Source organism: Rosa rugosa, chromosome 6 (assembly GCF_958449725.1).
Source record: "Rosa rugosa chromosome 6, drRosRugo1.1, whole genome shotgun sequence".
NCBI lineage: Eukaryota > Viridiplantae > Streptophyta > Magnoliopsida > Rosales > Rosaceae > Rosa > Rosa rugosa.
The window spans coordinates 42,069,470-42,353,270 of NC_084825.1; the positions used below are offsets into that span (position 1 = coordinate 42,069,470).

The following is a 283,801-nucleotide window of genomic DNA, read 5'->3' on the forward strand; positions in this document are numbered from 1 at the left end:
GTTTTGTAATCAGCTTGAGGCTATGCTTTCCTCAGAAACACCGGATATCTATGCATTCACAAGCTGGGCTAGCTTTTTTAAACAGGTTGATTTTGGTTGGGGGAGTCCATTTTGGATCGGAACCATGGGGAAAGTCGGTCCTGCATTTAGAAATCTCACTGTGTTCGTCGAGAGACAATGGGATAGAGGCATTGAAGCATGGGTGAACTTGGAGGAAAACCAAATGGCTCTGTTAGAGAAAGACCCCCAGTTTTTAGCATTTGCTTCTCCAAATCCTGGAATATCAAGCATGTAACTGTCTATGTTTTATTTCGAAGTCAATAATTAAGGCTTAGAATACTAAGCTATCAAATTGTAATCGATTAATTTCTGGTTTATTACTGTGTTAATTAATCAATTAATATCATTTGCATTCATGGATTTGTACTCAAGAAGTTAGATTGTTCTGACAAGTAATGGATGAAGACGTTGGTTGTTGCAGATTCATAGCAGTCAATAATAGATCAGTACGTACGTAGGGACGGATTATTAGCTAGCATGCACCAAATGCAGCTTCTAATAAATTTCAATATATGTATGTTTAATGACACCGTACGTAGCGTCAGAATTTTCAATTTGCATCAAGGCAATTAGCCATGTTCGGAGCTTAATAACTATCAAACATCTTGGTTAAGTGATTATGACCACTCGGTCCACTCTAGGATCTCGATCATTTCTTTTTTATGTTTACAGTTTACTCCAAAGAGGAGAGATTCTAACTTGATTGATATGAGATATATCGCTCGCGATTAGCTAGGGTTTCTCACTACATATTTCCATCATTCGAATGTTTAAGCTCTAAAACTCAGGCATACACACACCCGCGCGCACACAAATAAAGTTCAAATTAGTGATCCTCCAAACTAGCCTCAGCTATATATTGTTCAGAAATCTCGCAGTGTTCGTTGAGAGACAATGGGATGGGGGCATTGACGCTTGTGTGAACTTGGAGGAAAACCGATGGCTTTGTTAGAGAAAGACCCCCAGTTTTTTAGCATTTGCTTCTCCAAATCCTGGGATTTCAAGCATGTAACTCGATCTCTATGTTTTATTAAACAGGCTTAGAATATTATAAGCCATCAAATTGTAATTTGTAATTAAGGGTCTAATTTCGAGTTCATTACTGTGTTAATTTTGCAATATCTTTTCCATTCACGGATTTTTACTCAAGAAATTAGATTTTTCTGACAAATTATAGAAGTAGATGTCGATTGTTGCAGTTTCATAGCAGTCAACGAAAGATCAGTACGTAGCTAGGTACGTATTGTTTGGTTGATAGCTAGCATGCATCACATGCAACTGTTAAATGACACCGTACGTACGTAGCATGCATCACATTAAGGCAATCAGGGGCAGATGCAACTGCTAAATGACACCGTACGTACGTACGTAGCATGCATCACATTAAGGCTGTAATACCCCGAAAAATCTAAATTAAATTCCGTGGATTTTTAGAATTGATTTCACGATAGTGGGAGCGAGTACGAGGCTTGGAGAAGTTGTGGAATTAGTTCGAACGATTAATTTTCGAAAACGAACGTTATTTAGGGGCTCGCGAAAGTTGACTTTTTATACGTTCAAAATTTGGGAAAACTTCCTTCATGAAAGTTGTAGAGCTCGTCGATACGATCGCGGGCATATGCGGAACGCAAAAATCGGAGTTCGTATGAATTAGTTATGATTTTTTGAAAAAGTTTTCAATTTAGTATAAAGCTTCCATTTTCGGAAATTTCCGAAAATAGTTTCAGAATTTACAAAAATAGAAAAAAGCTGCTGCAGCCCTCGTCCCCGCCGGAAATCGCCTCCGATTTTCGTTTGGCCATATCTTCCTCCTCCGGCCACCGATCCTCACCAAACTTCTTCCATTGGCTTCGTATGGTCCTTGCGCACCTGTCTGTGGCAGCCTTGTATGGCGGCACGGCCCCTAGCGGCGGCGGCGGCCCGGTTTCGATTTAAGCTCGATTTTGGTCAACGCCGGTTTTCTCCTAGCTCCGGCCACCAAAACTTCCGATCCTTGGCTCCATGAACTCCCCTCAACCTGCTGATCATCATACTAGGAGGATTGCACCTAGAGTGACCGGTTTCACGTTCGTCGGAGCTCGGTAAGTTTTCAATCCGAAACGAAAATCTTTCGATCGGTATATCTCGAGCTGTAGTGCATCGTTTTGATTGATTCTTGAACCAGTGAGTTCTCCTTGATGTTCTTAACAACTCTCTAGAAGGGATCGAAGCCTGAAATTGAAGTTTTGACGTCGAAATCAAGCCTTGCCGGATTCTGCAAATTTCGCCGGATTCTGGAAATTTTCCGGCCACCTCGACTGTTTTAGGTAATTTCAACCACTTCCGGTCATTTTCAGCTTACATGATAGTTATGAAAGTTGTTAAGCATGATGAGAGGAAGAGGAGCAGCCCGGCCCCGACACCATTGGCGGTGGTCGGCGGCGGCTCTGCCCTAACTCCGGCGTCCCTTTTCCGGCCACCTCCGGGGGTCAAAAATATATTTTCTGTGCATTTTTAGATTCTATATTTCAATACGATCATTTCGATATATTATACGCAATTTTTGGATATCGTATGATTAAGTTATGAATTTTTAAGTTTCGATCGATTTCGATCGTTAGATTTGTGATCTGTGAAGTTAGGACCGTCAGATGGACTTGTAGTTTTGATATGATGATCTTATGACTGTCCCAGTGACTTTGTGTGGTCATGGGCGAAGATCCGACCGTTGGATCTTCGTATAAATGCAAAACAGTGATTAGCGAGGCGATTCGTGAGAATCCGTCCGTCGGATTTTCGTATAAATTTGTGGAGATGTTTGTAAGGACGATTCAGGAAGATCCAACCGTTGGATCTTCGTGATAATTTTGGAGGATGATCCTGAGGGCGATCCGTGAGGATCCGACCGTTGGATCATCGTATAATTTCGATCCGACCGTTGGATCATCATTAATTTAGAATCCGACCGTTGGATTGTTGTATTTGTATGGTTTTTGAATAAATTGCTAAGTTAAGATCGTGTTGGATTAGGTGATTGACGGATCGATTTGGCGGACAATTTGTGAAATTGTTGTTGAGCTGTTAAGAAGATGCAGCTGGATTAGAGGTGAGTAAAATCGCACATGGTTCCTTCATGAACCGAAATTTAGTGATTTATATTGAATTATAAAGGTGTGGAAAATTGTTTTAAGAAAATAAAGATTTGTTTTGAAATAATATGAACTTGATCGACTACGGTTCATAGGGCTACTACTCACAGGTAAGGAAAATGAATTTAAGTATAAAAATGAATTTCTTGTTTTTATTGCATGTGAACTATAGATGGTATTAGTAGTCACTCTTGTGTAGGTGATTACGTATATATATATATATATATATATATTTACGTGAAATATATATTGAAAGTTATGACATTGTGTGATGTATTGAGTTGTTCGTGATAAAGAGTAGTTGAGTAAAGTGCGATAGTTGAAATGTGTAGACAAATTATATGTTAGTGTCAAGTGTTCTCATCGTGTGTCGATGATGGTGCCAAGTATTCTCATCGTGTGTCGATGATTGTGGCAAGTGTTCTCATCGTGTGTCGATGAAAGTGCCCAGTATTTTCATCGTGTGTCGATGATTGTGGCAAGTGTTCTCATCGTGTGTCGATGAAAGTGCCAAGTATTTTCATCGTGTGTCGATGATTGTGGCAAGTGTTTTCATCGTGCGTCGATGATAGTGGCAGGTGTCTTCATCGTGTGTCGATGATTATGACACGTATTATCGTAAGATTGAACCTTGGCCAAGGTGACAGGTTACGATTCAGTTAGAGCTCTAGTCTGTCTGCCATCATACTGTTTGAGGGATAACCTCAAGTTTTTATGTGTCTTTGAGTATGACATGCTGCGTGGAGGGGTTTTTATAACTATCATATACCCTTGAGTATATATTGGAAAGGGAAAGTTTAGTTGTTTGGATGATCATGGTGAGATGTGAGTTGATTGATGTTTGAAGTGACGTTGTGCACTTCAATTTTTATACTAAGAATCACTTAAATTGATTTGTTCTTTAAAGTCGTGCAATTCCTTGTTTACTCATACGGGCTGTCAAAAGCTTACCGGGTTTGTGTTGTTGCAATCCCGGTACACTATTCAAATTGTGTAGCGGGTAATCCTACAGGTCAAGAGAATCAGGACGGAGATCGAGCTGCGTAGAGTAGCTGCAATTGTGTCAATCTGAATTGCTTTGTGAGCCGGTGAGGTGTGTTATGCTCATTTAGAGCTTTACAATATTTCTTGTGAGAGTGAATTGTAATAATTAACTCGAAGTTTACCGATTTGGAAATTTTGTGTAAGTGGTGGAGTTGTTTCTGAGAAAAGAATTCAGAACGTTTATTTGTTTAAGTTGTTTAATTCATGTTTCGGATTTTGAATGTGTTATTCAAAATTCGGGGCGTGACAAAGGCAATCAGGGGCAGATGCAACTGCTAAATGACACTGTTCGTACGTACGTAGCATGCATCACATTAAGGCAATCAGGGGCAGATGCAACTGCTAAATGACACCGTTCGTACGTAGCATGCATCACATTAAGGCAATCAGGGGCAGAGCTATTTAAGGGCCTGAAGTGGCCATGGCACATGCCAAATTTTTGACTGCATATGTAATTGATGTTTGTAATCTAATTGAATCGAGTTTCGGTACACACAATTACTAATGTTGGCACCCTCCAAGTGATTGACTACATATCAAAATGTAATTATTTGATTATTGAATAAAGTTAGTACTCCTAATACACATACAAAACGTCGAGACAGTTGGGCTCAAGTAATTGAGTCCTATAATTATACAAAACAGCTGTTTTAATTTTTTTAATTTCTTTTCTGATAGAATTTTTTAAAGTTTTTTTTTATAATTTTTTTTAGGATTGAGAGAAAATTAAGTTGCCCCTCTAGTTTTCTTTGCAAATTTCTCTTCGTTTCTCGTCATCTCCGATCTTGGTTTACTCTTCATCTTCCTGGTCTGCCTGGGTAGTGAGGCATCTGTTCTGTTTGTGGTTGCTGGTGGTGGGGTTTCCTTGCAGGATGGTATTGGAGGCAATACCTGAACCGTACTAGCTTTAAGGCAATTATCAATGCCTTAACGATCATCATTTTGGCTGAAAATTTGCAGAGACGATCTATACACTGGTACCTAAAAACTGAACGGTCCAGATGTGGATATGCGACCGAAAAGTGACCCAAAACTCGAACTTCACACGTAAATTTTCAAAGCGGAGCTCCGCTCTGGATAGGATCTGCATATATATATATATATATATATATATATATATATATATATATATATATATATATATATCTTAGGTTAGGATATCCTTACCTAAGCTTATGGAACGGATTTCCAGTTTTTGGCTACTTTTCGATCACATATTCACATCTTAACCATTCAGTTTTTAGGTCCTAATATATAGATCATCTCTGCAAAATTTCAGCCAAATTGATGATCGTTAAGGTATCCAAAACTGCAATTTACACGAACGAACCGAATCTGTCAAACCGTAACCGTTCGTGTACATTGTTGTAAATTGCAGTTTTGAACGCCTTAAGGATCATCAATTTGGCTGAAATTTGGCAGAGATGATCTATACGTTAGAATCTAAATACTGAACGGTTTAGATGTGAATATGTGATCGAAAAGTGGCCAAAAACTGAAAATCCGTACCTAAGCTTAGGTTAGGATGTGCTTAGCCAAGAAGGATATATGTGTGTGTGTGTTTGAGGTACTTAAAGGAAGTGTATATATATAATTGCACTCAAAATTTTCTCCCAACTTTTTGGTAATAGGTACTTCGATCACCAAAGACATCCATAGTCGTTCATGCAGTGAACATGAGACCGCGAATGAATTCACAAATGCGATCGGATACTGTCATGATCGGAAATCTTTTTTGGTGGGCCGTAGCTGCCGCCGACGCTTCTGAGGCAGACGCTCATGACTTGCGTGACTTAGTGAACATAATTAAGGAATCAATCAAGGGATTCGATAGTGAGTATTTGGAGAGTTTGCAAGGTGAAGATGGTGGATTCGGAACCATTTCTGAGTTTTGTAATCAGCTTGAGGCTATGCTTTCCTCAGAAACACCGGATATCTATGCATTCACAAGCTGGGCTAGCATTTTAAAACAGGTTGATTTTGGTTGGGGGAGGCCATTTTGGATCGGAGCCATGGGGAAAGTTGGTCCTGCATTTAGAAATCTCACTGTGTTCGTCGACAGACAATGGGATAGGGGCATTGAAGCATGGGTGAACTTGGAGGAAAACCAAATGGCTCTGTTAGAGAAAGACCCCCAGTTTTTAGCATTTGCTTCTCCAAATCCTGGAATATCAAGCATGTAACTGTCTATGTTTTATTTCGAAGTCAATAATTAAGGCTTAGAATACTAAGCTATCAAATTCTAATCGATTAATTTCTGGTTTATTACTGTGTTAATTAATCAATTAATGTCATTTGCATTCATGGATTTGTACTCAAGAAGTTAGATTGTTCTGACAAGTAATGGATGAAGACGTTGGTTGTTGCAGATTCATAGCAGTCAATAATAGATCAGTACGTACGTAGGGACGGATTATTAGCTAGCATGCATCAAATGCAGCTTCTAATAAATTTCAATATATGTATGTTTAATGACACCGTACGTAGCGTCAGAATTTTCAATATGCATCAAGGCAATTAGCCATGTTCGGAGCTTAATAACTATCAAACATCTTGGTTAAGTGATTTATGACCACTCGGTCCACTCTAGGATCTCGATCATTTCCTTTTATGTTTACAGTTTACTCCAAAGAGGAGAGATTCTAACTTGATTGATATGAGATATATCGCTCGCGATTAGCTAGGGTTTCTCACTACATATTTCCATCATTCGAATGTTTAAGCTCTAAAACTCTAAAACTCAGGTATACACGCGCGCGCGCACACAAACAAAGTTCAAATTAGTGATCCTCCAAACTAGCGTCAGCTATATATTGTTCAGAAATCTCGCAGTGTTCGTTGAGAGACAATGGGATGGGGGCATGGACGCATGTGTGAACTTGGAGGAAAACCGATGGCGCTGTTAGAGAAAGACCCCCAGTTTTTTAGCATTTGCTTCTCCAAATCCTGGGATTTCAAGCATGTAACTCGATCTCTTTGTTTTATTAAACAGGCTTAGAATATTATAAGCCATCAAATTGTAATTTGTAAGGGTCTAATTTCGGTTCATTACTGTGTTAATTTTGCAATATCTTTTGCATTCATGGATTTTTACTCAAGAAATTAGATTTTTCTGACAAATAATAGAAGTAGATGTCGATTGTTGCAGTTTCATAGCATTCAACGAAAGATCAGTACGTAGCTAGGTACGTATTGTTCGGTTGATAGCTAGCATGCATGACATGCAACTGTTTAATGACACCGTACGTAATGTAGCATGCATCACATTAAGGCAATCAGGGCCAGAGCTATTTAAGGGCCTGAAGTGGCCATGGCACCCGCCACCCGCCAAATTTTTGACTGCATATGTAATTGATGTTTGCAATCTAGCTAGTTGAATCGAGTTTCTGTACAAACAATTACTAATGGTGTTGACTACATATCAAAATGTAATTGGTCTATCACATAGACCTGCTATCGAATTTTTTTAAGTTTTTTTTTTTTATAATTTTTTTTTTAGGATTGAGAGAAAATTAAGTTGGCCCTTTAGTTTTCTTTGCAAATTTCTCTTCGTTGCTCGTCATCTCCGATCTTGGTTTACTCTTCATCTTCCTGGTCTGCCTGGGTAGTGAGGCATCTGTTCTGTTTGTGGTTGCTGGTGGTGGGGTGTCCTTGCAAGATGGTATTGGAGTTAGGTTGGATGCTGTTCTCGAACTCGGGACTCTAATCTGGTGGAAGATCGGATTTTTGTGGCAGTTGGGCCTCGCTAGAGGCCTAGGGATGTGTTCCGGGAGAAAGTCGATCTCCGGAGGCCGTCTTTTGGTTTCGAGGTCGGATTTTGGCACATGGCGCTCTAGAAATGACAATGTCGTGCTTGGCTTCTCTAGTAGGCGTCGCTTTGCTAGGCTACTGGGCTTGTGATTTGGTGGCGTGGGATTGCCAGGGATGGTCGTTGCTTAGCTCGGCGGTGGATGGGGCATCGCTTTGCTGGGCTACTGGGCTTTAGGGTTTTCCCTAAGTTAATGGGCTGGACTGTGTACCTGGTTTTGGACCCATTGGACTGGGCGTGGGCTCGAGTTTTTCTTTTTTATTTAGTTTTTGTTAGAATTTCTCCTCTTTTGAGGGCTTTGAGAAATGTTGCCGAGAGTACCCACAAGGCCACAATTTAGATGCACATTTGACTTTTCATCATGGGTACTAGGGTAGTGTTGATTAATTTTGAATGAGCTACATTGTTGACTTCAAATTATTGAATTGTTTAGGTAACGATTTTTTTGACAACTCTACTGGAGTAAGTCGTTACGGGTAATTTCGCTTATTTATAAAAGAGTTGATTTATTACTATAAATTATTCACCATTTTTTTTTTTTATGAAAAAACTTATATGTAAATTCTAAAATTTCAAGGCCCAGTCTCAAAAAAAAAAAAAAAAAAATATTTGAGACCCATACATTTGAAGGCCATGGGCACAGGCCTACTTTGCCTAGTCCCAAGGTCGAGTAATGTTTTCTCATTTTTTTATATATTTTTTTTCGATAAGAATTCAAAGCCTTTTGCATTACATAAGAAAGCTCTTCCACAGGTAGTAAACAGCTCGTCGCTTCCACAACTAAAAGTATATTCGAACTACACAAATACGTCAGTTAGCAAGGATTCCCTCTGAATACAACCATTATCTAATTGTAAGTCTCCAACCTCCAAGGTCGGGTATTGTTACAGACGTGGTGTTATTCTAACTCACTAACTTGTATATCCCAATTTTTTTCGGAGGCCCTTTCAGGTCCAGGAGAGGAGAATGGAGGTGTCCGTAGTCACTAACTTATAGTACTCCTCGAGTGACGACGACATTGTTGCTTCATATCGTCCCAAGTCTCAGACATCCAATGAAAATGTGTGTTCTCAAGAGGGTGGATGATGTTTGTACCAGCTCAACTTAGTGACTTCCAAATGTCAAAACCTTCTATCGTATGTAGACCTACCCAATTCTACTACCCAGTGTTTGCTCATGGAGATGAACAGATCGATGCATGGAGTGAAGTTGCTGGAATCGCTAAATCTAATAGCTAGGGGGCCATACTCGTGAACCTCGTCATCAACATTCCATCCTGGATGTGAAGGATGCGCATTTGCAGTGTAGTGGTTTTGCTATAAAAGGAAGACGTATATAACTTGCATCAGATGCTAAAATATAGAAAACAAAAGCCAAACGAAAATCCCTAGAGCAACTCGTAAGAGCTGGAAATCGCTATACGATCCCTCTTCAAGGGAAGAGAGAGAGTTGTTGATTTGCTTGTACTAGCTAGTTCTGTTTTCCAATGTCTGAACATCTTCCGTATCGTACGTACTGAGAATTGTCATTTTGTTTATGTTTGTTTCTGGGATAGATTGTGTATACAATCCTCATCACCCACACAAACCCGACGCCCAGAATGTACTCAGCAAAGTGACATTGAATTCTAGATCACTAAGAAAGTGTTTTAGCCTTTTAGGCACTTGCCAGTTGCCACGCATTGATTAACAAATTCAAATAGGAAGTTTTAAGTTTGACTCAATAATGACGAATTGTTATAATGAGAGAAAAAAAGTTAGAGGAGATGTCGCCATCATTTTCTATGTCTATTGGCATTGTGTTATGAGTTTTGTAAGGATTTTTTTTTTTTTTTGCTGATCTTAATGACTGAAAATGTGAGTTTACAAGATAGATCGTTTAATATGACCTTGCTGAAATATCAATGAATTACCATTCTTTAATAAAAAAAATTAGCTGCCATAACCGAACATACATGTACATATGATATCTAACACATTATAGACCATGTGATCTATAATACATATGTGAGTTTCACTTTCATGACCCGAAGTCTTGAATCGATCATTTTATGTCATTCTTTATATATCATATCATTATATGTACAAATAACTAATCAAAATATTGATAGCTAATTATCCAATTATATCGAACAAATAATTAATTGAAAAAGAATGATCAAATAATCATAAAGAACCGTCCGTTAAGCTAAAACATATGAATGACATGAAAAGAACACAATGTTCTTTAGCAGAACTCCTTTGTTTTTTGATCAAAAATAGCAGAACAGTTAAACAACACTAACACGTGTTGAACTTCTTGCAAAGAAATGTCATATACCCTTTGTTTTTTGTGGAAAGGAAAAGAAAAAGGAAAGAAAAAGAATTGTAGGTTAAGGGTGGAGGACATTGTCATAATTTCACTTTGTAGGGGAAAACTTAGCCAAATCCGACTCACATCCACGTCCGCAACAGAGAGTGACTGAAAAAGAACTACACACTTTAAAAACCATACAACCAGAAAAACTTGAATAAGGAAAAATAAAAATTATGACATTCCATTTCTTATTGCGTTTTTGCTTGGCCAAATCCAAATTTCATGACCCAATTTACACTCTCTCTCAATCTCTGCAAAACTGAGTGCTTCCCGTGAAACGTGCGCAATAAGGTACCTCTCTGCCCTTTTCTTTGTAATGCATTCAAGTCCTCTCCTTTTCATTTTTCCTGTAAATTTTGTGGCTTTTGGGTATGACTTATGCTTGTGGATCTCAAATGGGTTTGTTTTGTTTTTGGATTTTTATGGAAGAATGCATTGAAAATGTTGAAAGTGTTATGCCTTTTTCCATGATTCAGTGTTATGCAATTTTTCTCTTTTCCTCCGGATCTAATTTGCCTAATATATGTCATATTCTAGCTACTTCTCTTTTGGATTAAAAGATTTTATCTTTTGATTGTTTTCATTGAACATCAACATCAATGAGATAAAATGTGAAGTGGGTATTTAGTTTGGAAATGTGTTAATGGTTAATAAATCAAGCTGAAGCTGTTTTGGTTCTTGGAGCAATAGGTTCTTTATTGAATCATCTAATTTTGAATGTTGCAAAGAGTTGTGGACAATTTATGCTGGGGCTTGGTGGGTAATATTGAAAAAGCCCCAGTTTCTGTATGAGAGTTGAAATGTGATTTCTTTACAGCTACCGTGATGTGGGTTCTATTGAAAGGCTCATTTTTGAATCTGGGTTTGTGTCCAATGATGACCCAGTTCTTGCAATACGCAATTGAGCTGGGTCAAAATGGGTTTTGGAGCCTCTTTATATTTTTGTCGAAGTATCATGAGTTCAGGTACTCATGAGGGTGCTGGATAGAATTGAGTTTGGAGGTTTTATGCTTCAAAAACAATTAAGCTAGAGGAAAGTAATTCTTGATGATTCAACCGGGTCTATACTACCTTCTTATTAAGTTGGTTATGTGCAATTGTGGAGCATATGGTGTTATCAATTTGAATATGGGTAGCTATTTATGTTTAAGTTTAACCACCATGTGTTGCATGGCCCATACTTTTTCTTCTTCTTCATTTACCTATCTTTCATCTGATTTTCCATTGGCGGTGCTCTCTTGTACTAAACAGTAAAACCTGCATTCTAGGTGACCATTCTGTTAGTAGAACTTTGGAAAGTCTCTGAAAGGAAACACTCGTCCTCAATTTTCGGAGCAGTTGCATAAAAGGAATGGTCACTCAACTTGGAGATAATGGAGATGCGTACTGGAAATTCCCGTTCCAATAAAAAGCAATCTTTAGAGAATAACAAATCTGCCACTGAAGAGAAAAGTCCTGCAGAAAAAGAACCAAACACTTCTGTATTTGTCAACTATGGTAAGTTCATTAGATACTAAGTATTCATACTTGTATATGTATCCGTGATTTTTCCAATGTTGGTGTAACACCATTAAACTAACTCATAGTCAGAAATTACTCCTACTGTAGAATAGACATCTATGTTAAGTCTGTTCAGATATTATGCACACTTTGACTTTTCAAAGAATATCTTCTATTAGTTAGTGAAGTAATCAAAATCTTTTGGGTTACAATATTTGCCTATTTCCAAAACCACCAAGTGTTCATAATTTTTTTTCCCCTCTCTGTTCACAAAAGTAATAAAATCCTAAGTTAGATTGATGTTCCATCTTGACATCACTTGCGGCTCAGTACTGCCCTGTAAACCATCTTTTACAGCCGAGTTATACCAAAAGTGATAGCATTGGAATTTGGATTTTCATCAGTGTGATGGTTTTTCTGTTTCTTTTTACCCTGAGGGTGGGGGGAAGGAGTCGAAAGCAACGATTCCAAAGTAACGTATCCCCCATTACCATTCCTTGCAACAAACAAATTAGTTTTGTCATTACATGATTGATGTTGATCATATTGTTCTTTCATGATAATAAAGCTAAGTTATCATGTAGCTGCAATTGCTTGGCATGACAGTAGAAGAAAGTGGGTCGGGGATCAGCGGGTGCAAAGAATGGCCAAGGATCCAATTATAAGGTATTTTCTCCTAACACAATTCTTGGATAGAATGGGGTTAGTTGGTGTACTAGTCATCGTTAAAGAGTTTGCACCTTAGAGTTTAAAAACAAAGAAAAAAGTGAAGAGCATAACTGTGACTACATATTATTAGGTAAGAATGAAGCAATTAAGACTGGTATGTCAGTTTAAGGAAATTGCACTTATGTTCGGATGTCTGTCACTCTGTCAACTAGAACTTGCACCTCACTTGCTGATCTATAGTTTGCAGATTTTTCAAAATATCTCCTTTAGTCCTTTTGTTTGGTGCGTGTCCATATTAGTAGCTTTGTCCGCTTACTTCTGTTTAATCATAGCTGCTAAAAAAATGTCTGGAAGATTAATGCAAAAGCTATGTGCTGCATATTATACCTCCATCATAATGATTGATGATATCAGTGGCTTTGCCCAATTATTTTCTGTTGAATTGTTGATTGCACTTATGTTCGGATGTCTGTCACTCTGTCAACTAGAACTTGCACCTCACTTGCTGATCTATAGTTTGCAGATTTTTCAAAATATCTCCTTCAGTCCTTCTGTTTGGTGCGTGTCCATATTAGTAGCTTTGTCCGCTTACTTCTGTTTAATCGTAGCTGCTAAAAAAATGTCCGGAAGATTAATGCAAAAGCGATGTGCTGCATATTATACCTCCATCATAATGATTGATGATATCAGTGGCTTTGCCCAATTATTTTCTGTTGAATTGTTGCTACTTCTTGAAGATAATGTGGAAAGTTTATGTTGCAGCTGGTCAACAGCGTATGAGGATCTACTTTCTACCAATGAGTGTTTCCCTGAGCCAATCCCTTTAACTGTAAGTTTGAAACAATCACATAATTATGCACACACCTGTCCAATAGAATCATGAGATATTGTTAGGTGTAACTGTCTTCCATCTTCGTTTCCATGTGTTTCATTTTTTAGGACAAGATTTGCATGTATTGTGATTCTAAGTAACTGGTACATTGTGCAGGAGATGGTAGACTTTTTAGTTGATATTTGGCATGATGAAGGCCTGTTCGATTAGGCAGTCCAGAAGAGATCAAAGTTGACCCTCCACAAACCCTGATTAAGGATGATAGTCTAATTCCTTGTAGCTGATTAATGCCATGACGTGGCAATGCTTTGCCACGTAAGAACAAAAGTAAATCATTATAGTTCCCCAAATTCTTTGGATGATAAATCAAGATACTGTTAAACATTGCCAATACTGTGGGAAAAAAGTGAATACACTTCAGGTCAGACTGATGATTTATGAATAACTTCCCAGACAAATTAGTTGTGTTTCTTACTATCATCGGATTTGAGGTCCTACTGAGGACCATGTAGTTCTACTTTTACTTCTTTTTATGAACTGCAACCCTTAATAATTGTAGGAATTTGAGGTAATCAAGTAAGGATACAACAATAGCTCTTTGTCTCTTACTGTGTCTTCAATATCACTAATGACCATACTGATCAATGGTAGTAGCTCATAAGGCTATGATTGCCAATTTGGTATTGCTTTGTTGTGAACTCATGAAGTAAAATAGCTTCATCATGCGTGTGGTAAACTGGATTAACTTTAGAACATTTTCGACGTAATTGGAAAATCTCAAGGCAGATGGGATTAACTAAAAGGGACACAATTTTGTTTCACTATACAGTTTCTACAATTTTCTTGCCAGTGTGACACTTCTTTTGTGTCCGTCTTAATTTTTTTTTTAAAACATTTATACCATTATCAAGAGTTTGGATGAGCAGATTTCTTCTATTCGTACAAAGATGAGAATGGTTTTCTTAATTTTGGACACCTATTTTCATAAGCATACTTTCAATATGTATGCAGTGAACTTTATTTACGGAAACGAACTTAACATATTATGTATGTACCACTCTGGCCTTTCGAATTTTATTGAATAAAAAAGAAAAAAAAATGAGACCGAAATATAATTAAAAATTAAAAAAAGGCGCGCGGGGTGATGGGTAGTTTCCTTTCCACGAAGGTAAACGCGGAGACGAAAAGTCTCGGTTTCTAGAGAGAAGAACAAGACCAGATTCCATCTCAACATAGTTTTAGTTTAAAAGCGTTCCTTGATTTTCTGGGGATCAGAAGGAGCTTAGATTTTTGAGAATGAAGAAATTCAAGAGCATGTTGAAGCCGAAGCCAAACCCAACAGAGCAACTCAAGGATTGGCAGAGACGACTTCGCCAGGAGAGCCGCAACATTGAGCGCCAAATCAGAGGTGATCATCTAAGTTTCTGTTGGGCAAAGTTTCGGTTTTTATTGGGGGATTTGGTTTTCTTGTCTTATTGGGTGACATGGGTTTGTGTTGTTTTGGTGATTTGGTCTAAAAGATTGATGGTTTGTGTTTTGCTAGATCTTGAGAGAGAAGAGAAGGTGGTACAGAAAGCTATTAGAGAAGCTGCAAAGAGAAATGACATGGGCTCAGCAAAGGTAGTGTGAGTTTTTCAGTTGAAGATGTTGTTACTCAATCATGAATGACTCGATAGAAAGTTAGAGACTTGATGCAAAAAAAAAATTTGTGTTCTTTATCCCAATGTGAATTGGAAGGGAAATTTTTTTGCTTGGTGGGTCTTTCTGGTTCGTGAATTTAGATCACAATGTCAATAATGTCAGTATGGTGTTTTTATTCAGTAGAATCATTTTCAGCTATTGATCTATTTCATGTATTTCTCAAGTGAATTTTGGGTGTTTTAGCTGCATTTGTTTTGCCATGTAGATTGTAGAATGCTGATAGTCTGTTCCTCCGTGTACTAGATGTGTGCTTGTGTTAGCTTGAACACCCATGTGAATTCTATGTCTCGATTGATCTGTGAATTATTTTCAGTCACTTGCAAGGGAGATTTTGGGGTCGAGGAAAGCTGTAAGTCGCCTTCAGGAGAATAAAGCCCAACTGAATTCGATTGCGATGCACCTGGGAGAAAGTGTTGGTATTGCTCTTAAACAGTATTCTAGTTCCTGCATGACTATGAACATATGTAAATGTGTACTGTGTGTTCATTTATAAGCTAATTGGCATGAACAATCTAATAACCTTGTACATGATATAAGTACATTATACACTCCGTCCCCTTTTATCTTTTATGTTACTCCACAATCCACCCCCAGCCCCTTTTCCTTGGTTGAAATCAGCCTTATGATATGTTTTATGTGCTTGCAGCACTTGCCCGTACTGTGGGTCATCTATCGAAGAGTACAGAGGTCATGAAGCTTGTTAATGAACTCACGAAATCTCCAGAAATGGCTGTCACAATGCAAGAATTTACCAAAGAAATAACCAAGGTAATACCCTTTTGGTGCTTTTTGGGTTCCTGGTAGAACTTGTCCAACTGCCTCTACTTTCTTAAGTGCTAGTGGGGCTTATCTAGTGCTGCCTCTGCTCCTGTTTAAGTGGGAGTTTTATCTCTTGCTTTATTGTTCATCTTTTTTTTTCTTTTTCTTTTTTTCTGTTTGTTTATTCGGCTTCAACTCCTTTACAGTGGATTATGCCACATAATTTATTGCTGTTCTATCCAATGATTTGATTGTGAGACTTGACTGTTTTCTGTTTTGTTTTTTTGTCATTCTCTAGAATGATAGCAGAATTTATATTCTTTAATCAATGAACAGTGAAACTTCACTAGATTAGGGTATACTTAATACGAAGATGTGGAAAAAATGAATTATATCTGAGCAGTGAACCACCGTCTGATGGATCCCTGTTTTTCAAACCATATTTTCAAAAATTTGAAGATAATGAACCATAGCTGAAGTTTCAGGAAATACACTATATGGTACTTGTTAGATGCTTGTGTATATTGATTTTCATGAAATCATTAGGTGTAACACTCTTTGGTCATACAGGCTGGGCTGATTGAAGAAGTTGTAAACGATACTCTTGATACAGCATTAGATTCGGAAGATATAGAAGAGGAAACTGAGGAAGAAGTTGAGAAGGTTCTGAGTCAAATAGCTGGTGAGACGGCTGCCCAGCTTCCTGAAGCTGTCAGGAAAGAGAGGATCAAGTTACCTGCCCAGGGAGCTAGTGGTTCACGAGAAGTATGTGTTAAATAGACTCCCATTTCTAGTTTTTCTTTCCTCCTCGCAAGATTCAAAGGACCTAAATTGTCATTGCTAACTCGTGCAGGAAGAAGCTATAGCAGAAGGTTCAGATGACGAGGAAGAATTGGAAGTGTTGAGAGCGCGGCTTGCTCAAGTCAGATCATAATTGCTCATGAAATTGTTTCCCTTGTTTCATTGGCATTAGGAAGAAGGATGGTTGTGCTTATTCTGTAAAGGCTATTAGCAGTACCTGTAATGATGTTTAGATAGAACTTAACAATAGTATTAACTCAAATATTCGTTTATGAACAACAGAAATTTGTTCTTCTGTAATGGATGTTATATTACAAGGTTCGGTTTATTATAATGCATCTAGATCAGATGCTTTTCAGGGTAAAGTAATAATAATTTTATGCATATGTTCGTGCAAGAAGCTAGACTATAGTCATCAACTACTACAGTACTTCTACCACCTCTGTGCTACTGCCATATTTTAACTTTTAAATCGGCTTCAAGAAAATAAGGCCCAACTGAATTCGATGCACCTGGAAGAAAGTGTTGGTATTGCCTTGTACTGTTAAACAATATTGGGTTTTTATCACCACTAGAGTTAAAATTTTCTTGCACCAGACAAAATGATATCCAACTTTTAAAAGCTATCAAAGAGATATATACGCTTATAAAAATTGATCAACTTCATATCTCCGTCCATTTTCCATTACATCTAAGGATGGCATTTGTACCCATTGGGTATTACCCGCTGGGTATTACCCACCCAATAATAATTCGCGGGTAATACCCATCAAATAATTAGCGGGTGTGGGTATTTACCCACCCATTTCTAAATGGGTAAAACCCATACCCACCCATTTACCCTTTTTTTTTTGTTTTGTTTTTTTTTAAATACTTGCTACTATTTTTTTTTATTTCCATAAAATATTTTTTTAAATACTCGCCGTAGAGACCTATGGGTACATGTCAATCAAATATTTATTTCCGTAAAACAATTTTCACAACTTGGCAATTAAATGTAAAATAATAAAATTCGGATCGTAAATGAACCACCCTCACGGATCGCCTTTTGAATCGTCTTTTCACAATTATACGATGATCCAACGGTCAGATTCTCACGGATCGCCTTTTGGAATCGTCTTTTCACAATTATTCAATGATCAAACGGTCAGATTTTCACGGATCGCCTTTTGGAATCTTTTTTTCACAATTATACGATGATCCAACGGTCAGATTTTCACGGATCGCCTTTTGGAATCGTCTTTTCAAACTTATACGATGATCCAACGGTCAGATTTTCACGGATCGCCTTTTGGAGTCGTCTTTTCACAATTATTCAATGATCCAACCGTCAGATTTTCACGGATCGCCTTTTGGAATCGTTTTTTCACAATTATACGATGATCCAACGGTCAGATTTTCACGGATTGCCTTTTGGAATCGTTTTTTCACAATTATAGTATGATCCAACGGTCAGATTTTCACGGATCGCCTTTTGGAATCGTCTTTTCAAACTTATACGATGATCCAACGGTCAGATTTTCACGGATCGTCTTTTGGAATCGTCTTTTCACAATTATTCAATGATCCAACGGTCATATTTTCACGGATCGCCTTTTGGAATCGTTTTTTCACAATTATACGATGATCCAACGGTCAGATCCTCACGGATCGCCTTTTGGAATCGTTTTTTCACAATTATACGATGATCCAACGGTCAGATTTTCACGGATCGCCTTTTGGAATCGTCTTTTCAAACTTATACGATGATCCAACGGTCAGATTTTCACGGATCGCCTTTTGGAATCGTCTTTTCACAATTATTCAATGATCCAACAGTCATATTTTCACGGATCGCCTTTTGGAATCGTTTTTTCACAATTATACGATGATCCAACGGTCAGATCCTCACGGATCGCCCTTAAGATCATCCTCTCAAAATTATATGAAGATCCAACGGTCGGATCCCCACTGATCGCCTTTTGAATCATCTTTTCACAATTTACGATGATTCAACGGTCAGATCCTCACAGATCGCCCTTAGGATCATCCTCTCAAAATTATACGATGATCCAACGGTCGGATCCTGATAGATCGCCTTTTGAACCAACTTTTCACAATTATACGATGATTCAACGGTCAGATTCTCATCCGAGACCACACAAAGTCATCGGAACACCCGTATAGGTTTTCTGTTTTTTTTTTTTTTTAGAATAAGAAAATTATAAAAATGCCTCATATGTTGGTTGAAAAATAATAGTTCTCAATTTAAAAAAAAATTTGGGTGTGGTCTACAATTTTATATGGGTATTTGGGTAAATTTTGGGTACCCACGGGTATACCCATAACCCACCCATTTTTATACGGGTATTTCGTAATTACCCATACCCATAAACTATGGGTATTACCCATTAAAAGATACCCAAAAGGAATAATTACCCGCGGGTACCCGTACCCATGGGTTTTAATGTCATCCCTAATTACATCTCTATTTAAAGCTAAGAGTATATACAACCTTTCACTCAATTTTTAATTAGAAATGACAATATTATCCTCTAATTCTTTCTCTTTCTCTTTTTCTGTTCTCCTTCTTCCTCGTTCTTCTGCAATCTGTAACTGAAATTCAAAAGTTTTGTAGAATTAGAATCTGAAACTGAATATAGAGATGCACAGATGCAAAATCAAGCCCAGAAATTGAAGTGATTTGTGGTCAAATGGCCATCAACCATCAATATCCCAATCTTCTTCTTCTATAGAATTAAAATCTAAAATCTAACATTCAATTTCAATTCCACCATCGATCTTAGAAACAAATAAAGTTGGGATGTTTCCCACCTTCTAAAGAAACAAAGAAAATTGGGGGGGGGGGGAGAGAGAGAGATGGAAGAAGAAGAGAATCAACAAAGTAAAATAAAAAATAATTGAAAAACAGTTTTTGTGTAAAATATTATTATAATCCCACAAAACACTGCATCACACGTGATTAATTTTAAGAGAGAAGTTATAAAAAATAAACCAAGGTTCAAGTTGATTTGTTTTTAAAACTTTAGGTATCATTTTCATCACTTATGAAAGTTGAGTATCAAGTTGATTTGATTTAAAAAATTTAAGTATCATTTTGATCATTTTTGAAAGTTGGTGACTTGGATACACATTTACGCAAGCGTACATATCGTTGTCAAGATAGGGAAGTATTATGCCCAAAGTTATCGTACCACGGGGATTAGTGGCTAACCCACAATCCTTGGGTAATCGGAAATAAAGACACTTAGCAAACAAAAGAAAATAAATAAAAATGCTAATCTAAGGCACCAAGCCCTAGCAATGCTTGACTTTGGTTTTCACCAAAGCCTAATCAAAACTAAGAGCCAAGTGATGGCTATTTACAATGTAGTAGAAATTGTCATTCGAAATTGTGATTTTAATTTATCTAAAAGACTACGTCAAAAACTAAATTAACAACAACAATTAAAAATGAAGAAAAATAAAAGAGAGATAGATTTTGGGTGCTAGGAATCACTCTCTAGCAATTTCAATGCAACGAACACATTCCAAGCAAACAAATATATTTTCATGAGAACCAAATCTCATACTTAATACCAGTCAAGGCCACTAAGCCGAATTTCCTTAAGGGTATTCACATTTACGGTTAGGACAGATATGAACTCTCTAGCTCATGAATTAGTACCTTACCAGGGCTACCAAAACATGATCTAAAGGCGTAGAGCTCTAGAAATTAGGGATTTAAGCATGCAATAGTTACAACCTAAAATGTAATGATTACGTAGTTCTCTACCTAATGCCGGTTAAGGTCACTAAGTCAATTTCTCTTATTTGGTATCCATTCTTCCGGTTAAGGCAAGAATGAACTCTCTAACCCTAATCATTATGCCTTGTTAGGGCCACAACGTCTAGGATTAAAGGCGAATGGCACAAGAAAATAGAAACTCAGGCAATCATTAATTCTCGATTAAGCAACTACTTGACACACCACACTAATTACATGAAGCTAGTGAAAAAAAGAACCACCTGTTTGGCTCTAGTTTTGCTGCAGCTAGTCAACAGTCTTTTTTCTTGCGCGGGCGTGCTAGCACCGTTCGGGTGCGGTCATCGGGGGTGTCCCTTAACCTGACTTCTTTCGAGCGATTGTGGACGAGGAGAGCACCAACCTCGTCGCGGGATTCTTTGTGCCTCGTGGTGAGGACTTTGTCTTGTGTCACCAAGACGATACTCAACGTTGTAGGTCGAGCAGAGCGTAATCACCGGGAAGTAGAGAGAACTTGCTAAAGCGTGACTTTAGCTTGGCTGGTTTGCGAGGGCGTTACACTTGTTTGGCTGGTTCCGTAACCGTTGTGGTCGCTGTACTACAGTCGGCTCCCGAGGAGACTAGGACCGAAGCACGTTGATAGAGGGTTTGGTGGCACTGACAGTCGGCTCCTGAGAAGACTAGGACTGGAGTGTGATCACCGGTAAGAGAAAGACAGGGGTTGCTCTGAGAGGGATTGCTCTAGAGAGGCTTGGATGATCATAGAGATTCTTTGATGAATTGTGTTGTGTCTTGTTACTTGTTGTAACCTCTATATATAGGCTACCAAGCCATAGTGGTTGGCCTTAAACTTTAAACAAATCATGATGGGTTAGGTTTGACCACTTAAATACTAATGGAATTGTTAGGTTTAAGCACTTTAAACACTAATAGAATTGTTAGGTTTAAGCACTTAAACACTAATGGAATTTGTTAGGTTTGAGTCACTTTCTGCTCCTTTATTCCTTCAGTTATATCTCCACCAAGAAATCAGAATGGGCCTTCGACTTCTTCATATCAAATGATCCATAATGAGTGTAGATCATTGTGGTGAAATTTCAGAGGTTAATTCCATGTGGTTGGGCCGGAAACGCTGCTGGACTCCTTACAGGTCCAGTTTTCCAGTTTTGCTTCTGTAGAAAATTGGACTGATTGTTTGAAGGCTTTCCACTCAAAACTAGTTCTGGCACTCTTCATAAGAAATGATTCTTGGGATGTCTAGAATTAATCTGAAAAGTTTTAGCTCATTTGGATTTCCTTTGGTGAGTCTGCCACCCTTCCTTCCTTGTTTAGCTCGGTTTCTCCTAGCCGAAGTAGGAAAATATGCTAAAGTTGACTTTTCATTTCCATGCTTCCATCATTTCCTTTTCTTGCAGCTCACATAATCTTCCATAATTCTGCAAGTAGACTTTATTTAGCCTCTAAATAATATATTTCGAACTTGTCGACAATATATAACTTGAGCCATTGACATTGGCTCAATTTCTCCAAGACACGCCTTGTCAGGCCAAAATGCTCATTTTGGGTCCAAACACCACCAATTGTATCACACAACACAAATCTCAAAACATAACAAAGAGAGTGGTCAATTCCCTAAAATTTATGCATCAAGAATCAATTGACATAGTAATTAGAGTGCACCCATATGAAAATATATTATTTATCACTTGAAAATATGTTCATTACATCAAAATTGAGCGAGAGTTAGAAACCCTAGCTCCCAAAAATAACTACTCACAACCCATATTCATAAACATCAAAATTACAAAATTCAAATAGCAAAGAGTAGATAAGTGTAGGAGAAAACAATGATAGTCACAAATAGCTATGAAGCTAGCATGACTAGCCTTGAATTACAACCCCACAAAATACCCAAATCTTGAATCTTGTAGAAATTGAGTCCATTAATAGATCCTTGAAGATTTGTGTGAGTAGTTCTTCAAATCTCCAAAACAAAATAGAAAGAAAACAGGAAAAATGGAGGAAGAAGATGGGAGAAGAGAGCAGCCCAAAAGGGCTGCCTCTGTTTTTTTTGGTGGTGCGGCTCTGTTCTGGTGGTAGGTTAGAATAGGATAGGAAATATATATATATATATATAGAGAAAAATTCAGCTACCGTCCCCAAACTATTTTGCCAAGGCCAATTTGATACCTGAACTCTCAAAAGTATCAATGTGATACCCATAGACCTAAATTGGTATCAACGTGATACTTCCGTCAAAATTTTCTGACGGCGCCATCTGTTTGCTGACGTGGCAAGAACGTGGGTCCAAAAAAAAGTGAAATGACCAATTTACCTTTTTTTTTTTATTTAGAAAAATTCATCAATCGTCCCCAAACTATTTTGCCAAGACCAATTTGATGCTCAAACTCTCAAAAGTATCAATGTGATACCCAAAGACCTAAATTGGTATCGACGTGATACCTCCGTCCAAAATTTCTGACAGCGCCGTATGTTTGCTGACGTGGCAAGCACGTAGGTCCCAAAAAAAGTGAAATGACCAATTTACCTTTTTTTTTTTGTTAATTCATTTTTTTCCTTTTCTTTTTCTTCCTTCTTCATCTAGGATTTTCTTCTTCTTCTTCTTCTTCTTCTTAGTGTTTCGCGACGCCAAGCAGCTTGGGGCTGAAGCTTCCAATCGAACCCGATACCGGTCGAAGAACCTGCTGGTGCTGAGATGATCAACGACCCGTCGGCGTAAATTGGGGCCGCCGAGTTGTTGAGAGAGACGAGGCGTTCAGCCTGAAGGTACCGTGAGAGAGTGGCCGTCGAGGCTGAGTATGTACGGTCTCCGAATGGAAGGCGGTCCAGTTCTAGGGATGCCATTTTAGCTATTCTTCTTCTTCTTCTCTCTCCTCTCCTTCTCCTCCGCCCAAACCATCACTAACGCCGCTGAGATCCTCTCCAATTCCTGCTACAAATCCATCTCAGTGGCGTTAGTGATGGTTTGGGCGAAGGAGAAGGAGAGGAGAGAGAGAGAGAGAGAGAGAGAGGAGGAGAGAAAATAAGAAGAAGAATAGCTAAAATGGCATCCCTCGAACTGGACCGCCTTCCATTCGGAGACCGTACATACTCCGCCTCGACAGTCACTCTCTCACGGTACCTTCCGGCTGAACGCCTCGTCTCGCTCAATAGCTCGACGACCCCAATTTACGCCGACGGGTCGTTGATCATCTCAGCACCAGCAGGTTCTTCGACCGGTATCAGGTTAGATTGGAAGCTTCAGCCCCAAGCTGCTTGGCGCCGCGAAACCCTAAGAAGAAGAAGAAGAAGATCCCAGAAGAAGAAGAAGGAATCACGTTGATACCAATTTAGGTATTTGGGTATCACATTGATACTTTTGAGAGTTCGGGTATCAAATTGGCCTTGGCAAAATAGTTTGGGGACGTTAGATGAATTTTTCTATAAAAAAAGGGTAAATTTGTCATTTCACTTTTTTTTTGGGACCCACGTGCTTGCCACGTCAGCAAACAGACGGCGCAGTTAGAAAATTTTGACGGAAGTATCACGTTGATACCAATTTAGGTCTTTGGGTATCACATTAATACTTTTGAGAGTTCGGGTATCAAATTGGCCTTGGCAGCATAGTTTAGGGACGGTACCTGAATTTTTCTCATATATATATATATGGTGGCTCTCGGTAATGTGGCTGCAAAAACAGGGAGTGAATAGGGATAAGGGCCACGTGGCAAGAAAAGAGAGGGAGAGAGAAAATCTTGCCGTCTGTGAAGAAGAGATGGACGTGTGGTGTCTGAGGTGAGAATCATGGTTTAATTAAACCATGGGATGCCACGTGTCAAATCTGGATTGGTTTTGTTTTCAACCAATTATGCAAATCTGCACGTGCATGCTGGTGGCTTAACTCCATACTTAATTAACCAAATCATTGATTAATTAACCAAATCAAATTAGTGATTAATTAATTAAGACTTCTTCAATTTCCTCCCTCTTCTTCTTGCAATTGCAAGCATATGCCCACAACTAGGGAAAATTTCACAAACGGTACACCAACTAAATGCCACTAATAATTCTTATACATAAAGTTTCAAACCGAGCATTTCGGTACATGAAATCTAAAGTCCTACCCACTATTCATACACGCCGTCAATAACGCCGTTAGTCCTTATGCTATTATTCATTCGTCGGAGGGTAATTTAGTACTTTCATCGGTTTCCTCTCTCACTCTCTCTTCACTCTGACTCACTCTCTTATCCGGGCACTCTCTGCCCCCATGGGCACGAACTGAAGCTCGCCAAGCCGGAGATGAGCCACCACCAGAAGGCCGGCGCCATACCTACTCTCCTCCACCTCCAGAAGTCCCACGATTCTTACTCCCTCTTAGACCCCGAAATTTCCAGAATGGAAAAGCCCCAAAACGAAGAACCCAAATCGATGAATCTCCTCTGGCTCTCTCTCTCTCTCTCTCTCCCCACACCCAAACCCAGAAAGCTCAATCCCGGCGACCACCGCATGTCCTCCACCTTCCAAATCCACACCCACCAAACTCGCCCGCATCTCCTCCACCTTGTAGCTCTGAAATTCTCCAAAACTTGCTTCGGCGACGAGAGATTGGGAAGGTCGTCTTCTTGACGAACGACCTTCTCGTCCTTGGGAATGTAATTGAGTAATTGGTTCTTCTCGGCCGGGTTGGAAATTAGGGTTAGGGCGAGGCGGAAGAGAGGGAGGTGTAGTGGGTCTTCAAGACGGTGGCGACGTCTCTCTGCAATTCGTCTAGTCCTTGCTTCAGGTAATGTTCATTTTCGAAATCCATCGTGTTTGAGTTGGACTGGTTTCTGTGTGTGAAGATTGGTTTTGATGATGAAGAAGAAGAAAGATTCAATTGGAATTGGAATTGGGGTTTCGGATGATGAGCTGCGAGATAGATTACGATCTAGCAGTCGATTACGGCGCATAAAGGCCTGGAAGCAGTGACTAAGCAATTGGCGAGGTGGCGGTCGAGGTCTTGGGTGGCTTGGTGGCGGAGCAAGTCGGGTTCGGGTCCGGGAGGACCGGAAGTGGCAGTGAGAACCTGGAGTTGTTGTTGAACACATGGTTTTCTGTAATTTAGATCTTGGATTTGTTAATTCTTCTGTGTTTCTGCTTTCCCAATTTTGGGAATTTTTTAGGGTTCTATATGGTGATGTCTGTGAGTAATTCAGTTTTCTGGGTTTCATTGTTAGAAATTATTAATTAACGAAATTTTGTTGCTTAATGGAACAATTGTGTTTGAGGGTTTAAGAGTTTAGTTTAGGTTGCTGTTGAAACCCAATTTTCTTTATTTTGGGTTCTTTGCAGAACCTGAAACAATCGTCGTAAGAATTCAACTTTAAGAATGTTCAAAGTACAATTGAAATTGCAGAGGTGATCGAGATTGGGAGGGGGAAGAGAGATGGGTGCCCATAGTGAGAGAGAGAGAGAGAGTCGGGTGCTCAGAGTGAAAATATGAAGAGACCATATTACCCCTCAAATTAACGGCGTTATTGACAGCGTGTATGAATAGTGGGTAGGACTTTAGATTTCATGTACTGAAATGCTCGGTTTGAAACTTTATGTATAAGAATTATTAGTGGCTTTTACTTGGTGTACTGTTTGTAAAATTTTCCCCCACAACTATGCGTAATTGCTTTATGCTTCTTCCCTGGGTTTGACCGTGGTTGACCGCATCTTGTCGGAATACTCCAATTTCGCACAATTTTCTTTCGTTTCCGCAACTCCGATTATTTTCTACAAAATAAATAAAAATGGATTAATTACATAATAATTGACTTGAGAATTAACTTATTTCGAGTATTTTATATACAATTACATGCATAGAAATGCGTGTAATCAGTTTGATATCATTTTGTCGGGTACAAAAAAGTTTTAACCTTAGTGGTGATAAAAACTCAATAATATTCTAGTTCCTATATGACTATGAACAAATGTAAATTTTTAACTTTTAAGCTAATTAGCATGAACTGTCTGAATAATTTGGTACATGATATAAGTACTTTATACACGCTCCGTCGCCTTTTTATCTTCTATGTAACTCCACAATCCACCCCAGCCCCTTTTATTTGGTTGAAATCAGCTTTATGATATGTTTTATGTGCATGCAGCACTTGCCTGTACTGTGGATCATCTATCGAAGAGTACAGAGGTCCAAAAAGTTCTTAATGACCTCACAAAAGCTCCATAAATGGCTGTCGTAATGCAAGAATTTAGAGAGAAATAACCAAGGTAATATCTGTTTCAATGCTTTTTGGTTGCCCGTCGGAAGTTTTCCCGAGTTCTACCGCCTCTACTTTCTCAAGTTTTAGCAGAGCTTACCTGGTGTTGTCTCTGCTCTTGTTTAAGTGGGAATTTATCTCTTGTTTTACTGTCCATTTTTTCGTCTGTTTAGTTGACTTAAGATGCGTAATGATAATTCATGTTGTAGAACCCTTGGTTTTATTTGTTCATTGTGTAACCTTTTTAAAACTATCTCTATCCTTTATTTAGTGAATGAAAAGTGAAAGTACATTGAATTAGGATATCTAAATCTTTTGGATATCAGGATGAATGGTATCCAAGCAGTTAACCCTGTGACTGGATCCCTGTTTTTTTAGCCATATATATGTTTTAAATAATGTGAAACAAATGAAGCATGTCTGGAAGTTTCAAGAAATACACTGTGTGACACTTGTTAGGTGCTTGTGTATTATGTGTATATGTTTTTTTTTTTTTTGAGTAAAAGAGGTCATCCATTATGCAGCTCAACAAGCAATATAGAAACGATCCCCCCTTATGGGGGCGACAAAAAGAACCGTTCCTTAGAAACTACTACAAAGCCAACACTAACTAAAAGAACAAACCAAGCTAGTAATCTCCTAGTACACCCACCTTCTAGGATTAAGCCCAAACAAAGAAAAGTAGTGCCCCGAGGAATAAAAATAACTCCCCAATGGGGCCCAACAGGGTCTCTCTTTACTCTGTGATCTTTTCTACTCAAGTAGACAGAAAAGAAACTAAAGCCTCCTCATACAAAATAAGAAAGCCCACTTTTAGAATAAAAATAAAAAATAAAAAACCAAGACCCAGTTGAGCCCACAATAGGCCCAACATCTTGTTTGGAGCCTAAACACTCAGCCCACTTGAAGCCCTAGCATCTGAGCTGCCGCACACCCAAGCCTCAGGATCAGCACCGCCATAAATGGCGCTTCCACAACTTGAACATCCACCACCGCCGTTGTACCTGCCTCTACTGTCGCCGCACCTACTAGCGTTCAAGCTACCAGCACCATCCACATTAAGGGAAGACAGATTCGATACCATTCCTACTGCAGGGCCCGCCGCCGTCAGATCCACCCAAAAGCCGGGGACACCCATTCTGGTCCCATCGCCCAAGACCGCGTCGAAGAACCATGCACAGGGAGCACTCAGATCTCCGAGCTCTTTCATCCACTCTGCAATTCGAGCAACCGAGACCCCATCTCAAACAAAAACACTTAGTTGATCACCGAGCACACCACTCGATCAGTGCCGCCGACCCTAGTCGCCATATTGCGTCCGCAGCAGCAATAGCACCAGAACCCGACACCCTCACAAAACCATCATTGCCCAACGCAACAAGAAAGAGAATAAGCAGCCTAGAGGCCAGCATGGCCACCATTGACAGGCAATAGGGAGATACAAGAAGCCGCCGCGAGAGGTTTCTCAAACCCTAGCAGAGCGCTAGGTCAAGGAAAGATTTTTTATCTAATGTCTTCTAAGTTTTTTTTTAAGTGTACAAGCTTACAATAGAATAATAGTATTAACAAGAAAGATATTTTCCTTAAAGAAAAAAAAAATAGTGGTAATTAGTTTTGCAATATATGTCATCTTTAAAAAGTTCTATATGTCTAGAAGTAAGTTGCTAACTACTTGGTAAGAGCCTTCAGGTGTGTAACTCTCATACCAAATTTGAATCTCTCCAACACTGATTGGAGTTTAAATTCCAATTTATTCTTGGTGATCATAGGGATGAAGCGTTTTGACATGATATTTCGGCACGGATTAGTCTATGAGCTTAAAAAGCCTTTAAAAATACCGTGTGATTTCTAAAAAAAAAACAAAAACTAAACTAAGTTGCTAGTTGAATGAATTACTTGGCATCTGTCTTCGAATGCTATATTTACTCTGTAAGAACTTCAGATGCGTATAATTTCAGATACTATGTTTGGTTTTATTCATGCATATATTTGATGACTGTCAGCTCAATCAGATTCGTGCGCTATGGTCTACAAATCTATATCAGAATCATGAACTCCAGAACAGAGGCTTGTTGTTGCTAGACTGATCTGCTGGGAAGCTAGGATACATATGCTCTGCATTATAGCTAATGATGTTAACATTATTGCTTGGATAATATTTTGGTTGGCATTGCTGCTGCTATTTGGACTTTTGGAGCCTTAACTCCAAGTAGCTATGCTAGACTGCTAGTGACTTTTCTTTTGGATGTCCATCAGCTCTGCCCTTCTTTTAGTCGCCAGTATAAATTTGCTAGTTCCTTACAGACCAGAATATGTCGGATATCCAAAGAAAATTAAACAAACAAACCAGTATGATAATAGGCGTAATAAATGTGTCGGAGACGATATGATTTCTCACTTCTCTCTATCAGGTTTCCCCACCATGCCTAGAAATCTGGAACCAACTTTTGCAATAATTGTGTTGGACACGATATGATTCCTCTCACTTATCTTTATCAGGTTTCCTTTTTTTTTTTTTTTTTGATAAGATCTTTATCAGGTTTCCTTTCTTTTTGTATAAGGTCTTTATCAGGTTTTCTTTTTGCAATAATTGTGTTGGAGAGGATAATCTCAAACTATTTTATTCTAATGATAATCTTATTTATTTATCTTAATGACTTAATGAGGTGATTCGAAAAAAAAAAAAAAAAAAAACTTAATGAGGTACTTTTTGTGGTTACTCCGTGAGTATTTTCAATGAGTAAAACATTATATAAGATAGGACATGTATAAAAAATGTTATACCTCTGTAACTCATACCATGTGGATATCTAACTAATAAAAATAAAATTAGCGTTCTAGCTAACCATATTCTAAACAGTTAGAACTCTAATGACTTAGATTAGACAAATCATAACATTCAACTTTGTATATCCAACAAAATTTGAAAATATAAAAAAGATAAATCAAATCAAAATTCAACTTAGCCATTAAAATAAATCTAATCCCTCAAAAACAGAAATCGAACAAAAACACTGACCCTATATATATAATAAAATAAAATAAAATAAAAAAACGTAAAATGATTTAAAACAATCAGATTTTGAAATGATTAAATTATCTTTTTATCAAGAATTACGACTCTGAACGTTTCCTACCGCACAAAACTTTTCTGCACATGATGGGTACCCGAGTATCGCTTTCCCTCTCTAACGTCTGAATAACTATATTGAATCGATAGTGCCCACCATATTGAAGAATCTGATCATAATTTCTCTTCCTAACTATCTGATCGACAGTGCCCACCATATTGAAGGATCTCATAATTTCTCTTCCTAACTATCTGATCGATAGTCCCAATCTCATGCCTTGCTAAATGCCAAGTATATTTTCTGGATTACTTGTTTAGACAGCTTTCTTTCTTTGGCTGATCGGTTCATATATACAAATTTAGCTTGTCAAAATTTTCTTGATGGAAATAGAGAGGACTAGCTCAGATCCTCAGTCTATTCCAATTTCAAAAATGACTCGCTCGCAAGATGAGGAAGACCCCGCTGAATCAAGGTTAATTTCTCTTTTATTTCTTTGGTTAACTAAGAGTAGTATGATAGGTTTGTAGTTTTTACCAAAAAAAAAAAAAAAAATTAGGCTGATACTTGATAGGTTCTCTGAATCTGCATCTTCCTTTTCTTTTTATCTTTTGCTTTTGTTTTGTAGGTTAAGGGGATTTGAATGTACAATTTCATAGAATAGCTGGGTGATTATTAACTCACTAAATTATTTAGTTGTCGTCCATTAAAAATTTTAGGCTAGAACTCGAATACAAAAAAGTGAAATTCAAAATCAGTTTCAAACTAGAACTATAATCAGTTATCAGTTTCATAAGCTCTCTGAATCGGCACCATTTTGACTTTCTCTTCTATTTTGTTCTAATTCTTTTCCATTTTTTAACTGTTTATTTTTTATTGTCAGACCACGTGTCAGGTGCTATATGAGTATATCAGACAAGATAACAAGCCTACTTCAATGCCTATTTTGTTCATGGTGAGTTGCAATCTCATCAAGTCTTATATGATTCCTTTACATTCCAGTGATCAGTGGACACTGTGGTCTGTGGTAATGAAGATGCCTTAACATGGAGAAATAGTCTTGTGATTAATCTTTTGTTTTCTCTCCATGTCAAAAAGAAAATAGATATCAAGTTTTTGTATTCCATGTTATACCCTATATATATATACTTTTTGTTAGTATCTACGCTATTCTCAAGTATAAAAAGCACAGATTGTTATTATTAGGTTTGCAACATATTACGACGGAGTATGCACGACAATACGTGTGATGCTAGAGATACTTGATAACTCATGGCGGAAGGTCCGAAGGAACCTAACGATACTACTTGATAACTTATGGTGGAAAGTTGATAACTTAAGGTGGAAGGTCCGGAGGAACATGAGGATACTACCTGATAACTTATGGTGGAAGGTCCGAAGCAACATAGCAAGGTGGAAGGTCCGAAGTTTATGGCGGAATGCAACTAGTGTAATAAGCTCATGGTGGGATACAATATTTGTAACATCTTGTGTGATTGCAGTCTCACAAGATCCTTTATTTTTTTATATTCCAACTATAAATGAGGAAGAAAAGTGCCTCGAAATGGACACCAAGTTGATGATTGTATCACTCGTTTTGCGATCATTGACGGACATCATTTTCATATGGGACATTAAAAGTCAAAATTATAAGGCTGCAGCAATAGCTAAGATATGGCGTGCAGTTGCAACAGACTTTTTTGCTATACTTCCCGTCCCACAAGTAAGTAATCTTAAATTGTACTTGTCGGTTTAAGGTATATATCATATATGGCTAATCGATTACAATTACAACGGATATGGTTTATCTAGATCCCCTTATGATTTGAAGTTGAGATAGATTATCCATTTTGTGTACATGATTATGTTGGCTTTAATCAGTTTGTCACTCATTTCTAATTCATTAAACTTTTATGTGTTTAGGTGTTAATAATAGTCGTCCTTTACAAACATCGAGACTTGGGATATCTGAATGTGTTTCTTTTCATTCAATATGTACCAAGGATTTATCGACTTAGTCAATCGTTTGACAATCTTAAGCGGAGAAGGGACACCGGATTATGGGTCAAGGTTGCATTCAATTTTTTTCTATACATCCTTGCTTGTCATGTAAGTTTGAATTATTTTATCTTTATATATATGAGGTTCTTATCTTACATTGACATATTATTCTTTTTTCTCATTTGTTAAGAGTTTTACTTTATTGTTTTTTAGCAATGTTTTTGTTAGTAACTAATCTGCTTGTCTTTAGATACTTGGAGCCTCGTGGTTTTTCTTTTCTGTTCAACGAGAGATGTTATGTTGGCGCCAAACTTGTGTAGAACAGAAGACATGCCGAAGTAATATCAAGTGCAACGAAAATAGTTCGAGAAATGTCACAAAACTAGATCAACTTTGTCCAATGAATCCATCAAATTCTACCGTATTTGATTTTGGGATATTTGTTAATCCTCTGGGAACTAGTAGCAGAACACCAATAAACTTCTCGACGAAGTTATCTTACTCTTTCTGGTGGGGAGTGCGAAATATAAGGTTTGCATTCACACACACACACACACACACACACACACAAACATGTGTCCTAACTGATATAATATATAGCTAAAATCATTTTACCACCCTGAACTTTACAATTAAAATCAGTTGTGTCCCCAAACTTCTAATTTGATCGTATGTGCCCTTGTACTCTCCAAGTTGATCAATTATGGGCACTCCTTCACTAATCTATTAATTTATTCATATATTGTTGTCCACCCAAACTAGTTTTAGCATTTAATTATGCAAGAAACACCCTATTTACATGATCAAGGCTAAAAATTGGCCCTAAATGGGCATTCACTGTCACAAATTTGTGAAGAAATTAAGGAATTAATTTACTAATGATTATGATTGATCATATTAGAGAGTATAAAGGCATATGTGACTAAATTAAAAGTTTGTGGGCACAGACGATTTTAGGCATAAAGTTCAAGGAGGTAAAATGAATTTAACTTTATAATATTTTATCAATTAAGAATACTCATGTGGTAAGTATGAAAAATACCTCATTAAGTCATTAATGTAAATAAATATTAAAGTAGTTTGAGTATTAATTATATGTATATCATACGTAACATATTATAGAATTTTTTCAATTTACTTGTTCATTCTAATTTGGCAAAACATGTTCTCTTCACTTATGATATATAGCGCTAAGTAGCACATATAGATTGCTTGACGGCTTGACCCTTTAATTAACCTTTTGTAGTAATTTTGGCACAAATCTGGAAACAAGTACTTATTTGGGGGAAGTTTGGTTTGCAACTCTAATTTCGGTTATCGGCTTGCTACTCTTTGTATATCTCATTGGAAATAATGTTCAGGTTGGTAATGAATCTCTCTATTTGTTATTTTAAATTATCTTTGTTAATTTTTGTAAACTGAATATGATAGAACGCAATGAGAATTCCTAAATTAACAGTTGGGTGACTAGAGCATTTATAATTTAAATTATCAATTATACTCCTAAGTATTATCTACCAACTATAAATTTGAAAACTCTCATAGACTCTTTATTATAAATATGTTGTCGTTAGAGACTCTCATAATGTTATATGAACCAATCTTTTGGGTACTATTTAAAAATTACCTTATATGACAGAACATGTGCTTTTCTACAATTAACAAATCATATAGTTTTTATTAATGATAGTTGTTGCAATGAAATACTATTTGGGTGCGCCTATTGCCAACCTATTATTTTCTTAGTTCACTGTATGAACATTTTGAATTATTGACAAACTATATTACCCAAGTATAAAATAAATAATAAGTACACTAACTTTTTAAAATCTAAATTTGTAAGGAAAACTAAATACATAATCAATTAATTAAATACAAAGGCACTTAAACTCTCATTGGATAACATTAATCTTCGTCTTCTCCACCAAAATCTGAATTTTATTTTTTGTTCCCTTCTCATCGTTAATCAATTATCAGTTCACAAAACTATTAGTATTAACTTCATCAAAATCTTTGCAATACCCACTGTGAACACTGAAAGTAAAGAATTAAAACACAAAAAAAAAATATATTCTTCATTGTTCACAATTGTTCATTTACTAATCTTTTTAGATGGATTGAAATACACAATTATTGAAACTGAATGAGAATATTAAAAAATGGAAGTAAATCAGATTATGATTTTGTTGGGAAAATATAATATATTTTAGTTTTTCTTATTGGTATAAATTAAATGAAAAGATTTTCATTAAAAAAATATTTTTTAATTGGATATGTCATATAAGGATATTTCTGAAAAAAGAAATGGGTTAGAGCATTTTTAGCAGACTCTCTATTATGGCTCCTTAGCTATTTTGGAGAGCATGTTTAGCTTTTTATCTATTTTAGCAGCTGCACCAGACTCCTAAGTGGCTCTCTATTATAACTTTTAGCTATCTCGCTCCTAAATATAGAGAGCGGGATGAGGCTCTCTATAATTTAAAATATTCCTTTTAAGTTATTTTATGTAATTTATAAATACATTTAAACTATTTAATATTCATTTAAAAAATAATATAAATTCAAAACTAGCTAAAATAGAGAGCATTGATGCGGACGTAATTCTAAAGTAGCTAGCTAAAATGACTTTTTAGCTACTTTAGCTAAAATTTGACTCAAAAATGGCTAGCATTGCTAAAGATGCTCTTAGAGCATCTTTAGCAAACTCTCTATTTTGGCTCCTTAGCTATTTTGGTTGTTTAGCTTTTTATCTATTTTAGCCGCTGCACCAGACTCCTACGTGACTCTCTATTATAATTTTTAGCTATATCGCTCATAAATATAGAAAGTGAGATGATGCTCTTTATAACTTGAAACATTCCTTTTAAATTATTTTATATAATTCATAAATACATTTAAACTATTCAATCTTCATTTAAAAAATTATATAAAATCAAACCTAGCTAAACTAGAGAGCACTGATGCAAACATATTTCTAAAGTAGCTAAAATGACTTTTTAGCTATTTTGGCCAAAATTTGACTCAAAAATGGCTAGCATTGCTAAATATGCTCTTTAGATAAGTAAATCTAATATTGAATGTAAGGTGTAATGAGCAAGTAAGATGAATAAAAAAAATAGTAGAGTGGCAATAGCCGCACCCATATTATTTATTTTAGACAATACCTCTTTTCTTTAGGCGAACAAGTCATCAATTCCTTAAATCCAGCAGCAGTACAATAACAACACACCCCTACGGGGTCGACAATAAGATTCGTTGTTTAACACTACAAAGCCCACCCCTAATAAAAAAGTTAGAATTAATTACAGTTTACCCCCCTGAGGTTTGGGGGTGTCATCATTTCACCCCCTCTACTTTCAATTTTGATTTTTTACCCCCCAAACTTTCCAATTTCAATCAGTTATGTCCAATTTCTCCTATTCCGTCCAAATTGGACGTTAACTTTGACATTTTGAGGGTTAAAATGGTCATTTCAAGATAAAAAAATAAAATAAAATAAAATAAAAAAGAAAAAAGAAAAAATTAAAAAAAAAATCATTTTTTTTTTTAATATTTTTTTTTAAAAATTTTGTCTTCAACCTATACACCACAAGTTATAATAGGTTTATAAAAATAAAAAAAATACACTAGGTGGTTGAAAGTCGCTCGCTGGTCTACGATATTTGTGATATATCTCCGATAAAGTGAAGAATTTTAGGATATATCCCCAATAAAGTGAAGAAATATCTGTAAAAAATAATTTTACACTTTATCTGTAAATAAATATATGTAAAAAATGATTTTACACATTCGCTGGTCTACGATATTTGTGATATATCTCTGATAAAGTGAAAAATTTTAGGATATATCCCCAATAAAATGAAGAAATATCTGTAAAAAATAATTTTACACTTTATCTGTAAATAAATATCTGTAAAAAATGATTTTACACAGATATTTCTTCACTTTATTGGGGATATACATATATTTACAGATAAAGTGTAAAATCATTTTTTACAGATATTTCTTCACTTTATTGGGAATATATCCTAAAATTCTTCACTTTATTGGAGATATATCACAAATATCGTAGACCAGCGAGCGGCTTTCAACCACCTAGACTATTTTTTTTGTTTTTATAAACCTATTATAACTTGTGGTGTATAGGTTGAAGACAAAATTAAAAAATATATATATATTAAAAAAAAAAACTAAGAAAAAAAAAATCGTTTATTTTTTTATCTTGAAATGACAATTTTAGCCCTCAAAAGTCAGAGTTAACGTCCAATTTGGACGGAATAGGAGAAATTGGACACGACTGATTGAAATTGGAAAGTTTGGGGGGTAAAAAATCAAAATTGAAAGTAGAGGGAGTGAAATGATGACACCCTCAAACCTCAAGGAGGGTAAACTGTAATTAATCCAAAAAGTTAACTACCTAGTAAGCCCACATTTTAGAATTAAACCCAAAACAAGGAAAAATTAGATCTCCAAAGAGAATTTAAGTGTCTACTTTCCTTGTCGCTCTCTTAACTAAAAATAAATAAAAAATTAGGCTTGTCATTTATTCTTAAAAAAGAAAGACTGACCCGCATAGTATTAAACAAAAGGCCCAATAGACCTTAGGAATGCAGACCAGCATTCCACACCAACAAGTTTTGGAACCTAGATGAACAGTTCTCTTCCATGAAAACACAGATAGTACTTCTTGGTTTAGGTAATTCCTTTTTTTTTTTTTTTTTTTTTTTTTTCACCCATTTAATATTTGAGCGTTGATAGTATTCTAATAATTGCTATTTAATACTATAATACTATTCCTTTATCTATAATATTTTTCTATTTCCCACCAGTACCATTTACCATATCGATATTCTATTATGCTCGTAAAAATTAAACCCATCACCTTTATAATATTAAATTTAATAAGCGGTGAAATTATGAGTAGTTAGTACTCAGTACTATTAAAAAAAAAACATAAATGAATAATTTGAGGACAAATTATTAGTAAGATATATAAGTAAGCTAGAACTCATCCACATCTCACTCACGATTCATCATTTTCGTATCGTTAACCATATACAATGAATAGGCAAAGGATGAGAGCATCTGACATAGTCACATAAAGACAGGGGCGGAACCAGGATTTGTAATTAGGGGGGGTCGGGACATAGTTAAACATATAACTAAAAATGAAACAAAAAAACTTCACAACATTTTTCTTTAGACTTCAACTATAGCAAGCAATCTCTTTACAAACGTTATTGTTCGATCCTTACTATGATCTAATGAAACTTCAAAACTAAAAAATTAACCGTAAACCACAATAAGTTTAAGTGTTGAACAATAGAAAATTAAAAAAAAGAAAGAAGAATTCTTTATATTTGATTGAATCCTAATAAATGAATTCTTATGAATTTTAGTAAATAATTAATGAGAGGTAAATGCTCTCATCTCTCTTTTTGACCAAAATAATAATAATGAGAGATAAATAGTATCACTACATTAAATACTGTGCAAACAGGGGGGGTCCGATTTGCTAAAACATATAAACTTATATATAATTATACATAAGGGAAAATCTCACAAACAGTATCTGACCTATCGGCCACTAGTAACTTTCGTAACTCAAGTTTAAAAAATATCAGATTGGTACCTGAACTTCTGACCCCGACCCAATATCAGTACCTGAGAACAGTAAAATCATTAATGGGGTTAATTTTTGAAGGGTAAATCTGTCATTTCACTGTTCATCATCTCCAAAACTCTCCCCTCTCTCTGCAATACCAGATTTCTTCTTTTTCTTCTTCATACCTCATCACCACTATCAACCAACCTTTCACTTCTTCAATAGCCACCGTCCCATCCACCACCAACTCCTCTCACCTCTCACCTCTCCTTTGGTGGATTTGGGTTTGTGTGTGTGAGGTATGAATAAGATAATGAAAAATCTGGGTTTGCAGAGAGAGAGGGGAGAGTTTTGGAGATGATGAACAGTGAAATGACAGATTTACCCTTCAAAAATTAACTCCGTTAACGATTTTACTGTTCCCAGATACTGATATTGGGTCGGGGTCAGAAGTTCAGGTACCAATCTGATATTTTTTGAACTTGAGGTACGAAAGTTATTAGTGACTTGAAGTTCAGGTACTATTTGTGAGTTTTTCCCTATACATAATTAATGTATTAATTAGTTGTTATGTTCAATTGATTGGGGGGGGGGGGGGGGTCTGAACCCCTGCAGACCCCTTACTAGTTCCGCCCCTGCATAAAGATGCACACATCTATTTTTACATTTCCATGAGAATGAGTAATATAATAATTACCTTGACTGGAGAGATGAAGAGAAAGTACGATCAAATAAACTGCTTATTTAGTTATTTTGTCTTGTGGGTCTTTTTTTTTTTTTTTTTTGGTAATCTTGTGTGTCTTCTTTTAATGATGACTTCTGTAACCAAAATGAGTTAAATCAAAATTGTTTGAATATTTGATTACTATCCTAAGTGTCGAAATTATATGAGACAGACTTTTCCTCTTTATAATTTTCACTATTTTGAATGACAATAAAAAAAAATTTAACTTATTTTTTTCACAATTAATCAGAGAAGATAAATTTTGAAGTCAGCAAGAAACTTTGTATTTGTAAGGTTAAGTACTCGGGCAGGATCCATCACTAAAACAAATTTTAAGATTTTTTATTTGAGAGAATTATAAAAACTTTGTATATGTGTGCATACATATTTATAAATATACCTTGTGGTGGAACTGAGCTAGCTTGCTTCTTGTTTGTCGTGATCGAGACAGACATTCATGCAAATGAAAACTATGAAAGAGGAGGAGGAAGCTAAAAAGATGAGGCAAGAAGCTGAAAGAATAAGGCAAGAGCTTCTCCATCAAGAGAGACGCATAAATTCGTGGATGCACCGACTTAATTTCCCTGTGTTTTTGAGGGAAGAAGTCGAGAGAAAAATTAAAGGAAAGTTGCAAGAAAACAAAGAGGCTAATCTTGCTAATGTATTGACTCTATTATCATTTATGGATTCGGACCTCCACAGAGATGTAAAGTGGCTGATGCTGGAAAATGTAAGTCTTCAACCCATCTCTCTCCACGTGTTCGCTGTTGAGTGTTCTTAAGTAGTGTTTTTTTCGACTAGGAGTGTTCTTAAGTAGTTGTATGTGTATGGATCATCACATATTTTTTTCAATTATGAAAAGCTAGCTAAGCGCGCGACAACTTACATGCAGGTGCCAGTTATTAAAGATATGGGTCGGCGTGTGTTGTCTGAAATTTCTGAGTTGATGGAGATAGTGGAGTACCCCGAAAATACTTTGATTGTTGAAAGGGCCGGACCCTTGGATCGCATGGTGGTCATTACAGAAGGGACTATGGGGGTCTACAAGACTAGCACGAACCCTTCTCCATCAGCAATCATTCAAGGGTCTTTCGACCAAGGGAATGTCTACGGACATATACAACTAGTGAGTTGGGCACTCTCAACCAACGGAAATCTCGACTGCCTTCCTATCTCAGAAGAAACCGTCAAGTGTCATACCAAAGTAGAAGGATTTGTTCTCACAGCCAGTGACTTGAAGAAGGTCCTCTCTAAATACGGCGTAATCCAAGACAATGATTCTGATCAAGATAGTGTGGAAATTAGTAATTCTATTGAGGGGGAAAGTTCTTCTAGTATGGGATCAGCAATCCCTGTAGCAACAGATCAAGATCATGGGGAAATTAGTAATTCTATTGAGGGGGAAAGTTCTTCTAGCCTGAGATCAGCAATTCTTGTAGCAACAACAGCCTCTCGTTTCCGGCGACGCCTTCGAAGAGCGAAGCCTGCATTAAATTTAGATTTCGACCCCTCTAGCTACAAAGGAATGTGAGAACCTGTGGAAAAACGAGCTTGATGCTAATGTAACCACTGTGTTATTTGTTGCACAAAACTAATCAATTGTGATCAGCTGCTATTGGTATTTTTTATATATATGTTTTTTATGATTTATGAACTAGTGCATTCATTTTCACCAATAAACACTATATGGCATAATGTCATGAACCCTCTGAGGCTCCAAAGTAATTTCAACTTTGGTGGGATCATTACTATCATGATACAATTAAACTTTCAAACATTTTTAAAGTCCTATTAAATTTGGATGCCGTACGTAATAGTAGTTATAAAAATGAAATATAATAAATCGTTTAAGTTGAGTCTAATTCTTTAGTTAGTTAACCTCTTCCATACATGAAGACATATGTGGATTCGCATCATCTTCACTGAAATATGACATTATAGAGTACAATTAACAGAAACTTCGAGTATGAGCTATGTTAAAGTGCTCGATCAATTAATTTATTTTTCGTTGTATTAAATTATTTTTACATTTAAATTTAATCCTAAAACATAATAAAATAGAAACTCAATAGTCAATCCGAAGACAATCGAGTACAAGTTGAACTCTACAATTGAGTAAAAAGAAAAGAAAAAAATTGAGCATATGAATGGAACTCCTTCGAGCAGACTAAAGCCATGAAGAAGTAGAGCATCACCCGAGGAACCAAGCCATTAGAAAATAGAAATTACTCAAATTAGAATGGTTCAACATCTCAGTCTCGCGTGCTCTCCTCTTTAACTGTGAGCCGCTTTACACGTAATTACAACCCCCTCATTCCCTTTTTGCTTCTTTTTTTTCGGGCCCCACCTCACTTTTGCTTATTTTAATACTTTTCGTTTCTTTCAAGCCAAAGCAACGAGGACACGTCACCACCACAAACCAAACCGCCTTCTGGCGCTTAATCCCGTCCGTTCCACCCCACCGAATCATACATGGACCAACACTCCAACGGCCAGGACTCATTTACCTTCCTGTACCTTACCATACCCAATCACCCCTCCCCCCCACTCCCCAACAACTACTTAACAGTCGCCCCATTTCAGAGACCGTTTGCTTTTTCCCTGAAACCAAAATGGAGCTCCCGATTCCTCTTCTTCTCGTCTTCACCCTCATTCTCTCTCCTCTGACCGCCCTCGCCGGAGTCAGCGACCCTCGCGCCCTCGGCCTCGCCAGGTCCAGCTTCCCCTCCGTGCACGCTCAGCAGCTGATCAGAGCCCTGAATCTCTTCCCCGACTCGGATGCCAACATCATCGACGGCAGAGATTCCTCCCCGGTCGCCGCCGGGAAGAGGATCGTCGAGAAGCGGTTCACGCTCCCCAACGTCGTCGGCGAGTCTGGGGTTTCCGTCGAAGACCTCGGCCACCACGCCGGTTACTTCAAGATTGATCATTCTCACGCCGCCAGGTCACCTTTCCAAACGTTCTAGGATTAAGGAATTCGATGCTTTCTTGAAATTTCACTGTGGAATTTGAAGTTGAATTTGTTTGGATTTTATATGAATTTTAGGTTTGATGGCTAGCTGAGCTAAAGTTCTATGGAAATGAGTTTGAAATTTGTTAAATTTTGGGAAATTAGTGATTTTGAAGAGGTTTAGATTTTGCTGGTGTGCTTACTGTTCAATTTGTGTGATCATGTAGGATGTTCTACCTGTTCTTCGAGTCTCGCACCAACAAGAAGGACCCTGTTGTGATATGGCTGACTGGAGGCCCAGGTTGCAGTAGTGAACTGGCTGTGTTCTATGAAAATGGTCCTTTCTCGATTGCGAATAACTTGTCTCTTGTATGGAATGAGTATGGTTGGGATAAGGTAATTGGTCTCTGTTAATTTATTTCTTCCGTGTTATGGTTGGACATGATTGTGTATTTCCCTTGTTGGAAGTATTAAAGGATTGATACAACTTTGGTATATGTTGTTAGAGGAGTTAATTGCAACTTCTATGTTAGGGTCTCTGCTATTGATCAATTCATTTTATCTATATGCCAAATTTGAATCGAATAATAATTGCCTGTGTGCCTAATCAAAATTGTTTCTCTTGTTACTTGAGAGTCTTGAAGAGAGAAGTTGCAGACTCAAGTCCTTGAATATTTATTACTACTCTTTATCTTTCTCTCTCAGTTGTTGTCAAATATGAAATTGTTAAGAGGGTTTATATGATGTTTTCGAGCTTGGTTGGTCATGTTGTGGTCAGTGCAAAGTTTATAATCTTTTCCAATTGCGAATTATAAGTATGCAGACTGAGTACTGCATGTCTTAAGGCCATCCAAAGTATAAACTGAATAATTGAATTGAAGGTCTGTGACTCTGTGTATATTGGTCTATGTTCCTTTGCAAGAGATGTAACAATTCTCTCTCCCTTCTTTTGCAGGCATCTAATCTGTTGTATGTTGACCAGCCTATTGGTACTGGATTCAGTTATAGTTCTGACAGACGTGATATTCGTCACTCTGAAGATGGTGTTAGTAACGACCTCTATGACTTCTTACAGGTGTGTCATTTAGCCTTCATTGCTAAAACAATGAAGTTCAGTGTAATTTTGCTGGAGTTACTGAACTTTCAGTTTCTAAAACTACTGAACTGATAGTTAAGTACTGAAGTTGTTTATGGTATATGTAGTAAATCTCAAGCTTGAAGGCAGCATCTTTTTGGGAAAATCTGCTTTTTCACCTTTAGAATTTCAGTGGAGGAAAGCAAGATTTTAAGTTTATTAATATTGACTTATTGTGATCTTTCTATGATATCAGGCCTTCTTTGCTGAGCATCCTGAGTTGGCAAAGAATGACTTTTACATAACTGGAGAATCATATGCCGGGCACTATATTCCAGCTTTTGCTGCTCGAGTTCACCAAGGAAACAAAGCTAAAGAAGGAATTCATATAAATCTAAAGGTATGGACCTCCAATATCTCCTAGTTTTGAGAATTTTAATGGATCATTTTATGGCTTATTAAACTGAGAAAAACTGGTTGGAACAGGGATTTGCCATTGGCAATGGGCTCACTGATCCTGCAATCCAGTATAAAGCATACACAGATTTTGCATTGGACAATGGAGTAATCTCGAAAACTGACTACAACCGTATTAACAAAGTTCTTCCTGTTTGCGAAATGGCTATAAAGCTGTGTGGTAAGTGACAATGAGTGGTCCCTTCTCATTTTGTAGTAACTGTTTTTGAATTCTCTCTCTCTTCTTTTTTGGCCCCTGGGGGTTGCAAATCTACTGGTTAGTATTGGCAAGTTTGTTGAACATGATTTCATATTGGGGTGGCTTCTCTCTTTTTCTTTTTTTTTTGAGATTCCTTCAATCTCCTCTCTTCTTTACTGCATGAATGTCTATTACAATTTTTTCTGTTGGGTTGAGTTCTATTAAGCAACACCATCTCTTCTCATTTATTATCCACAGTGGTTGGTCAAGTGTCACTGCCGACTCACTGCTGCTTGTTTAGATAAATATTTGAATTTTTGTTTCAGGTACTGATGGTACAGTCTCTTGCATGGCTTCATATTTTGTGTGCAATACCATATTCAGTAGCATCATCGCGCGAGCTGGAGATGTTAATGTAAGATGACTTATATTTTTTGGACCTCCGGGGGCTTTGGTGTTTCAGTCGCTTTTTGGGTCGTGTTTCTTTGAAAAACCTTGCGCGTTATTGACAGTATGATTGGTCTTGTTATGTTTTCACCTCAATCAACTTCTGCGAAAAACGCATGTGAAAATTATGGCCGTGAAACTTTATAGGAATTGGTTCTTCCAACTTTAATAATTCTAAAGCTTTGAAACTGATTCTCAATCGAGTTCTGTCAAATTACTGATTAGCAAACTAGCATGTTTCTCAACTTTTATCTAAACTTCACCAAAAAGTATTTTTGAACAAAATTTAGCAACTCTACTGAACATTTGTTACTCAAGCGATGAGTCAAATAATGTGTTGTGGGTCTTGCCATCCTCAGAGATAGTGGTGCCTATGGAACACCTTATGGTCTTGAACTTTGACGGTCATTATTTCACTGTGCAGTACTATGACATCAGAAAGAAGTGTGAGGGGAGCCTCTGCTATGACTTCTCAAACATGGAAAAATTCTTGAAGCAGAAATCTGTTAAACAGGCACTTGGAGTTGGGGACATAGATTTTGTGTCATGTAGCCCTACGGTATATCAAGCTATGCTCGTGGACTGGATGAGGAACCTTGAAGTGGGCATTCCTACTCTTCTTGAGGATGGAATTCAGCTGCTTGTGTATGCCGGAGAGTATGATTTAATCTGCAACTGGCTTGGTATGTCATTGGATTCTATTTGAGATAAACATGTATTGCAATATATTTATGTTATGCGATTCTTACCAATTGGTGTAAATTTGTATGTTATAGGTAACTCAAGATGGGTCCATGCCATGGAATGGTCTGGTCAGAACAAGTTTGTGAATTCTCCAGAAGTTCCTTTTGTTGTCGATGATTCCGAGGCAGGAGTTCTTAAGAACTATGGGCCTCTTAGTTTCCTGAAGGTCTCTCTCTTCCCCAATCCCCACACAGAACACACTAGCTCACACACATATCATCTGCTTTTACTTTAATAAACGATGGATGGTTACCAATGATGACCTAATTTATGTGTTCTAAACAGGTCCATGATGCGGGTCACATGGTTCCGATGGACCAGCCCAAGGCCGCATTGGCAATGTTGAAGAGGTGGACTCAGGGCTCCCTTTCTGAAGCCACGGCTGAACCTGAGAATCTGGTTGCTCAGATGTGAGTTGTGCCCAGAATAAAATAGTGACCAGTATATTATTCCCTGGTTTCTCGATGTTTGTAAATATGTTAGCTACCATGCTGAAGCATTACTGGGAGTTTCCCTAGTTTCTATACAATATGTTATTTTTGTTTAATAGTTGATATACTTCAAAATAAAAGAGACTGCTTGTGGATAGTTGTGTATAGTCATGTACTTTCCATGTTTTCATTCTGTCTGAAACTTATATTACGAGGAATATAATTCTGACCTCCAATAGAGAGAGTTCAATCTTACAAGGGAAGTGAACTGATAAATGGTGTAAATAATGGTTTTCTATGGCTTTTGTATGGTGAAGTACGTCACTAACAAAACTTACGATTGTTACGCCACAAAACTCATGTGCTAGATCCTCTGAAACAAGCTTGAATTGCTCGGGGTAAATATACTTAAGAATTTGCAAGGGAAGTGAACTGATAAATGGTGTAAATAATGGTTTTCTATGGCTTTTGTATGGTGAAGTACGTCACTAACAAAACTTACGATTGTTACACCACAAAACTCATGTGCTAGATCCTCTGAAACAAGCTTCAATTGCTCGGGGTAAATATACTTAAGAATTTGCAACTACTGCAAGTGGCCTAGTGGTTCTTGCCTAGTTGGGTGTGCTCCCCAACCTAGGTTCGAACCCCGAAGCTGTCAAAGTGGTCAGGCACTGTGCTGCAATGCACAGTTGGAGCATTTCACATGCGCCGAAGGGGTTTATCTTGGGCCTAGGAAGCCTTTGGGTTCTCCTTGACAAAGTCAAAAAAAAAAAAAAAAAAAAAAAAAATTTGCATCTATGAAACTCAAGAGTGTGGGTTACTAATGAGCAATGCCCCTCTGTAAAGTCTAAGCTTGTCGGTTTTTAATCTTTATTTTTCATAAGCCCCACTTGATAAAGAATATAAAACGTAGAAAAATGTCTCTCTTTTTTTCCTTTTTTTTTTTTTCTGTCTAATAATGTTTTTGTGGTGCTTTGTGCTCATGGTGGCTGGAGCGCACAGCTGATACAATATGACAGCCACCATTGCTATGTTTATAGTAGTGTATTGTTGAATTGTAACCTAACCCAGATGCAAGCTAGCATATAGTAGTATAGACTATAGACGACATATAATTTACATACTAGGTTGGATGCTCTAGTATCTCATGGTTTTATTAATGTAATAAAATGCTTCTGGTGCACAGTATCACGAATTGGCAGCAGAAGCTTTCTACTTAATGGCTATTGTCTTTGACAAACTGGGAAGACTAGAGGACAGAGAAGAGGCTGCAGCTTCATTTAAGATCACATTTTGGCCCTTTGAGAACCCTCAAGATGAGGAAGATCCTCTGATCGACATGTTTAGAGGGACAACATTGATGTATGTATATTATCTGTATAGATTAGATGCTTTTGAAGAACAGATATTTTGAGGACAATTTTAATAGATGAGAGTCCAGTAACCCCCGGGTTTTGGGCCTTGGGGCTGATTTCTCACTGGCAAGGCAAGGACAGGTCATTTCTAAGGATCTTCCAACCTTTTGGTACCCTATTTGGGATTTGCTTCTTCAAAGGGTTGCCTATCCCTAGCAATTATGTCTAGTATTGTATCATCTGAATATCATATCTTAAAGAGTTGAGACCAAAACCACATTTTTGACCAAAAGTCAAGTTTAGTTATTATGTAAGTGTTAAGCTAGGTTCGACCTCTTGTCACTCAAGTGAATTGAATTGAAGCGTCTGTTTTGTCATGGCATTGTTGACATTACTTTGCCGGGAACCTAATACATACAAACGCTAGCATACAGAGTTTGCCAGTGTCATAGTGATGACTTATCATCCACTTTGATGCTATCTACCATGCCAATACATGTTTTATAGCTTATATTTTTATGTATTCATTACAGCTAATTCAAACAAAAGCATATTGTTTCCAGTTCAAACTTGTGGAATTGCCTTTACTCAAGGTTACAGTGACAATCCAAACCCTGTAGGTTAAAATGGAACTCTAATCATGGTAATATGGATTCGGAAAAATGCCTAGGGGAATTTTATGTAATTTCTTTTTTTGGATGAAACCTCGACGAAGCAAGGAAAATTTAGTACGAAGTTGCAATTTCACTAAGAAGTAAGATATATTATATGGAGAATGCTACAGAAGTTTGAGATTGTCCTGGCTAAATGGATTTGAAATTACTCATTCCAAAAGTTTCCAAACTAAGCAAACAGAAGGGTTACCTGTATAAACATTTGTGGTGAATATGGAGTAGGAAGACAGAAATTTGCTAGAGTCCACAGGCAGTCAGTATCATGAGTCTGCAGTATTCATGGGAGACCAAGTAGTTCCCTAATCAACCATTTAAGAAAATGACTTGCCTTGCTAAATACTAGCTTCACCTATCTTCATTCTTGAAATGTGGCAGTGTGATTTGAAGCTAGCAAATAGTATAAGACAGCCAAAGCCAAAATTCCAGATTTCCTATGTGACACCTGAGACGTGGACATTGAGGCCATGCACCTAAGTGCATTCACACATCACTGTTCTAATGGCATGTCCATTTCGCCTCATAAATCAAGTAAATTAGTATTAAACTCCCCTTTCATTACGTGGTGTCCTCATTTGTTTATTATTCCTGATTACTTGAAGCAGAATAAAAAATTATGCAGCATATATGATTGATATAATAGTTCATTTCTAAATAGTTGGCCGCGTGCCCCGAATGCTCTTCTAACCTATATTTTATTACATAGTGTTATATTATTCTGCAGTTACCTTCTACTCTCTTGAATTGACCAATGTCTACATCTGCTTCCATGTAAATCCAAACCCTGGCATTTGCTTTGAAGTTTGATGGGTCATTCTCTGAAAATGAGATAAGTGTGATTTCAGTTTGGTCAATATGGATTCCTGTGAAGCTTTCTTTTCTTATTTTTTTACAAACCAACATCATTTTCAGCATCTGTAATTTTTGTGTCTTATTCTGCTACCACCACCTTCAAAACTTAATCTGCATTGTTAGCCTTAATATTTATAGCTCTTTGAAGCATCCACTTTAGCATAATATCTGGGAGGTGAATCCTAGGCAGGCAGCTAAGACAGCAAAGTAGAATTTGTAAGAAACTATGGGGAAGAAAGTAAGCCAAACATCAGTGAAAATATCTAAGAAAGAGAAGAAGGAGTTTAACAGTTTGATTAGACTCTTGAGGCCTAAAGTCTACATCACTGATTGCTCAAGCTTCAAGACCCTTGTGCAAGACCTCACCGGCAATGGAAGCTCTAATATCTCAATCACTACTTCCTCATCACACCCTCAGCAACAGCACAGAGTACCAGTTGTAGATGTTGAGGAGTATCAAGTAGAGCCTGAAAGGAGTACTAGTGTCAGTAGTGTGGATATCTCAATTGATGCATCATTTGATTCTTCCGAGCTCTGGAACCAAGAAATGTTTATGAATGACCAAGAATTAAACCAACTGTGTTACCAGATGTATTCAGATGATACTACAACAACAAATAGTTTACAAGGTTCATCACCTTCAACAGCAGACCAAATGGCGGATGTGTTGCCATTTCAAGATCTTGAGTCATGGCTTTTGAGGACTGAGCCTTTTGATCCTTCCAATATTAATGGTTATGGTCAGATTGATCAAGAGGTCAGCATATTTGACTATGAGCTGTCAGGGCTACTATGATCAGATTGTTTGTTCTTCGAGTATTCGTTCTGTAGTCTGTAGACTGTAATATTCTTCCCCTCTTCACACTTCAGTACATTTACCTGTACATAGCAATAGATTTATTTACTCTGTGTATTACTTCTTTGTACAAAGAGCCCATTTGCACTGTTACAAATTACTGTTTTTGTAATTTGTTCAATCTATACTTTACCCCATCCATGTTCAGTTCCAGATACTTGTACATTAATCAATATGAATGCTACTTTTCAAGATTCAGTGGGAAAAATCGTATGGTATAGTTAGGTAATTTGGTGAATTTTGAAGATTCACAATTATAATGATCGACTTCATATTTACCAAAAGTTCAAAACCATTGCTGGTGCTTTCACGGTTTCACCAAAACAAGCATTCATTGCATCTTGATGATATAATTCCAAATGTTTTACCAAGTACTATGAACTTAAATAATCTCTTATTTTTTTTTTTTAATTAAATAGAGGATTAGACGATATTAGTTCCTCTGCGATAGCCGATTTGGGGTGACTGGCACCCACCCACAATCCCGAAAGAAAGGGGGCAATCGCAACCGGGAACCCACCGCCCATCCCTCTATTTTATGTTATTAATAAAAGAAAAGAAATTACAAGAAGAGAGAGGGGGACATAAACCAAAACCTCTCTAAGAACAAAATGAAGTAAAGTACTCAAAATGAGCAGTAAGCAATAGTTACAAACTGATGGAAAGAAGAAGGACATGCAGTAACCATGCAAATATATGTGACCACGCAGCAACCACATAAATGGAACACACCTATAGTTCATCAGCAACCATGCAACATAAATCACCATAACCCAAACCCACCTTTTCATGAAGTCTATCAAGCACCACAAAATTAGCAAATACGGAAATTCGGTAAACCTTGCAGATTGTGAACAAAGGCAGCTGAAGCACAAGGAGGGCAAGAGTCCCACCAATAATGCCCCTCATGATCCACCCCATAGTTAGCTAAGCAGTCAGCCACTTGATTCCCTTCTCGATAAATATGTGAAAAACGTATCTGCATAGAGGAGAGAATGGTACAACAATTGACTCAATCAACAGATAGACGCCAAGGGACTGAGCAATTATTAGTGGTAAGAAAGTGAATTGCTACCGCTGAATCACACTCAATCCAGAGTGAGAGTGCGGTGCCCTATTTGGTTTTAGAAAAATTGAGTTTATTGATCTTAAAATGAGAGTGATCTTTTTTATCACTCAGCATGTTTGAGATTTTGCGACTTCTAGTTGCTATTCTGCACTCATTTCTCTGCATAATCACAAAGAGTGATAAACTCATCTGCACGTCGATGTTTGTTTGGTCATCAATGCTTCTCACAAGAACAAAACATTTCAACAAGTGGCGTGTACAAGTTTATTTGATACTAAAGAGTGATAATTCTCAAACACTTTTTATTCGAACGTGCAATTACAATGAATAACAATCTTAATAGACATGAAAGGAAAAACAACAAAACATAAGCTACATGATGAAAATCCAGCAAATAAAGTAGTACGGAATTACTTAAACACAAATGATATTCAAACCATATAGTAGAAGTAGAACAACATTTCTACTACTCAAAAGTCAAGACATGGAAGGAGAAATGTGCCTACTAATTACCTGATGGTAACTAAAGCTGTTTTACTATGCCCCGGTAAAAGAACAATTTTTATTTTTCACAACCTCGTAAAAAACGAAAAAATAAAAACAAACCCGCTTACATATCACTTCAATGTGGAGAGTGGAGGATAGAAAACAGAAGAAGAGTGTATATTCAAATGGCATCTGCTCTTGCCTTCTCTCTGAATTCTCATCTGCTTTTGGTTCCTCCTTCAGTTTCCTTGAATCCTTTGCTAGCTCCACATATTTCAACAGTTTCTTCATCATCAGCAACCAAAACCCATCACTTGAAGCTCAAGCACTCACCCAGAGCGTCTGCTGAAGGTAACCTTCTCCTCTTGTGAACTTTCAGTTTCAGAATGAAATGGACTTTTTTGGTGATGGGTATCTGTTAAATTCAGTGTCCAGAGCTAAATTATGGTACTTTCTGGTCATTCGTGGGTGCTGTAGTTACTATTTGTATTTGCTTTTATGTATTGGTGCATGTTGTTTTAGTCGTTAAAAGAAAAAAAGAAGAAGAAAGTGTTAATTGGAATTCCTTAATAGCTAATCTTTATGTTGAGATTGAGTTTGTTCAACAATGTTTCTCATTACTTCTTTTACTTTCCTCAATTTTACTTCCTGCTTACTTTTTTGATTATGTTTACTTTTCTCTGCAATTTTTACAGGAGTTCCCAGTGAATTGAGCGAAGATTCCAAATTTGTTCCACTTAATGCTGAAAGTATGATATTTGGCCCACCTGTAAGTTGTGGTCAGTTTCGCTCCAGTTATCAGAAATGTTTCCTGTCATTGCTTCTACTTTAACATGTCCTCCTTAAAACTCTTATCTAAGGAAACAAATGAATGACTTTGAGTAACAAAAGCCTTTGAAATCGATAAAGTTGCCTACTTTAGTTTTAGCCATTTGTTAGCTGTGGTCACAATGAATTTTCTAGTATTTGAAAGAATATTGTTTTTTTACATAAACCTGGTAAATCCAGGATGTATCAATGAAATGATACTTGTTCTGGAGATTAACCATGAGGTTAAAGGTTCAGACCTTTTGTTTTTCAGGCTTTGTTATTGTTGGGCTTTGAAGTGGAGGAAGCTGCGACGGTAACTTTTTATTCTCTATTGTACTTTTCTATTCATGATTCTGGTTGACTAGTTACTATCATTTTGTTTCTTTGACTGGGGAAATTTTATAATCACTTCAGTCACCCCTTTTCCAATTTCTAAATTATTCAGTAAATACTTGATAGATTATAAAGTTGTTGTACTTCTGCTGTAAAGAATGGACTTCTACTTCAACTTGTCTACTGAAACCATTCCTGCACGAGAAAAGTTTATACGAGTTTCAGTAGCTTATATGCTGAAGCAATCCTATTATGTCTTTGAAACTGAAATTTTTGAAATGAACAAAACTTTTAAATATTACTCACTTTTACCTTCCCATAAAGCACAGAGCAGAGATTTGAGCCTTCAACTCAGAAAGTAGATAGTTTTTGCCTCTATAAAGGGTTAACGTGTAGAGTGAAACCTACGAACATTGGTTCTGGCTCATGGCGCTCACCATATTCTCTGTGTTTCTTGGTGCAGGTACAAGATTTTCTGAAACAGATAGGAGGTGATTTCCTCAAGGTAACTTTACATATTATCAGCAGTTCATTTTCTATCTACAAAAGAACAGAATAGAGGCAATTTTTCTTGTCAGGGACCTAAGACCAAAGATCGTTAGTCAATCTTAACTTCAATAAAGGATTTACTGATTGCATAGTGAAATTGTTTAAACATTATTTTGGCTCATTGTCATGTATTATCACTAATGGAATTTTATGAGAGGTGGACTCTTATCTATCACGCCTTCCCATTTGAGTAGAATACTAATCATCATTATCGTTCTTGTTGTGTAGGTTATTTATTGTACTGAAGACATGATCACTCGTTCACTTTGGGAAGCAATGAATACAATCCAACCCAATTTGGAGGAAGTGAAGGTCAAATTTTCTTCTTACTAATGACTATTTCTTGCTCAAACCATTTTGATTTAGAACGTTTATGATTCACGTATGGGTATTGTGTTCCTTGCTGTGCTCATCACACATGTTCTAGTTGTTAGATCAATGATGATAGCGTGATATGGATTTGACCATCATAGGAACTAAACACTTCCACCTTTCCGATACTAAGTTAGATTTTACAACTATTCCATAGTTTTCTCGTTGCTTAAAGAGTTTCTAAAGCATCAATTTGCAAAACCTTTTAACATTTTTTTAGTTTTGTGCAAAATTGACCAACATAAGATGCAGTTATAGTTTTTCAGTTCAGTGGATTTTGGGCAGGAGGCTGTTTTATGTATCTCCATATTCCCCAATTTGTTAAGTCCTAACTTACGGGTATAGTCTGGAATAATTGTGGTATGTCCTGCTCTGCAGATTGCTGAGCCGCTGCCACGAATCTGTTTCTTATCTGGTCTTAGTGGGGAAGAGATGATGATGTTGATTGATGATTTTCCAGAGACAGGTGCCTTATCCATCCTATAGCAAGTTATCTTTTGGCCTCATGATTAGATTGCTAACTTCGACCTCAAAAAAGAAATAGTAATTTCAACAAAGCTTATAGAATCTCAAATTGGGGGACTGTACACTTAAATTTTTTTTTTCAAGAATCTCAAATATATGTTTTTCATTGACTGTTGTATTATAGATTTCCCAACGGCCTAATTAATTGGATGTCACTATATGTTTAATTTCCCTCCCCTTCTGCTCATCAATATGAAAACTCTACTGAAGATAACCCATTATCCCCAAAGTACTATTAGTCATTTTCTTATGCGTAACTGGAATTGCTCCTTTTGGTTTGTACAGGACTTGAACCAGCTGTTTTTGCAGCTCTTGTTCCCAACAGTGCTGAGAAACTGATAGAGGAGTTGATAGACGAGATTATGGCAGATCATGAAATGATAGTGAGTAATATTCTTGCTCCATTCATATAAGTATGCAGAAAATCATCTCTCTCATCTGATCTATAATACCTTCTTATTTCCATATAGACCAAGAAAATGGAAGAGGGCATAGGCAAATCCGATAAATGATGGAATTTTGTTGCTGAGGTTGAGACCATAAGTCATGCCAGTTCTAGATAAAATCTAGTTTCCAGAAAGAACAATGTAATAGTAGAGAGGGAAGTTAAGTTACACCACCAAAGTCTTCACTGGGATTTTCACAGTTGTATCTGCACTATGCAAGCATACACTGTACTGATTTGTACAGCAGTTGCAAGCATACAGTGTTTGATATGTAACTCACAGCAGATGCGAGGGCTATGTGTTTTATGTGTTGTTTTTTGTTAAACAAATTCATCAGTAATGCTCTAGATTCGATAAATGTGAAGATATCATCCTATCACATAACTCGAACAAAGGTCAAGTCTTGCTATCCATGTGATATTAGCACGTACTGTATCTTTCATAGCACAAGATCAACACACACACCAGATCAACTAGAAAGTCATAATTATATCAAAACCAGTCACCAACTTGATGCAAAAATCAAAACCATATATGCATGCATAACTTCAAAATAAGAGATGATCACTACTCACTAATCTCTGTGCTTCTGATTTAGCTTAAACCAGCATAAATTTGTTTTCTTTACATTATCAAAATCATCATAACTTCACTATCAAAATCCCATATGAAGCAGATTCAAATTCTAAAAGCTAAGCTAAAACCAAATTCTAAAAGAAACAAGAGCCACACCTTGACGAATGACCCACTTGAAATCTCCCAATTCCAAACAAAACCCACCTCATAAAATCAATTACTTCCCTAATCCTCATCATCATGATCACTCTCATCACTAAAATACCCAGCTTTCTTAATCTTCTTCTTCCTCTTCTTCTCCTCCTCCTCCTCCTCCTCCATCTCCTCACTCAACAGCAGCCTCTGCCCGGCCCCACCATCCACCACAGACGCCCAATTATCATCCTCAAACCTCTCACCCCCACTCTCCCACTCCCCCTCGTCCTCCCCACGCGCCTCACCCCCTCTACCTCCACCACCTCCTCCTCCTCCGCCGCCGCCTCTCCTCGCTTTCTTCTGCGGCGGCCGCTCCCTCGGCCCCAGCTGGTTCTTGGGGCACTCATAACTCAAGTGCCCCTCGGCGCCGCACTCGTAGCACCGGGTCTTGTCCTTGTACTCCCTCTTCTTTATAAACTCGGCGGCGCGTCCGTTATCCTCCGCGATCGACGCCGAGAGCTTCCGGCCGTTCAGTATCTTCCCGTGCATCTCACGCGCCGACTTTACTGCGTCATCGCGCGTGACGAACTGGACGAAGGCGACGCCGCGGCTCCGGCGGGTGTCGCGGTCTTTGAGGACGGTGACGCGGGCGATCTTGCCGAAGCGGGAGAAGAGGGTGTGGAGGTCGGAGTTGGTGAGGGAGTAGTCGAGGTTGGAGACGTAGAGGGTGGATTTCGACGGGGCTAGGGTTCCGGAACCCGAACCCGACCCGGTGGGTTTGGTGGTGGGCTTTTGGGCCTGCGGGGCGGAGGGGTAGCGGTTGCAGAGGGATTCCAATTCGTCGTCGTCGTCGTCGTCGTTGCTCCTCTTCTTCTTTGGCGTCATTGCCCTCACTCCCCAATTTCGCTTCGGCCCTACCTGAGTATTTGTGTTGCTCGGATCACGTGAGATGCTTGAAAGGTTAAAAAAAAAAGTAAAAATAAATATTACCCGTCACGTGTGGATGAAATTTACCCCAGCGTTTTTAAGTTTTGCTGATTTACTCCTTGCGGTCAATTTGTGAGGGGTAGAAATAAGGTATAGTTGAGGGAACCACTGCAAGTGGCCTAGTGGTTCTTGCCTATTTAGGTGTGCTCCCCAACCTAGGTTCGAACCCCGAAGCTGTCAAAGTGGCCAGGCATTGTGCTGCAATGCACGGTTGGAGCATTTCACATGCGCCGAAGGGGTTTATCTTGGGCCTAGGAAGCCTTTGGGTTCCCCTTGACAAAGTCAAAAAAAAAAAAGGTATAGTTGAGGGGTCGTTGTGTTTCCTCAGTATAATCTTGCCATCCTTAACAAGAGGTGCCATCCAACGCAAAGAGTCTTCCAAGTCCTTTATATCTCTCTCTTCTGTTGGAGGATGCCACATAAAGGCGCCTGACCAAAGGGCATGGAACAGAGTCAACGGTTTCTCGATCTGAAACTTTCTGGAAAGATGATAGCCTACATACAATATCATTATTCACAATATGATTAACAGATGCACTAATTAACAGATATTGATTAGGGTTCAAAACTTGTAAATCTACGTACCTTAAAATCATTACCAAAGAAGACTAAATATTTAGTATTACGGCACAATTCTTCAAGAAAATCTTTCATTACTGGAAAATGTTTCCATGGCCCTTTGAAAGTTGGTGATTCTCCATTAAAATCGTCCAAAAGTACGATGTAGCTCGTGTGAAAGTTTTCTGTAGTTCTCAAATAAAGTTTGGACTTCAAATAACCCTTGAAGTACATAACGCTTAGATCTGGAACATCATTGATTCTCCCCACCACATCATGGCATCCAAATAAATCTAACCGTTGCAAGCGTGGAGCAAATATATTCATGTCTTTCAACTTGACACAATTGTCCAACACCAAATCCTCAAGCAATGGTGAAACCAATCGAAAAGATTCCAGATTTACAGCTTCACCAATGCGTAGACCGATGAAATTGCATTCATCAATATTCAAGAATTTGAGACTCGAACTAAAGAGATGCTGGCAATAATCTCTGAAATTTTCAAAAGAACATGAAGTTAATGATAGAAATTCGATGACAGGGCACTCCCAAATTAGGGGAAAGAGAGCACCATGGTCGAATTGCACAGTTTTGAGGGACATTGTTTTCAAAGAGGGAAGAAGGCATTTAGATACAAGATCATCAGCTCTAGGAACCATCGTCCTCTTCTCGACTTCATAATTAAGTACAGGAATAATATCCATCCATGTTCTTTATAGACACACACTCCAAATTCAGACTAGTTAAAGATTTTGCATTAACAAGCGTCGTATGCGACACAGAATAGTTTTCCAAATCACCAGTTACTCCACTAATTAGGCTGATATCTAACTCCTCTCGATGCTTCTCTCAAATAGCAAACTCAACCATTTATCTACGTTAGGAGCGTCGCTGGATAAGTACCTCATCATGCAAAGCCTGAATTTTTTAACTGCTAAGAGTTTAAGTTCTTGATCATCACAAAATTTCAAATACCTTTTCAAGATGTTGTTGATGAACTTGACGAACTTTTCATGCTGGTCATGGCCATAGTAATTGCCAATACTCTCGTCAAAATCTAATATCGGATCCGAAAACCATACACCTTCCGATTGCTTGGAAACAAAGATCATGCGGACGGCAACTTTGGTAGGAATGAATCGGAGAATTTGGTGGATAACAAGGTCTGGAAGATAAGGCAGTACCGTGCTGAGTGCCATGCCGCGCGTGTATAGGTTATTTTGATTCTTAATTTGCTTCTGACTACCATACGCACTGTTAGCGATTCGCTTCCTATGTGTTTTTCTTCTCTATATATATAAAGTTTACCTTTAAGATCAGAGTAGGATATATAAAGTATAACAAATTACATTTAAGTTATTGACAAAAGATGACTTTACAAATAAATCATCTAAAGATTGAATTAAACATATAAGGACTAAATCTTACAAATAAGGACAATGTGCTCTCCACTTGCCACATGTCATGAGTTAATTTATTTTTTTATCCTTAACTATTTCTTTTAAGGGTTTTTGTCCATTTACCCAATTTCTAGGGATTTTTTTCCCACTAACCCCATGAAGTTTTTTTAATTCTCTCTTACCCAATACACTCTAAGGGAGTCTTGCCTAATACCCCATTAAGATTTTTTTTTTGGTTTTAAATTTTTTTTAATACCATTTTACCCCTCACCCTTTGTTACTTAGAGAGAGAGAGAGAGAATGGAAGAGAGAGAAAATGGAAGAGAGAGAAACCATAGGAGACTTTGCCGGAGCCGGTCACCGGTCGCCGGATTCCGGTCACCGGTCGCCGGAATTTGCTGAAAATCTCACCGGAAAGTTTTTTGCCCTCCATAGACATCTATTGCCCCCTAATAGATGGGTAATAGAGGTCTATTGCCCCCCAATAGACGTCTATTGCCCCAATAGTCTATTGCCCCCTAATACCGGTCGCCGGATTCCGGTCACCGGTCGCCGGAATTTGCTGAAAATCTCACCGGAAAGTTTTTTGCCCTCCATAGACATCTATTGCCCCCTAATAGATGGGTAATAGAGGTCTATTGCCCCCCAATAGACGTCTATTGCCCCAATAGTCTATTGCCCCCTAATACCGGTCGCCGGATTCCGGTCACCGGTCGCCGGAATTTGCTGAAAATCTCACCGGAAAGTTTTTTGCCCTCCATAGACATCTATTGCCCCCTAATAGATGGGTAATAGAGGTCTATTGCCCCCCAATAGACGTCTATTGCCCCAATAGTCTATTGCCCCCTAATAGACGTCTATTGCCCCCCAATAGACGACTATCAGCCATGTATTGCCCCCCAATAGAAGCCTATTGCCCCCCAATAGGACTTTCAGTTGCCAGAATGGGAACTAATCTTCCTAAATTTAGACAAATAAAACTTTGAATACAGAAAAAAAACAAGGAGATTACATCAATTCAAAACGTCTATTGCTCCCCAACAGGCGTCTATTGCCCTCCAATAGACGCTTTAACATACGTCTATTGCCCCAATAGAACTTTTTGTTTTTACCTTTTTCTTTCCTCCCAGGCTTTCTGCCTCAATTTTACCAAAAAAAAAAAAAAAAAATTTGGGCACCCAAACTCACAACACTACTGAAATACTGTACTCTCTGCTGTCTCAGATCTTCTCTTCTATCTCTCTGCGCAAATATTGAATTCTCCCAGTTCTTGCTTCAGTGCATCCACCTATATAATTAATAAAGAGGACAAGATGAAATTCACTAGCTAGCCAGAGAGACGAGTGTATATAGATATCTGATTAATCTTACTCGGTCTTAGGCCTTCATTTCGAATCCAAGTCAATAGCACAAAACAAAGAACTCACCTTGAATCAGGCCAGCGCCGGCGCAATTGGCTATAGCCGACGGCAGTGTTCATTCCAACAGGTTGTGGTCCAGCGTGGAAGCTCGCCGGAACCCAACCGGAAAACTGATTGTATGAGTCGAAGGTGAGTCAGGTTGGCGATGCTCCTCGGAATCTTGCCGGAGAGAGAGGATTGGAAACAACTCACCAGCGGTGGAGTTGGGCCGGAGAATGGAGCAGGACTCAGCAAAGGCCAAATCGTCGTCGCGAAGGAGAGAGAGAGAGAGCGCGGAGGAGAGAGAGAAGGGAGACGACGCAGTCGCAGTAGTCGAACTGGTGGCCGGAGAGGTCGAGGGAGGGCGGTCGTCGTCGTCTTCAAACGTGAATGCCATCGCTGCGCCGGATATGGAGATCGGAGAGAGAGAGAGAGAGAGAGAGAGAGAGAGAGAGAGAGAGAGAGAGAGAGAGAGAGAGAGAGAGAGAGAGAGAAACTGGATCTGGAGAGAGAGGAGAGATATATATAGCGAGTGGCACGTTGTAGTTTCTTAATTAGATTAAGGGCAAAATTGTCATTTCTTGTTAAATTGTGTATGTGGGAACAAAAATCTGTTGCTGGGGTAATTGAGATCATTTTTGCTCATTTTGGGGCTTTGGGTCAAGGACCCTTCTTTTAACTTCTAATCATTTTATAAAGATCAAATCTTATAAATAAGGACAATCTGCTCTCCACTTGCCGCATGCCATGAGTTAATTTACTTTTTTACCCTTAACTACTTCTTTTGGCTTCTAATTCCCTTATGTTACTTTTTTTTTTTTTTTTCTGAGACTAATTCTTTATGTTACTTTTTTTTTCCTTGAGAATAATCCATTTATGTTACTTCACAAAATCTCACTCTCCTACTACTCTCATCTCATCATCTAATCCTGCTACTGTACTCGTCCAATCCTGCTACTGCACTCATACTCGTCCAGTTCTGCTACTTGTTTTCTGCTACTGCACCCGTCATCGCCCAATCCTGCTACTGTACTCGTCCAATCCTGCTACTGCACTCATACTCGTCCAGTTCTGCTACTGCACTCGTCATCGCCCAATCCTGCTACTGCACTCGTTCAATCCTGCTACTGCACTCATACTCGTCCAGTTTTGCTACTGCACTTGTCCAATCCTGCTACTGCCCTCGCTGCACTCATACTCGTTCAGTTCTGCTATTACACTTGTACTCGTGTTCTGCTACTGCACTCGTCATCACCTAATCCTGCTACTGCACTCGTCATCACCCAATCCTGCTACTGCATTCATACTCGTCCAGTTCTGCTACTGCACTTGTCCAATCCTGCTACTGCCCTCGCTGCACTCATACTCGTTCAGTTTTGCTACTACACAGTAGCACATAACAACAATAAACTGCAGAAAGAAACTTCAATTAAACACAGTAGCACATAACAATAATAAACTGCATAAAGAAACTTCAAATAAACTGCACACAGTAGCACATAATAAACTGCACACAGTAGCACATAACAATAATAAACTGCACAGTAGCACATAATAAAGTGCACACAGTAGCACATAATAAACTGCACACAGTAGCACATAACAACAATAAACTGCAGAAAGAAACTTCAATTAAACACAGTAGCACATAACAATAATAAACTACACAAATAAACTTCAAATAAACTGCACACAAATAAACATCAAATAAACTGCACACAGTAGCACATAACAATAATAAACTGCAGAAAGAAACTTCAAATAAACTGCACACAGTAGCACATAACAATAATAAACTGCACAAATAAACATCAAATAAACTGCACACAGTAGCACATAACAATAATAAACTGCACAAATAAACATCAAATAAACTGCACACAGTAGCACATAACAATAATAAACTGCACACAGTAGCACATAACAACAATAAACTGCAGAAAGAAACTTCAATTGAACACAGTAGCACATAACAACAATAACACAGTAGCACAGTAGCACATAACAAATACAACAATAACACAGTAGCACAAATACAAGAATAACACAGTAGCACATAACAACAATAAACTGAACACAAGATCATGATGTTCTAGACAATCGATCGTTCAAATATTGTCAAATATTGAAAGCACAATATCATGATGTTCTAGACATAACGCATATGCATATTGTTCTTCCTCCCTTGCTATGGATTTTGAAATATCACTCATGAGTGCAATATAATTTTCATGTTGCATATTATCCGACTCATACAACATGCAAATATTATAAAATATTGTATGTACCTTTAGCAATCCAGTAAACCCACTCAATTTCAATATGCCGACCAAGTTAAACCCAATATTAGGTTTGAAAGTAACATTTAAACGCTCCATATTTTTGAAAGCTCCATATTGTTGGCAATGCATATACTCATATAGGGTGCAATCATGGATTGCAATCCAAGTACATTTTTCAAATTCAAGCTTTCTTGCAATGAATGAAACATAAGTCATTCTGAACAACATGACACTATCCCTATCTGTCATTGAATCTAGTAGGTTCCTCTAAAATTTCATAAAACATAACATCACATCTTCTTGATAATGCGAACCCAAATAATGCATGTGATTGTTTCCTTCACCTCTGTGATAATGCGAACCCAAATAATGTGATTGTTTTCCTTGACCACTGAGATTATTTTCCTTCACCTGTATAGGAAACAAAATTAATGAAAACAAATTAAAGGATTAATTAGACATATGAAAAGAAAGAAACAAAAGACAAAAGAGTCATGGGAGATATCTCTAACAAAACAGATGGATGCACTTAAAAATCCCAATTTTTTTTTTTGAAGTCTTTTGGCAATAGAAAATAAGGATTCACATAAATGTATATAGTAACTCAAGAAGCATAGATTGTAACTTGTAGGGCTGGGCGCGGGTCGGTCCGGTCCCAAATTTGTATGGACCCGAGACCGAACCCGACTAATCGGTCTCGGTTCGGGCTTCAGTATATTCCATACTAAAACCGACTGCAACCCGAACCGTTTATAATCGGTCCGGGCTCTCGGGCTTTCGGTCCTTTAACTCAAATTACACCAGATTTCCAGCCACTGCCTTCTGGCCTTCTGGGAAATGACCTTTTCCTGTTTTCCAACATCTTCTTGTGACAATGCAATACAATCAGTCTACCACAATGAGATACATAACATAACAAAACTCATAATGAGATTATTAGTTTATTACACATCACATGAATACCAGAATTTGAGAAGGTAAACTCACGAAGTTCCAACAACTGAACTCATTCCATAATCCAAGTTCCAAACTCAGAAATTGATAAAGCAAATTATTACAACTCTACAAGTTTGAACTGAAAACAAAAAAATAAAACAAACTGAAATTGTCCAAATAGAATTAAATCAATTGATGGGCAGGAAGAATTGAGAAGCAATAGGCACAAAGGATTGGTACATAACAGCAGCTTTGCTATCTCCACCAGCAGCAACAAACACTCAAACAAGTAATGCAGCAAGCACATTCACATTGCTCCAAGCCTCCAACAGCCTGCAAAATTGAAAATTGTAACACATGACATTGTAACATAACATTACACACTTCACAAGCACATTCACATTGTCTTGACAAGTAATGCAGCAAGCACATTCACATTGCTCTACGCCTACAACACATCTCAATTATGAATTCCCTTAACACATTGCAGTTCCACAACATTACACACTTCACAATTAAAACGTAACACATTGTCATGGAATCGATTGTCTTTAACAAACTTCACAATTAAAACGTAACACATTGTCTTTAACAAAGTTCACAATTAAAAAGTAACACACAGAAGTTGAAAACATTGCAGTTCTAGAGCAAAATACATTGCTAGAATGCTAGTCAACACATTGATGTAATGCAGTTCAACAACAACACAAATTAACAAAATAAACACAGTAAGTAACCTGCAATCCTGCATCAAGCATTCAAGATGAAGAATTTGAAGCCCCTGCTGCATCACAATCGATTGTTATCTTTGCAGCCTTTGAGGGCTTTCCTGCACGAGCCTTTTCACTTGAGGCAGTATCCTCAAGTTGATGTTCTACATCAAAAGTACTCACAATTAGTTGACTTTAATAGTTTAATGCAGGAAAAAAAAAACAAAAAACAAAAACTACACAAGCAAAGTACTGAAAGTTTGAAACAATCGAGCACCTTTTTCCATTCTTTCATAGAATTCGAACTCTTCGGTAGTTGGAAAGTACTCAATCTTGGATATGCTGGTAGAATTGATCCAATTTTGCATGCATATGAGGGCTTCCACAGTTTTTGGAGTCGTTGAACTTCTATAAGGATCAATTACTCTACCTCTAGTACTAAAGGCACTTTCGGAAGCCACTGTACTAACTTGGACAACAAGCACATCTTTGGCCACAAGTTGCAGATTTGGGTACTTCACTCCATTAAACCTCCACCACATCAAAATGTCCCAATCCTCTTCTTTAGGTGGATCTTCAATTGGATCAAGACAATATCTATCCACTTCATGTTGCACAACCACCTCTTCTGATTCCCTCAACTCTGTTTTCCATTTCTTCAACATGTCTGCTCTTTTACCACTCAAGGTCCTTGTACTAGAGCTGCTGCTTCCAGTCCTTCCACCAGTAATGCAACTCTCTGAACTGGTTCTACCTTTCTGAGGTCCATTTGAAGGTGCATACAGGTCAGTAAGCTGCACAACTAACTCCTTGAGTTCCTCCGATGCCTTCTTTACTTGAGAACCATCATATCCAAGCATATCTCGACAAGTACTGCCAAAATTCCTAAGCTTATACCTAGGATCCAACACGAGAGCTACCAAAAGAAGCTGGTTCATGTCCTCCAACTTGGCAAAGTACTTTGTAAACTTGGCTTTCATCTTCACAGCCATCTGTTGAAGGGTTCGGTGTGCTTCATGCTCAAAATCTTCTTCATCTCTATCAAACAGGTCCTCTATCTCAACTTGAATGCTTACAATGTCATGGAATGCTCGATGTGAGGTAGGCTTGTTTGATGCACTAACCCTCAAGGTTACCTCATAGAAAATCTTCAAGAACTGCACAAATATTGCAGCTTTCTCCCAATCATGTTCATTTGGTGGTCCAATCCTCTTTCTGCTCTTCGGATCAACCACTACAAAACCATCCTCAAGCTCCGCTTCATTGTCTTCTGGTTCAGGTTCATCAAAATAGCTATCGTACTTGCTGTCCTCTTCGTCAGCCATCCTATAAAAGGCTTTCTTCAACTCTAGGGCAGTCTCCAACATAATAAATGTTGAATTCCACCTAGTTGGGACATCTAAGACACAGATTTTCTTAGATTCCAGCTTCTCCTTCTCAACACAGTTCTTGAACACCTCAAGCCTCGATGAATTGCTCCTAACATACTTAATTGCATTCCTAATAGAACCCACTGACCTATCTAACATTTTGAGTCCTGATCTCACAATGAGATTGAGGATGTGAGCCAAACACCTCACATGCAGAAACTTCCCTCCTAAAACCGGCTTCTTCGACCAATCTACCATTTTCTACCTGACAGAATCAATTGCATGCTTATTCGCCACGGCATTATCGACACTAATTGTCAAAACCCTCTCAATGCCCCATTGAATCAAGCATAATTCGATAAGCTTCCCTATGTTATTGCCCGAATGATTACTAATTACACAAAAGTTGAGAATTCTTTTGTGCATCTTCCATCCATAATCTATAAAATGTGCAGTTAGCACCATATAGTTTATGTTTTGCATTGATGTCCATGTATCAGTGGTTAAACACACACTATGATTATGTAATTCCTTCCTCAGCTCCACTTTTTTTGCATCATCCATCTTGAAAAACAGTTTCACTATTGTTCTCCTAGATGGAATCTCCCATTTTGGGACAGCCACTGAACAAAAATGCCTAAAACCCTTTCTTTCAATTGGGCTGAATGGCAATTCATCCATCACAATCATCTCAACTGCAGCTACCCTACACTGATCCTGCGACCACAGTTTAACAGCTAGACTAGATTCACCACTAACACTTACACTCCCATCACCACCCAATAGCGTCTGCCCTTTCTCTATGTCAGCCCTACCCGGATACTTCTTATAGACATCTTGAATGTGTCTCCTAAGAGAACTAGTCCCATTTTCATATGGATCACAAGCCAAATCAGTTGAACAATACTTACATTGGGCACGAGTGACAGTTCGAACTTGCTGCATCTTCCCATCAACTGTTTCGAACACCGGCTTCTCAATCTTCTCAAAATGCAGCTAAACCTCGGATCAAAACTTTCCAGCCTTGTCACCCTTTTTCCTCTTCCCCTTTCCTTTTGGGTCAACAGGTGGTAAACCTGTTGAACTCGCTGGATTCGATTGGCTTGCTTCCGCTGTTGAAGTTGTCGGAACTAAAGCATTTCCGGCGCCCCCCGAAGCCATGCTTATTGCTGATTTGACTGTTGTCTCAGCTGAGGCCATGCTTGGGATGGGAAGCTTGGTTTTGTAACTTTGTTGATTGAGGATTTGAGGGAAAGAAGAAATCGAGGTCAGTGGATGCAAGGAAGAAAACGGAGAATGCGAATCAGAGAGACCGAGAATCGGGGTCAGTGGCTTCTTTCGGTCGAAGAAATCGGGGTCAGTGGATGGAAGAAAGAAAATCAAGAAATTAGAAAATAGAAATAAGAGAATGAGAATCAGAGAGACAGAGAATGATAGTGGATGGAAGGAAGAAATCGGGATCAGTGGTTTCTTTTGGTGGACTAACTGATTGAGGTGGAATTTGGGGAAGAAATTGGGGAAGAAGATTGGGAACTAGGGTTCTGATCGAACAAATGAGGCAAAATGAGGCTGAGGTCGTGCTTTGACTCGGGTGTTTGGGATAATTATGGACCAATGGCACACTGACACGTATACAAGGCTATATAATAGGGTCGGTTCGGATAACCCGAACTTAGAGAAGTTACAAACCGAGACCGGCCCGTAGTTGATGTTATCGGTTCGGTCTATAGCCCGGACTGTCAAAATTGACTGCAAAGCCTGGCCCGAACAGTCGGTTCCTCGGTTTTCCGGATCGGTCCCTCGGTTTTTCTGCCTCAAACTCCCAGCCCTAGTAACTTGCATATCAAAATGAGTAAAAAAGAATTTGTAGACCTCATAGTCTCTCTATAGACCTTATGTCTAAGTATCTGCAAACAAATACTATATAATTGCTGTAAATCTGTATGTAATTAGGATTTTATTTAATTAGGATATCCTGTAATTATGGAAAGATTGTTTCCTATTAGAGTTAGACTACTCCTTTGTACTTGTATATATACCCTCATTGTGGATGAATAGAACTATCGAATTAACCCTGAATTGAAGTATTCTTTTCTACTTGGTATCAGAACCAGGTTCAATCCTTTGAACTTGCGCTGCATCCTTTGAATCCTGAACCCTGAATATCGAAGAACACCACAAACCGCTGCGTACCACCACCATTGAAATCAAACCATCCTGAATTTCAAACCACCATCACCCTACCTTTTTTTTTTCCAAAACATTCATATCCATCTTGAAACCCTTGAAAATCCAATCCTGCGAAAATCATGAATTCCTCAATGATGCAATCAGAGAAACAAGCTATGGGGCATTCGGAAACTACCGAATTTTCTGTTATGGCCCAACGCAAACAGGGTCCTCCTCCAGGCTTCTCAGGATCTTCTCCACACCGTCCTCTAGGTAAACCAAATCCATATGCAAACAAAAGGTGCATTATCTGTGGGGAATTAGGTCATAGCAAGGAGCGGTGCTATGAAGTGATTGGTTACCCTGATTGGTGGGACTTCACCAAGAAACCGCAAAAGAATCTGGGCAAGGCCGCTGTTGCTACTAAAGAGGAAGTTTACCTAGACAATGCCTCCGCTAATGTAGCGCAGTCAGGTATGAAGGGTAAGGTTACATTTAATAGTACATGGATAATTGATACAGGTGCATCTGACCATATGACCAATGACCCAAGTCTTGTGAAAAACCTTAGACGTTCCCCTCAAGACGTTGTCTCTACTGCTGATGGTACTCCAACTCCGGTCACCGGAGAAGGTTCTATTACTTTATCTGATACCTTAACCCTTGAATCTGTCTTAGTTGTTCCATCACTAGCTTATAATCTCTTGTCTGTTGGTCAAGTTATTTTATCTCTTGCATGTATTGTGACCTTCTATCCGTCTTTCTATGTGTTTCAGGACATTCTGACTCGACGAATTCTTGGTTATGGTGTTAGAAGGGGGAAATTATACTATCTGGATCTGACAGAGACTGGAAAGAAACAGAAGCATCTTTTGGGACAAGCTAATCAGATCAACGGGGTACAGAATGCGAAGAAGTTGTATGGTTATGGCATCGCCGTTTAGGTCATCTATCCTTTCGTTATCTTAAGAAGCTGCAACCTCAATTGTTTTCAGTTGTTAGTGATTTGGATTTCCACTGTGACATCTGTGAACTGGCCAAGAGTCACCGTATTTCATATTCACCAAGTCTTAATAAAAGTCCTGTTCCTTTTATGAAGATTCACTCCGATGTCTGGGGTCCTGCGAAAATTCCTTCTCTTTCTGGAGCTCGGTATTTTGTAACGTTTATTGATGATTGCACTCGCATGACATGGGTGTCATTACTGAAGAATAAGAGTGATGTATTTGGAATGTTTACCTAATTTCACAAAATGGTGGCAACTCAGTATCAACAATCCATCAGAGTGTTTCAGTCTGACAATGGTGGAGAGTTTGTGAATGGCCCTATGATTGAGTTTTGCCGGTCACATGGAATTCGTCATCAAACCTCCAATTCTTATACTCCTCAACAGAATGGTTTAGCAGAACGGAAGAACAGGCAGTTGATGGAAGTTGTTCGTGCTTCCTTGTTTGGCATGAATGTACCTCGGTCCTATTGGGGCGAAGCAGTGAAATCAGCAGCATATCTTATCAACCGTACTCCTTCACGGGTGATTGAGTTTCAGAATCCTCATCAGAAGCTTCATACACTTTTGACCATCCCTTCTATGCCTAATTTGGAGCCCCGGGTGTTTGGGTGCACAACTTATGTTCATATTCCTAAGCCTCAACGTAGCAAGCTTGATCCCCGTGCCCGTAAGTGTATATTTGTTGGTTATGCTGACTTCCAGAAGGGTTATCGATGTTATGATCCTCTTATTGGCACTATACATATATCTCTTGATGTCTCATTCAGTGAATATGAGCCATATTACTCAGGGGGAGCTTCTCAATCTTCCCTTCAGGGGGAGAGAGGTTATGAAGGGAATCCTTGTTCTATTATTGATTTTGATGTCTTTGAAGACTTGGAAGATTTGGAGGAACGATTTGAAGGTAGAAATTCCGAAACAGAAAATGCAACTGCCGAACAGAGTGTTGTAAATTCCGAAACAGAAAATTCGACTGCCAAACAGAGTGTTGTAAATTCCGAAACAGAAAATGCGACTGCCGAACGGAGTGTTGTGAATTCCAAAACAAAGAATGCGACTGCCGAACAGAGTGTTGTGAATTCCGAAACAGAGAATGCAACTGCTGAAACTGCCGAACAGAGCGTTGTGAATTCCGAGACAGAAGAGAAGACTTTTCTGGATAGTTTGAAACAAAATCAAGACGTATCCGAAGCTCACACACAAGATATTCCCCCTTCTGCCTCACCAACTGAAGATCCCAGTCAGAATGATCCACCTCAGGTACCCCTAAACTTTAATGAGTCTTCTGGGTTAGAAAGTGTCGAACCTAGGAAATCACAAAGGGTTACAAAGGGAATTCCTAAGAAACAATATGAACCAGATATCAAAGCCAAAGCTAAATACCCTATAGCTAATTTTATGTCTAACCATAGGATTTCTGGGTCACATGCACTTGTTGTTGATCAATTATTTACTGTATCTATTCCTAGTAACGTGCAGGATGCATTGACGAATCCAAAATGGACAAAGGCGATGAATGAAGAATTGGAAGCTCTTCAGAAAAATGCAACATGGGAGCTAGTACCTATGCCGGTTGGAAAGAAGACTGTAGGATGTCGTTGGATATTTACTGTGAAGCTTAATGCAGATGAAACTATTAATAGATACAAAGCGAGGTTGGTTGCCAAAGGATATACACAACGTTATGGGATTGATTATGAGGAGACTTTTGCACCTGTGGCAAAGATTAATACTGTCTGGATTCTAATCTCACTTGCAGCAAACAAAGATTGGTCCTTGCACCAGTTTGATGTGAAGAATGCGTTTCTTAATGGGAATTTGGAGGAAGAAGTGTACATGGATATGCCCCCAGGTGTTAAGAATTACCCAAGTGATGTTGGCAAGGTGTGTAAATTGAAGAAGTCTTTGTATGGCCTGAAGCAGTCTCCAAGAGCTTGGTTTGGAAGATTTTCAAAGTCCATGAAAGCCTTTGGGTACAGACAGAGCAATTCTGACCATACCTTGTTTATCAAACGCAAGAATGGTAAGATTACAGCTCTTATTGTGTATGTTGATGACATGATTGTTACAGTGGATGATCCGAAAGAGATGAATGAATTGCAAAAGTATTTGTCAAAGGAGTTTGAAATGAAGGATCTGGGACAACTGAAGTATTTTCTGGGTATTGAAGTTGCAAGGTCTAAGAAGGGGATTTTGCTTTCACAAAGGAAGTATGTCCTTGATTTACTTGCTGAAACAGGGATGCTGGACTGCAGACCAATGGAGACACCCATTGAGATGAATCACAGACTTGCTATTTATCCTGATCAAGTTCCAACTGACAAAGGGAGGTATCAACGTCTTGTAGGAAGGTTGATTTATCTTTCACATACTAGACCTGATATTGCTTATGCTGTGAGTGTTGTTAGTCAATTTATGCATTGTCCTAGTGAAGAGCATATGGATGCAGTCTTTCGTATTTTGAAGTACTTGAAGATGGCGCCAGGTAAAGGGTTACTGTTTCAGAAAAAAGATGAATTGGAAGTTGTTGGGTACACAGATGCAAATTGGGCTGGTGATAAAACTGACAGACGTTCTACATCTGGGTACTTCACTTTTGTTGGAGGGAACCTTGTCACTTGGCGTAGCAAAAAGCAGAAAGTTGTTGCCAGATCAAGTGCAGAAGCTGAGTTCCGAGGTATGGCACACGGAGTTTGTGAAATGTTGTGGATTCGTAATGTCTTGAAAGACCTGGGTTACAAGCTTAAAAAGCCTATGGATTTGCATTGTGATAATACAGCTGCCATTGAGATTGCACATAATCCAGTTCAGCATGATAGAACAAAGCATGTGGAGGTTGACCGTCATTTTATTAAAGAAAACCTTGACAGAAAGGTTATTCGCTTTCCATTTGTAAACTCAGAGGAGCAATTAGCTGATGTTCTTACTAAAGGAGTGTCCAGGAAGGTATTTGACAGCTCAGTTGACAAGTTGGGCATGATAGACATCTATGCACCAACTTGAGGGGGAGTGTAGAATTGCTGTAAATCTGTATGTAATTAGGATTTTATTTAATTAGGATATCCTGTAATTATGGAAAGATTGTTTCCTATTAGAGTTAGACTACTCCTTTGTACTTGTATATATACCCTCATTGTGGGATGAATAGAATTATCGAATTAACCCTGAATTGAAGTATTCTTTTCTACTATTAATACAAAGGAAAAAATAGAGGCTTTTATTACCTTAAAGAGAGCAAACAAAGAAAACCTCAAAGCTGCACTAAATTAAAGTTATCCGAACCTCAATTCATATAACAGTAATAAGAACACCAAAAATAATAAATCCCAAAATGCAAATAGATGGAGATAAGATCACAATCTAAATGGAAGAACAGAGGGAAGGAAAATAACAAACCTCAATCTAATAATCTGTAATACATAAACCCAGGGAGAGAATTGTTACCAGACCATGAGGAGCAAGAAACAAATCAAACTGAAAAAAGGGCCAATCAAGAACTTTAGTGAGATCTATCTTTAACCAAGAGGAAAAATCAGCAACATCAATATGACATGAACGTGTAAACGTACAAATATGAATGGGGAAGCCAAAGGAACATCAGAATCACTACCAAAACAGTAAACAAAAGCAATTTAAAAATTATAAATATCAATTTAGTAATTTTTCCAGTTTCGTAATAATAGATATAGAAAATTACTATATTCATTATACATACAAGGGTATTTGACCTAATTGGGAACTTACCTTTATTTAAATGATTACATCCTAGTTCTTCTAAAAAAAAAAAAAAATTATCACATCCTAGCTTGTTACACAAGGAAATTATCTTAACAAGAACAATGAGGCTGACCACATAGAAGGATGTTATCAGGGCCTCAGGGGAAGGCTCTCTTTTGCAGGGTTGGGATCAGCATCGTAGACTCTCACATATAGCTCTTCACCCAAATACCAATTTTGAGTTCAAATTTTGTGACCTCAAATTCCACATTCCAGGGTTGTCAAGGTATATATATACCGCACTCCACCCTCCTGGACTCCTGGGTACAGTACAACGCACCACTGGATCATAAAGGTTGTGGGTGTGTGTGTATTAGAAAGTCTTAACATTTTTGCCTAACATTTAAGTTTTTCTGATTTACTCCTTGGGGTCAATTTGTAGTTTAAAGTGCCCTTATTTTGATTTTCAATTTGATTGAAAATTTGTATAAATGATATACACATAAAAATATATAAACATCTAACAGTTGATTTGCAGAAATGTGGTCGAAAAGTAGGTCCCATACAAAAGTTTTCAACTAATGCTCATTTTAGTGGTCCTTATTAGAAAGATTCCCTATTTTAATAATTTGACACAAAATTTTTGTTCACCTCATGTATGCGGTTCAGAAACAATACCATATCTTTGCTTGAGAGTAAGCCATACCTCCATAGATGTTTGACAACCGATTACCAGAGTTAAAGCTTCTGCAGAAAGTGTGGTTGTAAGCATGAAGATAAGTAAACTATCTTGTTCCATCCATTTTTCTCGAGCAGCAGAGTTGTTGGTGAGAGAGCCATCATCACCAACAAGGAATTGGGGTGGACAGAGATGAGAACCATCAACAAACTTCAAGAGACCATGACCTCTGAGATGATGTTGCATCTGAAACACCCAAGTAGGGTAATTAGTCTAGTCCAATCTGACAGAGGTGATGTTGCAGGTTTGATAGGATACATCATTTTTTCTTTTGATCCAAAAACAATGAATCTTGAAGAGTAACACAAACAGCTTGATTTACATACAGATTTCAATGAATCAAGAACAAACATAATAGATCTGAGTAGAGACGACTTTCTCTTTCACTGGTAATTGATGATTTTGTATCTAGTTTATCTGATTTTCTTGATGATTTTATTTGGCATTTGAACAAATTTTGGTTTTTCAGACTGGTAATCGAACAAAGAAAGCTAAGGTTTTGAACCGGAATTGCAGCGGAGAAGTGGTGGTGAAGAGATGGTCAGGCCACCATGAGCTCTGACACCATGTTAAGTTTTTTTGATGAAGAAGGTGAAACGTTGAAGAACGAAGAAAAAATAGAGGAAAGCAAAGAAAAGACTTGGAGCTGATTTGATATTTTTCTGATTGTTTACAAAAGACCCTAATTGCTTAACACTTCTAATTGCACTTAACCACTACTTAGGGCAACTCCAACTATGAAGTCTCATTTGGGGTGCTATCCTCATTTTAGCACCTCCTTCTTACACTGTTCATATAACACTCAATTCTTATTTCTAACAATAAAGTATTATATGGGGGTACGTGCTACTTTCACCATTCTTGATTAAAATATAATATGAGTATAATGTTTATTGATATTATATTTAGAATATATTAATTAATTTAATTAAAAATATGTGGCCCCGAGCTACTGTTCATGGTCCTGGTTCTAGAAAAGTCGCAGATTTGAGACTTGGTTTGAGACCAAGTCCTATATTTTTGAGACCAACTCCCCCCAAAATGGATTGTTGGAGAGCCCAAGTCTCATTTGGATCTCAAATATGGGATAAAGCCCCTATGGTTGGAGTTGCCCGTATAGTAATCAGTTACTAACTAACTAATTTTCTTTCTCTCACTATGCCAATAATAGCTTCAGACGACAGATTATATCTGTCGTCTGATATGCAAATTATATGTAGTCATCTCTTATAGCATCAGACTACAGATATCCTCTGTCGTCTGTTCTCACTCAGACAACAGAAGTTTCGTAAGGATCTGTCGTCTGAACAACCCAACTTTGAAGGATATGGAACTTTCTGTAGTTATTAATCATATACAACGACATATTAATGTTGTTGAAATGAGGTAAAAACTACAGTTTTAATAAAACCTCTGTCGTCTGAAGACAAATAAGAAAACATATATATGTGGTCTGAAGTTACCAAACTAAAGACTTGTTTGACAATCTGTTGTTTGAATGCATTTTTAACGACATTTAATTGTTGTTTGTAAATCACTTATAATTGGGTAAATTATGCTCATATGTCGTCTAAATAGTTGTAAGACTTTATTTTTATGTCGTCTGTCTCGTATTCCAACCATAATTTTAAGTTTTTATGTTGTTTGATAGAAAATAAAACTTCGCGTTTCTGTTGTTTGATAATCAATTGAACTTCATTTTTATGTTGTCTGTTAGAAGTATTTATGTTGTTTGATAGTGAATTGAACTTCAGTTTTCTGTTGTCTGTTAAAGGCATATTTGTTGTTTGATAGTGAATTGAACTTCAGTTTTCTGTTGTCTGTTAAAGGCATCTCTATTGTTTGACAGTGAAATAAACTTCAGTTTTCTATTGTTACTGTATTTGTGATACAACATATCATAAACCTGCATTTGTTGGATTTGAACCATAACAAACCTCATTCTATACAGTAGTCAATCGAGAAAGGCAGATTAATTATAAGATCTGAAATCAACAAATTCCTCATTGCATAAATCAACCCACCAAAATACATTCCCATCAGTAGCATAATACTAAACTAGCTAGCATGCTAGCCTTTACATTAAATGATTTTAATGACTGCCATTGTTGCACGGATCTTAATCTAACTAAGACAAAAACCTAGTAGCATCCATAGAGTAGTTACAGCAACTGCATGCATTTGTTCAACACTTTCCATCAGTTCTGTCAAAATGCACAAAAGCAGTTCCTAGCCACTACTACTACTCATAACCTACCAGAAACAAAAGCATATATATAGGCAGTTCTGTCAAAATGCACAAAAGCAGTTCCTAGACACTACTACTGCTCATAACCTACCAGAAACAAAAGCATATATATAGGCTGATACTTAATTTTCTGGGAACTTCAAAACATGCTCAACCCATTCCGCTCGGATCTCATCAATATCATTGACTGTGTAAACCAAATTTGACCTCGTTCCCCACTGCAATAAGGAAATGCAGCAAATTAAATATGAAGTTTCATGCACAGAGCATGCACGTACTATATCATATGGAAGTTATATGCATATTGCAGATCATTAAATCAAGTACAAAAGCAGTTTAACAATAACTATATGTCAATTGATAAAAATCATAGAACTGTTTTCATTACTGTAGAGCATCTAAAACAAAACATGATCTTATTGTTCAAAAAATAGGCTATATAAGTTTGAGGTTTGCTTGGTTACAATCGCTCCTGGAACATTTTTCAAAAAATAGTTGGTCTAGTTTTTTTATGCGAAAATAGTTGGTCTAGTTGAGCCTATCCAAAAGTTGCTTGTTCCAGTTCTATCTACACAAAAAGTGGTGCAAGAGCTGCAATGACATTGCTGGTTCAATGTCAGCTTCCCTATTATAGTGAAAAACACAAAACATGTCAAGATAAAACCCACTTCTCTGTAATGGAAATTTGTTTCTAAGAACGTTGCAGCAACAAACACCTCACAATTACAAAGACCCTCACGATTCATACAGTTAGACCAGCTCTATCAAAATAGGCTAAACAAAAGAATATGCATCCCCAAGCTACCACTCTGTAACAACAGAAAACATATAAGATTGACTAAGGGATCTGGTATAACTTAAATGACTGCAAGAATTTGCAGCTTATTGGCAATATTTACTCTTAAAAGAACAAAACAGAGAATAATCAGAAGAATCGAAGAGAACACAGTTCATTTCAAGCACAACACTAGAGACCAAAACACTGGAGGCAAGAACCACATAGCTAGCAAACAGCAGAAGAAAAAACACATAAAAGGGCACATAACTCCATTCACAAAATCTAAGAACAAAAGAACAAACTATAGCAACTCAGAATATATATCAACTTCTATTGGCATTACTTTGTTCAAACACGTCTTTGTATAATTGTGTGTGTAACGTACAGGCATCACTGACTATATGCTAAGGCACCTTGAAGTAGGAAGTTCAAACAAGCAATTCTATAATTGCCAAAAAGAAAAAGAAAAAAGAAATTTCCAGTACAATATTCACAGGGGAGAAAGAATCCAAGAAAAGACAAGTACATAGTTACTATTTTTTTTCACACTTGAGCTGTCAAGAAAAATGAAGTTGAATGAAGAAAAATTTTGTAGAGGTTTACCTGCGAACTGTTTTGTTTATCAGGGACTCTTTTTTGTCAGGAAGAGGATGGGCTAGTGTGAAAGTTGTTGTTTCATTTCCTGTTTGTGGCGTAAAGGTTTCCACGTCTAGATAGATGCCTTTGACTATGGAGCCATTTGCTTCATTGATTTTGATCTGGAATGTATGGATTTGGCCTTTTGTCTACTCTATCACTTGTGGAACTGTGTCTTGTGTTAGAGATGAGTTCTTGTTTATCAGGTCTCTACACATAATAAGAAGAAATAATTTAAAAGAAAGAAAAAAAAGAGAGCAATGAGTGAATGTAAAAGATGCGAAATAAAGTTGCATCAGCACTAACTTAATAGTAAAAAGGATGCAGTTTAGAAATCTTAAAATGCATTGACATATATTCAAACATACATTAGCAAATAAACTGTAACTAAATATTATAATCTATCACTTATAAATGGACTGTAGAAGCTTGTTGTTCTCAAAGACAAATTCTACATAAATTATCATGATCAATCGTATTGGTATTGCATTTGTTTCACAACTGCAAGAAGCTTGAGTGTATGTTATCCATCACATAGCTATCAATATATCTATCATTATCGGATACAATTTCAAAACTGGCAAAACAGATGCCAAATATCAAAACTTCAAAAGTCTAATAGTTTCTGGCAAAGATTCCTTTAACAGTGAAGACTTGCTTAGTGCCGTTCTTTAGTTTCATCAGTTTTAGCCCTCAAAGTTTGTTGCAGGAAATTGGGTATATAATTGTTCATCCTTCTCATCCTAGTTATATATAAAATATTGGAACCCTACATGAATGTCTTGGCATATAGATAATCAAGTATTAAGTATCAAGTATCAAGTGTTATGTATGAACCGTCAATGATAGAGAAACTAAGTTTGCAGAAGCTCATGTCCATGAAACTGATATAAATCAATATGAGCATAAATGAATACTTGTACAAATGTACCCATGTTCTCAAACAGAAGTTCCAAAAGGTCCTCGTGACATTAATTGTTGACATTTCTTTTACTTTACCAAATGATGCATAATCATAAAATCTAATGACCTGAGTATTGACGTAAACACATTTTTCCAACTTTGCAAGATAAACACATGGGCTAATAATATGTAAACGATCAGATCATAAGCCATCAGTTTAGCAATGAAGGAATTAATAGCTCCACACACCAAAACACAAATTCATTGAGTTAAAAAGAGACAAAGACGAAAGAAAGTGGAAATATTAGCATGGCTGGGTTCACTGGCTCTCACCTAATTCTTAATTACAATACCCTAAACACAGAACAATAATTTGAAACAATATTAATCACTGGTTAAACTGTTTCATTTCAGTTAAGATTTGGTTAGGAAGAAAACTAATGATTCTTTTGGTTGCTGCAATTGTGAAACACATGGTTTATACTTTTTGAATTTCAATGTTTCCAATAAAACAATAGCAGAAAAAGGTGAAAATTGAAGTGGAATGGGTAGGGAACAATCTCTACATACATTCATAATATAGAAGAATTTAGAACTGATCTTATCCAAGAATTTCACATAATTTAACTGTTAAAAAGCAGTCCAAATATACATTTAATTCAATTTGTAGTATGTAGTTCAATAGTGAAAACATAATACACTATGATTACACATAGCAACTTACCCAAATTCTAATTCACTCAAACAGCAAAGAAGCTGCTTCCTTTAAGCACAGACACACTAACCTCCAAAATCACAGTTCAAAGCATCAATACGAAGTCGAATTCCACTATAAATTTCTTTGCAACTGAAAATCAAACCATTTGCATTCAATTTTCTGTGAATTTAACTACTTTTACACAAAAGCTCGACCAAAAAACTTTTCTCTTTTGAATCCTAAGAAAGATAAAATATGCAATGACGAAAGTATTTTCCCATGTATTCATTCCATACAGGATAATGAAAACTAAAATCTTTCAACATTAGTGAAATAACCGTATGATTGATTCTATGATTGGCTGCCCAAAATCAGATTAAGAACCAGATCTCTTTCATTTGTTTTACTTTACTCTTTCTGTCTAACAGCGTTAAAAAAACCTGTTGTTCTTGCAATTATTCAAAAGCTAGAACAGAGGCTACACAAAAAAAACGAAATTTCATATATGAACTATGATCTTCGATTAACAAAACAAAGAAACAATAAAAGGTTTTGTCTTGAAAGATTATAAAAGCTGATAAATCAGTTACTACAACTGAAAACATGAAATCAAAAAGTGAATTAAAGGTAATCACTTTGGGTATATGAACAAAAGATGAACAACTATGATATTCATCTTGATTTTGTTTGAAATCACTCAAATCAGTAAGACAATAACAGGAAGACAGTAAGCAAATATTCATACAACTCTTCTCAGTTACCAATCATTCATTATTCATAGTATCATACACAAGAACTGAATACCCAGAAAGGCAGCAACTTACCAAGCTTGAAGAATTCGAAATCGAACCAGAAATCGAACCAAACTTGAGGATGTCTATGCTTTGCTGCAAATTGAACACATGAAATTGAAAACCCAGAAAGCAAGAGACCGATTGATTGAAGAATGAAGCTTGAAGAGTGAAAAAAAGAAACCGAGAAACCCAGACTTGAAGATTGAAGACTTACCAAACTTACTTTACCCAAACTTCTATACCCAAAACTTCCATACCCAAACTTGCTTTGCCGGAATCGCAGGAGGATGAGAGTGTGTGTGAGCTTGAGAGGGTGAAAGGGATTGAGGGTGGATTGAGGGACTGAGGTTCATGAGAGTGAGATCGAGCGTGCGAGGGAGAGATTGGCTGAGAGTCAGAGGCGGCAAAACGAGCCCGAGTTTTTAGATCTAGGGTTGGTTCTTTTTTTCTTTCAGCTAAGGGAAAGGTCCTAGCAAAAGGAGCCCGAGTTTTTCTTTTTTAGCCAAGGGAGGGATCAAATACTTTACAATATTATTAGCAAATTAGCTGTCAGTTTCCCGTTTACTCAGACGACATATGAATGTAGTCCTAATTTTCCACTTGTTTCCCATTTACTCAGACGACATATGAATGGTGTCCTAAATTTCCACTTTTTCATGCAAATTTATCAGTTCTTTCAGACGACAGATGTTAATGTCTAAAAGTCCGGCGGTAGCTGGACCTTTGTTAACGCTGATCCGGTGGGCGGATCGATACTTGTGATGTTCTCAAAGTCTTCGCTACCTGTCAAGTAAAATACAAAGGGCGTCAGAGGGAGACCGCGTTGGGCGGTCTTCAACTCTCCGATGCCTAAGTTAGTCAATGTATTTATGTTGACAAAGTAACAGTAGGTAAGTATTGAATGCGTAATTAATGAGGATAGAGGAGAGAACATTTTATAGGTGAGGAGGAGGCTGACCTCCTCCTTGTTTTCGATGTGGGACTGATGTGCTTCAGTTCCCAGCTCTGGGAGCTACTGATGCCATTTTGGCACGGCGCGTGGCGGCGCGTCGGCGGTGACCTGGGGGTGATCCGACGCTGTGGTTGTAGCCCGCCTGGCGGTGTGTCTGCATGTCATTCCTTTGGTTGGAATTAGTACCTTTGGCGGTACAATGAGCGTGGCCCATTATAGCTAATTATGCTTGCAAATGTACATGTATGTACAAGTCCCCCAAGTCCCCAGTCAAGGAGGGCAATCTTGGTCGGGGAGTTGCTCGGCGGTTTGAAGCGTTTTGTTCCGCTATACTTGCAAGAGCATAATTAGCGTCAGTGCGTTGTCAACCATGGATTTTGTGAGCAAACGCTTTATACCCTTTCGGGTGGGCCCCTGCTAGGCCCCCCAGGGAGTCCCCCACTCCCCGGCTAAGATAGACCTCCGGATGGTCGGCTAATTGTTTGTTGAGGGGGAGCTGCACGGAGCAGAGGGTGTTGGGTAGCGAACCCTGTAAGACCTCGGAAATTTGTTATTAATTCCTAAATGTTTCCTGGGATTAATAAAGTGTTCGTTTGTACGATTTCGTGGTTCGAGGGTGGAGTGGAATTATTTTCGGACGAATAATTATTCGAAGTGCACGTTTTAGGGGGTTCACAAAGGTTGACTTTTTATACGTTTAGATTCTGTGAGATCTTCCTTCACGAAAGTCGTAGAGCGCGTCGATACAAGTTCGTGGACATGTGGAACGCGAAAATCGGAGTTCGTATGAAGAAGTTATGGCCGTCGGAAAACGTTTCCATTTTGGTATATATGGGATTTTTCCGAAAATTAATCAGAAAATCTGAAGTTTTCATTTTGGGAAACTTTTCTCTCTCTTCGGTCCCGAGCTCAGTTTCGCCTTCTCACCTTCGCCGGCCGATTTCTTCCTCTTCCGGCCACCTTTTGCTTCGATTCCAAAGGGAATCCTGCTCTCCTCAGTCCCATCTACACGTCTATGGTGGTGATTCGTCGTGGGAAGCACTGTAGATGACGCTACAAGGGCGGGAAGTTTGGCGGCGGCGATGCTTCGAACCCAGATCGGAGATCACTTTTCCGGCCACCATAGCCGGTGATTCTTGAGGGCTTTTGCAGCCCATTGGACGTTGATGCTTCCCTCCAAGCGGCTTGCAACGATTCAAAGTGTGGAGGTCGAATTTTGAAGATTGTGATTCTAGGGTTCATCGGTTTTCAAAACTTGCGAGGTAAATTCCGGCCAAATGGCTTTGATTCTGACTTTGTGCTAGTTATGAATGTTTTAATTGGAGTTGAGATGAAGAACTTTGATGTTGGAAGTTTTGTCAAATTTTGACTTTGGTTTGGTGGCGGTGCCGCCACTGTGGTGGTGGTTTCCGGCGGCTTCCGGCCACCTCTGGGGCAGTTTCTGCTCCTCAGTGCGATCTACTCGTCGATACGAGCATTTCGATGTATAGTTTGTAATTTTTGGAAATCGTATGAGCATGTTATGAATTTTCCAAGTTTTAGGGTTTTCGGTTCGATCGGTTTTCTATCCGTGAGGATTCGGCCGTCCGATCGACTTGTAGTTTTGTTGTGTTGATCGTATAAGTATTCCGGAGACCTCGGGTGGTCTCGGATGAAGTTTTGCCTCGATTGGCGTTACTTTTGGATGGTTGGATCGATTCGGGAGTTCGGAAATTAATTGTTTTTAGTGTTTCGGATACTTAATCGAGGTTGTATTTTATTAGGTGTTTGCCGAAGTTGTTTAGACGGATTTTTATGCTTGTGTATCTCATATGGTGTGTGAAGACGCAGCAGGATATGGAGGTGAGTAAATCTCACGGTGTTTCGGTTGATAAATTAGTTATGTTTAATTTAGTAGATTTAATTGTTAGCATGAAAAATCATTTTCGAAACAAATTATTTGTTTTAAAATATATGAACTTGATCGACAACGGTTCATGGGTAAGTATAACAATGTTTTGATATAAAATGATTTTCGAGAGGATTATTTATAAAACTATAGTTGGTATTAGTGGTCATTCCTGCTTGAATGACTACGTATATATATATTTACGTGGAATATATATATATATATATATATATATATGGATGGAGTGGCGTTGTGATATGTATATGTTTGATGATTATATTGTTGAAAGAGTGATTTGGAGTTGTGATGTGACAATTGTGAGTCGGTAGGTTACAGGGGTAACCTGGGTTTTGCTCTGAGGGCCGAAAGGTTTGAAGTCCGAAGGTTACAGTGGTAAACCTGGGTGTAATGATATCGGGATACCAAGCCTTTGGCCGGGTTATTGGTTACGATACAGTTAGAGCTCTAGTCTGTCTGCAATTGTACTTCTTGGGGGATAACTTTGTGTTATGGCACTCAAGGGTACATGTTTGTAAAAGAGAGTTCGGGTGGGTTCTTTCTTTTATTGTCCAAGAAGGACTTGATTTTCATATTATGGGTGAGTTGTGTTAATATGATTTATTTGGAGTCGATGGGTGAACATCGACTATCGACTTTAGTTTGGAATTGATGGGTGATTATTGACTTTAGTGTGAGTTGTTTGACTTCTTCATTTATTTTCTTTTTTACTTCTAATTGTTGAATTTTATGTAATCTCCTGAACTAAGTTATATGCAGAGATTACTGTCTTTTGAATTGTTTGTTTTAATGTAATCTCCTGAACTAAATTTTATGCAGGGATTACTATGGTTTCTTTGTTTGATTTTTAAGTAATCTCCTGAACTAAGTTTCTATGCAGGGATTTCTATGAATTCTTTTGTTTGTTTTCATGTGATCTCCTGAACTAAATTTTATGCAGGGATTACTGATTTTGCTTAATTCTTATTGTGGGTACAGTTGTGGGTTGTGATCTGTAGTGATTGGAAAATGAATTGAGAGACAGAGCATGTGGGTTTTTAGTTGGGTTGAATTATTGAGCATGTTCTTGATTAATTTGAACTTGATGTTTGATTTTATTTTGTGGAATTAAATGTTGTTGCTTTAATTATCTCACGAATTGAGAAATTATAAGCATGAGTGACGTGAGTCATTTTAATTGAGTTTACTCATACGGGCTGAAAGGCTTACCGGGTTTGTTGTTTACATTCCCGGTGCACTATTCTATGGTGTAGGGGTTATTGTGCAGGTTTGAATATCGAGTGATCATTATCAAAGCTGAGGTGTACGTTCGATGGCGTGGACGTGGAAGAGTGCTCTTAGTTTTAAGTCTTTCGCTGGGTAGTGAGTTGTGGTGGGTGTGTTTACTTATTGAATTGTCATTCAGTTTGATTTGTAAACTATCTGTAATGGAATATGTGACTCTAAAGAACGAGTCGGTATTGACATTGTGAGTTTAGTTTGTTTGTTGCTTAGTTCAAATGAAAAATTTTCTATATGTATTTTCTTTTGTTTGTTCTCGCGTTTCGGATTTGAATTTAATTATTCAAAATTCGGGGCGTGACAAACCCAATCTTAGTACCCGAGTGACGGGGGTCAACGTGCCTGATCAGGGCCGTCGTAGACTGTTGACAAGTCCCCGTGTCCCGTAGGGACCGTCTGACCGTAACGCCGCGTGGCGGTCGTTGTCAGAGTGAGGCGTGGCCTCGGGATCCACCGCTGGCGGATATCCCCCCGCTGACTGCAGCAGGAAGCAGCGTCCAGTAGACGTGCCTGGCGGTACTTCATTGAGCGATATTGCACTGAACAAAGCACGCAACTTGCAAGATGAAAAGGGGGTCCGCCAGATGTGTGTGGCGGAAGACGCCCCGCTTGCAGGGTGGCAAGGGAGAAGTGCCGCTGGCGGGGTTTCGCTCAGCGGAGACTTCGTCTCTTGGAAGATGACAAGGGAGAAGTTCCGCTGGCGGGGTTTCGCTCAGCGGAGACTTCGTCTCTTGGAAGATGACAAGGGAGAAGTTCCGCTGGCGGGGTTTCGCTCAGCGGAGACTTCATCTCTTGGAAGATGACAAGGGAGAAGTTCCGCTGGCGGGGTTTCTCTCAGCGGAGACTTCGTCTCTTGGGAGATGACAAGGGAGAAGTTCCGCTGGCGGGGTTTCGCTCAGCGGAGACTTCGTCTCTTGGAAGATGACAAGGGAGAAGTTCCGCTGGCGGGGTTTTGCTCAGCGGAGACTTCGGACGGTTGGGGAAGTCATCCCCAGTGGTTACTTCTACGAGACGCTTCGTTTGGTGGTGGTTGACACGTGTCCAACCCGTAGAGGGTTAGCGTGAGGAGGTTTGTCTCCTAAGCCTGGCCACCTTCTCGCCATAAATGATAGTAATTATGGATTCCGTAACCGAGGCGACGCCTCGGTTAATCCGGAGAGTAAGTGGAGGTCTGCGACACGTGTACGGCTGTTGTGTTATGTCGTTTTTGAGCGGACGGCTGAGAACGCGCTGATGTTGACATAAAGAGGGGGGGGGGGGGGGAAACTCAGCGAGATTTGACACTTTGGTAAAAGCTTCAAACTCACAGTCGTCGTCTTCTCGCTCTGTTCGTCCGAGACTGAAGAAAGAGGTTGCCGGAGCTTTGAGATACAGTTCCCGGAGAAACGACGATCTCACTCCCCTAAGATTGCTGCGCACCATCACATCGTAGGCTTCACCCCCGAGGTTGGTATCTGAATTCCCCTTTCCCTGTTTCATTGAATCTGCTATTTTTCTGGGTTTTGTTGTTTTTGGGTTTGGGAGGGTTTCTGTTCTTTGGCGTGTTCTGAGGTGCGAAGTGAGATTTGGGGGGGAGGCGTTGGGTTATGGTGATTGGCAGAGAGTTGACGTTTAGGGATTTGCTAGATGGTCGAATCTGGGTTGAGTGTGCTTGTTCTTATTTTGGCATTTTCTGGGTAAATTGTTCTTGATGTTCTTGGTTAGAACTGATGTAAGAATAGGATAGATCTGTGTTTGTGCTAACTAGTGTGGGTTTTAGGGTTTGGGATGGCTAACGTCATAGAGATTTCGAGCAGTGAGGATTCCGGGTCTGACGTGTCGTTCAGCGCGGCGGATAGGATATTTATTGACTCGTTGCGTCCGTCTGCCCATGCAGGAACCTCACTGCCAGAACCGCTAGAGGTTGAGCCGCTACAGACCATACCTTGGGAAGTAGCAATGGGTCGTGGTCCACGTCCAGAGAGCTCTAGGGCGGGTGAGGCCGCTGCTGCCAAAGCTAGGCGTGACGAGCGTTTAGCGAGCAATAGCGCTGCCAGCGGCTCCGCTGGGGAAGAAGAAACAGCGGTGGAGAATGCTGAGTCAGCGTGGTTCCTCCAGGATGGCACCGCCGTTGACGAGGCAGGAGGGCGGATGAATGCCGCCGCCGTCACTCGACTGAAGAAGACGTTCCGGTTGCCGGGCTCGGTGAAGCTGCGCCCGCCGTCGGTGGATGAGAAAGCGTCGATTCTCCCAGAGGGATTTGCGGCGGCACATGAGGCGATATTCCGCCAAGGAGTGACACTCCCGCTGGTGCCCAATCTCCAAATCTTGGTGTGCGAGTTTGGCCTTACTTTTGGTCAGATTTGCCCCAACATGTGGCGGTTGATGTTGGCGATGAACTCACTGTGGCTGTTGTCCGGGTGCGAGGGGCCTACTGTGGCGGAAGTGCTTCACTTCTACGAGTTGGTCTACGTGAAGCGCCAGGGTTGTAGAGGGCAAGTGAACCTGAGCCGCCGCCAGGGAGCGCCCAAGCTGATCGAGAATCTAAGGGATTCAATGTCCTACTGGCGGGGGACCTTCTGCGTCGCCACAGATGGGTGGGAGTATCAGGCTGGGGCGAATGAGGAAGGGCTGACGTTTAGGATTAAGTCGGAGTTCCAACCTATTCGAGGTTGGTAACCAGTTTCCGCTGTATGTAGCTGGCGGGTGCCTGTATTTTGCAAATGTGCTTTTACTAATAGATTTGTGTTTGTGCAGCGGGATTGCGGTACAACTTAACGCGCGAGGAGGAGTGTCGCGTAGCACGGATCAGAGGTTGTTGGCGGAACCGCAACCTGCTGGACTTCCGACTTCTGACTGGTTGGGAGTTGCTAGTCGAGCAGAAATTAACTCGCTCCGTTGGTAAGAAATTTCCGCCTTACTGCTCTTTTTTTTGTAATAACTAGCCCACTGACTGGTTTATTGTTTTTTTTTTTTAGAAACGCCGCCAGGTAACAAATCGAGCCGCGACGCTTTCGAAAAAGCAATGGACCGCGCGGAGATTGATAACTTCCTGGAGACAATGTATGCCGAGGGGTTGGCGGCCCAGAAGACCGTAGTGAACCCCGAGACACTGGCGCTGAGCCAGTCGGAGGTTCCGGTGGTGTTGTAGATGCCGCTCCACTCTCACCTTGGCGACGACGGCCTGCCCGTCGTTCAGGCGGGGGTCCCCGTAGCAGGCGGCAAAAAGGGGGCCGCAACAGCGGCTGCTGCAAAGGAAAGGGTACCCGCCAACAGGCGTGGTTCCCAGAAAGAAAAGCCGGTGCAGCCGGCAGGGACTGTCACCGCCCCAAGGGAGGAACCGCCGCTGAGGGTGACGAGGGCCGCTGGCGGGAACACAAGGGTGCTTGAGAGGAAGCGCCGGCAGGTAGACTCCCCCGACGAGGAAGAGGGGGAGGACGTGGAGATTGTCGGGGGCCGGCAGCAGAAGAAGGCCCGTCAAGCCCCACTCAAAGCTGCTGTGGTGGAAGGGGAGGCGCCCGCCGCCAGTGACCTGGACTCATTCGCCGCCTACGCGGAGTTTATGACAGATGGCGAGAGGGAGTTCCTCTTCCATCTGTGCGAAAGGCTAGGGTTTGGCGGCCTAGCGGGGATCTCGCGCCCAACCGCGATTGACCAATCGCCCTACAGCTCGGCGTTTGGTCAGATTTTAGCTGGCCTCCACGACATGTTTGAGGCGGCAAAGAAGCAGCCTCTGGTCGAAGGGGAGCTGAGGGAGGAGATTCAAAGCCTCCAGAGGGAGCTGCCGGAGGCGAGGGAGAAGCTGGCGGATACAGAAAGGCGGCTGGTCAAGGCGGAATGTGACTTTGCCGACGTCCGTGGTAAGCTCAATGTGGCCATCGAGCGGGACTTGGAGAGGAATGATCGCGTCTCCAAGTTGGAGGAGGACATCGCCCTGCTGAAGGAGCGGATAGCCGCTAAGGACAAGAAACTTATTATTGTGCAGCGGGAGTCCGCCACCGGGGCGACGGAGCTGAAGTGGCTGGAAGGCCAGGTCACCCGCCTGAGGGCTGAAGGGAAAACTGCCGCGGCCGTCGCTGTTGAAGCATTCAAGCAGTCGGCGGAGTACGCGAAGGCGATGACCGAGTCCGCGAAGGCTGGGGCCTTGGCAAACATAGAAATGCTGAAGCGGAAGGGCGCCATCGACTTCGTCAAAGCGTCACAGCCCGATGCGCCGCCGGCCAAAAGTGCCCCGCCGGAGAAAGAGGTCGTGCCTGCCCCAGCGGGAGGTGCCCGCTCAAGCAGTGGGGAAAGCGGCGCACATCCGACGGAAGGGTCCCAGCAGACTCCCAATCCCACCCGTCGGAGGTGTCGCGTGCTGGATTCCTGGCGGCGCACACCCGGGCGGACGGCACCATAGAGACCCCAAGTCCGACAGCCCGAGGGTCCGATCAAACGAGTCGAGCGATCGTGCCGCCGCCTGTTGAAGCAGAAGATGCCGAAGGCAACCCCTGAAGCCAGCTGGGACCGCAATAGATTCTTTTTTTTTTTTTTTTTTTTTGTGTAGCCGCTGAGGCATAATAACTTGTAACAAATATTTTGAAATGGCATGAAATTTTCGAAGTTGTGTTTGCTATGATGTGTTTGCGCCGCTAGTGCTTTGACTTGTATTTTTCTTTTGTTAATCAATGAAACATTAAAGGAATTAAGATTGGTCCAAGTGCACCACGTAGCGGACGTAGTCCGCTGACGATTGCTGGCGTGGCCAGTTGCCCTCAGTGCTAGACTTGGTAACAATGGTTTGAATAATTCCTCGTTTCATTGATAGCTGACTGATCAGCGTGTACAAAAGTGGGGTAGTACCCGTTGGGTAGCTTCCTTTAGCTAAATATTGAACAAAAATTTAGCTAAGTCAAGATGCTCCTGGGTAGCGGCATGACTATTTGTAGTAATACCGAAGGTCTTCGGTATTCCAAGGGTGGGTCGACGTGACGCCATCCTTGTCCATTAAGTAGAAGGTGCCTGGGCTAACGACTTCCACAATTTTGTATGGACCTTCCCAAGTTGGGCGAAGTTTTGTTGGCGGTGGAATTACTTCCTTCATTACCCAGTCCCCCAATTGGAGGTTCCGGGCCTTGACTCTGGCGTTGTAGAAACGCGATACCCGTTGTTTGTTTTGCAAGTTGTGCAAATGGGCCTTGTGTCTTTTTTCTTCTAGGAGGTCCCTGTCCAGGTTGACGCCGTCGCTGTTGGTCTCTGGGCAGTAGCCTTCGACCCTAGCGGTAGGCTGAGTTACTTCAACAGGTAGGACAGCCTCTGTTCCGAACATCATACAAAAGGGTGTTTCGCCGGTGGCGGAAGTTGAAGTTGTCCGGATAGCCCATAGAACTTCTGGCAGCTTCTCCGCCCATAAACCCTTGGCGTCGTCGAGCTTCTTTTTTAGCAGCTTCTTGATTATCTTGTTTGCTGCTTCGACCTGGCCGTTGGTTTGGGGATGGGCGACAGATGCAAAACTCAACTTGGTGCCAAGGTTGGCGGTAAAGGAGATGAGTTCCTTGTTGTTGAACTGTGTGCCATTGTCTGTAATGATTGTATGTGGGACACCATAGCGGCAATAGATGTTCTTCCAAAGGAAGTGAATTACCTTGGCGGTAGTTATTGCCGTGAGTGGCTCCGCCTCTATCCACTTGCTGTTGTAATCGATGGCAACAATAATGTACTTGAATTGGCCCTTGGCGGTTTGGAATTTTCCCATCAAATCGAGGCCCCACGTGGAGTGAATCCATGGGCCGATGATAATTGACAGCGGCTCTGCCGGTGCATGTGGGAGATCTGCAAACTGCTGGCATTTGTGGCAAGACCTCGAAATCCGCCGGGCGTCATCACCAAGTGTGGGCCAGAAGTAGCCCTGTCGCATTGTGCGGTTGGCCAAGGATCTGGCGCCTGAGTGGTTTCCACATTCTCCGCCATGGATTTCCGTTAGGACGACATTTCCCTCCTCTGGGGTTAGGCAGCGGAGGTTAGGATGGGTGAATCCTTGGCGGTAGAGCTTGTCATTCTGGATGTTGTAGCGGGTTGCTCGTCGCTTGAGCTGTCTCGCCTGGACCTTATCCTCTGGCAATGTGTCGTTGCGCTTGTATGCAATGATCTCATCCATCCAGCTGGGACTAACCTCAATGCTGAAGATCTCCGCCAGGGTTTTTGTGATACTCGGCCTGTCAAGGCACTCCACTCTTGTGTCCGCTGGACTTTGATGTGGTTGGGCGGTTGCCAATCTCGCCAGTGAATCAGCCCTAGCGTTCTTTTCCCTGGGGATTTGTGTGATGGTGTGAAATTTGAACTTTTTGAGCAGCGTTTTGACGTACCCCAAATATGCCGCTAACTGCTGGTCCTTGGCTTGGAAGCTGTCGTTGACCTGGTTAACGACTAATTGAGAGTCGCTGAATATGTTGACGCTGTCAGCCCCTGAGTCAATGGCGAGGAGCAAGCCGGCAATGAGGGCCTCGTACTCCGCCATGTTGTTTGAAGCTTTGAAGTTGAATTTCAACGCGTACTCCGCGTTTAGTCCCCCGGGTCCTGTTAAGATGATTCCGGCGCCGCTGGCGGAGCCGTCCACATGCAGGTTCCAATCTGACTGTGGGGGAGTTGCTTCCTCAGCGGTTACCATTTCTGCTCCGGGCCCTGGCTCGGTACCGGGTTCAGGCTGACGCTCGGTGAGTTCAGCGATGAAGTCCGCCACTGCCTGGCCCTTCATGGCGGTTCTTGGCTTGTATTCTATATCAAACTCGCTGAGCTCAATGGCCCACTTGCTGAGGCGCCCTGAGTGTTCGGGGTTCTGCATTACTTGCCTCAGCGATTGATTGGTTAGCACATGGATGGTGTGAGCCTGGAAGTATTGGCGGAGGCGTCTGGCGGCAACGATGAGTGCGAAGGCTAGTTGCTCCAAAGGAGGATACCTTGTTTCTGCTCCGTTCATGCCTCTGCCGGCGTAGAACACTGGGAGCTCGTCTTGGCCTTCCCGCCGGACAATGGCGCAGCTCACCGCCGACACCGAGACCGCTAGGTAGATGAACAGTGTCTCTCCTTATACGGGGACAAAAAGGAGAGGGACTGCTGCTAGGTATTCCTTCAGGCCCTGGAACGCCGCCTGACACTCTGGGTTCCAGTTGATGACTTTCTTGTGAGTCGTTTTAAGGAGCTTGAAAAATGGGGCACACTTATCAGTGAGTCTGGAGATGAATCGAGAGAGGGCGGTTAACTTGCCCTGGAGGCATTGGACGTGCACCTTATACTCAGGATCCGCCAGGTCAAGGATGGCCTGCACCTTGTCTGGGTTAGCCTCGATGCCCCGCTCGCTGACTATGTAACCCAGAAATTTGCTGGCGGTGACCCCAAAGAAACATTTTTCTGGGTTGAGGTGCATACCATAGGCCAGTAGAATGGTTACTATGATCTTGAGGTTGGCCACATGTCCGCTGGCCTTTATGCTCTTAACTAGCATGTCGTCCACGTAGACCTCGATGATTTTTCCCAGATGCTCAGCGAACATGGCGTTCATCAGCCATTGATAAGTTGCACCGGCGTTCTTCAGACCGAAAGGCATGACATTGTAGCAGTAAAGGCCTTTGTCGGTGGTGAAGGTGGTGCATTCTTGGTCGCCGGGATGCATCTTGATCTAATTATATCCGGAGAAAGCGTCCATCATGCTGAGGAGCTCATGTCCGGCGGTTGCATCGACCAGCTGATCGATACGAGGTAGCGGGAAACTATCCTTTGGGCATGCCTTGTTGAGATTTTTGAAGTCGACGCACATCCGCCATTTGCCGCTGGGCTTCTTGACCATTACCAAATTGGAGATCCACTGGGGATAGATGACCTGGCGGATGAATCCAATGCCCTGGAGCTTGGCAACCTCTTCTCCAATTGCCTGGTACTTTTCCTCATCAAAGGCCCTCCGCTTCTGCTTGATGGGATAAAAGGAAGGTTTGATGGTCAGCTTGTGAGTTATAATTTCAGGGGAGATACCTGGCATGTCAGCGTAGGACCAGGCAAAGACGGCGGCGTTATCACGCAGGAACTGAGTGAGCTCCGCCGCTACCTCTGGGTCAAGCTGGGTGCCTATGCAGACCGTCCGCTCAGGGTGCTCGTCTGAGATTGAGATGACTTTCAACGACGTCTCCGGGTTGACCGGTTCCTTCTTTACATACTTCTTCTCCTCATCTCTAGGATCCTCAAAGATGTTTGGTGGCGGTGCCTGATTACCCACCGTCATGATTTCATGGCGGCGTGTCGACCGCGCCACGGTCGTTGAATAGCACTCTCGAGCCAACTGCTGACTTCCTCTCACACAGCCCGTGCCGTTGGGTGTGGGGAACTTCATGAGAAGCATGTATCCGGTGATGATGCACTTGAGCTTGTTTAGCGCTGGCCGTCCAATGATGGCGTTGTACGAACTGAAACAATCAACAATAATGAATTCCGTATGTACCTCCGCCATGCATGGGCTAGCGCCGATAACCAGTCGCATGTAATCCAACCCCAGCGGTTGTGTGACGTCGCCGGAGAAGCTGAGCAATGGTTCGTGGTCCTGGAGCAGTTTCTTGTTCCTCTTGAGGTGATTGTAGCAGCCGTTGAAGATGACGTTGACAGCGGATCCGCTGTCCACCAAGATTCTCCCTACTGAGAATTTGCCAAGGATGGCGTCGACCAAGAATGGGTCGTCATGCGGTAGATGCACTCCGCGCTCCTCCTCCGAGAAGGTAATAGGTTCCCAACCTGATTTCGGGAGCTTGGCGAACCTCTCGTAGCGGATGTTGCAGACCTCCTTTGGGTGATTGGCGCGCGCATAGCGCTTTCTGGCCCTGTGAGACATGCTGGTGATTGGAGCGCCGCCATCGATGGTGTTGATGCGGCCCAAGGTCTCAACGTTGGCTATTACTGGTGGTGGTTGGCGTACCTTAAACTGCTCCAGCTTGCCGTCACGGTACAGGGTCTCAATGGCCGTATTGAGAGCATTGCAGCTATTGGTATTGTGGCCGCTGTCCTCGTGGTATTTGCACCACTTGTCGGTGTTCCTGGGTTTGCCCGTCTTTGGGTACTTTGGAGGGGGTGGCGGTGGGATCTGATCCTTGCATTGATTGTAGATGTCTTCATATGAGGCCGTGAGGACCGTGAACACTGCGTACCGCTGCGAGGACTCTCTGCCTGTTTGTTGCGGTTATCCCCATGGGTTGGGCGGTTGCCCTTGTTGTAATTCTGGTCTTTCTGCCGCTTGTTCTGGTGGTGGCCCTGCTGTCATTCCCTCTTCTTGTCAGTTGGTGGTGTTGAAGGGGTCTTGTTAGCGGTTTCCTGATGACTGGGGGATGGCCGTGATGATTTAGTTGGAGTTGCTGGTGGCGGTGGGGTTTCTCCATATGTAATGAATTCCGCCTGGGCGTGAATGACCGCCTCACTCATGATGTGGTCGTACGCCGCATTTGGGTGATTGTAGTTGAGGTGATAGAGGAATGGCCCCTTGAGAAGTCCCTGCTTGAAGGCCGCCGATGCCATTGTTTTGTCTAGGTCACGGCACTGAGACGCTGCCGCTCGCCACCTTGTGACGAAGGCCTTCAGTGATTCATCCTCCCCCTGCTTGACGCTAAACAGCTGACTTGTGTTGTGATGCCCGACGGATAATAAGATGAACCGGGAGAGGAAAGCGTGTGACAGCGCATGGAATGAGCTGACAGACCCCGGTGGACACTCAAATAACCAGTTCATTGCCTCGCCATCCAGCGTTTCGCTGAACAAGTGGCACAAGGTGGTGTCGTCGAATCCCTTGTTGTTGGTGACTTTCTTGAAGGTGTCTATGTGAACGAAGGGATCAGACATTCCGCCGTAATGCGACATCTTTGAGGTTTTTGCAGACGCTGGTCTGATAGCTTGCAGAATCGCAGCGGTGAAGGGCCCAGGTCTGGAAGCGAAAAGTGGATTCTGAGTTGGCGCTGGGGCGCCCAACTCCGCCCGGATCAGCCTCTGCTCCAGCTGGCATCCTTTCCAATATCTGGGCGGTCGCATCACCGGCGGAGTCGGCCTGAGTACTCCGCTGGACCTGGCGCAGGCGGATTGCCTTCAGTCCTTGCCCTAGCCTCCGAGCGGTTGGTATGCGGCAGTGATTCCTCCTCCTGCTCCATCATTAGTTGGGGGATGGGTGGTGGTCCCATTCCCAACAATTCAGGTGGGTCCAGCGGTACCTGCATCTGTATGACCGGCCCTGGTAACAATGTGCCAGTGACTGGTCTACTACGCCTGGTGCTACGTGACTGCTCGCTCTGTGCTGGGCGGGCGGTGGCCTCCAGCGTCCTTTTTAGTTCCTCAAAACGTGCCATGAGCGTAGCCACCTGTCTTTGGGCCTCAGCCTTTTCCTTGCGCTCCTCCTCACGTTCTCTGTTTGCCTTATGAAGATCCGCCAGTGCTATCTCGTACATAGCGACGAGATCCTGGCCCGGCGGGCGGCTGCTGCTTGGATTTTCCTCACCACCGGGGTTGGCCGGGGTTGTGAATAGTGTGCGGTTAACGCCTACCGCTGGGTCGGAGGGCTGGGGAATGGCGGACTGGCCCGCCTGTTCCTCAGCGTTTCCTCTGCTACCGTTAGTCATGGTGGATGTGGTGGGATGACCTTTTGTTCAAGGATTCCCACAAACGGCGCCAATGTTAATGTCTAAAAGTCCGGCGGTAGCTCGACCTTTGTTAACGCTGATCCGGTGGGCGGATCGATACTTGTGATGTTCTCAAAGTCTCCGCTACCTGTCCAGTAAAATACAAAGGGCGTCAGAGGGAGACCGTGTTGGGCGGTCTTCAACTCTCTGATGCCTAAGTTAGTCAATGTATTTATGTTGACAAAGTAACAGTAGGTAAGTATTGAATGCGTAATTAATGAGGAGAGAGGAGAGAACCTTTTATAGGTGAGGAGGAGGCTGACCTCCTCCTTGTTTTCGATGTGGGACTGATGTGCTTCAGTTCCCAGCTCTGGGAGCTACTGATGCCATTTTGGCACGGCGCGTGGCGGCGCGTCGGCGGTGACCTGGGGGTGATCCGACGCTGTGGTTGTAGCCCGCCTGGCGGTGTGTCTGCATGTCATTCCTTTAGTTGGAATTAGTACCTTTGGCGGTACAATGAGCGTGGCCCATTATAGCTAATTATGCTTGCAAATGTACATGTATGTACAACAGATATCTGTCGTCTTAATTTTCTAACTTACTAAAAAGTGAAATAGTATGGATTCTCATGCTATTCAGACTACAGAATTAATTTATATGTCGTCTAAAGAAGTTTAAAAGATTCAGACAACAGAAAACAAAAATTCTATCGTCTGAAATGTGTCGTCTGAAGACATTATTGGCATAGTGTCTACATCAGATTATACTCTTGACAGCTTTGAGGATCCAGATTTCATTTTGGGACAGTTGGTGGCATCAAGTCCTGATTATGGACAAATTTTGGAAGATATCAAGGTTAGGGCACTTTGTAACAACAGTTTCAAGTTTGAAGGCGAAATAGATCCACTTCAAGCTAGCATTAAAACACAACTGCTAGCAATTGGTGTCCTCCTTCCACAGGTGACAAAAAGTTTCAATATATTTTGATTTTTATGCTTTAAAATACATACGTCAGCTACCAAATATTCATATTCTCATTTTTTTTTGTTGGTTAGGGCTGTTATGGAACAAATTCCAAATATGATTTTCCTTCTTGATAGAAATAGAAAAAATTAGTTTTTCCTACAAGGAGTTTTTTTTTTTCTCTTTTATTTCTCTAGCAACAACAAATTCTCTAATATAGTTATTTCAACAGCAAGAACCAAGTATGGAGATCAAAATTCTTGGACAGATGAAATCAAAACATGAAAGGAAAGTAATAACTCAAAAGAAGAAAGTTTTGGATTCAAACAAGAAATTGAATGAAATGAAAATGAATAGGCCAAACTGAAGTGGTACAAGAAAGACTCCAAACAGAAGAACATTGGATACAATGACACGTACAAAAAGCAGGGGAATACGAGTGATATTATTATACAAGGAGCGGTTCCAAAGAGGACGTCCGCACTGTTGCTAAAGTGTGGACGTCGACGCAACAGCCTCGATCAAGCTTCGGCGGCGCGACGCCGCTTGTCGGACGGAGGCCAGGGGTAGGACGGACATGTCTGTAGTCGGGTGGAGTCGCCGGCAACTAGTTGCAGCTCTGCCCAGAAAGTTGCAGTTACAGGTCGAGTCGCTGCCCAGAACCTGCAACCTCGACCTCCTCCCACCTCGATCGCTACCCAGAACCGTCTGGGATGCCTCCGGCCTCCGTCCGCCAAGCCACGAGCCGCCTGGAACGACACTGCTGCGTCGCCACTGCTGGTCGCTGGCCACTCCACCCGACTGCAGACCGGTCTGTCCGACAAGCAGCGCCGCGCCGTTGAAGCTTGATCGACGCTATTGCGTCGACGTCCGCACTGTTGCTAAAGTGCGGACGTCCTCTTTGGAACCACTCCGTACATTATACTATATATTAAAGGAGGGAGTGTGATTCACTGTTCATCATCGGCTTAGTAACAGTACCGGCTCGAGCCGAGCCGATGATTGAAATTACAATTTTTTCCTTTTTTTTGTAATAATTTACAGCCTTTCCATCTGCCCTAAATATAAAAATTCATCTCCAGTTTGCGACCAATTTTATTCTTTCCATTTCTCTCGCTCAGTCGCTCTCCTTACTCTCCTCGCTTTGAATTGTACGGAGCTTTCAAATTTCAATTGGTTTTTGGAGAAAGCTCAGAAGCTACAAGCTACAACTTGAAGGCACCAATTAAACAACATAGTTTGCAATTCAGCGATTAGATTTCAATTGATGGGAAGTTGTAAACCTAATCGAGAAGAGAAGGAAGAAGATGTATGTGGGTAATTGGGTTTTAATCTGAGAAAGAAGAAGATGAATTTAGGTAATCGGTTTGCAATTCCTTTTCTTTCTCTTTTTACCTCAGTTACGTTTAATCGATTGAATCGGATGGTTGGTTTTTGTGGTATTGTGGTTTAATTTGCAATGCTTTTTCACGTCTTCAGATATCCTAGAATGGTGCTCTAATTGATTTCCCAGGTTTCAAACTCTGTGCATGTATAAGTTTTTGTGCGGTTTTGGGTTTTTTTTTTTTCCTTTCTTTTTTCCAAATCTCGGTTGACTCAGGTTTGAGGCTTATTTGAATGAGTTGTTGATAGTCATAATTTGGCTCAATCACAACTAATTCTTCAATATGGTCTGAGGTATTGCAGCTACTAGCCGAGGATTAAAGCAGAAAGTGGAATTGAAGGTCAGCATAATTTCAATAAATGTTGACAGTCCTTAACAAGATGCTTTGAAGGTTATTCATGAACTCAGTTCAGTTTTCTTTTTCCATCATGGATAAGTCCTGGTATGTAATTAAAAAGATGAACTTTCTTCTTCAAAACTTCTTTTCTGTTGGGTGCATGCTTCGATCTGCTAAGAAAGAAAGCTATAGTAAATGTAAGAGGAAAGAGGAAATCTTATAATTAACTTTCCAGCTTTTAGTGCTTTGTTTTTGGTTTGAATTTCTATCTAATGAAGAAGGGAAAAGGTACTTTGCCTGGTCTTGATTCCCTTCGTGGCCATCTAAGGACTTGGTGGCTTTAGCTCACAACTTGATTCATCTCCAGCGGCCTCTTTTAGACCTAAGTGGATATATGTGAAACTATAAGCTATTAATTTTAATTTTGTTGTGATTCGATTCAAGGCAAATGCCACACCAGACTTTGCAGAACAAATTGAAAAATTCTGAAAATTCCATCATTATACTCGAAATAGTGGATTTAGCTCTAGCTAATTGTTACTGTATAGTTTGTGCATTTGAATGGGAAATAATCAATCCTTGAGTCTTTTCTTCTCTTTGGTAACTAAATTTTCAGATTCATTTCATTAGCTTGGATGAAAAGAAGTTTGGTGTCAAAGTTTGATCTATGGAATTGGTGGAAGTTGATAGAATGCTTCTGTGATTTCATTTTTTGTTATTGTATGGACTTAGTGGCTTTAGCTCACAGCCTCACAACTTCATCCATCTCTAGCAGCCTTTTTCATTAAAACTTTAACCTTTTAATTTTCCTTTCGTTGTGATTCAAGTCAAGGTAAATGCAGTGCCAGACTGTGTTGTTTTTAATGTAAAAACTGAGCGGATATTGTTTTTGCTTTGGCTTTGCTTTGGATATAGGTATAACAGCCACTGGAGCAAGGATTGGAGCATAAGCTAAATGCTTGACCTCTTTATGATATTCTTACTGTAGTCTGTAAAAACAACATTTCAGCTATAGAAATAACATTTCTGCTGTAGATGTTTTTGCGCTCTTTTGTTCCTGTAAGTTGGTAATCGTTATTTGTTGAGCCTCAAAATTGAGAAGAAAGAAGTTTCTGTTAATTCTTTTGTTTCAGAGTCCTATACTAAGTGGTGGGTTTCACTCTGACTCCGGCATATCGATTATTAGAGGATTATATGTGCTATACAATAGATATCGTGCATCAGTTAATACGTAGGAATGACCTTTTTTCTTTTCATCACAATAACCTTTCCTGATTCATGGCATGACTTGGTCCAAGAAAAATAATTTTTGTCTCTGTTCAGTAATGTTTTGGGTGATACGCCCAAAGTAGACGCTCAACTTAACCCTGCAATGATGTAGTCGTCAGTAGTAAAGAATAAGCAAGGATCGTTCGATGCCAGAGATTGAGGGTAACTATATTAATCACACAAAAGAAAACAAAACTAAACTAAACTAACACATAAAAAAGAATACCAAAATCTGAACTAAACCAAAGAAAACGTCAAACACTAGAAAAGAAGAAAGAAAGATGGAGGGTCAGAGACGGGATAGAAGAGGGCACTGCAATCCTAAAAACGAAACTGATTTGGGGGTTTTTGGTTTTTAACGAAAAATAAAAAGAAAACAAAGAAAGCAATTTGAGATTTTTGGGTTTTGGGTTTTGAAAATATATGGATGAAGCTGTTAGGAACTCGGAAATCCACCACCAAAACATGCTTGAGACAAATTTATCATCCTGGTTTCAATTACTAAGTCGTGAAAAAGGTTTCAATCAATAACAAACCATGAACGCATGCATAAGTTCTTATTACTTCCCTAGATTACTTGAGCAAGATGAACGCACCATTACCATGCCTTTATAATAAACAATCAAGGTATAGAACGCTATCCTATCAACAATTTATCCTAAGCATTAATCACATGTGGAAGTTTGATCGAAACAAGAATCCAATACTAGTGTGGAACGCCTACCTAGCATGCAATCCTTTTTATTTGGTTTCACCTATTGTCCTATAGGTTTTACTACCATTGAAATAAGCATTATTAACCGTTTAGGAGATTAAAATACCTATTTCTAGCCCCACTCACATGATCATAATATTTTATGTGCGCATTCATAAAATATAAACATGCAAGAGTTATCTGTAAACCAAAACCAAATAAACAATTTCACAACAAAGCAATCACGAAACTAGGAATCAAAATATTGTCAAAAACATATTTTAGGGGCTTAAAACCTCGCCCCTAACAAAAGTGAATGAGCCACACATTGTCTTAAAATTCACAACTAAAAACATATGAGTTTGATTTACAAGAAAGTAAAAACCGTAAAGGGAAGAAGATGAGAGCCACAAATTCACTTTTAGGTAGCCTTGGATGCAAGAACTTCCTTCAAAATGATACACAGCAAAGCTTGATGAAGATGGATGATGGTGTGCACGGTTTTTGCTTCTTGAAGTTGAGGAATTTAAGACTTTGTGAACTAGGGTTTTTTAGGGCAGAAGATGGCGCTGTAGATGGGTCCTTTTTTTTACGTTTGCAGATGCTCTATATGTTTGAGGAACACAGCCCAAGTTTCCTTTTCCAATTCTGCTTTAAAAACCTTCCCTAGTTGCTTGAGGATTTCTTCTAATTGGTGCACAATTAAATGATTTTCAAGCCTTAGTAATCTTCCCAAAATCTTGAAGAATCATTATAGGACTCTCCTTCATATTTGCATCATCAATAACCTTCCAAAAATGCCCAAGAAATCTGTCCAAAGAAGAGTCTCGGCCAAAATACCCTGTTTTGACTAGGATTCAATTTCTGTCTCTAAAGCTTCCTTCTTGGACAAGGAACGCCTTTCTCTCGCCACTTTTCTGGATGTTTCTTGACTCCTACGTGTTCTATGACATCATATCACTGGAAAAACTCCAAGTAAATAGCCGGAAAAGATCTCCCAAAAAGTTTCGTGAAAAGCTGACAGTTTCTGCCTTATCGGGAAGCCTGCTTTGACTTTGATTTCCTTCTGCCTCGTCGAAGATTTTTATCAGTTCTTTGGCTATTGTCCGAGTATAACATCTTGTCTTCAAGGATAGCTGGCCCTTTCTACAAAGTTGCAGTTGGAAGAATGCACGAATTGCTCCTCAAAACCGTTCCCAGAAAGCTGATTCTGAAACTGCAGTTTTCTGCTTTGCAGCAACTATTTTGCACAATGATTTCTGTGGACTTCCCTTGTAATTTCTGGCCAAATAGTTGATCAATTATGGTCCTATGCATTAGTACTTCATGATCCATGGCTTTGTTGCTCTCTTTAGGCTCTTATTTCTCTTGAACTACTTCACGAACTACCTAAAAAGAAAACAAAGTTAAAACTGACTTTTTAAAGGAAATAGCTAAGTAAAGTGTAAAGGATTGAACATTATATTTGTCGCATTTTATGCTCCTATGATTGGGACAGTAATATTTTCCATTGATCTCATTAACATCTAGAGAACCATATCTATATCTACCTACTTGTGGTGCATTGATTAATTTCACTTTATCTGAGATATTGGTTTAATAGTTGTTTGATCTATTCAGCCACTTAAAAGTGATATCTGTCTGTTAGAGCAAGTCCAGCGGTCCTCTCTTGACCGGCTGCCAGGTAAGAAATCCCACGTGTTGACCGGGCATGGAGAAAAAGCAGCATCCACCGGCCCAAATATAGCTGGGCAAGGTTTGCCTTTCCCTGCCCCAAGTCAAAAAAATGGGCAAGCCAATGACATTTTTCTTGCCCAAGCAAGGCAGGCTGCCAGCTCGGCTCGCCCTTGAACGTGGCTGACGTCATATGGTGACGCGCAGAGAGAGACGCAGAAGAGGCACAGCGTGAAGAGCACGGACGAATGGGGGAGCGCCATGTGGCTGACGCGTCTGCTTCCGTTTTTTGTCGCGTAGCGACAATGAATGTTGCATTGTGGGCGCACATGGCTCACACCCGTTGGCTAGTTTGGGAATTTGAACCCAACGGTCAACACATTTGGACCGTGGATTGAATAGTAAAATCAGATCTGACGGCTAGGGAATTAATATGAATGTAATATAGCCAACGGTAAGAAACAGGCAGAAAAAAATTTGTAAAAAATTCTAAAAAACATACAAAAAATTTCTCTATAAATACCTATAATTTTTTCTAACATCTCACACCCAAAATACTAGAGTTCATAGTTACACCTTCCTCCTCTTCATATAGCTCTCATCATCCATTTTTTTCATTATCCACTATGGCTGAACAAAGGGGAAACACACTTCCAGTGCCCGGACAAGAGGGAGATCAAAGTGAAGATACCCAAGATAAAAGGAGATGGACGGATGAGAAAGATGTTCAATTGTGCAAGTCTTGGAAAGTTGTAAGCCAATGTCCGGCTGTGGGCACAAATCAGAAAAAAAACGACTTATGGTTGCGCATGAAGCGACACTTTGACGCAAATTGGCCCAAGAGCCGATCAACCCAATCTTTGCAGGGAAGGTGGAAAATTTTGAAGGTTGAACTCTTTGAGTGGCAATGTGCATTAAGGCAAGCGAAAAATTGGTACAAGAGCGGTTCGAATGCGGTTGATGAGGTATGTATTTGTTGATAAATCATTTAATTTGTTTATATATTATAGTAAAATATCACATGATAAATAATGTAGTAATTATAATATCGTTTTAATTGTAGTAATTGCTTTTTGTTACAATTAAGATAATTAGTTGATAAATAATGATGTAATTGCAACGATGTTTATATTTGTACGTATTGATTTTTGTTGTAAAACGGTAAAAATACATTCTTATTAAAATTATGACCTTTATATTTTTTGATAAATCATTTAATTTGTTGATACATTATAGTAAAATATGTCTTGATAAATAATGTAGTAATTATAATATCGTTTTAATTGTAGTAATTTTTTGGGACAATGATAAAAGAGGTCATTTTAAAGTGCCTTATTATAATTCAGGGACCACAAATGTCTCCATAATAATTAAGGTCACATATTAACAACGTACCACTGGAGTTAAACTTAATTACCAAAGTTGCCACTGATAACTCTCCCTCCCTCCCTCCCGTTGCCCATGCCCGTCTGAACCCTGATCTATTCGGAGTCTCGACCCTTATAAAAATATCTCTCTCTAAGATCGGAGCCTGCCATGTCTGATGAGGAGCACCACTTTGAGTTGCCGACGCCAGAGCCTCCAAGACCTCTCCTTAGCATTTCATAGTTTGATTGAATGGAACGGGAGGGATTCGATTCCCTCCAAACGGTGTGTTTCTTCAGCTCCAATCTCTTTCTCATATCTGAATTCCTCGATTCTTTTGTACCGCTCATCTTCGTCGCCAATCATCTTCTCTATTATTGTTTTTCTTTTGTGTTAATTGAGATCTAGATGCAGCGCAATCCGATCTGCATAGGTTTTGTTTTAGATTCAAAATTTATTCAATTTTGGGACTTGTAATATGGAATCACTAGGCCAATAACATCAATATACAACACTTTTTACACAACGAATTTTTTTTTTCTGTTGTGTGATGAAGGAAAGTGAATCATACAACACATTTAAGAAACTTTCGTCGTATAAGGTCGTTAAAATTCAAAAGTTCTTAGTTAGAAACTCATTGCACAATACTTATAAGAAAGGTATGTTGTGTGAATGGAAAAAAAATAAGAGGCACATTTCCCTCCTATTTCTGCTCAAACTTCCCTCCTCTATAGTACAACAGTCTATTTGTATCTGTTGTATGAGTGTAGCTTGCAAAATGTCATACAACAGTTTTTTACTTTGTGTTGTCCAAATGAGGAGGATATATTGGGAAGGTTTAGATGTATCCCAGAATGACATTCATTTCCCCCAAAGCGAACAAATTTTGATTGAAATGTAGGTTACATATATGTACTCCTACAACGTAATTACTTATTTGTGTTGTCTGAATGAAAAACGCCTATGCCTAGCGCCAAAAGTGATACTTTGATTGCACATAAGCGGGAATTTTCCCTCTTTGCTCCCTCATCTCAATTTTAATATGTAAATAATCAGACAACATAACTTGATTTATGTGTTGTCTGAGTCACGGACACAAAATAAAAGAACCAAATGCGCGCCTTTGACAAATTAATTAGGGCTAGCTAGCTACCTTCTCTATTATGAGATTCTCTCACTCCCACTTAAAGCTGTTTCAACACTTTGACAAAAACTCTCCCTTTTCTTCGTGCCAGCACCCAAACTCTCCCTCTTCAGAATTTCATTCGAGCCAAACAACCATCACTCACCCAATACTGAAATTGGTCTCTTTGAATCACCCAATACTAAAGGGAAATCTTGGATTGGGAATCCGGGTCTTCAATTTCGAAACCCAATTAGGTCATTCTCTCTTTCTCGCTCGTCTTCTCCGGCACGACACCAACAACTTGTCTTCTTCCCTATAACAATCATCATTTCTCACTTCCTGTCTCAACTCTCACCTTCTTCACCTCTACAACACAACGGAGGAGAGAGAAAGCACGCAGATGAGAAAGAATTCGAGGAGAGAGAAAACAGATCTGGGATTTCTCTCTCCTCCATTGCTAACGATGCTGGGTATGGGTAGAGCTCCTAGTAGCGGAACCTCTCTTTTCAATCATCAAGTTCTCTCTTGACCTCGCTGGTAACCTCTCTTTTCAATCTGTTTATTTTCGAATCTTTAAATCTGTGGGTTATTCTCTGGTTTTAAAGAAAGTGATTTAAATGGTTATTAGCATCGCCGCAGTGGCAGTGGGAAAACGCCACCGCCTGCGCCGTCGCCTGATTCGCCACCGTCGCCGCTATGCATCCCCTCGACGTTGTGTGCACCAGGTTTCAAGTTAATGAGGTCGAATCTTCAATCTTCTGACTTGCAATAACACTGGGACGCTATCTTCACCATTGCTCGATATATTGGAGGTAAAGTTAAATCCGTGCTTCACCTCCTGGGTTTTTGATGATTTACTGCTTCATATTTCTTTCTGTTACAGGGACTGAGAGGATCTATGCCTCTATGGAGGCTTCTCTCCTGCTGTGATCGGTTCTACTCTATGGAGGTTTATATTTCTTCATGTTTGAGAGCCCCAGTATGTTCTTGATTCTCTAACCTTTTCATTTCCCTTTTCTTGAATTAGGATTTTTATTATATGAGTCTTTTTCTTTTTGGTGGTTTCTTGAGATCTCTGTTTGTTAAATGTTAGATTAGTAATTGTGCTCTTGAATATAAAGAATTTGTTGGAGAGAGAAAGGGAAAGACGTTTGTGACTCTTGATATTGAACCCAAATTGGATTTGGTAGAAAAATTGTGGTTATTTGGTTTAAAATCATGACCTGTTTTGTTGGAATTGGTTAGTGGAACTATACAATTGCATTAATCTGTTTGTTTGGTGACTTCTTGAAATCTCTGTTTTTAAATGTTCCTTGAGTATATTGGGCGTCAGAAAAGAAGCTTATGAGTCTTGAAATTGTAGCCAAATTGAATTTGGTAGAACTGTTGTAATTATTTGATTTTGTAATACTAAGCTGTTTAAGATTGGTGAATAAATGAACTGGTTTTGTTTTTATGTTGAGATTTTGATGCAGGTGACGAGATGAAAAACCCACACATTGTGCTGCTTTCGGTTTCGCTGCCGGAAACTGTGTTCTTGAGTGGGCTTCCTACTGGGGCTATAGAGGCTATAAAGGCTGCGTATGGATCAGTAGTGCAGATTCTTGACCCACATAGAGATAGCAGGTTTAATCTTACATTGAAGCTCAATCTCTTTAAAATTCCTACAGATGAAGGTTCAACGAGTTCCTTTTCTAAGGTCAGTCATTATAAGCTTGCTATATTGCCATGAAGATGCTGAAACATTGTAGGACAGTGTCAAAGTCAGTGAATGCAATCAACATTTCTCGCTTGTTATGTATATGAGTATATTGGGTAGAATGATGAATTTTCGGAGAGGTTTTCTTCAACTGTTTTTGGTACTGTTGTTGAGCTTTTTGGATTGCTTGCTTCTCGTATAAAACCCGCCTAGTTCTTTCTCGTTATTTGGATTGGTTTAGATGATCTTTTAGTGGATTATAGTCTTTTAGGCGTCCCTTTGTTATCCATGTTCCAGATTATGTATTTTTCCGTTTGATTTTGTATTTTGGCTGAGTTTCTAATATTTTGTCTTCTCATGTTTTTTTTGTTTGATGTTGATGATGTGTAGAGTACAAACATGCTCTTTTGGTAAAGATTGCATCTGTAAGGGAAGTGGTGCTAGGAGCTCCATTGAGAGTAATTCTGAAGTAGCCTGCTTTGAGGACTTTTGCTTCCGAGTTCCGATGTTGATCCACTTGTTGCTCTTGTGCATCAGCCAAAGGAATCCTTTTTCCTTATTCCTCAGGTAAAGTTACATATTATGATGAATCCTATCTGTTTTCTTTATTCTCTGGTTTAGCTACTTAGGAGGACAATACTTGAAAAATTTGCTGGTAAATTTTTATAATTGCCTGATTGTTCTATTTTATCCATTCTGGGTGACCTGTATTCATTAATGGTTTAGGTTTTCTTCTGGTTTCTTTAAGTTTATCAGTTCTGCAATTGTATGTGTTGTTGCAATTCTATAAGTTCATCAGTTTACCACTTCTTCTGGTTTGTTTTTCTTTCTGTCTTTTATATGTGTTGTTGCAGTTCTATATTCATTGTGGATGTTGAGTATTATTGAGTTCTCAAGTTTTGAATGCAACCTGAAGAGTGATAGGCAAGCTGTTTTGCAATTACAATGTGAAAGTTTAGTTATTTGAAATTGGGGTGTACGTATATATAAACTAGTGGAAGAGGTAGAATTAGGTGTTTCTAAGAAGCACTTGCTAACTTTTGAGTCTTTGGGATTAGTGGAATATATAATTTACTTTGTTTAGTAGTTTTATGTAATGCACGTATGGAGGTGTTTGAGAGATCAGTCTTCTAGGCTCATCCTCTGTATTTCATGATAGATCAAGGATATGTTATGGTCATTAAGCTATATCTATTACACCTGTATCATGTAGCTTAGTCTTTGAGAAACTTCAAAGTGAACTAAGAAGCAACAGGTTGTGTGCATTCTGTGTTTGGTAAATTTTGTAGCCAGATGCATTCCTTTGTTTCGTTAATGATGTTAAAGTCAGTAATACAGTTGACCAAAGGGCTCGTAATATTATTCCTGGTGCAGAGGTAAGATACTGGGTGTTTCAGAAATATTTCATTTTTTTTTCCTGAGCATGCTTCTACCATTAATTAATTTCTTTTGTTTTTTTCTATTTTGTCTCCTTCATTTGTTTTCAAAGTTCCATGTCTTTTATTTGTTTATCTGATTGCAATGTTAATGTACTGTAGGGTTTTCTAAGACAGAAGCTATCTGGCCAAGGGCTTGCATTTATAATTGCAGGTGGATCTGGTAAGCATTTCTTGACGCATTCTGCCACAGATTCTACAAATATGTTCAGTCGATTCTTAGTTGTTAGATGTCAATTTAAATGTGTGGTTTTATCTATTTGCTAAATCAAACCACCTCTTTTGAACAAAACTAGCAAAATCTTAACCTCTCTTTTCAAGAATACTCTTTCATAAAACTTTTCAGTGATAGTAAAAATGGAGATGCATAGGACATTCAGAAAAGTGAGAGATACAAAAGGCTCTTTGCAGCATCATTGTTTGCAGTTCGTAAAATGTTCTATTAGAAATGCTAAAAAAAAGGATAAACTTCTGCTACTTTTGTTGAAAACTCTTGGAATAATGTTTCTTTCTTGGCCAATCTAGCTAGTGATCTCTTAGTTGGACTTGGACTAATCATAGAATTTTTTTGGCTTTCTCCATTGATGCTAGTTGTACAGAAAAATCTTGAGGTGGGCAAGGTACTATCTGTTGATGTTTCTTGTATAGTAGTTGTGACTAGCTACAATAGTCAACGTCCAAATCAAATACAATGGGCCCATGAGAAGAGCAGTGTTTGGTGTAAGTTGCTTCAATTTTTAGAAATTTGCAGTCTCCTTGTGTTATTGCTGCCATATTGATAATGTACATACGGTCTCCTTACACATAACTCATGAGTTAGTATAAGGACATGAAAGCAAGTATTATGAGGAGATTGTATTATATCTCTGCTTGCAATATAAAGAGGTCGTTTTAGAGCCCTTTATTGTTTTCCCTTAGTGTCTTCAGCTCTAAAATGACCACATGAATTGAGTTCCACTTTAAATTGTTCCAGCATATTGTATTATGTATTCTACTTGCTGCATTTTTAGATTAACATGAGATTAGATATTTTGCAATGTGATAATCATCTGCTCACATTCTGTGAGATCTCCAATACCAGGATATAAAGGGTCAAATTTCTGGTAAGTTTTTGCAGAATGTATAAAATTTTGCTAGGATGCATCTTAAAGTTGTTTTTGGACATTTGTATTTTCTTTTGCTTCAGCTAATAACAGAGGTTGTGGACTTAACTAACATAGTAGTATCACTTTGAAAGTCCCAATTGTGCGTACATGTACAGATTAAAGTTCTATATTAATCCAGCCTATCCTCTTGCTTTTGCAGATAACTGAGATCCTCAAGCTAGTAAGAAGGCTTTACAGACTCATTCTAGATTCTGCAAAAGAGGGAAAATATTGATGGGCGCACCATTTTCTGCGTCTGCTGGCATATAGTATTCACATGCAGCAGCTGCTCATATTTTTGTCAATAATCATATTAATTTTTGATGGTTTATTGATATTGATAATGGCATGGCACTAGAATGCTATCTTGTTTTGGAATAATTTGTATCAGTTTTGGATATCCCAAGTAGATGGGCATGTATTAGAATACTTTTTTTCTTTTAATGTTGGCTTGGATGATTGAGAAATGCTCCCTTTTAACATTTGATATATATAGAATGGGTTGGATTACTCATTTGATGGTTTGTAATGTGTTTTCTTTCCAATTGATTGCGTTCATTAGGTAAAATTGAGCATTATTGTGCACAAAATATAGAAAATGAAAATGATTGTACAACAGTTTTATAGTGCGGCAATTCAACATTGTTTGAATACACAAAATTAGGCCATTCACACAATGCATTCATTATAATCACACAACGGTAAAAACTAAACTCTATTGTCCAAAACCAATTCACACAACAAGCATATTGCAAAACTGAAGTGTGATGGTATATCAGACGATGGTGAAATTAAAAAAACTGTTGTCTGACTAGGCTTTCCAACAACAGTTTTGGAACAAGTTCTGTTGTCTGAAGGATGCACATGCCACACACAGCATGACTGCGCGGCAACTGTGGCTGCCATCTGCCGAGAGAAGGCACAACACTTTTAACAAATAAGTGTTGACTGTTTGTGTTTCACACAACGGGTTTCCACCGTTGTGTCATTTTTCATCACACAACGCTCCGATACACAACGGAGATCGTCCAAATCACACAACGAATTTAGTCCGTTGTCTGTTAGCTTTTTTTGCCTAGTGAATGAGTTGGATCGGTGTTGTTTAGGTGAATAATTGATTATTGGATAGTAATTTTGATCAGTGAGGTGCTGCTATTATGATAATAGTTTGTTTATTGTTTTAGATCCGTAAGTTTGATTTTGAGCTCAATTGGTGTGTTTCTTTCGTAGCTATAGTGGATATGATTTTTTAGTATGCTTGGAAGTGTGACTTGGTTACTGATTACAAACTGTAACATGATATTTGTAATTTTGAATCCAATTCTCTATCAACTTGTTGCAGCACGTAACAGGTTTGGTTGAGGTTTCTTGTGATTAGTGTCTCAACCTGTACGTGAATTCTAGCTACCATGATTGAGATCCTTAGTAACAGAGCATCTCCTCTGCTTTTGCTTTTATTTTTATTGCCTGTCATGATACAGAGCATTTAGATCAGGTGAGTTTCATTTAAGCAATCCTTGCAATAAGAAGGAAATTACTGAGGTTAAATCAATAAATAATGACTCTCTGTTACAGCATAAAGACTTGGAGAATGAATAAACCATGTTTAAACTTTTTCAAATATTTTTCTGAGTTTAGTAACGTTTGTGAAATGACAGAGGGGTTGTTAAGAATGAAACCAATATTTTAAACATAAGGAAAAGTACCTATAAACTAGTTTAGCTCTAAGAATTGCTCATTCCCATTTCGTATATCAAACGATGTCTAGTGCTCCATATTATTTCTTGTGTACTTATTCTGTGCTTGGATATATTCTAAGAGCTCTAAAACCCTCTTCCTGGATCCTACTACGGCAATAAGTGAATAACCACTAGGGCTCCCATAAGGATGTGAGCTTGATTTTCTTTCAACATGTTGATCAATTTTGCAGGAGAGAGGCTCGAGCAATAAGCGGAAGCAACACAAGTATGCCACTTGCTGCAAAAAGGGCAAAGGCGGCTAAATCACAAGTGGCAAAATGCAAAAAGCAGTAGCTTTCTGGCAAAAATTTCCGAGGGAAGAAAGCATGGAAATGATCCAGAAAAATCCAATTTTCTTTTCCTCCTACTTCTGTTCCACTTCAAGTAAATTTTACTTTTACTTTTTTTGGTTAAAAGTAAATTTTACATTTGAGATGAAGACTTCGTTGGACCTGGATCGTTTTATTATTGGACCCGTATATAAAGTTGTTTTATTTCTTCTTAGCATTTTCCCTTAACAGGTAACCAAAAACAAATAGAGAATAAATGTAAACAATTCCAAAAATTTATGTCAATAAGAAAATTGCACTCTTTGCCTGAAAACGAGAGACCGGGGCATTGCTTTTTTATCTTTTTCATACATCAGTGACTTAAAGTTAATAATGACTTGGCCAGTGACTTGAGGTTAACAGTGACTTGGCCAGGGATTGAAAGTGACTTAGCCAGTGACTTAACCTCAAGTCATTGTTATATCCAGGTCACTGATTAGGTAACTATTAACCTCAAGTTACTGACTAAGTCACTGCCATGTTACTGATCATGTAACTGTCAAAGTTACTGCCATGTTACTGATCATGTAACTGTCAAAGTCATTGCCATGTTACTGATCATGTAACTATCAAAGTCATTGCCATGTTACTGGTCATGTAACTGTCAAAGTCACTGATGATCTACAAGAAGAAATCTCGTAAGTATACAACACTTTAACGTGTCACTTTACAAGATTAAAGTTTGTAACTACAAACTGCATAGATGTCTTTTTACTCTTCTCGGGCATCTAGATTATATTCGTCCCGTGTAATCTCACTTTTTTGTGCTTGAAGCTTTGTTGAAAGATTTGTACAATGATGCAAGGTTTATAATGGTCTATGCTCCATGTGCTCTTTGCACTATAGTCATTCTCATTAAGGTTTAGGAAATCATTTGTTTTAAGGCAATGATATCTTATTCTTGGTCACTGACCATGTCGCTGTCAATTCTTGGCCAAGTTACTGTTAACCTTAAGTCACTGACCATGTCACTAGTCAAGTTGCATGTCACTTACCATGTCATTGTTATACACGTCACTGACCATGTCACTATCAATTTTTAGCCAAGTTACTGTTAACCTCAAGTCACCGACAAAGTTACTGACCATGTCCCTAGTCAAGTTGCATGTCACTTACCATGTCATTGTTATACACGTCACTGACCATGTCACTGTCAATCCCTGACCAAGTTACTGACCATGTCACAAGCTATGTTACTGGCCAAATTATTGTTAATCTCAAATCATTGACAAAGTCACTGACCATGTTACAGGCTATGTTACTGACCAAGTTATTGTTAATCTCAAGTCATTGACAAAGTCACTGACCATGTCGCTGTCAATTCTTGACCTAGTTACTAACCATGTCACCGGTTAAGTTATTGTTAACCTCAAGTCATTGACCATATCATTGTTATACACGTTACTGGCTATGTCACTTGCCATGTCACTGGCCAGTGAAGTATTGGTTAGCTCAAGTCCCTAGTTAGTGAGGTCATTGGCCAAGTCACTGCTAACCTTAAGTCACTGGCCAAGTCACAGTCATGACCATGTCATTGATCATTAACTGAAGTCATCACTGTCATCACATGTCACTGGCCAGGTCACTGCTAACCTTAAGTCACTGGCCAAGTCACAGTCATGACCATGTCATTGATCATTAACTGAAGTCACTGTCATCACATGTCACTGGCCAGGTCACTTTGCATGTCAATGACCATGTCACTGACCAATGACCCAAGTAGTTAGTGAGGTCACTGGCTAAGTCACTGTTAACCTCAAGTCACTTTTTTTTTTCAACCACATAAAATGAACACAAAGACATGATATTGGTTTATGCTTAAGAAAGACTATAACATAATAATTAGCAACTCTGTTTATAGCTTTAGTATAGCTAAAGTAGCAAAAACAGAACACAAAATCAGAAGACAAAGTCTTGCCAAAACGTTCTCCTATAACAACATTCACTGGAAACAAAGAAAACTATCCTCCCCCGGAATCTCCAAGGAAAACCGAACTCATTGGCCTTCATTATCTTAAGCCTGTAAAGAAACCATGGAGGTTCTCAGAAACACAATATTAAAAGAATCATGCAAAAATGGCAAATACCGATTGTATCAAGGAGAAATAACTTATTTTTTATGTCTACCATAGAATAGTTGCAAATGTTGCAGACATTTCGAAGAAAAAGAAAGGAAATTGTTTTAGCATAAACTAACACCATGAGCTAAAATTACTGTAATAGATTGATTTTATTGAACTTGCCTTGCTAGCAATGTTGTTGGAAAGCCAATCCAATCCATTGTACAGTCCCTCGCCCAAGGTTGCGCATGTGCTCTGAATGTACTTGAGAGATAACATCACAACACCAGTAATAGTTCAGGCCATACTTCTCCTATCTTCAATACTATTTGGTCCTACAATTCGTCCAAGATCTTTACATGGTATTAAAATAAACATTACATCAGGTTCTTAATTGTTTAGTTCGATTTTGACACCATCCACTAGTTTTATAGCTCCTATCCAATAGAACTAAACAAGTCAACTCACCTCTGAATAAAAGATAAAAGAAATCATTTCAACCTTATTTAGTTTGTTCAATCATTTAGAGTCATAAATTATGTAGACATATGATTTACCGCTTACAGCAACTATTTACAGATGGACTAAAAATTGTTTGGACCCAAAATGAGCATTTTGGTCTGACAAGGCACGTCTTGGAGAAATTGAGCCAATGTCAATGGCTCAAGCTATATATTGTCGACAAGTTCGAAATATATATTTAGAGGCTAAATAAAGCCTACTATGGAAGTATGGAAGCATGAAAAGTCAACTATAGCACATTTTCCTACTTCGGCTAGGAGAAACCGAGCTAAACAGAAGGAGCGGCAGACAAACCAAACGAAATTCAAATGAGCTGAAACCTTCCAGATTAAATCTAGAAAGCCCAAGGATCATTTCTTATGAAGAGTGCCAGAGCTACAAGTGAGTGGAAGGCCTTCAAACAATCAGTCCAATTTCCTTGTCTAGAAAGGCTTGGAAACTGGACCTGTAAGAGGTCCAGCAGTGTTTTCGGCCTAACCACTATATGAAAAGCTCTGAAAATTTATCAGGGTGATCTACACTCATAGTGGAACATTTCTTATGAAGACGTCATGGTCAAAAACGGAGTGCTTGATGGAGATAAAATTGAAGGAATTTCCTTGTCTAGAAAGGCTTGGAAACTGGACCTGTAAGAGGTCCAGCAGTGTTTTCGGCCCAAACACAATATGAAAAGCTCTAAAAATTTATCAGGGTGATCTACACTCATAGTGGAACATTTCTTATGAAGAAGTCACGGTCAAAAACTGAGTGCTTGATGGAGATAAAAATTGAAGGATAAGGGAGCAGAAAATGACTCAAACCTAACATTTCATTAAGTGTTTAAGTGCTCAAACCTAACATTCCATTAAGTGTTTACGTGCTCAAACCTAACCCATTATGATTTGTTTTTAAGGCCAAATAGTGTTGCTTGGTAGCCTATAAATGGAGGCTACAACATAGAACTCAAACACCAATTCATACATCAAAACATCTCTAAGATGATCTAAGTTCTCTCTAGAGCAAACCTCTCTAAGAGCAACTCCTCTCCTTCTCTTTCTCTTATCGGTGATCACACTCCTAGTCCTAGTCTTCTCGGAAGCCGACTTTCAGTGCCACCAAACCTTCTGTCAACGTGCTTCGGTCCTAGTCTCCTCGGGAGCCGACGGTAGTGCCGCGACCACAACGGTTACAGAACCAGCCAAGCAAGGGTAACGCCCTAGCAACCCAGCCAAGCTAAAGTCACGCTTTAGCAAGATCTCAACACTTCTCGGTGATGTCGCTCTGCTCAATCTACAATATTGAGTATCGATTGTGTGAACAAGAAGAAACTACAGCACAGTCCTTACCACAAGGCACAAAGAATCCCGCGACGAGGTTGGTGCTCTCCTCGTCTACAATCGCTTGATAGAAGTCAGGTCAAGGGACACCCCCGACGACCGCACCCGAACGGTGCTGGCACGCCTGCGCAGAAAAGAGACTGTTGACCAGCTGCAGCAAAATTGGAGCCAAACATTTTGGCACACCCGGTGGGACTACACTAGAGTCTTTTTGCATTTGTTCGCCATCATTGAGATGCTAGGGGAAAATCTTTACCAAAAGAAATTCCTAAAGTAAATAGATGGTCAATGTTGCCACCACTGGCGATACTGCCATTAATGATGAGTTTATGCCTATTCCCATCCCAGAGGGGGCAAGCATTGAGGAACAGCTGGCGATCATCATGACCAACGTCGAGAGGCATAAAGAAAAGCGAGCCAGGGACATGGCCAGTTTGATCGCAAAAACAAAGCAGAGGTTTCGCGATTGGGACCAACAAATTGAGGCTGTTTATGGAGAAGATGGTCCACAAGATTGTTCTTCTGACAATAAAGTTGTCTCTGAACATGTACTTGACTTCTCCAATGATCAAGCCAAATATGTGGCTACTGATCAGATGCATGAGGGGCAAGATGGAGCCCATGTTCATTTTGTTGATCACCAAAAGGAATTTCTTAAAAATTCTAATAGCCAAGCGGTGATTAAATATGATCTAGGCGACCAAATTGTTGTTTTTGAGGCTCTTGATCATGAGAATTCAAACCAACAAGTGGTCGTCTATAATGGCCAATCTGTGGCTAATTCTATGCCAACAAAGATACTTGGGGGGCAAGATTACTCCTCCTACGAGCCAAATTGCTTCCAATTCTTCGACGCAAAGTATCTTTGTTCTTTTCCTACAAGCTCTCACAGGAGGGATTTTTACCCTACAAATTTTGATACATCGGAGCTTGGAGTGAAGCATAGATGGCCTCCCCCGTGGTCTTCTAGAAGTTAGCCAAACAAGGTGCTGCTAGCTCCTTTCTTTGTTTTTTAATTTCCTGTCAATTTTAAGTTTTTTACTAAGCGGTTGTGAATCATAACGGAATAGGTGAAGTCTCTTTTGTTAATATTGGCCTAAACTCCTTATTGGTGCCTAGTTCAGGTCCCTTAAGGTTAAGGGCGGCTTTTATTAACATTTGTTGAACAGTTTTCACACTTATGACCTTTCTCATCTTAGTAAGTATAGCCTATGTGAAATGGTGTCTAGAAAAAGGACAACGTTCATGACATGTTCTTGAATCTAGAAGTGCGTGCAAATGGGCCTAAACCACTATGTGGGAGTAGCTCATGCCAAAATGGATTCTGCCTCTCTTGTTCGCCCTCCCCACCTGGCCATTTCAGTAAGGTTGCCCAAAGGATTTGAAAGAAAATTTGTGTCTAGACGACTATACTTGGGTCGCATGTCTAAACCTTGATTCACATTGTCTTATTGAATTCAGCTACTTATATATATTAAAAAAAAAAAAAAAATACAAAAAGAGTTTCAAATTTGTGTGTCGCGGAGGATGCAAAAGTTGTGTTCTTGCCTAAACAGTGGCTTGAACTTTCTGATATACTTAGAGGGCATTGGTTTTGGAGTGGGCACATATACAAGAGGCATTTAATATGCCTAATATGGAATCAGTCAAGTAATTTCAGTCAAGCCAATAAAAGTGGCTTTTGGAGCAACAACATTATAAGAGCAGTGCTGATTCAAGACCTCTTCAGTCAAGACGGAGACCTTTGACTTCGAGGTCTGGGGGGCAATGTTTGGACCCAAAATGAGCATTTTGGTCTGACAAGGCACGTCTTGGAGAAATTGAGCCAATGTCAGTGGCTCAAGCTATATATTGTCGACAAGTTCGAAATATATATTTAGAGGCTAAATAAAGCCTACTATGGAAGCATGGAAGCATGAAAAGTCAACTATAGCACATTTTCCTACTTCGGCTAGGAGAAACCGAGCTAAACAGAAGGAGCGGCAGACTAACCAAACGAAATTCAAATGAGCTGAAACCTTCCAGATTAAATCTAGAAAGCCCAAGGATCATTTCTTATGAAGAGTGCCAGAGCTACAAGTGAGTGGAAGGCCTTCAAACAATCAGTCCAATTTCCTTGTCTAGAAAGGCTTGGAAACTGGACCTGTAAGAGGTCCAGCAGTGTTTTCGGCCTAACCACTTTATGAAAAGCTCTGAAAATTTATCAGGGTGATCTACACTCATAGTGGAACATTTCTTATGAAGACGTCATGGTCAAAAACGGAGTGCTTGATGGAGATAAAATTGAAGGAATTTCCTTGTCTAGAAAGGCTTGGAAACTGGACCTGTAAGAGGTCCAGCAGCGTTTTCGGCCCAAACACAATATGAAAAGCTCTAAAAATTTATCAGGGTGATCTACACTCATAGTGGAACATTTCTTATGAAGAAGTCACGGTCAAAAACTGAGTGCTTGATGGAGATAAAAATTGAAGGATAAGGGAGCAGAAAATGACTCAAACCTAACATTTCATTAAGTGTTTAAGTGCTCAAACCTAACATTCCATTAAGTGTTTAAGTGCTCAAACCTAACCCATTATGATTTGTTTTTAAGGCCAAATAGTGTTGCTTGGTAGCCTATAAATAGAGGCTACAACATAGAACTCAAACACCAATTCATACATCAAAACATCTCTAAGATGATCTAAGTTCTCTCTAGAGCAAACCTCTCTAAGAGCAACTCCTCTCCTTCTCTTTCTCTTATCGGTGATCACACTCCTAGTCCTAGTCTTCTCGGAAGCCGACTTTCAGTGCCACCAAACCCTCTGTCAACGTGCTTCGGTCCTAGTCTCCTCGGGAGCCGACGGTAGTGCCGCGACCACAACGGTTACAGAACCAGCCAAGCAAGGGTAACGCCCTAGCAACCCAGCCAAGCTAAAGTCACACTTTAGCAAGATCTCAACACTTCTCGGTGATGTCGCTCTGCTCAATCTACAATATTGAGTATCGATTGTGTGAACAAGAAGAAACTACAGCAAAGTCCTTACCACAAGGCACAAAGAATCCCGCGACGAGGTTGGTGCTCTCCTCGTCTACAATCGCTTGATAGAAGTCAGGTCAAGGGACACCCCCGACGACCGCACCCGAACGGTGCTGGCACGCCCGCGCAGAAAAAGACTGTTGACCAGCTGCAGCAAAATTGGAGCCAAACAAAAATTGCAGGGTGAAAATTAACAATATCACTTACCAGTGACGTTGGCGGAGAGAATGAAGCCCAAGCTTATTAGTTATTTCTGCAGCATTCATTGCAGTATGAAGATCTTGTTTGTTGGCAAATACAAGCAAAACAGCATCCCTCAGTTCATCCTGAAACCAGATCAAATTTTTACCTTTCAACCTTAGTACCGGAAAGAATATGTGCAACTGTTTATCCTAGATGAGATTCTGAATCTTCCAATCAGTTACAGGGCATGCACCATAATTGCTCATGAAGCAACTAAAATATAAAGAAATATAACTATAGCAAGTGAGTGGAAGCAACGTACTACAGGAGATTATGTATCCAAACTCTATAGAAACTTACGAAAGCCAACAATTTAGAACAACAAAGAACAAGAACCCTAAACAAGGTTCCGAATCTTCTAATCACTTAAAGGGCATGCAACCAGAATAACTCATCAAGCAACTAAGACATAAAGCTATATAACTACAGCAAGTAAGCGGATGCAAGTCCAAGAAAGTATGCACCAAACCAAATAGAAACTTAGTGAAGCAACATAGATTTTATTTATTTTATTTTTTTGGGTAAATGGATCCTGTGATCTTTTGCAATTGGAACTAATGAATCCCCACCATAAACAAGCACAAATTATAATACGTGAGAATCAGTAACTACCTAATTCAACATCCTGTGAAACTCATCCCTTGCCTCAACAACTCGATCCCTGTCATTGCGATCAACCACAAAAATAAGACCTTGAGTGTTCTGGAAGTAGTGCCTCCACAATGGACAGATCTGTATTTGGAAGGAACTATATCACTCACTGGTTATGCATATATAGATGTGCAGGCCAAAACTCCTCTTAAGATGATGAGACACCGTACAACAAAGAATGGCCTCCCAGTTCTAACTTTTAAATGAAAACAAATGATATAAAACTTTATCATATCCCCCATCAATTGCACAGCCTTTTAGAAGATCTTTAAAAAAAAAAAAAATTCATGTTTATCAAAGCAAGTGTCAATAAATTTCCACTAATTATAATGCTACACAATCATACTGTAATCTTTATCTATGCGCATACACCGAGACACATGCAGAGAGATACACAGTCAGAGAGTGAGCAATTACCTTGTCCTGACCCCCTACATCCCACAAAGTGAAGCTAATGTTTCTTTATTCCACAGTCTCGACATTAAATCATGTAACCAACCACTCACAATCAAACGAAACATAACGATACTCTGATCCACATAATGCTACAAAAGCGAAACTAATCGCCATCTCTACAGCAACACATAATAGTCTTAACAGAGCACAACGAAAGTAAAACTTGCACAAATTTACACCTAATAGCAAAACCGACCCAAAAAATTGAGTCAAAGCATATCGGTTTCGATCACTGATGAATATTTGATGAAATAGTTATACACAACAAAAACTAAGGATTTGGGGCTCACTGATGGTAGGATGGTGGTGACGATTTCTCCGAGCTTGATGAAAGGATAAGAAGCCCATACTGCAAAGTCCCTTCTAACACTAGCAATTCAAACAATCATAAGCACCAATATTAAAGACCAAAATCTAACACCAGCAATACAAATGCAACACTGCTACGAGAAACATCCAATGCGCGAAATAAAAAAACATGGAATATGAATAACTCGAGATGCACGAAGCCATAATCAAAGAACTTGATGCTGAAAGAAAACAAAAATGAACTACTCCACGGTATACATAAACGCTTCTTATCAGTAATCTTCTACCTAAAATTCGATCTACATGGATCAAATCCATTGTATACGCAAATTGAATTACTGGGAAAACTAGTGCAAAACGAAAGTGCGGAAGCACCTTTGGAGGTCCAGGACTGATCGGAGGGTTTGGAGGAGAGGAGATCGTCGGGGAGATCAAGCTTATAGTGATGAAGGAGATGGATTGCGGCGACGACGAGGATTCTTAAGCTGCTAGTGGTGCGCAAGGTCGCAGTGTACAAAATCCCGCCGTGGTCGACATCCGGCGGGTACAATTGCGGCAAGTGGCTCTAGTCCGACAAGATCCGGACGGGTCGGCTCCGGATGGTAATCAAAATGGAGAGAGAAGCTCCGATCAAAATCGATTCAAGCTTTCTGATTAAAAGAGAGAGAAAATTTGAGCTCTGGGATTTTGAATGAACAGTTATAAACGTCTGTTACCTTTAAGGGCAAAATTGGAATAAAAAAAAATTAAAAACTGACATTTTTTAACATCACCTCATTATTAATTAGGACTAAATTAATATCACTAACAATTCTTAATGGACCTTTTTATCAAGTGGGAAACTAAGTGATATTTTTATCATTTCACACTCTAATATGACATTTTCCATCATTTCTCTTAATTTTTTTTCTTTATAATTAAAATAATTAGTTGATAAATAATGAGGTAATTACAACGATGTTTATATTTGTACTAATTGCATTTTTTATTAATTTTTTTAATTACGTAGCAAGATGAAGCACAGAAATTGTGGCATAACGGGATGAAGAAAAAAGGGAAGACCAAAAGACACTTGTTTCAGAGTTTTGATAGTTACGCTGTTGTGGAGGGCTTTGCACAATTTAAAGACATCCCTAGCCATACATCCGGAGGGACATCAAATGTAGGAAGTCAACATACGCACACACAACCAATTGCTGAAAATTCCCCCATCAACTTGGACATGGATGTAGATGAGGTAATTGCAGCCCAACCTGCAGATCCTAATGTGAGGCCTCAACGAAGGAAGGCTGCAAAAGAAGCAATACGGAAAGGAAAGAAGGTAGCGAAAGATCAAAGCCCTTTGTCAAGCACTCTCGAGAGTATAGCGAACAACCAAATAGAGGCAACCGCGGGCAAGAAAAAAATCGATGACGAATTTGCTCGAAGTCTCCAAGAGGAAGAGAAAAGAGCATGTATCCTCTTGCAAATCGAAATGCGAAAAGAGCAACTCCTATTTCAAGAAAGGCAAGATCGAATTAAAGAGAGGGAAGAGCGAAATAAAGAGAGGGAAGAGCGTATTATGGAGATTGATACAAATCAAATGACGCCAAATAGAAAGCGTTATTGGTCAAGAAACCAAAAGAAGATAGCGGAGCAAGAAGAACTTGGCGAGCAGACGCCACCATCTATGGGTGGATACTATCCGCAACCAAATTACGGTGGTGCATTCCCACAACCAAATTTTGGTGGTGCATACCCACAACCTCCTTACCCCGGTGCATACCCACAACCACCTTGCCCCGATGGATTCCCACAACCTTCCTTCACCGGTGGTTTCCCACAACCTCCCTTCACCGGTGGATTCCCACCATCTCCCTTCACCGGTGGATTCCCACAACCCCCTTACCCCGGTGGATACTATCCGCAACCACCTTACCCCGGGGGATATCCTACACAACCACAATTTTCACCTTTCTCTACGGGTGATTCCACCCACCCTAACCCTAATGATGAACCTTCAAACACAAATTGGATTCCTAGAGAGGATGAGGATCATGATTTGAATAATTAGGTGATTATGCATGTTGTGTAATTGTATTGTATTTATTCCTAGTTTTTCATTTATGTAAGCGACTATTTAATGAAATAAAAGTTGTATTTGAAAATTCCTCTTATTAAAGCACATTCCTCTTATCAAAATCATAGCACATAATAAACATAATACAAACCAAATTAAAATCACACTGACATTTATAAGTTGTTATAAGTTGTTATTTTGCTGTTTGTTTATAAGTTGTTATTTTGTTGTTTGGTGTTGTTTTGTTGTTTGTTTACTTGTTTTGCGCAGATTGCGAGCAATAAGTCCCTGCATTCGTTGTGTAGGGATAGTCGGGCCTTGTGCCTGTGGGTGCACTCAAAGTGCCTTGTCTGCTCTAGGTAGGCGGCGAGTTCCTTGCTTTGTCAAATGGTCGCTGCCTCCTAGTGGCAGGGTGAGACTACGTGCCACTGGATGTAGAGTCTAGTGGCAACATGATAGGAAAGCTGGTAGAATGGAAATTACGCTTTGCTGCATTAAAGTTGCTGATCGAGTAATCTTTCCGTTGTGTCACCGCTGGGAAGCAAATAGAACCGTCTGGAGCGCGTTCTTTGCTAGTTGGTGTGGATTGGAATACAAGTATTTAGTAGAGTCGTCTCATGATTTATTTTCTGGATGTACTCTAGTTGCAGATTGTAATATGGGGTTTAGGCTCAATGTCCCCCCCTTGTATTCGTCGGTTTTATTTATGAAGGCTTGAGGGCAGCCGCACTGGCCCTTGTTCAAAAAAAAAAAAAAAAAACATAGACATTAGCCAAATTTTTTTTTTCAATGAACAGTAAAAATGAACAGTGGAATAAATAGAGTAAATACTCGATGAACATTGAAAATGAATGAACAGTACCGCGATGAACAGTCTTGACCGGTCAAGAAAAAAACGGGTGGAAATCCATGTCCAGTGGCAGTGAACAGTACCTTGACTGGTCGAATTCTTAACTTCTCGACTTTGTTTTTTCTTGACTACGGGTCAACTTGCTCTTACTATGCATGTTGTTTTCCAGTCCTTTTTTGTTCAGATGTTAATCATGTTATGCACGCTGAACTGTTCAAAATGTGTATATATGAATGTTGAAAATTATACATTATACATACATCTAAAGCTGAATCCACTGTTCATAAGGGCCTGAAATGGAGTTACGGTTTTGCCCTTTTGTTTCTCCTTAATTACAGTTTGCCATTGCTTTTTTGCACTGTGCTTGGTTCCCGCGTGGCTCTGTTTGCTCGCTCTCTACACCGACAGCTGTACGTCTTCTGTAGCACAATCCTGAGAGAGTTCAAGAACGATCCAGAGAACCACGAAGAGGATTAGTGACTTAGTGAGTGAGAGAGAGGTGAAATTCAGGAAAGATAAAAGAATTCCTCTCAGCACGACGTTAGTTGCTCTTCATCCCGAGACTGATCGGAGAGGCACACAGAGAAAGAAGTGGGAGAGGGATCTGGGTTTTGACTTAGCCCCAAATTTCTAATCGGAGAGGCACACAGACTGAAGGTATTTTTCTATTGATTTCTATGTTTTTGGGTTTTCATTGGGTTTTTGGTTGTGGTTGCCTTTGAATTGATATGGGTTTTGATGTTTTAGCGGTATTGTTTGTGCTCGAGTTTGGGATTTGAGTGATCGATTCGAAAAGGTTCAAGGTGAGGCTCTGATTTTGGGTGATTTCAAAACTTTGGCTTTAGACTGATATGGGTTTTGATGTTTTCGGTGTTTTGTTTGTCCTGCAGTTTGGATTCTGGACGGTTGATTGAAAAAATTACAAGGTAGAGTTGTGATTTTTTGTTGTTTGAGAATTTTGTTGTGATTTTTTGTTGTTTGAGAATTTTGGATTTTGATTTCGAGAAGAAGGGGAAATTTTGGGTGGTGGGTACAAGTGATTTTGTCAGTCTCAAGTATTTATCATGTTTTGAAGGGGATGGTTTTACTGAAGTTAGTGCTGTGAGCCTGTGAGGGGCATAATTGCTGTTTTGTGATTGGTTTTTACCGTTTCCTTCTTTCTTCTTTAATCATCTTTAGTAGGTTATTAACTCTCCTCTTCGTCTCCAGACATAATATGACGAATCTCGGTGTTTGGATTTTGATTTGAGGAAGCTGAAAACTTATCTGGGTAATTGGTTTTCCATTCCTAATTTTTTTTTATATTAATTTTTTGGTTTAATTGGTAAATTATTTTTACGTCTTCAAATGCTCTGATCGATTTTCCGGTTTGGAATTTTGTGCAGCCAATTCGGATTTGAGGTTGTGATAACTTGATCACTTGATCAATATAAGATGTCTCCAGCCAATTCGGATTTGGATTTGAGGTACTCTATTAATCCTGGAAATTTCTCTTCTCAATCCTGGAAATTCCAGTACTATTCATACAAACTGAACAAAATAAGCTTAATGTAGAGAAAGAGAGGTCATATATGAAGGGACAGTTTGCACTAATGTTTAGTTTGAGATTGTTTTGTTGATTTACTCACACAATGTACAGCTGCATAAATTATTTCAAGCCTACCGTGATCATTTGTTTTTAACCTAGCCTTCTTTATTGTGAATTTGTGATTGGAGATCAAAATTTGTAGAATCTGTGATTATTTACTATGAAACACAAACATACAAATTAGACTTAGTTCGGTTAAAAACAAGTGATGAAATAGATTGCTCATTTCATAAGAAGTAAACTCAGCTTTAGTAGGAGTTTAAAGCCTCAGATGCCGTATTCATTTTTCAACTTCCCCGATTTCCGGTTTAGTTTCTGTCGAATATGATTGGTTTTGTTTATTACCTGTTTGTTTGTATTGCATTTTTTGTTCCTTTCTGAGTTGAGTGTATTACTGTGGCTATCTCTTAATGGTTTTTGTGTGTGTGTGTTTTTTTTTATCAAGTAAAATCTGTCGCTGTGCTTTTTACAAGCTCTAATGTGTTGCTTTTCTCTTAGGTTGCTGATAACTTGCTTCATAAAGCCACTAGGAATCTAGAAAGCAGAGACAAGGTAATTCTCTTTCCCTATTGATGATCACTTCTTTCTTATGTTGCTAGAGAGCTGTTTAAGATTCAATGTTCAAGCTTTGAGAACCTGTTTTTTTTTTTTTTTGGTTATGATGATTGTTATGGTGTAGATTGTTAGTTCATTTTGTGTCTTTTCCAGTTTTTGGGCAGCTGATTCTTGGGGTCGGTTTCTTTCAAAGCCTTTCTTTTTCTCTGTCTTTTTTTTTGTTTTGTGGTTTGTTTTTTCCCCTATTTTGTTTTTGGTGAAGAGAGAATGTGTATCAGAACAGAGTTTATTACCATTCTTCATGTCGAATAATTGAAATTCAATGGTAAAACTTAAGCAGAATCCTGATTGCAGGCAATAGGCTAATACATCAACAATAAGCTAATGGGTTCCATCATTCTTTTTGTGCAGAAAGATATTCAAGGGAGGCTTGACAAAGAACAAGCAGTTCTTTACTTTGCTTAACTCACCGGCATTGGTAAGTACTCATTGAATTGAGTCACGATCCTTTTTAATATTTTCATTTCAATCCTTTCTTTTCAATCCTTATGATTTAGTTTATTACTAAGCCTAATAGTTTACTTAGGTTCATGTAACTGCAAATTTTACTTTTTTTTTTTTTTTTTTTTCATTCAAAGTTAATGTTCATTCAAATTTTACTTTTACAGAGAGCTACAAGAACTGTACTGGTTGTGTGTTGAGCTTAGTTTTTCTTAATACCCTTAATCCGAAATACATAAACTCTTAATCCTATACATTCCAATCAAAAACTAGAATGACCAAGTCCTTCGCCTTTATGAACCATTTAATAATAGTTCAGTTTCAAAACAAACAGTTTGTATTCTGTACTTTGATCTTCAATGGATTGTTATTAAATGAATGCTATGTGAATGAAGCTCCTATTGAGCATTTGATTTTGAATTTATTGTCATTTATTTATATGGTTATCTATGGCATCAGATTTGTGTAACATGGTCTGTTGGATTTTTGTATTCAATTTTATGAATACTTTTGTTTATTTATTTATTTATGTAGTTGTTGCTTTTATGTCCAATTTGTTCTGATTCATTTTTTCTTGCAGGTTTCACATACTACTGCTGAAAGTTAATTTCTGTGTTGAAAGTCTGGTTTTATTTGGTGTCAGGCTATCTCCTTTTCCTTTTACTCTTTATTTCTGCTGAAAATTTCCTCTCAAATAAAAATTTAGAGTTATGTTGTGTGAATTAATATGCAACTATTAAAGACATTTACAAAGTGTTGTTGTGTTGTTTCCATATATGATTGAAGCCCCAAAATTGAGGCTTTGTTATAGCCATTCCACACTATACATTTCTGTTGTATCAATTGTGCCACATGATCTGTTTTTTTATTTTTATTTTTTTATATTGTTCTTTTGTATGTGCATTTTTTGTTTAAGTTTTGTACTTGGTTCCTATTAAAGAAACATTTTGAAGGGTGAAGCACGTCTGAAATATAGGAATATGACTAACTCAGATTAATTTTACAGTTTCAGATTAGGTGGAAGTTTGAAGGTTCAAGACTTGAATGCCATAATAGACGACTTTGGGATGCTGAAAAGACGACATGATTGTTCCCAGGTCTATGACTTTAAAAACTCTTAGGAGTTTGAGCTGTTGACAGGACCCGCCCCCGGATTTCACCCCGAAATCCGAAGTGGCCCTGCGGGGCCCACTTTAGAAGAAATTCTACCAAAAATTTGGCGGAACTTCCCCTAAAAGTAGGCTACCCAAAACCTGTAGGAAAACATTTACACTTCTAAATCATCCATCCTTATTCTCCTGGAGCCATCTGCTCCCCAAATCACAACTCCAATTTCACAAATATCAGTCTCAACCCAAAAACAATATTAATCTCATAGATTATCAGAGCAATACTAATCCCCTAAGTAACAAAGAAAACAGAAATAGAATGAGTACGGGGAAGCAATGCTGTTGGCTATGCCTTGACTCCATGTACGCCCGACCTCAACTAATTTCGCCTGCAAACTGGGCATTTAAAACCGAAGGGCCCAGGGGAAAGTATTGAAAACACGTTAGTGTGAGTGGACAAAAATAAATAATTAAGATGATTTAAATGAAGCAAACTTAAATACTTTCCCACTTATTTAAATTTATAAAACCTCGATGCATGCCACGTTTATAAAACACATTTCTTTAAACTCAAAATCTCGTGAAAACATATCAGCCCCGCTGATTAAGAGATATCGGACTAGGCCCCGCTAGTCAAGTAATAATAGGATATGGGGAAGAGATATCACCATACGGGTAAAGGAGCCCCTTAGGCTCTACCTACCCTCGACTGCCACCTACACATAGATTGTGTGAGGAGGAGAACTAATAACCTCGACTACCACTCACGTGAGGAGGAGAATAAACTACCTCAACTGCCACTCACAAACACAAAGTAAGTGAGGAGGAGACCTAATCGAATGACCCGAGTATGGTGAGGAAAAACAATCGAAAACCAGTAAATCAGTAAGGCTTCCCCAACCTCGCAACAAAAACACGAGTATGAATCCCATCCATACTCGGAAAATCTCAAGAAAATATATACTCCAATGACGTGGCCCCGCACGCCAAAATATTCTAGAATTCATAAACCATTAGGCGAGAAATAATCGATAAAATAATTCAATCGAAAATCCCATTTTTGAAAAATATTCCAAAAAATCTCAATATCGACGAATAAAATATATTAATAAATTCCGGAAATCACCTCGGAAAGTAATTCGTCGAAAATCACTTAAATCATGATTTCAAATAAAAGCCATATATCGGAGATACTTATCAAAGGCTCAAAATCCATTCCCGAATCATAATTGAAAATAAATTATAATTAATCTCCGAAAATTTAATCATATTCCGAAAACAAATCATAAAATCCAAATCTGAGCATAATAGATTCGTATCTGAAATTCATATGGAAAAACAATGCCAAAATTATAATCCAAGGCAAAATATTATGCTCGATAATAAAATGATAAATGAATTATTATTTCGGGAAAAATAAATGCATGCATCATTCTTTAAAAATAAAAGTCCACTCACAGTACTATTCAGGTGATCACGCATACGAGTTCCTTCGTCGAGCAATCGCTCGGTGCGTCACCCTGTACACAATTATATTCCGTGAATAACTATTCAACAAATTAATACGATTCCTAAAATCAATTCCTCATAATTACATCTCCACTTCTCCTCGGATTCAACCCACATTCTACCACTAATACCAATTCGTTATCTTAAAGGTTCCAAGTCAGAACCGAGAGATATCCGACGGTCGGATTCTCATAATTCGATAATCGAAACCCTAAACTTCAAAAATTCATAATTAATTCCAAGCTTCTCCAAAAATCACCAAACTTCACATACAAGCTCTACAACATCTACACAATTTAATGGGCTAAAAACTGGAATTAAAACACTGCCTCACACACTTCCACGCGCCACCAACAGTGGCAGCGCGTGGGCCCCACGCACCGGCGGCCACCACCTCCGATGGCCACCAAATTTTGGCAGTAGCTGCAAAACAACAAACCCAACCTCTTTCTCAACTACAACACATCCAAATAACAAGTAAAAACTGCCGAAATCATTTGATGAACACAAACCCAAAAATTTCCAAGAACCCTAGAATTTCATTTCGTCAATTCGACTTCTACACAATAAATCATGATACAAGGCCATAGGGGAAATGATCAGTGAAGAAAACCAAACCTTCGACGCCGATTTGGTGGCCGGAGGTGGTCGGAATCGCCGAAAAACCCCAACTGCTACAGTGATCTTCTTAGTTCAATTCCGAGCTTTTCCGGCCAAATCTTCGAAAACCAAGGTTACTAGCGTGTTGGGAGGGAGGAGGCGCTCCTCTGGTGACCGGTTGCACGCCGGCTGGTGGCCGGAAAGTGAAAAATCGAAGGGAGGACGAAAATGGCCGAACCGGAAAAGAGAGAGGTCGGGAGAGAGGAGAGAGAAAGAGCCGGGTAAGTTTCCCAAATTTGGAAACTTACCACAGTAACTTCCTATATTTATAGAAACTTACCGTGAACAGTAACTTTCACAATTTCGCTTATAACTTTCGCATACGAGCTCCGATTTTTACGAACCACATATGCACGCGCTCGGTTTAACGTCCTCTACAACTTTCACGAAGGAAGTTTTCTCAAATTTTGACCCGATCAAAAAGTCAACTTTTAGGGCCACTAAAGTTACCGAAAAAGAGTAAAAGTAAATCGAATTGTCGTTTACTGTCCAAATGACTAGTAAACCGGTGAATTAAGATACGGGATGTTACAGCTGTAGCTTGCTGGTTATATATTCATGGGACTGATTTGCTTTCAGTGTTCTAATTTGTTATTTTGTGTAATGCAGCAAAGGGTGACAAGTTGTTGGCGTCTCAAAATGTACAGCCATCATAGGTACGTGTGCTATCAGCTTTTCTGTATCTTAAATTGATTGAGAAATATTCATTGTTCGGTTAAATTGTTTGTTCTCTTTAATAAGCGCTACATGGTCCGCCTATCTGTGTTTCCCATGAATTCATTTATCTGCATATTTACAATGGTCTCTTCAAAGGAAAAGATATGGTTTTAGAATGAAGGCAAATGTTGAAAGGAAGGTAGAAATAACTGATAATGAGTATGCAGAAATACAACTTTTTGAATGTGAAAGGTTCAAATTATTAGGAATTTCCAAATCAGAAACTTACTCTGGTAGATCAGACAACATACTTTTCCATTTTACTAATAGATATTGTCCAGGTAAAAAAATTTCCATACCTAGAATTATTCTTACTGCATCTGAAAATAAATGGTCATTTACTTTTAAAAGACGACAATTTCCAGTAAAACAATGTTATGCTATGACTATTAACAAGAGCCAAGGTCAATCGCTGAATCAAGTTGGCATATATTTACCAGAACCTGTTTTTACTCATGGACAATTATACGTTGCACTTTCAAGAGTTACATCAAGAAATGGATTGAAAATTTTAATAAACAATGACAATGATGTACCAAATAAATATACTAAAAATATAGTTTATAAAGATGTATTACAAAATCTATAAATAGAAACAAAAGAGAAAAACAGAGAATTCATCTATTGATTTGAAATTTTTATATCAAACTAAAGTTTTATATATTTCAAAAACCAAATTATGCTCTGAACTAATGAATAACATGAGTTGCTACAAATATTAAATGTGTACATATTTTACATGTCTATGATAGATGTTCAAAATATGAATAATTGACACAAGTTTCATGTGACACAATTGATTATCAAATAAATAAATAATTATTATAATTTTTGATAATTTTGTATTGTAATTAGTCAACGGAAAAGTCAACGGAAGCAAATGAGAAGAGACCCAGTACATCTCTCCAGTTATGGTTGCAATTTGTTTCCGGTTCCATCTCATTTGAAAATTGACGAAAGAAGTAATGTGAAACACTCCAGACAAAATGAAAGATGAAGATGATTCTGGATTAGAAACAAACAGTATTCAAAAGGGATTCACTTTGGGATTACACTTTTGCCCTGAATGCCTCGGTATAAAACCGACATCTCCAGACTCCAGCTGCTTTTCAGTTCGACAAGCCTCCACCAAGGTCAACCTCTACTGTTAGGCGATATCAGGCTTATTCATTACAATCAACATCACCGAAAACTGGGTAAGATTTCATTTTCACGGAATCAGTTGATTTCGTTTACCAAATCATCTATTTTCATCTCTCTACATAGATGACTCAAACTTTGTTCCCTGTGGTAGCCTATGTGCTTTTTTGAATTAGATATAGAAGAATTGAATTCTTTGGTTTAGGATTATTGACATATCTAAAAGTAGGGAGTTGGTTTTGATTTTGATTGAAATTGAGATTTTATTGATTTCGATAGGTTATTGAAAGGGTTTTCATATTTTTGTTTTTGCAGGCAAACGAAGAGCGGAGTTTTGCAGGCGATGGAAGTCTCGCTTTATATATAGAGATTAAAGCCAAAGCAGCCACCGAGGCCTCTCCATTTTCATTGCTTCAGTCTCTCCAAACTAAAAACTCCCTCTCTCAGGTAAATACCGATTTCTGATTCTCCTTTATGCTCTGTTTAGCTGCCTAGGAACTGAAAGAAATATGATTTAGGTTTCAGTGCTGCTTTATCATCATAATACTCTGGTCGAAGAACCTGCGTCATTATAAGTACATATAAGGGAAAATGTTGCAGAGAAGTATTTGTTAGCATCTTTGAATGAAGATCCTAAACCAGGACATATAATAGCTAATCTTGCAAATGCCTATTATATGAATGGTGATCATAGAAGTTCCAGCAAGTGCTTGGAGAAGGTGCTCATGGCTCATTGCTACATTCATTTCTTGCTTTGTTCACTGAGGTTGTCCATTTAGTGTCTTATTCTTCATGGAAAATTTTATTTTTTACTACCATAATTTTTTATATTTGGTTTCTGGAAAACAGTCATCCATAACTTCTCTCTGTCTTAACTCAATTCATAATGGCAATATGGCATAGTCATTACTTTGCTGCTTATTGTATTAGAAGGACTGAACACTCATGCTACTTTTTTTCCAATATGACTGTTGAAAAGAAAAAGAAAAAAAATGAAATTGACTCCAGCCTTTTGTTTTGCTATTGCATCTTTTGTTTTGCTATTGCATCTTCCTCAGGTGACAAAATTAGAGCTCATTGGATGTCTACACGATATGCCGTTGCAATACACCGAACCCAGGATGCAGAATGGTATCAGGATCCCACTGAACAACTATCCTGGCAAGAAGTCAAATGGCTTCAGTTATAAGAGATGGAGACTCTATAATTTCCGTTCAACTTCACATACCATGGCCAGGCTTTGCCATGGTCCACAAAGCCCAACATGAGATTTCAGCAACATTTGATGGTAATCACAAAAGAGCTATTAAGATGGTAATCACAAAAGAGCTGTTAAGATGTCAATACGACAATAATAACCTTAAACTACATTCATGCTTATATGTGAACCTCACATTTCAATTCAGCTATTTACATATCCATTTGAACTTTTAACTGACTTTCATACTGATCATTATTTTTGATATCCAGCAGCAGCTGCTCAAATCAGTTGCCAAACGAGCTGTTTCCCGTCGTCGAGGATGCAAGTTAATATGCAGTAGTAAGTTTGACCAACCGCTTTTCACTGAAACACATATCGTCTTATGCCTTTGAATCCATTTTGGAAATGCAAAGGCCAAATCTAACCATTTTTACCTAAAGTTGGTTAGGTTCTCCTAATTGCAAAATTGTAAATACACATCTGGTCAACATACCAGATTTTGGAATCTATAAAAGAACTCTTTAGCTATATAACGCATCAATGTTTGTAACCGCTGTCTTAAAATGCCTCAACAATGTACCCGCAGCATCGCGCGGGCATCATTGCTAGTATTTACTATATACCAAAGATGAGTTCACTGTTTACGATGGTACTGTTCATGAACAGTAAAGTGACGGTTCTGGCTTCTTTTTCCCGTAGCTGTTCATAGGACAGTGAAGTGACGGTTTTGCCCTCCTCTGAGATTTTTTTTTTTTCCGGCTGTGTATGGATCTTATCTTCTTTTCTCTTCTAGAGTCGGTTGTTGCTGTGGATCGATTTTATCTTCTTCTCTACTCACCAATCCTCAAAAGAACAACAACCCGAAAACAAAAACAAACACAGAGAAATACAGAAAGAGAGACCTGAAGGATTGACGACGAAAACGAGGTAACGTAGCCTTTGCCCTCCTTTTTTTCTCCGTCATGTGTTTGTTTGCTTTGTGCTAGGAGATAGAGAGATCGATTGTTGCTGGAATCACGTAATCAACATCGATCTCCATAGTAACTGGGTTAGCAGAATCTGCCATCTAACAAAAACTAGAGAATCTGGTTTTTGATTGAGGTTTTTTTTTGCTGCAATCACGTAATAAACATCGATCTCATAGTAACTGGGTTTCTAGAATCTAGGATCTGCAGGGGAACTTGGCTTTTTTTTTTTTTTTTTTTTCTTGAATGACAGATCTGATAAATTTTGGCTCTGTAATCTCAATTGAATTCCCCTCTGACTTGCTTGATTTCATGGATTTATTCTGTGATTTTTTATCAGATTAGTTGGTCTTGATTGGTCTCAGTTAATCTCTCTTTTGTTAATTAAAGCTTATTTGATTGAATTATTAATGTATGAGATTTGGTTTGTTTTTGTAGCCTGGGTTTTAACCTTTCAACGATTCCAAGGTCCAGCTTTTTTGGAGATTCTGAAGGAAAAGGATTTGGTTAAAAAGAAATAAACCAGGTTTGGGTTTTTAATCTGACTCATCTTTGATATCATTTAGTGAATTGTCATTGGTTTCCATGAGTGGAATATTTTGTTCTACTGATGACTGATAATGTTGTAATGGCTAGGTGATTGTTTGTTTTGACTTGGTGTTTGTTTTAAGTGTATTGATATATCATAATTTTTTAATACAGTGATGGCAGCAAGACCTGAACAAACAGAAATAAGGAGACATTTACGTCATAAGAATGGAGAAGGCCAAGCTTCTGGTCCTATTTCTGATATGGAGAAAGATCGACCAATTAGATCAAGAAGGTGGAGACAGCGTGAGTATTTATTATCACCTTTACGATGTTGGTCTAAATGACTGATTTTGGTAAAAAATTCTTTATAATTTATACTAATTCTGTTCTTCTTTTTTTTTTAATTGGTTGGATGCCTGCCTCACGCATAGTATGCATATTTAGTTGCATTTTGTATGCAAAGTGTATCGCCTTAATTACCATAGCGGAACAAAGTGTATCACTTAAATGTGAATGAGTGTTTACATGATAGAATAGTGAATAGTGGCTGTTCATTTTGTATGGGAAAGATGTTTGTTTGCATCCTTCATTGTTTAGTATTCAGTGGCATTTGTTTAAATATAAATGAGTGTTTAAATGTGAGAATAGTGAATAGTGTGAGTTAAGGTACAGATGTCTATAACACTGTTCACATTTACTTTTTAAAGTGTGAAGGGCAACATTATGTATCCTTCTATTTGTTTATAAAGTTATAGTTGCATATGTGATGCAGTGATGGCAGCAGAAACTGGGAACACACAGATAAAAACAATTTTACAAGATGATAATGGAGAAGCCGAAAATATTGAAAGGAGGACGGAGATAATGTGTACTGATGAGACTTCTGCTGCTCTTTCTAATGTACACACAGATTGCCAGATTACATCAAGAAGGCGGAAGCAAGGTATGTTTTGCAATGTTGACGTAAATGAAAAGTTTTCGTCAAATGTGTGTCGTGTTTATTGAAATGCTGTTTATAGTGTGTCCACTAATCATGATGAACTGGAGCAAGAATTTGTTTATTGAAATGCTCTCTATACTGTGTGAACCAGTGATGATGAACTGGAGCAAGAATTTGGATACGAATGATGACAATCCTCGGGTGATTACAAATGAAATTTTCTGTCATCAAGAAAGATTGGATGTTAGTGATACAGCTAGAATGGGTAAGTAAAAATTTATCAGATCTGTCATTCAAGAAAAAAAAAAAAGTGATCAGATCTGTCATGTATCCTTTAAATGTCTACTGATCAGACTTTTGCTGCTGTTTTTAATGTAGACACAGATTGTGAGATTAGATCAAGGAAGTCGAAACAAGGTAAGTATGTATTAATGATTTTGCATTGTTCCCGTAAATAAATGATTTTTGTAAAATGTGTTTACTGTTTATTGAAATGATGTTTATAGTGTCTGGCCATCGCAATAAACGGATTAGAAATCATCAAGAACGTCCTCGGCTGATTACAAGTCAAACTTTCTCTCCACAAAAAAACTTGGATCTTGATGATCCAGCCAGAATCGGTAATGGAAAATCTTTTTTTTCAATAGTAGTCATGCATTTTTTACTTAGAAAGAAATTATGGTTGCAACTGCTAGACAAAGTGTATCGCTTTAATTATGATGTTAGTTTATTAATCATGTTCCTGAGTATTTGACTTGACTGTTGATCAAATCAATTTAATTTGAATGTGCATTTCGTTTGTTTCTGTTATGTCATGCCATGCTTAGACAGATTGGAGGTAGTTATATTCTGAAGTTGATTAATATGTATAATGAGCTTCTGAGCATTTACAAAACTGCACATTAGTAAGTCTGCGTAGATGAGTTATGCTCAGCTGCTGCCACATATAGTTGAATGGCGGTTATACATGATCATTAATGTTTAATATCAATCATATTGTTGTTTGCTGTCTTTACATTTTCGTGACTCTGATTAGTCCAGAGTCTAAACATGGTAGGATCGCAACCTTTTTAGTTCAAAGCTGTTTTACATTTGTTCAGATTTCAGATTTTGGTTGTTGATTGCATCTTCATAGGATATGACTTTTGATTATTTTTGTATAATAATGATATCATTTTTCCTTTGATCAATAATGTGGCTCATTTTGAATGACAGGTGAATATTCACATTCAATTGGTCAAGCAATGTATCAAAGAATCAGACAAGGTTATTTCTTTTGAATATTATCTATTGGTTTTTAACAATCACATACTGTACCAATTGTCTGACAAAAGAAAAAATTGTGATTTCAGGATTCAATACGGAGTATGAAGATTCCGGTGACAATATTTATAAATGTACTTATTGCGATGCAAATTTTTGGTTTGAAGAAGCTGTAAAACAATCATCTGCAAATGCTGAAATAATATATACAAATTGTTGTAAAAAAGGACAACTCAAACTTCCAAAGCTTAGACCAACTCCCAACTTTCTGAAAACATTATTAAATGACAGACTTTTTAAAGAAACTATAACTCAATGTTTTGTTTCACATCAATGGGAGCAACAATTGATCATAAAATAAATAGTGGATCTGGTCCTTATATATTTAAAATTAGTGGTCAAGTACATCATCTAATAGGTTCCAGGTTACCTTCTGATACAAAAAATGAAATTTCAAATCGTATTAATGCTATTGATCCTACTCATGTTAATCAAAATATCAAACCAGATATTGTTGATGGACTCATTAAAATGTTTGATGAAATCAATGAATTAACAAAAGAATATCGCATAATGAGAGATAAATTTGAAAATCCTTTATTACCTTCATTTAATATGAGCATACTTAATTGTGAATCTACTAATGGTAAACAGTATGAAAAACCAACAAGTGAAGAAATTGGTGGTTTAATTGTTGGTGACATTGGACAGTATAATTCAAATAGAGATATAATTATCGAATCAAATAATGGATGCTTACAACGAGTTTCTAAAATACATCCAAAATATATGTCATTACAATATCCAATTCTTTTTCCATATGGTGAAGATGGATATAAACCGGATTTACGAATGGAACGAATCGGACCAAATCGTGAACAAAAAAGAGAAAAAATGTCAATGCGGAGTTATGTTGCATATCAAATTCAAGATAGAAATTATGAATCAAATACTTTATTACAAGGTGGACGATTGTTTCAACAATATTTAGTTGATTCATATGCAACAGTTGAAGAAAGTCGTTTAGATTGGATAAGAAAGAATCAAAAAAATCTTAGAAGTGAAACTTATAAAGACATTAATACTGCATTTTCAGCTGGAATTGATAAAGGTCATAATTTGGGACAAAAAATTATTTTACCAAGCTCTCACACTGGAAGCCCTAGAGATATGATTAATAATTATCACGATGCTATGGCAATTTGTAGACAATATGGTAATCCTGATTTATTTATAACTTTTACTTGCAATGTTAAGTGGATAGAAATATCAAGATATTTGGACAGAAATAGTAAATGTAAGGCCGAAGATAGACCTGATATAATTTCTAGAATTTTTAGAATAAAATTACAAAATATGATTGCTTATATCATATTCTGAACATATCTCATTTGCTTTTCAGTAAGAATAATAAATGACCATGATGATTCTTTGAGACGAAGCATGGACTATTGTACCTGCATTCATTTATATGCATCATATCTCGAAGAACGCCTGGACTGTTTTCGTGTCCTGAAGTACGATGTTCAGAAAGATCACTTGGTATGCAGTTTGAATTGGAACTTATGTGCAAGCTTTTTGTATGTACACTGTTCTTTCTATATCATTTAATGGAAAAACCACCCCTCTAGTTTTTTCTTTAAACTTTTATATTATGTTTAATTATCAATGCAAAAAGGAATAGGAATGTACCATATTCTTTAATATAGTACAGTTGTTTACTGCTAATTCACACATTTTTCATATTGTATTACCAGTGTAATATGATGACATTTAGAATAAAAGATCTCACATGTTCAATACAATCTAGACAGAGAACCAAGGAACTTGAAACCCCAGACTTACTAAGGCATCTACCTGCTTTGCAACAGCTTCTTTCTCGCCTTCTTGATTGCCAGGTGGCTGATCCAATGTTCATTCCTTTGTTTTTGTTTTGTTCACTTTATTTTATTTTTATTCTTCCTTTATTTTCAGTCTATCTTCCATGAAGGGGAGGTGTTATTCCACCAAATTTTTGATGACCTTACCCTTTATCTATTTTACAAATATATATATATATATATATATACAGCAAGGTTCCAAAGAGGTCCTTGCTATACATAATCTGCGGATGGGTCAATCTCTGTCGTCCGTTTCTTTAAATGAAAAGCAACGGCTTGGATCGATCTCTTCCCAAAAACCCATCGCTCGTCGAAGTAGAAAACCAAAGTTGGACTGTAGACTCTCCACTTTGGTTGCATCGAAGGCTCTGGTTCTCTTTCTCCACCCAAAATCCAAAACTTCTCAACTCCAAATACCATAAACTCATCTCAGGTTGCAACAATCGTGCAACCGAAGCTTTCTTTTTTTCTTTTCTCTCATGAAAATTGTAGCTCTCTTATGGTCCCGACATCCCTTGGAGTTTTCGCGCCAAAAGTTGGAAACTTGGAAGCAGAGAAACACATCTAGAGTATGGATTCTCTCTCTTTTCTGATTTGTTTGATTGCCAATTACAAAATTTAGGGTTTTTTTTTTCCATATTTGGGACTTTTCTTCTTTCTGTTTCTGGGTTTTTTTTTTTTTTTTTTTTTTTTTTTTTTTTTTTTCCGATTGTTGATCTTATGTGTGTTTTTCAGTTTCAAATAAATGGAGTCAGAGGATGATCAAGTTTATATTCCTCAAGTAAAGGCAGAGTTGTTCATCATCTCATTTAGCAGAATAATGTCTCAAACATATCAGTTCACTACTAGAAAACATGCTCTCTAAGGTAAGCTTTGAGTTTTCTGTATTTGGTATTTTTTAGATTTTGCATCTGATTTGGTCAGTTTAAGGGATATGGATTTTGTGGTGTGTTTGATTTGTTGCGAAATAGCTATTGTGATTGGTTTTGAGTTTGTTGAGAAATAGCTACTGTGCTTGTGATTGATTTGTTGAGAAATAGCTAACGTGCTAAGCTTTGTATTGGGTTTGTACTTTTAGTGGTGATATATACATGTATCATGCTTTCTGTTTATGTTAGAGATGCAAGATATTGTACTTTTAATGGTATAATAACTCATTTCACAATTGATTCATCATGTTTTCTGGATGAAGTGATAGGTTTTATTCTTATGCAATCTTTACTGCAGTGGTATAAACTCCTTGCTTTAGACGATATTCGTATTCCCATGGTTCATCTTTCAGAATCTATATAAAGATCTGATTAATCTTTACGAAATGGAGCAAAAGAAATGTAGCTCCCAATAGATTTGCAAGATGGTCATTGCCTTTTCAAGGCACTCTGTTCAATTATCTAGTTTCAGTTTCCAGCTGAAATTTAATGAGCTCCTTTTGTTATGGTTTGTGTATCGACCTTTTTGGATTTCTACTACAAGATAGGTATAACCATGTGATTTTATTAATGTATATCTTATCTTGATGCAGGGGGCTCAGCTGAGAAAGCACATTGATGCAACACTAGGCAGTGGGAACCTAAGAGAATCAGTAAAGCTTCCAACTGGAGAAGATTTAAATGAGTGGCTTGCTGTCAACAGTAAATCTCTTTTTCATCATAATTTGAATTGTCTTTTAATTTGTTAGTTTGTTTGGTTTGATGAACTAGTATTTAGAGGGGAAATATGTTGGAGGCATAAGCAAGAGATGGCGACCCTTATACTAGTTATTTTCATACAGCAGCAAATGGGAAGAGAAACTGATGTTTGAGTGGGAGGAGAGTAGTAATCAAGATCTGATTAAGCAGGAGATTATTGTTTGTTTAAAGAAGTTATACCTCCAGCAGAAGTGTTGCCTTCATGATGCATTTTTAATGGCTAGATATATTTCAAACAATTTTATAGACGTTTAGTGGTCAATAAGTAGTGGAAAAGGTCAGAGGTGAGTAGGAAAACTATGGAAAGTTGACTGACTTGCTGTCAATGCTGACGTGTTTGTTTATACAATTATTCATAACTACTGTGAAAGGCAAAAGGTGCTCAATTGTAATACATAAGATGCAGCAAAATGAAGCATCAAGGTCCTCCCATTTGCCTACTCAAAATCCATTTGATATTTGTCAGCAAATCTTCATGCTTTTTTCAGTGAAATTGTGAAATAGTAATTTTTTCTTCCAAAGTTCTTTTTATCTGTTGGCTTAGAGACTACTTTGTTGATTGATCAATGTACCTTCTATGCCTGACTGTGCACTTAAGTCCAACTTCTAGTTTTATCAACTTTCTTTGTTTTTATTTGTACCATGACAGCTTCTGGATTTTGTGGTCTGTTTGATTCTGCAGGTTTTGGATGCACCGATCAGTTTATGGCAAGACGATTTTGTGGTCTCTTTGATTCTGCAGGTTTTGGAAGACATTTTGGATCATTTCAAGATTATATGGTAGAGTGAGGATCATAGTCAATTCATTATGTAATGGTTTCAATTGTGGATACTCAATTGTTGTTGATTTGTAATGATTCCAGAAAATGAGGAGTGGAATGACTTAATATGCAATGTTAGACTCAAAATGTTCCAATCTGGAGCAAAATGACTTAATATATTGTGTTAGACTCAAAATCTGGAGCAAAATGTGGAGCAAAATTACTTAATATGCAATGTTAGACTCAAAACCATGGCATCAGAAGTTCAAATCTGGAGCAAAATGACTTAAAATGCAATAAATCACAAGAAGTTCAAATCAGAAGTTCAATAAATCTCAAAATGTTCCAATAAATCACAAGAAGTTCAATTCTGTTGCCAAAGTAGACAACAACCACAACCAACAAAACAAAATGCTTCCAAAGCAAAGCCGATACAACCAACATTTCTAAATAGGATACAATATACAAAGACTAAAGCCATTTCATTCCTTCTATAATACTGTAAAGTACAACAAATGACACCTTCTCCAGCATAGCAAGAGCAAAGCTCTGTGATTCCAGAAAATGCACATTACATTCACATGTTCTATACACTGTGATTCCAGAAAATGCACATTACATTCACATTACATTTAGTGTTTACTACTACAAACATTCCACAAACATTCATCGAGTCATCTATTTCTTGCCTATCCCATTGCTTTTCATGCACCAACTCTTTAATTATAGTCTGAGAATGATATGTTTGTTCCTGCTAAGCTCCTCAAGTATATCCTCATAGAAATCCTGCACACAAAAATCACATCAAAAAATTTAACAATTTCAGTTAAAATCAAGGAGCAAAGCATCTTGCACAAAGCAGCCTACAGTTGCAACTCAGGAGAGTTCTGAATGGGATATCTAATTCTCATTTGTATGTGAAGTGATAAAACTTAATGATTACTGGCAAACTAGCAACTGAACAGTCAAAATTAATGCCCAATGAATGTCAAACATGCATTGTGGCCCGTGAATACTTGAAAAATAAACTAAAATCTAAATGCCTATCAATGAAGAAAAGAAAATCAAAGTCAAATACCGATATGCTTTGCAAAGACTTAAATGGAAGATAACATGAACAGATCTTTAAAGATGACAACGTACTACCTTCATGGACAATGGCATGATCTTCTTGTAACAGACATCCACCGTCCCTGCTGTTCCAGAAAGACGAATAAGGGCAACTACTCCTTTTGGACCAAAATCATAGTATCTCCACTACTTTGTTCCAATCTACAGATACACAGTATTTCAATACAAACCAACAAATTAAGTCACCACCAGAATTGAACACACCTATAATTTAATAAGCAAAAAGCTATAAGATTAAAATAAGGAAACCTATCCACTTCAAAACCCAACAATATATTAGACAGAAATAAAAGCCTTCAAATTAAAATACACAAAGTTGATGCTAACCCATGATTGATATATGCTGTTGACAATTCCAAGCCTTAGCAGCGAAAACATAAACTTGATTCCAGAAAGTGTGACAAACATAGTAATAGCAAAACCCAATATCAAAATGAAGCTAAAGGCTCAATCTTTACATAAAAATGTGGGAACAGTTATATTCGCACTGATGAGGTGGGGAAAAAAAAAAAAAATTCAGTTTGGCGGTGAGGTGGATCAAATTGCAAACCAAACCCAGATAGATAAACCCACATACCCACATTCATAGGCACCACCCAGAATTGCATGCACCGAAATTCAAAACCCGATCAATCACACCCAAAATTCAAGCTTACCTTCTCTTTTCTGTCTTCTCCCGAATGTCTTCTTCTTTCCCTTCTTCCTTTGCTCTCTTCGCTCTCGCTATCTGTCTCTATGGAGCGAAAAAACCCAGAAGCGAAAGATGAAAGCGGTGTAATCGATCAGAAGAAATTATTAAAAAAAGAAAAAAAAAAAAGAAATAGATATACCCAGATTTGTGTTCTTCTCAGATGAACTCAAGAACCGAGATTCGCATTGTTCGTTCTCTTCCCGTCCCCATGTTCTTCCTCAAATCAAAACCCAAGAACCACCTTGATTCGCCATGTTCTTCCCTTTCTCTCGAATCAGTCGTCTCTTTCAGTTTCAGATTGGAAATCATATATATTTGTTGTTGGGTCTTCCGCTCCCATCGCCTCACTCTTCCCCCTCTCTTTATCTCTCTATCTCCGTATGCAAATGAAACCATCTGAGGCTCTGAGCTTCTCTCTATCTCTGTATCCAAACAGTAACCCCCTCGATCCAAGCAGTTGCTTTTCATTTAAAGAAACGGACGGCAGAGATTGACCCATCCGCATATTATGTATAGCAAGGACGTCCTCTTTGGAACCTTGCTGTATATATATATACGGAGTGGTTCCAAAGAGGACGTCCTCACTGTTGCTAAAGTGCGGACGTCGATGCAGCAGCTCGGCTCGAGGCGTGACGGAGCGGCGGAGCTTGCCGGACGGATGCCAGCGGTCGGACGGACGGGTCTGCAGTGGGTGGAGTCGCCGGCGACGTGGTTGCAGCCTTGCCCAGAAACCTGCAGTTGCAGGTGAGCTTGCTGCCCAGAAACCTGCAACTCCGACCTCCTCCGACCTCGAACGCTGCAATACAATCGAGCTTCTTCTTCTTCCATCGAATCCATTTATCCATCCATCTCTTTCTTCCTCTTTAGCTTAGTATCTAAAAATCTAACATGGTATCAAAGCCCATGGAGGCCTGACCATTGCTCATCGCCATTGATTTTCGCTGCTATCTATTTCGATTCGTCAATTTCTTCTTGTTTTTCATCTTAAAACCCTAGAAACTACAAGAAAATCAAGATCGTGTTTTGAGTTACAATTGTTTCTGTACAATTACTCGTCAAATACCAAGGATTACTTTAGTTTCTTCATCGTTGTATAATTACCAGAAATTAAGTTCATTTCTGTGGCTGTTCATCCTCAAGATTCAGAATTTGTTCGAAATAATTTTTCTTCAAGATCCAAGCTTGTTCGTACACAAAGATGTTCAGAGATTCTTCTTCAAAACTACCTGTACAATTACCAAGCAATCGAAGCTTTCTTCATATTCAGTAGCAGTTTGCCAGTTTCTCTATCAAATTCAAGATCCAAGTTTCAATTATGAATAATTCAATGGCTACTCTGACTCAAGTTTGCACCTCAGTTTCGGTTCGTCTCGATGAAACAAACTACCCCACCTGGCTTTTTCTGATGCAGCACTATCTCCGTGGTCTTGGCTTGCTCAAGTTTGTAGATGGTTCTTATCCTTGCCCTCCGCAGTTTCAGAGTGTCGATAATACTCAAGCTTATGAAAAGTGGCTGGAACAAGATAGCTCTGTAATTTCTTTGATCACAACTACACTTTCTACTGATGCACTTACTCTAGTTATTGGATGTCAAACTTCAATGGAGGTATGGCTTACCCTGAAGCAAAGGTACGGTTCAATTTCAGAATTTCATGTTATGCAATTGAAGACAAAATTGCATTCTATTCAGAAAGGGTCTGATAGTATTGAAAAGTATTTGCTGCGTTTCAAAGCTGCTAGAGACCATTTGGCTGTTGTCGGTGTTATAATGAATGATCAAGATGTTAAAAGTCTCATTCTTGCTGGACTTCCTAGTGAATATGGCCATACTAGACAGATAATTAAGGGAAAGAAAAACATTGGTTTGGAAGAAGTGAGATCTTTGTTGTTGTCTGCTGAAAGTGAAATTGAGCTCAAGCACAAAGCATTGCCATTGATACCCCTTACTGTCATGCTTGCTCACAATGGAATCCCTAATGGATACTCATTCTTCATTTCAGACACTCAATGGAATTATTCATCTGGTATTCCTGCATCTTATGCCTTGCCTTCTGAAGTTATTTGTATGAATGCATATAATGCTCCTAGTGTTGCTAATATTGGTCATGTTGGTTATATTCAACCACCTGCTTTTACTGACTTTGTGAGTAGTACTATCCCATCTACACCTGCTGGCTTTCACCCCAATTTTCAAAATGCTCCAATAATGAATAATAGTGCTTCTTCTGGTTATCAACATGCCTTTCAAGCCCCCTACATGATGCATAGCACTCCATCTATAGTTGGATACATGACCCCTCCATACACTGCTATGACTCAGCAAGCTGTAAATGGTGCATCTGTTCGGTCTACAACTGATTTTTTGGCTAAAAATAACAATGGCAATGGCATACCTCAGCAATGCTTCAATGGTTTTAATGATTCTCGGCAATATAATGATGGTTCATTCTCACAGCAGTTTGGTACTCTTCTTCACAATAATATCTCACGGCCAAATAAGTTTAGTGGTTTCTCTCTGGGAACTATGTTGCAAACTAACATGATGCAGTCTCAAAATTCTGGAAACCACAGTGGCAACTGGCAACTTCAATTCTCATTCTGAAAATTACAATGGAAACTTCAGCTCTAATGAAGGAAATGGTGGCAATTATTCAGAAGACAATGTTCATAGCAGTTATCCTCACTCTCCCAACAACCATCACAGGAACTCAGTCAACCATAACAGAAACAACAATTCAAGGCCAAAGTTCAGTGTCAATCAAACCTATGGTGGTCCAATTATCTGTCAGATTTGTGAGAAGTCAGGTCATGGAGCCTACAAGTGTTATTACAGGAATTCTCAACAACAACAAGGCACACCAAGTTCTTTAATAGTATGCCAAATTTGTGACAAACCTGGTCACTCTGCCTACAAATGTCATCACAGAAATTTTCAGCCTCAAAACATTACCTCATGTTCTTGTAGTGAAAGTCAAATCTGCCAGAAACCTGGGCATTCTGCTAAGAGTTTCTACTGCGAACAACCACAAGAGAACCAACTGAAGACATCCAACATACACAACATCACAACTTACAATTCTACACCTAAAGCTTTGTCTGCTTCCATCTGCACTCAACCAAAGCCACCCTCCATTGCTACTCAGCCAAATAACAATGCCTCTCAATTACATGTTGTCAAGCCTCTGCCAATTACACCTGCATATCCATTATCAGTTCCTACTAACCTTCATTTGGAGCAACCTATGTTTAAGAAAACTGAAGCTTTGCGTAAACTAGACACTTGGTTGCTACATTCCACTCCTCCAGACAGATCATTAATGAATTGTAGGCAGATATGTTGTGATATGGGGCTATGGCAATCACAGCAACTCATTCCACCAGGATAGGACAAACATCTACTTGTCATTGGACAAATGGTTCGTAGTCACTTGTTGGTACTTCTGCAGAACTTCAAGCTAAGCTTCTCTGTAGCTTCTAACTCTTTCATCTGCTGCAATCTGATGCTGGGTTCTCTACCATCAGCTTGAGGGGGGATGTTAAGGGTAAAAGTGTATTTTACACAAATATTAGATAGTCATATAGAGTTAAAAAGGAACCGCACTTGTCGTAATTCATTTTTTTTGTATCTGGGAAATTCAGTTTTGCAATACAATCGAGCTTCTTCTTCTTCCATCGAATCCATCCATCTCTTTCTTCCTCTTTAGCTTAGTATCTAAAAATCTAACAATCCTTCCTTGCCAAGATCCAATATATAAGTAAAGTCAGTAGCAACTTGTAAAATTGCTAGGCTCATTTCCTCAAGCCTCTGGGTTGTATAGGTTGATTTAGAGCTGCAAATAGACGCTTAGAAGAATGTTACAATCAAGTTCAAGATTCAAGGAGTGATGCGGCGATGTTAATTATGGGTAAAACCGATCATCCTCATTGCACGACTTTTGGTGCACGGTTTCGATGGCCATGTTTGGAATGAATCGTGTTGATATTCTGTTTCGAACGAAAGATTGCTGATATTCATAACTATATTAATGTTCTGTGAAGAATTGGATTTTTCATACTAAATTTTGTTCACTTGATCGAATTCACAGTCAATTAATTGTTGGAATGTACTATTGATTGTTAGCACTTTTTCTTGTACAGTTTTTTTTTTTTTGGTCTGATTTCTTGTACAGCTGAAGCTAGGATTTTGTTATTGTTACTTTCACTTTTACGAGCTAGTTATAGCATTGAGAAATAAGAAAATGTAAGCAAGTTATTACGCGGTGTCATGGTTATATGTTTCCTCATTGCTTGAGCTGCCCTGTTATTAAATGGTTTGATTCTACACAGGTATTGTGTCATGGTTATATCATTTTCTATGAATGAAAATGATAACCATATGTTTGGTGGATTGAAATGCAGATGCGTATTCAGTGCAATAACAAAGCTGAACCGACTTCCAAGATTTTTTTATTTATTTTTTTTTGAATCAATCCACCACTGATTGTAATATATTCATCACCAGCCAGAATAGATCGTTACATACCCTTCCGCTGTCATTTAAGGGCACAGATAGACAAGAAGATAGTGGTAGTACCCACAGCGGTACATAGAGGTAGCGGGAATTCTCCATTAGTACTACGCCGGAGGCGCTAGAGATCTAGGTTCCTAACACAAGAAAATTTATTGTAAGTAATTAGACAAAAGCTAAAAACATAGGGTTGGGCTTAAGGTAAAAAAACCCCAGCCCAACATATCCAGATCAAAGATACTCTAAAGGAAGGCCCACTCAAAAGGCCCAGCAGGTTAGGCTTGGCTCCAGCCCAACATCATCTCCAACCCTGAAAACTCCGCGCGCAGTTCCAGCAAAGCTTCGCTTGACGCCGCTCCTCAGTGATCCCTGCCGTGACCCAACACACTGCAGAGCACACCGCCACCACCTACCTCACAGCGAAACCTCCTCAATCCTAGCACCTTGCAAACCACGCCGCCACCAATCTTGAAACTCAAAACCCTGCAACCGTAGCCAGTTGAAGAAGCCGAAATCGAGGTCTATCAAACCTGCAACGCAAAGCCACCAGATTCCGAGATGTGTCACCAGAGATCGAAAGCGAAAAACCAGCCTGCAAAAAAATCCCCCCGAGCGGGCCCCGCACAAGAGTTCTCCAACAGCTTGGAGCAATCCCCGTCCGGCAGTGGCGTCGGCGAGGCCCAGAGGCCAGCCCAGAGCCATCACCGGAAGAAGAGCAATCGTGCAAAAAACCGACGTCGGCTGTGCTTAGGGTTTTGGGATGAGAGCGATAGTGCTTTGTACCGACTTCCACGATTGAGATGATATTTTCTCGTTATATTGTTTTCAGACGTTATGACTATGAATTTCTTCCTGTTATGGTTACTATATTCTTCAAATAAAACTATGCAGTCTCATTGGTCTTCAGTTCTTGATACATGAAATGTCATTTGCATTTTTGTATCTTAAATTCTTAATGATAGGGAAATTTCTTGAATAAAGCAATGTTTAAACTGATTAAGATACGAGCTAGGTCTAGGAGAGTTTTTCTCTCAACCTAGTCTTCTACGACGCCCTACCCTCTTACTATCGCTTTCTCCTCACCTCCTCTCCATTCAGTGGCCTCCATTGATGCTGTCACAACAAGCTTTGCTGCTTCTCTTGCCCTCACTGAAGGTGTCAGCGCCCTGATCTGGGAAAGATTGGTGGTGGTCCTGTGCGCAGGTCCTCCCAATCTTTTCTGATTGGTAAACCTCTGACCCGTAAATAGGTCGATCTAAAGGCATTCAAAGCTCACTTCCATCACACTTGGATGGTGGATAAAGAATTTAGGGTTCAGGAACGGGCTAGAGATTTATTCTTGTTCTCTTTTGAATCAGTGCGTGATCGTAACAAGGTAATCCGAGGTGGGGTTTAGTGTTTTGATCGAGCCCCAGTTTTCTTTGAAGAGTATGATGGCGTCAAGCCTCTTCATGAAGTCCAGTTTAAGCATGTCTGAGTTTGGGTTAGGGTTTCTGGGATCCCTCCATTGTATGAAGAACCTGAGAACTTCACTCTTATTGGTAATCTCTTGGGTGGTTTCTTGGATTACGATAAGAAGGAATTCAAGAAAGGATCGATTTGGATTTTATTTACTCATGATATCTACAAACCGATCTTACTTGAGCGTAAAGTTTTTCTGGATGTTGGTGTTGAACCAGTTCTGCAATTTCAATTTGACCATCTGAAAGGGAGATGCCCACAGTGTTGTCTAATCACGCATGCTGGAATTTCGTGTGAGGAGCTGAATACTACAATCTCTGCACCTAGGGTTTTAAACTTTCCCGAACCCTCGGCCTAAGGAGGTTCGCTTTCTTTCTCCGCTCAAAACAGGCGTGATTTTTTCACTACTTCCTCTATCCCAAAGAAGAAGAAGCCAACTATTCGCCGTGTGGAGCGCCTCATTCCCAATCCTGCTTCGCCTACTGGTTTGACACCTGTCGCAGACAAAAGGGTGGCTGCTGATTCGGTGGTGGAACAAAGGCTGGAGCATGATCAGGTTTAAGTGTTGGAGCCAGCTATAGAGACTTGTCCTGGCCTAGATGACCCTACATGTATGATGCAAGTGGTACAGTAGGAGGGGTTGCTCTCCAAGAAAAGGGATCGCAGTGGTGGCTACAATCCCTCTCCCAAGAAGTTCAAAACCATTTTGGGTGGCAAGATCCCAACCTTGCAGACTAATGCTCTGGGTTGGGTTGAAGATGACAATGATCACTACTAGAATTTTTCTCATATACATCGGCCAGAAACCGATGTAAAAAAAAATTTGTACACATGTGTTAGTGGGTGATGTAAAAGATCGCCAAAAAATAGACATCGGTTAAAAACCGATGTCCCATACTACAATAAACATCGGATTAGATTCTATAATCGATGTTAAACTGCTATTATGATCACAAATTGGTGTTTTTAGATATTGTTAAACCTTCATATTTATGCATTTAATGCTTAACGAAATATAGGTCCGATAGCACTAGTATTCATTTTAACATCGTTACTCATTCTAGAAACGATGTGTAATATATTCTTACACATCGGTATTTTTGAAATTTGCCTGCTGTTTATAAGCTTTACGGGTACTTGCCATATATCACACTATTTAATATTGAATCTACATTCTTTTGTATTACTTAACCGATGTTCATTATTATGTTAAACATCGTTTCCTTTTACGAAGTGATGTCCAAGCTTATATAAAACATCAGTTTTTGAGGTTGACACTGATGTTTATACTTATACTAGACATCGTTTTTCATTTAATAAATCGATGTCCATTGCGTTGTTTTACATCGTTTCTTACTTAATAAGTCGATGTCCATTGCGTTGTTTTACATCGTTTCTTACTTAATAAGTCGATGTTCATTAGGTTGTGTTACATCGTTTCTTACTTAATATTTTGTTATCCACTGGCTAATGGGACATCAATTTTTTCTTTTAGAACTGATGTATTAGTTCTTTAAGAACTATTGCTAGGAAATCTAATGAGAATACATATTGTAAGTAAATAAATTTTGATTAATATTGATGCTCAAAGTACATAACAACATCCCAAGTATTTCTATGCATAACATGTCGAAATAAAACAAAAATTTAAGTCTAAATGGTACATAATACTAGAAACATAAACGAAAGCAAGCCTCGCCATACTTATATCCCATTTGTTCTTCTGTTTTCACCTGCAAATAAAATGAAATGAACAATTAGTTATAACAAGAAAAACAGAAGGAAAGAAAGGAAAGGAAAAGGGAAAGACAAAAAGACATTGACCTTACAAGACATTCCTATCCTAGCATCCATAACACAATCTGTTGGTTAACATAACTATACCTTTCTGGGATAGAAAGTATTGAAAGTATGTGCCTAGGTTGATTATGAAAAGGAAGATAGAAAGTACTGACCCGAAAATGTAGATGTCCGATGGCTCTTCTGAAGAAATTCAATCATCAATATCAAGGTTTTCATCCGGAACTCTTCCAGCAACATTCCAAGTGCTTATTGTCAGCCTACATGAAACAATGTGCCCCAGGAAATTCCATTAAGAACCAAACTGGTGCTACTTCTAGGCCTAGCATTGCAGGAGGCTAGGTAGAAAAACATAGACAAACCTCACATCCTTTGTGTTTATGTATTGAGCACGAGTAGTTTCTGATTTTCCTCTCCTATGTCTTAACTGATAGCCAAAAGAAGGCGGATCTGAACCAATAAATATCATATTTATGTACATTATTAGACAAGAAGAATGTAAAAGCACTCCAAAATATGATAGAACAAGCAGTTATATACATTTTAAAAATTCCGAAGTGGTTTCCTTTTCAAGGAACCCCATCATTTTTAAGGTCCAAGGTTGCAACAATGATATCACCTTGTAGCCCCCCAAATAAAAACAAACTAATTGCTTTATCATACAATAGAAATACTGGATTATAGCACACATTGAACATCTAGAAATGGTTATTTGAGATCTGATTTGTAAAGTAAAACTGTGCAGCAGAAATGCTCATGCACAAAGCCAAATTTGTCGTGATATAAATCTTTCATACGAACTCCAAATGAGAACCGAAAGACAAACTATCAAAGATCATGCATCAGTTCAGTTTGTCAAACTCAAGCTATTTGGAAATATAAAATTGAAACAGAGTATGAGTTAACAACATAGAATGTGTCTAAAATATCAGAATGAAGAAAAGAAGAAACCTTGTTACTGAAGTGGAAGAAGTTATAGCATTTTTTTTTCTTTGTCAAAAAACACAATATGATGTTTTGATCATAAACAAGGTAACATACCTGCATATTTCCAATTAAGTGTGCAAACAGAACCAGACCCAAAATTGCAATGAGTATAGCAAAAGAAGTTTCTCCGGGTTGCAGTTACTAAACACATGAGTACTGTTTATCCACTGCAGGCGTCCATCATTGTTCAAAGAACCACAATCCAAGTAGCTGAGAAAACACTTGATGGGGTCAACTTCTTTTCTGCATTGAGACTTCCAGCAAGTTGCATACCGTTCGATTGATAATAGGTACCATGAAGCACCTAAGACCTACAAGAACAGGAACAGAATCAATGTTGTTGACTCTTGAAGGGTGGTAAAAATGAATTAATGTTAAATAAAGGAAACTACATACATGACTAGCTAACATGTAGACTGTAGAGTATGAGATTATACGCAGCCCCGGCCCAAGCTGTCTTTGTGACCACACCAGTGGCTTTGATGATCTGAGAACTTAGTGGGAAAATGAGATACAATCTAGGAACATATTGGAGCAGAACAATCAGTACAAGGGCATTATGGGTATGGCCAGAACTGGAGCTTTTAACTGCAGGTATGATGAACCATATGACAATCTGCCAAATAGAATAAAAGTAGTGACATTTCTACAATTGTGAAACTGAAAAAAAAAATGCAGAAAAAATACTAGTCAATAGTGCAGTACAGTCCAAATGGCACTAAAAATATCCTACAGTTTCTTGTTAAACAAAAAGGGCTAGCATACACTTGTATGACTTAATTTGACTAAACTTATCTAATCATGTTCAGTAATCCAAATTCACAAATCAAAATGCCAATGAATAGTACATTGTAGATGAATCACTCTAGACCAGTATACTAATTAAGCAAAAGTATGTTTATGATGATGATGATGGCATACCTGAGGGAGAGGCAGTGTAGCTATAAGATCTACGAAGAAATCTGATCTCAGATAACTTCTAGCAATCTTTTTGGGATCCATAACAAGTTCACCCCTCTCAAAAACCTAGTTTTTGGTGATATATAAGTTGTCCTCAACTTGATGAAAATATGAAGTAGATAGAGCATGTCGGCAAGAGTACGAAAACATGTCACAACAATTCCAAAGTTCAAATCAGTTGATATCATGATTTTCAAAAATAAACTGGAAATTGTAATATAAATATAAGGGCATCTAGTTTCATATTTATTTCCCTTCCCTCTATCTTTTACACATATGAAAAGGAAGTCATTAATTTGTTTTGGCAAAGAAACAGAATTAGACCATTTAGTAAGACACAAAGGCAGTGTAATGCCTAACCTTCACTCCTATCCATCTCAAGAACAATAGAACATCCCCAAATCAATCAAAACTTACAGGGAGTTCATATTAAGAAACAACACTCATTGGTACAATCTATTGAAATCTCATCTAGAGCCGAGTAAATATCCCAAAAACAATGAAAACCAACAATGAAATTCCGGAATGTCGACTAGTGTTTAAGTTTCCATTACATGGGATCATATTGAGAAAGTAAAAATAAAACTATAATTCTTTCCTAGATTATTCAGCCAATACTTAAAAATAAATATGAGTTGGCAGCTGCTTGAACTTGCAATTGACATCAGACATAGCTAAAATCTTAAGACAAGAAAAGGGTGACCTTGCAATGACTTGTTAAATTCTGGTCTTTCATAATCAATAATCATTCCTCAAGTTCCAACCCAAATCCGAATAGTAATACACCATTACTAGAACTGAAATCATTATCATGTTCTGAGAACTGAAATCATTATTCATGTTCTGAGAACGAAATAAACACGAATCAAGCTGTTTTCTTTGGAATGAAACAAAGGAGGAGAGAAACGGGGGCTTACGAAGATCTTCGCGACTGGAGAACTGGCGCTGACCAGTGGGCTTGTTCTTGTACTTTCCTCTGCCCATCGTTTCCAAACAAATTAAAGGCAGCAAAATTCCGCTTCAGAGATGATCGATCTCTCTAGGAAAATCTTTCCTGCCAGAAACGTTTCAGAAGTTTTGCTTGATTAGGATTTCCCAAACCCTAGTCGTCTTAGGACAAGGAGTGGTAGCCGGTCGCCCCTGGGATGTTGTCTTGGTTCACAGAAGCAATTGATTTCCTCCATTCGAGAGTGAGATTGAGAAAAGGGTTCTTTGCCTTCTTTCAGTCTTCCGAGATCCCAGAGAGAGAGAGCTTGCTCGTGGAGGTCATGGCGCCGGCAAGAGGCGGAGGCGGTTAATGAGAGAGAGAGATAGTAGCAGGAGTGAGCGGAGGAGAGGGAAGCGGTGGTGGCTGTGGAAAGAGAGTGGGAGAGGAAGGAGGAGAGGGCTAGGGTTCGGGGAATAGCAAGAGAGAAAATGGGTCGCTAGTTTTCAATTGTGTGAAAGTAGTGGAAAAATATTAAGTGTGGGGAATGAAAATTTTGTTCCCCCGTTCCTGAAATTTTTTAACTTAGTCTTTCCGCGTTTTTGAAAATTTTTGATTCAAAATATAGACATCGGTCAACAGTAAAAAGCGATGTTAGTTATTTACATAGAAATCGGTTTTTGAGGAATCGATGCTAATGACATTGTTTTACATCGCGTGTATTTCTCACCGATGTAATTGTCGTGATGTCTATGAGCATAATTCTAGTAGTGGATGTTACTCTTGTAACTTCGAAGAAGAAGACGGGCAGGCCACTTGGAAGCAAGAACAAGAACCAGCCCTAGCAAGAAGTCTAGTGTTGCCCCTCTAAGGCTCACCTATCCTGCAGCTATTTGCTATGTTTCTAGCCCTAGAGACAAGGGCAAAGAAAAGCTTTAAGTTTTCCCTAGAGACAAGGGCAAAGGAAAGCTTTAAGTTTTCCTGGTCTTCTTGCCTAATACTAGAAGTTTGGTCTTCTACTACTTTCATCTTAGTTTCTCTAGTTGTACACCAATTGAGGTCTCTAGGCAACTAGGTTACTGTTCCATGAGAGGTTGGTAGTGAGGATTTTTTTTCTTTGTTGTTAGGCTCAATAAGTAAGCGTATGTGTTAACAATGAGGGTCACCTGTCTTTTGCTTGGCGGCTTGTATCATTTATGATTTTGGTATGAGACAGCATCTGATGTACGTGCTTTCTGGCTATGAATAAATAATGAAATTATCTATTCTTCAAAAAAATGATACAAGCTAGGTTCTTAGTTATGAATGTGCGGTCCACATTGCATTTCTATACATAATGTACATGAAAGCATGTTTTCTCAGAAGCTCTACTGACTATTTTGATTGGTAACAGGTCCAAAATGCAGGAAGTTTGAATGGAAATTGGTAAAAGCATCAGGCATTTTGGAATAATGAGTGCTCAAGTTGTCTTTTTTCTGTTGCTTTTCGCACTCACAAATGTAGACACGAAGGATATCTGCATTGTTCTGTCACTTATGTGGAACGTAATTAAGGCATGTTGAATTAGGATGTTGCAGTAATCAGTTTTCCTTAATTAAAGCTGAGCTTTATGTTCGAAGCGCACCTGCTAGTCTGCTACACTTCTCGTTTCTTCTGATAACGGTTGTACAAAATTCGATGGAAATTTTGGCACACCCTTAAATACGAGTTGATTAGCTAGTTTAACCAGTTATCTTATTAATAGATCATTGATCGATCTGTAATTAAATTGAATTTATGGTCAGAAAAATGTAGTTTAAGAACCAAAACCACCTGGGATTTTTGACTGCTAAGACAATCTAATTGGTTTTTGAAGAAGAAATTGCCGGATGCTTCATCAGAAAGTGCTTATATAAGATGTCTTCGGTTGTTCTGTGACAAAGGTCGTTGCGGCAAAAATTAACAAACATGGTAGTACGAAACCATAGAATAATTACTCAATAAAGTAATGGTGATTTGCGTATAAACGTGCAAAGATTACGTGGACACGTTAGCTTTATTAGAGAAAGAGACACGGAAAGGGAAAGCATCTTGTACCTAGCTAGGGTCTTCCTAGCCTCCTAGGAAGCTTTCATGAAATTTCTTGGTTTCAGACACAAAACAATAAAGGAAGACTTGTTGTTGTTGACGTGCTTGACGAAGACGAAGATTTCCTATGCTTCGTACATGTCAGTAAGTTTCATGGGGGTCGCTGGTTCATGACATTTCTTGGTTTCAGACACAAAATAATAAAAAAAGACTTGTTGCTGTTGACGTGCTTGACGAAGACGAAGACTTCCTGTGCTTCGTACATTTCAGTATGTTTCATGGGGGTCGCTGGTTTAGGTAAATGATCTAACTATATAACTATTCTGCTGTCTCTCTAAGCATATCCCAGAAAGCTTGAAGATGACCTTCCAAATACAGTACGTAATTGTCCACTGATGCCTTTTTTTTTTTTTAAGCTGGTTTTTGTGATTGCTCACCATGTCTGAGTCTAGTGTGCTTTGATTTCCGTTTCGTTTTCAAGTAGCGTCCACCAGTTCTTGACTGGGTTCTGTTAATCTTCTTTTCACTCATTGACTCTACGTTTGACTTATGTTCTTGATGATGATAGGTTTAGCAGCGGCTTAGAATTGGGGAATTTTGTGGTGAACTCTGATCTGGTACACCAGGCATGGTGTGCGATTGAGCAACAAAGACAGATTAATCCAAATGCAGAGCCATCCTTGTACAATAAAATCCAACCAGAAAATCCAATCGTCATAGCTTTTGGCACTCCACTTGGCTCTCTTCAGGGACAAGAAGGCTTGGTTTCATCAAGAGATTTTACTCACTTTGAATTTTTGTGCAACAAAAGCAATCCAGTTTTCTGCATCAATGAAGCAGCAATCAAACTATTTCAGTCGCATTATAGTGACCTCCTCGTTCTGAAAAATAAGGTTGGTTGTAGGAAGCTAAAACTAAAGTAGTTATCTTAGTTAGTTTCACTAGTATGTGTAAAACTTAAAGATTCGACATAACTTGCTTGCCTCTTGTTCTGCTTCATTATCATTCTGACCAGCTTAGCGAGTAAGTAACTTTTTATAGTGTTTCAGCTGGTAAGCAATTGCAAGAGCAAATCCCCTTCATTAATAATCATCACCGGACAATCTGTGGGAGGTATTGTGGCTACACTCTTCACCTTATGGTTGCTAGAAGACCTCGACTTGTCAAAAAGCAAACGCCCCCTTTGCATTACTTTCGGTTCTCCCCTTGTTGGTGATGAACACCTTCAAAAATGTGTGCTAAAATTCTCAACTTGGAAGTCTTGCTTCTTGCATATATTCTCCGATCAAGATCATACACCGAAAATCTTTATGTCCCAAAACACAACTGGTGCTTATAAGCCGTTTGGAACATTCTTATTATGCTCGGCTTCGGGTTGTGCTTGCTCTGAGAACCCGGAGTTCATTTTGGAACAATTTGTGACAACCAATTCACACAGTGCTCAAACTCAAGATCCTAATTTGGGGTTCCCTTATGGACAAATTTTGGAGGATCTCAAGCGCAAGGCATTATGTAATGTTTTCGAGTCCATTGGAGGGGAAAGAGATCCACTTCAAACTAGCATAATCACACAACTCCTAGCAATTGGAGTAGTCCCACAGTCACAGGTAACATATGATCTCACAGAAATTTACAGAAAATATCATCATTCTTTGTGTATTTCTATATTTGGTGTGGAGTGATAGAAAAGAAAAAGAAAAAATCAAACTAAATTATGATAAGAATATGGTATATTTTTATAAACTTTTTCTTCAATACCCTAAACCCAAAATGTTATCATTGCAATAGAAACAGTCCTAGGTCTTGTTAGGAAGATGAAAAAACATGAAACAAAGTCAACCTATTTATTAAACGGATTAACCGTTTTCATCCGTTTAACACATTTAATAAATAGTCTGTGTCGCCCTTCAAAATAAAAAAAAAATAGCCTGTGTCTTGTTGGAAAAAATGACTCATTTAAGAATTAATATTACGACCCATTTAACTATAAAAATATATAAATTGATTAAATTCACTAAAAACTCCACAAAACTAGGACTGCACGCGGATTGGATCGGATCAGTTTTGACTCCAAACCGTCTCTATACCAAAGTAAGCGGTTTAGACATTTTAGACAACCGGTCATCGAAAAAAATAAGCTTAATCCGATCCAATCCAATCCATTTAAAGATGGATTGGTTCGGTCGGTAAGGCGGTTTTAACCTATATAGTATTAATGTTTTGTTTACGAAAAATTCATAGTAAAATACTAAAATTCAATCTCAATAATAAAAATTTAATAATCAAAATCTAAAACTAATATTCAAGAACAAAATCAAAATGATTCACTTATTGATGGCTTAGCCATTAATAATAGCTTAGAGTTGTGAATACTAAAATAATATGAAATCAATATGGGTAGTAGGCCATTATATACTACCATCCTAAAACCCAAGTCCTTGGGGTCTAGGATTCAATATGATAGTATATCATTTTGAGAATAAAATTATAATTGGAGGTTTAAAACTTAGGATTAATTTCAGTTTAGTACCCTGTGGTTTGGGGGTAACATCATGTCAGTCCCTGCTCTTTCAATTTGATCAGCAACACCCCTGTGCTTTCAATTTCAATCAGCCGTGCCCAAATTTTACTGTTCCGTCCAAATTTTACTTTGTCAATCCAATCAAAGTTAACGTTCAAATTGGACGGAACAGTAAAATCTGGGCACGGCTGATTGAAATTGAAAGCACAGGGGTGTTGCTGATCAAATTGAAAGAGCAGGGACTGACATGATGTTACCCCCAAACCACATGGTACTAAACTGAAATTTATCCTAAAACTTACTTAATTATAAAAGACTACCTACAAATATATATATATATATATATATATAAATTTTTTTTTCTATTATATTTAATACATACTGGTCGGTTCGGGTTTCGCGGTTTAAGTAAATGAAAAACCAAACCAAGCCAATTCATAAACGGTTTGGTTTGGTATTGAACCGGCTTTCAAATTTTAACGCTAAAAAACCTTAACCAAACCATATTTACCGGTCGGTTTCGACCGATTTGACCGGTTTGTACCGTGTTTTGCACACCCCTACACAAAACAAATAATATAAATAATTATATATAATGAAATCCAATGATGATAAAGGAAAATATTTCAAATTGTCCAATTTTAGGATCAAATACTCCAAGCGTTCAAAATTTCAAAAATAAATGTAGCATAATTCATAATTAATGGGTTATACTGATTCACTTCTTGACAGCAAGTTAACCCGCAGCCAACCCATTTAGTAAATGGGTCATGGCTGGTTGACTCATGGCCGACTCACTTTTTAAACGTGTGGGTTCAACTCGTTTTATTTTGTGTGATTGTTTCTAGTCGTGTTATCGAGTCGTGTCGATCGGAATTACTGGCCTATGCGCAACTGCATTTGTGCTGCTAAGTGAGAGCATTTTAGGTTTTGTTTTTTGTTTTTATTTATTACTCTTTGCTAATAATATGTGAGTGTTTCTATTCATACCTCCAAAACTAGCATTTGGACCTCCCACTTTTTTGAAATAATGGTTAACTATGTCAACTCATATGAAATTACCAATAAAGACAAACCGAGCCATATTTTATATATATGCGTGTGTGTGTGTGTGTGTGTATGTGTGTGTGTTCTTTTTTATCATGAATTGCAGCAAGGGTGCTTCTATTCATACCTCCAAAATGGGCATTTGGACCTCCTCGTATATTAGACCTCTAACTTACTTTTTCAAATACCCAAAAGGCTAAATACACCTCCTAATTTCCCCTAAATGCCATTCGCCCATAAAATCACCAAACTTAGGGTTCTTCGACAAAAACATGAATTACATATGACCACCGAATACTCCTTCCACTCTCATGCTTCAATCACCAAACCATAAAGAACATTTTTTTCTTGAGTCTAACACAGTAAAGGAGAGGTATTATAAGCTGCCGATGACGGCAACAGATTTGAACATAGGTTTCTAAATGACTCTTCTTTGGAGAATGGGAGGATAATTGCGTTTAAAATTATGTACATATTAAAACTGATGTTAAACCACATTGAAACCTGAAGATCCAAATCGAGTAAAGTATGTGGGGGACAATCATGATTATGCGATCTATTTCTCAAGGGGCCGGTTTAATTCCCTATAACAAGTCAGGCGAGGTCATCCCACATTTTCAATATTTACTTCATCTTGGTATTTAGAGCTATGATATAAAGATCTTTAAGGATATATCCAGAGCTTCTGCCTAAACCATTAATTACAACTAGAAGAAGATTTTGAGCAGCTTAAGGTCCCTGAGAATGGATATAAGATTAAGGTAATAAAGCTTGATCATGAGGCTCATGGTGTTGATACTCCACAAGATGTGAAGGAGATAGAACATTTCATGCAGGAAAGAAATTTGTCTTAGTTCCTTTATGAACAGAGCAAGAGAGGTTTTGCAGGTTCACTTATCATAAAACTCTTTTACTAAGATTTTGTTTGCTGCAATAGTGTTTCTATTCATACCTCCAAAATTAGCATATAGACCTCCTATTTTTTTCAAGTGATAGTTGACTTTGTCAACTCATGTGATATTACGATAATGACATATAAAAGAAAAACTATTTTTTTTCCAAACTCTTGATTTATTTTAATTAATTTATTTATTTATTTTAATTTTTTTTTATCAAGTTCAAACCAAATCCTTAATAAAAAAATTAAAAAAAAGTTCAAACCAAATCCTAAATTCATGGTCTGCTTTTCATCTTCTTTTTGTGTTCAAACCAAATTGTATATAGAACAGAAACTTGTTTCTAACATCTAAAGGTATCCATCCATGTGGCCAAGAACAGAACACTACACTTGACGTGTTCTAATATCAATTAATCATACGGGTAATGATAAACAAATCAACAAGGATGATAATAATGCAAAAGAGAATCATCAATATATCATGAACATAAAACTGTAGAGGCGGGGATTTACTGTTGTCAATAAAAAAAAACTTTTATCTTTCAGGCATGTGTAACGTGGTTTGATATCGTTATACACCGAATATATAAAAAGCTGGTTTGACTGTATCATATAGACCTCCTTATCAGATTTGGATACTTACCCAGATTGCAAAAGTCATGAAATTTTTAGCAAAACATTGAACTACAACAATTCATTAGAATCAAAACAAGTTTTTAACAAACTTTCAAATGTCTTTGATAGCGAGAAGGGAAGGGATGAAGTTTTTGAAGCGAGTCTGCAGTGCTACTGGATCCAGCGACTACTATTTTAGAACTACTACTTGATGCGATGAATGATGTAGAATTAGAAGGTGGAGGATTTAGTACGTTTTTTTTAATAGACTATGAGTTTGGTTCAGATTTTTAGAACAAGGGTACTTTGGAGGATATTAGGGAGGTGTGGTAAAGAAATTAAGTATTTGAAAAGTAGGTTAGAGGTCTAAATACTAATTTTGGAGGTATGAATAGAAGCACTCATTCAGAGATAGTCTATGGCAATGTGATGTTTATCATACAATTTTTTTACACTTTTTTTTTTTTTTTAAAGATGATTAAAGGATTTCACTCCTACCCTCATGGTAACTCGAACCTAGGACCTAGATCCTAGGTAGTGGGCTAACACCATGGCTAACAATTTTTTTACACTTAATTGAACCAAAATTACAATCTAATTGAATCAAAATTACTACATTGACAAAGAAATTACCACATTGTTTTACACTACTTACGTATAATTGAACTAAAATTACAATATTAACAACAAGTTGTTCACAAACTTGTAACAATGTCCTAAATTGAGTAATTACTTCAAACAGAACTAAGATTACAAAAAAAAGAAGAAAAAAAATTATAATGACTCGTGTTACTATAATGATAACAAATTTATCGTCATATATGTAAATGTATGTATGACACACATGTAGGCACCATAAAATTTTACATAAATTCGTACTTATAAGAACTTTTATATAAATTGATTGCTGCAGAAACAAATTAGTGCAGAGAACAACCATCTGATTGAAATGATGAAAGAACATGAAACGAGAATAGCAATTGAGATGAAGAAATTTTTGATCTTCGACATGAAATTGAATGAAATGAAAGTGCACATGGCCTTCTTAGAGCGGTACAAGAAGGAAGGCAGACGCAGGAAAACAGGATACTACGACACGTACAAAAATCAGTGGGACCAGACTGACAAGAAAAATGAAGAGCATAAGAAGACGCTTTTGAATTACTGGGAGAACTCTGTCAGTGAAGTAGAGAACATGCCTCCAATAGAAAGAGCTCAGTTTCGGATTCGTTGGCTTTTTGCGGGCACAACCTACAGAAGGATGGTTGAACCACTTCACATTGCAGAATACTACAAGGACGGCGGGCAAAACTACCAAACTGAAGAGGGAAAAAGGCCTAAACATTTCATTCTGTTGGAGCAATGGGTGAAGACAGTACAGGGACCTAAAGATATCCCGAGCAGAAGACGGACCGTAGATTCTATTTTGAATAAGGATTCTTGTTTTTGGGCACATGTTGAGGAAGCTCTCATCTCGTGCAATACGCTGAAGGATGAAGAATCAAGTAGTATAGAGAGAGAATCTTCGCTGCAAAAATTGAAAGAATTTGAGGGATATGTGCTGGATTCCCTCAAGAATTGTGCAGTAAACCCTGAGATTTTCTTGGAGCGGAGCAGTTTCATGCAATGGTGGAATAAATATCAGGTAATTATGGGAAGTTACTATTCCTCATCACTCACGAAACTCATGAAGAATGGCACTTACCTCCAGTATAGCGAAGGAAAACTGAATTTGTAATCCAATAAATAAGAATGCCAGCCGCTTTTTTTTTTTTTTTTAAGTGAAAAGTATTAATTGAATGTAAACGTGTTTGAATTAAGAGTGCTGCTACTTAAACATTGATCTAGACTTTTCTTTACTGTTTTTTGATTGAATTTTCATCACATAAAGGATCTATGTTATGTTCAAACAGACAAATTGGGTCTATGTACTAAAATCACTCATGCCGGCGTCCATGAAATATATTAGGAACTATTTTCTTATTTTCGGACATTTTGAGAATCCGTCCAATTTTCCACCCATTTCACACTTATTTGCATATTTTTAATTTAATAATAGACTGGCCGTGAGGTTGAGCATTTCAACTAGGCTGAGTTCCAAATTCTTTAAAAAAAATAATAATAATAATAAACACTATTAATCTGCTTTCTTTAATGGTCATCTGCGTATGAAGAAGCCAACTAGATGGTACATCAGCGCACAACTTGTGTAATTGAAGATTACGTTGTGAAGAGTAATAAATTTCTTCCATACGCGAACGGTGCAAATCCACATACATCATTTATTACAAAATATGAATATATGCAATCTTATAGTCCATATGTGGCGTCAGCTATTCATGTCATTCAGGTCGTCATTGATCCTTACTCTTCTATTGACAGTCAACGTCGACGGTGAAGAGAGGTGGTGTCTTTGCTTGGTGTCCATCTAGTTGAGGACTTGGCTCAAACTTCTTGGCTGTTGGTTCAGAGTTCTTGCAAGACTTCGAGACTTATCATAAAATGGATTAAACACATCTGCAATCACATAAACTCAATCGAGAATTGCATAATTAACAAATCCCAGTTGAGATTTCACATAATGTTTTATAAGTATTTTTCAGCGTGTTGACAAAACTATCCTTGCTTTTAACGTTGCATAACATAAAAATAAACAGCATGTATTAAAGTATATGCAAAATATAAAGTTGAGATACAAAGTGATAATTTTGTAACTTGAGATACTAAAGTGTCGAATAATTTAAAGTTATGGTACTATTTGTGACTTTTTCTCAAAAGATTTTGCTCACTTTGGTAAATTTAATTGATTAGACGAATGTAAACCATGAATTCTGAAAATATCTCTAGAACGAACAAAAGACTAGGTGACATTTAATGACAATATGACACAATCAGAACAAAATAAAGTTCGCCTTATACCATTTGGCCTACTCATAGACTAGTTGTTGTACGTTTTATTTACACAGTTGTTTAATAAAATTATTGATATTTTATGTAGTGGAACACTAAAAAAGAAAATCTAAAAAAAAAAATTGAAGACCACTAACTTGATCTTTTTTTTTTTTAAAGGTGGGACCATAAATAGTTAAACACCAATATTTGATTAAGAAAAGACTATAACTACACATAAATAATCACGGTGTTTGTTGTCAATTATGCTGAGATGTATTAAATTATAGCTGATCATGACTAACCTTTTTCTTAGGGTTGATTTGGAGTGTTAATATAGATGCTTGTAAATGTAATGTATTAGAAATTAGATGAATATATATATATTTTGGTTACATTTTTTGAGTTCAAATAAATTCCATTAATAGAACGGCACATACAAACGGTCCATAAGGATACCCAATACCATTCACTATTACAAATCTTGCTCAATTATTTAAAGAACTTGCCAAAAAACTAAACAAACAACTAGGCTTACAAAAAATACTTTTGACTTGAGCCTCCCTTTGCCAATGCACGCAATTGTAGTGTGTCAGAATGTTCAAATATTTAGTGCAAAAACACAGCAGAGTTTAGTGTGCAAGCTAAAGACCAACTTACAGCTTACTCAATCCCTTTCCCCTTGCCCTTACCCGAAGGGCTAGAGGAACATGGTGAATCGGTGAGACACAATGGAGAAGCAGGTTTCTTTTCATTCTTGGTCTTTGGTAGATTTTTATTTCGGGCTCCAAGAGGACGCTCACTTTTCTTCTTTGTCTCTGTAGCCACAACTGGCACCATTAAACCTCCTGGAGTTTCCTGAAGCCCCAAAGATTTTGCAGTAAATTTGGTGGTGAATTCAGGCATCTTGAGCTTCTTTGGTTGAGCCACTTGTCCTCTATTTTCACCAATCAGAATTGCGGTTTGGACTTTCTGAGGTGAAGGGGTAGGCGTACTCCTACCTCTCTTGCTGGGCAATTGCTCTTCAACAGGCACAATAGCTAAACCATTGTCTTTTCTTGTGTCAGGCTTACGAAGCACAATAGACCTTTTGGCCTTACGAACCCCTGTATCTTTCAGATTCACACAAGGTGATACAGTAACAGCAGTTGGAATAGAGGATTTAAAAGTAAATGGCATGCCATCAACTAGAAAATTCCTATTCAGAAAATCAATTTTTGGTACATGACTTTGCACCACAGTCGTGTTTTTATTTTTTCTTGCAGCAGTACACGAACCTGTAGGATGGAAGACCAACAAGCAATCCTCACAACGTCCAAAGAGGTTGTCAAAATGGTAGTGGATTACCTCTTCAACCCCATCATCAATTTTCAGCTTTTTCTCCAAAAAATTGGTTTCAGCATATTATGGCGGCTAACCCTAACTGTCACACCCTGACCCGGGGTAATGACTAATAAATAGTCTAATAAATCCCACAGATCATATAAACAATTTCACAAGGTGAAATTTCGTACTGCAACCAATTCAACTTGAGCAAATTTTCATCCGTCCAGTTTCCTTCAAACTTTTAACAAATCGTCATTTGGTTTCCTCTTTTTCCCCGGTTAGGCCCATTACCTCTCGAATTAAGGCCATCGAGAACACCCCGTACTAAGCGGACAACCTCAGATTAAGGCCACCGAGGACACCCCGTACTAAGCAGATTCCCGATTGGGTTTTTGGTCTTTCACCCTAGGGAGGCACAATCCTTACTTAATTATCCGCTCGAATCCACGAGCCCCTATCGGATTTAGGGTCTTTCACCCAAGGGAACTCGATCCCTCCTTAATTATATCCCGGGCCTAACCAGATTCAAGTTCATTGACAGAAGTTCTTTCAATTTGATCATTTCAACTCTCAGAACATGTTAACATAACAACAATTCATATTCGTATTTATACCATCATTCTGCATAGTAAACATACTCATACATGAAATTGTATAGTTGAAGTATAAGGAAGAGCACAGACCTTGCAGGCCATCAAAATGAAATTGGGTAAACACAAGCAATTACCCAATTCTAGTTCTGCAATCGAAGGAGAAGCATAGACGATGCGTCTCCAGTTTCATCAGATCATGCCTCAACAGAATGTCATCTCAAGACGAAGGAGATCATCTTATTCTAAAGTACAGAGGAAAGAAACCGTTAGATACTTCAAGAACTCCCCTGTTGGGAAGGTTCGATCTCTTCCTTTTCTTGTTTAACCCGAGATGAAAACAGACATGCATGGAGGTGGATTATGGTGGAGAAAGACGAGAGACCGAAAGAGAGAAAAACACCAGTTTCCTAAAGAGAGTTCTAGACTCTCTCTCTCTCTCTCTCTCCCCCTTTCTAGACCCTCCTTTTCATCTTTTATATCTTGCGTATGTCAGTGTAGGCCGATCGTTCTAGACCTTCGATCCTTATCTTTCCTCTATTTGTTATCTACAATAATTATTTATTTATATTTCTAATAATGCTCACGTATTCCCTTAGAACTTTCAACACCCATTGGTATAGATATTTATATTATTTATATATTGAGCCGTATGTTGAAGTTGGTAAAAAACAAAATATGTTGCTGGTCACAAAATTAAACTCTCCGATTTAATAATTGGCTATTCACATTGCTAAGGTATGGTTAAAAATACGGGTTATCACAGTAACCCTAATCTCCCCTTTGTTGTTAAAAAGCCCTTCATCAAGTTCAAGGAGATGACCAGCCACAGTAGTATTATCCATGATAGTTTCTTTTTTCTCATAAGTAGGAGGGATATTAGTGATACGTACCCAATAGTAAAGTAGGTTCAGAGGGAGTTTCTCAATTGGTGTTACACCATCATATTCCATCACCACCATTGGAGCTCGAGCATAATTCCAAGGCCCTCCTCTAATCATCTTTCTCAGGTCGCGACGGTGATCAAAAGAGAAGAGGAAAAGGGAGTTTGATCTCTCTTGAATTTTGAAGCTTTTTTCCACCACCCAAATCCTACGAAAGTGACGACGAATACCATTGATCTCCACAGGCTTTGGAGAGAGGGATCTTCCCAACAAGTAGGCTTGAGAATTTCTTCTAGTTTTTCCACGTGACAGCATAGTGATATCAACTACATCATCTCCTGCTAGTGCAAGAGACGCTTGGAAGCTTGCAGTAACTTCCTCAAGAGAAGCCATTTGAGAACAAAGATGGAGGAGAGGAGGAGAAGGGTCGTGAGACGGTTGCGGTGGTGCGCAAGGCACTAGCAATGGCGGCTTAGAAGCTTGAAGGCGCGGCAAGAGCACGCTTAGGGTTTTTGAAAGAGTTTTTTTCTATTTTAGCTTTACTATACAACTATTTTCACTATTTGGGTTTTAGTCTCATTTCATATATTTTGGTTACATTGGAGAAGAATCGAATCTTGGTATGAACTAGTCCTAACCCTTGTCACAATAAGTTGGGCTAACCTCAAAGGGATTTTAAATAATTGAACATTGTTCTTTCTTAGTAGTATGTACGCGTTACACATTTTATGTTGTCCGTTGAATAAATGATTATACCTAATATAAATTTTAAAAATATAAAAGACTCAACAGTGTTGAATGTATGTGAGCTAAAAAACAATAAAAGACTCGTTTAGATAATAAAAAGCGACTCCTCCTTGTCTTCTTTTTAGGCTACTATTTTTAAAAGGGGAAATGATCATTTACCCAATTTTGGGGTTAATTAACCCCATTTACCCAAACACTCTAAGAGATTGCCCACTTACCCAAACACTCTAAGAGATCATTTCCTTAATACCCAATTAAGTATTTTTTTATTCCTTTTTATTTATTTTTGGGACATTTTTGCCCTCTCCTTCTTTGTGACTGTTTGGCTCCAATTTTGTTGCAGCTAGTCAACAGTCTCTTTTCTTGCGCGGGCGTGCCAGCACCGTTTGGGTGCGGTCGTCGGGGGTGTCCCTTGACCTGACTTCTATCAAGCGATTGTAGACGAGGAGAGCACCAACCTCGTCGTGGGATTCTTTATGCCTCGTGGCGAGGACTTTTGTTGAGCTTCTTGAAAATCACAATCGATACTCGATGTTGTAGATCGAGCAGAGCGAGAACCACTGGGAAGTAGAGAGAACTTGCTAAAGCGTGACTTTAGCTTGGCTGGGTTGCTAGGGCGTTACCCTTGCTTGGCTGGTTCTGTAACCGTTGTGGTCGCGGCACTACCGTCGGCTCCCGAGGAGACTAGGACCGAAGCACGTTGACAGAGGGTTTGGTGGCACTGAAAGTCGGCTTCTGAGAAGACTAGGACTAGGAGTGTGATCACCTATAAGAGAAAGAGAAGGAAAAGAGTTGCTCTTAGAGAGGTTTGCTCTAGAGAGAACTTAGATCATCTTAGAGATGTTTTGATGTATGAATGAGTGAATTGTTCTATGTTGTAGCCTCTATTTATAGGCTACCAAGCAACACTATTTGGCCTTAAACAACTCATAATGGGTTAGGTTTTAGCACTTAAACATTAATGGAATGTTAGGTTTGAATACTTAAACACTTAATGGAATTTGTTAGGTTTAAGTCATTTTCTGCTCCCTTATCCCTCAATTTTTATCTCCACTAAGAACTCAGATTCAACCTTCGATTTCTTCATATGAAATGATCCACCATGAATGTAGATTATTGTGGTAAAATTTCAGAATTTATTTCCATGTGGTTGGGCCGGAAATGCTGCTGGACCTCTTACAGGTCCAGTTTCCAAGTTTTGCTTCTGCAGAAAATTGGACTGTTTGTTTGAAGGTTTTCCACTCCGAACGAGCTTTGGCACTCTTCATAAGAAATGATCAATGGGATGTCTAGAATTAATCTGGAAAGTTTCAACTCATTTGGAGTTCGGATAGTTATTCCGCCATCCCTCATTTCTTGTCTAGCTCGCTTTCTCCTAGCCGAAGTAGGAAAATGTGCTAAAGTTGATTTTTCATTTCCATGTTTGGTAGGCCTTATTTAGCCTCTTAATAATATATTTTTGAACTTATCGAAAATATATATGTGAGCCACTGATATTGGCTCAATTTCTCCAAGACACGCTTTGTCAAACAAAAATGCTCATTTTGGGTCCAAACATTGCCCCCCAGACCTCGAAGTCAAAGGTCTTCGTCTTGACTGAAGAGGTCTTGAATCAACACTACTCTTATAATGTTGTTGCTCCAAAGCCACTTGTATTGGCTTGACTGATAATACTTGACTGATTCCATATAGGCCTCTAAATAGGCCATAAAGCTTGAATGCCACAATCTGGATTGCCTTTGTTATGAACTGATGCTTCCTTTGCCAACTTTATTGCCCCCCATGGATCTGGCGAAACTTGGGTAGGTTGTAGGAGATCAAAACTTTAGCGTGCCCCCCATGTCTTATGTGAAGAAACTGTCTACGACTCCTCCGAGTCCCAGACATTGGGAAAGTATTTCTTCAAGTATCTGCCATTGATAGGGTTATGATGGACAACTCCATCCAGGTCCTTGAGATGAAAAACTCATTTCTCTAAGATTTTATAAATGAAAAGCTCCAGATATTTCTTCGCTAACCACTTCTAATGTTGCGACTCGATCATAGGCCTCTTTCTCCACTAAGTACGAAGATAACCTATCGTACAAGGAGTGGAAGGCCTCTACCCCTTCCTCTGGAAGGTCGTAATCCATTAATTATCCATTGCGTGGGGCACAGCATGGCCGGGCCTCGCTAGGTCTTCTTTTGCAAGCGTGAGCCCCCACTGTGCCAACTCAGAAGCCGTCACCCCTGTGGGGCGGCCCTTGTTGTCGATGTTACTGACTTGCAATGGAGTAATTGGCTCAAAATAGTACCTGGCATCTACGTAATTCGCGGAAACAGGGAAAGGGCGAGGGTCTGCTTTAATTATCTCAGCCTTATCTGTCACCCTGTTCCACATGATCAACTCTTGGTGGAGTGTTGACGGAACACAATAGCTCCGATGAATCCAATCTCTTCCCAGGATGGCACTGTAGGCCGCGTAACAATCCGTAACGAAGAACTCATAAACGCCTTCCGCGGGACCCACCTTGATTTTTAGGAACAGTAAACCTAACGTCTTGGTTACTGTGCCCGCGAAGTTCTTCAATGTGAGAGAGGTAGACTGGATCTTCTCCTTCTTGATTCCCAAAAGCTGCATGGTCCTTGTAGTAATGACATTCACAGCCGCGCCGGTATCAACCATTATCTTGCTGACCTTAGTCCCATTAATTTCCACTGTAATATACAAAGGTCGCATGTGTTGCACCATGGCGGGCGTGGGTCTTGTGAAGCTCATGAAGAAACCCTTGCTGTTAGCATCTTCAGTCTCAAGGAACACTGCTTTTTCCACCGGTGTTGTTGCGGCTGAAGTGATCTGCAACTGCTGTTCTTCAATCGCGTTAGTTTCTATGCATTCCTGCGCAGCGACTGGTAAGGCATACTTAGCAGGGAGCACATAAACCATATTGCAAGAGGTATCCACCATTTCTGTTTTGTCCATGTCATCATCAAGATTGAGCTTGGGTTCATCTGCTGGGATATCGGCGTTGAACCTTTTAACCATGAAAGCAACCAATGATTCCTCTGCGGGGTTTACCGCCTTGGCTTGTTCGTGCTCCTGTACCATGGGAACCTGGTTCAGCGACTCTGAAATTTGTTTTGCCACTGGCACTTCCTCTGGGAGAGCGACCACCAAGCTTTGAACTTTCTTACGCCTCCACTGCACAGTCGCGGACCTATTGTCTTTGCCCCCCAGCCTGTCAAATATTGAAGGCTCGCTATCTCTTCCTTCGAGAGATATTCTCCGCCAAACGCTAGGTTTGCGGGTTGGTGGCGATTCTCGCTTCGCAGGAGCTAGGGACTTCTCCTGACTTTCCTTCTGGCGAGCGCTGGTTTTTGAAGCCCGTTGCGACATCTTAGGAAGCTGCTGGAGAACCCGCGGGGCGATGAACCTTTTGGAGGTCAGTGCCTCCACCTGTCTCTGGTATTCTTCTGGAGATCTCACCAACTGCGATGGTTTAATCAACCCCTGATCCAGCGCTTCTAAGGTTCGCTTTGCTTCTCCAAATCTCCGCTGGAGTTTTCTCTTCCTTGAAGAGCTCATTTCCACTGCCTTGCTCTTCTTCTGGGTATACCATCTCCCTTCTTTGATGGAGGACGTCGACACTGGCGGAATGTAAGGTCTGGTTAAAACCCCTTGCCGCTTATCTACTTGCTCTTCTTCCCTCGCGGTCTTCAACTTTTTGAATAAGTTTGAGTCCCTTGGAGAAAGAGTTTCTGAACCTTTGTATACTCTTGGGCTGCACGGTTGGAAGTTTCTAGAGGATGATACTAACCGTATTGGCGGCAGAGATCCAAAGCGGACAGTCTGGGATGTTTCCTCATCTAGGGCTTGAGTGTCACATTCTTCCTTGCACCGCGAGCATAGGACGATGGGTAAACGAGTCTTGGATTGATTCCCGCTTCATGACTTTGTCTCCAACCCTTTTCAAATCCTTAGCCGCATGGTCTGGACTTTGATTCTGCTGATCTTTTTCACCCCATGCCACGTCCACCATGTTGATGCCGGTATCTGGGAAGGGATCTAGATCCACCAACGCTGCTGCTGTTTTCGGTGCCTCTACTTGCAAACTACCGTTATTTAACCAGATTTGGATATGATCCTTCAGCTTAACACAATCGGCTGTATTATGATTCCACATATTATGGAGTTTGCAGTATTTCTTCCCCCTTAGCTGCTCTGGTTTGGGAAATGAGCCGAAGTCGGTTTTCACCATCTTCGCGGTGATCATTTCATCCAAGATTTCATGCGCTTTGTTCGCGTCGTAAGTATAACTTGCGAACTCTGGTTTGGTGAAAACCACCGACTTGAGTTTCACCGGCTCTTTGCACAGTTTCAGTTGCTTTAGCGTTGAAGCCTTTTTCCCGGTGAGTTCCAGGGCAGCTATCTCATCTTCTTCAGACTCATCAGCCTCTGCTGTACTAGATTCCTCACTCTTGTAGTAAGGATTGAAGGAACTAGATTGATGGCTGAGTGCAGCCACTATTCGGCGTTTCCCTGGGATGCATGTCCCCTTCGAGGCGTTTTTCATAGCGTCCATCTCCCTGAGCAAGTGCTCGAAACTTCCTACTTCTGTGATCAGTTCCCCCATGGAATTGAACATGCTTCCATGCTGTTTTTTGCGTTGGCGGGGCTCTAAGCCTTTGATTGCCAATTTCACCAGTTCTTTCTCCGGCAGAATCACGTTCAACTTTCCTTTCTGGATCTGAAAGCGCTGTAGGTACATGACAGCGGATTCAGTTGGTTGCTGAGCCATCTGAGTGAGTGAAGCCAGATCTACTTCCGGCTCGATAGTCCCGAAGGTTTCCTTGAACAGCTTCTCCATCGCGGGCCAACTCGCAACTGATCCCGGTTGCAGCTTAGTGAACCAGGTGAAGGCAGACCCCGATAAAGAAGTAGCGAAGATGTTACACTTCAGATTATCGTCGTTCTGGTACTGGCCACACTGTACTCGAAACCTAACCAAATGGGCCGCGGCATTTTCGACTTCCTCTCCCGAGAAAGTAGAGAATGTAATGTTCTTATATCCCCTAGGATAAGGTGTTTGTGTAATATGCGGTGGGAAGGGCCCTTGGTAGGCCTCCTCCAGGTTAGGCCTCTGGTTCGCGGCCCTGATCATTGCTTCTACCTCCTCTCTCCTTATATATCTTGGATCAGGAGGAGGTGGGTGAACCACTGTATCATCAACTGGCCAGATCAGCGGTGGCGCCTGTGAAGCCTGATTAACCAAAGATATGCCACCTCCATGGGTCATTTTGTGTCGGTTTGACGTCTGCGACATAAAACCCACTGATGGCTGACCCTTTGTGGCTGTGGTGACCTTCGCTGGACTTTCAACCCAGTCGATACCATAATGGCTTGCTGGAGGTGGATCGTGGTGCACGTATTCAACTCCGTCGCTGTCATATTGAGGAAACAGGCTATGACCAACAGAGGCCCCTTCATTGATTTTCAAAGTCCTGGTTCCTTGCGTGACTGATGACGCGGCGTTGTTCTTCCCACCCGTTGCCACAGTAGTTTCTTTACCTCTGACTAATACAGCAGTAACGGATGTGGCTGTACTGCCGCCGCTTGCTTTTTCTCGAGCATTTGGTGGTATGTACTTGCCTGACCCTGTAGACTGGCCGAGGGACCCTAGAATAGCATTGGGGTCCCCTAACACCTTATTCAGGACATCTCTTGCCTGATCCATCTCAGTTTTTTGCATGGCAACTTGGATCGCGGTATTGTATCCCTCACTGCGACTAGCCGCGACTTCTGTGAGAACGACCTTAGTCTGCGCAGCTTGGGCATTTATCAAGGTCACGAGCTGTTCATGTTGCTCCTGGGCTTGTCGTGACGTGTGGTCTATATGCCCTTGCAACAGCTCCGCATTGCGCTCCATCTCCAGCCTGACTTTCGTCATCAGATTGTTGGACATTCGTCGCTGCTCCTCGAATCTTTTAGCCGTCTTTGCCCAGAATGTACTATTGTATTTTCGCATGATGTTAAGTTGCGCTTCCAGGCTGGCGTTTTCTGGGATAGGGATGGGTACAAAAACATCCGCTCTCACCTCGTCCTCAGCCACCCTGGTGGTATCAGACGCTTTTCCGGCCTCATTAGGCTGGGCGGTGAGAACTGCCTCGCCCTCAGTAGTGGGTTGTTGACCTTCTCCTCGTTCGGTCGTCATCTCTGTTGATGGCGTGTGGAGAGAAAATCTTTGAATTACTAATTCTTCTAAAAGACCACGACAGTCTGCACGCAAGTGCGGTCTGTAACTGGAGGTCTTATGTTTCGGGCAGTTAACGTAAACCTTTTGATAAGGGTTTGCGCTTGACTTCCCAATGGCTTCTGGAAGTCTGAATTGAAAGTAGCTGAATTCAATAAGACACTATGAATCAAGGTTTAGACGTGCGGCCCAAGTATAGTCGCCTAGACACAAACTTTCTTTCAAATCCTTTGGGCAACCTTACTAAAATGGCCAGGTGGGGGAGGGCGATCAAAAGAGGCAGAATCCATTTTGGCATGAACTACTCCCACATAGTGGTTTAGGCCCATTTGTACGCACTTCTGGATTCAATAACCTGTTATGAACGTTGTCCCCTTTCTAGACACCATTTCACATAGGCTATTCTTACTAAGATGAGAAAGATCATAAGTGTGAAGACAGTTCAACAAGTGTTAATAAAAACCGCCCTTAACCTTAAGGGACCTGAATTAGGCACCAATAAGGAGTTTAGGTCAATATTAACAAAAGAGACTTCACCTATTCCGTTATGATTCACAACCCCTTACTAACCTCAACTTCTTAATAGTGGTGTGATTTACAGCTCACAGTTTGTCCCACTGGGCGTGCCAAAATGTTTGGCTCCAATTTTGTTGCAGCTAGTCAACAGTCTCTTTTCTTGCGCGGGCGTGCCAGCACCGTTTGGGTGCGGTCGTCGGGGGTGTCCCTTGACCTGACTTCTATCAAGCGATTGTAGACGAGGAGAGCACCAACCTCGTCGTGGGATTCTTTATGCCTCGTGGCGAGGACTTTTGTTGAGCTTCTTGAAAATCACAATCGATACTCGATGTTGTAGATCGAGCAGAGCGAGAACCACTGGGAAGTAGAGAGAACTTGCTAAAGCGTGACTTTAGCTTGGCTGGGTTGCTAGGGCGTTACCCTTGCTTGGCTGGTTCTGTAACCGTTGTGGTCGCGGCACTACCGTCGGCTCCCGAGGAGACTAGGACCGAAGCACGTTGACAGAGGGTTTGGTGGCACTGAAAGTCGGCTTCTGAGAAGACTAGGACTAGGAGTGTGATCACCTATAAGAGAAAGAGAAGGAAAAGAGTTGCTCTTAGAGAGGTTTGCTCTAGAGAGAACTTAGATCATCTTAGAGATGTTTTGATGTATGAATGAGTGAATTGTTCTATGTTGTAGCCTCTATTTATAGGCTACCAAGAAACACTATTTGGCCTTAAACAACTCATAATGGGTTAGGTTTTAGCACTTAAACATTAATGGAATGTTAGGTTTGAATACTTAAACACTTAATGGAATTTGTTAGGTTTAAGTCATTTTCTGCTCCCTTATCTCTCAATTTTTATCTCCACTAAGAACTCAGATTCAACCTTCGATTTCTTCATATGAAATGATCCACCATGAATGTAGATTATTGTGGTAAAATTTCAGAATTTATTTCCATGTGGTTGGGCCGGAAATGCTGCTGGACCTCTTACAGGTCCAGTTTCCAAGTTTTGCATTTGCAGAAAATTGGACTGTTTGTTTGAAGGTTTTCCACTCCGAACGAGCTTTGGCACTCTTCATAAGAAATGATCAATTGGATGTCTAGAATTAATCTGGAAAGTTTCAACTCATTTGGAGTTCGGATAGTTATTCCGCCATCCCTCATTTCTTGTCTAGCTCGCTTTCTCCTAGCCGAAGTAGGAAAATGTGCTAAAGTTGATTTTTCATTTCCATGTTTGGTAGGCCTTATTTAGCCTCTTAATAATATATTTTTGAACTTATCGAAAATATATATGTGAGCCACTGATATTGGCTCAATTTCTCCAAGACACGCTTTGTCAAACAAAAATGCTCATTTTGGGTCCAAACAGTGACTTAGAGAGAAAAGTCATCGGAGACCTTGCCGGACTCCGGTGACCAGTGGCCGGCCGCGGACTCCGGTGATCGGACTCCGGCGACCGGTGACCGGATTCAGGCAAACGATCACCGGAATCCGGCAACCGGTCACCGGAATCCCGAATCCGGCTACCGGACTGGTGATCAGATTCCGGCGTCTGATTTTATTGCCCCCCAATACTCATATTATTGCCCCCCAATACTTTTTTTATTTCCTTCCAATAATCATATTATTGCCTCCTAATAATCATATTATTGCCCTCAATAATCATATTATGACCCTCCAATAATCATATTATTGCCCTCCAGTGAATTGCATAAACTCCCAAAATCAAAATGAATACACTACAGGCACAATTGATCAATTTATATGTTCAATTCTACAAGTTCACTTTTTTTTTTCCTTCCCCATTCTCGGAGCTCACAGTATACTAAAATAAAAAATTGGCCACCCAGAAATTGCTCTAGGCACCAGATCGGAGCAAACTTAGCCTTCCACCCTCCCCCCTCCCCCCGATCTGGGGACGAAGACACCGGTGATTGGCTCGACCGGGACCGGAGGCAGCCTTTTCACTGCCAATCCAATTGCGAATCAAGATTCCGAGTCCTAAGAAATTGCTGTTTTTTTTCTGAAGAAATTGAAGTTGATCAGAGTCGTCGGTTTCTGATGGATTTGGGGTTTTCACTGTGAATGAGATGACGATTAGAGCTTTGTTTCAGTTATGGCTTCAGCCGGTGGAGAAATCAGAGTGGTGGCTGTGCAGAATTCGAGTTTTAGATTGACTCGGCGGACGAGATTCGCTTTTGTTTCGGGTTTTCACAGAGGCGGTGGCTTCCTTGATCTGTTGCCAGTGCTCGGTAGATTCTTGCTTCTGAAAATGGTTGTACTTGCAGATCGATCGGAATCCTATTCCATGGAACAAGGTGGTCGAGGAGTCTGGTTCTGCAGGATCCGATTCGGATCCTCTCTGTGATGTCGCCGCTTCATCATCACCGCGAATCCCAATGCGAGCGCCGGCAAAAGTCGAAATCAGAGTGGAATTTGTGAGAGAGAGAGAGAGGCCGGTGTCCGAGATAGGAGAAGAATGAGTGTGGCAATGCTTGTAATTTTCTAATTGAACTTTGTCTAAAACAGTCTTTTAGTTGTTAAATGGGTAAGTGGGAATAAAAACCTCTTAGTGGAGTAAGTGGGTTTATGTTGGATCAAAATTGGGCATTTGGTCAAGGCCCCTTTTTAAAATATGAAAGACTCAACACATAATTCAATGTATGTGTGCCAAAGAAAAACATAAAACTTTTTTAGATAATAAAAAGGGATGAAGATATGACTCAACATATAATTCAATGAATCAATGTATGTGTGCAAAAGAAAAAAAATAAAAGACTTGTTTAGATAATAAAAAGCGATTCCTCTGTCTCTTCTTTTTTGGTTTGATCAATTCTATAATCTCTTGTATAAAAAAGTTAGGACAAAACTTCGCTAACCAGCCCTGGTCAGCAAGGGCTGCCCATGATTCCCTAGTGACCAATCAGGACTTTACACATAAGACACCTTTTGTCTCTTCCTCTACCAAAAAGTTTCCTATTACTTTCATGTTCTACTTAACAGTAAAAAAAAAAATTTGACGGAGCTGCATTGCTGACTTAGGCTTAAAAGACAAATCTCGAAGTAGGTTCTGAAAGAACTTGCTTACTTGTTAGAGTTAGGAAAAAACCCCGTCGTGTTTTGATTGGATCTACGTAATAAATCGTTTCTTGACCAACGGGAAAGTACTAGGGCAGCCATGGAATCTGCAAATGTTAATGTAGATGACTCTAGCAGGATTTCAAAGAAATGGGCTTCATTTTTTAAGCTTCTCATTACCCGCAGGAGTCCCTCTTATACAGACACACACACACAGCCTTTCAAGTGAGGGTTCCATTTTTTTGGCCAATTTAAGAAATAGCTTATTAGACTAACTTTTTCGTCACATATTGGGATCTCGATCGTTCAGTTTTTAGGTCCCTATGAGTAGATCAATTCTGTTAATTTTAGCCAAATTGATGATAATTTTTTTGAATCAATCGATAAATGATTGTCATTAAGACATCTCAGGCCAGAATGGCCATTACATACCCCTCCGCTACCATTTGCAGATAGACAAGAGGTTGTGGGGGTAATGTTAGATCAAATATGGACTTAACACATATCATCATAAAGTAATTGATGATTAGCTAAATGTCAAACCTAGTTTAACATGGATACAAACTGTAAATCAATACTAGTAACTTAATGAAAGAGTGTATCAATTCATTAAGGTAAGTAATCCAATTCTTGGTCTGCAAGAAAGACCACAATGAAGTGTTACATTAAGAATCTAACTAGGAAACCTAAACCGATATGGATAGCTTTAATGGGAAGCTTTTTGAGGTTTAAGTCTCCTATATATATAGATGAATTGGTCCCTGATTACTACCGATGTTTTTGCATATTGTTCTGTCCATTGAGAAGCAAGTTAGTAAGTAACAGAATGTCATATTCAGTTATCATGTTTAGTAGCTGCATAAGATGGAATCCATGCCAGTGATTGCTGAAGGTAAGCCTTGATCCCTTTTATGATTGTTGTGCATATGTTGTGAGCATGTATATATGGTTTTTACAATTGGTATCAGAGCATAGGCTCACAAATATGAATTCAGTTTTTGCTTAGCATGAAAATCGTTTTAGAGTTTTGCAAAACAAACACACAAAAAAAAGGAGGGTTTTTGCTTTACGGGTCAAGTAACTGATCAGGTAACTGACCAAGTAACTGGTCAGGTACCTGACCAAGTAAGTAACTGATCAGGTAACTGACCAAGTAACTGGTCAGGTACCTGATCAAAGTAAGTTACTTAATCTCTTGAACCAGTCGCAGCAAACACAAGAGCCAAGCCCAAAACCCGACCCGAAGCCTTAAGAACAAAGGACCGTTGTTCTACAACGATCAATTTCGATCAAGAAGAGGGTATGGGACTGGATTCGGAAGTGTTTGAGGTGTTTTCATCTCAGAATGGATTCAAACCTCGATTGCTGTGAATCAAGATACCAAGAGAATTGTTTTGCTGCATCTGGATAACAAATTCAAGCTTCCGCTGTGATTTTTAGCAGCAATTTGGGGAAAAAGCAAAAACAGGTTTTTTTGTGAAATTGATTTCGATTCATAGCATGATTATTAATTTTTGATTGTGCTCAAGAACCCTAGTTGCATTCCCGGCGTGCGTTAGGCTAGAATAGATGGTGACCGGATGAAATTTACAATTTCTTGATTGTTCTGTGGTTTCTTGGAATCTAAACAATTGTGTTTGAATGTGTATTTGTGATTTGATATGCATGTTCAATTGATTGATGATATTGCATTGTATCTGTGATTGTGTAAAACTGTATGAAGAACAAAAATCTCCCAGAATTTTTTACACATTGTTAAAGTTGATAGATACAAGAGCTTATTTTCTTACAAGGATGAATCTGGATAGAATATAAAGTTAAAAGCTCATGAGTTTTGTGGTTTTCTGTTGGCATAAGTGATTATGATGCACAAAGCATTCTTCATTGATGTTGGCAGAAAACACTGATCAGGTAACTGACCAAGTAACTGACCAAGTAACTGGTCAGGTAACTGACCAAGTAACTGGTCAGGTAACTGATCAAGTACCTGATCGAGTAACAAAACTGAAATTGTGTTTTGTGTTTTAAAACTATGCTTCAGTTTTATCTTCCAAAGAAGTGGTCAAGTGTGGTTTTAGAATGCAAGACAGCAGTATGCATGCTTTATGAAAATATATTTGGATACTTGGAAATTTTTCTTCTGTCTAAAGATGTGGATGAATCTCCTTGGATAACATATTTTGATTAAGCATGGGATATTGATAAAGAACTTCAGGATATTAAGTTTCTGCTCAAAAGTGATGCTTAATATTATTTTTATGTATGGACTGACTGGATGCAAGTATGGATGATATATTAGGTTTTCTGTATGAACTTTTCTTGAACTGTTCTTGTTTTGGTTGCTAAAAGCATAATAAAACACAGAAAACTTAAAGTTATTTTCTTTACAAATTGAGAACTCACATGAATTTTGTTTTGCTCCTTAGGTAACTCTTACATGAACTTGAACAGTGTCTTGATGTTAACTGGAACCAACTATAGAGCTTGGCTAGATTCTGTAGAGAACTATATGGGAATGCAATGCATGAGAATATAGACTATTGCTTCACTGAGGACAAACCTGAAGAGTTAACTGAAAAGAGCACTAAGAAGGACACTGATCTTTACAAGAAGTGACATAGATCCAATAGAATGGCTAAGAACCTCATTCGTACCTCTATGTCTAAGACTTTCAGGGGAAGTATAGAAGAACCTGAGCTAGCATCAGATTTTTTGGAACTCATAGGTGCTAAGTTTAAAGAAAGTGAAAAAGCAGAAGCAGCTAGGTTGACCAAGGAGTTTCATGACCTAAAGTACATGGGTTCAGGGGGAGTTAGAGAGCATATTATGAAGATGATCAATATAAATGGCAGACTCAGAGAACTCTTGATGGGGGTTAGGGATGAGCAGGTAGTGCATTATGCACTACATTCCTTGCCTAACAGTTTTAGTCATCTTAGGACCAGTTACAACTCTCAAAAGGGGAACTGGACTCTAGATGAACTTATATCCATCTGTGTGGATGAGGAATCTAGGATCAAGGAAGAAAAGGAACCTGCTACAACCATTAACCTCATTGAGAAGCCTAAAAGGAAAAAGCCCCAGAATAAGCTTAAGCCTACCAAAGCCATAATTAAGAGTTCAACAGCTGCAGTGACTAAGAAAAACAGGCCATTCATGTTCAAGTGCTACTTTTGCAAAAGAGTAGGACACATGAAAAAGGACTGCACTGGCTATAAGAATTGGTTAGCCAAAAAGGGTAAGATTTTTTCTAATACAGTTTTTTCTTTAGAAATTAATCTTATAAATGTTGAACCACAGTCTTGGTGAATAGATTCAGGCTCACCTATTCATATTACTAATTCCTTGCAGGGATTCATAAGGAGGAGAATCCCAAAAAGTGATAAAGTGAACCTGTGTGTAGGCAATGGCATGAGAGTGGCAGTCAAGGCTATTGGAACCTTAAAGCTCGATTTAGGATTAGGAAAATTGTTAGTTTTGGACAATGTTTTTTATGTACCTTCCATGAGAAGGAATTTGGTTTCAGTTTCTCTTTTAGTAAAATCTGGTTGTAGACTTGTTATGGATAGTAATGGAATTCTTATTTCTAAAAATTCTGTTCAAATTGGTTCTAGTGTTATTATGAATGATTATTTACAGTTAAATTGTTCAATGGCTCAACAGGAAATTTTACTTGTTAAAAATAACACTAACAGTACTAGCATTTTAACAGGTGTTAAAAGAACCAAACTAAATGAAAAGTCTGCATTTTTATGGCATAGAAGACTCGGCCATGTTTCAAAAGAGAGACTGAAAATTTTGGTGAAAAACAACATCCTAAATGAACTTGATTTTTCTGATCTAACAGACTGTGTTGAATGCTTTAAGGGAAAAATAACTAATACGAGAAAGAATACTGCATATAGAAGCCAAAATTTATTAGAACTCATACACACTGATATATGTGGACCATTTAGGCATCAAACTATCTATGGGAATGTGTATTTTATCACATTCATTGATGAATTTTCTAGATACAGTTATATTTATCTACTTTCAGAAAAGGCACAAGCATTGAAAGCCTTTCAAATCTTTATGTCTGAAGTAGAAAATCAACTAGAAAAGAAAATCAAAACAGTAAGATCAGATAGAGGAGGTGAGTTCTATGGCAAGTACACTGAATCCGGCCAACAAAATGGTCTATTTGCCTTGTTTTTACAAGACAATGGAATTAAAGCTCAATAGACAACACCCTATAACCCACAACAGAATGGTGTTGCAGAGAGAAAGAATAGGACTCTTTTGAACATGGTTAGATGTATGATGTGTACAACAGGTTTGCCTAAATTTCTGTGGGGTGAGGCTTTAAAAACTGCAAATTAAATTTGCAACAGGACACCTAGCAAAGCCATAGAAAAGACTGCTTTTGAGCTTTGGTGTGGAAGGAAACCTAGTCTTCATCACTGCCATGTTTGGGGATGTCATGCAGAAGCTAGGATTTATAATCCAAGCTTGAATAAACTTGATCCTAAGATAGTTAGTTGCTATTTTATAGGTTATCCAGATAAATCTAAAGGTTATAAATTATAGGGCTAAATACTGTTTAGTACCCGGTGGTTTGGGTTCAAAATCAATTCAGTCCCTGATCTTTCAATTTCATCAAAAACACCCTCACACTATCAATTTCTCATCCAATAGACCCTTCCGTCATGATTTCGTCAAATGGAACAGTTAAGTAGCTGATGTGGCATGCCAACTTGGCACTGGTGGGCCCACATGGCAGACAAAATTCCAAAATAAAATTTCAGAATTTTTTTTTTTAGACAAAATTGCAGAAAATTTGAAATAACAAATTTGATTCTCTCTCTCTCTCTCTTTCTCTCCTCGGTTTCTCAGCAATCTCATCCTTAGATCTGCCGAACCAACCAATCTCACCACGGTTTCTCCGTCGGTCGCTCCCATACCGGAAACGAAGCTCTTCTTAAGTCTCACGCTCCATACCCACCACTCTAGTCATCATTTCGTCTGTCGTGAAAGCCCCAAATAGATCGAAAACCGGCGACTCCGATTAGCAATCGGACTCGGAATCCTGATCAACTTCAATTTCTTTAGAAGAACACGAATTCGATTCGGAGATAAGGCTATCGCAATCAGAATCGGAATCTTGAGTTTGGGTATTCTCTCTAGTCATCGGGACTTCATCGGCGTCAATCTGGATGTAGTCCATGAGGATTGATTCTGGGTTTTTGCAATTTTTGATTTCTCAGAATTGCAGAGATGAGGGCTTGTCATCGGACGCCTTGCACGGTGCGATCCGATCCGATCCATTCCGCTCTGATCCGCGTACGTCATCATGTTTCTGTTCGACTGGTTCTACGGCGTGCTCACTTCCCTCGGTCTATGGCAGAAGAAGGCCAAGATCTAATTATTCCTAGCGCTCGATAATGCCGGCAAGACCACCATGCTTCACATGCTCAAAGATGAGGTCAGCCCCCCATCCCCTTATTCCTATTCCATTTTTTCCTTTACTTCAATTTCAATACATAGATTAGATTCTTCTTTTATGTTTGAGACGAATTGGAAGTTAAGCTAGATTTACCAAATCTGTAATTTTTATGCTAAAAGCTAAATAGCTTTACAAACTGTTGGGAGCTTGAAGCTGAAACAGATTCATACTCCAAAGCATAAAAGCAGAGAGCACCAGAAAACTAATAACTAGGCCAACTCTAAACTTATCTCTTCGGCACCAGCAATTAATCAAAACAAACAGCTTAGTCCGCAGCTCAGAATACAAGAAAAACAATCCTAATCCACCTAGTTAATGATTTGAGTTTATGCCCAAAATGTTCAGTGTTTAGGATGGATTATACTTACATGTGTGTATTAGGATGCTAATTTGTTTGGAAATAGATTGTTGTTTATGTGATATAATTTGAGCTTTATTGTTTTGGTTTCAGAGGCTGGTGCAGCATCAACCTACGCAATATCCCACATCCGAGGAGTTGAGTATTGGCAAAATCAAGTTCAAAGCCTTTGATTTGGGAGGTCATCAGATTGCTCACAGGGTCTGGAAGGATTACTACGCAAAGGTAGATGTTATGGTGTACCCTGTGGATGCCTACGATGGTTTTAAGTGGCTCTCTCAATACATTACTGCGAATTGGTTGTTCAAAGTTCTGAGCAGTGCCTTGTGTAGTTAGTTTCTGGAATTGGTTGGTCTGTATGCTTACTATGAATCTGTGTTTATTAGAATGAGGAATGGAATCGATGTGATTTCATTCTTGGTTGTTGGCTACTGACAATTGAAAACTATGTTGCGATTACGTTGGGTTTTGCAAGCTCGACATTTTGTCAATGTTGCTTAGGCAGTTTGTTCAGTAAAATTGTTATTGACCCTGTGTTAAAAAAAAAAAAAAAAAAAAAAAAAATCAATGTCACTGCTTTGTAAAATTAAAATAAAAAATTCCCAGAATTTGTTATTTCAAATTTTCTGCAATTTTGTCTAAAAAAAAAATTCTGAAATTTTATTTTGGAATTTTGTCTGCCATGTGGGCCCCACCAGTGCCAAGTTGGGATGCCACATCAGCTACTTAACGGTTCCATTTGACGGAATCATGACGGAAGGGTCTATTGGATGAGAAATTGATAGTGTGAGGGTGTTTTTGATGAAATTGAAAGATCAGGGACTGAATTGATTTTGAACTCAAACCACAGGGTACTAAACAGTATTTAGCCCTAAATTATATTATGCTCATCATTCACCTAGAATTTTTGAAACACATCAAGTAAAGTTTCTAAGTGAAAAAGTTCACAATACAAACCTTGAGGATTTATCCTCAGATTTTGAGGAAATTGTGTCAGATGAGAATATAAGTGTAGCATTGTCTTTAGAACAAGAAGTAACTGGTCAAGTAACTGATCAAGTCACTGATCACGTAGCTGTAACTGATCAAGTAACTGACCAAGTCACTGATCGAGTACCTGACCAAGTAACTGATCAAGTAGCTGTATCTGGTCAAGTAACTGATCAAGTAACTGACCAAGTCACTGATCGAGTACCTGACCAAGTAACTGATCAAGTACATGTAACTGGTCACGTAACTGACCATGTAACTGACCAAGTAACTGTACCTGGTCATGTAACTGGTCACGTAACTGACCATGTAAATGACCAAGTAACTGTACCTAGTCAAGTAACTGACCAAGTAACTGACCAAGTAACTGATCAAGTAACTGTAGCTCAACCTAATCCTGACAATCCTCAGCCTAGAAGATCACAGAGAGCAAGAAAACCAACTTATAGGGGGGAAGAGAGTGACTACATTGTTTATCTGCAAGAAGCAGAAATTGAAATGGACTGTGCAGAGGACAATGATCCAACTACATTTAATCAGGCCATTGAAAGTAGTGAATCTCATCAATGGCAGCTAGCAATGGAAGCAGAAATTAATTCCATGAGTCAAAATGCAGTTTGGGAATTAGTTGAACCTGACCCCAACCAGAAGCCTATAGGTTGTAAATGGGTTTTCAAAACCAAAAGAGATGCAAATGGCAATGTAGAGAGACATAAAGCAAGATTAGTTGCCAAGGGTTTTACACAGAAGGAGGGCATTGACTTTACTGAGACTTTTTCTCCAGTTTCTACAAAAGACTCGTTTAGGATAATCATGGCTTTAGTGGCTCATTTTGATATGGATTCTGTGATTTCTACTTTTGGATTTACAGAAAATCTTGTTGATGAGTGTGTTTACTTGAAGACAGTTGGGAACAATTTTATTTTTCTGGTACCGCTCTATGTGGATGATATACTTTTGGCTAGCAGTAACATTAAACTGCTTAAAGACACCAAGAGCTTTCTATCAAAGAATTTTGACATGAAAGACTTAGGAGAAGCATCCTATGTACTAGGCATTGAGATTAAAAGAGATAGGGTACAAAGACTACTTGGTTTGTCTCAACAGAATTATATTACCAAAATTTTAAAGAGATTTGGTATGGAGAAGTGTGCAGCAAGAGAAGTTCCCATGTCCAAAGGAGATAAGTTAACCAAGAAGCAAAGTCCCAAAAGTGATGTTGAAAAGGAAAATATGGAGTCAAAGCCTTATGCCAGACTTGTAGGAAGTCTCATGTATGCACAAGTCTGCACTAGGCCAGACTTGTCTTTTGCAGTAGGGATTTTATTAAGGTTTCAATCTAATCCAGGCCATGAGCATTGGGTAGCTGGGAAGAAAGTGTTAAGTCACATTGTGGCTGGTACACTTGTGATCTATTGTGACAATGAAGCAGCTGTTTTCTTTAGCAAGAATAGTAAAAGATCAAATAATTCCAAGCATATTGATCTAAAGTATTACAGTGTTAGAGAAAGAGTAAAACATGGTGAAATAGTTGTTTTGAGTATTGACACAAATTCACAGCTAGCAGACCCCTTCACCAAGGCCTTGTCAGTAGCAGCATTCCAGAAGCATACAGCAAGCATTGGAGTTTTAGCTAATTTAGATGCTTAGGTTCAGTAGAGAGTTAGTCCAGTTGGAGAAAATAAAATTCTATGTTTCTAAGTTCTTGTGCTTTTCAGTTGTGATCTTTTGTTTTATTTATCACAACTCATTTGTAATGACAGATTTTATTATTATCAATAAATTTTTGAGGTATTTCCAGTTATGATTTTGCTGCAGCTTTATTGTTTTATTTTGGAAATTATCATCTTGTTTTGAATATCATACTTGCTATCAGGTGGCTTAAATCATGTTTAGCATGATGTTAAGGTTCAAGCAATAATTTTAAGCTATCAGTGTTCAGAAAAATTTGCTTGAGTTTCTGGTTTAAGAAACATAAGTAGGATCTGGTATATGCCTTCTTGTTGATACACATTAGCATATATCGTATCACTTCTGGTTTGACATATGTGGATTACAGGAGCTTGTGTTAGTGGTTTTGAAACGCTGCATTTTTGTTAAAATGTATACTGTTTCTTGCTCTGCATAAGTAACTGTGATCTGACCATGTTGGAATGGATTTTCGATTTGAGTTTGTCATCTGGCGCGCATTTCAGTAAGTTAAGTAGGTTTTGATGTTCTCTGGTGCAAATCATCGAGAATGATATGTGTGAGTCCAAGGGGGAGATTGTTAGATCAAATATGGACTTAACACATATCATCATAAAGTAATTGATGATTAGCTAAATGTCAAACCTAGTTTAACATGGATACAAACTGTAAATCAATACTAGTAACTTAATGAAAGAGTGTATCAATTCATTAAGGTAAGTAATCTAATTCTTGGTCTGCAAGAAAGACCACAATGAAGTGTTACATTAAGAATCTAACTAGGAAACCTAAACCAATATGGATAGCTTTAATGGGAAGCTTCTTGAGGTTTAAGTCTCCTATATATATAGATGAATTGGTCCCTGATTACTACTGAAGTATTTGCATATTGTTCTGTCCATTGAGAAGCAAGTTGGTAAGTAACAGAAGGCCATATTCAGTGATCGTGTTTAGCAGCTGCATAAGATGGAATCCATGACAGTGATTGCTGAAGGTAAGCCTTGATCCCTTTTATGATTGTTGTGCACATGTTGTGAGCATGTATATATGGTTTTTACAGGTACCACATGGTACAAAGGGACTAGACCATTCATTATACAACCAGTTCTCACTTATGAAAGCAAGTCTATTACTATGATAACCTAGGACATAGTAATAAACCAAGTAAAACTACACTCATTAGCGCCTGAAAGAAAAACTAACAAGCATAGTCCCTAGAAAAGGGTTATTGAAAGCAAAGACTACTAACAATCTATAGCCCTAGGTCCAAACACTTAGCCCAAAAGACAAAGTGAAGGCCCAGGCCAATAAACAGCAGCCCTAAAGGACATCCTGCCAAGGCACAACAGCGAAGCCCATCTTCTCTCCACAGCCCCAAGCCTTCAAGCTCCAGAATGCCGCCGTGATCCCGCCACTGCCTCCGATCTTGCACCCAACCCAGAAGAGAGGGACGATCCGCACCACAGATTGAACTTAACCCCAACCCGGTATGGGTTGCACACTCACCGCCGTCTGGAGCGAAACCCAGCCGCTGCAGTCCGGATCGAAAGCCTTGGCCCCACTAGGTTCTTTAGGATCTTTGAATTTCCTATCCTTTCTTTCTTTTAACCTTAACCCTTGGCCCCATTACAACCCTGAATAAAGACATTGTTGATCTTTGAAGTTGTGCATTCGATTTGTGGAGACTAGTATGGAGGGGTGAGCATATGGTGTCACTGGCCTTTCGTCCGAGTTTTGGCATTCCAATCGTGGGATCATATGTAAAAAAAAAATTCAGAAAAAGCCTTTCTTTCTTGTTATCATATGTGAGCTATTTGTTTGTCTTATTATATCATTCCTCTCACATATAACTTGAGTGAAATATATGCTTATACATCAAGTCAGAAAATCATGAGTGAAAAGAAATTGAGAGCATCTTTGTGAGAAATTGAGTTGACGCTTGTTTGACCCATGAATAAGTTGGTTCTCCTTTGTTGCATTAGTTTGATTGTCCTTGTATTATAACTTTAGCACTACGGTTATCAAAATAAATTAGCTTTTAAGTGAGGTTGTGAATTCTGACATATGATTGCTTGAATCTTGTTGACCATACTTGTGGGCATTATAAGTTCTCTGAGATGTTTGGAAGACATTAGGTCCGTGTCTTTTGTCCTAGTTAGTTCTTTGTTTGCTAAGGACTAGCAAAGCCTAAGTGTGGGGGTATTTGATAGGAGCATAATTATGCGATAATAATGTTGTTAATTCCCATATTTACTTTGTTAGTTTATCTTATTTTCTGGTTAATTTAGTTGTTTTTATGTTTATTAGGTTTTCCGAAGTAAGGAAAGAAATAAGAGCAAAAGGAAGGAGATATGTGCAATTGATGGAGAATTGTGGACTCTTGATGAATCAAGGAAGCTTAAGGCAATATGAAGGAAAAGATATTTAGCAATTAATTCTCTTGGCTGCTCCTATTGGATAGAAGGATGTCAATGAATCCTAAATCAATCAGAACATTAATCAAGGAGTGAGAGTCCCAAAAGAAAAGAAGGAAAGAGTTACAAACTGAATAAAATCTCTCCTTGGACGTTCAAGAAAAGGGGGATCTCACATACGAAGAAGGAGAGACGCACAAGAGCTTGAGAAGAAGAAGAACTACAACCTTGCCAGAAACGATCGATCGTTGGAATTTCCGAGATCGATCGCTGATCCGTATTTTCCAATTTTTTGATTTTTGTTGTCTTCTTCCTCCATGAACTCCTTTGTGTTTTTGATTTCCATTATGTGTAACTAAATTTCCAGTAGTTAGGGGGCAGTTGAAGCCCCTAGACATGATCCATAACATGCTTTGACATTCAATTTGTTTTCTAATTACTAAAGTTGAGGTTTTGTTTACCGTATTTCTCATTGATGAATTCTATGTTTGTATGCTTTGGAGGCCTACTTAGTATGCATGCTAGGGTTCTAATACTTTGATTGTTTGATGCCTGGATCAATAGTTGGATTCCTCAAATTATCTAGAGAAGTAATTGGTAGTTTTCACTAGCAAGTAAACAAAACCCTAGGTTTAGCAAGGCTCTAAGTTATTTGCGATGCCTAGTGATTGCTCAAACTCTTTTCAAACTTAATGATCTCTGCATGTTTAATCTAATAAACGTACCTTTAGGTTGCATTGCTTGGGAATAGTCTAGGTGTAGAGCACTTCCTGCCTAGCGTACAAAGTAAGAAAGGGTAATAGGTTGTGTTCAAGCGTACCGAGCCAATCTGAGCGTCTTCAACTAAGTTAATTGGTAGCAAATTGGACAAAGTGTGTTTTGTGTGATTGTTGGGGGTGGATACTTCCTTCCTAGCTAGTTTCATTATCTTGATATCAACCAACTTCAAATCTGCTTCAATTTCGTTTTTCTTTCTGTTCTCTGTTTTTCTGTATTTTATTTCCACAGCAAATCAACTCCGAAATTCACCAAATTTTGTGTGCTGGACGCCTGTGTGTCTAGTACGTCTCTGTAAATTTTCATATTTTTCTGGGTTGTTTTGGTTAGATTCGTAGTTTGTCTTTTGACTGCTGTTCAGTAGGAACTGCAGTCACGTTTTTGTGACTCTTGTTGAAGCACTTAGTTTAACTTAATCCTCTGCGGGAGACCCTTATTTCTCTATACTACGATTGACATATTTGCAGGAGAATAAGGAAAATCAATAGCTTTTAATTTAGCTATCAGCCGGTGCTAGTAGTTGTGAGATCCGAGGGGAGGATCTCGAAATTTGCTTGATTTTTCCTGGCCACTCATAAATACATAAAAATTATAGATGATATAGACTAAAATAAAATAAATCAACCTCAATATCAAATTTAACTGTATATAACCATATATCAATGACTCGTACGAGTACCAAAGATGAGAAGCCCTATTCTCTCTCTAAAGGTGTTCTTCCTTGCGCTAATTCTATCGCTGCCTTCATGCAGCGGTGACGATCATAGCTGCTTTGGCCACTCAAATCTAGGATGTCTTCATCCCTCTTCTCTTGCTTTTTCTTGTCAATCTCTCTCACACATAGATCTGCAAGGGTCTGCAACCTGTGGTGGTGATGGTCATGGTGTTTCTGAGATTTAGTTACGGTTGAATCTCAACGGCGGCCTACAACTTCCTCTTCGGTCTTGGTTATGGCCTGAGCTTGGTATTAAACCAAGATTTTTTTAGACAGATGGAGGCGCGCTACTAGTGTGCGAGGGGAAGCCATCGTGGCTGCAGCTATGATGATGATGACGATGGTAAAATCCTGACATCGACGGCGGCGGCTAGATGCTAGGCTGGAAGTCATACGCCGCTGCCAGGTTAGAGCAACTCCACCGGTGTAGTTTTGACCGGGCACCAGCAAGGATTCATGATGTGTTGACCAGGCAAGGGGAAAATCATCCCTCCACTGGCCCAATCTTGCCCAGCCAAGGTTTGGCTTTCCTTGACCGAGGCCAAGAAAAAAGGCAAAGCCTTGACATATTTCCTGACCCAGGCTCGCCGGCTGCCAGCTCGACCCAGAAGAAAACGTGGCTGACGTCAGCCACAGACACGCAGAGAGAGACGAGGAGGAGAGGATGCGTGGAGGACACAGACGAATGAGGAAGCGCCAGCGAGCAGACCGCATCTGCCCCAGTCCCCGAGAGGATGCCGGAAAACTGGAATTCTGGCCGGGTCATGTCGCACGGCTGTGGGAGGCCTTCGATCTCCTTCTGGGCTGCGTGGTGAGGTGAGGCACCACCGTGGGGAGGACGAGCGAGCTGAGGTGAGCCCGTATGGCCCGGGTCCGCGGCCGGAGGACACACGACGACGCCGGAAAACTCGGGTCGGTCGGGACCCGGCGGGTCTGAGGAGATGCGGAGGAGAGAGAAGATAGAGTTTCAGGGGTGAAAGTGAAGAAAAGAGGAAAAATCTGTCCTTATGAAAAAGGGGCAGAAATTTTTGCAATTTATAGAAAATTTTCAAATTTTCAAAAATTCATAACTAATTCACACTAACTCCGATTTTTGCGTTCCACACATACACGAACTCGTATCGACGATCTCTATAACTTTCATGAAGGAAGTTTTTCCAAATTATGTATGTATAAAAAGTCAATTTTCGAGACCCCCCTAAATAACGTTCGTTTCGAAAATAAAATCGATTCGAAAAGCTATAACAATCACAATTATGACATTAATTATCCATAAATCTCCATTATTACCATCTTTTTACATCAAATCTATTTCAATTTTCCAATTTAAAAAAATATATATATATTCAATGAACAGTAAAACTAACTGGTCAAGAAACAGAACGGGTAGAAACCCACGTCCAGTGGCAGTGAACAGTTACTTGACTGGTCAACGTCTTGACTTTTCGACCTTGACATTTCTTGACTACGGGTGGACTTGCTCTTAGGGTGCCCAACAATGGTTGGGTGGCCAAGTCTTTGGGCTGTATTTAGGCCCGAATTAGAATCTATCTGTTGGTTGGATTTATCTTCTCCTAGCCTTAGCCTGATGGGCAGGACAAAAATGTAGTTTTTTTTGTGTGGTGCTATGCCTATATGCTATTTCTTGAATTTTCATAGTTATAGGCTTGTTTTAATAAGTGAGCGTTTAGTTCGAATATAGGTGGTCTATCTCTATATATCACTATAGTTTTCTTAATACAACTTCTTGATCTGTTTAGTTCGAAGGTAGCAGAAAAATGTATAATAGTCATCTTAGCATGCGTTTTATAAACTCAAAAGAGAGAGAGAGAGAGACTCGAATTGGTGATTATATGTATAAGATTTACCTCATAACCTCCCACAAAGTCGTTTATGATTAGAGAGATTTTTTCAATATGCTATGGCTCTCAACCCTAGCCGCCTTAGGCTGAGGCTTCAATGGCGATGTTTATCGTCAATCACTTTCTCAATCTATGCCAACTCTTTACCCGTTGGGGAGAGAGGTGGAAACTATCAAGAAGGCGTCGGCCGCAGACCTCCAAGGACGAGCCTCGTGCGCTTTCCTCCAAGCGGCAACAATGGCTTGCTCCTAGAAGCGGGTAAAGTTTGCTGCAATTGGCGGTATGGTGCTCCTGCATCCGCCGTTTCTGATGAATCGGATCTCCGACTTGCCTCAAGATGGGGGTGGATAGGAGGCTGGCCCTCGGGTTTGAACTTGAGAAGGCCTTGTTCTAGCGTCATCGAGCTCTGGGATCTGAGGAAAATGGTGAGGCCGACTGTTCTTCGCCGAAGCAAACTTGTAGAGGAAGAAGAGTCTGATGACGGTGGTCGGTCTCGGCCGCGTCGGGGGCGTCTCAAGGTGGACAAAAGTCTTGATGATTCTCGGTGTTGGATTAGAGTTTTGCGAGATCTGAATTCGGTCATGGATCCGGGTCGGAGACGAGATGGCCTGCATCTTGTATGTGCGGCAAAGGTGGAGGCCGTGACAGTGATCAGAGCAGGAGTGGGTATGCTCATTCTGGGTTGGGTGCCAAGATCAGTTTCGAGGCCCAACTCGATTGGGCGGCCCAAATCTGCTGTATGGTCCAGGTCATGTTGCAGCCCAATTCTGGGAAGCTTTGGGTGCCCAGATCATTTTGGGTGCTCAAAATAGATTGGGTGTCAAGTTTGTGGATTTTGGCCCAAGTTTGGACCAAACAGGCGGGCTCTAGCTTACTAGGGTTTCGGTTATGGGATCCTGGTGGAGGGTATGGGCTCATAAGGCTTTTCTTTAGCCTTCCTTTTAAGTCTTTTATGTACTATGCTTATTTACTATGCAATCGTTTCGATCATAGTAAAATAGGCCTATTTAGAATAAGTGAGCATTGATGTTCGTTAATGAGTGGTACTAGATATATATACCACGTTTTCTGATTTGCCCTCTATTTTTCAAGGCAGTGGAAAGGTATGTAATGTACTGCTCTAGCTTGAGACTATTATTGAGAAATGTTGAATTTCATTCAAAAAAAAAAGTCGTTTATGATTATAAATTCTCTTGATTCTTATTGACATGTTCTTTTCTCTTAAATAACAAATATATCTGTGTAAGATTTTTTTTCGAAAGGTAATATACGGGTAAGATTGATGATACCTCAGATCCTCAATCATGTGATTGATCTTTTGTCATCAAAAAAAAAAATGTGATTGATCTTTTTCGATAATATTATTAAAAGATTGACTTTAAAAATATGTCATCATACCATTCATACCATAGATCACATGCAAGATATCTTAGAGTTTCCAATTTTCCACCGTGGAATAGTATATCAAGTTGTTCACACCAAGCCCATACAAACAGAATCAATGGCTCTTCCATCGAGAAAAACAAAATCGATGGCTCCACACGCTTTTCATTTGTCACTCGGTACTCCAGTATTCCAAAACATCATTGGTACAAGATTTTTATAGATAATAAGTGCAACTATTCTCAGTTTCTTCATTCTACATTTCTACATTTGCTTCATTTACAAAAGATCAATACACCATAATGCAAAATACAATTTATAAATAATATTTTATCAATAGCTAAATTATTTTGTATTTATTACATCATATGAAACATTTACACTGATATCATGTTTTCATTATCAATCTCAATATTCATGTTTAAACTCTTAATACCTTCATTTTACATTCATTATTAAATTTTATTGTTTGTGATTCTTGACTCATAACTTACACTTTGTTTGGTAATACTTTACCGAGCATTATCACACTATTTGGTAAAAGTCTACCAAATATATTTGGTGGGTATTTGGTAAAAAATTTTGATGATTTTGTCGTTGTAGATTTATTAGATTAAAGACTGAACTCGAAGAGATTATTCGGTAAAGAACTACTAAATATCTTGATAGTCTTACCGAACACATGAGATGATAATATTTTTTTTTTTTGTAAGAAAATGTTTCACTTAAAGTAAATTATAATTTATAAAATTATAATTTATTATTTATAGTCAAACCGCACCAAGAGACCAAGACAATGAGTGCAAATTGCAATGATGTAGGAAACTTCCTTCGATACCCATCAGTGATCAGTCCCCACCCTCCAGGTGAGATCCGGAAAACACGGAGATCAACTTGTACCGAGGACTTCGTTTGTCCCTTCTACCGTTATGTTTGACTTTTCAACCGTAAGAAATGGTCACTGTAAATCAGATCTCATCTCTCTCCTCTAGAGAAAAAGAAAGAACTTCAGGCTTCTTCGAGATGTCTGCGGTCTGCCATGGAGACCCAGATCTGTGATATCTTCATACCGAGAGTTATATTAGTAATGACTAAAATATCAAAAATTATAGAAATATCGATAGTTTGAAAAAATAAAAAATAAAATTTAATATCGAGTAGATATTGATATCGACAAAAATTGTATAATTAACTAAAAAATATACTAAAAAAAAATATAGGAAATATTTGAAAATTAATATCGGTGTTTTAAAAAAATAATTCGAGAATATTTTAATCCTTCAATATTACATACCATAGTGTCATGGGTCTAACTTTGAGATGTGCAAAGAGGACCGCGCGACACTTGCTGGTAGGCAAATCAACCAAATGAGTACCTTGTAAGAAACAATTAAAACCACATGATATTAAAATGGTGCTAGTGGCAAGCAATAACACAATTGTATAAATGTTTGGTAACCTCGATGAATAAATGGATAATAAAAAAAAGATCAATAAACAATCTCACAGCACATAGATAAATCCTTGAATAATTCCTCTTTTATTGATAGTAAGACGTCAAATGAGGCAAAAGTACGTGTGCTTACCCATATTAGTTCCATAGTCCAAAGTATGAGACTAGGAACCTGTGGGGGTGGTCAATAAATTTGACCCTGCAATCAAGGCAATTAAAGAGAAGTAATGACAACAGTAAATGCAACGGTTAATGTAGCTGTAAATGCGACGATAAATGCGACATTCAGTATGACAATCATGGCCGCCAATAAGTGACGGTTATTGCAGGAGTAAATACGGCCTTAATGGTGGCGTGCCGCTCAAGTCACTACGGCTTGCTGTGCAAGTTTACTTGCCGCCCACGCCGAGGTACACCTATAAATAGGCTGCTCGACGTCAAGGTAATGCATCGAATTCCAATTCACTCTACTCCACTACTAAGAAACATACTGACTTAGGCATCGGAGAGTTTTCTGCAGGTACCCCCCCTCCTCGAGCCAACAGTCAAACTTTGAGTCAACGCTCGAGGGAAGCTTCTCGATTGTTCCCGGTCAGCTCCCGCGCCAGTCCGCATTCATTGGTGAGTCAAACTCCTCTACGGAATTTTTCGACACCAACAAGTGGCGCCGTCTGTGGGAAACACTTTTCCCTAAAAAGTGATGGCGGGAGTTGCCCCTGACCGGATTCCATTTCTGTCACTAAGGACTGGTAGTGACGAAATTCCTCCCCACCAGCCGCCATATGGGTCCGTCCCGAGCCCCATTGGCGACCTGAACTTGCCTCCAGCTGATGAGACGCAGAGGCTGAGGCAGGAACTCGAGAAATTTCGGAAGGAAAAGCAGGACCTCGAGGCCCGTCGTCGACGAAAACTGGAAAGGTTCCTACAACTCGACAGTGATTCGTCGGACGACGACGCCATCGGCAATCTCCATCAAGCTAACAATGTGGTAGCAAACGCAGGCGCCAGCGGCGTTATCGGGGGAATCTCTGGCGGACCCCTTGTCGAAGGGATGGGAGGCACGTCAAATGGGGGACAGAACGGCGGAGCCGGACTAGGCCAATCCAAGAGGGCGCGTAACGAATCGTGGCGCGAGAAGATGGAAAAAATGATTGATGCATGCAGGCGCACCGGCCCAAGAGAGTTAGCGGCGGAAATCGCAAGGGACGTCGGTAAATCTCCATTTACCGACGACATTCTAAATACGGCAAAGCCCCGCCGATTTACCACGCCGGTATTCCACAAATACGACGGAACGACCGATCCGGTGGACCATATCAAAGGATACAAACAACATATGTCCATCGAGACAACCGACGAGAAATTAATGTGCAAGATTTTCCCTTCCAGTCTCACGGGGCCGGCGTCGACATGGTTTCAGGATCTCAAGCCGCATTCCATACCGGATTTCGACTCATTGAGCCGCGCTTTCATTTCACAATACTTCTGCAATCGCAAGCAAAAGAAAGATATGGCGACTCTGTTCAGTACCAAGCAGAAGCCGGGAGAAAAGGTAGGGAAATTTTTTGAAAGGTTTACAGCTGAAATGCGCCATGTTAATTGTGATCCCCAATTCGCCGCGATCGCCTTCCGAGAAGGATTGCTTTTGGGGACGCCATTATGCGAAAGTTTGCTGCGTGATCCGCCAAGGGACATGGACGACATCATTACAAGGGTTCAGGGGGAGATCATAATTGAAAAGGCCAAAGAAGCACGTGAAGCCCAACTCACTACCGTTGTCACCTCGAGAGAAGTTGAATGGAATAACACAAAGAATGACATTCAGAGTGATAAAGGAGGGAAGCCTCAAGATTATCCCCTTGAAGAATGGTTTACGATTCACCCCGTGACCATATACAAAAGACACGGTCATGAAGGAATATTTGAAAAGCCGCCCCCCCAACCGGAGGCTAATGACGAGGTTGAAAGAAGTCGATATTGCCCGCTCCACGAGACAAGGGGGCACGGAATATATAAGTGTCAGGGAGTGCGACCAGCAATCGTTACAGCAATGAAGGCTGGTAAACTCCTTCAGTATAAAATAAATTAAGGCAATCACAGGGTTCATGGAAAAGTCCACGCGCCGAAATTCATCTCAAGTAATGGAGAAGGTACGATAATATGGTGACTTCGTTTTGATCTAAAGATGGCACAACTCGTAAAACTCAGGTAAGAAAAATAAAAGAGTTTAAGTGATTTTTGCGCGTGTTGATATCTCATTCGAGAGACTATTGAAATTATGTATTTTGTATTTCTTACGTGAATAATATCACTGGGACTGGTTCCTCGAGTAGGACAGTCCTATTAATATGTATGACTGGTTCCTCGAGTAGGACAGTTGCATTCAATTTGTAGAAACTGGTTCCTCGAGTAGGACAGTTGATTTGATTCGTAGGAGCTGGTTCCTCGAGCAGGACAGTTGCCTAAATGGTTCGGAACTGGTTCCTCGAGTAGGACAGTTGATTTGATTCGCATGAGCTGGTTCCTCGAGCAGGACAGTTGCCTTAATGGTTCGAAACTGGTTCCTCGAGTAGGTCAGTTGTTTTGATTCGTAGGAGCTGGTTCCTCGAGCAGGACAGTTGCCTAAATTGTTCGGAACTGGTTCCTCGAGTAGGACAGTTACGTTTGATTCATAGGAGCTGGTTCCTCGAGTAGGACAGTTGCCTTAATGGTTCGACACTGGTTCCTCGAGTAGGACAGTAACAGTTGATTTATAGGAGCTGGTTCCTTGAGTAGGACAGTTACCTTAATGCTTCGGGTAGGATGACGTGCCTCACCCTCGCTGCAGGCGGGGGTGGGATGAAGGACCACACCCTCGCTGCAGGCGGGGGTGGGATGGCGTGCCTCGCCCCTCGCCGAGGGCGGGGGTGGGATGATGGACCACACCCTCGCTGCAGGCGGGGGTGGGATGGCGTGCCTCGCCCCTCGCCGAGGGCGGGGGTGGGATGATGGACCACACCCTCGCTGCAGGCGGGGGTGGGATGGCGTGCCTCGCCCCTCGCCGAGGGTGGGGGTGGGATGATGGACCACACCCTCGCTGCAGGCGGGGGTGGGATGGCGTGCCTCGCCCCTCGCCGAGGGTGGGGGTGGGATGATGGACCACACCCTCGCTACAGGCGAGGGTGGGATGGCGTGCCTCGCCCCTCGCCGAGGGCGGGGGTGGGATGATGGACCACACCCTCACTGCAGGCGGGGGTGGGATGGCGTGACGAATTTTAATCATGCAGGATATAAGGTGTGTAACCATTGCGTGGCGGATAGACTCGCCATCACGGTTTGGTTTCCCTTCTTCTATTGTTTTGGACAGCTCCTTGCCTCGAATATTTTACTCTTGTTTTGTTTTTCTTTCTGAGCGTTTACAAGCACGGCCAAGAAAAACAAGGGGGCATATAGGAGAATGGGAGAATGGAATGCGTGTCCAAGCCATAACGGCATTTGCGGCCGTCGTCGTCGTCACCTGGGCATCATCACCTAGAGTGATGCTGAGGAGCTTACACCGACGACGTGGCACCCTCGTCGAGGTACCTTTGCTGATTGCCGACGACGTGGCACCCTCGTCGAGCCACCCTCGTCGAGGTACCCTTGCCGATTGCCGACGACGTGGCACCCTCGTCGAGGTACCTTTGCTGATTGCCGACGACGTGGCACCCTCGTCGAGGTACCTTTGCTGATTGCCGACGACGTGGCACCCTCGTCGAGCCACCCTCGTCGAGGTACCCTTGCCGATTGCCGACGACGTGGCACCCTCGTCGAGGTACCTTTGCTGATTGCCGACGACGTGGCACCCTCGTCGAGCCACCCTCGTCGAGGTACCCTTGCCGATTGCCGACGACGTGGCACCCTCGTCGAGGTACCCTTGCTGATTGCCGACGACGTGGCACCCTCGTCGAGGTACCTTTGCTGATTGCCGACGACCTGGCACCCTCGTCGAGCCACCCTCGTCGAGGTACCCTTGCCGATTGCCGACGACGTGGCACCCTCGTCGAGCCCTTGCTGATTGCCGACGACGTGGCACCCTCGTCGAGGTACCTTTGCTGATTGCCGACGACGTGGCACCCTCGTCGAGCCACCCTCGTCGAGGTACCCTTGCCGATTTCCGATGACGTGGCACCCTCGTCGAGGCACCCTTGTCTGCCTTGTCGAAATAAAACTCCAACCTCGAGGCGCCAACATCGAGGCGCTTATGCCCATGACGTGGCATCCTCGTCGAGGCACCCTTGGCTGCCTTGTCGAAATAAAACTCCAACATCGAGGCGCTTACGCCGACATCGAGGCGCTTACGCCGACATCGAGGCGCTTACGCCGATGACGTGGCACCCTCGTCGAAATCTGATTGCCGATGACGTGGCACCTTTGTCAAAATGGATGCCTACGCCGACGACGTGGCACCCTCGTCAAAATGGACGCTGACGTCGTGGCACCCTCGTCGAAATAGACGTTGATCTCGAAATGGACGTCGGCGTCGAGGCGCCCTTGTCGAGAGGGACGCCGACGACAAAACGCCGACATCGAGGCGCCCTCGTCGAAATGGACGACGACGTCGAGGCACCCTTGTCAAAGCCGACGTCGAGGCGCCCTCGTCGAAATAGGACGCCGACGTCGAGGCACCCTTGTCGAAGTTGACGTCGAGGCGCCCTCGTCGAAATGGACGCCGACATCGAGGCGCCCTCGTCGAAATGGACGACGACGTCGAGGCACCCTTGTCGAAGCCGACGTCGAGGCGCCCTCGTCGAAATAGGACGCCGACGTCGAGGAACCCTTGTCGAAGTTGACGTCGAGGCGCCCTCGTCAAAATGGACGCCGACGTCGAGGCACCCTCGTCGAAATGGACACCGACGTCGAAGCACCCTTGTCGAAGTGGACACCTACGCCGACGTCGAGACGCCCTTGCCTTCATTAAAATAGACACCTACGCCTATGTCAAGGTTGACGCCAAGGGTCGACGACGAGACGCCAACATCGAGGTCGACACTAAGGTTATTGTGAAACACGCCACCGACGTCGAGGTTGGGGTCGACGTTGAGGTTAGCGCCGACGTTGAGGTCGACGCCAAGGATATGGAAAAAGACGTCACCGACGTCGAGGTTGACATCGACGTCGAGGTTAGCACCGAGGTTATTGCGAAAGAAGTCATCGACATCGAGGTTGGCGCTGACGTCGAGGTTGATACCGAGGCCGAGGTTAGCACCGAGGTTATTGCGAAAGAAGTCATCGACGTCGAGGTTGGCGCCGACGTCGAGGTTGACACTGAGATTATTGAGAAAAACGTCACCGACGTCGAGGTTGGCGCCGACGTCAAGGTTGATACCGACGTGGAGGTTAGCGCCGAGGTTATTGAGAGCGACATCATAGACGTCGAGGCTGGCATAGTAGTTATTGAGAAGGATGTCACTGACGTCGAGGTTGGTGTCGAGATTATTGAGGAAAAATCACCACCGTCGAGGTTGACGCCGTAGACATTAAAGAAGACGTCATCGACGCCTACGCCGATGTCGACGTCATGGTCATTGTGAAGGAGACGTCATGACGTCGAGGCCGACGTCGCAGAATGTTAGGTGACTAAGAAAGGAAAAGAGGAAGAGTTTCGCAGTAGGGTACCTCAGGCTCGGAGTCTAGTTTGAGCTGCGCTGGGGGCACGGCTTAGGAACAAGGTAGCTGGGCACCGAGCGCAGGTGAGACTAGAAACTAGGCTTCGGCGTTGTGGGCGAGGCACCGTAGACGCCACAAGCAGACGAGTCCGCGACGCGAAGACCCGATACTAGAATGGCTGCAAGACAAAGGCAGATTTGAGTCCTGATTTGGGCACGTCGGCATCGGCGTCGTCGACGAGATGAGATGCCGACTCTAAACAAGGAACGAGGATCTTCTTATACGGGCATCTACATTTTCAACACGAGGAAGGCCTAGATGAAATTCAAAGAGGGGTGCCCAAAGAGAAGTATAAAGATGTGGAGCCCATAGAGAAATTTGAGCTTTGGAAATTTTCTCTTGGGATGAATTCCCAAGGAGAAAATTTGGGGGCATTGTGGGGGTGGTCAATAAATTTGACCCTGCAATCAAGGCAATTAAAGAGAAGTAATGACAACAGTAAATGCAACAGTTAATGTAGCTGTAAATGCGACGATAAATGCGACATTCAGTATGACAATCATGGCCGCCAATAAGTGACGGTTATTGCAGGAGTAAATACGGCCTTAATGGTGGCGTGCCGCTCAAGTCACTACGGCTTGCTGTGCAAGTTTACTTGCCGCCCACGCCGAGGTACACCTATAAATAGGCTGCTCGACGTCAAGGTAATGCATCGAATTCCAATTCACTCTACTCCACTACTAAGAAACATACTAACTTAGGCATCGGAGAGTTTTCTGCAGGTACCCCCCCTCCTCGAGCCAACAGTCAAACTTTGAGTCAACGCTCGAGGGAAGCTTCTCGATTGTTCCCGGTCAGCTCCCGCGCCAGTCCGCATTCATTGGTGAGTCAAACTCCTCCACTGAATTTTTCGACACCAACAGAACCCCTTCTTAAAGAGCATAACTTGCTTAAATGGCCAAGCCAGTGGAAAACATCTATTTTCCCGAGGAGACTAAGGGGGGTGTATTGTATATGGAATTAGTGGAACTTTTAAAGAAAGCTATGGAATTTAAAAATCTGGGTGTATTCAATATAGACTTTTAATAGTCCATGAAAGTCTTGAGGTATTCAATTAGGATTTTTAAAGACTTCATGAATTCCACCAAAATCTAGGGGTATTCAATCAGGACTTTTAAAAATGAATAAAAGTACAGAGGTATTCAAAATATCATTCATACTTATGGAATTAGAAAATCATGGATAATCATGGACTTTGTAGTGTTAACTATACATATCAAACTCCAATAATTTTCCAGCCTCCAGACCAAAGATTTCAAAAAGTCTATCAAAGTTTCCTCTTCAAAAAAAAAAAAAAGTCTATCAAAGTTCTTCTCTCTACGCATGAAGAAGTTTGTCCTTCATCATCTCTCTTTCTTAATTTTTTGTCTTTTCTCTAATCTTTTATGATATTAACCTTTTTTGATACCCAACAAGTTCATTATAGTTGTTGAATGTGATTTTTGTTTTTTTTTTCAATTGTGATACTTCGAAACCTAATAGCAATAAAAATGATTTATGAAATCCTAAAACTCAAATATTATGGTCTAACCCTAAGACCTTGAACCATACTAAATTTTATCTTATTAATTAATTATTCTCATTAATTTGAATTTATATTATAGTTCAAAAAAAGGTTGAACAATTTGTTTGGACCCAAAATGAACATTTTGACCTGACAAGGCACGTCTTGGAGAAAGTGAGCCAATATCAGTGGCTCAAGCTATATATTGTCGACAAGCTCGAAATATATATTTAGAGGCTAAATAAAGCCTACTATGGAAGTATGACAAGTCAACTTTAGCATATTTTCCTACTTCGGCTAGGAAAAACCGAGCTAGACAAGGAATGAGGGGTGGCAGACTAACCAAATGAAATCGAAATGTGCTGAAACTTTCTAGATCCATTCTAGACAGCCCAAGGATCATTTCTTATGAAGAGTGCAAGAGCTTTTTTTGAGTGGAAGGTCTTCAAACAATCAGCCCAATTTTCTACAGAAGCAAAACTGGAAAACTGGACCTGTAAGAGGTCCAGCAGCATTTCCGGCCCAACCACATGGAAGAAAGCTCTGAAATTTGGTCAGCATGATCTAGATTCATAGGGGAACATTTTTTATGAAGACATCATGGCCAGAATCTGAATTTCTGATGGAGATATACATGGAGGAATAAAGGAGCCGAAAGTGCTTTCTTATCTCCCAAATTCATCATTCCTATTAGTGCTCCACCTCCATCTCCACCTCCCTTATCTCCCAAATTCATCATTCCTATTAGTGCTCCACCTACACCTCCACCTCCCTTATCTCCAATTAGTGCTCCACTTTCATTTGTTTAATGCCAAAGTAGTTGGCATGGTAGCCTATAAATAGAGGTTACATTGAAACACAATTCACACATTCACATTCAACAACAACATATCTAAGATGATCTAAGTTCTCTCTAGAGCAAACCTCTCTAAGAGCAACTCCTCTCCTTCTCTTTCTCTTAGCGGTGATCACACTCCTAGTCCAAGTCTTCTCAGAAGCCGACTTTCAGTGCCACCAAACCCTCTGTCAACGTGCTTCGGTCCTAGTCTCCTCGGGAGCCGACGGTAGTGCCGCGACCACAACGGTTACAGAACCAGCCAAGCAAGGGTAACGCCCTAGCAACTCAGCCAAGCTAAAGTCACGCTTTAGCAAGATCTCAACATTTCCCGGTGATGTCGCTCTGCTCGATCTACAACATTGAGTATCGATTGTGTTAACAAGAAGAAACTTCAGCAAAGTCCTCACCACGAGGCACAAAGAATCCCACGACGAGGTTGGTGCTCTCCTCGTCTACAATCGCTTGATAGAAGTCAGGTCAAGGGACACCCCCGACGACCGCACCCAAACGGTGCTGGCACGCCCGCGCAGAAAAGAGACTGTTGACCAGCTGCAGCAAAATTGGAGCCAAACATTTTGGCACGCCCAGTGGGACAACATCAGAGTCTTTTCTCTTGAAGCACATTCAACCACCGGGCTTCAAAACAAACATTTTGGCACGCCCAGTGGGACAAGGTTAGAATTTTTTTTTTTTCGTCATCATTGAGATGCCAGGGGAAAATCTTTACCAAAAGAAATTCATAAAGTGAATTAATGGACAATGTTGCCACCATTGGCGATACCGCCATTAATGATGAGTTTATGCCTATTCCCATCCCAGAGGGGGCAAGCATTGATGAACAGCTCGCGATCATCATGGCCAACATCGAGAGGAATAAAGAAAAGCAAGCCAGGGACATGGCCATTTTGATCGAAAAAACAAAGCAGAGGTTTCGCGATTGGGACCTAGAAATTGAGCAGAACGCTCGAGAAGAGGTCATTTATGAGGCTGATTTGCCTATAGGTGGCAATCAACCTAATGGCCTCACTGGTGAATCACAGCCTAACATAGAGGCTACTTATGGAGAACATCATCAACAAGATTGTTCTTCAGACAATAAAATTGTCTCTGAACAAATATCTGATGTCTCCACTGATCAAGCCAAATATGTGGCTACTGATCAGATGCATGGGGGGCAAGATATGACCCATGATCATCCCTTTGATCAAGAGAAGTTGGCGACAGTTGGCGACAAAGCCGATCTTGGGACACCGTCATCTTCCAAATTACAATTAGAGATCATGTCTCGTCAACCAACAAAGATACTTGGGGGGCAAGAATACCCCTCTCACGAGCCAAATTCCTCCAAATTCTTCAACGAGAAGTATCTTTGTTCTTTTTCTACAAGCTCTCATAGGAGGGATTTTTACCCTACAAATTTTGATACATCGGAGCTTGGAGTGAAGCATAGATGGCCTCCCCCGTGGCCTTCTGGAGGTTAGCCAAATATAGTGCTGCTAACTTCTTTCTTTGTTTTTAAATTTCCTGTCAATTTTTAGTTTTCATTTTTATTTTCGTCATTTGTGAATCATAACGGAATAGGTGAAGTCTCTTTTGTTAATATTGGCCTAAACTCCTTATTGGTGCCTAGTTCAGGTCCCTTAAGGTTAAGGGCGGCTTTTATTAACACTTGTTGAACTGTCTTCATACTTATGACCTTTCTCATCTTAGTAAGTATAGCCTATGTGAAATGGTGTCTAGAAAGGGGACAACGTTCATGACAGGTTCTTGAATCCAGAAGTGCGTGCAAATGGGCCTAAACCACTATGTGGGAGTAGCTCATGCCAAAATGGATTCTGCCTCTCTTGTTCGCCCTCCCCCACCTGGCCATTTCAGTAAGGTTGCCCAAAGGATTTGAAAGAAAATTTGTGTCTAGACGACTATACTTGGGCCGCATGTCTAAACCTTGATTCACAATGTCTTATTAAAAAAAAAAAAAAAAAAAATACAAAAATACAAAAAGAGTTTCAAATTTGTGCGTCGCGGAGGATGCAAAAAATTGTGTTCTTGCCTAATAGTGGCTGGAACTTGCTAATATACTTAAGAGGCCATTGGTATTGGTCTGGGCACATATACAAGAGGCATTTAATATGCCTAGTATGGTATTAGCAGTGGAGGAGGTCAAATCAATATTTTTGCCAATAATTGTGGTGAAAGCTGGGTTGCGAATTGTTGGCAGCGAAGTGGTTTTAATTACATGGCCTCGCAAAAGATGGTTCGCGAAGGAAGACTGGCGATTAATATATGTATGCTCACTATGTATAATTAAGAGGGAGAGAGGCTACTGTTCAAGTAATTTTAGTCAAGCCAATACAAGTGGCTTTGGAGCAACGACATTATAAGAGGAGTGTTGATTCAAGACCTCTTCAGTCAAGACGAAGACCTTTGACTTCGAGGTCTGGGGGGCAATGTTTGGACCCAAAATGAACATTTTGACCTGACAAGGCACGTCTTGGAGAAATTGAGCCAATATCAGTGGCTCAAGCTATATATTGTCGACAAGCTCGAAATATATATTTAGAGGCTAAATAAAGCCTACTATGGAAGTATGACAAGTCAACTTTAGCATATTTTCCTACTTCGGCTAGGAAAACCGAGCTAGACAAGGAAGGAGGGGTGGCAGACTAACCAAATGAAATCGAAATGTGCTGAAACTTTCCAGATCCATTCTAGACAGCCCAAGGATCATTTCTTATGAAGAGTGCAAGAGCTTTTTTTGAGTGGAAGGCCTTCAAACAATCAGCCCAATTTTCTACAGAAGCAAAACTGGAAAACTGGACCTGTAAGAGGTCCAGCAGCATTTCCGGCCCAACCACATGGAAGAAAGCTCTGAAATTTGGTCAGCATGATCTAGATTCATAGGGGAACATTTTTTATGAAGACATCATGGCCAGAATCTGAATTTCTGATGGAGATATACATGGAGGAATAAAGGAGCCGAAAGTGCTTTCTTATCTCCCAAATTCATCATTCCTATTAGTGCTCCACCTCCATCTCCACCTCCCTTATCTCCCAAATTCATCATTCCTATTAGTGCTCCACCTACACCTCCACCTCCCTTATCTCCAATTAGTGCTCCACTTTCATTTGTTTAATGCCAAAGTAGTTGGCATGGTAGCCTATAAATAGAGGTTACATTGAAACACAATTCACACATTCACATTCAACAACAACATATCTAAGATGATCTAAGTTCTCTCTAGAGCAAACCTCTCTAAGCGCAACTCCTCTCCTTCTCTTTCTCTTAGCGGTGATCACACTCCTAGTCCTAGTCTTCTCAGAAGCCGACTTTCAGTGCCACCAAACCCTCTGTCAACGTGCTTCGGTCCTAGTCTCCTCGGGAGCCGACGGTAGTGCCGCGACCACAACGGTTACAGAACCAGCCAAGCAAGGGTAACGCCCTAGCAACTCAGCCAAGCTAAAGTCACGCTTTAGCAAGATCTCAACATTTCCCGGTGATGTCGCTCTGCTCGATCTACAACATTGAGTATCGATTGTGTTAACAAGAAGAAACTTCAGCAAAGTCCTCACCACGAGGCACAAAGAATCCCACGACGAGGTTGGTGCTCTCCTCGTCTACAATCGCTTGATAGAAGTCAGGTCAAGGGACACCCCCGACGACTGCACCCAAACGGTGCTGGCACGCCCGCGCAGAAAAGAGACTGTTGACCAGCTGCAGCAAAATTGGAGCCAAACACAATTGAATTTCAATTGATTGATTATAGGTCAAGGGACACCCCCGACGACCGCACCCAAACGGTGCTGGCACGCCCGCGCAGAAAAGAGACTGTTGACCAGCTGCAGCAAAATTGGAGCCAAACACAATTGAATTTCAATTGATTGATTATAGATCAAGACATTGACCAATATTGCTACAATATATGTTAATCCAAGAAAAAAAAATTGATGGGAATAATTAACCATAAACATCAAGTGATCTATATTGTATATTTATGTTGTTGGGAGATTATGAATGAGAACAAACTCGCTAGACAGACTAACAATTATTTATTTGAGTAAATTTCTATTAGAAGATACTGAAGCATTGAAGAGACAACAAGTTATTATTTTGTTTTGTGTTTGGGCTGCATTTGTTTTATTTTTTTTTGTTTTTTTATATTTTGTACATTCTGGGAAATCTGTAGAAGTCATTCATAATAAAGTATATAGATTTTCATAAATCAATAAAAGTCTGTTGCTAAAATCAATGGTTTTAAGAAATCCATAACAGTCTATCAACTTTTTAAAGAATCTGTGGACTTTTCAAAAAGTCTGTCATTTAAAAAAAGTCTGCACAAATCCAAATACAATACACCCCCCTAAATAATAAATTAAATAAAATAAAATATATAAATTATAAATTACTAAAACACCCCTAGTACACAAGTAACCAACCAAAGACTTAACTAATGACTTTGGATAAAGTTTCTTGCAGCATTACAAGTGCAGCCCCCTAACACGTAGCATGGAGCTATGTATCCAAATCTCATATTGAAAGCGAATTAACATTAAATTATGCAAATCATTTGAATAAAAAAGGTATATTTAATATCAGTTACAAGAAATCTTTCACTAGTTGATTATTTTGAGGTGAAAATACGGTGTCGAATGCCATTTTTTGTCCCATCCGTTGGGACTCGCCACCCTTTTTTTGGCAGCAAAGCCATGCTTCCTTTATCTTTTACTCTCCAAGTCTCCATCCGCATTTCCTAAAGCTTCTCTTGCTCAAAGCAGAGTTAATGAAATAACCAAAATCTAAAATTTCATTTGATTGCCCAAAAAAAAAAAAGATTACATTTCATTTGGATTGACCATATGGGCAGACTGACCGAGTACTTATTTTCGTTGCAGAGATTGTTGGAGAAATTTTCAAAATATAAATTTTATTAAAGAAATGAAAATGTGCCATTTATGTTTGCACATTTTGGATTTGTCTGAGTGAAATAGCATGACTAAAGTTAAATGATACAAGTGAAAAGGTACCTTACCATTTGAAGGGGTACATATACTTCTATATAAATGATTCATTCTCTACAGAATGAGACAATCCAAAATAGTCCTAACAAGATCCTAAGAAGATCTAAGTCTCCAATATTCACCATTTTCTTGTTTTCTCAAATATAAAAGTACTCCTAGAAACTAATAGTGCACAATTAGTTTCAAGTAATTTTGAGCCATCTTGTAAACCTTCTTTTGCGAGTTTATGGTGGTTTTCGTGAGTGCAAAACGAAGTTCAACAACAAAATTATGTTGGGTTTTATTGTATCCTAAAGACATATTTGATTATTCCACTTTCCATACTTCATAGTTGGGCAAATAATGTCTTAAGGAAAGCCTTGCTACAACGTGCCTTAGAAGCACAAACTCTCTAGATTGTACTCAATCTAAGAACACAAAACATAATAAAGATTAACATAAGCATAACATTAAGATGAGCAAAATATAAATCATGCATACCAACTTGAATTAGTCAAGATAGATCTTCTCCTCTATCTAATCCTGTATGCAAACTTTTATGGGGCAAAGTTTATGAATAGCATGGTAATTGATAGAGCAGGATCACTTTTATAAGCATCAAGGACTAGGTACCTCCCAGTAAAAGGATTCTTAGTCCTAATTGATGTAGGCGTTTGTCAAACTATTTCATGTATATTTAAGATTACTCTATAATCAAGTAATCAACAATATATTCCATATTCAGTACTGATTATACATAAAGATAAAGAGGTCATAGACCTGAATTACGTATTCTGCAAATAAGGTAGCCAACTTGTTGTGGTCCATAGTGAATAAGTCCATATTAATTCGGACAGGTTGAAGCAAAAGCAAGGGTTGAGAATTAACTTTTAATTCTGGCCGTTAGATCAACAAAAAATGACGTGGCAATCCAAGATCATTCCTCAACTCTATTCTGGATTTATCCCATTGGTTTGAAGCTTGTCCATTTTTTTTTTTCACAGTTCGTCAGCTAAACTCCGTCTCTGTTAGTTCAGCGCTTGGTCAATGCAAATTTTGTATGTCGGAGACCAAAATCACCTAATCAGTAGCCAGAAATTCGGTCCAAGTTAGTAGTGCTCTATATATCTGCCCCACATTTCTTCTTTCTTCAAGCTTAGACTCATCAACAGCACCAATCATTTTCCGGTTTATTTTGGTTCACATATAATTCCTGCAAAATGGCGATTAATCCGGCGGAGTTTGTTGGAGGGGCTGGTCTAGGATCAGCGTTTAGTTTACTGACCAGTGGCGTTCAGGAGCTGATAAGCAAGGCTGCCATGTTTGAGCCTCTCTTAGAAAGAATACAATCCATGCTAATCGCCTTGGATTCAGTACTGGTCCCAGATACTGAAGAGGAGCGGGAAGGTTTAGAAGATGTGAGAAAGATGGGAGAAAAGCTTGTCCGGGATTGCAAAGAAGTTAGTGAGTGGAACCCGTTCGCGAAGTACTCCTCCGCCGTCAAGCTTTTGGAATGGAATGATTCTCTTAAACACCAATTATGGATACACAAATTAAAGAAAGAAAAGAAGACTGCGTCTACGGTTGAGAAGATCGCGTCAACGGCTGAGAAGACCGCGTCTACGGTTGAGAAGACTGCTACATCGGTAGATAGTCTGCTGGTTTCAGTAAAGAATTTTGAGAATCATGTGATACTGAATAAAGCCGCAACAAGTTCAAGTATTACAGCTCTTCGACCTCCAGGGCTTCCACAACATATAGTTGGATTGGATACTCCTTTGATGGAATTGAAGGAAATACTTCTTAAGGATCATGGACTCTCGATGCTTGTGCTGACTGCTCCAGGAGGATGTGGGAAAACTACTCTGGCCGCAATGTTTTGTGAAGACAAAGAAGTAAAAGGTACGGTTCATGTAGATTTAATGATTTATAGATCCAGATGATCAATTTTTGTTTTTTATTTTTTGTTTTTTTGCCAAGTTCAAGATGATCAACAATCAATATCTCTTTAAAATTTAAATTTTTTTTAACTTAATCTTACTCAAACGGGTACATAGTACTACATGATAAAAGTATCATTCTCTTAGTTGAGTTTGAGTATTATTTGAGTAAGATTTAAAAAAAAAAAAATACTAATAATAATAATAATTGAGCTGGATTTTAGTATATCATAATTTCGTATATAATATTGTACCAACCGATCTGCACTTTTTGTAATTTCCTTAGTAGCCTCTTGACACCTGCCCGCATGTGTCAATTAACATTTTCTTATATATATATATATATATATATATATATATATATATATATATATATATATATATATTGTAAACGTAAGGTTTAGAACTAATTAAGAGAAAAAAAATAATAATAGAGAAAATAGGAAATGTTTTCATTACAACAGGTAATTATCAGTTTAATATCTGATACGTGAATTAATGATTTACACGATATTAAAAAAAAAAAAAAAAAAAAGATTTGTCATTCACTCATTCTCTTTATTTATGTATTTATTATTTTTTTTTATATAGTTTACTATTTTGTCCATATTTATTAAATTTTTATTTTTAAATATATTGTTAACCAAAAGGCTTATTTGTGGTTCAAAAATGTAACCAGTTTAAAGGAGAATTTGTTTTCTTCGAAAAAAAAAAAAACAAGAAGGAGAATTTGCTTAATTAATATAGATGTTGCAAGCTTTTTATTTTATTTTTATTTGTATTCAAAAGATAATACGGTTCAAGTATGAAAGGAATCATATATAGGATTCAAATTTGGCCCGGACACAGGACCAACGCCACTATGTGCAAAGTTTGATTTTACCGATTTGAGAAGTATTTTACCGAGTTTGAGTGTGTTAATTTGAGTAAGATTTTTCTAAATTCACATTTGACCAATATTCTTTTCTCTTTCTTTGGATCAACGGGAACATTGGACAATAAATATACTTTGATAAAAAAACTTAAAAAACAATTAAATTGTCTAAGGACATCAAATTTATATGTTTGATCCAAATTCTAGTGACTTGTCTAAGTTGGAATAGGGTTAGATATTTTCAGAGATGTCTTATTCATTGTATGATTCAGTTTTCATGTAAGACTCATATTCTCTTATTGTAATCCTCTATATAAAGAGGCTCCTATGAATGAAAGCACAACTCATTCTCTCTCAATTTCAGTTTTCCTAAAACATAAATAACCTATATCAAAAATCTTAAACACTTATCAACGAGTTGATTTTTTATTTTTTTTGCTTCTACAATTATGTACAATTACCTTTATGATCAAGTTATTATATGATAACTTCTTTTTTATTATTTTGCTAGATAAATTCAGCAATATCTTCTTCATCACTGTTTCCCAAAAGGGAAATTTGGACCTTATTGTGCAACGCTTATGCGAATACAAGGGCCGGGATCATACTATCCTGAATGAAACACATTCAATTCAGTTGCTGCAAACAATTTTGGAGGAAGAACATAGTCCTTTTCTCTTAGTGCTAGATGATGTTTGGCCTGGATCAGATTCCTTTCTTGACACATTAAATCAATTCAAAACATCAAATTTCAAGATTTTAGTGACATCGAGATCTAAATTTCTGAGATTTGGTCATTCGACTCATTCATATCATTTACCAATGTTGGGTGAAAAGAATTCAATGGATCTTTTTCGTCATACAGCATCCTTAGGAGATCGGAGCTCTCCTATTCCAGAAAATATCGTAAACAAGGTGAGGTTTCCTAGTTGTGTTTAATATAGGGTTTAGGAAACCTATATAAGAGTGTGTGTGTGTGTGTACACGCTAATATATCGACTGCTTCCGAGCAATTTATCTGGCTAAGTTTTTTATTAAACTACAAACTAGTTTTCTGCTCATAAGCTCTGCATGCGTAAAGTTTTTACTAATATATATATTCATTATTATTGAGAAAAAAAATGGATATTACTAATGTATATGTATGCGATGCTTATATATCATACACAAAGCATCCTCTTTCCACAAATCCTTATGCACGAGCTCTCCTATTTGAACTTCTTGTTTGATGCTAAACGAAGAATTGTATTGGGTGCAGATAGTAGAGCATTGTAAAGGATTTCCACTTGCAATTACAGTGGTTGGCAGATCACTTGCTGGACAACCCACAGAGATCTGGGAAAACAGAGAAATTGAATGGTCGAAAGGTTCTTTAATTCTTGATTCGGACACTAAATTGTTTGTTTGTCTCCAAAGCAGTTTAGATGCCTTGGATAAAGAACTCAAGGAATGTTTTCTAGACCTAGGTTCATTTCCTGAAGACAAACAAATCCCAGTTGCTGCGCTCATGGACATGTGGGCGGAGTCATTTAATCTAGAAAGAGATGCTCAGTGCATTGCAAAACTCCAGGATCTCAACAATCGGAGTCTAGCTAATCTTGTAGATACAAGGTATGCTGTATGAGCTTCTATGTCTCACTTGCATGATATTTTCACTCTATAGTAGCTAGCACAACATGCTACCATAATATGATGTTTGCTGAAGAAGTCACTTTTTTAAAAACATAGTTCAATTTGATCATAACCAGGAAGAAGAAGATGGAGGGGGAGGGGTACTACAATGAGCACTTTGTTACCCAACATGATTTGCTGAGAGAGCTGAGTATCTACCACTCGAGACTAGATGATGCAGAGGACAGTAAAAGACTAATAATAGAGATGTGCGGAAACAATCTTCCCAACTGGTGGAAGGAACAAAAGTATCAACCTATCAAGGCTCGTTTGTTATCCATCTCAACTGGTACTCCCATCTTGATCTCTATGTCTCCATCTGTTTATTAGTTACGTTCACATATTAAGACTTGATCGAATAGTACTATAATTCACATGTAATTTCTCGCTATACTCACATCAAATTGCATGTTGTTTGTAGATGAGAAGTTCACAACATGGCCGGACATTCAACTACCAGATGCAGAGGTTCTAGTCTTGAACTTTCAGACCAAGAAATATGCATTACCCCAGTCTGTGAAAAAAATGAAAAAACTGAAGGTATTAATAGTCACAAATGATGGTTTTTCACGTGCTGAATTAAGTAATTTTCAGCTACTCGGTTCGTTGTCAAATCTAAAGAGAATCAGACTCGAGCGCATATCAAGTATTCCTTTCATAACCATGAATCCCACAAAACTGAGCAGTCTAAGGAAGATTTCCTTACGCAATTGTAACATTCGTCACTGTTTCGGCAATGGTTCCATCAAAATGTTAGATGCATTTCCAAATCTGCAGGAAATGAACATTGAAAATGACATCGGAGAATTGCCTGCCGAGATCTGTGATCTGGTTCATCTAAAGAAGCTCTGTATCACCAACTGTCTTTGGTTATCTATCTTGCCTGAAAGGATCGGGGGTTTGGAAAAGTTGGAAGAATTGAGGCTGAGACATTGTACAGACTTGAAAGAGCTCCCAGACTCATTGAGGAACCTCAAAATGTTAAACTTTCTTGACCTATCTGGTAGCTTCAGCATCAAGGAGTTGCCCAAAGACATTGATGAAATGAGCAGTCTAACAAAGCTTGACATAAGATGTTGCGGAAGATTCGAAGAGCTTCCCCCATCAATTCTGAATCTTGAGCAGCTTGAGGAAGTGATATGTGATGAGGAGACAAAACAATTATGTGGACGCTTCTACCCAGATCACAAAAATGTTCGCATCGTGGTCACCAAATGAAATATCAACTTCAATTGTCTCTCTACGAGTGTGATTTTTCTAATTAAATTGGTGTTTTGCGTGTTCTAATTTATAGTCCTACAGCTGTTCCTCACGTTATGTCTACGTTTTGATGTTTGAAAGGGTCTGCTAGCTAGCTTCTTTTGAATAAGGTAATGGGGAAGTGTTTGTAGCTTTGTATCTTCATGCTTTTATTATTGTAATCGAATGCAAGTTTTGTTGTTCGCAAGTGTGTTGAGTGTTTAAAAGACACGAGAAAAGCAAATGGCATTGAAGAAAAATAAGATTATGATAGTGAGAAAAATGTTATTACAATTGTAACATCAACATGGATGCCCTGCTTCTTGCAACCAAGTCCCTACACCTAAATTCCTTCCATGCCAAAATCCGTATGGTGCTTATAAGCCTTTTTAAACATCCCTACTATGCCACATTGTTCTTGCTTTGAGATCCAACTCTCACATTGCTCAAAATCAAGATCCATCGATTGGATATCTTCATGTACGGAATTGAGGCTGAGGACTTGTATAGAGTTGTTTGATTTGCCAGACTGAATGAAGAACCTCAAGAAGTTGAACTTTCTTGACCTGTCTGGTGGCTACAGCATTGAGGAGTTGTCAAAGCTAGACATTGGTGATTTTAGCAGTTTAACAAATCCCGACATTAGATGTTGCCGAAGATTCAAAGAGCTTCCCCCATCAATGTTGGATCTTAAGCAATTTGAGGAAATGATATGTGGTGACTCATTGAATGCAAAGAAGATGAATGCTTGATTGTATTTTTAAAAAAAAAAAAATGCAAAGAGGGCTAGTTGCTATATGAATAGCAAAGTTGGTGCAATAGAGTTTGAAAGGTAAGAAACAAACCTATAAGCATAGTTGGAGGTGGCAGCAATCTTTGAAGACGGAGGAGACATGCATTAATAAGCATGCAAGCATTGAATCATGAAATAAGGAAAAAAACTTGACTTTGCTTCCAATTGCACGTTACGTGCATGAATTGCATGGTATGTGCATGAAGCCAATTGCTAGTGGTGGAAGATATATGATATTTTTAATATTTCTTACCATTGATACAAGGGTTTTTTACTTCAACAGTGTCTGAACTCTTCGAGGACTTTTGAAATGATACCTGAACTTTCAAAGTGATCAAGGTGATACCTGGACTCAAGTTTTCTTATCAACGTAGTACCTGCGTCAAAATTCCGTCACGGAACCGTCAAATATGAGCACGTGACTTCCATGTGACTGAAATTTGAAGGATAAAATTGTCATTTGACTCTAACTTATTATTAGAAAATAAAATAAAAGGGAAATTAGACTCTCTCTCTCTCTCTCTCTTTTCGGAAAAAAAAAAATCCAAATGCAGACTCTCCTCCTCCTCCTCCACTACACGAAGAAAACGACCCGAATCCTCAACCTCTCAGCCCCACCTTCTCCATCACCGCCACCACCCAAACCCTAGATGACTACTCCTCCTCCGGCTACACCACCATATCCCCGGAATCAACCTGAACCCTATGATTGGATATTATCTCCGGCGAGCTTGCTCATCCTTTTGGTATCGAACTCCTGAAAGAACCGGCCACAATCAGCCTCAATGGCTCATCATTCTAACCGCAACCTCCGCCCTCCTCCTCCTCCTTGCTCTCCTCACCCTAACCATAACCCACGCCAAGTACTCCTCCTTCGCCAGCCCTGACTTCCCCTACGACCACTGCCGATTCCCTAATCCGAATTCCGAATTTTGATTCCCTGTTCCACCGCCGATTCTTCTCAGCCTTGACTTCATCAATTTGTTCACCTAATTCCTATTTCTGGAGAAGCTCAAAGCCGGAAGAATCGTCCTGATTCAGTTTTTTTAAAATTTGAAATCTAAAATCGGGGATTTTGGGAAAGGAGTTTGATTTTGATTTTGAAATCGCCACCGCGAAACTTCATTACACTTTGCAGCACCATCACCAGAGCTCTGAGGTCAGCTGAGCATGGATGACGAGGTCCGACCCGACTTCCCATGACCGTATTGCTACAAGGACTTTGACATCGCGTCGTTGTGTTCGTTCCTCGAGGACGAGCACCCGTGCGAATCTAGAGTCACCGTACGTGATTATAAGAGAAATGATCGAGCATGGTAATGGAGGTAGGTTAGAGTCTAGAGTGAGAGAGATTGCATTTGATTCTTTGAAGACGAGCGGCAGAGACGGTAGAAGAAGATGACGAGAGGTGGAGATGGTAGAAAAAAATGATTAAACAAAAAAAAAAATGTAAATATTTTTTTTAAATTAAAAATAGGTAAAATGTCAGATATACCCCTAGATTTAGGGCAAATTAGTCTTTTCATCATCATTTAGTCTCTCATGTGCGTCACATGTGCTAGGATTAACGGAGCCGTAACGGAATTTTGACACAGGTACGACATTGATAAGAAAACTTGAGTCCAGGTATCACCTGAATCACTTTGAAAGTTCAGGTATCATTTCAAAAGTCCTCGAAGAGTTCAGACTTTGTTGAAGTAAAAAACCCTTGATACAAATTTAAAGACGGGTAATATATTTTTATTAATGAACACAAAAAGTACACTAATGTGCCTAACATTTATTATTTAAACAAAAAGCATAGATTTGTTCAAAAAGAAAAACAAAAAGAAAGATGGAAGTACATCAAAATTACGACAAAGTGATTTGACTTTAGGTAGGGGTGTAAACGAGTTCCTAATGCTTGGTTCCAATTTGGCTTGTTTGTTTGTTGAGTTTAGTTAGTTGTGTTTTTAGCTTAGTTTGTTTCTTGACGAGCTCCAACTGGAGCTTAGTTTTGATCTGATTTAATAATGAGAAATTAGGAAGATCAAGACAAGAAATTATTTTTTTGTTTGGAGTAAAATTCTTTATTAAAAAATTATTTATTTATTTAAATAAGATTCAGCAAATAAATTAAACTTCAACAAGGACGTCAAGTTTAAATTTGGTTTTTTTATTTTTTGGGAAAAATACTTTTAGCCCACTCTACCGTTACATATGTAAGTGAGAATCGAACCTATAACTTTTACAATGTTAGAATTATAACTTACTAACAGTGATGTTCATGGACTTAAACTTGATTTTAGTTGTCTCACGAATAAACACGACCTGCTCACAAGCTCCAATGAGCCGGGCATGCTAAAACTTGAGCTTGGTATGTAAATTAATTCGGACGAGCTAAAAGCGGACCAAACTCAAGTTGACTTTACGGTCTAACTTCAAGACTTTAAGTGATAAATTAGCAAAATTAATGTACTCCGTTAATATTAAAAAAGTATGGGGGTAGATTGGCAAGAATTAGAAAAATTTTGGGACGATTTGGCAATTTAACCTAAATTGTTTTTTGTCTCTAGTTAACTTACCTGCCGTTAGTTTGAGCTTGAGAAAGATATAGACAGATGGGGGAGAGAGATGAGACTGTGAAATCGTTATGAGAGATAAAGGAAGCTTCTGCAAATTGAAAGCTGAGAAGGAACCAAACTGGATGATTGGGAATCAGATTATTGCTCACTCCCAGTTCTAGGGTTCCTGTAAGCTAATTGATAAAAGGTGCCAACTTTTCTTACCTTATAATTGGTTGTTTTTGTGCTTGAATGAATCAATGAAAGATCGTATTTTGAGAATTGGGTATTGGATGTTTTTTTGTTTCCTTAGATGGGTATTGATTGGAATTGCATAATTTTGGATTTGTGTGAAGGATTTCGATTCTGGAAGTGGAACTTGTTTGACCTGTTTCTGTTTGTGTCCAGCAAACTAGGTTCAAGAATTTAGTGTTTGATTAGAGGTTTAAGAAATATAGTTAATTTTATGTTTAACATGGATATGTTGAATCAAGAGAGTTACCTTATACCTGATTGCATAGATATACAAACATGATTTTGTAAATGGTTAGGAAATATATGGTTGTAGGATAAAGAAGGAAGTATGTATAATCTGCTAAATATGAAATACAATGAGCAAGTAATTTGAATGGTTTTGGGCACACAACTAGTAAGGTCATCAGAATCCGGGTAGAGCTAAACGGAAATCTGAAGTGGGATTGTGTTTAGTAATTGCACGATAAAGAAGATCATGTATATGAATTTGTTTCTTATAGCTTAGAGCTGAGTCAACAGTTCATAACCCTGTTAATTGAATCAGAAAGCATAGAGCCATTAAGTATAGGTTTTGCTTGTTCTGTTTCAGTTGGTAATCTACAAAGATCTGCTTCTGTAACAATTCCATCAATTTTTGCTAATTTCCCCTCTTCCATTTTTGACAAATCAGTGATGAACTGCCTTATGCTGTGAAAAGATGCATGGATTCTCCACCGTCGACGGCTTTGTGGAGATAACTGAATGCTTGGGAGAGATGATTAAGTATGTGGCAAACGAACCCTCAGTGGGGCTTTATTATGTTCAGCAGCACACTCAAAATGCCGTGCCCAATCTCGTTGGTCTCAGAAATAATGTTGTGAACAAGTCACGTGAAACAACTTTGCACACTGAAGATTCTGAGGATTCCATAACCATGGTGAGATCGATGAAAGAATGTGGATTCCCCGTTGCTGATGAGATGATTAGGGACATAAAGAAATCTCTTGTACTTATGTCTACAAAACAACCAAAAAGAGGGCTAATTGACAACCAGGGATCAGCTTTTCAGCTGGGAAGAGGAAGTTCTTGGAAACCAGCCAGTTGGGGTCGTTCACCGAGTGATGCCCAGCAGGATAGTGGAGGCAGTTATTTTTCCACTGTATTAAAATCTGCAAGACAAAAGGCCAGCAATTTGAAGTGGCCGCAACTTGATCCTAAAGAACTAACAGATGTCGCCTCCTACTCTAACCCACCAGTATCAGTTGCTACTGCAAGCACTAGTTCGTCTCTGCCAGATACAGAAGCTGATGAGCTGCCCTTGTCGAGTCATATTACAGATGAACCGCAAGAAGAACAAGTTGATGAGAGCTTGTCGACACATAATTTGTCTTCATTGTCAGAAAACTTTGATGAGTTCAAGGCTGATAAAGAAGTTAAACTACGAGAGTGGTTGGAAGGGACCGACAATCTAGTTAATCCCGGAGGAGCAAGTGATGCAGAAAGATCTTAGCCTGTATATACTTATGTAACTTGTGTTATTATTTGTTGCGAGTGATAATTTATATCACGATATATTGTTCAATTTTCAAGGGTGATGTTGAAAGAAGTTCTTGTCAAATTCTTATTCTCTTTTTCAATATTGGGTGGATGAGGTTCAGATAAATAAGCATAAAGGTTGTTAGGGAGTGATATTCGTAGGGTTTGAAGAGGATTGGCCAATATCATGTGGGAAAAGAATCTCCTCCGCTAAATACATTACTTGCTTTACAAGTTACTAACCGTCTTAGTGTTGATTTAGAAACCTTAGTCCTTTTGCATGTTTCTCTCGCTTCACTCATGAGGCATACCATAATTAAGCTAGGTTTTCAAACTCAAAAGACGACCTTGAAGTTGGGGATTCGACAAACCCAATTGATTCCATCCCCGTGAAATTGTGAGACACAGAGAGCAAGATGCAAGATCGCAATCATAAAAGAGTTGCAAGGTCGTCCTCAACTCACTACTCAATAGCATTGTATATCGAAAATTTTGAAGCATAATTTTGATAAGATTGTTCTTGTTTTTCCTTAATCCTTCCTAAAAGAAAGAACCGCATAATTAAAGGTTACAAATACAAAGTCATTGATTCAGTGCAAGAGTTGTAAAATTCTACTAGTCTGGACCATAAACCCCAAATCCCTAGCACACCTAGTACACTTGAAAGCACACTACATTTAACAGGTTTCAGAAAACAAGATGAGTGTGGTGGAAGAGCTTTATCATTCATTCGCTTCCACCAGCAGGGCCGACCAGGACTCCTTGAGCAGTTCCTTCTTTGCGAGCACCATCATCCTTCTCCTCACTGTCGTTCTTTCTTATCCGGATCTTGTACTTGGCCTCAAAGTCAGAAATTTCTTTTTTCTTCCTTTCCAAAGCCTCATTCAGCCGAGTAATAACCTCCTCAATCCCTTCTTTGTTACGCTGCACAGCAGGCAGGACCTCCTTGATGGTTCTCTCCACCAGCACACCTCCAATCATTCGGAAGCACCGCCTGGATGGGTCGAGTGGCTGGATGGCATTGATCACCAATGAGTGCTCACTCACGTCCATCTCTAGCTCAGTGATTTTAGAGTAAATTTGGTTGAGTTCAGACCTCATGGCAGCAAACTTATTTGCAACTGCTTGCTCATTTACAGGTTCTTCAGCTTTACTACTAGACATGACTCTACAAAAGATATAGCAACAGCATTCAGGAGCAGGAAGCATCCTCATAAACATAATTTCAGTTGTACCAATAGTATCACATCGTCACAACAACAACAACAACAGAAGCAACAATAACAAAAAGTCTACAGTACATTGCATTTTGTAGAAACACGGAAACTATAGCCTTCACTTCTCTTATGTAAATCATCTTCTTAAGAGAAAACAAATCTTACAGCCTTATCTAACCTTACTGATACTAAATTCATGAATCTGCTCCTTATGTATATCAAAGTAAACTACAGAAATTTAAATAAACTTCACCTCGTGAATGTTGCAACTACAGAACCTATTTGAAATATAAAAAAAGTCCAGAAAAGAAAAGGTGTATACAATGAGCTTTATTAGCTTCATATGATGAATAAAAGCTTTCTTACAACTAATTGGTGCAACTACACACAACTAAGGATGGATTCTTAATCAAAAGGCATCCCTGCAGAGCGGGGCAATTCATTTTGTTAACTCATCTATGTACAACATCCTTGAACATCCAAAGAATAGTAACTCCGTCGCAATACTGTTTTTCCCCATTGTTAATCCCAAGTATCTTAAACCCGACCCAAATGTCAATCTAGATGATGAGTAAATTGCACATTTATATTCGTTACCTATCTTGAACGGGACCCAAATCTGTGTTTCTAGAACTTTTACAAATTCTATTAATTTGATTAACAGAAACACTATGCTAAAGAAATTTCTGTACATGATAAAACCAAATGATAACTTGCCTGGACCCAAATCTCAGTATTCAGATTCTCATATGCCTATGGTAAATGATAGTAATGAGTATTTTCTTCGTTCTGCTTTATGCAGTTTCAGGAAGCCAAATCCTGAATCGAAGTTCCAATTCGCTACAGTTAGAAAACCTTAAAGACCTATTTCTGCAGATGCCGCATAAAAATAAATTTAAGAACAAGGGTTCACTGGAAACTCGAACCTTCACCATAATCAACTTATGTTTGGCTGAACTCCAGCCCACTGAAATTACTAAGAAAGCAAACGACTTGAAAACCCTATGATCTTACTTCGAATAAAAATTTGGTCTACAAGTTCAAAAGAGAAGATTACGAAAGCATCGTAGTAAGAGAAATCATACCTGATTGATTGTTGTTGGGAGACGAGAGAGTCACTGTGGGTCTATAGCGTCGCGGCGAAGATGGACGCGAACGAGCCTCTGTTTGTACAACGGAAGGTGCTCTCAGCGAACTGGTCTTCTCACTCTTTGCACTATAAAGCCCATTTTTTCCTTCTTTTTTTTTTTTTTTTTTTTTTTTGCTTTTTTTTTTTTTAATTGAAACTTGTCTTCTCACTTAAGTTTCAAACCCCTTATTTTCAATTAAAAAAAAAAAAAAAAAAAGACAAGTCGGGTTTGGGGTTGAAGAAGCTGGGGTCCGGGAATGCTTTGGGTTTGGGGCGTGTGGCGGAGGAGCGAAGGAATCGGGTTTTTTGAAGACACAGAAGAGATCGATCTATGAGCTTAGGTGGTTTGAGTTTTGACGACAGAGGAGGCTAGGAAGAGAGGAGTTGAGCATAATAAAACCCTATCTGGGTCAAGGTAAAGTCATAGAGAAGATGGATGAGGACATAATAGGAAAAAAGAGAAAATTTCATTTAATGAAACACAAGTGAACATTCTCAGAATAATCAGCTTCCCAAAGCTTGTAAATGCTGCTTCTCAATTTCAGCTTCTTGGAGAATCAATTCGGACCAAAAGCCACTTCTAAACATTTTACCAAACAGCATAGCATAAGCCCAAAAGCAGAAGCAGGTTCAAAATCACCTCCAAAATCAATCCCAAGCTGTTGGAGAATTGTCACCCACAAAGAGAGCAAGTTGCAATACCAAAACCCTAACAGATTAAGGGAGAGAGAGCACTTATTCTTTTTTCGTCCATACTATTATGATGCATTGGTGATATAACTATAAAATCTGATCATAAAGGTATAAGTAAAATTACAATCATGTTCACTTTTATAGTTTTTGTAATTTAGTAGTAAAAGATCAACAGCTACAATCAGTGAACACTGGGACCTCACTGAACACATTAGCTCCACCTCTAATTGCACAAGTCGTACACTTGGAAAAAGGATCCCAGCTACGCTATCATTCTATCAGTGAACATTGGGATCTCATGCATTGATAGACTACTCGGCAATGGGCAGCACCCACTTCTACAAGCCACTTGGCAACAGTGTCATGGACTGTTCATGAGTTTCACCTGAAGTTGTCCTCATCCTAGCCAAACATGTTTACCGGGATCATCATCTCCTTTCAATTCGATGATGGGGATCTTGAAAGATGGCAGGGAACGCAGTTGCTCTTGCTCAATGCACTTATTTGGTTTCCATTGGTCCTTGACCAGTGTAGAAGCCAACAAGTCGGACAAATTTCTTCAGAACTGAGAAGGGAGGTGTGACTCAGCACAAACTAGCTCTAACAAGGCTGGCAGCAGAAAATTCGTGGAGGCCGTTTGTACAGAGTCAAAGGTCAAGAGGAACAGTCCCATCAATTGGGCAAAGCATGCCCCAAAAGGGCCAACTCCCTTGGGCTCAACCAGCCAAGAATAAATCTCATGGCTAAAAAAGGAAGACACTGCTCCCTGTTAAAAGAAACAAAACTGAACTATTATCACAAAAATAACGATAACACTAATAATAAACCCGCACTACTTTTAAATAAGAGAACTTTAAAAATACTAAATGCTTAACCCAATTTGTTGGCCTGGGTATAGATTTAATTTGCATGTTTCATACAGCTTAAGGTTCTCATTTCCAGTACTTGTGTTCAGCATCCACTAATGAAAATGAGAATGTTAAGATACATGACCAGTGTGAATCGGAAGGACAAATTATAAAGTATTAGAGAAGTATTATCTGGCCAAAAGATAAAAATGGAAATATGAGGATGGCTAACACTGGTCTACACCTAAAATTTGCCGCTATCCTACCATAAACAGAAAAGAATTTAAGATGGGAATCCATGGAACTACACTTGTCCATTTGGGACAAAGCTAAGGAGTGGATGTGTACTAGAAGGCATGACCAATGCTAAAGAACATGACTTAGAAAAAGATGATGAATAGCATAATAGTGAAAAAGTCAAAACACAAAGTTGAAATGCATAAAAAGACCAATGCTAAATCTGGGACTCGGATGTTTCATTTTGCCAATTTTGGCCTAAACTTTTACCATTTAGGCACTGCAACTGGTTAATGTAGTCTTTTAAGTCTGTACTATAATTCTAAGTTCTAACCACTAAAAAATAAATCCTACACACCAGATTATATATGTGGGTATGTCCCTATGTTATCCACTCCTGATATACAGTTAACCTGGGTACATACAGTTACCGAGCTGCCTCTGTACAAAAGAATAAAACATGGAAATCTGATTTAACAACTAAAAACGCAAGGAAGAGTTAATGACAGCTCACCAGCAGGCACTATTCATTGCTTCAACACCTCAGAATCGTTTTGGCCTGACAAAATACAAAAATATCTTATGAGAATTTATGGGAGGACTCAAGTTTGATTTTAAGCTTTCTAGCCATTAACTGAGGGAGAGATTCCCCCCCCCCCCCCCCCCCCAAATATGCAGAGAGTAAGAAACCCTCGAATTTACCTGAACCGAGTGTGTTGGAGACTACTTGAACACTGTTCTTATTTTCCTCTGGGAGTTTACCAATAGCCAAGTTTGAATTAGCAGAAAGGGGAGACACATTAATGTTGCGCATTATTTTAGCCCTTCTGGTTAACAAAGATAACAATATACATTAATAATTTAAGTGAAATATAATTTGATTGAAATAGTAAAACAGAAATCTTTCTCATAGGAGAAAAAGAGATATATAAAATAGATGTGCAACAGAATTTTCAAATCTTATACCTGACCAATTTTCGTTTCAAAGTGCCAGGTTTCAGCTTCGATGTACCTTAAACAACAAATTTAATTGTTAAGCATTTCTGCAATTACTAATTTTCATCCTTTTAACAAAAGTTATTAAAGACGTTAGTGTTAACCACTCACCAGACTTCAAAGATGATAAAGTTGAAGCAGGTTTACGATTGCCCCTCTCAGCTTTTATTAAGGCAATTACAGAATCAGCTGAAGGCCCCAAACCCTTTCTCCCCACAAGCTTCACTCCAAGCTTTTCACAGAGGTAATTCAACCTCATCTCATCACCACCTCGTACTTCTCGGAGCTCAAGAGCCTGCTGCCTAGATAACAAAGTGTAAACATGAAGCTGCTGCTGCTGATTAAAATGTGACTGAAGCTGCTGAAAAAGTAACTTATTTGAGTACTGTTGATCAGGTCTTGAACCGTCATGACTCTTCTTCCGAGGGTCATTAAATGTCACCCTTAAAATTGCTGTCGACTTGGGATCAGCATTTCTTCGACCAAAAATAACAGAAAAACTCCCAAATTCTAAATCAGGCTCTCTGAATAAATCTGCAAGAAGGGAAGCACAAGAATGGGCATTCTTTGATGGGTTCCTGTTAAGCTTTATCCTTAGAGCTCGAGCATTAGCATAGTTGGCCATATTTGCAGCTTCTCTGAGCCCACTAAGGAAAGCTCCGTGCATAGTTGCAGGATATCTCCTATTGGTAGCCTCACCGGCAAAGAAAAGTCGCCCATCCCCAACACTTTCTGCTAAGATATCATAATCATCTCCTGATGCCCCAACTGCAACATTAGAGTAAGAACCGAGGCTGAAGGGGTCACTTCCCCATCTGGTACAGACCGTTTGGATGGGCTCTGGGACACTAATTCCTTGTGGTTCATAAATACCTGGAATGAAAATGATAATTACTTCAACATCAGCAGCTAGCCTAATTCTTTTAATTCAAAAACTAAAAAGTGCACCACAACTGATACTCAGAATATTATATGGAAATACTCATGATTATTACATTTAAAAAAAGGAGTATTGAAATTTCCATCCAGTCTTTTTTACTCAGATTTATAGCACAACATACAATTATGACTTTGAGAACTGTTATGATAACTTGTGATTTTAGGAACTCCATACATGTATGCAAAGTGCGAATAACAAGAATGAATTCGTATTAGATCCATCTAGTATCCTTTCAAAATTAGATCGACTATTTATTCAAACTATAGTATGAGTACAAGTGTCCATTTAAGACCAAACTAAAACTACAATTATTGTAATGTAAATTCATGAAAGAAATGGTTACCCTTAAGAATCTGAAGAACCCGGGTCACAGCATCCGTAGGGGGCATGCTCTCAAACTTATGTGCAGCTTCACCTGCTACTAAAGCAAGCAAGAGAGGACCACCAGCAACTGTTGCATAGCTGTAAAACAGGAAGAATTCCCCTCGACGGCTTGAATCATCAGACAGATGGCCGAATGTATCAAGATCTGTGCCCCAAAACACATGAGGAAAAAGCATTGCAACCTTATTCAACAAACCAAACCCCAACCTCTTAATTCCATCAAGCTTTCGCTGAGGCAACTCAGGAATAAACTTGATGGACCCACTCTTCAAAACACCAAGCGGAACAGTGCACAAAACCATATCACCCTCAAAAACCTGGCTTCCAGCAAGAATCTGTACCCCGTCACTACCATACCTTATGGTGTGAACAGTTTTCTCATATAGGATCGGCACATTCTCTGCCAAAGCCTGCACCAGCCTTCCATTACCACCAGGTAAGAAGCAATGGTCCCCTCCCATATCATATGGATCATCTTGGTCCCAAAATGCAAGCGAAAGTTTCGACAGTAAACCTGCATTTGCGTATTCCAAATTCGCAAGATGCCAATTGAACAAGTTCATCTCCTCAGCATTCACAGCATTCCCAGAAACATGCCAGAATGTTTCCAATGCCGAACCAAGAGACACATCAACCGAAACCCCACCCATTAACTGCCTAAGCCTACTTGCCTTATCTAAAAGATGGTTAAAAACACTTTCCACCTTCATATCCATATCATGATCTACCGGTTTCCCCTCCACATTATAAAGTGGGCACTTGTCTCTAATCTTATGAAGCGAGTAGCCCAATTGTCGAGCAACAATGCCAAGTGGGTTCCCTAATGTACCAGTCAAAACACTACCACCTAAATCCGCCGCTGCTTGACATACCCTAATTCCTCCCTCCATTTTCTTAGTATACACCCGCCCACCTGCACGCTTCCTACCCTCCAAAACAGTCACTTTAAACCCGAAACGCATCATTTGCCTGGCAGCAGCAAGACCAGCAAGCCCAGCACCAATGATAATCACACTCGGCTTACTAGGCTCCGCGGGAATCTTCTCTTTAACGGCCGGTGCAATCCCAAAATTAATGTATCCATGTGAAACCAGATAGTTATAAGTAGAGTCTAAAAGAGCATGACAATGCTTGGGTATAGAGTTAACAAAAATATCCTTTGTGACCCAATTGGATACATTTTCTCGCCATTTCGCAATGATATGGTTCCGAATGAGAATGTAATTGACCTGCTCTATTCCCCCAATAACCCGAATAACCCCGAAATCGATTTCCTCCTCTGTGAGGGAATCGGCAGGAAACCCAGCCGAGAGCGCGATCAACGCCTCGGCCGTGGACTCCTTACTGATCACAATGATCTCGTCGGACATATCCGGCCCTGCCTTTGCAGAAGAACTAGGGTTTTCCGCATTGTGTCTAATCGAATGAGCTGAAATTGAGCCAGAAGAAGAAGCAAGGGCGTTACTATTGAAACCGCCGTTCAGTATTTGAGGTACCTGAAACGACGTCGCAGGTCGGTGAGGCCTGCCTCGCCTCCGCTTCTTCGGGACCGTGAATGAGAGTAGATGAGCGGAGCTAGGGTCTTCGATTGAGGTCTGACTCGGAGCTGCGGTTGAATTAGGGTTAGGGTTTTCAGGGGGGACGAAGAGGGCGAATGGAATAGGAGGGAAAGACGAAAAATCGTCGGGGAATTCGTTTGGAGGATTCATCACTGTCGGAGTGGTGTGGCCGTGCTTCCCGGCAAATTTTGGGCACGGTGAACTATATCTATATGAATGGGTAGTGATCAGATACGGTGGAATCTTGGGAGTAATTTTGTGACACGTGCTTATGTTGTGGACGGCCCTGTTGTCCTTTATTATTTTTATTTTATTTCGTCAAATTATCGTTATTAAAACAAATTAAAGTTCCAATTTCTCAAAATAAATAAATCATGTACGATTATTTGATTTGGTAACATAAAATTAGTGAAAAGATTGTGCTGCTAAGGTGTTCACATAGTTAGTAAATGACCAAGAAAACCCTTATGTTAAACAACCATTAGATGTAAATCTAACATTGAAAATAAATTTTTATGGTTGGCTAAGAAAATTATGCTCTATCACTATTGGATGTGTGAAAACTTGAACAACTCAACTTAAAAAAAATTATTTTCACCTTTGGATTTACATACACTGGTTGTAGAGCATAATTTTCTTAGTCAATTATTGAAATGGTGAACATTATTGTTGTCGTATAATAAAAGGGAATACAAATCACATTTAGGCACAGTCCAAATAACCATATCAAAAGTACTCATTATAACAAAAAAAAAAATATATATATATATATATATATAGTTATTGGTTACTTATTACAAATTTACAAGGCTTATTCTCACCTCCAAATATAAAAATTTGATTGTTTGACTAACAATTTCTCACTTACACATGTATTTGTGCTCGCAACAAAATTATTAAGAATCACCGATCTCTTACAAGTACTTTTTAGAAGACTAAATCGGAGGATGACCCAATTGTCTTGTCACAGCCACCGCCGCCACAAGCCTCACAGTCACCATCCCCAAGTTAACCCTCCACGAGGACCTCCGGTGTGGATCATCTGAGCCAATGCCTGAATATAGTAAAAAGTAGGGCTACCATTTGGTTTGGTTACTATCGAACTGACTGAATACCAACTGATATTTTAGATTTGGTAAACCAATTTTTTGGTAATCGAAATCGAACAGTGCCAAAAAAGTTTGTTTGGTTTTTGGTAAATACGTAATCTACCGATTATCTAAATATTAAAAATATATAGTTATATACTCTAGTTTTCATAATAGGATATATAATTATTTTCATAATAGAGTATATATAGTTAATATTTATGTATTGAAAACTATAATATTAGGAAATATACATGTACTGCTACTAATCTAGTATTAACTATATACACTCTAGTTTTCAATGACTTTTTGGAAATATAATTATTTTCATAATAGTATTGATATTATTACTAATACTAATAATTATTGAACATGACTAAAATTTGATGTCATATATATGTACATAAAAGAGCTATAATAGGGAGGACACGAGTCAGAGGCCAGGAGAAGTCGGACTCCAGTGATCTCTTCCTCTCATCCGGCGGCGGTCGACGACAGCGTTGACAGTTTCTGTCTCGCTGTTGTTGTATCGTTTGCCGGACGGGAATGGTTTTGGGCTAGTACCCTATTGGCTTAGGGATTTCTGGCCTGAGGTTTGACTGTGGTGGCGGCATAGTTCGTGATCCTTCTTCTCTACTCCATGGACATCATCTCGAGGGAGGCGATTCACGGCGTGAGGTGGGTTTCGGCGGCGGGGATGGCTACTTCGGGGGGAGCTGGTAGCGGCTTGAGACGGCGATCCAAGTTGGCTGGCTTGCTCAAGCTTCATCGGTGCTTTCTGGTGATCGTTCCTTCAGGCGTCGTGGCTCAGGCTTGGTTGCGGCAGCGTGAAGTTGGCGGCGAGTTTGGTGTGTACGGCGGTACTGCACAGGGAAGGGATGATTGGAATGGGCTGGGCCATGGGTGGACCTTGGGCTAGGGTTTTCTTTTGGGCTTTAGGGTTTGTGTTTAGTTTTTTTTAAATTCCAATAACTCCCTAGTTTGTTTGGGGAAAGTAGTGGGTTTTGGCCCAGTTTTAGCCCTGCTTTTTTAGTGGGCTTTAGTCTATATTGCTATGGTTTCTTCTTACACAAAGTTAATGAATCTCCTGGAGTACCACAATTGAGTGCATTGACGAAGGGAGATTTGAAATAGTTTTCTTAGTGTACGCTGAGATTTGTAGTTGTGTAGGCTCGTAAAATTCAAAGGATCATCATTGTACTAGTGGATGGTACCCGTATTCCCTTACCTGCTTGACTACTGATTTAGGGTACAAGCATATAGGGTTTATTTGTATGTGCTGTTCTGGCTTTGGGATTAAATGAAATCTCTATTACTCTGTCAAAAAAAAAAAAAAAGAGCTATAATTGGATAAGGGAGATGAATACAAAGTTTTTGACAATATATCAAATGAAAAGATCTACTATTGTTCCTTCTAATTTATATTACAAAAAATATTTGTTGTAAAGTTGGTAATACCGAAACCGAAATACTGAATTTAGTAGTTATGATTAAATACCGAAAATTTGAGTTTGGTAATTGGTAGCTCCATTTTGAAATCGAAAGGTTTGGTTTTGAAGTTGGTAAGGCCTATAATTGATTCGAACCGACTGAGTGACAGTCGACGTATGTTAAACCGAAAGCTAAATTATAATAGACATTAGACTTCAACAATTATTCACTCGCCACACTTAACCCAATACTACTTACTAATAGCTATTTTTCACCTTAAATTCAATCCCATTACATATCACAATGACTTGATTTTTTTCCCTTCAGCATATCTTGGTTAGTAAAGTGAGTTTTCACCAGAAAATACCCAGCATTAGGCTTTAAAACACCCTCAACCTCTTACATTTTTACAGTTTGCACAATGTCCCCAAAAGCACCAGTCACAGCGTCCTTAAACTCTTCCTTCGAGACTGTCTTGAAACTTGGTCATGTCACATATAAGCTCCTATCACCTGATACAAAAAATTTGAGTTTAATTAGAAAAAGAAGTGTCATGGCGTCCTTAAAGTCTTGAAACTTGGCCATGTCACATAAAAGAGGAGGATAAGGAGGAGGAGGAGGAGAAGAAGTATTACTGAAGAAGAAGAAGAAGTATTACCGAATACCAACTGATATTTTAGATTTAGTAAACCGACTTTTTGGTAATCGAAACTGATAAAAATGAAATCAAATATTACAGAAAAAATTGATTTGATTTTTGGTAAATACCGAATACACTGATTATCTAAATCTAAATATTAACTATATATAGTTATATACTCTAGTTTTCATAATAAGAAATATTATTATTTTCATAATAGAGTATATATAGTTAATATTTATGTATTGAAAACTAGAATATTAGGAAATATACATGTATTGCTACTAATCTAATATTAACTATATATACTCAAGTTTTCAATACATATACCGACTCTTTGAAAATATAATTATTTTCATAATAGTATTAACATTATTACTAATACTAATAATTATTGAACATGACTAAAATTTGATGTCATATGTACATAAAAGAGCTATAATTGGATAAGGGAGATGAATACAAAGTTTTTGACTATATATCAAATGATGAAAAGATCTACTATTGTTCATTCTATTTTATATTACAAAAACTATTTTGTTGTAAAGTTAGTAATACCAAAAACTGAAATACCGAATTTTGTAGTTATGATTAAATACCGAAAATTTTGGTTTGATAGCTCCATTTTGAAATTTTGAAATTGAAAGCTTTGGTTTTGAAGTTGGTAAGGCCTATATTCGAATCAAACAGATCGAGTGACAGCCCTATATATGTTAAACCAAAAGCTAAATTAGAATAGACATTGAACTTCAACAATTATTCACTCGCCACACTCAACCCAACACTACTTACTACTAGCTATTTTTCACCCTAAATTCAATACCATTAAGCATCACAGTGACTTGATTTTTTTTCCCTTCAGAATATCTTAGTTAGTAAATTTAGTTTTCAGCAAGAAAATGCCCAGCATTAGGCTTTAAAACACCCTCAAGCTCTTTCCATTTTTACAGTTTGCACAATGTCCTCAAAAGCACCAGTCACGGCATCCTTAAACTATTCCTTCGAGACTACCTTGAAACTTGGCCATGTCACGTACAAGTGGAGGAGGAGGAGGAGGAGGAGAAGGAGAAGTATTACCGAAGAAGAAGAAGAAGAAGAAGATGTATTACCGAATACTAATTGATATTCTAGATTTGGTAAACCGACTTTTTGAAAACTCCTTTACTGAGGATAACCCATTATCCCTATATTATATGTAGTCATCTTCTTATGTGTAACTGAAATTGCTCCTTTGGGTTTGTACAGGACTTGAACCAGCTGTTTTTGCAGCTCTTGTTCCCAACAGCATCGAGAAACCGCTCGAGGAGTTGATAGTAGGCAGATCATAAAATGCTAGTGAGTAATGTTCTTGCTCCATTAATATAAACGAGACGCGGTCGCAGGCTCGACGGCACCAATCGCCCATGGCGCTCTTGTTCTACAACAACCTTCCATGCCTATCATGCAGGAAGCTCCTTTGGCTCGTCCTCATACCCATGGCGGCCAGCGCGGTACTTTCCTTAATCTCAGTGAGCAGATATCCCTCGATGTTGATGATTCCGTCGGGATCAGCGTTTAGTTGCATTCCATGTGTTTCCTGGTCGGGACTCTGGAGATGGTTGTACTACCTACAAAGCTGTTGGAGTTATGTTGATGAGAATAAAATGCTTAAAACTTTTGTTATTGTGGATTTTATATTTTGTTTTTCATGTTTTCGTTCTTGATGATATTATTATTATTATTATTATTAGATGGCCCCACACACTATGTGTGTGAAAATTGATTTTTTTTTTAATAGGGAGTGAGAAGTTATTTACAGGAGTGGGTAGTTTTTCATGGAATGATAGAAATGGGTAGTTTGATAATTTGTTTCTCGTTTTCATCTTTTTTTTTTATAGTTTATGTTTATTTTGTAATTATTTGACTATATCACCCCTATCTATTTTATGAGTTGTATAGTTTTTTAATATTTCAGGGTCATTTTGGTACATTTTTTCTTTTTTGGCTAACAAAGCCTCTTCTCTTAATAATAGTATAGATATGTAGAAAATCATCTCTCATTTGATCTATAATACTTTCTTATTTCGATATAGACCAAGAAAATGGAAGAGGACACAGGCAAATCCGATAAATGAAGATGGAATTTTGTTGCTGTGGTTGAGACTGTAAATTATGCCAATTCTAGATAAAATCTAGCTTCCAGAAAGAGCAATAAAATAGTAGAGAGGGAAGCTACGTTACACTACCAAAGTCTTCACGGGGATTTTCACAATTGTGTCTGCACCATGCAAGCATAAACTGAGCTGATATGTACAGCAGTTGCAAGCATACACTACTGATATGTAACTTACAGCAGATGCAAGGGCCATGTGTTTTTTGTATATATTGTTCTTTATTAAACAAATTTATCAATAATGATTTAGATTCGATGAATGTGAGGATATCATCCTATCACATATAACTCGAACAGAGGTCAAATCTTGCTTTCCATGTGATATTAACTCATACTGTATCTTTCATAGCACAAGATCAACATACCATATCAACTTGAAAGTCATAATTATATCAAAACCAGTATCCTCTAGTATCTCTAACTAGAACATCGAATTGCACAAGCAATGGGAGGATCTTTTGGGGTTAGGGTTTGTAGAATTGAGTAAGGCCAACAGCAACAACAAAGTAAATCAGATTCAAGTAATTTGATTGTTACAGTTGTCTCCTGCATAAAGCAATATTGGAACTTTCAGAACTGTATGAAAATATAAACTTAAATCTAGCAATTCAAGCCCCATGAAATCAACAATGCTAGTTAAAATACAAAAATCAAACGATATTTCTATGTAATGCACCCTAATCCTCTCTTTCTTGCTTGATTTCAAATCATCATTCGAACTATGTCTATTTTTACTAACTGAACTAGAAATTAATTATGCAGAAAAGTAGAAAACCGGAAACAATATAGCTTACTCCCTTTACAAATTTTGTGCCATTTTCATAACTAAACCCTAAACCCTATAGCGGAGGAGTTTCTCCAACTAGTATTAAATTACTTTCTTAGACCTCGAAAATGTGGAATCGGATGCATAAGATTTATCATCAGGTTAAGCTAGGGCTGTCCTTTGGTTTGGTTACTATCGAACTGACCGGATACCAACTGATATTTTAGATTTAGTAAACCGATTTTTTGGTAATCGAAATCGATAAAAACGAAATCGGATATTAGCGAACAAGTTGATTTGGTTTTTGGTAAATACGTAATCTACCGATTATCTAAATATTAGAAATATATAGTTATATACTCTAGTTTTCATATTAGGAAATATAATTATTTTCATAATAGAGTATATATAGTTAATATTTATGTATTAAAAACTAGAATATTAGGAAATATACATAGGTACTGCTACTAATATAGTATTAACTATATATACTCTAGTTTTTAATACATATACCTACTTTTTGGAAATATAATTATTTTCATAATATTATTTATTCAAGTAAATCCCTATTTGTGTGTCTGGCCCAAACTCTAGGTTACTTGACCTAGTGGTAATAGGTTTTAATTAGAGAGAATCTCGGAGAATATCTTAGAGATATCCATTCATTGTATGATTACCTTTCTTTCTACAATTCAGATTCTATGCATTGTAATCCTCTATATAAAGAGGCTCCTATTATCAATGAGAACGTACAACAATTCTCTCTCAAATATCGTTTCCCTACAACACGTTATCAGCACGAAGCTCTAACCCTGAAACCCTAAAATCTTAGCCTTCAAATCCTAGCAATCACCGCAGCATATATTAAAGACCTCAATCCCAGGAATCCAGAACAGGCGGCGCCACCCCAAGAACCGGCCGGAAAACACCTGAACCGGCCGCAAGAAGATAACAATAGCCCCCTGACCGGTTCACACCTTTCCAGTCTTCCTTCTACCGTAATTTTCTACCACTAGAGGCGCCCAGAACCCAGAAGGTAGGAACCGGTAAAATTACTGAAAAAACCGGCCGGAAACTTTCTGAACCGGCCGGCAGAACCGCTGCACTTGGTGAACCGTCAGCCTCCCATCCTCCCTGCCCTGCCACACCACCGAGCCCAGCACAAAGCCAAAGGCCCAGAAAGAAGAAAAGGTGGCGGGCCCAAAAGAAGTAAAGAAAGAGAAGAAGAAAAGAAAAAAAAAAAAAAAGAGGAGTGGGCCCCAGAAGAAGAAAACGCGGAAGAAGAAGAAAGAGAACACAAAAGGAGAGAGGCGGGCCCAGTAGAGAAAAAAAAATAGAAAAAAAAAGGCCAGCAGGCCCCAGCCCACTTCTGAAGAGAAAAAAAATAAAGGGAAGCCCAAGCCCGTGAAGCAGGCCCACTGCCACGTCAGCAGCATAGTCAGCAGCCACCTCATCAGGTATCGCCACGTCAGCAACCCGGTCAACACCAGTCAACCCTCCGGTCAACAACTTTTCCACAAACATTCCGGCGACTTTCCGGTCAATTCCCGGTGACTTTTTTCCGGCCAAATTTTCCGTCGACCTATTTCAAGGTATTTTTTACTAAAAGTTCCCGTTTTTGAGTTTTTATTCAATTTCTCTTCTTTTTCTCGGGGACTTGCAAACTCCCTTCTTCTACCCCCCTTTCTTCATCATAGGAGAGACCTAATTAAGACGACATGTGGGGGTTCGTGCTCACTTCAAGCTTGGAACTTGTTGAGATCTCCAAATTTAGAGTTTGTAGAGAATTTATGATCGACCACTTACGTCATTGTTTCGATCTAATCCAATACCTCTTGGAATTGAATTTCTTGGAAGCGATTACGCTCAGAAATTCCTAATTTCTTGGAAGCGACTACACTCAGAAATTTTATATGTTTTCGTGGTAGCTTTTTCCGCTCCGAAACTAACCCTTTTTTCTTGTTCTCTTTCAGGATGAGTAACCTGAACAAATTGGACTTTGCTCCATTGGGAACAACTGGCTCTGAATATCACAGGTGGGTTCGTCATGTCCACCAGCATCTCAAGGCCGATGGAATCCTGGATACGATTCTCGAGCCTAGCCAGGACGTGCTAACTGTTGAGCAAGCTCAAGCTTTGGAAGCAAATAGAGCAGCCTTAGAGGCAAATAAGGCGAAAGCCATCATTCTAATGACTCGTCATATGGATGATTCACTCCAGTATGAGTGTATGAATGAAGAAGACCCCAGAAGGCTGTGGGTCTCACTCGAAGAAAGATTTGGCAATGTCCGTGACTCCCTGCTTCCTGACCTAGAAGTGAGATGGCATGGCCTCCGCTTCTGTGATTTCAAGTCAGTTCTTGAGTACATTTCGGAAGCACTTCGCATTAAATCCTTAATGAAATTCTGTGGTAAAGAGATCACAGATGTGATGTTGATTAAGAAGACTCTCTCTACCTTCCCCGTCTCTGCATTGATGGTTGCTATGAACTATCGAATCGATGTTACTGCAAGATGGATCACAAGATTTCATGAGCTCATTGGAGCTATGAATGTCGCTGAAAAGCATGACAACATCCTTGTGAAGAACTATAATTCGAGATCCGTGGAAACTTAGCATATTCCGGAATCCAATTATAGTCGCGCCCCTAAGAGAGGGCGCCAAGAGTGAAACCCTAATCTTAGGGATACTTCTGGACGTTCTGGTCCATATAATCGCTCTACTTGGGAAGGTAATCGCCAAAATAGGCGAACACGGAACCGAATAGGTAAACGTGGAAAGAGAGAGGGAGACAACGCCTCTGGCCATGTTGGTGGCGCCACCAACACTAAGAGCCATCTAAATGACGCTTTCAATGCGCCTCAATCAATGGAGTATGAGCAAAGAGATGTATGTTCTCGATGTGGAGTATCTGGTCATTAGGCACACATTTGTAGAGCTCGTGAAGAAATTGTCACCGCCTACAAAGCATATTGTGAAGCAAGAGAAGCTCACGATGTAGAACAAGAAGATCAAGAAGATGATCTAGAGTGAAGGGTTGAAGACTACAAATTTGGCTGGGATCAATAGATCGCCAATTCTGTTTAAGTCTTTATTTTTCCAAGAGATGTAATAGGCAATTGCCATATATTTTTGTAGTGAATGCCAATGGTTTAGTCTTTCTTCAAAGTAGGCTCACCCAAAGTAAGTGTGATGTCTAGAAAGGTTCTGAGATTAGTGGTACTTAAGCGAGCCTTGCTCCACCGACATCTCCCTACTCACCTGGTCACATTTATTTTGGAATTACCGAAAGAAGTTAGACGACTACCATTGTTTTGCATTAGCTAGCATTTTGGATTAGATTTTCTTTGGTCAAAGAGACAATGATGTAACTCCTTTGGCTTATGAATAAAATTTCGAGTTCTTTTCCTTATGACTCCATTTTGATTCTGAGCATATTACTTTGTGACTACGATGGCTGGGTCATCGGTATTAATTCAAGGACATGGAATAGCCCAAGTTCCACTTGCCAAATGACATCTTGATTACTGTCACAGAAACTCTCTACGCTCTTAGGGCAAATCGTACTCTATGAATAGCCAACGGATTCCATGCGAAAACGCATGTAAAGAACGAAAATGAGTTCCTTTGCAATACCTCTAATGATTGCGAACAAAGGCGCATCTTAGAGAAGTTTATGTGTCTCTCTAGTGGACTTTATGTCACTATTTGAGCTATTAATCCAATAAAAGTTATGAGAGAAGATCTCTTGGATTTAGACACATATTAGCTTTGTCATGACAGGATAGATCATCCTAGTCATGATATGATGATCCGTCTACAAAAGACTTCACACGGACATCCATTCTCTCGAGCGAAATGAAGTATGAATCAAAGGTTGATTCTTGGACTAAGTGTGACCACCGCTGCTGCCTCTGGCACCGCCGCAGTCCACCACCAGCCTAGGGTTGGCACTGTCCCTATCCATGACACCATGGATGGCGTCCATCACGGTGATGGCGCCCCAGGTAATGCTAGAATCACCAACTTGCTTCAAATAGCGTTTCAGACGCTCAGGCCCAACCAAAATACTCATTGGTTGCTTTTAAAGCCTCTCGCTCGTTTTACAAAGCCCGTTCCTTAGGAAAATTAGGACTAAGACCGTCCTATGCAAAAGATATAAAAATACTCATTTTGTTCTTACATAGCATCCGTGGGGATTCTGTGGACTAGTTCAACCAACATGCGGACGTTTAAATATCTCATGATGTTGGTTGACACGCAAACACACTGGTCACGTGTTGTGCCATTGTCCACTTGTAATGCTGCTTATGCTACACTCCTAGCAAATATCATATGACAACGGGCTCACTCCCCGAATCATCCTATTCCATCAATTAGACTTAACGATGCTAGAGAGTTTATATCAAAGACTTTCGATGGATATTGCAATGAGACTGATGTTGGACATCATATTCTCATGAACACACCCAAATGGTCTTGCGAAAACTACTACAATGGTAGTCAGGACATTGGTAATGCACACCAATCTCCTTATATCCGCTTGGGGTGATGCAATATCGCATGCAGCTATGCTAATTCGTCTACGACCCACCGCCACTCAATCTACCTCTGCGTTACAGCTAGTGACTGGGTACAAGTATCGTACTTACGCATATTTGAGTGTGCCATTTATGTGTCAATTGCGCCGCCACAGCGCTCTATGATGGGTCCTCACAAACGAATGGGCAACTACATTGGATTTTAGACTTCAACAATCGTCCGCCACTTCATGCCCTTGCTAGGCGATCTCCTTACCGCTAGATTTGCGGATGTCACTTTGATGAGATAGTCTTCCCATCGTTAAGGAGAGATAAGAATACAGATGTTCAGCAGGAACGACAGGAATTGTCGTGGTCTGTCTCCACTATGTCTCATCTCGATCCCTACTAAATTGACGAGATCACACAAATATGCTGCAAACATGCCTGCAAGGAAGGACGTCCCCACGAGGGGATGTAGCGCCACTCTACACGGAGGTAGGCATGGCGCCAACGCCCTAAGAGAGTGACACTCTGGTGTTATAGGTCGTGGCCCCAGCTTGGATGCATGGGAGGCCCGTGAGTTCGAATGATACTTTGGCACACTCCAATCTTTTGATCATCGACACTCAAAATCCATCTCATGAGTATCTTCCGGCTTATGGTTATCGTTGGAGGACGCCTCAACGTCAGAACCTATTCCTGAGACTATAGAGCTCTATGAAAATTACACTAGTGTACATGAGACGTGGGATAGAAACTCCATCATGATTGATGATGTAATCGCGCATTTCGTTGCGCGTGAGTTTGTTGAGTCCGATGATATCGAACCACGCTCCGTTGATAAATGAATGCCAACGTAGAGAGATTTGGCCTAAATGGAAAGATGCAATCTAGGTTAAGTTGGATTTTCTAACGAAGAGAAAGGTTTTTGAGCCAGTGATGCCAACACCTCCTAACATAAAACATGTTGACTAATGGGTCTTCGTTAGAAAGCGTAGTGAGAAAAAGATATGGTAATCTCGCCTTATGGCGCAAGGCTTCTCATAAAACTCCCTAGAATTGACTACGATGAGACATATTCTCTCGTAATGGATGTCATTACACTCCACTACCCTGTCAGTTTGGTAGTTTCCAAATAACTGATCATGCAGCTTACGAATGTGGTCACTACGTATCTCTATGGGGATCTAGATACTGAATATACATGAAGGTTCATGGTGAACTTCATTTACCCAAGTCAAGTGGCTCTAGACCACGGAGTTCGTTTGCAATAAGGTTGAAACGCTCACTAAAGTGACTACTTGATTGGGAAGGGATATGCCTGTGCGTTTCCATAACAAGTTTCGGATTCTATCGCGGTTCATGTTGGACATGATCTTCATTGGAAGCCCTTAAAGAGTTAAGGGAAACCGCTGAACACTTGAAATCCGAGTTTGAGATGAAAGATTTTGGGAGAACACGATTATGTCTCGGTTGGGAACTTGAGCATCGTGTTGATAGATGCTTAGGTATTTTGACAAGGTCAAGCCTTCAAGCACCCCCATGATCGTCCATAGTCTTGATCCTGAAAAATGATCTTCTTTGTCCAAAGGATGATGACGAAGATGTGCTAGAGGCAGAAGTGTCTTACTTAAGTACAATAAGCGCATTATTGTACTTACCCCAATGCACAAGACCGAACATCTCATATGTTTTGAACTTGTTAGCTAGATATAGCTTTGCGCTAACGTGACGCCATTGGATTGGTGTAAAAGATATCCTTCGGTACTTGAGATGTACGATTGATATGGGCTTGTTCTATCCCTACAGAGAGATGATGGATTCAGACCCATCACACACCAGAAACGCCGCCAACGCTGGCCTGCGTTCTCTATCCCCACCCCAAAACGACATAAGTGTTTTGGAAGGTTTTGCTGATATTGGGTATCTCTCTGACCCACACAAAGGTCATTCCCAATCTGGTTAAATGTTCACCATGGGAAAAGACCGTGATATCTTGGAGGTCTACAGAATAGACCCTAGTCGCTATATCTTCGAACAATGCAGAGATCATTACTCTTCACGAAGTGGTTCATGAATGTATATGGATTGGATCCATAATTACGCATATTCGAACAATTGTGGTTTGAAGTCTACCACAGTTGAGCCTATGAGCATTTAGGGTAATGCTGCTTGTTTTGAACAAATGAAACAAGGCTACATCAAAAGTGACAACACCAAGGATAATCAGCAACAACAAACTCTCCTTAAGATCAAAGTGAACTAGGTTCAATCTGAGGACAGTGTGGCAGACTTGCTCACTAAGTCATTGCCTAAATTCTACTTCCGAGGAAAATGTTGGTAGAATCGTTTGCGGAAGTTATCCGAACTCCCATGACCGTAGTCATCAGGGGGAGATGCGGACATCAGGGGGAGATGTCTACATGTATGGTCTCGAAACGTGAAGGGTGTGTTGTGCTCTTTTTCCCCTTCGACCGAGGTTATTTTTGTCCTACTGGGTTTTTGTTACTCGGCAAGGTTTTTAGCGAGGCAACGAGAGAAGCACCGCGTTTGGGCGACACAAGGGGGAGTATTCAAGTAAATCCCTATTTGTGTGTCTGGCCCAAACTCTAGGTTACTTGACCTAGTGGTAATAGAGTTTTAATTAGAGAGAATCTCGGAGAATATCTTAGAGATAACCATTCATTGTATGATTACCTTTCCTTCTACAATTCAGATTCTATGCATTGTAATCCTCTATATAAAGAGGCCCCTATTATCAATGAGAACATACAACAATTCTCTCTCAAATATCTTTTCCCTACAACACGTTATCAGCACGAAACTCTAACCCTGAAACCCTAAAATCGTAGCCTTCAAATCCTAGCAACCACCGCAGCATATATTGAAGACCTTAATCCCAGGAATCTAGAACCGGCGGCGCCACCCCAAGAACCGGCCGGAAAACACCTGAACCGGCCGCAAGAAGATAACAATAGTCCCCTGACCGGTTCACACCTTTCCAGTCTTCCTTCTACCGTAATTTTCTACCACCAGAGGCGCCCAAAACCCAGAAGCTAGGAACCGGTAAAATTACTGAAAAAACCGGCCGGCAGAACCGCTGCACTTGGTGAACCGTCAGCCTCCCATCCTCCCTGCTCTGCCACACCACCGAGCCCAGCATAAAGCCAAAGGCCCAGAAAGAAGAAAAGGTGGCGGGCCCAAAAGAAGTAAAGAAAGAGAAGAAGAAAAGAAAAAAAAAAAAGAGGAGTGGGCCCCAGAAGAAGAAAACGCGGAAGAAGAAGAAAGAGAAGACAAAAGGAGAGAGGCGGGCCCAGCAGAGAAAAAAAAATAGAAAAAAAAAAAGACTTACTTCCTTGCAGAGACGTACTCTATGAATAGCCAACGGATTCCATGTTATGATTGACCACAAACACATCATTGTTTCGATCTAATCCAACCCCTGGGATTACAAAGTACATGTTCTAATGTTATGATCGACCACAAACACATCATTGTTTCGATCTAATCCAACCCCTCTTGGAATCGAATTTCTTGGAAGCGACTAAGCTCGGAAATTCCTAATTTCTTGGAAGCGACTACGCTCAGAAATTTTATATGTTTTCGTGGTAGTTTTTTCCGTTCCGAAACTAACATTTTTTCTTGTTCTCTTTCAGGATGAGTAACCTGAACAAATTGGACTTTGCTCCATTGGGAACAACTGGCTCTGAATATCACAGGTGGGTTCGTGATGTCCGCCAGCATCTCAAGGCTTATGGAATCCTAGATACGATTCTCGAGCCTAGCCAGGATGTGCTAACTGTTGAGCAAGCTCAAGCTTTGGAAGCAAATAGAGCAGCCTTAGAGGCAAATAAGGCGAAAGCCATCATCCTAATGACTCGTCATATGGATGATTCGCTCCAGTACGAGTGTATGAATGAAGAAGACCCCAGAAGGCTGTGGGTCTCACTCGAAGAAAGATTTGGCAACGTCCGTGACTCCCTGCTTCCTGACCTAGAAGTGAGATGGCATAGCCTCCGCTTCTGTGATTTCAAGTCAGTTCTTGACTACAATTCGGAAGCACTTCGCATTAAATCCTTAATGGAATTCTGTGGTAAAGAGATCATAAATGCGATGTTGATTGAAAAGACTCTCTCTACCTTCCCCGTCTCTGCATTGATGGTTGTTAAGAACTATCGAATCGATGTTACTGCAAGACGGATCACAAGATTTCATGAGCTTTGGAGCTATGAATGTCGCTGAAAAGCATGACAACATCCTTGTGAAGAACTATAATTCGAGATCCGTGGAAATATAGCATATTCCGGAATCCAATTATAGTCGCGCCCCTAAGAGAAGGCGCCAAGAGCGAAACCCTAACCTTAGGGATACTTCTGGACTTTCTGGTCCATATACTCGCTCTACTTGGGAAGGTAATCGCCAAAATAGGCGAACACGAAACCGAAGAGGTCAATGTGGAAAGAGAGAGGGAGGCAACGCCTCTGGCCATGTTGGTGGCGCCACCAACACTAAGAGCCATCTAAATGACGCTTTCAAAGCGCCTCAATCAATGGAGTTTGAGCAAAGAGATGTATGTTCTCGATGTGGAGTGTCTGATCATTGGGCACACATTTGTAGAGCTCGTGTTGTCACTGCCTACAAAGCATATTGTGAAGCAAGATAAGCTTACTATGTGGAACAAGAAGTCACAAAGATGATCTAGAGTGAAGGGTTGAAAACTACAAATCTGGCTGGGATAAATAGATCGCCAATTCTGTTTAAGTCTTTATTTTTCCAAGAGATGTAATAGGCAATTGCCATATATTTTTGTAGTAAATGCCAATGGTTTGGTCTTTCTTCAAAGTAGGCTCCACCCAAAGTAAGTGTGATGTTTAGGAAGGTTCTGAGATTAGTATTAACATTATTACTAATACTAATAATTATTGAACATGGCTAAAATTTTTGATGGAGTGTTTCTATTGGAACCTCCAAATTTACTCACTTGACCTTTATGCTTTTTACACCTCTTATCAAATTTGCAAAGACTAAATTTACTCACTAAACCTCACTAAATTTCCTCAAATAACCTCACTCATATAATTTGCAAACAAATTATTATCTTTAAAATAATTTTTTTTGTCATTTCAATGATTTAATCACTCTATAAATCTTAACTAAATATTCATTTCTTAATCAAACTTGAGTTTCAAAAATTAATGTCTAATCAATAAGAAAATGCCATGAACTATTCTGTTTTTTTAATTTTTTTTTTCTATTTTAGCAGTGCAAAAAAATCATTTGTTTTTATTCTCAAAAAAAAAATCATTTATTTTTTAATGTTTATTTTTTGTACCACATGATTAATTATTTAAATATTTTTAGTTTTTAGTTTTTTTTTTTTTTTTTTTGCAAATATAATAGATTGACTTAGATTTAGGTCAGAAATCGTAAGAGGATTTATTTTGTTTTTCCTCACCAATATACGTTCAACATATATATCATACATTTTTATGTCACATGATCTTAATCATATTTTTAATTCTTATTAAATATATATGAATGCTTTAATGAGTATATAGTGAAATTGGAAAATGAAAATAGATAAGGAAAATAATAAGAAATACAATCTAATACTATTGAATTGGAAAGTTTACATAAAATAAATATAATATTTTTTGGTATAATTATTGTTCTTAATAGTCATTTTATAGTAGGTTATATATGTCATTTAATAATTCATAATAAAGTGAGGTCAAGTGAGTAGATTTGGAGGTCCCAATAGAAACTCTCTTTTTGATGTCATATGTACAATAAAAGAGCTATAATTGGATAAGGGAGATGAATACAAAGTTTTTGACAATATATCAAATGAAAAGATCTACTATTGTCTGGAGATTATTGCATGGTATCCTGCCAACAAAGTCATCACTTGTGAGAAGGAAGATTAGGGTGGAGGACCCACAGTGCCTTTTTTGCATGGGAGAATTGGAAACAGGTACGCATGTTTTCAAATCATGTCCTGCTCTTCTTTGCTTTTGGCTTTTTGGGCCTTTGAAGTTAGATGCTAGGCTCCACCCAGCGGGTAATGTGGTGGACTGGATAATGGAGATGATGGACTTTCTCACGGTGGATCAACGGGAATATTTTTTCATGGGGCTTTGGGCAATCTGGACCGAACGTAATAATATATTGTGGAAGGGGGTTTCATTTCAACCCATGAATTTGGTGCAGTGGACGTCGAGTTTGTTGGAAGATTATCAGAAATATCATCCCAAAGCAGTTAAGAAAAAGGGCAGGCCAAAGGTTAAGTGGCAGTGTCCACCGAGTGGAAGACTTAAAATTAATGTTGATGGGGCTTTTTGCTTGGAGGATGGTCGTGGGGGTATTGGAGTAGTGGTAAGAGATGATTCTGGCACGGGTATTGCTGCTTTAGCTAGACCTTTTGTACATGCACACTCGATTCTGAATATGGAAGCGGAGGCGTGTAGAGCTGGTCTACTTCTTGGTATTTACCAAGGTTGGGCTGACGTTGACATTGAAAGCGATTCTGCCATCTTGATTGCTGCTCTCAAGAGTGAGGAGAAGAATTTCTCGGAGGTAAGTCGGGTCTTGGATGACTGTAAAGAGTACTTTAATGCTTTCCAGTCTATTCGAGTCCGTCATATTTACCGTGAAGCAAATGGTGTTGCAAATAGGCTTGCACATCTTGCTAGTAGTGGTTCTTTTGATGATGTTTGGTTAGGGGAGACACCTGCTATTATTCAGGATGTTCTCTATGAGGATTATTGTCATTGTTTATCTGTAGCTCGGGGTTTAGGTGATACGTCCCCCCCGATGCAAAATTTTACTATTAATATAATAAATGGAACCGGGCGTGGGGCTGAGCCTCCCAGCTAGGCTGGGTTCCAAACCCCTTTCAAAAAAAAAAAAAAAAAAAAAGATCTACTATTGTTCATTCTAATTTATATTTAATTTTTAATTTTTTTTGTTTGATATATATATATATATATATATATATATATACAGTCCGGCTACAGTGCGGACGTCCGTACCGTGTGGACGGTACGGATTTCCCGTTTTTCCCTACTTTCCGTTCACATTTTCACATCTTAACCGTTCAGTTTTTAGGTCCTAATGTATAGATCACCTCTGCAAAATTTCAGCCAATTTGGTGATCGTTAAGGCATCCAAAACTCCAAATTACAACAATGTATACGAACGGTTCCGGTTCGACAGATTCGGTTCGTTTGTGTAAATTGCAGTTTTGGATGCCTTAACGATCACCAAATTGGCTGAAATTTTGCAGAGGTGATCTATACATTAGGACCTAAAAACTGAACGGTTAAGATCAAAATATGTGATCGGAAAGTGGGTGAAAACCGGAAATCCGTACCGAAATTTCGGTACGGACGTCCGCACCTGAGAAAAATCCTATATATATATATATATATATATATTTTTTTTTTTAAAGTTAACACCATTCAAAAACGAAAAAAAAAAAAAAAGAAGTTGAAGGCTACCGGCGTGGCTCCCTCATACTTTCTTCGTATCTGTGTAGACACACACCACCGTCATTTGGATCCATTCTCACGCGCTTCCACTTCCAGCTTCGAGACTACCCGATCCACACCTAGCTCCGAACCCGACCCGCTCCAACTCCCAGCTCCTCACTCATTCTCTCTCTCCATTTTCAATCTTCTTCCATTGTTCCTCTCCACAATTCCACATCTTCAACACCACTCTCTCTTCCTCCCCAGATTCAAATAGTTTTCTCCGCTAGGTAAATCCTCAATCTCTCCTCGAATTTTCACTCTTCAATTTTCGATTCAATCTCTCTGATTATGATGATGATTCTGTTTCTCTGTTGCGATTGCTGTTAATGGAAGCTTAGGCCTTTCGAAATTGCTTCAGCTCCGGTGTTTCTGTTTTATCTACTGGATCTAGAGGTACCTCTTCTCTTTTCTGTTCTGCCATATTTGCATTCGCTTTGATTGCTTAAGAAGATTAGTGATGGAATTGACCGGGAAAGTTTGAAGTAGTTGCGGCGAAGCTCGATGATGCTCGTTTTAGTTGCTCACATTTACATGAAGAATAGAAAGGGAATTAGGTGTGACATTTTTGGTTGTTTTGCTTAGATGAAGCTAAAAGTTCAGCTCAGAAAAGTAGCATTGCTTTTGTTAATTTTGTTTTTCCAAGTGTGAGTCTGATTGTTTTACATTTCGTTTAAACTTGAAAGCAAGAAGTAGCATGTGTAGACTTCAATTTTTTCATATATTGGTTTTGTTGGATTCAAAATAGTGTGTTTTAGAGGGTTTGAGTTATGCATTATTTGCTGTCTAGTGGTCTGTGGAATTGCCACCGGCTGTTTTCGAGATTATTTGGTTTTCAGTTAGAAAATAACATATATAATTTGGGTGATATGTCCTCTGAACCTATGGAGTTTTTCATAGGAATACTGCTGGACGAATAGTTTTGGTGTATTAGTTGAGCCATTGAGGAAACCACGTACTCCATCTTCATTTGGGACTATGGCTTTGTCAGAATGAGTTGAGTTGCACAGCATCTGTTGACGTGAAAGTTCAATATGGGAATTTTTGATGGATTGCCTGTGTCTCGAGACAAGGAAGTAAGTTCTATTTTTTTTTTTTTTTTTTCAGTTATACCTGAATTCCTTTTTCATGTGTGAATTAGTTACCTATCGAAATTGTAATGTTGCATTCTCATCCCATAGAAGATATTACACAACAAGGTGCATGTGACCTTTTACGATTTACATAGAAATGCATAATATGTTTGTTCTTAATCTAGAACAATTTGTTTATTCCTTTCTAAGATTATGAACTGGGAATCCTACTGAATAGTATATCTAATATATATTATCTTTTTTTTTTTTCTGACTAATACTTTTTATCTGTGAGTATGGGGGTTTCAGTGGTTTGGATGGCATTATCTCTTATTCTAAGATATTCATATATAAAGGGTTTGCATAGAATATGTTTCGGATAGTTGAAAAGTTGGTTCTGTGTCTTGGTCCCAAAACTTCAAAGTTCATGAAATATGTTGGGCTATTTTTGCCTGTTTCCTTTTTCCAGAAAATTTTAGACTTTCACTTTATAAATTATCACAGGAACCTGGAATCCCGAACTCAATAGCTGCGAGAGTGCAGATCATAATATTATTGCTCATTAGATTAAAAAAAAAAAAAACTGCGTTTCTTAGTGTTTAGGTCTGGCACTCTGCATAATGCAAATGTTGAAATGATGACAATAATCTTGTGAGGTAAAAATCTTTTAAAGTTTTACTGTAATACAGTTCACTATCTAGAAGCAGACCCATTTAGGATATACTGTTGTTTTAAATTAATCCTTTGGTTTGTATACTGCAATTTAATTATGCCTTCTGATATTTTTCCTGTGATGTTATGGTAACTTCAGTATCTGAGGGAAGAGATTTCAAGAATAGATGAGAGCTGGGCTGCAGCTCGTTTTGATTCATTACCTCATGTTGTTCATATTTTGACATCCAAAGACCGTGAAAGTGAAGTCGAGTTTCTGAAGCAGCAAAGTGATGTTGTTGAGGAGGTTGTGGATGAAGTTGTACACAATTATCACAGTGGCTTCAACAAAGCAATTCAAAATTATTCCCAGGTATCTTATAGTTTTTCTTGTTCGATATATATGTAATGTGTCTGGCCATGTTTTATGTAGTCTTTGTTCAATTTTCGAGCTTTCTAGTATGCTTGCTGAGAAGAAATTGAACCGTTTAGGTGTAACTACTAATAATACATCTGCTGTTTGTTCATCTTTAAGTTGGGTGTGATAACAAATAATACATCTTAGGTGTAAGAATTTTTTGGACACCTATAACTGAAGAAACACGCGCATATAAAGAAACCGGACAAAAGTCAACAATAGTAAGCAAGTAGTGGACAGAAGGAACTTCCAACTACCTAGTAAATCATAACCTCTATTTTTAATAATTGCTTCATAAAATTTATTGGATTGATTACTTGTCACATAGTCTTCGTATGTTCATGATGATGTGAAATACTTGGGCTGCCTTTGGCGGAAACTCCACATCTTCTAGTCTCTCGGACGCTGGTTGAGAAATTGAAAGAACGTTCAACTTTTGGAAAATAGCGCTTTTGACTGGGGAGGAGAGGCTTGATTTATGTTCATGATGATGTGAAATACTTGGGCTGCCTTTCGAGGAAACTCCTCATCTTCTGGTTTCTTGGACACTGGTTTAGAAATTGAAAGAATGTTGAACTTTTGGAAAATAGCGCTTTTGGCTAGGGAGGAGAAGCTTGGTTAAATGGTGTTTCTCTACCCCGCTATTTACTATTTCTCCTTGTTTTATTTAACTATTGGCAAAGAGGTTTGGATGGCCTATGAATGTTTCTCGTTAGAAGGAGTGGATGGAGGAAAAGAATGACCTTTTGGTGAGACTGGAGGCTTAGTGTTAAAGTTATGTTTGTTTTGTAACGATCTGAGGATTAAAGGTGGTTTAATGGTGGAAATTCTGTATCTAGAATGACAACCTTTGTAATGAAGCTGTTGTGGTGATTTCTACTAGGGATAGTTACTCTGTTCAGTTTGAAGTGGTGGCTACAGTTTCAAGGCTTCAAGTTGTTGTTTGTTTCATTCTGGGTAACATGAAGAGAATTCATTTTTCGATGGATGTCTAGTTTGTGTATTCCACTTTCCTCCAACTAACTATACTGGCTTTCCTCTCGTAATCCATATACAACCTCTCTTGAAAATCATCTAACGATCACACTGTTCTCACTATCACTCCAGCCATATAAAAAGCTCAAGTACCTCTCGAGGTGCAATTTCTTCTTGGATTGTTCTCTTGGGAGAGTGACGTGTTAATACTAGTAAGATTGTTCAATGGAAGAGGTCTTAGGTTTGCCTTGCCCTCACTGGTGTACTCATTTGCAAAGGAGCAGCTGAAAGGATTTATCACTTTTTCTATTTTTCTTCCTAGCTCAGTGGCATTGAAATTGTGGAAGAAACTGAGCTTGCTAAATTTGGTGCGACCATTCTTTTCATATTCTTTTTTTTGGCTGAAATGTGGTGTGCTTTTGGTGGTGGTAATGGCTTAGGTGTTCTGTGCTACACGTTTGTTAGGTGCTTGGTCTGAGATAAAGAGTTTGATTTTCGGCTTTGAGGAAGGGGATCCATTGAATTTCTTAGGGACAAGGCTTGAATCTAGTCTTTTCTTAAGGCGTTGATGTATTCTGAAATGAGAAATTACCCTCTCTTGCTGAGGAAGTTATGTCTTTATTGGATGTTTCTTTGATTTGCTTGTCTCTTAGTTTCATGTTTATCTGGCTGTTCTGCTTTGAGTATATTTGTTAAAAGTGTACTGCTGCTTCAGGCCAAAAACAAACAAAAAATTTATTTTCTACGGTGAATTAAAGAAACGCTCCTTTCTCACTCTTTCTTCAATTCCTTCCAGATCTTGCGATTGTTCAGTGAATCTACCGAAAATATTGGTGTCTTAAAGGTTGATTTGGCTGAAGCAAAAAGGCGTCTTAGTTCCCGCAATAAACAACTGCATCAGTTATGGTACCGGTCGGTGACATTGCGCCACATAATCTCCCTATTAGATCAAATTGAGGGAATATCTAAGGTTTGTCCAATCCTGTTTCCTGTCTTCGGGTCATATCAGGCTCAATGTTAGTTTCATAGTATTAGTTTAGTCATGCATAATTATAATTTATGACCACGCATGCAAAACATGCGTATGTAATTTGATATGCCTGGATATGTATCCGACCCGACAACTAATGAATTGTTTTCACACTTGCAATCACACCCACCCACACAAACACACACCTTTTGACTTAAACTCATGAGCTACCACTGATAATCAGAACACACCCATGTGTTCACATAGACAGAGTCACTTTGGCTTTACTACTCATTAGTTATCACTCCAGTCAGATTTAACAGATACACACCCACACACTGAATCAGTCTTTGAACTTACAACTCATGAATTCGCTTACAGTTGCAGATTATTTTACACATACATATGGTTTGATGCATCCCTATTGTCTAGTAACCTCACCTTGGCACTGAACTACTAGCAAAAATATTTGTCCCAACTGCATCATTTTGCGAAAAATTCTAAAGACCTATTATATCCTGTTCAAAATGTGGTTCAGGTTCCAGCTCGTATAGAGAAGCTCATTTCCGAAAAGCAGTACTATGCCGCTGTTCAGTTTCATGTTCAGTCGATGTTGATGCTTGAACGTGAGGGGCTTCAGACGGTAGGTTTATCAACCCTTTCCTTTAGCAATCTTATCACATAATTTTTTTTTCTTTCTCTTATGGTGGCTTCCTGGAAGGTTACTTTCTAGTATTTATACCTCAAAATCCTAGATCCTGAAACAGTACAACATTCTCAACTGGTCAATTGTCCAGGTTTGATCTCTTTAGCATCCAATATCATGGTCATCTTTTCTTTCTCTCCTATGATTCTGAGATTCTCTGCACTGAAGGCCCAGGGGAAAAAAAAAAAAAACTATTTTGATGATAATAGATACTGCATTGTTATACGACTAATGAGTCTTTAAACCTTTGGGCCTTTCTTTCTAAAACTTAAGAGCATCAGAACATAAGCTAAATAGAAATTCATGCCATCTATCTTATTCTTCCATTTTCCTTTCATGTTTTATTTCCTTGAGGCAGTTTTGCATTGGTCGGAATATTTAAAAGGATACCTTTTTTTGGTGATTTGTTTAAATTGGTAAATATGATTACTGGCTCAGGTTGGTGCCCTTCAAGATGTTCGCTCTGAGTTAACAAAGTTGAGAGGAGTTCTGTTTTTTAAAGTGCTAGAGGATCTACACGCTCATCTTTATAACAAGGGGGAATATAGGTATTTACTGATCCTTCGTTCTTCCTTTTTGTCTACTTTCCCATACGTTAACATCACTTTGGCAGTAGCACTTTTCAATTTTTTTTAAAAAATTAATTAATTAATTTATTTTACTTTAAGCCTGTTTTGTTTACTTGCATACTTAAGTGGTGGTTGGGACTTGGGAGGTCCTGTGGTGACTGATACTCGGCAGTTATCGAAAATCTACTGGTTACTCATTTTTGTACCAATTCATGTTGGGTGTACTGTGTATAATTCTTGATGCTGCTGCTTGCATGCTACCTTTTGAATTCCTCAGGTTTATCATCGATCTAATTTTGGTTTACCAATGGAGAAGAGGGGAAAGGATAATAATAAAAATTCTTAGAATTACTCCTGTTTGATTGTAATATGGAAATGAACAAGAAACGTGGAGAACTCTTAAGTTTTCAATTTTCCTCTCAAACTTTTTCTTTCTGCAAATCTTAGGTATTCAAAGAGAATTAAGTTAATCAACTGGCAGCAGTATTTCTATCCATAATGTTCAACAGCATCCCAAGTTGAAATCCCCCTCCCCCTTCCCTCCCCAAAGATCAAAGTAATAGTTACCAAACCAAATACAAGTATAATATTAATATATTCTGTTTTCTTCCGTGCCGGACATAGAGTAAGTATTTTTCTAATTGACTCAGAAAATTGTTTATGGTGATTTTGAGACTGAAATCTTCCTCTTGGGGGCAGCCTTTTTTGTTGTCCTTGGGAGCTTGGGGGTAAATTGCTAAAACTTGCTAGATCTGTCATCTTTCCAGTCACTTAGTGCTATATTTTTAAAAACTATTTGATTTTCGTTTCACTGTTTCTTATCTGTAGCTCTGCTGCATTGAGCTTGCATGAAAGGGAAGATGAGGTACCAACCACCACAGCCGTTGTATTTTCGATGAGTAATTCACAATCCCTGTCTCGAAGAACCAGGCTGTTAAAAGGTGATAATCAGCTTGGTATTCATGGAGATGGATCATATAGGGCAGGTTCTGTTGATGGAGGGTAAGATTAGAAAGTTATCTGTACTGGTTAAAGCTTGCTATTATATTCTGGATTTTGTTCTACTGATATTTTATTCATCAATTGATCTGCATTTGAAAATGATATTAGTTTTTAAATTGTAGCACCGTTGAATATTTAACTTTCCTCTTCAATCGAAGTATCATATAATGTTTCAAATCATCAAGTGTCCCATATTTGTTACTTGTCATTTTCTGCAGCTGCATTTTTCTATGCAGTTAATTTCTTTGTCAAAAGTAAAAACCTCCTGGAGGTGTATGAGACAATTCTATGTTCATCAGGATTAACATATGTTCTAATATGGGAAGCAATCAAGGTTTAACTAATATGGTTCCCAAATGATTAATTTGTTGGAGAGAAATACTTCTTATATAGACATAGCTGCTTAAATCCTGTTCTAACTAGTACTTAGATTTGGAAAAAGTTTAATTAGATATTGATTAGTATGGTTTCTGAATACTATAAGCAGGCAGTTGTTTGTACAATAGGTCTTTCATGATAATCTATATCCATTTGCTACTGTACAGCCGATTGAAAATCTAAACCTATCGATCTTACATTGCTGAGTTACATTTATTCACAGAAGATTATGAGTTCATAATGTTATTGTTTCTACTTCTATTTGGTAAACTTTCTGTAACGTTCTGAACGTTTTATCAATTTAGTTCTTCTGTTGATGGTCCTGACGAGGAGGGCACTGAATTGCATGATGAAGCTACCTCAGATGGGCATTCCACATCAGCTAGGGCCAACGGTGATGTCAAAATCGTTCCTCGTCAAATGCCAACATGGCTTCAGTATTCCACTCCGGATGAATTTCTTGTAAGAGAACTGTCAATTGATATCTAATTTTTCTTCTGATGAATTTCTCTTCCCTGTTCTGAAAGTTTTGGGTTTATACTTGGGTTTAGGAAACAATCAAGAAAAGTGATGCGCCACTTCATGTCAAGTATTTACAGACTATGGTCGAGTGCCTTTGCATGCTTAGGAAAGTTGCAGCTGCTGGCGCTATGATATGGTTTGAGTCTGGCTGACTTACTACTCTCATATGGTTTTAATTATGGTAGTTCTTTCACTTATCTGTATGTTCAAGATGACTCATCAGCTTCTTTGATATTGTGTTCTCCCAATAACAGCCAAAGACTGCGACCAACACTTCATGATATTATCACATCCAAAATTAAAACTCATGCCGAACTAGTTAATTCTTCGAGGTCTGGCATCGGTCAGGCTGCCAGAACTGCTACTCCTGGTCTACATTTCATGAAGGGACAGTTAGAAAGTTATCAGTTGCCAAAACAGAAGCGTCAGAATGGGATATCACTAGCTGGAACTCTATTGGCAGCGAGCCCTGTCTCGCCTGTGATGGCACCTGCGGGGAAAGCACAGGCTGCAGCAAAAGATCTTGTGAATTCTATTTTGGATGCTGTTGTTCGGATATTTGGTGATTCCTTTTATTCACTAATGTGTATTTATTTTATTTTTTTTAAAGTTTACATTTGTTTTTGACATTGAAACTGAATTCATTTGTCTGATTGTTCAGAGAACCATGTTGTTGTTGGGGAGCTTTTAGAATTAAAGTCATCTCAACAAGCAGACATGAATACACCAAAATCAATGCCAACAGACATAAATATTAATCCCGATTCTGAATCATCTCAAGTTACTGGAGGCTACAGCATTGGTTTTTCCTTAACAGTATTACAGGTAATGGATCATCCTTAATTTCTTACGATTGAATAGCGGATGGTTTAATCTTTTGAATCTTGCAAAAGGAACCCTGCATCACGTTTGTCCAAAGATCTCTTTCATATATTTTCCTTCCTTTGTTTCTTGTGTTTCTGTTAAAGAGTGAATGCCAGCAACTTATTTGTGAGATACTGCGGGCAACTCCTGAAGCTGCATCTGCAGATGCTGCTGTACAAACAGCTAGATTTGCGAGCAAGGCCCCTTCCAAAGATAAGAGGCAAGTAAACTCAATTCTCTTCCATGTTACCATATAACATGCCTTAAATTATTGTATCTGAATTTTTGAAATTTAGATTTTGTTAATTTTCTTTCTAGTATTGTGTTTTTTGTCTGGGACTTGGAACTTGTGTGGACAAGACAACATGTAGAGATGAAGGGACAGTGAACCTCAGGTTCAACGACCAAATTATTGAACCTGAGGGGTAATTTCTGTTTAGGGTTGGACTTTGTTTTGGGGATTAATGGTTGTTGTGGAAGAGGGTCTGTTGTGAAACACATCTAGTGAATTGCTAAAATGGTACTGGTAGTGTGGTGGTTAGGGTTTAGGCTGTGGCTTTGGAATGTTGATTCTAGCCGGAATAGTCCTATTTCCTATAAATTTATATTATTAGACCCACACAACTCTTTTGGTCAAAGTACTATTTTGGGGAGGGAGGAGCACGGCTGGGGAATTTGCTTTATTTTCTGTTTGGTTTTGATTTTGAAGGTGTGATGTTAGCCTCTGGTGACATTAGGAAACTTTAGGTTGAAATGGGATTGCCCTTGTAGCACATCTGATATCGGGAGCGTCATGAGTTGCTTTCTTATGGTGGAGTTGTCAAGCTGCTAGATAGGTTTGTAATAGCCACATTATAGAGGCGGTCGAGTATTTTGCTAATTGTGGTGACTACTCTGTAATCATTTGACTGCTCGACATCTCTTAACATCAGATGCTTACCCGACAACTTTTATCTGGGTTTTCTTCATTTCTTAACCAATCCTTAGGTTGCAGCCTGAAACATTTGCTACAGCCTGAATTTTTAATGACTAGAAATGCCAAATAGTTCCATATGCCTTTAATTTCTGCCCTGGTATAGCATTTTTCACATTTAGCTCCCTTTTCTTACTCTTGTGTCTTGAGCATATATATCTGCTTTTCTGTTTGTTTCTATGGCTTATGCCAAGTTTTTCCCTGATGATGGGTTACAGGGACAGTTCAGAGGAGGGTCTTACCTTTGCTTTTCGCTTCACAGATGCTACTATTTCCATTCCCAACCAAGGTATGGAGATTTCACTTCTGCAGTACCTTATCTTCAGACAGACTCACAGACACCCACATACTAACGGTGCTTAAATAATAAATATACTGTACCTATCCCCACTAAAAGATCAGCAATGACAGATGGATAAAGTTGAATTACCCCATCCTTTAAATCCGATTGACCTTGTGGTTTCCACAACTCTCTTATTAGATTTATGTAATTTATATGCAGTTTTCTGTAAATGATGGTTTTACTGAATGTGAATTAAATTATTATTGCAACTTTACAAGGACCCATCACTTCACCTTGCTGTACCTGTGTCAAGGATTCAGTTTTTGGCATTGTCTGGTTTACATTTTTAATGATTATAGTAATATTTTATGATGGCTTGCATCTTTCATTCTACAGGGGTTGATCTCATTCGTCAAGGCTGGAGTAGAAAGGGCCCAAATGTATTACAAGAAGGTTATGGGTCGGCAGCTGTCTTGCCTGAGCAAGGCATATATCTAGCAGCATCTGTATACCGGCCTGTTATTCAGGTTTTAGACTTGTTCCTTTTACTTTGGCCCATGGTTTATAATATGCTCTTAATCATGTTCTTGATGTCAGATCTACTATCTCTGTGGTGTCCTTTTCTGACTATGTGCATTACAGTTTACAGATAAGGTCGCTTCTATGCTTCCAAAAAAGTATTCCCAGCTAAGGTCAGCCTCAAAACTATATTGTTCTCTTTTCTTTAGTGCTATAACTTCATGTTAACTTGCAGTGGAATTGATGCTATTAACTTATGCCTTATTTGCTTTCAGATTTATAATTATTTCCCTTGCTTATCAGATATTGTTGCTTGCCATGAGAAGTTATATATAGTAGAAAAAACATGTTGAGCTTTAATCTGAAGTTATCTTATCACTCTGATCCTAATTCAGGACAATCACCATCTTATATATTGACATCTGTCTGTGTACATCAATAACAAATCAACTTTCTTAACCCCCCTAACCTGTGATATTTTGGGTGGAATTTTATTTTGGACAAAGAAAAAGAGTGAGAATTTTATCTGTTGGTTCCCTACTTTTCTATATTGAACGTTCAAACGCATAAGCAAAAGGATGTATAACGAAAATTTGTCCTCCTCGGTCAGAATTAAAGCTCTTTGGATATAAGTAATTCCAGAAATCTGGTAGAAAAGAATAGAAACAAAATTCCCAAAATCCAGTATACGTAATTTGATCATACAGAATTACATAATATAATTGCTTTTGCTGGAGGAATATGGGTTGCAATTTGCTAGGCCTCAAATCTTCTGATCCATTACTTAGGTTCTTTCTGTTTGAAGTTGGTAATGCTTGGGTTTTGTTATGTTATCTGTTTGATTTGATATTATCCACAGCTGAATTGGTTCACCACCTTGGTCATCTTCATTCTGTTTCCTAGTCATGGATTAGGATGTTGCAATTCCTCTTTTCTGTTTGCTTTATTGGAAAAAATTGTAATACCAACTTCTGGACCTGCAGTAATGATGGGTTGCTGGCTTTTGTGGAGAACTTTGTGAAGGACCATTTCTTACCAACGATGTTTGTAGACTACAGAAAAGGCGTACAACAAGCTATATCAAGCAAGTTCTATAACTAATTACTCTAAAATGACTTGTTTCTTCCATTAACTTGCATTAGAATGCAATTATATATTTTTATTATTATTATAATTTTTTTTATTTTTTTATAAGCAACCTATTTGGAATGTGTGCGTGCAACAATAGAATACAAGTCATCAAAGGATAAACTTAACCCCAAAAACAAAACATCTCCAACATAATAGAGCAGTTAGTGGGCCAGAAAGTTGTGGAGGACAAGTAATGCATAAACTCTAAACTTCCCAGACATTTTTATTCAGCCTAACGAAATAAAATTAGCATCACTCTTAATATTTATAAGATCTCCTGCATTGTATTTAATTTTGATATTTTGCAACCTGGTCTATATGATGATGAGTATTTCAGTGCTTTTCAAAAATAAAAATGAAAAGAAAAGGACAAAAGGAATGAAGAGTATTTCAGTGTAGTTGTTATGGTTGTCAGTCTTTAAGAAACAATTAATATGGTCCCCAGGCCCTTGGGATCATTCTTCACAATAAAATTTCTGATGTTTTGGGAGCATTCTTATAGGTCCAGCTTCATTCCGACCGAGAGCTCATGCTGCTGCATCTTATACTCCTTCAATTGAGAAGGGTCGTCCTGTCTTACAGGGACTTCTGGCAATAGATTTTCTAGCAAAAGAGGCAAGTTTTAGCGTTTGCTTCTTCTGATATTTATAGTACTCTACTTATCAGTCAACTTACTTGGTCATGGAGAGTAAAGCTTTGTTTCTCTGCTCCAATCTGGATGATTTTTTAACCTTTTGCTTGCTCATTTACTCTAGGTGCTTGGTTGGGCACAAGCTATGCCTAAATTTGCTGGTGACCTTGCAAAGTATGTTCAAACTTTTCTGGAGCGAACCTATGAAAGATGCCGGACCTCATACATGGAGGCAAGGATACCTTTCGACTTTTCTATTGACTTGGGACACTAATATCTTTCTTTAGTTATGTTGATATTCTTTTTTCGCCTCCATTGTTTTCTGTCTATTTGTTGTTCAGGTTTTATGTTAAAATCTTAATGTTCTTCTGAATTGGTAGTTCCAGCTGTGTAGCCAATTGCTATCTTTTGGCTCGTTTTCTGTCTAATTTTTGTTTAGGTTTTATATTAATCTTATAATCTTAATGTTCTTCTGAATTGGTAGTTCCAGCTGTGTAGCCTATTGCTATCTTTTGGCTCCATGAGGGAGGAAATGTAGAGTTCAAAATTAAACCGCTACCTAAAAATAAATCATATCTCACAACTTTGATCAAAACAATGTATTAACCTTGTCACCAACCATACCCTAATATGTAACTGTCAACACTAATGAATATTTGCGCATCCTGTCAGTTATGAGTTCTTGCTTGACCCCTTGGCAAATACTACTAAGGATGGTTAACCACCAGATATGGCACATCACAACCATGGAAAGTGCTCTCTTAATAATTTTATTCACATTTTTATTAATTCCTCAGGCTGTTCTGGAGAAGCAGAGTTACATGCTCATTGGCAGACATGATATCGAGCAATTGATGCGACTTGATCCTGCAAGTGCATATTTACCAAATGCATTTGGGCAGTCAAACATGGAAACCCATGCTTCGGATGCTGAAAATTTCGAGGTTGAACTAGAACTGAGTGAGTTACTGTTGAATTTGCGACCTATTAAGCAGGTATCCTTCTACTAAGTGATTACATGTTCACTCCTTCTGTTTTTTTCTTAGTTGAAGATGTCAGACTTAACTTGTCTGCATGTATTGTTAATAGTGAGGTTGCTAATGAAGTAGTGATCATTTCCTTCAATATTAAGATTTTGAATTGATGCTATATATTTAACTGTTTCAAAGGATAATCTGATTCGTGATGACAACAAGCTTATATTGCTGGCTTCCCTCAGTGATTCATTGGAGTATGTTGCAGAGTCTATTGAAAGGCAAGTTATCTCATCTGCTTGCAGTCTTGAATTAATTCTGAATTGATTCTGGGTTAGCAAGAAACTTAATAGTTTAAAGAAGAATCAAGATCCTATTTCTGGGGCCTATCGTTTGATTATGTGGCAATCACTTGTGGTATATAAGACTAATGGATTCTAATTGTGCAAATGATAGTACTGTCCCAACACCATGATTGCTTAGGTGGCTTAGCTGCATTGTTGAAATCCGGTATTAAGTTATTGTGAGAAGAATCATGCAGCTACTTTTCTGAGCAGTATGCTAATGGAATCGTTTGATATTGTCTTTGTTCCCTACACAATGGACACGTATTTCCAAAAACTAATTTGTCCTTATGTATACAAACAAACTGATTGCTGAAGTTTGAGCTTTCACTCGTTCTTGCACGAAGTTCTTAGCAGTATAGTAAATGAGGTTCTTAAAAATGAGCCTAAATTTAGATCTTTGGTAAGGTCGTATATAAAAAAATAAAAAATAAAAATAAAATTGAAAAAAGATAATAATAAAAAAAAACACAAACAAAGGTTGCTTTGTTAAAGCACCCAAGATGCTGACCACAACATGCATGCCTAATTTCAAATAGAAATTTTCCCTACTTTAGTTATCATTGACTAACCAGTTGCTGACCACATGTATGCTCTATGGAAGATCCCTAGAGATAATAGTAATAATAAAGAAAAAACATTGCTCAAAAGTTTATATTTTTCTCTAAATATTTAGGTTCAGTGGTTCACCTTCTTCTCTACCCCTAGCTAACGTAGGAACTTTGTAATTCTTCTCTATCCCATATTTATCATTTTATAGGTAATTTCACAATTTTTTTTCTGCACACTACATTTTCAGAAGCTCATTTGTTTGATGTATTTGTTTATGGTATCAAAATGGGATATTCGTGAGTATTTATTATCGGCATGCGTTTTATATCATTTTGATGCAGTTTATGATAGCTTAAAATGGTTCATAATTGTCGTGCATTGTATAGGCTTGGAGAGACTACATTTAACGCTCCAAATCAAGTAGAAGTTAATGGCAAGAACCGTCACCGACGAACAAGTAGTGCTCCTGCTAGGGATCTGGCATCTTTTGCAGATGAGTACAGAAAATTGGCAATTGACTGCCTTAAGGTTTTACGTGTTGAGATGCAATTGGAGACAATTTTCCATATGCAGGTATGTCAGATGTAGATTCAAAGTTGTCTAGTTTGAGATTGATTGCAACATTGTCTGACTGGAAGTTGTGGTGTAAACAGGAAATGACAAACAGGGAATATATGGAAGACCAGGATGCTGAAGAGCCAGATGACTTCATTATTTCACTGACTGCACAGGTTAGTACATTCGTTTCCAGTATTTGGCAGATTGGTGACACTGCAAATGATGTTGTGGCCCTACTGTAGGACCTATATGAAATATCAACTTTCCAATAAATTGTACCATTCCTCTTGGGCCTAAAACTTTCAAAACAACTCCCAACTCTGCTAGCCGGTTAAGTACATGGAATAGTATCAAAACATCTCTCTCTCTCTCTCTCTCTCTCTCTCTCTCTCTCTCTCACAACCCTGTGACTATTATGTATGCTGCTTGTAAAAGAAAATAATTTCCAGTTGTTGCGAGTGCCACATGTTCTCAAGTCCTTACGTATTGTTCTGTTTCTCTTCCTTAGATAACGCGTAGGGATGAGGAGATGGCACCTTTTGTTTCGGCACTGAAGCGGAATTACATATTTGGTGGGATTTGTAGCGTTGCAGCAAATGCATCCATCAGGGTTTGTACTTTGTATACAAAATTTCTGTTAGATCATTTATGAAGTTCTCTAAGCTAGTTTCAGGTGTACCAGTATTTTTGTGTATTTTGTATATTGTAGCATTTAGTTTATTTCTCTTGTTCACTTATGATATATGCAATCTTAACAGGCTTTGGCTGATATGAAATGCATTAATCTTTTTGGGGTTCAGCAGATATGTCGGAATTCAATTGCACTTGAACAGGTAGGTTATTATCTTATACGTCATGTGATATACTTGGTGCTTTTCCTGGTTGCTAGACATATATGCTTATGCTGGCTCTATGTCAGACCTTCATGATGCATTGTTAGACTAATTGAACTCAGTGAAGTCGATTTAAAAGATGTGATGCACGATGAACTGCTTGTTAGTTTGTTTCTCTTATGTTGACAATGCCCAATAGAAATGCACTTCTTTACTGTAAGAAAAGGGTCCAAAACATAATTGGTAACCAGCACCAGTTATTAACAAGTCGAGTCCTTTTGGCAGTGTCCACTCTTACCTCTAGCTGGTCTTGCTGGCATTTGACATCCTTTACAGGATTCACATTGAGCAAGTTGGCTTATTTATTTTTTTAATTTTTTTATTATCAATAACTGGTCCTCCTTGACTCGAACTCGAGACGATGCCACCAGACCAACTTTTGACCTAATGGGCATTTGTATACTTCAGTCCATAGATTCTTACCCCATATTGTCGAAAGAGTTTTGGATCAGGTTTTCTGAGTTTGATTTTGACTTCAGCAACGATTACACCTTTCTATCATTATCATTGGCGTTGCAGGCACTGGCTGCTATCCCAGCAATTGACAGTGAAGGTGTACAACAGAGACTTGATCATGTCCGAACTTACTATGAGCTTCTAAACATGCCATTTGAGGTGAGTCATTTGAAATTAAATTTTTCCTTGTATTGTGTGCAAATTCTGTATTTCCAACAGAGATCCTTAATAATATCATCTACCTTTTTGCAGGCCGTGCTTGCCTTCATAACGGAGCATGAGCACTTGTTTACAGCTGCCGAGTTAGTCAATACATCTCTGTTATCTATATATCACAGCTAGAGTAGTTTTAGTAGCTGCTAAATTACATGTTTGATTCCCTGACAGGTATGCAAATCTTCTAAAGGTCCAGGTACCTGGTAGGGAGATTCCAGCAGATGCAAAAGATCGTGTATCGGAGATTCTATCCCATTAGTTTTTCCTATTCTGGATTTTGGATATATTATTTGTTCATCAAGATTGATTCTGGAAAAAGGGCCGACAAGCATGTAAAGTGTTGGCCATTATTTCTCACAACGGCGGAAGCAGCAAAAGCAGTTACAAAAGCAAATTTTGTGGAAGTTGCCACTCAGTATGTTGGTGGCAAGTTTTTTGAGGGCAACATCGATCTCTCTGTTTCTATGATTTGTTGATGTGTATTAATAATTTTTTGTGTATGTGTCCCATTGTGCAAAACTCAGTTAGTTTGATTTTAAAGATCTGAAAGCCAGTGTAAATTTTTGTGGTGGTTGGTAATTGTAAATCAGTTGTATCGATTCTTAAGAGAAGTCAGCTGGATCATAGTCTAGGACTACATTACAGCTCCGTGCACTTTTTGTCGAATGGCACTTTAAATCTCCATTGAAATTATTTTAGTTTTGAGAGTGATTTACTGAAATCATGCTTCTCTTCGTTTCATTGGAAGACGGCTCAAAACATGTCCCAACCTTTCTGGCAAAATGTCTTGTTGCTTTGTTAGCTCAAAGTTTCTGATGGAAAGTAAACCTAATCATTTGTTGAGCTTCATCGCCAAGGAAAATGCTATATCCTTATTACTAATCAATCCCATAATTAATTTGTCCACAAAGTATATGCGAATTAATATTTTTGAGATTTGAACAAGGAAGATGTTATAACCCCATTAGGAATTAGTCCCCTAAGTAATTTGTATGAAAAATATACCAAAAAGTTTACAATACGTCCGATGTATTTGCTCCATGTTACATTGGTGGTGTTATCCTAAGACTTTGGTTTTTTATCTTGTCACTTAGGCTGTAATAAGTAACTTATAATATTAGATATAAATTCTTATCTATTCTCAAAATGCAAAGGGAAAATAAAAGGTTGAAATGAATTTATTCTTAATTTCGTGGAAGATAGATCCCATAACTTTAAAAATTAAAAATAAAATTAAAAAATCCTCAACAGCATAATTTCTACCAAAAGTTGTGGATTATAGAACACAGTTTTTGTTTTTTCACCAAAAATTTTCATCCCCAAATAATAATTTTTAAACACTTCTCAGACGTAATTTAAAAATTACAAACGCAATTTTTCTTCTTTTTTTATGATTCATCAAATTTAGAAAATAATAAAAGTCATTAAAAAATTCAGTCAAGGTTTTAGTGCTCCATCAATTAGAACATGTTCTAAAAATCCTACTCTACAAATGGTGGCCTTATGGTATAGGAGAATTGTTAGGAAAAATAGTATTAACAAAGTTTAACAAGTTTTGACCTGCGTTGCATTCCACAAATACCCCCAAGGCACCTCCCAATATACCAAACCATGCAAAGTCTCATATCTATTCAAATTGACATGTTTCTTAATCTTACCATTCGAAAAGCATGATTGTTAGAATGTGTTTCAATTGATAGTATACTGAAACGGATAATCCGTTAGATATTTTTGTGCTCCGCAAGTTTAGGTAATATTTTAAAGTCATGCATTACGAATAGTCGAATACTAAGCTCACGACACATTTGAAGTTCCAATGACACATGGAATTCAAAAGATGACCCTCAGTCCCAGACACGTCCAGACATGCCAAACCATGTCAATTCCTATTTTTATTCAGTCTTTTGTGCCATGAACTCACTATTGGTAAAGCATGATTCAAAATGAAATGAGAAAACTCGAAAATATTGACCCCCAAATTTAGTAGCATGATTTTTTTTTTAATTAGTTGAAATAACTTGTATTTAGCTCTCTATGAAATTAAGAATTCGTTGTTAAAGTTGTATAAAAACAACTTTGATACTTTCTGCTTATTCAAATTGATAGTTCCATGATTAAATATTTCTCATACGCGTGTTCATTCGAATCTGTGTTTAAATTTCGCATTTTTATCTCCTAAAGATGAGGTTCGATTGGTCATGCGATGGAATGAATTGGGTTTGTCGAATCCCCAACTTCAAGGTCTTTAGAGTTCGAAAACCTAGCTCAATTATGGTGTGCCTCATGAGTAAAACAAGTGAAGCACGTATAAGGACTAAACTCACTAAAAGTTTCCAATAGAAGTAACACAAAGTTAGAAGCAACACATTATAGTAAAAAATTCAGCTCCTTGGAAAGTGGATAAAAACAGCATGTACGTACCCTTCCTCCACTCTATGTCTTCACCTACTGTATTCAACAATCATATATATGTGACCCAACTGAGTCTAACTGGACTACTTGTACTTGTTTTTCTGCTACAAAGAAATTACAGGCAAGTCTGGCTACCATTTTCACACCTAAACCTTCAGATGTAAGTCCTTACATCAGTTGTACGAACTTTCGAAGCCCGGCCAACTGAAAGAAATTAAAGTAACTTATCAACCGATCGAGATATCTGCCTCCATGCTCAGTCTTTTTCTAGCTGGTTGCTAGACCTCTTTGCTTATATATGCTGGATCTATCAACAATTGGTTCTTGTTTTGAAATTTTCGTCCAAGTAGTCCTTGTCTAAAACAATAGAATGAAACAAGATTCTCTAGAACATGCACAAGCTAAATACCCTTGTGATGATGAAGCAGTACGTGTTAGAATAATTGAAGAAGTCAATGAAGTTCACTACAAAAGATGTGATAAATTGGGAAGCTTAATTGTCTTTTATGTTTTCATGCTAGAACCACAGTGACAATGCCCAATATTCATGCACTTATGGTGGCGGATCTAGGATTCAAAAATAGGGTGGGCTATATATTAAAGTGTTTTCTTTTGGGTGAAGTCCAAATTTTTTTTTCGGTACAACCATGTACAAATGTAAAAAGTATCATGTTGTATTGTCGTTAACTGAGGCCAGAAGGCGAGAGTATTTGGAAGAGAACAAGCGGTGGCTAACTGGCTGTAGAAATGAGAGTGAGAAACCTGAGTGACGAAGAAAACGAGGGCTCAATCGTTGGTGAGTGATGGAAATGACGGAGAGAATACTGGAAACCAATCCCTAATTATTTTCGGGTGGGCTTCAACATCAAGACTACAACGTTTTGATGACATTATATATAGAAATTTTTTTTTCTCCAAAATTTTCGGGTGGCCTTTAGCCCTCCCCAAGCTATATGTGGATCCGCCACTGCGTTATCCACTGTAAGAAAAGGGGTCTCAGCTACCCGAAAACATATATATTTGGTAAAAATCGGCCGGCACCAGCTATTCACTAGTCCTGTTCTTTGGCAGTGCCCACCCTTACATCTACCTGGTCTTGGTGGTGTTTGACATCTTATAAAGGATTGACATTTAGTTGCGACTTAACTTTTCATCTAGCTAGTTTGTTTTATTTTATTTTTACTAAACAATTAGTTGTTCTCAAGTCGAACTCATGATAACTTCCCTATTTTTTTTATTTTGGGAGCGTGTATTTAGTATGGTGGTAACACAATGGCTTCTCATTCGGGTGTCAATGAAAATGCTATAATAACCTCATTTAGAAACAATTGAGCCTAGGAATTTCCAGCGTTAGAGAAGCCTAGTGGTAGCTCATCTTTCTTTTAATTTACCCCTTTCATATGATTAAGAGGTATCAAACTTTATCAAGAGAAGGATATTAAGCTAGGAATAAATACTTTTTCTAATAGATACTACAAAACCAAAATCAATTAGACCTGTCAAATAATATAAACTTTAAAAAAGAAAACTAGGAATAGAATCCATAAAGATATAGATATATATTAATAATCGTGACAAAGAAGAAGCTAATTAGACCTGACTAAGTAAGAAAGAAAGGAAAAAAGAAAAGAAAAAAGGAAAGCTTTTCCTAAGCAAGCAATTTGGTCTTGAACTGGTCAAAAAAAGAGAGACCAGATTTTTAAAGCTCACTGGTTGTAAAAGCAACAGGAACAGCACATATTTAGTTAAGACTTAAATGTTCTGGATTCCGACCTTAATTTCCTACCTCTGTATATATCTTTGGTCTCTTAATTGGTGTTTGCTATATACTTTACTTGCATATATATGCCTCCATCTTCTTTCAGTTTTCAGCATCGCGTGCAATCTTTCTGTAAATACTAAATAATGAAAAACATGTTTGATAAAACTTGGAATAGTTGATGCTTAGTAAGGCACTGTTCTTTCCAAGTGCACAACTGCCCCGAACTTAAAACCATATAGTGAAGCTAATTAGGAATGTAGCAATTGGATTTGGGCTAGAAAATGTGACTTTTGGAAACCTCATTGTGGCAAGACAATCAAATGAAAATTTGTTATTGTTTTGTTTTGTGCCAAAATGCCTATTAGGTCACAGTTTTTCAATAAAATTCACTTTTTCTTTTTTGTAAGTTTGTAATATTCTTTGCATGAGAGTGAAGGCAAATTGTTATAACCTCACTGTAATTGATCCAATAATTGTTTTTTAGCAGACATATGGATAGTATTAGAGGGGTGAAACTTGCACATTACCCTACAGGGCACTCAAAACTGTTCTGGATAGTTACAAGTGAAAAATGGACTTGGAAAACTCTCAAAAAAGGATAAAAAAAAAAAAAAAATCCTTAGAACCTGATGCTTTGAGTGTGCTTTACCCAAAAATAGGCTTAGAATCCCGACAAAGGAAAAGAGAAGAAAAAAAAGAAAAGCAAACTAAAGTAAACAGTTTCATCCTGCCCTGGTCTCTCCTAATTTTCTATATATTGCTATATTAGTAACTACTAACTCGCTACAAGCTTCGGACTGCAGAACCAGCCATGGCATCCATGTAACATATATGCATCTCAATTGCATAGATTGACTGATCGCACAAAATTCATCACTTGAATAAGGTATGCTCGCATGGCGCAAATTACTCTATCCTTTCTGTTCTGTACTTCTTTATCGTAACTGGAATATTGCCATTGTTCGTCTTTCTTCTACTTACCAAAATTTCTCATTAATTGTAGTACATCATGCATCTCTTTATCTCTGATTTTCTATGTGATAAATAATTTAAGGCTTTTCACAGTCTTACGGATCATGTTTCATTTTATTGTCATATGAGGATGACCATAAACTATGCTGGTCAGTTTTTCTCTTTTCTGGCCTTGGTTGGGTACGTAGTGTGGTGTGTCACTTTTCTAAGTGAACTAAAATTGAAGACATCAAGCTTAGCATCTCTGTCTTCATATTAAACTTCGAGTTTTGTTGCTGCATTGAATGCTTTGGAGTAAGGATTTAAGGGGCTGTGCTTGCAATTTTGAAGGTGTCAATGTCATTCCCCAAAGCCTTTCCTTCCCGGCCAAGCTATTACATTAATCTTTAGTCCGGAAGGAAATAGGTTAGTAATTTGTCCACTCTAAACATCTCTGCTCACTTACCTAAAAGATATACACTCTGATGATCATATTGACTACATCCTATCGACCATAGTAAACCCTTGCCTCTTATTATCTTATATATGTATGGGCACCCTAATTACAATCCAATTGGTAGTAGGAAAACCAAACCTTCTCGTACAGGAGAAAAGATCCTTATTCATGAAAAGAATAAACTTCGACATAAACCATGTCCAATTAGGATGTCTAACCAAGTCCAACTAGGACTATCTGCTACTCTCTGCTAGGGTTTATCATTGACGGTCGTCGATGACAATTTTCAGGCTTCGGCCTAACCCTCCTCCTTTTATGGGGTTCTCTTCAGGCTTCGGCCTCCTCTTCTTCTTGGTTGCACTTGTTGCTTCCAAGACTTTCAATGAGATGCTGCTCGTAAGCGATGAAGGTCGCTTAAGTGTGGTTGGTTTGGAATTGCCGGTGAGACAAGGGTTTGTTTCGACGGCAAAAGTTGGTGGTGGAGTTTGTTGGGAAGGGTGGGATCCGGGCAGACTGCGGGTTCTGGTTCCTTTCTTCTATGGGGGCTATAAAGGGTTGTTTTCTTTAGGCGGAGACGACAGTGCTTCTAGTGGTTTGTGGTGGCTAAAGGTGGGCTTGCTCACTCGCCGACTGGGTCCAACTGGTTTGGCCATTCCTCTGCTGCTACCGTTGGCGGTAGAACTAGGGGAATTGGAATTGGGTTTGGCAGAGCTGCGATACATGGGGTCGATTCTGAACGAGGATGACGATTTTCTTTGTGTCGCGGAGGTCGGCAGTGAGGTGGGAGCTGCTGCTCTTGGGATCGGCGACGGCAGTGAAACTATTGGTGGCGACTGTGCTGGCGGTGGTATAACTGGGGCAGCGGCTGCTAGGGTTTCTCTTACTTGGGCTGGAGTTTGGGTCTTCCTCTTGTGGGCTTGGGTCTCTTTAGTTATTTGGTTTTTCTTTTTTATTTTAGTATTGGGCCTGCTTTCTTTTTTACAAAAGGAGGCTAGGTTATTTTTCTTCTTTTGAGTGGGGAAGATCGACAAGACACAAGCTGCTTCTCGGTTAATTTTATTGTTTCTTGGGGTGGCTATGTTTCTTGTTTTTGCACTTAACCAAAAAAGGTGGGTGTGCTAGGGGTGTGTTGAGTAGTATGGTGTGCTCTATGTAATGACTCTTTCTGACAACCCTCTGGGCAAGTCATTATTGTACTGCTTGCTGAATTGCATAATGGATGACCTTTTCAACTAAAAAAAAAAGTCCAACTAGGACTTACCTTTCCTAATTAAATTCTCATCTTAACATCCACTTCATTTCAAGTAGGGTATATAATTTGTGTGTGCGTGTATATATCCTGAATTAGTTATTGATTCCTAGTTAGTTGACGATCGATGGAAGATTCTCAAATATGGATGAGCAGCGGGGGTAGAACTAGGATTTGAATATTTGGGGGGTCCAAAACATTATAGTAGTATATAGAATCGCAAATGTTAGAATTCAACAACAAAGTACTAAATTCAAAGTTTTTTGTATTTTTGTCTTTTTAAAGATTAAAAACTTGTTAATTATAGGAAATATTCTCATCTTCAAATCAAACAAAATTATATTTTATACACCTCCTAAACTTGAAAAGAGATTTATTCAAAAAAAAAAAAAAAAGAGATTAAAAACTCATGAAAATTAGAAATGCACTGTTGAATAAATAAATGATGTCAATCGATTTTCCCCAAAATGTATATCGGATCTTTATTATAAATGGACTAATTTTTTCATTTATTACTTTACTTTTATTTTAATTTGATAATTAATTACTTTACTATCAAACGAAAAATAAAAATTAAATTAAATCTCGCAATTATATTTTCAATTATTACTCACTTTTTTTTTTTTTTGAATAAATTATTACTCACTTTTAAAAATAAATAAAAAGACAAAAAAACAGCTCTCGCTCTGAGAGCCGCGCACGAAACCTAGACTGGTTTCCTCCATTCCTACGGCGGCAGGTTTGGTCGTCTTTGTCAGGAGCAGCGGCGAGGGCGTCATTTGTTGGCGCCGATCTCCAATGGTAGCCTAGTTCAATTGGGTCATGTTTCTTCCCTTTAGCGGTGGTGCAATTCGGGTGTTAATCTCCGAATTCCATTGTGGTTGGTCTGCAGACGAATCCGGATGGTCGGCGGGTAAAGCGGGTTGACGACAAAAGAGGGTCGGTAACAGGGAGTCGACTGCAATTCTAGCGGAGATGTTGTGGCGGTTCAAGCCGCCAGATCGTGTTTGTTGGATGGAGTTGCCTCCATCAAACAAGCTTGGGCCTGCTAGGCTGGTTTGCTTCCCTTGGGCTAGGGATGGGTCTTTTGGGCCTAACTTTTGGTCCTAGGGGGAAGTGGGCTGTCCAGATAGTTTGGGCTTAAAATTTAGGGTTGTTTTTGCCTGCAGACTATATTCTGGCGCACCGCAATTGAGCGCATTGGCAAAAGAACATTTCACGCATAGTTATCTTGTTGTAGGGTAATTTCTAGTTTGCTAGGCTCCTTGAATAAGTGAGCGGAATCGATTAATATTTTATTTCTTAATATTTTGTTTGATCATATCAACAACTACTTTTTTGTTAGTTGAACTCACAACCTCCCACTTATAAATGAAATACTTATACCACCAGACCAAATGGTACTGGGTTGTTTCTTAACATTATCATTCATTTATATTTTACACTCATAATTTGATTGGTTACAAGATTTTTTTTTTTTTTTAGAGAGGGGAGGGGGGGGATGGGGCCTAATGCTTCAATTAAGCTTACTTTTCAATTTTTATGAGACTAATAGTACATTAATTCAAATATACCAAAATTGTAGGGGGGAGGGCGTCCGGACCCCTTCAAACCTATAAATGCCTCGGCAGGTTGATGAGTATCTGCTTCAAAACTACAGTCATAAGCATCCATTAATATTGAAGACACAATATAATCATCTACTAGCTGTTTCATGTGAGGCATGTGGAGATCCAGTGCAAGGTCCTTACTATAGTTGCATCAAGTGTTCCAACGAATTCAATCTCCATAAGTCATGTGCCCAGCTACCAAAGGAGATCCCCCAACACCCTTTGCACAGAGAGCACCCACTTACAGTTGTGACAGAGAGAAAACTAGTCGAAAAGACGGAAAAGTTAAAGCAAGTCTTCCAGCACTCTTTGCACAGCAAGCACCCACTACGTGAACTTTACTCAAGTAGTCAAAGAGGCTTCGTGAGGTTTGAATGTCATGCTTGTAGGGCACGAATTAATGGCTTCTCCTATAGTTGTCGCCCATGTGAGTTCGACCTTCACGTCAAATGTGCTTTCAATTCCAGAAACACAGACAACATACAACATTTCATTCACAACCATCTATTGACCTTGAGTATTGAAAAAGGACCACAACTCTTTTGTACTAGATGCTTAGGGAAAATCCTTGGTCCTAGATACATTTGCGAAATTCCTTATGCGAGGGAGGGAAGTTGCTCCTCCATTGTTCTGCATCAATCTTGTGCGAAGCTAGATGAAAGGATCCAGCACCTGATGCACAAGCAACACCCACTTATTCTCATTCTAAATGACGCACAAGAATCCCACTGTGATGCTTGTGACAAAGATTGCAGCCGCAGATTCACTTACAGTTGTGTACATTGTCACTTTAACCTCCACCTCAAATGTATTCCTGAAAAAGGCTTCAAACATTTCAGTCACGAGCATCCATTAATGTTCAAGGAGCTGGAAAAGTCAGCTCCATCAATTATTTGTGATGGTTGCCAGGACCTAGTATTGGGCCCAAGGTACACTTGCATCAATACCTACAAAGGTCACAAATGCAGTTTCAATCTCCACAAGTCATGTGCAGACTTAGCCCACGAGATGCAGCACCCAATGCACCAGCAACACCCACTTATTCTCAATCTAAATGGAGCACGAGAATCCCACTGTGTTATTTGTGACAAAGATTGCAGCCGCAGATTCACTTACAATTGTGTCCAGTGTGACTTTAACCTCGACCTCAAATGTATTCCTGAAAAAGGCTTCAAACATTTCAGCCACGAGCATCCATTATTATTCAAGGAGTTGGAAGAGTCTGCTTCATTAGTTATTTGTGACGGGTGCCAAGACCCAGTATTGGGCCCAAGGTACACTTGCATCAATACCTACCAAGGTTGCAAATGTTGTTTCAATCTCCACAAGTCATGTGCAAACTTACCCCGCGAGATGCAGCACCCGATGCACCAGCAACACCCACTTATTCTTAATCTAAATGAAGCACGAGAATCCCATTGTGATGTTTGTGACAAAGATTGCAGCCGCAGATTCACTTACAGTTGTGTCCAGTGTGACTTCCACCTCGACCTCAAATGTTTTCCTAAAAAAGGCTTCAAACATTTCAGTCACGAGCATCCACAAGTGTTCAAGGAGCTGGAAGAGTCTGATCCATCAGTAATTTGTGATGGGTGCCAAGACCCAATATTGGGCTCAAGGTATACTTGCATCAATACCTACCAAGGTTGCAAATGCTGTTTCAATCTCCACAAGTCATGTGCAGACTTACCCCGTGAGATGCAGCATTCGATGCACCAACAACACCCACTTATTCTCAATCTAAATGGAGCACGAGAATCCCACTGTGATGTTTGTGACAAAGATTTAAGCCGTAGATTTACTTACAGTTGTGTCCAGTGTGACTTCAACCTCCACCCCAAATGTTTTCCTGAAAAAGGTTTCAAACATTTGAGTCACGAGCACCCATTAGTGTTCAAGGAGTTCGAAGAGTCTGCTCTATTAGTTATTTGTGATGGGTGCCAGGACCCAGTATTGGGCCCAAGGTACACTTGCATCAATACCTACCAGGGTCGCAAATGTTGTTTCAATCTCCACAAGTCATGTGCAGACTTAGCCCACGAGTTGCAGCACTCGATGCACCACCAACACCCACTTATTCTCAATCTAAATAGAGCACGAGAATCCTACTGTGATATTTGTGACAAAGATTGCAGGCCCAGATTCACTTACAGTTGTGTCCAGTGTGACTTTAACCTCGACCTTAAATATATTCCAGAAAGAGGCTTCAAACATTTCAGCCACGAGCATCCATTAGTGTTCAAGGAGCTAGAAGACTCTGCTCCATCAGTTATTTGTGATGGGTGCCAGGACCCAGTATTGGGCTCAAGGTACAGTTGCATCAATACCTACCAAGGTTGTAAATGCTGTTTCAATCTCCACAAGTCATGTGCAGACTTACCCTGCGAGATGCAGCACCCGATGCACCAACAACACCCACTTATTCTCAATCTAAATGGAGCACAAGAATCCTACTGTGATGTTTGTGACAAAGATTGCAGCCGCAGATTCACTTACAGTTGTGTCCAGTGTAACTTCAACCTCGATCTCAAATGTATTCCTGAAAAAGGCTGCAAACATTTCATCCACCAGCATCCATTAGTGTTCAAGGAGTTGGAAGACTCTGCTCCATCAGTTATTTGTGATGGGTGCCAGGACCCAGTATTGGGCCCAAGGTATACTTGCATCAATACCTACCAAGGTTGCAAATGTTGTTTCAATCTCCACAAGTCATGTGCAGACTTACCCAGTAAGATGCATCACATGATGCACCAGCAACACCCACTTATTCTAAATCTAAATGGAGCACAAGAATCCTACTGTGATGTTTGTGATAAAGATTGCAACCGCAGATTCACTTACAGTTGTGTCCAGTGTGACTTCAACCTCGACCTCAAATGTATTCCTGAAAAAGGCTTCGAACATTTCAGTCATGGGCATCCACTAGTGTTCAAGGAGCTGGTAGAGTCTGCTCCATCAGTTATTTATGATGGGTGCCAGGACCCAGTATTGGGCCCAAGGTATACTTGCATCAACACCTACCAAGGTCGCAAGTGTTGTTTCAATCTCCACAAGTCATGTGCAGACTTACCCCGCGAGATGCAGCATCCGATGCACCAGCAACACCCACTTATTCTCAATCTAAATGGAGCACGAGAATCCCATTGTGATGTTTGTGACAAAGATTGCAGCCACAGATTCATTTACAGTTGTGTCCAGTGTGACTTCAACCTCGACTTCAAATGTTTTCCTAAAAAAGGCTTCAAACATTTGAGTCACGAGCATCCACTAGTGTTCAAGGAGTTGGAAGAGTCTGCTCTATCCGTTATTTGTGATGGGTGCCAGGACCCAGTATTGGGCCCAAGGTACACTTGCATCAATACCTACCAAGGTTGCAAATGTTGTTTCAATCTCCACAAGTCATGTGCAGACTTACCCCGCGAGATGCAGCACCCGATGCACCCCCAACACCCACTTATTCTCAATCTAACTGGAGCAGGAGAATCCTATTGTGATGTTTGTGACAAAGATTGCATCCGCAGATTTACTTACAGTTGTGTCCAGTGTGACTTCAACCTCGACCTCAAATGTATTCCTGAAAAATGCTTCAAACATTTCAGTCACGAGCATCCATTAGTGTTCAAGGAGTTGGAAGAGTCTCCTCTATCAGTTATTTGTGATGGGTGCCAGGACCCAGTATTGGGCCCAAGGTACACTTGCATCAATACCTACCAAGGTCACAAATGTTGTTTCAATCTCCACAAATCATGTGCAGACTTGGCCCGCGAGATGCAGCACCCAATGCACCAACAACACCCACTTATTCTCAATATAAATGGAGCACGAGAATCCCACTGTGATGTTTGTGACAAAGATTGTAGCCGCAGATTCACATACAGTTGTGTCTCGTGTGACTTCAACCTCGACCTCAAATGTATTCCTGAAAAAGGCTTCAAACATTTCAGTCACGAGCATCCATTAATGGTCAAGGAGCTGGAAGAGTCTGCTTCATCAGTTATTTGTGATGGGTGCCAGGACCGAGTATTGGGCCCTAGGTACACTTGCATCAATACCTACCGTGGTCGCAAATGCTGTTTCAATCTCCATGAGTCATGTGCAGACTTACCCTGCGAGATGCAGCACCCGATGCATCGTCTACACCCACTTATTCTCAATCTAAATGGAGCACGAGAATCCCGCTGTGATGCTTGTGACAAAGATTGCAGCCGCAGATTCACTTACAGTTGTTTTCATTGTGACTTCAACCTCGACCTCAAATGTGCTTCCGAGAAAGGCTTCTTACATTTCAGTCACGAGCATCCATTAATGATCAAGAAGCAAGGAGACAGAAACAGAGAGTGTGGTCCATTAGTTCTTTGTGATGGGTGCCAGGACCCCGTATTTGACCCTAGTTACACTTGCATCAATACGTACCGACGTCGCAAATGCCGTTTTAATCTCCACAAGTCATGTGCAGAGTTACCCGGCGAGATCCAGCACCCAGCGCACCGTCAACACCCACTTTTTCTGCTCAATAAAATTCAAGATATCAAAGTTCGTTGCTCATGTAATGCCTGCAATCAACCTTGCAGATACCGGTACAGCTGCTCCAAATGTGATTTCAACTTTCACCTCAAATGTGCCACCAATTGGCGAAACATTATCGAAACTGAATCTCATGAGCATCAGTTGATGGTCCCCCGGAACCAGCTCCACGTTATATGCGACGTTTGTGGGGAGTTCCGGAGTGGCACTACCTACTACGTCTGTAGCATCTGCCAGCTCTTGGTCGATGAGGAATGTGCTTCATTACCATGCGGCACAAAAATACCCGGGCACCAACACCGCCTCAAGCTAACCTGGTTCCTTGAAGACATTTACCCCAAGGACCAGGTTTGTAAAATCTGCTCTGCGAATATTGATAGGTGTCGTGCTGTATATTATTGCCAGGAATGTTGCGGATATGTTGCTCACACTACATGCATGCCAGTTGAGTACTTCCAGAAAGAAGACAACAAAGACAGAGACGTTAATATTGAAGATGATGATTATGAGTCTGATGATGCTGAGAAGATCAAACACTTCAGTCATCAACATCTTTTAGTCGCTAATGATCATTGTCAGGAGGTTAAGGATGACAGAATAATTACTTGTCAGGGTTGCATCCGACCTGTCACTCAAGACTTCTACAGCTGTAATAAACAAGAAGAGTCTTGCCATTTCTATCTCCACAAAACTTGCGCTCGATTGCCAGAAAAGATGCTTCTCCCTTTTCTTCACCAACACCAGTTCATACTCCACTCTCGGGCTACTTCTTTTGACGGCGTGTTTCAGTGTTATGTGTGTGGTATCCATCACCAAGGCTTTGTATACAGTTGTGATAAATGTGCTCTGCCAACCGGCGAAAACCTTTTCTACCTTGACCTTGAGTGCAGTATTTATTGGGAGAACAAATATCTTAAACATGAGTCTCATGCTCACCGCCTCCTCCTCGACATAGGATGGGAGGACTTCTATTGCAGGGGTTGTGGTTCAAAAATATTTTTCTGCTTCAGTTGTAAGAGATGCAATTTTCATCTTTGCTTAGCCTGTGTTAGATTACCTCTTACTGCTGAGCACCGATACGACACGCATCCTCTAAAGCTCACCTATGAAAGTATTGAAGACGAGCTAGGTGAATACTACTGTGAGATATGTGAAGGAAAAAGGGATCCATCACATTGGTTCTACTGGTGCAAAGAGTGCGAGTTTGACTGTCATCCCCATTGCATTAAAGGGAGGTATCCGCGAGTCCAGTTGGGGAGCACTTACAAGCACGACGCTCATGTCCAACACCCCGTCACTCTTGTTAGCAAGTGGAAGAGCCCCATTCAGGGCGATAAGAGAGACAACATTCTTCCTTGTGAGAAGTGCGGTGAACTTTGCCAAGGATTAGTATTTGAATGCGGAGAATGCAACATAAATTTCCATCGAGACGGATGTTGTGGAACCATAGCTTCGGAAAGTTCTCACAGGTATCCTCAGATCGAAGAGCTAAGTTAATGTCCCTGAAATTTTAAACTGTTTCATTCTGATTTTCAAGTTAATGTTTGTGTGAGATTGAGTTCATTATCTGGAGGTGATGACACATTCTGCCACCTTTTGTTTTCTTTTGGCTATCTATGTAATGACACTGAATATTGTATGAGATTGTTTACTTTTATTTATTTCTTTGTTGCAATTTTCTGTTACACCATGCCCATTCATTCCCCTGAGACACTCATTCTTCTTTAGTCCAAAAAGTGAGTTTCGGTTGTTGAGTACACAGATGACAAAATTAACAAAAAGCTACATTGGGTGGAATCTGTACATCTTTCTATTCCGCACGGATCTCAGTCTGAAATTTTGAACTCAATCTCAACGTCTTCTTTGCTAAATTTCGGATATCTTCCCTACTGGATTCATTCGATATTCGTACAAGCTCTTTCAGCCCTCCACTGGATATGAAATCGTTTGCATTGTCCTCTGCATGAAACGAAAACAGCGAGATGACTGATTAGGGAAGGGATTTAAACCCAAACTAATCATAAGTAAGATTGAATTGTAGTTGTCCTGAATAATTTCAAATGTGCAATCCAAAACTAAAAAGCTCAAGCTCAGTGGGTGGGTGGATTACCATTTTGTGCTAAATGGCAGAGAGCAAGCTCAATATGGCGTTTTGTTGAAGACGAGGTAGTATTGGAGTTTCCAATCAACCAAGTAAGGGCACCATCTTCGATCAAAAGGGAGTGACCTTTTCTATGTCCTGCATATGTTAAGCCTTTTAGACATTCAAGACCCATGCAACACACTTCATGTCAACTAAAAGGCAACTTCTACCAACCTTGAATAGTTCCGCGAGATTCACACTTTGCAAAATTAGCCATTCCTCTAGCAACTTGCGCTATAACGTCACTACTCCCAGACCTTGCCATTTCCAAGAGCGCCTTAATGCCTCCATCTTCTTTCAGCATCATGTGTAATCTTTCTGAAGTAACAAACGTGGAATTTAAAAACACATAAAACAGGTTTATTAAAATATGGCATTTGGTATGGCTTAGTAAGGCTAGTTCTGAGTACACAACCACCCGAACTTGAAACCATATATTGAAGCTATTAGTAATATAGCAATCGGGTTCAAGCAAAGATGAAAGTTTATACTTGAAATTTACGGTACTGTTGTAACAAAGGACTCTAAATCATCTGAGGGTTACCATTTCCACATAAATTAGCAAGTGCTCCAGCAACCATTCTAAGAGTTTGTGGATCATTTGTCTTCGATGCTGTCCCTGCAAGTAGCTGAGCTCCACCTCTACTCATAATTAAACCTTGATTTACCTCTGATAAAGTTCGAACAGAAACAGAGAATAGATTAACCTTACTAAAATACCACAACATAACAGGATAAGCAACATTTTATAGTTATCAACAAATATGCAGTTACATAGTAGCAGCAAGTATTTAATTTCACTATATTCTTAAAATTTATTATCATCATCACAAGCATGCTAGTCAAAAAATATTTTTGGACCGCAATCTAGGTTAATAGAACGATGGAAAGCAGGGGAGAAGTATAATATCTTTACTGACTAAATGTGCCCAGAATCAGGATTACCATTCATTGCCAAATTGGCAATTGCTCCAGAAGCCACTCTAAGAATAGTTGTATTTTGTGAGGATTGCAACAGCATAAGCAAAGCATCTAGACCACCTTCCTCCATGATCTTTTCCTGATTCATATCTGAATATATAGGAAAACTGTAATTAGTGCAACCCTCATGATAACTGTCCCACAGAGAAGAATATAAGCACTGAAAATATTGCCTAGATCAAATATTGCAAGCAAGTGCAGGATCAAATCTAGTAGAAATTTAAAATATATCAACAGTTTCTAATCTTTGATGCCGAAAACATACAGAAAGAAAACCTGTTGTAGTATAGAATAGACCAAAAAAGAAATGGAAGTTCCCTTCTATGAAAAAAAGGTATTTGTTGGTGTGTTTCTGATCCTGCTTATCTAAACAGACCCAATATTTAATAAAAAAAACCAAATATCAAGATGACCTACATATTTTTCTAAAGAGATTATCTGCGAATAATTTAGTTTTCTTTTGACTTGGATCCGAGCAAAATACGGATCGCCAACAAGTTAACCCTTTCATATCTTGATAATTCCAGACTTAAGAATTTCAGTCATACAGATGAAAATGACACAAAAACAATATGCTATCCATAAGTGGCCAAAGGCTAATCTTTCTGGACCGTTTCTTAATAAACAACTCAAACATATCCCATGTTTTTTCATGAAGAGAACAGGGAAGGGTTATTATCCAATAGTGGTCCTTTTGTTTTGTACAGTCATGCTAATACCAGACAATTTCAGCAATTATAAAATAGCAATGCGCAAGGACAAGAAACACCATCTGAGAAGCAATACGTTATAGTACAAGATGTGGAGGGAAAGAGGCAAGGGTCAGATACAGCATCCATACAACTCCCTGGAAAGGGATTAAAAGTATGCATGCATACCCTTCTTCCACTATATGTCTTCAGTTACTGAACTCCCCAAAGGCACTAAACTGTAGTCAACAATCACATTGGCCCAGCTGAATCCTACCAAAGTATTTCTAACTCAATTCTCAAATATGTGATCTCTACATACTTTCTGTTACAGAAACTACAGGAAAATGTGTACCTTCAGCTGCAAGATTGGCTACCATCTTCACAGCATGGGTTTGGACATCTAAATCATCAGATGTCATCAGTTGTACAATCTTTTGAAGCCCAACTGTAGGTATAAAGAAAAGTAACTTGTCAACCGAAATATCTCAGCAACCAAAAATGGAAAAGATAAACAAAGTTCTGCAGTCCAGACTTTTTGACGGCTTTAGGCCTTTAGATATAAAAAAAACTTGCCTTCTTCACATATTTTTGCAATTGTAGCCCTCTGATTAGAAGGTGTCTCCCTCTGGCTAGATAGCAACTCCCTTGATGGATTTGAATTGTGTAAACCCATTGGAGTCCCCAAAGCAGAAGACCCTTTATATATATTTTCCTTCATATATGATTTCTTATCCTGGAAAGTTGTGAATTTAAGACTATATACAGTAACGATGAACACGATATTTGAAAATGCACAAACAACTTACCACAAAATCATCTTCTTTCTCTGGTACATCCTTCTTTAGCATGACCAGCTCATTCTCTATAGTTTTCTTCTTCTTCTCTTCCAATAGAAGTCTTTGCTTCACATCTTGAAGTTCTTCATCTAGTCTAGCCTGAATAGTCAACATTTAATGAATCACTTAGTATTTTTAACTTTAACTGAAAACTAAACTCTTACCATCTAGACAAAATAAATTATAAAAAAAAAAAATTCAATTTTGAGGAAAAGGAATTTAAACTACACTAACATCATATCATAAGTTAACCATACCTTCTCTTCTGATAGATCAGAATAGTCTGATTTCAAGGACTGAAATTCGTTTAGAGTTGATTCGTGCAGCTGCTTCATGTCTTGTAACTTCACTCTAAGTTCATCGCTCTCCTTCCCCTGATCAAAAAAAAAAAAAAAAAACATATATCAATATATTGGAAATTTTGACAACCAAATAACGGAGTCTAAATATAATCAACTTTTTCACAACATTTAGAGGATTATCAGCAGTAGCTAATCAGATGGCCGCTGTATAAAAACATTTCAAGTTCAGTTAAAGTATTAATACCAAGAATTACTTTAAAAACATATTCCTTGGTACTGAAAAAAGTTGCACAAAGGTAAATTCAATCAAGTCCTGAATGCACAGAAAACTTAAGGTGTATTTGGATGAAGGAAAATGAAAATTAGGAATTCATAATTTCTAAACATGAATTACCTCGTTTGGCATTCTAAACTTAGAAAATATGAATTTCTCTGTAGAAAAAAAATAAAGAAATTAATTGTCCGAATTCTTCACTTCAATTTCCATCAAAATAGGTATCAATTTCCTAGCAAAAGTTTCTTCTATTACTTTATTACTTTCCAAAACAAGGTTTTTTTTTTATCGTTTTTAATACTTTCTTACACATTCCAAATTCTGAACAGATACAACTAGACAATGAAAATTGCAATTAATGAGATTTTAATTGAGGGAGTTGTAAACAATAAAATTTGTAGGCATGCTTTAGTTGAAAAGGTGATATATACAATGAATTTTGACAATCTTATTACGTATGAGGGAAATTTGAGTATCCGAGGGAGATTGAATCTAAGTCCAGAAGGAGAGAGAAGAAAAAATCTATACGCCACCAAAAGCATATTGGACTGGTCAAAATCCATGGAATATTAAAATGGGCTCCTTCAGTAAGATTTGAGGATAAATTTAACCTTCATTGAACTTTGTTGATGACGTAGCTTCTTCGCCAAATTAACTTGTCCTTTTAAATCTTCAAAACGGGAATGCTCATCTTCCAATTGCTCCATTAGCTCGGCTATTTTCCTCTCATACATCTGAGTTGTGTCAGCAAGTGCTTTTTGATATGTAGAATGTTCCATCTCATGTCGCTACAAAAGCAAAAAAACATTATAGTTTGTGCTCAAGTTTCTATAACTTATGGTAAGATATAATGCTTTCATGGTTTGCAACAAAACAAACAGCAAAAAAGCTTGAAGATTGAAATAAAATGGATGAACATAAAATCATTTATTTGAACAAGTATGCATTAGAAGAAATCATATCTTAGTTTCTCCAAGAATGTTGCAGAAAAGTGTCAGCATTAAAAATGAAACACATGCCCTTTCCTGTGATAAATACTGAATATGTTACCTGAATAGTCTTCTGGCCATCAGTCAGAAGCTTCCTCATCGCATCTAACTGATCCTCTGTGCTTCCATAACGAGTATGCTCATCTTCTAGCTGCTTCATCAACTTTGCTATTTTCTCTTCATACATCTGAGTGGTATCAGCTAGTATTTTCTGATATGTAGAACTTTCAACCTGGTGTTGCTACTAACAGTCAGAAAAGAAACATTAATGTTCGGCTCATAAAGATTAAAATATTCGATACGAGATGATGAGAACAATATAATTAGATGTGCATGAGCTTGTGGCAAATTTCTGATCGCCATCATTCCCAAAATTAATTTTTTAGGATGTGTGCCAATTAGTGAGAAAATTTGCACTAGAATGGTAGCAATAAATAGATAATGACCAAAAAAATACAAGGGAAACAAGCATTCAATATTAAAAAAGGAAATACCTTGCCCTGTTCCAAACTCGATTCAAGCTGTGCCACCTTATCATGCATCATATCATGGTGTTCTTTCTGACTGTTCAATTCATATAAAAGATCTTTCATCTCCAACCCTAAACGAGTATTTTCCTTCTCCAAAAACTGCAAGCGTGAAAAGGTATCAGAAAAAAAAAAAAAAAAAAAAAAAAAAAAACTCTTAACTATTGATGTGTCAACCGACTCAAATTTGACTTGAATAGAATCACACAACCCTCATCTTAAGACCACTATCTCATCAACCAAACCACAAATGGTTTCTAGGATAGACAACTACCTCAGACCTTGTGATCAGATTTTCTTCGGCCTCAGCAAAAGAGTGTTGACACTCTGTCAGCTGTCTTTCCAATTCATATTTTTTACTGTCCCTCAACTTCAGTTGCCGTTCAAATTCTGCAGTGAGATTGTCTATTTGGTTCTCAAGCTTCCGACATTGACTTTCATAATCAAATTCTTCTTTAAGTTTTACTGTGTTTACTATTTTCATTGCCTGCAGAAAACAAGAAAGATTTAGTTGTAGTACCATCAATATCAATGAGCTAACAAACAGCATGGCATTAGCAGTTGGGAATGTTAAAAGAACAAAACCAAAACAGATACTTGACTGACATGGCAACTCAGTTCAGCCATATATGAATGTTAACATAAATTATCCTTAAATTTTAGCCTTTAATTTTCATCCCAGTTGCTTATCTCCTTGGTATAGTCTCTATAAAAAAGCCACCGCATTACATTCAAAACTGACTAGTTTAATGAATTAAATACCGCATTTCCCTTGATTCTCATCTTCTATATCCCTCTCATGTCTCTCTTATTTCCTTGAAAACTTCTACCTTGATGCTACACACACTGGGGCTTACTCCTCAATAAAGTGGTAATTGGTGTTCTTAAACCCAGACAAGACCAACTAATTGAGCAGGTCATCATCTACAATATTTATCAGGAGTTCAGGACAACAAAATGGCCTCGACTTGTTTGACCAGGCCACTGACTAAAGTGGAGGCACGGCTATTAAGTTCTAACATTTAAAACTCATCTAGGCCACAACATTCCACTCTGCATCAATTGGAAAGAAAATAGACCATCAACAAAATCTAAGAAGATAATGATGCATACTACTTGCCAACTCTTATTAATAACAAATATATACTCATTAGTCAATGCAAACTAGTTTCATCAAAATAAATGAACCCTCTTATCTGTATAATTATAGAGACTGGAGAGAGTGTGTATGTGCAGGTACAGTTTCCAATCTGGCTTACCCGTTGTCCAAACATTACTGTGCTACTGGTCTCTGCATAATGTCGTGCTGATGGTCCAATCGTTATTATAAGTGATGTCCTCGCTGTACCTGTTTGGTAGATTAAAAGAATGCAATTTCGGTAAGAAAACGATCTAAATAAAAAGAGCACCATATGGAATCAAATATAGTGTGTGTGTGTGTGTACACACCTACAGTGAGAAAATATGTTATCTATCACTGGTGTCTCATGAGCAAAGGAAAGTTCTTATGTATTTTGCATATGAAGTCTACTGGATGACCAAATGATACACCAAACCAATATCTAAACCCAAATACATATCAAATAACACCAAGGCTAAGTATTGCAACTTCTACAGCATACTTGGATATTCAAAATATGGAGAAGAATATAAATATATTGGGACAACCTCCAAATGAATCACGTAGCAACCTTGTAAGCTTGGAATCTCTGGTTGGGATATGTGGACTGTTTTCAGCCAATGCGTTTATACATTTCCCAAGGGAAGTCAGTGAAAGATTAATAAATTTAGCCTCCTCGAGTAAGTGGCCCTCACTGCCTGCAACATGAGAAATTAGACATGAGATGCAGGAATAATAATGCCATCAAACCAACATAGCACATCAAAATCTTAAAGACTGACAACTGCAGATTATATTAAAGGATAAATGTTATGATTGTTCCTAGATTTTAGTTAACATATAGCTAATGCTTCCAAAGACAAGATACTGAAGAACCCAAATCAGCAACATCTCAAGTTCAAGTACAAAGGATTATTACAAAGAGGGTAAAAAGAAAATGCCAATCATCTATAATTAATGAGAAATAAGTGGTGGACATGCAATCTTAAAGTATTAGTTCAGGTGTGCAATGTCAAGGACGCACCAGATTTATCAACTCTTTCGGATCCAGCAAGATCAACAATGAGCAACTTGCTTCTTCGAATTATAGGTAAGCCGTTTCTCGAGGCTTTCTCCTGAGAAATGATCTCATCTGTAGATTTGTCTTCCACAGATCTACGAATGAAAACCTGTAAACATACACAAATTAAAATAGAGGAATGAGTTCAGATCATCATTGTGCAAAATGTATAATATCTACAAATATGAAAGCAAACATTAATCAATAAGTTCGCCCACCATGAGAATGGCATGACTACGAGAAGATTCCGTGTTTAGATTTGTGTTAGCTGCATGCCGGTTTGCCTCACCAATTTGCAGAAGTTGTAAGAAATGATCAAGGTCTTTGATTCTTACTACTGAAGCACCAGGAAGTGACACCTCACCGGTCTTAGGGTCCTCGTGAATGGGAATATTAGTCTTTTCTGGTGCAAGTAAATCTTGTATAGATTCCATGTACAGCTGGAGCAAGAAAACAGGTCTGAATGAAAAGAGCAATCATCCAGCATAACAGAAACACGAATACACTTCAACTAATCTTCTGATAGTTTACATCTCCAGGTTTTCCATAACTTCCAAAAATTGTTATAAGACTTGCAATGTTTCTCTTTCATTCCATACTTTTAGCAGACTAGCATTGCGACTCAAGAAACAAACATTGTGAATTAAGGTTTAACATGGGGTAGTGAAAAAAACCACCCCCATGGTGGAATATGCAAGTATGCAACCACTGAACATTAAAGTCTACTATTGTGAGCAATGACACATTTGAACACCAAATAAGTTGAAATCAGAACAAAACAAGAAACGCAAACATAGACGTTAACATGGCTACAACATAGACTACCCCACCTGCAAGTATGAAACTTCCACAGTATCAGACTCTGGAGCGGTACTGAAAATAATGTCCTCCAAAGCTCTAACCATAATACCACGCTCCGATGCATCATCACAACCCAGCCTACCAAGTGTGTAAGTCTTCCCAGTACCAGTTTGACCGTAAGCCATGACTGTCCCATTATATCCGTTTAACACACTCTGCAAAATTAAAGCCAATGTACATAACTAAAACCTCCCGAGATCAACCAGAGATGCAATGAAAACAAAAAAAAGTTGAGAATTTACCTCAACTACAGGCTTTGCTACCACTTGGTAAACACGGTTTTGCGAGGCAGTCTCAGTAAAAATTTCATCAAATCTATAAGAGTCAGACATCCAATTGTTTTTCCTCAACTTTAACCGCTTCAACTAGAGTGAGACAAAAAAAACAAAAAGAATGCAACTTGTTAATTTGTTGCTAAAAATAAATGCTTCAATTTTGAAGAATCATAATTCACAAAAGCAGCTGGGAAATAGCAGAGTCGAATAATCACCTCTGGCTGGACCTCAACACTGTCGCCGTAATCCGAATCGGAAATTCGATCCTCATCATTTCTCGGCCGAACTCTAACAGCAACCCTCACTCTTCCAGCATCTGTATCAAACAAAAAAAAAAACAAAAAACTCAAAAACTCCAATTTTTTTTCAAAATCTTCACCAAAATTCAATGAAAACAAAACTAACAGATACAGACCTTGCTGAAACTCGGAATTGGAGGCCGGAATCCGAGAAGTAGGAGTGACGGAGCGCCGTGAAGTTGAAGAAGACGCCGGCTTAGAGCGAACGGACGACGTCGTTTGTCGAGCGGGATGGAGTTGCTGCCTCTCGGACCTTCCGACTCCGCCATTGTTCGCCGCGGCCGCTGCCGTTGTCGTTGACGAAGATCTCAACGACGAAGAAGCCATCAAATTTCTGAGCTCCGAGGACGAACGGTAAATCCGGATGCAGAGAATTTCAGGTGGAGAGAAAGAGTCTTGGGGGTTTATTAGGAGTCATGAAATGTGAAGAGAGAGAGAGAGAGAGAGAGAGAGAGAGAGAGGCCGGCACGATGGGAGAGAAAGAGAAGAGCTTTACTGGTTCCCGCGTTGTTGTGGGTTACATTTGAGGGAGACGGCCGTTATTATTAAAATTGAATATTGAATACCGTAAAGGGGATTTCAAAACACTTTCTTTTACCTTTCCAATGCCATTATTACCGTCTAATTAAATAATGTTATGTACATGAATTTAAAAGGTATTTTCTTATTATATCAAGTGAGATGCATAAATATTTTAGCGTGTGAAGTTTTTGGCTAGTGAGTCGGACTACTCGAACGTGACTTGTGTTGTTACATGTCCCGTGTGAGTCTTTGGTTGGATGGTTATGCCACGCAGCATGTTTTAATCACCCATCGCATCTAAAATAGACGTGATTTTTGAGATATTTTTGAGTCGTTTATTTGAACAGAGTGTGTTAATGTTAAAAATATTAATGTATCAAACGTGAGATTTTTCTCACTTTTTTCTTGTACTTTCTCACTTTTTTTATTATTTCTTCACTTTTTGCTTTTGTCTCGAGTGATTATGAAGATAAATGTGGAGTCAAGTCTCAATTGGAATCAATGGAATGAAAAGGAAGTATGATTATTTAATGATGTGATCACCATCAGCTAAATGTGGTAAAAAGAAAAAGTGTGGTCATGTAGTAAAGGACGATTAGTTGGGTTGTGAATCTATGTCTCCTTTGGTAGGGCCTGTGATGGATGCTTGAATTGTATAATAGAGTAGAGCTAGATGTGTCCTCCATGTCGGTTCCCCAAAATGAACGAAATGGGGAATTACTTGTTAAGACACTTTTCTGGCGAGGGAAGATTGCAAAAGCGACCCTCTAGGGTGGAGCACATGTTGTGTTTTTGGCCACTACAGTGAAAGAAATGAATGATGTTATAGTCACATTTCTATGTTTATTATACGGACTAGGATACATTATAATGTTCTCTAACCCTCTCTTGATATCGTGAGACTGGGGAGAAGGAGACACTAATCGCAATGCGTGTGAGGTCGATTCGTATTGGTTGTGGAGGTGTGGGAATAAATTCAGAAGTTTCAGCAAAAATTTAATTTCGAAAAATCAATACCTACCGTATAAGAAATTGAAGGAATTGTGTCCTAAAACAATCATTTTGATGTAATTATTATTGTAATTATTATTATTCAAAAGGGCAAGTTTATTGTTCATTGCTTATATTTAATATTTGATTGAACAATGTCTAAGGAATATGAGTTAAAGAGAAAGTAATCTAAAGAGTTAGATGTGTGAGACCTTTACTCTTTCACACTCTTATCCTAAAAGGTTCCTAGTCATAGGATTATCACTTGGACATTGATAATCCGGAAAGACTAGCACATACTATGTATGCTCAATATGGAGGATGATATGTCTCTTGTCATTTGTGTAGAGACACTAATACAAGTATGTCAAGTATGTGGGTGCTCTTAACTTAAAGAGTACACTGAACGCGATCATTAGAGTTCTTGTATGGAGTCTTACTTACATGTCAAACTTGAACTCTAAATTGCAATAATACAAATTAGTCCTTTGACCTGAGACACCATAGTTGTCTTATGAGTGAATGGATTATCTCTTGATGATGCAATAACATTGTGTCCCTTAATGAATATAATAGATGCATTCATTGGTATAATCAATTCGGTCATGGAGACATGTGAGTGTACAATAAGGAATCTCTATCCTTAAGTAAATAAGGTGTATGTTCAAAGATGTGATTCAATGAGTCTTTGGCCAAAGCATTGAATGAGATTAAAAAGGAGTTTTTAATCACATTCTAAGAATCACATAAGAATGAAAATCACATTAGGGGATTGACATATCAATTCCATACCCCGATGATGTGATTTAGAACATAGTGTTAGAGAAGGACCGTATTGTATTGTAATTCCAATTGAATAGGTTCTTTGTCATTCTACATTAACTAGGGTAGTCATGATATGTTGCAAGACGTCACTCATGACTTGTGAAGTCCCCGAGGATTAATAAACATTTATAATCCTAATAACAAGGGAGAATCAAAAATGGAGTTTTTGATTCGTAAACAAAATAGAATGGTTTCTATAAACTTCACTGCCTTGTTAATTAGAACCTAAGAGATCGCACACCATATAAGTGGATCCTTGAGATTGTATATGAAGAAGATTAAACAAGAGTTGGTTATGACCAAATAATTAATTAGATTTATTATTTGGACATAATTAGGTTTTTCGGGTAAAACCGAACCTATTGGGCCTAAACGATTGTCGGGCTTTTCGTGTGGACTTGGGCTTCACTAAATGAGATTTAAATGAAAGCCCAAGACACATTTTTAGTGCCTAATAACAAGTATGGACCAGCCAAAATATTGGCTTTATGAAAGTCAATATTTTCTTTTAGTAATTGGAGTTATTTCCTATTATATAAAAGTGAAAGCATGGACAAAGAGAATAAGTGTGTCTCCACACTATTATTTTCAGATGAGAGAGAGAGAAAGAGTTCTTTCTTGGTCCATTACAAAATTAAAGGAAAGAAGAACACTTGCATAATTTCTTCTTTTCTTTCATCTTTCTTCATCTCTTGATTCACTTGGTGAAGATCCTTAGAGGCCATATCCTTTTGTGGCTTTACTTGTTACATTAAAGAGAAGATTACAAGCACAAGAAGGAGTACAAGAAGGAGTTCTTAATCCAAGGTGCTTCAAGGTGGAGGAAACACACACAAGGAGAGATCAAGGAGAGGAACTTTGGTGGTTCACTTGGATCGGATTAAAATCACGCTCCAAGGGTGAGTAGAACATAAACTCCCTCTTTGTTCTTCCTTACTATGCATGCTATGTTTATATACATATCACAATAAGCCAAGATCATGGGTTAAAGGAATGGATTTTATGTTTAGTTAGTAGTTTAATGGTTAAACTAATTCCGCACTAATTAAAAAGTTTTGAAATTCATCCATTCCTTCAGAAATTAATGTCTAAATTATGGAATGAATAAAATTCTACATCCCCTAAGTCTTTAGGTCTCGTTTGGTTTGCGAAAAGCCGAAAAGAAAAGTAGTTCTCTTATCTTTACTATAGGATGATAAATCAAATTTCTCACGAACTTTCATTTATGATGTTTGGTAATATGAGGAAAATTATTAGGAAAGTTGTTAAAAAATTTGTTATTAGTGCGATAAAATAATAGAAAGTGAATAATAAATGTAAGGAAAGAAGAGGGAAAATGAATCCCTTTGGTTCACGGAATTGTGGGCTTGGGAAAGGAAATGTATTTATTTCCTATGTTTGGTATGCACAAGGAAATGAACAACTTTCCATAAGGAAAATATGGGAGAAAGTGAATCCTCTCATCCTCCAAATGATTTATTTTCCCTCCCACTTTCCCTTCATTAAATGTGCATTAATTATATGATAAAAATACATTTATATCCTTGTTAAAAATTGTTATTGATAATTTTATTTGAAAAGTTTATGATTTGTGTTTTAATATATGAGGATAGAAATGAAATTTTAGTATAATTTAGTTTCTTTGTTTTCCTTTCCAATGAGATTTCCTTTCTGCGAACCAAACGAGGTCATAGAAAGTTTCCCCATATCCTTGTTAGAGTATGAAAGGAAGCACATTCTCCATATTTTCCTTTCCTTTAAGAAAGTTTTTCATTTTCTTTTGCATCCCAAACACAAGAAATGATTGAGTTTTCTTTTCTAAGACTCTAATTCCGTAAATTAAACGAGACCTTAAAGTCTAGGATAAAGAATTACCGAGAATTGAGTGAAAACTAAGTCAGAGATAAGTCTTCGAGGTTATCTAAATAGCGAAAGAAATTACAATTGGATTAGGAACATACTGCGCCAGTACGCCACGGTTTCGATCCCTCCAATAGTCAATTCTAATAAAACAATACGACTGTAACTTATTTATATTTTTATTCTGTCTCTGTCTTGTCAATTTTGTTTTGTACAACTTTACAACCACAAGCTGCTGCCGCCCCAAGGCCAGTCTGTTCTGAAACGTCATTCTCCCTTAAACTAAGTGAAAAGCTGACCCCTTCAAATCCAATCCAATCTCTTTTTCTATTCCAGAACAACAGTCCCATCTCATTATTTTGCATCATGAACATGCATTGGTGGAACCCAATTTATTATAGCTTCTCAAACAAACAGTATCTCCTTCTGTTCTTCATCCCAGTTACCCATTTGATTAACAAAGGTTAATCCACATGAGCACCAATGTCATATGGTCATTGTAGAGTCGAATGAGTTGGATTTGTTTGGTTGTGTTTATTTGGCCGGCGATGTACTACATCACCTAGCTGGAATGAGACAATAAGTAGGTACCTTTTCTTATTCTTCTTTTCCAGTGCGAAGCGATAAAAAAATTAAAATCCAACTAGTTACAGGAATGATAGTTGCCTGCTAAGAGCTGAGAGCTTCCAATGTGGAAGTGATGAGTTGTTTCGTTTGATTTACAATGAAAGGTCTATGCATTTGCCTCAGTTTTGGATCGGTAAATGGCATATGAACGGCAAAACAAGCATTTTGTTACTATATCATTTGCAATATACACAGATAGAGATGCATCTGCAGCCCAGCAACTTTTAGACTTCAGAGGTTAATAACATCAGCTCAACACTTGCTACAAGTGTGACTCGTACTCAACCATCGGCCATGGATAAACTCCAACCCATAGCAAAGATTCCGACTAGCATACCCAAATACTGCCCCCACAAAGGGGGATGGGGACCCGATTCAACATCTCTGACCGATAAGCGACTGGGGAATTTTTTGACTGTGCCTCGAAGATGTATTAACTTAGGGCAGAGCTAAGATAAATGCTACCTTCCAGCAGTCGCAGCAACTTTCTTTGTTTTCCAACCCAAGGCAGAAAGATCACCTTGTCTTAATTCCATGTGTGTGCCAAGCCTGACAATAAGAATACAATTAGCAGAAAACTCAAAGGGTTGCGCAAGCATGAACTCCTTGTACAACTTAAAGCAGCATCAGATGTTATAATACCAACCAGACTGAAATAGTGCAGGACTGTCTACACATAATTTTTGAAAAATCCGTTATTTCACCCAGGTACTAAACATTTCCAATCAATGTGAATATAGATGATTACCCGAGGTTTGTTGGAAGTCTGAAACCACCTATGCGTACGCGTTTTAATGAGTGTATCTGGAACAAGAAGAAACAATAGTAAGCAACACAAGCAGAACCCAAAATGTCACCAGTATAATCTTAAAGTCCAAAATCTCATCGAAGGTCACATATACCACTATATCTTAAGTTTCTAGTGTGAATTAATAAAACCACAGAGATCTCTAAATCAGTAAATCATTACATATACAAACAACTGTAACTCTCTGGCAGTTTTGAACATAGCACAATGATGAAGTAAAACATTCTAAAAGAAAATGAAATAGATATCATCAAAGAAACACATATGTTTTTGACCCTAAACAGATTACAATCCTACTGCAACAGAGAAAAATATTTCTTGAATATTGATATAGATTCTCACACACAAGTCAAACTTTAGAGGATCATGAAACCTCCTTCATATTTCTTCATAAATTTCATCAAATTTGATTGATTGAGGCCAGAAATTAAAAGAAATGAACAAAACCAGAATTCATTTTTCAATGAACAAAACACTCCTATCAATAAATGAATCTAACCTCAAGTCCAGCTTTTTTAACAAGTTCTCGTACTTCGTGGTTCCTCCCTTCATGAACCTGCATGAATCCAGTTTGACAAAATGAAGGACATTACACAGTTGACATTGCATGCGTTTGTGAGTTCAGTATAACTACTTCTGTACATAATCCTGCAATTTTAATTTTCCCATAAGAGTTATAAGACTTCCAATCACATGTTTGAAAGGTTGATTTGTACAAGAGAATTACAGTCTACAACCAGATGATATGAGAAACAAAAGTCATATGAAAATGTATGTCAACTTTTTAGGTTATTACAACAGTGAGAGAGAGGGAGAGAGAGTCACTGAGTCAGTACCACAATACGCAAACGGGATCTTGACATTTCTGGCTGTTGTGGTAGTAACTCCACGGAATCTGGGGTACAATGGACACCATCAATGACCGTTCCCTCACTGATGGCTATCAGGTTTCGCTTACTAACAGAACCTTCTATTACGGCAATGTATCTACAGTTAGTGTGAAGGAATAAGTCATCAGGATTCATATTCCATGCAAATTACTAGTACACAAGAACGTATTAAAAAGGAAGAATAAACAGATGATAAGTACATTATAGCCTTCCAGATACATA

General features: G+C 39.0%; 20 protein-coding genes and 9 long non-coding RNA genes across 40 annotated transcripts in view; 20 read left to right on the forward strand and 9 right to left on the reverse strand.

Annotated features, from left to right (window-relative positions):
- The window catches only part of LOC133716803 (stemmadenine O-acetyltransferase-like), a 2,195-nt gene extending 1,900 nt beyond the window's left edge, over nt 1–295 (forward strand). The window contains exon 3 of the mRNA XM_062143458.1: nt 36–295. Coding sequence (XP_061999442.1) covers nt 36–295 — 260 coding nt within the window. The remainder of the gene's footprint in view (nt 1–35) is intronic.
- A 1,663-nt stretch (nt 296–1,958) lies between these two features.
- On the forward strand, nt 1,959–4,384 carry LOC133717351 (uncharacterized). 2 transcript variants are annotated; one of them, XR_009849549.1, is made up of 4 exons: nt 1,959–2,141; nt 2,225–2,366; nt 3,070–3,145; nt 4,186–4,384. It is a non-coding gene; the product is annotated as an uncharacterized LOC133717351 (long non-coding RNA). The 2 variants fall into 2 exon arrangements; XR_009849550.1 differs by having other exon boundaries at nt 1,959–2,366.
- A 1,484-nt stretch (nt 4,385–5,868) lies between these two features.
- LOC133717350 (pelargonidin 3-O-(6-caffeoylglucoside) 5-O-(6-O-malonylglucoside) 4'''-malonyltransferase-like) lies at nt 5,869–6,534 on the forward strand. The gene has a single exon (XM_062144046.1). It carries the CDS (start codon nt 5,909–5,911, stop codon nt 6,413–6,415), a length of 507 nt encoding a protein of 168 aa, XP_062000030.1. The 5' UTR covers nt 5,869–5,908; the 3' UTR covers nt 6,416–6,534.
- A 3,981-nt stretch (nt 6,535–10,515) lies between these two features.
- On the forward strand, nt 10,516–14,004 carry LOC133717132 (uncharacterized). Of its 2 annotated transcripts, none has more exons than XM_062143786.1 (5): nt 10,516–10,686; nt 11,647–11,892; nt 12,480–12,561; nt 13,327–13,393; nt 13,553–14,004. In XM_062143786.1, the coding sequence occupies exons 2-5, from the start codon at nt 11,769–11,771 to the stop codon at nt 13,604–13,606; spliced, it is 327 nt and encodes a 108-aa protein (XP_061999770.1). In that variant the 5' UTR covers nt 10,516–10,686; nt 11,647–11,768; the 3' UTR covers nt 13,607–14,004. The 2 variants fall into 2 exon arrangements, with proteins under 2 accessions (XP_061999770.1, XP_061999771.1); XM_062143787.1 differs by having other exon boundaries at nt 11,664–11,892.
- Nucleotides 14,005–14,545: 541 nt separating this feature from the next.
- Nucleotides 14,546–17,015, forward strand: LOC133717131 (vacuolar protein sorting-associated protein 24 homolog 1-like). Its single transcript, XM_062143785.1, has 6 exons — nt 14,546–14,804; nt 14,940–15,016; nt 15,411–15,513; nt 15,744–15,865; nt 16,427–16,621; nt 16,710–17,015. Exons 1-6 carry the CDS (start codon nt 14,693–14,695, stop codon nt 16,788–16,790), a joined length of 690 nt encoding a protein of 229 aa, XP_061999769.1. The 5' UTR covers nt 14,546–14,692; the 3' UTR covers nt 16,791–17,015.
- Nucleotides 17,016–29,842: 12,827 nt separating this feature from the next.
- On the forward strand, nt 29,843–39,698 carry LOC133717243 (cyclic nucleotide-gated ion channel 1-like). Of its 2 annotated transcripts, none has more exons than XM_062143925.1 (8): nt 29,843–30,193; nt 30,602–30,673; nt 30,911–31,441; nt 31,642–31,827; nt 31,970–32,250; nt 32,966–33,080; nt 38,500–38,778; nt 38,941–39,698. In XM_062143925.1, exons 2-8 carry the CDS (start codon nt 30,656–30,658, stop codon nt 39,577–39,579), a joined length of 2,049 nt encoding a protein of 682 aa, XP_061999909.1. In that variant the 5' UTR covers nt 29,843–30,193; nt 30,602–30,655; the 3' UTR covers nt 39,580–39,698. The 2 variants fall into 2 exon arrangements, with proteins under 2 accessions (XP_061999909.1, XP_061999908.1); XM_062143924.1 differs by having other exon boundaries at nt 30,925–31,441.
- Nucleotides 39,699–40,633: 935 nt separating this feature from the next.
- Nucleotides 40,634–44,515, forward strand: LOC133717244 (serine carboxypeptidase-like). The gene is made up of 9 exons (XM_062143926.1): nt 40,634–40,992; nt 41,226–41,394; nt 41,954–42,073; nt 42,330–42,473; nt 42,560–42,710; nt 43,055–43,143; nt 43,600–43,858; nt 43,952–44,085; nt 44,205–44,515. Exons 1-9 carry the CDS (start codon nt 40,661–40,663, stop codon nt 44,331–44,333), a joined length of 1,527 nt encoding a protein of 508 aa, XP_061999910.1. The 5' UTR covers nt 40,634–40,660; the 3' UTR covers nt 44,334–44,515.
- Nucleotides 44,516–49,769: 5,254 nt separating this feature from the next.
- Nucleotides 49,770–53,061, forward strand: LOC133717570 (uncharacterized). Its single transcript, XM_062144295.1, has 8 exons — nt 49,770–49,993; nt 50,338–50,411; nt 50,724–50,765; nt 51,249–51,290; nt 51,563–51,646; nt 52,085–52,172; nt 52,517–52,614; nt 52,702–53,061. The coding sequence occupies exons 1-8, from the start codon at nt 49,828–49,830 to the stop codon at nt 52,741–52,743; spliced, it is 636 nt and encodes a 211-aa protein (XP_062000279.1). The 5' UTR covers nt 49,770–49,827; the 3' UTR covers nt 52,744–53,061.
- Nucleotides 53,062–53,245: 184 nt separating this feature from the next.
- On the reverse strand, nt 53,246–54,305 carry LOC133717569 (U11/U12 small nuclear ribonucleoprotein 31 kDa protein). Its single transcript, XM_062144294.1, has one exon. The coding sequence runs from the start codon at nt 54,271–54,273 to the stop codon at nt 53,479–53,481; it is 795 nt and encodes a 264-aa protein (XP_062000278.1). The 5' UTR covers nt 54,274–54,305; the 3' UTR covers nt 53,246–53,478.
- Nucleotides 54,306–74,974: 20,669 nt separating this feature from the next.
- LOC133713346 (uncharacterized) lies at nt 74,975–77,364 on the reverse strand. Its single transcript, XR_009847939.1, has 4 exons — nt 76,937–77,364; nt 76,753–76,815; nt 75,956–76,078; nt 74,975–75,071 (listed from the first exon to the last, which is right to left on the reverse strand). It is a non-coding gene; the product is annotated as an uncharacterized LOC133713346 (long non-coding RNA).
- Nucleotides 77,365–93,536: 16,172 nt separating this feature from the next.
- LOC133717376 (uncharacterized) lies at nt 93,537–95,265 on the forward strand. Its single transcript, XR_009849584.1, has 2 exons — nt 93,537–93,932; nt 94,106–95,265. It is a non-coding gene; the product is annotated as an uncharacterized LOC133717376 (long non-coding RNA).
- A 4,937-nt stretch (nt 95,266–100,202) lies between these two features.
- Nucleotides 100,203–101,438, forward strand: LOC133714064 (uncharacterized). The gene is made up of 3 exons (XR_009848415.1): nt 100,203–100,805; nt 100,897–101,080; nt 101,152–101,438. It is a non-coding gene; the product is annotated as an uncharacterized LOC133714064 (long non-coding RNA).
- Nucleotides 101,439–103,284: 1,846 nt separating this feature from the next.
- LOC133715172 (uncharacterized) lies at nt 103,285–104,083 on the forward strand. Its single transcript, XR_009848953.1, has 3 exons — nt 103,285–103,343; nt 103,506–103,566; nt 103,995–104,083. It is a non-coding gene; the product is annotated as an uncharacterized LOC133715172 (long non-coding RNA).
- A 14,443-nt stretch (nt 104,084–118,526) lies between these two features.
- Nucleotides 118,527–121,391, forward strand: LOC133717763 (uncharacterized). Of its 3 annotated transcripts, XR_009849923.1 has the most exons (8): nt 118,527–118,755; nt 118,846–118,901; nt 118,989–119,024; nt 119,308–119,368; nt 119,484–119,564; nt 120,185–120,238; nt 120,653–120,719; nt 121,323–121,391. It is a non-coding gene; the product is annotated as an uncharacterized LOC133717763 (long non-coding RNA). The 3 variants fall into 3 exon arrangements; XR_009849924.1 differs by lacking the exon at nt 120,185–120,238 and having other exon boundaries at nt 121,323–121,385; XR_009849925.1 differs by lacking the exons at nt 120,185–120,238; nt 120,653–120,719 and having other exon boundaries at nt 118,530–118,755; nt 121,323–121,368.
- Nucleotides 121,392–125,608: 4,217 nt separating this feature from the next.
- LOC133718915 (uncharacterized) lies at nt 125,609–127,336 on the forward strand. Its single transcript, XM_062145789.1, has 4 exons — nt 125,609–125,933; nt 126,193–126,225; nt 126,293–126,324; nt 126,936–127,336. The coding sequence occupies exons 1-4, from the start codon at nt 125,804–125,806 to the stop codon at nt 127,143–127,145; spliced, it is 405 nt and encodes a 134-aa protein (XP_062001773.1). The 5' UTR covers nt 125,609–125,803; the 3' UTR covers nt 127,146–127,336.
- A 6,024-nt stretch (nt 127,337–133,360) lies between these two features.
- Nucleotides 133,361–135,281, forward strand: LOC133717797 (MOB kinase activator-like 1B). Of its 3 annotated transcripts, none has more exons than XR_009849952.1 (3): nt 133,361–133,523; nt 134,180–134,288; nt 134,429–135,281. XR_009849952.1 is itself a non-coding variant. In XM_062144539.1 (3 exons), exons 1-3 carry the CDS (start codon nt 133,512–133,514, stop codon nt 135,132–135,134), a joined length of 228 nt encoding a protein of 75 aa, XP_062000523.1. In that variant the 5' UTR covers nt 133,361–133,511; the 3' UTR covers nt 135,135–135,281. The 3 variants fall into 3 exon arrangements, 1 of the variants encoding a protein (XP_062000523.1); XM_062144539.1 differs by having other exon boundaries at nt 135,028–135,281; XR_009849951.1 differs by having other exon boundaries at nt 134,189–135,281.
- A 355-nt stretch (nt 135,282–135,636) lies between these two features.
- LOC133718697 (uncharacterized) lies at nt 135,637–137,385 on the reverse strand. The gene is made up of 3 exons (XR_009850526.1): nt 136,894–137,385; nt 136,253–136,378; nt 135,637–135,892 (listed from the first exon to the last, which is right to left on the reverse strand). It is a non-coding gene; the product is annotated as an uncharacterized LOC133718697 (long non-coding RNA).
- A 7,066-nt stretch (nt 137,386–144,451) lies between these two features.
- On the reverse strand, nt 144,452–145,809 carry LOC133717974 (uncharacterized). Its single transcript, XR_009850053.1, has 3 exons — nt 145,738–145,809; nt 144,852–144,956; nt 144,452–144,629 (listed from the first exon to the last, which is right to left on the reverse strand). It is a non-coding gene; the product is annotated as an uncharacterized LOC133717974 (long non-coding RNA).
- A 3-nt stretch (nt 145,810–145,812) lies between these two features.
- On the reverse strand, nt 145,813–148,053 carry LOC133717973 (uncharacterized). Its single transcript, XR_009850052.1, has 4 exons — nt 147,561–148,053; nt 146,605–146,741; nt 146,080–146,299; nt 145,813–145,994 (listed from the first exon to the last, which is right to left on the reverse strand). It is a non-coding gene; the product is annotated as an uncharacterized LOC133717973 (long non-coding RNA).
- A 1,942-nt stretch (nt 148,054–149,995) lies between these two features.
- LOC133716804 (senescence-associated carboxylesterase 101-like) lies at nt 149,996–156,454 on the forward strand. Its single transcript, XM_062143459.1, has 4 exons — nt 149,996–150,012; nt 150,204–150,528; nt 150,685–151,242; nt 155,630–156,454. Exons 1-4 carry the CDS (start codon nt 149,996–149,998, stop codon nt 156,452–156,454), a joined length of 1,725 nt encoding a protein of 574 aa, XP_061999443.1.
- Nucleotides 156,455–175,784: 19,330 nt separating this feature from the next.
- LOC133718033 (GTP-binding protein SAR1A-like) lies at nt 175,785–177,350 on the forward strand. Its single transcript, XM_062144824.1, has 2 exons — nt 175,785–176,426; nt 176,899–177,350. The coding sequence occupies exons 1-2, from the start codon at nt 176,403–176,405 to the stop codon at nt 177,139–177,141; spliced, it is 267 nt and encodes an 88-aa protein (XP_062000808.1). The 5' UTR covers nt 175,785–176,402; the 3' UTR covers nt 177,142–177,350.
- Nucleotides 177,351–202,311: 24,961 nt separating this feature from the next.
- On the forward strand, nt 202,312–206,851 carry LOC133713804 (probable disease resistance protein At5g66900). The gene is made up of 6 exons (XM_062139834.1): nt 202,312–203,015; nt 204,439–204,497; nt 204,564–204,842; nt 205,186–205,538; nt 205,676–205,887; nt 206,020–206,851. Exons 1-6 carry the CDS (start codon nt 202,334–202,336, stop codon nt 206,814–206,816), a joined length of 2,382 nt encoding a protein of 793 aa, XP_061995818.1. The 5' UTR covers nt 202,312–202,333; the 3' UTR covers nt 206,817–206,851.
- A 3,378-nt stretch (nt 206,852–210,229) lies between these two features.
- On the forward strand, nt 210,230–212,013 carry LOC133715012 (uncharacterized). Its single transcript, XM_062141315.1, has 2 exons — nt 210,230–210,381; nt 211,099–212,013. Exon 2 carries the CDS (start codon nt 211,126–211,128, stop codon nt 211,915–211,917), a length of 792 nt encoding a protein of 263 aa, XP_061997299.1. The 5' UTR covers nt 210,230–210,381; nt 211,099–211,125; the 3' UTR covers nt 211,918–212,013.
- Nucleotides 212,014–212,392: 379 nt separating this feature from the next.
- Nucleotides 212,393–214,347, reverse strand: LOC133718521 (prefoldin subunit 2-like). Of its 2 annotated transcripts, none has more exons than XM_062145376.1 (2): nt 214,246–214,347; nt 212,393–213,109 (listed from the first exon to the last, which is right to left on the reverse strand). In XM_062145376.1, the coding sequence occupies exon 2, from the start codon at nt 213,105–213,107 to the stop codon at nt 212,670–212,672; it is 438 nt and encodes a 145-aa protein (XP_062001360.1). In that variant the 5' UTR covers nt 213,108–213,109; nt 214,246–214,347; the 3' UTR covers nt 212,393–212,669. The 2 variants fall into 2 exon arrangements, with proteins under 2 accessions (XP_062001360.1, XP_062001362.1); XM_062145378.1 differs by lacking the exon at nt 214,246–214,347 and adding an exon at nt 213,878–214,190 and having other exon boundaries at nt 212,393–213,111.
- A 708-nt stretch (nt 214,348–215,055) lies between these two features.
- On the reverse strand, nt 215,056–220,155 carry LOC133718520 (protein FLOWERING LOCUS D). Of its 3 annotated transcripts, XR_009850348.1 has the most exons (7): nt 218,347–220,155; nt 217,175–217,936; nt 217,034–217,079; nt 216,770–216,894; nt 216,582–216,626; nt 215,858–215,943; nt 215,056–215,748 (listed from the first exon to the last, which is right to left on the reverse strand). XR_009850348.1 is itself a non-coding variant. In XM_062145375.1 (6 exons), exons 1-5 carry the CDS (start codon nt 220,094–220,096, stop codon nt 216,595–216,597), a joined length of 2,712 nt encoding a protein of 903 aa, XP_062001359.1. In that variant the 5' UTR covers nt 220,097–220,155; the 3' UTR covers nt 215,056–215,748; nt 216,582–216,594. The 3 variants fall into 3 exon arrangements, 2 of the variants coding, with proteins under 2 accessions (XP_062001359.1, XP_062001358.1); XM_062145375.1 differs by lacking the exon at nt 215,858–215,943 and having other exon boundaries at nt 216,770–216,891; XM_062145374.1 differs by lacking the exon at nt 215,858–215,943 and having other exon boundaries at nt 218,347–220,154.
- Nucleotides 220,156–238,050: 17,895 nt separating this feature from the next.
- On the forward strand, nt 238,051–254,474 carry LOC133714475 (exocyst complex component SEC8). Its single transcript, XM_062140598.1, has 28 exons — nt 238,051–238,305; nt 238,417–238,471; nt 238,976–239,151; nt 239,960–240,172; nt 241,989–242,162; nt 242,701–242,805; nt 243,307–243,416; nt 244,266–244,439; nt 245,123–245,279; nt 245,369–245,475; nt 245,594–245,901; nt 246,001–246,164; nt 246,308–246,423; nt 247,395–247,465; nt 247,856–247,986; nt 248,102–248,151; nt 248,962–249,062; nt 249,612–249,724; nt 249,865–249,972; nt 250,538–250,735; nt 250,910–250,995; nt 251,997–252,183; nt 252,264–252,341; nt 252,677–252,778; nt 252,927–253,001; nt 253,581–253,676; nt 253,770–253,819; nt 253,905–254,474. The coding sequence occupies exons 3-28, from the start codon at nt 239,110–239,112 to the stop codon at nt 253,990–253,992; spliced, it is 3,204 nt and encodes a 1,067-aa protein (XP_061996582.1). The 5' UTR covers nt 238,051–238,305; nt 238,417–238,471; nt 238,976–239,109; the 3' UTR covers nt 253,993–254,474.
- Nucleotides 254,475–258,705: 4,231 nt separating this feature from the next.
- LOC133714509 (uncharacterized) lies at nt 258,706–268,302 on the forward strand. The gene is made up of 2 exons (XM_062140627.1): nt 258,706–258,793; nt 262,150–268,302. Exon 2 carries the CDS (start codon nt 262,184–262,186, stop codon nt 268,193–268,195), a length of 6,012 nt encoding a protein of 2,003 aa, XP_061996611.1. The 5' UTR covers nt 258,706–258,793; nt 262,150–262,183; the 3' UTR covers nt 268,196–268,302.
- An 18-nt stretch (nt 268,303–268,320) lies between these two features.
- LOC133714510 (kinesin-like protein KIN-UC) lies at nt 268,321–277,579 on the reverse strand. 2 transcript variants are annotated; one of them, XM_062140629.1, is made up of 21 exons: nt 277,174–277,579; nt 276,974–277,074; nt 276,726–276,848; nt 276,453–276,638; nt 275,841–276,062; nt 275,587–275,731; nt 275,111–275,260; nt 274,702–274,790; nt 273,717–273,929; nt 273,410–273,544; nt 272,977–273,147; nt 272,538–272,714; nt 271,608–271,724; nt 271,321–271,449; nt 271,088–271,247; nt 270,867–270,959; nt 269,787–269,912; nt 269,386–269,511; nt 269,016–269,159; nt 268,809–268,937; nt 268,321–268,657 (listed from the first exon to the last, which is right to left on the reverse strand). In XM_062140629.1, exons 1-21 carry the CDS (start codon nt 277,382–277,384, stop codon nt 268,509–268,511), a joined length of 3,096 nt encoding a protein of 1,031 aa, XP_061996613.1. In that variant the 5' UTR covers nt 277,385–277,579; the 3' UTR covers nt 268,321–268,508. The 2 variants fall into 2 exon arrangements, with proteins under 2 accessions (XP_061996613.1, XP_061996612.1); XM_062140628.1 differs by having other exon boundaries at nt 272,977–273,156.
- Nucleotides 277,580–281,828: 4,249 nt separating this feature from the next.
- LOC133716805 (putative ribosomal large subunit pseudouridine synthase SVR1, chloroplastic) overlaps nt 281,829–283,801 on the reverse strand; it is a 3,546-nt gene continuing 1,573 nt past the window's right edge. Inside the window, exons 6-9 of the mRNA XM_062143461.1 lie at nt 283,526–283,676; nt 283,189–283,245; nt 282,630–282,685; nt 281,829–282,430 (exon numbers count right to left, since the gene is read on the reverse strand). Coding sequence (XP_061999445.1) covers nt 282,343–282,430; nt 282,630–282,685; nt 283,189–283,245; nt 283,526–283,676 — 352 coding nt within the window. The 3' untranslated portion in view covers nt 281,829–282,342. The remainder of the gene's footprint in view (nt 282,431–282,629; nt 282,686–283,188; nt 283,246–283,525; nt 283,677–283,801) is intronic.

What these genes read in the sequence shown, in the direction of transcription:
- LOC133717350 (XM_062144046.1), top strand. Translation starts at nt 5,909, where the DNA reads ATGAGACCGCGAATGAATTCACAAATGCGATCGGATACTGTCATGATC.
- LOC133717132 (XM_062143786.1), top strand. Translation starts at nt 11,769, where the DNA reads ATGGAGATGCGTACTGGAAATTCCCGTTCCAATAAAAAGCAATCTTTA. An exon ending in GCCAAGGATCCAATTATAAG is followed by an intron (nt 12,562 to 13,326) that starts GTATTTTCTCCT and finishes TTTATGTTGCAG; the next exon opens with CTGGTCAACAGCGTATGAGG. An exon ending in CTGAGCCAATCCCTTTAACT is followed by an intron (nt 13,394 to 13,552) that starts GTAAGTTTGAAA and finishes TACATTGTGCAG; the next exon opens with GAGATGGTAGACTTTTTAGT.
- LOC133717131 (XM_062143785.1), top strand. Translation starts at nt 14,693, where the DNA reads ATGAAGAAATTCAAGAGCATGTTGAAGCCGAAGCCAAACCCAACAGAG. An exon ending in CATTGAGCGCCAAATCAGAG is followed by an intron (nt 14,805 to 14,939) that starts GTGATCATCTAA and finishes GTGTTTTGCTAG; the next exon opens with ATCTTGAGAGAGAAGAGAAG. An exon ending in GCACCTGGGAGAAAGTGTTG is followed by an intron (nt 15,514 to 15,743) that starts GTATTGCTCTTA and finishes ATGTGCTTGCAG; the next exon opens with CACTTGCCCGTACTGTGGGT.
- LOC133717243 (XM_062143924.1), top strand. Translation starts at nt 30,102, where the DNA reads ATGGAAATAGAGAGGACTAGCTCAGATCCTCAGTCTATTCCAATTTCA. An exon ending in TATACATCCTTGCTTGTCAT is followed by an intron (nt 31,828 to 31,969) that starts GTAAGTTTGAAT and finishes GCTTGTCTTTAG; the next exon opens with ATACTTGGAGCCTCGTGGTT. An exon ending in TGGGGAGTGCGAAATATAAG is followed by an intron (nt 32,251 to 32,965) that starts GTTTGCATTCAC and finishes AACCTTTTGTAG; the next exon opens with TAATTTTGGCACAAATCTGG.
- LOC133717244 (XM_062143926.1), top strand. Translation starts at nt 40,661, where the DNA reads ATGGAGCTCCCGATTCCTCTTCTTCTCGTCTTCACCCTCATTCTCTCT. An exon ending in AATGGCTATAAAGCTGTGTG is followed by an intron (nt 42,711 to 43,054) that starts GTAAGTGACAAT and finishes TTTTTGTTTCAG; the next exon opens with GTACTGATGGTACAGTCTCT. An exon ending in GGCCTCTTAGTTTCCTGAAG is followed by an intron (nt 44,086 to 44,204) that starts GTCTCTCTCTTC and finishes TGTTCTAAACAG; the next exon opens with GTCCATGATGCGGGTCACAT.
- LOC133717570 (XM_062144295.1), top strand. Translation starts at nt 49,828, where the DNA reads ATGGCATCTGCTCTTGCCTTCTCTCTGAATTCTCATCTGCTTTTGGTT. An exon ending in GTATGATATTTGGCCCACCT is followed by an intron (nt 50,412 to 50,723) that starts GTAAGTTGTGGT and finishes TTTGTTTTTCAG; the next exon opens with GCTTTGTTATTGTTGGGCTT. An exon ending in TGATGATTTTCCAGAGACAG is followed by an intron (nt 52,173 to 52,516) that starts GTGCCTTATCCA and finishes TGGTTTGTACAG; the next exon opens with GACTTGAACCAGCTGTTTTT.
- LOC133717569 (XM_062144294.1), bottom strand. Translation starts at nt 54,273, where the DNA reads ATGACGCCAAAGAAGAAGAGGAGCAACGACGACGACGACGACGACGAA.
- LOC133718915 (XM_062145789.1), top strand. Translation starts at nt 125,804, where the DNA reads ATGCCTCGGTATAAAACCGACATCTCCAGACTCCAGCTGCTTTTCAGT. An exon ending in GGAGTTTTGCAGGCGATGGA is followed by an intron (nt 126,226 to 126,292) that starts AGTCTCGCTTTA and finishes TTTCATTGCTTC; the next exon opens with AGTCTCTCCAAACTAAAAAC. An exon ending in CTAAAAACTCCCTCTCTCAG is followed by an intron (nt 126,325 to 126,935) that starts GTAAATACCGAT and finishes CATCTTCCTCAG; the next exon opens with GTGACAAAATTAGAGCTCAT.
- LOC133717797 (XM_062144539.1), top strand. An exon ending in TGAGTGGCTTGCTGTCAACA is followed by an intron (nt 134,289 to 135,027) that starts GTAAATCTCTTT and finishes TTGATTCTGCAG; the next exon opens with GTTTTGGATGCACCGATCAG.
- LOC133716804 (XM_062143459.1), top strand. An exon ending in TCCTCGTTCTGAAAAATAAG is followed by an intron (nt 150,529 to 150,684) that starts GTTGGTTGTAGG and finishes ATAGTGTTTCAG; the next exon opens with CTGGTAAGCAATTGCAAGAG. An exon ending in GAGTAGTCCCACAGTCACAG is followed by an intron (nt 151,243 to 155,629) that starts GTAACATATGAT and finishes TGATTGCTGCAG; the next exon opens with AAACAAATTAGTGCAGAGAA.
- LOC133718033 (XM_062144824.1), top strand. Translation starts at nt 176,403, where the DNA reads ATGCTTCACATGCTCAAAGATGAG. An exon ending in TTCACATGCTCAAAGATGAG is followed by an intron (nt 176,427 to 176,898) that starts GTCAGCCCCCCA and finishes TTTTGGTTTCAG; the next exon opens with AGGCTGGTGCAGCATCAACC.
- LOC133713804 (XM_062139834.1), top strand. Translation starts at nt 202,334, where the DNA reads ATGGCGATTAATCCGGCGGAGTTTGTTGGAGGGGCTGGTCTAGGATCA. An exon ending in AGGGAAATTTGGACCTTATT is followed by an intron (nt 204,498 to 204,563) that starts GTGCAACGCTTA and finishes CATTCAATTCAG; the next exon opens with TTGCTGCAAACAATTTTGGA. An exon ending in TTTGTTATCCATCTCAACTG is followed by an intron (nt 205,888 to 206,019) that starts GTACTCCCATCT and finishes TGTTGTTTGTAG; the next exon opens with ATGAGAAGTTCACAACATGG.
- LOC133715012 (XM_062141315.1), top strand. Translation starts at nt 211,126, where the DNA reads ATGCATGGATTCTCCACCGTCGACGGCTTTGTGGAGATAACTGAATGC.
- LOC133718521 (XM_062145376.1), bottom strand. Translation starts at nt 213,107, where the DNA reads ATGTCTAGTAGTAAAGCTGAAGAACCTGTAAATGAGCAAGCAGTTGCA.
- LOC133718520 (XM_062145374.1), bottom strand. Translation starts at nt 220,096, where the DNA reads ATGAATCCTCCAAACGAATTCCCCGACGATTTTTCGTCTTTCCCTCCT. An exon ending in TTGAAACGAAAATTGGTCAG is followed by an intron (nt 216,895 to 217,033) that starts GTATAAGATTTG and finishes TTTGTTAACCAG; the next exon opens with AAGGGCTAAAATAATGCGCA. An exon ending in CTCCAACACACTCGGTTCAG is followed by an intron (nt 216,627 to 216,769) that starts GTAAATTCGAGG and finishes GTATTTTGTCAG; the next exon opens with GCCAAAACGATTCTGAGGTG.
- LOC133714475 (XM_062140598.1), top strand. Translation starts at nt 239,110, where the DNA reads ATGGGAATTTTTGATGGATTGCCTGTGTCTCGAGACAAGGAA. An exon ending in CAATTCAAAATTATTCCCAG is followed by an intron (nt 240,173 to 241,988) that starts GTATCTTATAGT and finishes AATTCCTTCCAG; the next exon opens with ATCTTGCGATTGTTCAGTGA. An exon ending in AGACAATTTTCCATATGCAG is followed by an intron (nt 252,184 to 252,263) that starts GTATGTCAGATG and finishes TGGTGTAAACAG; the next exon opens with GAAATGACAAACAGGGAATA.
- LOC133714509 (XM_062140627.1), top strand. Translation starts at nt 262,184, where the DNA reads ATGCCTCGGCAGGTTGATGAGTATCTGCTTCAAAACTACAGTCATAAG.
- LOC133714510 (XM_062140628.1), bottom strand. Translation starts at nt 277,384, where the DNA reads ATGGCTTCTTCGTCGTTGAGATCTTCGTCAACGACAACGGCAGCGGCC. An exon ending in AGAAAGAAGATGATTTTGTG is followed by an intron (nt 271,248 to 271,320) that starts GTAAGTTGTTTG and finishes ACAACTTTCCAG; the next exon opens with GATAAGAAATCATATATGAA. An exon ending in TGCTAATTTATGTGGAAATG is followed by an intron (nt 269,160 to 269,385) that starts GTAACCCTCAGA and finishes TTGTTACTTCAG; the next exon opens with AAAGATTACACATGATGCTG.